Below are 245,155 nucleotides of genomic sequence, written 5' to 3'. Positions count from 1 at the left end.
ACAGACTTTCCTATGCAGGATTCTTTAGGTGGGTTGTCTCTCTCTCTTGTAACTTCTCTCGGTCGGTGGGCAAATGACGTGTCGAAGACTCTTTCTCTCTCAGGGCTCGAGTTGGATTTAAAACAAAGTCCCTTTGTTTGGCCAAGTGTCACGCTCTCAGTGGCTAACGTTCAAAGAGAGCACCGGGTCACGGTCCAGGGATTAGGGTCAGTGTGAAGTTTTGGTGGAGGAGATGAGGAAAGGGTCAGGGTTATGGTTGGAGTTGGCATGGGGGGTTGGCTCCGCTACACAGAGTAGGAATGTGTACATGCCTACAAATGAATTTTGTTTAGATTCGGATTTTACGGTCCTTAGTGATGTTTTCCAAGCGATTATTTTCCTGCTGACACACTGCCTGTCACATTTGGTGGAACTGAGATGGAAGTTCTTTGAGCTTCCGTTTTTCCAGAGAATTCTGTCACAAATACAATGCTGGTTCTTGATTTTCACCAATTGAATTTTCGGACAATAAAAGTAAATACTTGTGAATGTTCCCTCTGGGTTTGATTATGATCAGGAATGTGCAGAGATTGATGCCCACACATGCAGCTGGTTTGAAAGGCAAGTCTTTGTGATGAATTTCCAGTTTTCCACTACTCCAACACATGCACACACGTATGGAAATCTCAATGTCACTGAACTGGAGTAACCCTCTTTTAAGGTGAGGCCATACCTCTCAGCCAATCACAATAGGCTGAGAATCAGGCACCCTGTCCTGAGCCAATCAACACGTTTGTGCTTTTTTCTCTCCCCTGCTCTCTCTCTCTCTCTCTCTCTCTCCGTTTCCCTGGTTCCTTTTCATCCTTTCTGACATACTATTTCATTACTAACAACCAACCGTTGCAGGAAGAAGTGGTTTGGCATTTGTTGGTGTGTGCTCGTCTGTCAGTTTTCTTTCTCCATAAGCTCTCGTCCTTGTATCTCTTGAGCTGGTGTGCCACGCCATTGTTTGCGACTCATTCATTCACAAAATACACAATCCCGGGGGAAATCCCTCAACCCCCGAGTCTATTCTGCTCATGACTGCGTCTGTGTTTGCGCTGAACAGGAGTGCTTCCCGTTTATGGTCACCTTTAATCCTTTTCTATTTGGAGAGTTGTAGTTGGATTCAGGGCCGTGTGTGAGGGTAAGTGTGCTTAGGTATGTGCACAGATGTCCCACTGCGAGTGTAATTGAAGGTGAGAACACCATCACCTGCCTTCAGGGCTTGCATAATCCATATCAAGCCAGGACATGGCTGTGTCTGTTCCTTACTCAACACAGATTCCCACAGGAAACCATAACATACAGTAAAGCTCATGGGGTCAGTTCCCATACATCAGAAGGATGGAAAGGTTTAGAGGTGAGATCTTCTTAAAAACAAGTCTGTGTTTAAAGTAACACAAGCCTGCTTTGGGAGGATTTCTCTTTATCTGATATGGAGGAAAAACTCAGTGATGGGGAAAGAGATTTTAAAGGCGAATGACAGTGATACAAGTCAAGCTCCTACAAGTCGACAGTGAAAACTATGGCACAACTGTAGTAAAATTATCGAGAAACGTGAAGTGGCCTCAGCAAGTTCTGTATCAAAGCCTTAAAGTCAAGTTCATACAAGCCAACAAAGATAACTACTTTTAATTAGAACATTGAGAAACAGACAATAATACATAGGTGGGAAATTGAAGTGGCCAGAGCAAGTTCATTTATACCTGTACCAAAGGTTTAATATTCACTTGTCAGCTTTGTCCTCAGCCTTCATCACTTGTTCTGTCTGATTTTCTGTATGTTACATAATTTTCTCTTGAAATGAGAGTATTTGCACAATTTCCAAAAATCTGTTATGACACCAGCAAGTTGAACAAAAATCTGATGATGAAAAAGCTGCAGACTGTGATGTCATCCACAGCTGGGTCACTGGCACTGTGGGGTCTGTAATGGGATTACCTAAATAGTACAACAGCTGTTTATTTACAAATCCAGCAGACAGAGTAACAGGAGTGCTGACATCTTTCTGTAAGTCCGTAGTGCTAGAACTGATAAATGCTCCATATATGTTCAGCCGTTTGGTGCTGGGCAACATGACAGAAACAGGGCTGTGTTTGTGGGTCATAAAACCAAAACAATCAACTAAAAAATGTCCATAGCTCTGGCAAATGTACATAAAGTCACTTGGCAAATATTGATTACTGCAGATTTAAAGTCACTACGAGTGGAATGAAGCTCACTGAGGCTAAAACCAGCTACTTCATCTTCAGGAATTCACTCTGTCAGAAGATCAGCACCAAAAGTTATATACAAGTTCCCAGGGTTCTTTGCCAAGTCACCTGGTAAGTCTTGTTTCCAGAAAGGTGTGCCTCATGCTTACACTGATGATTCACCCCTCAAGGCCGCAATACAGGGTGGAACTCCTGTACACAGACTGTGCAAGGCAAATATGATATTTGGAGTTGGTGCTTGGTGACCATACTGTGGTGAACACAGGAGTTTAACCTAAACTAAAATATCAAATATATTTTAGTAGCCAACAGTACTATAATATAAAGAATTTAAAAACACGACAGTGCAATAAACCTATGCTTGTAATTGATACAAGAAGCTGAACTACAATAGTGGCACAAGTTCAAGATTGTTCTCCTGTTTCTAATCAAACAAACTGAACAACTAGGGACACTCTGCTTCTCATTGTTCGGTGCTTTTTATCTGGAACACTTAGAGCAGATGTACTTTTGGACGGAAGACAATCATTGTCCTCTAGTGTGTATTATTACTGTTATTACTGCCCGACACACACAAGACACTTCCTGTGCACCAGAAGATGTTAGCAGAGTTGCATAATCTCTGTTTATACCAAATTAAAAAACAGAAAATGTTACAATATGAAGTGTTACAGGGTTTAATGATACAGCTTATATAATAATGTCCTTGATGGAGCAGCTCTGTCTTCACAATTCAAATATTTAGTCATTGATTCCAGGCATGACAAGCTGGTATTACCTTGTGTGTGTTTTGGGCAGGCCTGTCCATCTGTTTGTCCGTCTGTCTATCTGCCATCCTGTCCGGTTGCAGAAACAGTTTGTCACCACATCATTATCAAAATCGTGCAAGATACAGACAAAGAACTTTACACATGAGTAGTTGAGATTAAAATGTGGAAACCACGAGTACAGAGTGCTCACGTAATAATGTAACAATGACGACTGAGTCCTCAAAGGTCAGAACATGCTGCTGTGATCCCAGTACAAGATGATCTCTAGTTTATTAACTGTTGCTAATTTAATTTTCTTATATGAAACTGTGTGCTCTTCTGCTAATGCTTTTAACATTGTGACATGCTCAGCTGACCAGGACTATGTTAATTTGATCTTGTTCAATATTGCACCGAAATTAGCAAACCAAAAAAACTAAGGAGAGGAGGCACAGGCAGGAAAACATTACCGCAAAGCTTTTGTCTTATTGTCAAGACTTTTGAAGAAGGAAATGTTCATTTTATTAGCGTGCACAGGCGCCGACTTTGTGGAGACTGCATAGCCAGAGGCAAATTTTATTTTATGGTTACTTATATTTTATTGCATTTAGTATTTTATTGCATTCTCACCGCAACTAGCTTCACAATGGTTCACATACGCACCAGGATTGCTTCGCACCAATTTGTGTGTAAACTGGGTTGCACCACAGTAACTTAAAAAATGCATGAATGACAAAAGAATACCTCATGCAAATATGTCGAGTACGTTTATTCAAAGTATTCATTTGAGTAACGTTCACGCTGATCTGATGTTCGAGTGTGTAAGTTTTGACGTCGGCTTAACGTGTGACTCAGAGGCGGCTGTGGCCCGGGAGATAAAGCGGGTCATTAGATAGAGCTGCACATAGAGGCACCAAGACTAGAAACGCTCTACATAAATACAGACCATGTACTATTTCAGTATTTTTTTTATATCTATTTAACAAAGTTTCTGCATTTGCCAACATATCAACATTTCAAGTGTAAAAAACTTTCCGATTGTTCCACTAAGAGTTTTTATGTGCCCCAAACAGGTAAAGGAAAAAACAATGAGGATTTCTGCCTATAATAAATACCACAAACATTACAAAATACTGTACATATTGTCAGGAAATAAACGATAAGGAACCCATAAACCTTTACAACAAAGTGTGACTTAATTATTATTTTAAGTCTCCACATTTTAGGGATTTAAATGTGTGATGAGAGTATGACCTCTGTGCACTTTCACTGCCCCTCCCCACTGTCTTCCACAAAGGTGTCTTTGAAATATGCTGCTGGTATTAAAAGATTAACAGTAAATCCTCATTCCACACCAGTGTGGCTCTGATGAAAAGTGAAGTTCCCTTTGAGGTGGGATCTGTCTGATGCTGCACCGACTCGCTTGCAGACAATCCACTGTGTTTGATCCACTGTAAAACTCAAAATCTTCAGATTATATAAATCAAACCATATGACTTCAGACACAAATGCATTTCATGGATTTGACTGGGTGTTGGTAAAATATGTCTCTGACCTGATTCCATGCCTTAAAAGACTAATGTCCATGTCTCATAGTCTCATAACTCTCTTTAGTTAGTTATTTAAACCACCACATGCAGATTACAAAGAATTAAAAACATTAGTAAATGTTTTGTTGTGTGACTTTGTCGTCAAGCTGATTATCTTTGTTGTGCACGCAGGCAAAATAGATGTTGTAACCATACAAGCAGGGACCTGGCTTTAAGTCACACATGGTCTGTAAAGGCCATTGTTCAAACACATGTAGTGTAAGTCTGTGGTTAACATGTGACAAAACAAACATTTAGAAGGCTGATAAAGTGCTGATAAACCTACAACCACAGGAACAGGACACATCAAACAGTCTCTCCCAGTCCCAGTAACCATCACTGAAAATCAACCAAGAAATTCTCCTTCAAATCTAAATTAGCACAATGTAAATCCAAGAAAAATACCCACAAGTATGCCACACTTGCAAACCCTCAAATATATCACGATGTACAATCGAACACAAAGCATCCCTATGTGCAACTTGCTGTCTCGTGCCCAGACTGTATTTGTGTAGAATGAAAGTATAAGCTGATTTCAAGCAGTTTAATCAACGCGTCTCGTAAGAAATTCACCCTAGAACGAGAGGCAAACGTATTCCTTTGTAACATGTGAGAATTACATAAATCCTATTCTCAGCAGATTATAGTTTTTTTTTCTCTTTCTTTCAGCTCGGAGGGCATTTCTTTGCATTCCTCATTCTTGTCTGGCTCGTTCCCATGAGAAAGTCTCAGCCTACACCTCTGACACCATGAAACGGCCACAGAAGAAACGACAATGGTCCGACCAGCATCAGGGGTGGTTTGTGTGTGTGTGTGTGTGTGTGTGTGTGTGTGTGTGTGTGTGTGTGTCGGAGCACAGTGAATCATAGAGTTCAATATTATCAACAGTGATGCTCTGTGTGACTGTGGGAGAGCTTCAGGGTTTGTGTTCTTGTACTTTTGTGAAGACCAATTACATTTGAGTGAAACCATTTTCTAGGATAATGAGAACACACTGGCTGTTCCTCGTTTCTTTCAATAATGAATCATAGTAATTGACACTTTTACGGTTTTGCACTTGGTTACATTTGAAGTAAAAAAAAAACGCTGATGAAAGAGTTTTAGAGAGAAATTCCAATCCAATATTTCTGGATCTAAGAACACCTACGAATGCCATGCAAGCAAGGTGTAAAAGCATAATTGGGTATAGGGGGGCAGCTATGGCTTAGGGGTATAGCGGGTCGTCCACTAACCAGAAAGTTAGTCGATTGCTGGCTCCTCCAATCTGTGTGCCGAAGTGAACCCCAAAATGTCCCTGATAGCAGTGCTGTGTGAATCCTCTTACAGTCCAATTCCAGGCCATTCACATCTTCAGTCTAGATTCACACAAGGACATAAAATGTATTCCATTGTCGTGATAACGCTTTATCTCGCTGTGTTCAAGAAAAAAATTATCCTTAATGTAATTTGTTCTTTCCTGCGTCCCCTCCCTACCATGTGTCATGGAAATGTTATCAATATCTTTTGTGTAATCCTGCTGAAAAACAAACAGAAAACCTTGACTACGGTAACAAAGAACAGTGAGGGAAATTAATCATGTGAAACACATGTCAGGTTGAAATCATCTAACACACACACACACACACATTGTGATAACCGCAGGCAGGAGATCAGTAGAAATAAGACATATTTAACTTTTTATTTGGGCTGAACAGTTTGATGCCATGTGGACGATTTGTTCCCTCTGAGTTTACTGAGTAAGCTGAAAATTAGGTTTTTTAATACTGACTCTAACTCATGTCCCTGTCCACTCTGGTGTCTTCACAACAAACTCTTATGTTCTATTCTAAACCCACTTGTACCCATGATTCAACCTTCACACATTATTTTCGGTACATTTAATGACTGAAAGGAATCGTTTACAACTATAGGAAATAGTCTTATTCTCTTTCTTTCCATATGAATCTAAAGTGTGCATGAAGCTAGAATTGTGATATGACTAGATTAGTTTAGCAGTAAGAGTGGAACCAGTGAGAAACAGCTAGCCTGGTTCACACACGTCTGAAAACTAACACTTTTTTATCTCATCTGTTCTTCTCTGTACACAATCAGGAATGGAATGAATTTGTGGTTTTACTCAAGTGCTTGACAAACCAAGAAAAGCTGTCGTTCATAAATAGGCCATGTAACTGCATATGTGCAAACTAAAACATTTAAACCTAAATGATGGAATTGTTCCTTTAAAAGGTAAAAACATTGTTCACAAAAATATTTAGGAGATCCCATGGAAGTAGATGAGATTTGTGTGTCTGACTTTTGACAGTGGCACAGAGTTTTTGCGTGTAAACCATCAACCATTTAGATATTTCCTGTGAATAGAAACTGAAATAGATAAAAAACATTGGTGCATCAAACAGTTCCTGTCTGTAAGATAACTCTGTTTTTACCATTTGACATCTGGAAAGAAGAAGTCGTGGCAAATATGTGACATTCAGACACAGCCAGTAATTCTCCAATGAAAGGAGAAAATCCATGAGAGAGAGCGAAGAGAACTGATTCTGATTCAGACTCACAGCTGACTGGGTCAACTGGGTTTACACGGAGAGCTCCTCAACCATTGGCCCGCTCGTCTCTCCAGTTGTGCTTGCAGCAGGGGTGTGGTCATTGTCGAATATGGTGTGATGCTCGGACTTCCTGTCGAGCGGGGAAGGGAGCCTGAGGTCAGCGAGGGGCTTAAAGCCAGACAGAGGTCCAGCTGAGACGGACCTTTAGGCTTTGGTTCGATGACCCCCTGACCTCACCTGACCTCAACTGACCTCTGCACTCTGGAAGTTTGAGTCCAGGAAATAAAGCTTTTCAATAGAAGACATGAAAACATAACCACAGCTCAACCTCACACCAAACAATCATGTACGGCAATGTGGAAAAGATTTGTCAAATTATGGTTATTTTTAAAATTTTACTGAACTGCTCGTTAATTTGACTCCAGTTTTTAGACATTTTCATTGTTTATTTCTTTGTCCAAAAATCTACACAAAATATATTATCAATTATTACCCTCCTTATTATTTTTCTTTGCACAATACAGAACTGTAACCACAAGCAAAATCATAAATACAATTTCAGGTACAATTTTGCTTCTGTCTCTCAAAATCAAATAAATATCTCATTAACGAGATATATAAAGCTTTAAAATAAATCTCATCTAGTTATAACAAAATAACACAAGTCTGACCCCACAAATAGAAGATTTCAGAAAATTCATGTATGATCCATCTAAAAAAAGAAATGTGTTCATTTTATCATTCATCTTGTTTTGGAAGACTTATGTCCTTCATTCTAACGTTAGGTCTCTGGTGGTGAACTTGACCTCAGGAACTCGTAACTCGTAAAACAGGAGCTGATGTGTCTATCAACAGCTTTGACCGGGACAAACCTCGCAGCCTGCAACTGCAACACTGTATAATGCAGCGCTGATCCCACAAGTTGTTCAAGGTAACAAGGAAAGAAATGTGACTCCATAACAGTGGTGTCAAAGTGTGACGTGTGTACATCAGGAGACCTGTGGAAAATCGTCCGCCCTCACGCACCCACCAGCTCTCACACAAAGGGACCGGGGGACAGTGTAATTATAGACGCGTGTAAACAAATGTGTGTACTGTCAAAACATAAACATGGGCCGCAAAGCATGTGATCTCTGATTGGACATTTATTTTGACCAGTGTATGTTCCCACTTAGAAAGAACCGTGTTGTCTTACACGTGAGCTGCTCTATACTTTCCGCTTGACGTCGTGATATGCGACATAGAGCCGTGTACAGTGGCGTGACAATAAACAAGAGGCAGATATTTATTATGAAGAACAAGAACTGTGAATAACGACAGTCGGAGTCTGTGCATTACTGATTGTGGTGTAGAGCCCCATTATCAAGGTCTGGCAAAATATGATATTCAGACCCCCCCTGTGCTGCATTGGCCCCTCTGCTGTGCCACCAGACTGGCTCCATTAAAATGAATGAGGCTGCATTGCAAATAGTCTTGACTTTCTTGATTGCAGTGATGGGGAGAGTTATATGAAAGAAGACATGAGTGTTTCTGTCCCTCACAATCATGGGATTGATCCAAGACAGAAGAGGCCGAATGGATGATTCAAGTTGGATTCTTTACAACTAAAACATAAAGCTTCTCTTATGCTGAAAGCAAAGAATGGTTCATGTTTGATTTATCCAATTTCACTTTATCAACAAAAACATTCTCCTCAGATCACATTTCCAGCGGATCATTTATCCAAACAGACTTTCGAAAGATCATATTCCTTAAGAAACAAAAGTCAGGTCCACCTCTGTCCCTCTCACAACTCACATTCCTAGAAAATTCGGAGGACGTCTTACTTGGAAACACAGAGAGACCATATGACCTCAGGGCTTTCAACTCCAGCCAAACTGACTGGCGTGCCACAACCACTCATCATAAGGAGTACAGCACATGCCATGTGTTCAACAACAAGCTCGGCTGAGAGTTTCCACTGTGACCACTGCTGTGACATATAGGACATTTCTGAGATCTTTCTAACTCCTCCTCACTCTGACTTTGACATCAGAGCATATGTGGACCACCGGGATCACACAGGGTGACCTCCCCCGCCTCTCTGCTGCTAGTGTGTAGCTTGAGCCAACATCCCAACATGTGGTATTGTATTCACCACCAACCTTTAATCTGGATGGCACGTGGCACGGGGGTAACCAGCAACGCAGACCCGCACATAGCATGCTGCGCCTAATGGTTTGGAAGCAATGACACACTGCGTGAAGGACCGTGAAAATAAACCTTTAGATATGCAAAGCCTGTAAATCTAAATGTGCCGAGAACTGGCAGTTCTGTTCTCGGCACATTTAGATTTTGATAAGAACACATTTCTGTAAATGATCTGTTCCTTTTTTCATGAAAAAGTTCGAGCTGTGGACAAAAACTAGAAGTCTGCATTAGGTTTCTTTTTTGGTTTTTGGTCAGAGGTGTTCCCCTTCATTTTCAGGAAGTAAGAATGGAAGTAGTAGCAGTAGACATGATTCATAAAGGTCTTACATTGTAGATTCATCAGAAACGTGTTCACATAAAACTTTAAAGAGTGTTTGACATTTGAGATTTATTCAAAGACCCGCATGGGGGTCAGCATATTTGATATATTTTTTTAAATGAAGGTATTACTGTAAACTGTGCTACCAATGGTAAAAACACACTGTCAGCAAGAAACCTGATCTAGATTTAACAACTTGAAATACCTGTCAGGCAAAGTGTAAACAAAGGCAGTTTCCAGTCTTTGGTTTTGAATTCTGTCCTGGTTGAGCTGTGTCATTGTTCATACTTGGAGCATGAATTGCGTCTTTAAACAAAAGATCCAGCTCCAAGAAGCAGGTTCACATGAATTTTCTCGATAGCTTTCATTTAAACCGAGGACTCACTAGAACCTGGAACGTGTTTTGACACCGCTATGTTTTCCATAGACGGTGTGCAGGAAGTTATCTCACCTTAGCATAACAGTGGTGTCAAAGTTAATGTGTGCACCAGGAGACCTGTGGAAAAACGTCTGCCCTCACAGGCCCACCAGCTCCCACATACTGGAACAAGGTGACAGTGTAATTATAGACGGATGTAAACAAACTATGTGTGTACTGTCAAAACTTAAACATAGGCCGCAAAGCATGTGATCTCCGATTGGTTATTCATTCTGACCAGCTCATCTGTGGTAGGTCACTGTGGATTGTGTATATGTTCCCGCTTAGAACGAGTTGTGTTGTCTCACATGTGAGCTGCTCTCTCCTTTCCTCTTGACGTCATGTCATGATATGGAGCACAGAGAACAGCCGCTTGATTATAAATAAAAGGCAGATATTTTAAACCAGTCACATGTAGCTTGTGAGCTTGTGATCTATTTGTTTCACGTTAAAATTTAAATGATTGGGATGCATGGGTGGAAATGTTGGAGGGTAACGACAAACGCACTTTCCAATCTTGTGTTTTGATTTATTTTTTGATTGGTGGAGCTGTGCTGTTTTTCATATTTGGATCTCAAATTGTGTCTTTAAACAAGGTTAACAACGAGGAATGAGTGGACAGCAGGTGAAAGATCAAAATGGCCATTTGCAACCATGGCAAAGTCCATATTTGCACACAGACACTTCCCGTAGACACTCTGTTGACCACTGAGCAAACTCCATCCACTCACATACACCGACATGCCGTTGAAAGAGTTGTCAAGTTAAGATATTTTCATTGAAAAACCTTCCAAAGTTTAAAAAACACTCAACTCAGTTATAGACTTATGGGAATCTTAACTTACTCACAGATGGTGACTAAAGAGGTGGTAGGTTTGTGGGAGGCATATGGAATCCAGGAGGTTAAGATACTTCAAGACTATAAAGCTGAAATGAGTCACTGAATGAACACTGGGTGGTGTGTTGGTTAGTGTGGTGACCTGACGGCTCCATGTTTTTAGTAACAGACTTGTGGCCTCGCTGGATGGAGGTCGTCTGACTCGTGGAAAATGTATTCAAAGATTCAACCGAGTGGGTAACAGAGCTGAAGGGGAAATATAAGCAGAGAATAAACTGAAAAAAAGGAAAAATGTTTAGAGAAATAAAAAGTAGGAGGGATCACAGATCGGAAGCCAGTCTCAGACAATCACCTGTCAGGTGTACCAAGATGTTTCCTCTCTTACTAACCCCCCTGGCATTTCAGTGACAACAAAGAAAGTGGTGTGTTGAAAAATATTTCAGTTCCTGAGGAGGAAAGAGAAGCTTAGTAGGATGTTTTCACTTCAGTGCTACATGTACCAACACATGCTGTTGTGTCATTGCAGAGGAGGAATGTTTGTGGCATTCCTGATTCATTACAACTCTCAATCCAAACTGTGAATTACAGGGAGGCTTTAAGTTATGTTGAAAGATATGATTACTAGTGAACCTGCAAGCATGTGTGGCAACAAATGGATACGATTACAAATACACCAGAAATTCTACTGCTCACTGACTGCTCCACAGAGTTTTCCCTAAGTTCAAAAGTAACTTGTCTGCTTAGTCTCCAGTTTTCCAGTTTGGAGGGAGATATCGAGATGTTTGGACAGAGGAAATGAGCTTCTGTTAAATGAGATCTGACGAGGCCTAAAGAGGCGAAAGAAAAAGTTATTTCCAAACAGAATAGAGATCAAAAACTATAATCTAAAAAAAATAATGTATTTATTAAAAAGGTTTCTTTTGGGGGCGGTTATGGTGGCAAAGTACTGAGATGTACTGTATGAATGTAGGTGTCAATGAATGAATGGCAAAACTATCAAGAGCTGAGTGGTCACAAGACTAGAAAAGCTCTGAACATTCATTATTACGCTGGCAAAACTTTAAAAAGAGACAAAAGAGTGATAATACTGTGAGTTTAAAGTAGATTCTGAGTAATATGTTTACACGTTTCACGTCAAACAGCCGTCCTGACGGGAGATGGCTCCACCATTGCACCGGTCTGATGCTCAGGTATCAGTTTCACTAAAGCGTCCATCAACACTCATACAGAGAATTGTGGCATCGAATTTTAACTGTCAAGGCCACTTACACGTATGTGAGCATGCTGTCTAAATAAGGATGTGGTTTCATAGTGAAACCTAGGATTACAGAGGGACGCCACCGTTGCCTAACTGCCTAAAGGTTCTCGTTTTGAATCCTATAGTTCAGTTATGATCCTTCTCTGCGTCTGAGTTTGAGTCCACCACTCCATCCTAAGACATGCACCTTGGGGTTAGGTTAATTAGAGAATCTAAATTAAGTCAATGTCAGCTGGGCCCTTAAAGTGATAATGGATGGATAGGATATTTCAAAAGAGATGGGACAGTTACCAAAACAGAAGACACAGGCAATAGTTTCTACAAATAACAGGTGCATTTATTTTTTGTTCTCCAAAAAGTTATATACATTATATACATAGATACAACCCAAAAAAAATTAGCCACATACAGTAACACGACGCACAAAGTCTCCTCAGGAAGATTGTGTGCAACGAGATCAGGTATCTCCTTCAGTTATACAGTGTATCAGTAATCTCTCAGCAGAAAGGCACATATCTTGTGCACAACACACACAATCACCCACATATTAAAAAACAGACTCACACACAGACACGCACACAAATACTGCAACTGGGATGTGCTCTGATAAATAATGTTGGTCTTGCAGTGCTTCCATTCTTTTCATAAATAGGAAATATTTAAAAAAAATGTACAGTACAGCGACTACAATTGCTGGTGTTTGTCCCCGGGCACATATCTGTATTCTACTTCACTACAGTCCACACAAAGGAACTTTCTACAACTCTCATAGGCAATCTGACATTTCGGACCGCCTCCGCTTTCAGCCTGTAGCGTTTTCCTGCTGTCTTGATGCTGGACAGAGCCCAGAGTCCACGTTTCCAGAAACTTCTAGAAGCTCCTCCCCACCGTGTGCTGATCAATCCTCCTCCAAACGAAAAAGTGCTCACATCAAGAGAAGGAAGTGCTTCTCGTTGATCCATGTTGGGTCCCCCATGGTGACGGTGCATTGGTTGTTGGAAGTGCTGAGTTGTTACATTGGCAGCCTGTCGATTAAAAACAAGAATAATCTCAAACCATACTTCAGATTGCACAGGAACCAGATATTTAATCCATAATTATCGGCAGAGTTTCTAACATCTTATAATGTTTCATACCTTTTTCTAGGTTTCACTTCCCAGCCATCACGACACTTCACAAACGATATGGACTCTCCTGGTGAAATTTCAGTTTTTGAAGGGTCTTGGGCACAGAAAGTAAATCTGAAACATAAAAAAACGACTTAATAATTGTTCAAACAATGTAATAAAACTTAATTCTGCACAATGGAAGATAAGTAGTCACTACTCAGCTTCTCCCTTTAACTTACTTCTTCTGCGTTTCTCCTGCTTTCACGCGAATGCGCCGGATTTCCAGCACAGGTTTGGGCGGTTTGGTGTTCCAGGCCCAGAAGGTCTTCTTGATGGTCTTCCAGACGGAGTGCAAGGATTCAGAGTCTCCCTCCCAGCTCAGACGGATCTTCAGCAGGTCACCAATCTCCTTCTCAGTAAACACCAGGAAGGTGTTGGTGAGGTTCAGACCGACGGCGTCATCATGGCTGAACAAAGATAAACCAGGTTAAGTTAGGTGTGTGTTCAAGCCAACCAATTTAATTCTGCATTACTTGGAGGATCAAAAGTCTAATTAAACTATTGAAAACCAGTGAGTCTTGCATGACAATCCAAGCTGCTGGGATGCCTCTCTGCCAACATTGTATAACTTTTTCCTTCCAAGGTTTCTGACTAAGGCTTTAATCAGTATTAGTATTTATGGAAACTTGACTAAGTGAAGTTCCTCCCCCAGTCTGAGTTTGTACTGCGTCACAAATCTCCGTGACTGGCACTTTGAAAAGGTCAGTCACTACAAACATAGTTCAAGTTCAAATTACAAATTTACGAGTCTGTGTGCTTCTGTGTACCAAAGGCAACAGAGCGACCAGACGGAAGTCAGTATGGAGCCAGTGGTTTTATGGATTGTTATGCTGTGGCATTTGGTGACTTTGCAGGATTTCGATTTTGCACTTACACATCGACAAATATGTTCGTTGTGTCATTCTGGGCGCCATATAACTTGACATGAAAGGTAGGATCTGCGTTGTCAGACTGTTTTCTGTTGAACACGTGCATCTTCATCTGGTAGTGGTAGCCTTGAAAGAAAAGGAAGAAAATAAGTTATATATTAAATCAACCGTGGAGTTGTGTGCAGTAGTAGTTTACACACGACGAACTGGAATCATAAATGATAAAAGATATGGACTTTAACCATCAGCAACTCTACCATATCTCAGTATAGTTTCTTATCAGTGTTATTCTAGGAAATAAACATAGTAGTAAAAGATAAAGCTACATTTACAGATCATATCCTTGTTTGTAACGTACCTCCGAAGGGAGTGTCAGCACGTGTCTTCAGGTACATTTTACTGTTACGCCTTTTGCGCATCTTTCTGGCGTTGTAGCCGATGTTGTTGCATCGATTTTTACGGCAGCTGAGGCAGATGCCCTTCTTGAAGCGATCGGGGCCCGTGCACTGGTAGGCAAAGCTCATGTGGTCCTTGTTCATCAGGGAGTCCACGAACAAGTGCACAGCGCGCTCATGCTCACACTTCATCACCTCCATGAAATCTGCAGAAGAAGGGGGCGGTAGGTTAGCTGGGCTGCGGCTGCAAAATTTTAAATATAGATATTGAGTTCAAAATTCCCAATTTCTATAGATTTCTGCGTTTACTGTAAAGTACATACTTCCTGCCACTGCCAACACGTCACCCAGAGCGCAGCCAGGCTGAACATCGCCACCGTTGGGATAGATATCAATGTCACCAATAGGCTGCTGGATGCCAATGCTCACACCCAAAGCCTCTCTGGTGTATGTGTGCAGAACATCCACAAAGTCGGCATCATCTGGAGAGAGACGCTTCTGTTCCTCGACACCCTCAAACATTGGTCCTGCTGGGTCTAGACCTATTAAATAATACAAATAGACTTGGTGTCAGGAGAAAGAGGCAGCACCATCTCTGAGTCGTGTTTATTCCAGATTCAGGTCGAACTTAACTCACCAGTAATTCTGCCGATGGTCCCTCGTACAAATGTTCCAGCGTAGCCGGCTACATGAGCGCCTAAACTGTAGCCAATCAGGTGCACATTTTGCAGAGGCAGCTGCTCCTCATCCTGTGAGAAAGAAAAATGACGACACTCATCATCAGCAGCTGCCGCCACGAATCCACACTGAACAAATCATGGATTGTGGCCAGTGATGATCCATCGTGTCTGCAGCCGAGCCAAGCTCAGTTAACCCGAACCATATCAACTGACATTCCCCTCCATGCAACAGTGCCTCCTCCAGCTGTCTCACTTAGTCTCCATGACATAGTCTTTGTCCATGTTTACAACTAAGTGGCAGGATGCCTGAATCCTTCCTCACTTGGTCCAAATTTGTGACAGTCCTGAATTGGAATTGTTGTCTATGCCTCTGAAGTGTTAAATAGACTGTAATCCTCTCTAGATTCTCTGCTCGGCATTGAGCTAATAATACTTAAGGACAACACACAAAATGGAATGGAGCTATTGCCTCTGGGCGAAGTTGGGATTTCTGAAAACATTGCATGTTCATAAAACTAAATGGATAATTAACAAGCGATTACATTTCTTCAAACACGTTTTGGCAGTTCTGTCAAGCTCACAGAAGACTCTGATCTCCCCGCATGTAAAAAAGAGAAGGCAGGTTTTGTGGATTTGCAGGTACTCGGCTGCTCAGAACTACTGACTCAACTGCCGAGGCTGCTCAGATCCCACGCTACACTATTAATCATTTGTGTGACATCGCAGACATTAGCAGATCAATTCTTATATACATATCCCCAATATAAACACACACTTGCACTCATAAGACCATGCTACGTCTAGGTTAACCATTTCTATGAGCCACAGCGCTCAACCAAAACCAAATTATGTATTTGCATGGTCTGATAATTTTCAGCAGAGCACTCATAATACATCAGGTGAGGGCAAGTGTACATGTTGTATAAAGGCCTACACACCTGTAACCAGTTTAGCATGGTGGCAATATGGAGGCCAACAGTGTGGGTGTGGTTGACTGCGTCAGGGTACAGCTGCTGAGCCATCGCGATCCAATCGACGATCACAACATTGGCCTCCGTTTCCCGCTGCATCACTGCAGAGACCAGCTTGTGCATCCAGCTCTCGAACATCCCGCTCATCTGAGAGAGAGAGAGGAGAAGGGGATAATGGGAGTCAGGCTAACTGGTTTAATGTGATATCCTCTCTCTCTGACAGTTATTTCACATCCACATGATGAATTCCAACAATCAAAGCCCTCTCCCCTCGGATCATTCAACACTTAAGCTACATTCACTCTGTGAGGTGAGGCTGCGGTTCATTGTCTATGACCCAGACAGAGAAGGAGAGAGACTGCAACTAGATATGATGATAGGAAATAGTTTTTGGCTCATATGTACCGTCCAGCCGTGGATGATGAAGATGGTCTTGGCTGTGGCATTGAAGCCACACTCAACTAGACCATCCTTCTTTCCAGCCTGCAGGTAGCAGCCCTCCTGCTCCAGATCCAAACTCTTCCTCAGGTTGTACTTGATGAAGCCATCGATTGGATTGTTGTTTATTGACGGTTCGTCCAATCCACTGTCTTCACCTGAGGGGAAATGACCGAGGATGTTAGGTCAAACTGAGAAAATACACTGCTTCAAAATGTATTTTCTTCCATCTCTCCTGATCATTACAATTATATTAAAACAAGAAAAAAAGAACACACTGATCACTCTACATTTCAAACACAGTTCAGGAACCATTCAGCCAATGATCCCTCACACTCGCAGAGGGAGACTGAACCAGCCAATCATATTGCTCATGCAGCAAACATCTGCTTCAATAAAGGGTGCAACTTGTACTGGAGACGCAGGCACGGAGCCCAAATGTCACCTCCACCCTTCTCTTCTTTTATTTCAAACTCTGTGACACAACTGCAGCCGGATCTCTGAAGGCTGACAATACGTTTTAACACAGTGAGCTCTCTGGTCTGAGGCTGAAACTGCACAATTAAAACTCTGCGTTTGAAAAGCAAGATGAGGATTCTGACAGTTTATCCACAGGAGGAAAAAAATATATATCATTAGATATATAAACTCAGCCCTCACTTATGTTATACTTGTGCTCTCTTTGGGATTCATTCTTGATGAAGTAAATGAGTGATTTAAACCGCAGGACAGAAACAACAGGTCTGGGTTTAAATAAAAATGATGAACTCAACACCCTCTGGTTATCGGCCACACCGACCAAAATGACTTCAGCTGGGCAGTAAAGACGGCGGTGAGCGGTCTGTGGTAAAACGCGGTTTCAGCAGAATATCTTTTCCAAATAGTTCACACACACAGAGAGACGTGGCGTTGTGCGTCCTGCACACGGAGCTTATTTGCTGCCGCTCTCCCAAAAAAGGACACGTCGCAGTCTTGTCTTTGAAATCCATCCCGGTTTTCTGTCTCTCTCTGCCCGCCACACTTGTTCCTACCATAGACTGTATAGGTTCCTATTCATAATTCAGCCTCATCGCACAAAAACGGTACACGAGCTCATTAAGCAGGGATGAATTCTTAAAAATATTTTTTTCCATTTACGCACACATTTGACCCACTTTACGCATGCCATGTTAGGGTTTTAAGTCTTCCCCCTTTTAAAGCTAGGAAATGAATAAATGGTAGTGATGAATGGAGAGTGGTGCACAAAGCCTTTCTTACCTTTAAGGACGCCGTTTTCTCCAAGAGCAAGGGAGAATAGCGCAGCGGCACACTGGAGGAAAATCCACAGTATAGGGGTTTTGTGATTCATCTCTCAGTCCCACACGAGTGTAGATGGATTCGGAAGCTCCTTGGGAAATATAATGTGTCTTTGTGTTGCTGGTTTTCTGTCGGCGGCGCGGTGGGAAAAGTGGATGAGATCGGATTCAGTGGCGACAAAGAGCGAGCGAATGAGCCGGTGGTGCGTTACGGTGCGCGCCTCTATGGATGAGCCGCTGGAGAGACGTGTAAACTTGCCGGGAGGGTGTCATTAGAGTTTTAAATAGTTTCTCCTTTTCAGTCATCTGATCATCGGCTGATCTATCGTGGATCTTATTGGTCAAGCCCCCATTTGTTTACGTTGAAGGCGTGGCGAAAATGAATGAACTCGTAGTAGGCTGCGCGTGGTTTTTGCTGGGCGTGTAAGGCTGACGCAAGCAGACTTAAAAAAAAACGTATCCTGTAGCTTTAGTGTTGTATGAAGGTCATTTACCTTTGTTGCCACGGTGCGTGAGAACAATGTGTAAATAAATAACCGTTTTACAGCCTGAGAGTCTCAAGAGAGGCGCTGACAGATCCTCCTATCGGTCTCCGCAGAATACACAATACGCGCCACGGTATGATTCCTTCACCACAAAACAATAAAACATAATCTCCTTCTGCTCATTTCCATACGTGGGAAACCCTCCTCAGCACCCCTCAGCGGGTGTATGGGAACATTTAAAAGGCTCAGGGCCGTGTTGTGTGTGTGGGGGGGAAGGAATGGTGAGGCTCCCTCCCCCATGAAAGCATCGTGCCCTGTGCCTGGCGCGCATCCAGCCATCAGTTTAGCTCACCGACCAGTTTCAATTGATGAGGCGAAGAATGGACGCACTCACGCAAGGGTCCCTGCAACAATAACAGCACTGTGAGTGTACATGCATCAGGCCCAGCAGTAGGAAGTGTCACCTGCCGCCCCAGCAGCTCCTGGTACTCTGAATCTACACAGCCTCTGTATGCATCTCTGCAAACACAGTCATGCTGCTGGTTACAATGTGCACTGTGGGTTTACCAGGTCACTGCAAGGCCTACAATCTTTGGTTGCCCCCCAGGTTGCTGCACAATGATGTTTTCTGCTGAAATTTGCCATATATCATGAATACGTTTTCTTTATTTGGATTATGTCCTGTGATGTAAACCTGCAGGCAGGTGGTTGAGTGATAGGAAGATGAGTGACGCTGGCAGAGAACAGCAACATGCAGGCACTACAATGTGACACTCAGTTTATACTGTCCAGTCCATATTCAGTCTTCTCAGTGTTGCCAGATTCACTGTGACTTGCACGGACATAACCAGAAATAAGAGATTAAAAAAGTATTTTTCAAAGGATGAGAGTGCGGCTGTGCTTGATACAGGAGCATCCAAAATAACATCCTATTTTTGGCGCTGGGTCAAGCTCTGGTGTATAAATAAACATAATATACATAATGCTGCAACGACAGAGGGCACTACAGTTCATCTGGTGAGGTGATACAGTTCAGTTTAATCCCTCCTGCTCGCTCACTCTCACTCAAATGATTTGTTCATGGACATCAGTGATGTCTGCAGGGCTGCTGTCGTTACATGTCAGGATATGTTGTGTGAATATGAATCATGGGAAGACACTGGTGAGGATGGTGATGACATTGTAACTGTACCAGTCCTTGATCGGTCAGTTGCAATTCATCTGGTGATTAATTTCTTGTGCAGGCTCACGGAGGACCAAAGCTTTTCAATGCAGACAATGTGCCTCTATAGGATACAAAAGGAAAAGTCACGGGCTGGTTCATCACAACCATTCTGATATCTGTGTCCATTTGGAGACTTTCCTGTTGACTTACTACTGACAGAAAATAGAGCAAAGGGCAGATAAAGGATAAAGGTGATCAGGAGATAGAATAACCCAAATCTCATTGGTTGAACGTGACTGCCACGGCTGCAGAGTTTCTTACAAAATACTCAAATATCATCATTTATAAAATATCGGTCCATTCAGACAGAACCCTACAGTTCTCTTGCAGCAGAACCTTTACAGAAAATCCAATTGGCTGCATTGCATGGAACTTATTTAGATCTCTTTAAATTTGCAAAAGTAATACAACACTCCACTTTGGGGGTAAACATGAAGAATAATCCCTGTTGCTTACAATATACCTCAATTCTGTTTTGGGACAAACACGTGTTTATCTTGTCAGACTTTTACAATTTACATCGCCTCCCTCCTTTCATTTTTGCTCTGTACTTAGCTGAACCTTAGAGTGACAGAATGTCTGCAGCTTGTCAAAAGAAGCACAAAGAATTCCCAGAATAAGTCTGTCGGACGGACCTGATGTTAGACACTGGATCTTGTATTTAAGACAAAGTCGCTTCTAATGCAAGAGAATTGTTATTCTTTCCATCCACAGTCCTTAACCAGCTGCCCAGACTGAGTGTAAGTTTGATTCTGCACTGTCTGAGCTTTCCTGGTTTACAAGGTCTGCCTGGCAAGACCCAACAATGAGGTACAGTGCAATATTAAAATAATCATGCAGACCTACGCAGGCGGCTCTGTGTGGAGAGCAGAAAGAGTGTAACTTAAAGATCCTCATCCAGGGAAACCTTGTTCTGACGCACTTACTTCTTCACCACCACAAACTTCAGCCTCCAAACTGACCAACTATTGAATCAAGACACGATTACAACTACAACTCAGGGGAGAGCTCATACCTTCACCAAGGTGTGACAGTCAAGCAACACCAAACTGCACACACTCATAGATATCAGTCCCCTAAATATGCCTGTTTGTTTCCCATCAAGATCCATGAATTATTCCCTGGGAAATCCATGAAAATGTTAAAAAACATCTCACAAGATAAAAGATTACTGGATCAGTGACTTTTTGCGGATCCAGCCCAAGATGAAATGGGTTCTTTTCTTGGCCCATGACCCGCCCTTCCACCAAGTATCATGGGAATCTGTTTGGTAGTTTTTGTGAAATCCTGCTGACAAACAAACAAACAAACAAACAGGGGTGGGAAATGTAACCTCCCTGATGCAGAATTCTTGTTTACCCAGCGACTGAGTTATGGGGTCTTCCCTGACCTATAATGCATCATTCCACCAAGTCTCGTGGTAATCTGCTTGGCAGTTTTTGCATATTTCTGCTCACAAACAAACAAACCAACCAAAAAAATAGACGGATAACAGCGGAGGTCAAGACATCTGATTATGATCTTAGACCTTCTATCATACTACAACCGCTGCTATCTGTGAATGTACATTACGTTACTTCCCATCAAGTATTTTTGCACTCACTTAGATGTGCACACCGGGGATCAACCCGTCTACGTCCTGCACATGCAGCAGGACTGACAGTAAAGTTGACTTTATACAGATGTGCAGGTCTGTTGTATTAGACTGTATCACTATTAGCTGGGGGTGTATTTAGTCATGGAGCTCCATCAGGTGACAGGGAGACATAACGATGGGGAGGTTTTACTCACCCAGGCCTCGTCATCCACTGCTCCACCGTGAGACAGCAGCGCCACCGTGCGGACCGAGCAGCGCCACACCGGACAGTGACACAGCAGGAGGCGGAGGGGGGCAGCCAGCCAGACCGGATCCTTCATGAGGGAAGAGGCCAGGGAGAGCCAGGCAGCCCCGGCTTCTCTTCTCTTCTCCGTCACTATTCTTCACCGCGAGCCCCGGAGCCCGAGCAGGGGGCTGCGTTACCGCCCGGGAGGATGTCCCGACATGAGGGTAAGAGCTCACCCGAGCACCGGGCGCGAGCCGGTCACGATTTAGCCATTTAAAAAAAAAAAAAAAAAAAAAAAAGCGAAGGCAAAGCAGCGGTAGCTAACGTGAGCTAGCCGACAATTTCTTGTTTTGCAGCCTTTGCTAACGTCGGTGTTAGCATGGTGTTAGCAGAGGGGTCGCGGCGGGAGTTCGTGTCGCGGGGGGTTCGACACAGAAACGTGTTGTCTGACACCCGCGGACGTTACAGGGGACGTGTGTGTTTTTATGAAATACACAACATGCACAGCAGAGGCTAGTGGACGCCAGCTAAGTGCTGCTAGCTAGCGTGCTAGCTTGGTGGTGGGTAATGTAGGTTAACGTGAAGGGGGAGTGCCGAGAACAGAGGAGAGCGGCGGGTTCCAGGTGGCGTCGCGGCATCGAACCGTGTCACATCGTTTATTCAAGCTAGTTTTTTTTTTTTTGCCTCCTTCCTGGTTAAAGTTGGCCCTGTTGGATGCCAGTTATCCGAGCTAACGTTTTAGCAAACCAACGTCCACCTCCGTCCTTGCGGCCAACCTTGCTGGACTGGAAGTTGCGGTGTCGGTGTCAAAGCAGACGTCAGTGAACATTTGGCAAAGTGGAGTTAGGTAAAGTCCACCACAGCCGATTAGCCTGCCAGCTAACAGCCAAGCTAACGACAGCTGGGTGTATTTGTTTGCGTGTTCAGCAGCGAAGGTGAGTCAGGGCCCGGGCGGCCTCTGTGTGTGTTGTTGTCAACTTTGCTGTCAGTGGTGATCCAGGTTTTTTAAATTATCTGTGAGGATCCAGTTATTTATCTGTGAGGATATAGTTATTTATCTGTGAGGATACAGTTATTAATCTGTGTGGATCCAGTTATTTATCTGTGAGGATACAGTTATTTATCTGTGAGGATCTAGTTATTTATCTGTGAGGATATAGTTATTTATCTGTGAGGATACAGTTATTAATCTGTGTGGATCCAGTTATTTATCTGTGAAGATCCAGTTATTTATCTGTGAAGATCCAGTTATTTCTGTGTGGATCCAGTTATTAATCTGTGCTGATTGAATAGTCAGTGGCTGCTCAGCTAGATCCGGTTCAAGTTTTCACAGCTTGCTAGCTATGAATGGAAATATGAGGGAGTTTAGACAGCCTGGTGTCATACAATACACTGAGGCTGTCCTAGTCAATCACAGAACATATAGGGACTGGAAGATAGAGGGTCCCCTTAACCTCATGTGACACATAAGAGGAAACCTGTACTACATGGTGTTGACGCGTATTTAGTGATGATGATAATAATGATGCCTGTGTGGATGATCTGGGTGATTCAGATTCAAGATGTTTATTGTCATATATATATATAGCAAATAAACATAGTTTACAGCATTTAATGAAACTCTTATTTTGTTTTTCAATCTATATTAAAATAGAAAATAGTACAAAATACAGTGTACAAAGTTTTTTCTTTTCCTTTTTTAGTGCTAAATACAAAAACATCTATAAAGATATATAATTAAAAGGTTAAATTAAACGGGCACTGGTCTATAAGTCTAGTGGTAAGGCCTGAGTTAAAGGACACAAACATTTTTAGGACATAGCCTTCTCATTGTGTTACAGTTGAACAAAAGGAAACAGATTTTCATCACCCATGTTCCAACAAATGTACTTTAAACACTTGAGAGTATATTGCTGTCCTATACGCTACCACAGCACTGCAAGTAGAGTTAAATCCCCGTCTCAGAACTCAACATTTCTGTAGACAGATGTCTTATTTATACCCGAGTGTCTTTGTGAGATTGCTTTAGATGTTGCAGGTGTTACCTTCATGCAGTAGTGATCTGGTTTATTCTGGCAAACTCAAAATAGACAAATGCGAAGGATTTGAATTATTTGTTTGGGCTTAAGCTGGAAATTTTTCAGATCCTTTATTCTCACAATGAAAACTCAACTTTTCACCACTATTAGTCTTTGTATTTGTACTGCAGCTGTAAAATTATTCTGTATAATTCCTCAATAGGTATGTTTTGAAATATACCATGTTGTAGTTAGTAGAATGACTTACTATAAGAATACATTTCTCAGTTAATATTTGTCTTTTTAAGAGAACCTAAGTTGGGACTTCTTATATAATACTAACGAACACATGCGACGTAATAAGTTGTTGCAAGTGATTTGTTTATATCATCTACATGAATACAAAATCAAAAAACATATACAAAACTGTATTCTAGAATCATTTAATAACTTGTTAAATATGCTGGGCTTTTTCAAGCCTAAGTGAAGTTAAGATAAATATTTAACATCTAACTCCTGTTTTCTGCTTTCCCTTGTCACTTCTCTTTGTCCCCTCAGGTGTGAGCTGTGATGCATGTTTAAAAGGCAACTTCAGAGGTCGACGATACAAATGTTTAATTTGCTACGACTATGATCTGTGCGCGTCGTGCTACGAGAGTGGTGCGACGACAACCAGACACACCACAGAGCATCCCATGCAGTGTATATTAACCCGGGTTGACTTTGGTAAGTGCACTTAAAATTCATATCAGGCTAATAATGGGTAGAGTGCCTATGTGTCCTTATGGGATGTCTGTTGTCCAATGTTAAGATACTTCATGTTGTGATTGATTAGGTTCGTATTTGCCTCTCCTTCTATAGAGAGATGTTGATTACCAATTGACAACCTGGCAAGAGAATATAGATGTTGAGCACAATGTAGGAACATATGCTGCCTCTCTAAAGTTCAGCTCTACAAACCAAACACCCAGTATCTATAAACTGATTCTCAGAGTCACTTGTGAGTCAATTATAATCAAGACTGAACTAATAGAAAAATGTTTCTCTTCATCTTTAGACAGTGGGCTGTTCATTCAAGTTGTGCAGTGGGCAGTAAACCAGTTTAAAGACAAATATTGTTTAGAACAATCCTACACACAGTTGTCTGGGCCTTATAGCATTTTGCACAATCCTGTGAACAATTAAACAAAGCAACAGACACAGGTGTAGACATCGTCTCGGCCGAGGTAATGATTGGCCTCCTAAACAGTTTATCTGGCACTTTTACAATTGTATTGGGTTTTTTTAAAACTTGGTTCTTTATAATACTTTTCAATATTTTGTAAACAAACACTGCTCACATGTCAGTCGTGTTGATTCTCGTCATGTCATAATTATGATAAGCCCCTAATACTTTGAGAGACTCAGTGGCTTTAATGAATCAGTTCCAGTTGAGGTTATCTTCTCTTAGCACCCGAGTGTGTTTTCTGATAGGAAGGCTGCTCCAAAACTGGCTTAGCAGTGATTGATTTGACCTTGACAGCCTGAGGGGTATTTGGGTGTGTGCTGTTGTGCCTTTGGATTTGTTTTATCTCTACACAATGTAGTGCCGGTGATGAGTTCAGTTGCTATTAATATTTAATCTGTATGATGTGGTATCATCTCAGGTCATTTTGATTGTGTAGAAATAGTCTTGCTTGTGAATGATTGCTTCTATTGTGTTTTTATGCCTTGGCACTGTGTGATGTGTTGTTCAACCTTTCACACATTGGACATACTGTTTTCCAGTGTGATAGAAAAAAAAAAACAAAAAAAAAACGCTGAAAACACAACAGAAGGTACGACCTCACAAGGAAAGTACTTGTTTTTGCGGTTGTGGTTTTACGTATTTTCAGTTTGTTATTGTCTTCATGAAATAAACAATGTTGAGATAAACTGTCACGAGAATGGACAGTTTCCGAAGCTTATGTCTGAAAATGGCTCATGATTCTGTGGCAGCTGTGATAAAACTTTGATTGTATGTCAGAGAATCATTTTAAGTCCCTGCACCTGAAATTATCTTGCAGATGACACATGCTATTGTGTTTTTTTAGACTAAATACCCCTCGATTCTCCTCAGACTTGTACTACGGAGGTGAAGCGTTTTCAGTGGAGCAGCCCCAGGCCTTCACATGTCCCTACTGTGGCAGAATGGGCTACACGGAGATCTCCCTGCAGGAGCACGTGGCTGCAGAGCACACAGAGACCTCCACAGAAGTGGTAAGTTGATGCTGGATCCTCCACACCTGGAAACATTTACATTTGTTTTTGTGACTCACCTCGCATGCTCTAGATTTAAAAAAAAAAATGCTGTTGAATGTTTACATCTCATTCATCATCTTGCTCCAATGTCACCGTTACTTCTGATTTCAGCTTCTGACAATGTAAGTGATGTCAGGTAGACAGTCGAGTTGTCTTTATATATATATATATTCATTGTTTTTTTTAATCACCCATTTATGTCGTATAAAGAAGAATATCTGATTTCCATTCGTTTTAGAACAATATATTGGTAACTTGCTCAAGAGACGTCCAAACAATTAATATTAAATGACATTTTGATTAGTCTAGATGCATAAATTAACCACAGTTTGACTAATAGTTCTATTAAAGCTATTTCATTATTTAGTTGATTGAGTTAAGTTACTTAAAGAGCACTAAGATTAAGGTGTTCAAACTGCTGCTATTTGCTAAAATATTGCCGAATGAACTGTTCAGTGAAATAATTTAATACCCACCTCTGCGGTTCTTAAGTAGTTGTCAGTAATAACTCATATTAAATAGCCTGAAGCTATGTAGTAATGGCGTTTTCAGTGAGTCACAATTCATGAGAAAAAGACAAGTCAATTAATGTCTGAGGATGAATAACAACTTGTCTCCAACTGCAGCCGAAAAATCCCACTTTCAGCCTTTTAAAATGAAAAACACATGATTCTTTTCACAGCTCGTATTTTCTATCATTTTCCTAAACCGTCAAACACATAAAATCAATCCGTGCCTCCAACGTCAATTCACATCAGTCGGAGCTTTGACACACTCGTCACAGAGCCACAGCTCTTCGTGTTGAATCACAGATTTGTATTTCAGAAATGCACTGATATGAGTGTTTGCTCCAAACGATGCAGCACCGACTGGCGAATGTTGAATGTGCAGTGAAGTGTGTTGATAATGACTTGTACGCTCTCTCTCTCTCTCTCCCCCCCTCTCTTCCTGTCCTCTAGATCTGCCCCATATGTGCAGCGCTGCCGGGTGGCGACCCGAATCATGTGACAGATGACTTTGCTGCTCATCTCACACTTGAACACAGAGCACCCAGAGACTTGATATCCTTTTCAAGTAGTAGTAGCACTACCGCAGATACCATCATAACCTACAATTATGCTACATGAAAGAAATGACGCTGTTTGAGTTATTCATATTTCTTTGTCAGTTTATAGATTAGCACACTAGGGGGGCAGCTGTTCACTGCAACTGACATTTGTTGACATTTTGCTAATAACATTAAAGCCCCTTCTGTTCATTCCCCAAATGACCACGGCGGTGAGGGAAATATCAAGATGATAAAATGTGCAGTAACGATTTCTCGGCTGTTGTGGCATTTTCAATTAAAATGTGTCTCATGCTGTTGTGACATAATCAAGTAAGTGGGCTTCAGTCAGATTGAATGGTTAGTTACACGCTGTTTGTCTCTGGTGCAAAGTGGAGGCCAAGTGCATCATCTTCAGGTTTTACTTCAAATCTACTTGTGTGGCGTTGTTTGTTCTCTCGTCCTTTGGAAGTGGCTCTCCAAAACAAAAGCTGTGGTAAATGAAGTCAAAGACTAAATGTGATTGTTTTAAATGTTTCAAGTATTCAGATTTTAGATGTAGGAAGATTCTGTTTTGAACATTTGTATTGGAATGGTTTTCGGTATGGACAGATACCGTGAGTATAAATATCAGGAGAGAAATCTGAACTGTTGTGTCCTCGATGTGTTTGCATTGTTTTCATCTCCTGCCACCTGGCCTTCTAACAACACTGCAGTGAGGTGACGCACATTTCTTCCAAATGCAGAAGGCACTAACAGTTGGGGGCACAAAAAGTAATTATGTGCCAGTGAAAGTGAAAGCTGCAAACAATGTAAACAGTGCAGACAAAAAAACAGGATTGGGCTTATTATAGCACACACATATTTGCATGTGTTTATGTAGCAGAGTTTGTTCAGGTCTTTACCTAAAAGTATGTTGGTGAGCTTCTGTCTACACATTTCTCAAGAGAGCCACAGAGAGGAAAACCTTTCAAGAGGGTTTAGCTGATGTGAGGATTACTTCATGTTGTTTATTTAACTGTATCAAGGGTTGAAATGACATTAGGTGCTTTTATCTGTTGTGAACCAGCTGGAATACTCTGGAGGAGGAATGATGACCCATTGATGTACTCATAATATTTAAATACTTGTGGTGAAGAACGAAAAAAATATGCAAACATAAAGTTAAATGAAACACGGGCAGAATGAGTGAATCTATGTGACATGTGAGCATCATGCAAATATGTTAGAAGCTGCTTCTGAAGGCCTGAGTGAATTCAGCATTATATAAGTAATTTTTGATCTAAAGCAATTTAAGACTTCAAGGAAAAATTCAAAAATATCTGCTAGGTACTGCTGTGGTGTCACTGTTTTCAATGTTTCTTTGGACAAAGCATTATTTTAAAAAAATCATCTAAACGATTGCAATTGTAATAAGTACGATAGTAGCTTGATGTTCCTGATATGTTCCTTAACGGCTGATTCACGATGAATCCAGTGGGGTGCGACATGTGAGGAGGATGTTTCACCCAGGGCGCGGGCTGGGGGGTCCACGAGCCCGCAGGTCTAACATGCACTTCACCAGCAGCACCACAGGGGGGCTCTCCACTAGTCAGAGCTCCTCACAGAGTTCCAACTACAGCAGAGAGGCCATGGACCCCATAGCAGGTCAGTCACACAGCGCACACACACAGTAAAGACATGGTTGCATGGTGAACACATGCTGACGCGTATAGTGCTCCCTCTGGGGCAGTCACAAATTTAGAGGTGTGTAGTTGAGATAAAATTTCGAAGATAGCCGGGGTCAGTGCATGGGTAGAGAGAGCACCCATGTAATAATGGATAATGTGCCGTGCCACATGAAAAGTTTTTCTCAACTCCTACTGCACAGGATCAAAATGCATTACGGTAGTGTATGACGTCACCATAATCAAAATGAATTAGCAGCGTTTCTATGAGAAATCCCACATTTGGACACGTTTAGTATTTTCCTAACACATGGTCCGTGTGTCAGTGTGAACTTCAACATGCCGTGGATGATAAAGTAACGTGTGGGCAGAGTTGTTGATGTGGCGCTTTCTTGTTTATACTGTTCCCAATTTTGATTCGCTTCGGTGCCCGGCATTCACCATGTCAGCTCCAGCAGTGCTATAATCAGGGTCCTCGTTCAGTCTGCCTCACAAACAGAGCACAGCCTCCTCCTGCATGACCTGTGATACCTGCAGGGGCTGTTGGTTCAGCTGACCTGAGGAGTTTTAGACGAAAAAAACTCACTGATCTTATCGTTCTGTACATACTGCACACACTGTACTGTACCTACTGTGTCTCTTGTGCCATAGTGTTATTGAATGCAGATCAGACAATATCTGTGGTCTCTATAGACCATTGCTCAATTATAGCTTTGTGACTCGGAATCGCAAGTTTTTAGGGGAAAACAATGTGACCAGTTTTACTTCATATTATTTGATTAAAATTTCATCAGAGCCATCTGGTTAACTGGGCGACCTACTTTATGATCATATCTGACATCTCCTCTCCATCCTGTTCCTCCAGAGCTTCTGTCCCAGTTGTCAGGGGTGCGGCGTTCAGCGGGCGGCCAACTGAGCTCTGGCCCGTCAGCCTCTCAGCTCCAACAGCTTCAAATGCAACTCCAGTTGGAGCGCCAGCAGGCCCAGGCGGCGCGTCAGCAGCTGGAGACGGCCCGAAACGCCACCCGGGGCGGAGGCAGAGCTAATGCAATCCTCAATACTAATTCAGCCGCCACAAACTCCAACTCCAGCGCCAACCACAACACCAACCCCAGTCCAAACCCGGGTCCACCTGAGTCGAATGCTCAGCATACTGCACATAGCTCCCAGTTTCTACTCAGCAGGTGAGACTATCGTTTTTATTTTCTGCATCTTCTTCCAATGTCATGTTGACCTTTACTGTACTTTAATCTGTTCTTTTTAATCTTCACTGTCATGATCATTTATTTATCTGCTTTCCTCTCAGTTTCAACACATTGAATCTTTCTCACACAGGCTGAGCGAACCACGGCTGTCCGAGGCCGAGCGGCAGGCGTGCGAGGCCCAGTGGGCCGACAGGAGCCTGTTTGTGGCGGAGCTGCTGCTGTCCACGCTGCTGCCTGACGAGGACGCGTCGGCCTCCGAGGACGAGGATGAGGACAACTGTCACGGCCCGTTGCGGAATTTCGCTGACTTCGAGGCCATGGGCTGTGTTGAGGTCATGACCTTGGACGTGGCACTGGAGAACCTCAACCTTAAGGAATCAACCCCAACTACCAAGACAACGAAAACGACGCCTAAAACAGCACCAACGAAGAAAGAGCCGCCCGCGCCGCCCCTTTGATGACATGGCCACTCCCTCCCCTCAAACCACCATTGAAACTGGCTGACTGCGGAGTCGGTCCAACTGCCAATGGATGACAAAAAGAGACTGCAGTTTTTTTTTTGGCTTTGTTTTTTTTTTTTTTTTTTCCAGTGATTGTCATTTCAGCTCTGTCGCTCCCCACCCTCATGTTTATTAAGTTGTGTACGTTGAATAAAAGTGAGACGAGAGAATGTGAAAGCAAGCAAGCGTGGTGGGTGCGTGAGAGAAAGAAAAATAACTATATAAATATATTATAGAAAAATCTATATGAAAGTTGATAATCAATTCCACATAACCCGTGTTTCCTCTGGCAGATGAGCAAAACGTAGTTAGCCGTTTTAAGAGACAAACACGTCACACACTCACCCAGGGAGAGGAGGCAGACTGAAACCTCTCCGGTAAAAACGCTGCTGTGTATTTATAGTTATGAATTAAAGAAGTGCTTGGATGGATCACCACAACTTAAGCATGAGCTTAAATCACCATGTGCCCATTTTTAACTGCACAGTCACCAGACGGGGAGGTCGTTCTCTTTCGTTCAGACACCCGAGTAACTGTAAATTAACGGTTCTGAGTGCCGCATCACTGGCATTTCTGCACCAACACACACACACACACACAAACAGACTGAGGACCGCATTCTGGTTGCATTCATGTCCAGTCTCAACCCTTCCCCCTTATGTGACATCACTTGTTTTGGGTCATGTGACCTTGCTTTATAACGACTGTGGGCACTTTGGTTTTGAATTGCATATCCAGTGTCCATTTGTGTACACTACAGATGCTCTAAGTAAAGGCAAAACACAACTCTGAGGCAAACGGAGATGAAACCATCTCGACCATTTTCAGTCCTTTTCTAACTTGGAAGAAACACAGACACCCTGGTCTTCGTACGGTTGTTTTTTTTTTTTTTCATTGTTTTTTTCCCTCTCTCTGTCTCTCTCTCTCTGTCTCTCTCTCTCTTTTACGGAAGACCAGATGATACTTTCTCAAGCTTCCCGTGATCTGAAATTAATCTTCTCTCCATTACTCTTGAATGCAAAGATTACTCATGTGACTTGAAGGAGAGAATCCTGTATTTCTCTTTCCATTCATTTCTCAGTCAAAAAAAAGAAGAAAAAAAGATCTTTGTATGCCTCCACTGCTACCTGAAGAAATGCAATGTATGTTTTTGGCTGAGCAAACAAGCCAAATGACAGGGTAAACCTTTCAGTTTGGAGGACAATAAAAATGTTTTGGATGGAAATGAACTAACCCAATCCTGCTCTCTGGTTTGCGTTTTTACTTTTCGTTATTTTTTGTCTCTCTCTCTCCGTTGCTAACTTCCTAGTGAGCATGTACGACATATGGTAAAAAAAATAAACGCTTATCTTACAGGTCGACTTCAATCTCACGTTAGTCTTGTCGGCTCCTGACGCATGTCGGCATTCAGAGCAGAGGGTAAAATTGTTACGCTGATGACACCAAACTGTACAGAAGCCTGATGAATATAATCACTTAGTTTAACTTCATTAATGTCTTAAAGATGTGGAATTGTCTGTATTTATAGTTTTTCTAGTGTTGACCACTTTAAGGAAGCAAGATGATTCATACAGTGAATCTATGTACAGCACTGGCTCCCTGTAAAATTCAGAACAGAACAAATCATTTTGCATGAAAAATGACAATCAGTCAAATACTCGACTCATTGTTTCATGCTCATAATCTACTAAAGAGAAGCTGAAGTCCAATAAAGTGGTGGACGAGGTGGAAGTCAGGCCTCATCCATGATCAGACTTTTCATAATGTGCAGAACACACACGCTCCCAGCTGGAGGACTTTCATAAGAATAACACAAGAACCTCAAATGAAGAATCCCAGATCAACAGAATCACAAAGTTTCCCTCTTGAAACACTGCAGCAACCATCATGAGAAGGAAACCATTTATCCCTGTGAGTGTAAATGGTGTCACTCGTCACATGTCAGCATCAAACCAACATCTCTCAGCGTTAGTGTAGACTCTTTATATTACACTCGGCTCAGACGGCCTCAGCTCTGGGAACTTAGAGTTCAATCTGAGCCAAGTCACTGAATTATTATCTCGGCTGAAAACCCTAAATAACAACTGCCTGAAAAGATCTGACAGATTCTTTCAGTCTTTAAAGAGCTCGGTTGCCATGGGAAACCAAATACATGCAAAGCAGGAGGAAACGAGCAGAGACACAACCACGACACGAGATGTTTCAGGGCAGGATCACAAATCACAGCAAAGCAGTTACAAAACCAAGTTAATCTCAGGAAAGAGTATACATCACTGCACATATCTATATACTTCAAGAATGAGGCTGGTAGTAGAACAGCAAACTAAAAACAGATAATGCTTATATAGTGATTAGATTCTTATTAAAATAAGTCACAGGGCCATGGAGGAGTATTTAACTGTATCATGAAGAAAAGGATAAGAAATGAAACTAAACTTGAGAGTACAGCCTGACTGATTAAGGATTTTGGAGGTGAACACTAAGTTTGATATCAGGTTTTAATAAAAAATCTGTTGTCACATTTTATCTTTACACAACCGAGAACATACACAGATATCTCTAAAGATTTAATATTTTCATATCTAAACTGCACTTAATTGCTGTTGTCAGCTTGTGCGCTCTGATATGAAAAATCTGCAGTTCAGTAATATTAAGCAATTATCTTATCAATATATATCTATTATATTGATGTGAACCTACTCAAACCACAGCTCAGAATTGGTGCTTTGACTTCATATCCATTATTTAATTCAAATTGTATTCACAAAAACACACCCAACAGTCTTAATACTGTTTTTCTGTATTAAATATACTTTACCTGTCCCCAACACTGTAGAACCAAGAGGAGTGGAAGAAAGATCAATAAGACTAAAAATTATTTTAATAATAGAAAGTAACTATTGTGAGGTTTCATAAATCAAAAATATCTCAGAGATTCAAAAGAAAAGTCAATTTTGGATAGAAAATTAAAAGAAACAAACCAAAATGTAACTGGGAACATTTTAAGTGCGAGTCTCTAATTATTTATTTTATTATCTCTTATGTGAACATGACACATACAGTGTGAGAATCTGAGATCACTTTATAATCACGTGAATGTGAAGTGGTCTCAGACTCGTCTGGTGTCATGTGACATCATCTTGAGTTTGTGATAATTCAAACTTAAAAAATAACCCAAACATGTCGACAAAAGCAAGACACAACTCGGTGGACTTTAAGTTTTCTTTGTAATTTTAATTCCCATAATTTAGTTTAAATGCAGACATTTTTTCTCACTAAAATCTTAAATAAAACATTACAGTACGATATATGCAAATCAGAAGAGCTTTAAGATTTTGAAGAAGCAGGCTACAGTTTCTTTAGATTTTTTTATTCATCTATTATCATTATTTTTCTTGTTCTGTTGAAGGATCGGACAGTTAAACAGCAGTAAACAGTAAAAAGACAACACGGAGCTGTAAAGCCTGCAGGCCAGCCAAGGAGCACATTCTATTACACAACAGACCAGAAAACTAAGAGACAGCCACATCCAGATGAAGGTCTGAGCTGACGGCCCTCCAACTCCATCAGGTGGTGCTAGTTCCACACTGACAGGTAGAGGGCGCTATTACACCGGGGCAGGTGGAGCTACATGACCACAGAGTGACAGCAATGTCGTTGCACCTTCACGAGAAACATCTTGTATTGCACATTCAGGGAGAAAGAAAATGGCACATTCTGTTTCTCTAGTTTTTCTCCACAGGGAAATTTGACAAAAACAGTTATAAATGCAGAAGAAGCACAGAAACTCCCTCAATGGCAATCACACCACACCACTCCTTGATTTGTACTGATCGGTTGAAACTGGTCTAAAATGCTGTCCCTCGCTACGGGGAGGGAAAGTGTCAGACTACGCCACCTAGTGGCTGCGTACATGTCAAACCAGTTGTTTTAAAATTCAAATTCAGAGTTAAATTAACTTTTGGTTTTTGTGGATGAAATACTATTTTAGTTCATTTAAATAATTAGCATCGAAAGATCTCATGCATTTAAATGTCTTGAAAACATCTTCGTGGACAAACAATTTTCAGGTAAAGCAAACGTGTTGTTTATTTACGTCTGTGTCTCTGGGAGGAGGAGATGGAGAAGGTGACACATGAACATCTGATTCAAATTAAATTCTAAACCAATTTTGATCATTTCTGTCAACAACACTTGACGCTGCCACCAGAGGGCGATATTCACTTTCCCTCCCCATCTTGAGCAGTGCATCCCTTTTGGCCTATCAGGACTGAGAATGCATGGACGAACAAAAGATGATGGTGTTACAGAGACGACCCGCGGAGCGTAGTGATGATGCACAAACCAGATCATCGGTAACGTGCTGGTTGATTAATGTTGTTTTCTAAAACATTGAATGATATTTACCAGGGTTTTCATTTCAAAATAAGGTTTCTATTCACTAACTGCTAAGACTCATGGGAGCTGTTGGCTAGTCATATCTGTGTGGCGTAAAGCAAGCGGAGCGGAAGCTAACCTGACGGGTCATATAGGATTTCAGCTTTCTACAAGAAAAATGAGAAAATAAGCATTTATGTAAATGTACTGATCATTAACTGTCGTCATGTCTGGATGACCTGTTTTGAATCAAATCAGCGGACATTTAAGTTTACATTTGAAATTTAATCATCAAATAAATCCATAAATCCATAACAAATGACACAATCTCCATTTTACAGATTAAAAGTCCTTGCACAATAAAAACTTGTGCTCAGTTCATGAGTTTTGGCTCTGGTCTGCTGGGACCGGTCACATGTGGAGGATAATTCTAGTCAATTTTGCAGAAATTATAGATTTAGCACAGTAACCTGGTGATTTTCTTTTCATGCTTCTGATACTGTGAGCTCTCGCATATTTACTACGTATTCGTGCATCATGAAACGCTCGAATGTGGACACACCCGCTCCGTCCAGTCCCCTCTGTAACACACGGCCTGTAATAATAAAAGGAGCTTCAAAAGTCATAATCTGCCAAAACAAGGAAACAAATGTTCTCACAGTCCAGTTTTCCTTCATCACGTTTTTCAGATTTCTCAGCTACAAAGATTCTGATTCTATAGATTTCGCCTCCAGCGAGCAGTCGCCCCGGTTTTATCAAGGTGCTGTCCTGCTCTCGCAGCTCGTGATCGAAGCGGTATAGGGAAACAAAATTACAAAGTGTTTTCATCTAAAATTCAAAAATAAAAATGGTAATTTAAAAATCTGATCTACCGGCAACCGACACATCAATCTACATGTTACAAGAACACACCGGGCTCGGAGGGAGTGTGTGGCATGGCACCGGCAAGGTGAGACACCCTGTAATAAGACCGTTTCTCATCGTCGCTGTGAACTAGTCCCTGTTCAGCAGTTTTCCCATCGACCCCACAGTGTGTCCTCCAAAGTGTCTGGAAGCTCGCTCAGGTTAAAACTCAGATATGGTAGAAAAATATATAGTCTTGATGAAATTTCTCTAGTAATTCTCTTCGTTACTGAATTGCACCCATACATGTAGTGTTAACACATTGTAGTAGCAGTGTAAAGTGACAGGGATCATGATTAGCACTACAACAAAGAACGAAAAACAGGTCATCGTGTGCACACTTGCTCTTTGCTCTCTAGACACTTCAGGTTATTTAGTTTTTTACTTGCACTTAAAAATTCATGGTTATTAGTTTGTCTTTCATTGGCATCATTAGGCAACAGTTTTTTTTTTCTTCTTCAGATACTCTACAATATGGTTACGATGTAAACACCACAGTACTTAATTATTTTTACCGTATCTGCACACAGTTAAACACAATGTTACAAGGCAAGTGGTTACTTAAGCATAGATTTGTTCATGAGAGAGAAAAAAAAAACAAAACTAAAATGAAATTAGGAAACACACCACAAGAACAAAAAGAACTTGCAACACCTGGCATCGAGTTTGTTCAAATAAAAAACGCTTTAGACTTTGTTCGTCTGCAGGTCAGATGACCTCGTTAAAAAGCTGGTGATGATCAGTACTACCCCTCCCCCCCCCCCACCCCCACCATCTTATTCAAACATCATGATCCTCAGACAAAAAAAAAGTCATGTGATGTTTTCGTGACACCAGCGTTTTGTTTTTTTTTTTCTGTCCAGCCCTCAGCTTGTCCCTACAATGTCTCGCTAACCTTTAGCACTTGGATTGAAAAGCAGGTGATCAATATGCTGAACACGTCCACGCTTCAAAACACAGCTCCAGCTACAAGTGCGGCTGGGGTTGAATCCTGGCTGAGACATAAAACAACAGTTTGCCTTTTTTTTTTTTTTTTAAGTGTTTGATATGAAACGACAAGGCTTTAACTTCTGGAGGCATCTTGACGGACGCACCTCAGATTCGAGGGGGACGAGACTTGAGGTTGAGGGAAACGTATACGGCGGACAGATCTTGGCAGGGAGCCATCAATGTGAGGAAATGACTCCAGATATTTATGTATATGAAAATAAAGGCAAACAGATGCAGATATGTGAACATTTCAGTTGATATTTGCCTCATTTGTAATATAATATTTTGGCTTCTGCTGCACTTAAATCTTTAAATTAATCTACTTTAAATTGGCGACAACGCAGCGTACTTTGGCATGGTGCTGCTGTAGCAGAGCAACCTCCCTCAAACATCGCCATCTGAAACCCAACTAAACAATCAAGTTCTTTAAAGAACTTTCTGGCAATACTGATGAATTCACTGATGAGATAAAATCCAACACAACGGCATCTCTCCACTTCGAGGATGGATTCAATTGATTCCTTTGAATTTAAATACCGTTTTCCATTCAGGAAACATACTTCCACCGACCACGGAAAAACAGCAGCCTGTCAAGTGTGTGCGTTCATGAGTGTGTGTGTGTGTATGTGTGTGTACTCTACTGTGCGTGTCTGGGATGAAACATACTCTAGAATATGACATCATGAAGAGGTGAAAAGCCCCCAAACCCCACCCTACGACATTAAATACAAACCATGATCCCCAATTCCGCCCCAAAACTCTTAAGGACAGTATTTACAGTACAAATTACAGTATAATACATCATTAAAAAATACGAGATCCATCTCTAAAAACATACAGGAGCTTTTGACAAAAAAAAAAATCAACTCTTTAGCAAATCAGGTTTCTATGGTATCGTGGAAAATAAGAAAGCAGAGCGACAGTCCCACCACCCCTCTCTGAGGCGTCCTTTCCGTTTGGCCCCAGTTGTACCTGGCGAGCGTGTTAACAGTGAGATGACGGATGGGTTGGTTGACCACGCACATCTTTTCATTTCTTTTTTTTTTTTCTGAATTTTAAAGCAAGCTGCAATACAATAAATCACACTCCATCCAATAACAACAATATGTACAGATTTTTTTTTCCTGGCATTTTGGAATAATAAGCACTTGACTGCCTAAGCTACCTGTGATCGCAGGCAGAGGGATATAGTTTCGCTGCAGGCATGTTTGTCAGTTTACTTCTGCAGAATTAGCTGGTTTTGATCAATTTAAGTCGTGTGCAGGTTTTTTTTTTAAAGAAAGAGACAGAGAGTGACACTGTTTCCCCAGTAACTATAGTTCCTGTTATACTTCCTGTTAAAAGTTACTGGAAATCGTATGTACAGCAGATTGAATGGTTACACACTTTCTTATGCGCCCCCAAAAAGAGAATAAATAAAAACCGATCAGAAACTCAAATGAGTCGCAAAGATCTTTGGACTCTGGAGCCAGGAAGCAGGTGAACCAACCCTCCTCACATCCACAGTACAACCAAGTCCATGTGTAAACCTCTGCAGCGCCCTCCCTCTCTCTCTCTTCCTTCTCCTCGCCGTCACCCTCGCCCTTTCGTTCTCTTCGCTTCCTTCCTCCTTTCTCTGTACCCCTGACACTCCAGCTATGATTTTTAGTCTCCCTCTCTCTCTCTGATTCTCTCTTTCCTCCTGTGTTATCCCTCCCGGCCGTGCACCCTCAGACGTAGGGCAGGATGCCGTAGACAAACAGGGCCATGACGGCGGCGCTGAACAGGCCGGCCACCGGCACCGTGACGAACCAGGCCAGGAAGATGTTCCTGAAGAGGCGCCAGTCCACCGCCTTCTTGGAGCGGATCCAACCCACGGCCACGACCGATCCCACCTGGAGGCCGCAGCCGGAGGGGAGGAGAGAAAAACAATCAGAAGCAGAAATGTTTAAATGGTAAAGACACTGAAGAGCTGAAGGTTTGTCCAGGTTTTCCTTATGATGGAGCATTTTCAAGAGCAACTGGTCATTTTGTGTTTAGAAGATGTTTTAGAGGTTTGTATGTTTCTGTCTCCTAAAAACGACAGGGAACGTCCTTAAAAAGGATCCAGGTTCAAGTTTAGTGAAAGAGTTTGTCACGATGGCAACTAAACGACACTAAACGACTAAAAGAGATGAAATGTTTAAGTGCAGTACTTGATAGTAACATAGCTGCAGTACAAAGTACATTCCACGGCTGATTATAGTTGAACAAAACGGTGATAACACACGAATTTAGCATCTGAACAGAAAATCCTGTACGCAGCCTTCAGCTCAGTTCAAAATGTCTGTGTTAGTTAGAGCAAGCAGATTATAATAGTTACCTATATTTAATTTGTGTGAGTGAAAGTCTGAGAGTGGCAGATTTAACACAAGTCAAATATTCTCCTCTTCATTAGGCTGCAAGTCAAAAAAAAACTAATCTTGCGATTTCTATTTAATAATTCAAATATATCTGCAAGTTTCAGACTTCCACTAATGCATTATTCACTCACCTTTATACAAATCAAAACACCACTGAATGAGAATGAATTCTGGAGATTTTCAGACACACATTTCACTCTTCATTGTGCTGGAGCCGAGCGGAATGTGCAGTAACTAGTTTCAGCTCTGTTGACGTCGCAGGTGGGCGGGAATCAAACTGTTTGTCTGCTCTTATACGGCCACAGAAACACGATGCACCTCCTGTCACACTCACAGCTACATGTGGGAGGTCAGGTCGACACGCAGCGGTCATGTTTGCAGTGGTTAAACCAGTTTTACTAAAGATCAGACAAATACAGGAGGAGATTTTTTCCAAATTGGCTGAAATTTATGTCCATAATTTCTCATTCGTTTGGACAAATCAACATTATTCTGAAAGCAGACTTTGTGTGGGAAAGTTGAGATTTCGTGGCCATGATGTTTGTTTACAACCATTCGTAGTATTTCAGCTTTGCAGCAACAAATCCCAAACTCGGTGTTTGTGCTGCCGAGCGCCTGCAGAGCAATGAAACAATGAGTCACTGTGCACGATCACACCACAGCGCCCCGCACGTCAGGCCCAGGCATCAATTCAGTTTAACCTCCACAGAAGTTACAAGAAAAAAAAATCCATAAAGAAAAAAGGTCAATGTGCACTGACTGAACTGAGACGAAACTAAATGGATGCCCGCAGCTTCTCTCACACACACACACACACGCACACACACACGCTCTCACAGCCATCTGGGAGTCGTTCACAGATGTTGTTGGATTCTTACTGAAAACTTCAGCATCACTCAACAATTTCAAGTTGAGTAACATCTATAAATATACAGATTCATTTTTGTTCCAACAACGTCTGTGCGTCCTCCACAATCATTAACTTGATCAAATCACCAACACGTCTACACAGGACACCTCTAACCATCAGTAGATTTAGCATTTGGGCAGAGCAGGTGATTATCCGAGGTTTTATGGGAGGTGGTGAGGAATAAAATAAGGTATGGATGGCGATGTTGATGTTTAGATGAATTGATCGTCAGTAATTAAATACCGGTTTTGAGTCTTGTGCAGTTTCCCATTAGCAGACGTACTGATCTAAATATAGTTTTGTAAGAATTATGTTTTAATATTTTCTCTCATACAGCTAATATAACTTAAATCTTTTAAATTTAACTCTGCCCGCCATCGGCCCAATACAAGCTACCAGTGTGTTAAATTGGAGGCTGTAGAATTATAGGAATAGTTTTATATTTTTCCCAAATATTTCTTAAAACAAATTTTCTAACGTTACAGGGACACAAAGTCAAGTTTGATCTATTTAAAGAAACATCGGACAAATATGAGGGGATTCATTTCATAAACAAAAAATTAACAGGAACATTTCTGTTTCAGATAAAGCGTTTCAGGACTCTCTACTTTTTTTAAACATATCTCAATAACTTAGATATACAGTATATCCCATTAGCTTGCATGTTATTTCCTTATTGTTTTTCTTTAAAATTACAAATCTTCCTTTAAGAGGACACGTGGGAGATTTGGCCGCTGGAGGAAAACTGCACGAGAGGTCAAAACGTCAACTGCAGGAGTTGTGATTGGCTGTGACGATTGCCAGCTACAGGTGAAGCGATGAGGTGGAGCTTCACTACCAATGACTCCGATACCTTGCAGTGGGTGGAGCTTATTGGGATGCCCACATTTGATGCAACAAGCACTGTTAGCGCACTCATTACTTCAATGCAAAATCCGCTGTGAAGACAGATGAGTGGAGAGACACAGAGAGAAAGATGGAGAAGGAGAGGTAAAAAAAAAAAAGGGGAAAACAAGTGAGAAGGGTGGCTGGGGTCGGGGGGAGGAGGTGGGTGGTGGGTTTGGGGGGGGTCTGCTTGCAGGCGAGGACAGGAGGGTGGAGGACCCACATACCAAACCATGCCAGTGGTGAGAGGGGCAAAATGGAAGAGAGTTGGTGGAAATGAAACAGAGGATGAGACACCATGTTGATGTGGAGGGGGGGGCAGGGTCGGGGGCTGGAGGGGTCCCGCTACGTCTTCCAGCCTGGATGCTGATGTTCCTGTAAAGAATCAGGGGAGAGGGGCTGCACACTGCTGCCGGGGGGGAGGCGGGCGGGACACTGTTTTGATTGTTTCAATGCCGGGAGACTGATGAGAGTTGGTTTGATTGTCAGATGCAGGAAATTAAAGGACAAGTTTGGTTGAAGACATTTATGGTCTTAAAATAATGTTACCTGGACTAATGCTGCTGTTCTAAACAAGATATCTGCCAAGGTCCGGAAACACAGTGACACCGCAGAGTGAAGTGAGACGTTCTTCAAACAAATACATTTCTCCACAGTTCAAGATTTTAATGTCTGATTATGACGTGTATGTTTATTGTCATTTGTTTTTTTGATCATTGCTAAAACACTTTACAAATAAAATCTATTATTAATATATAATTATCATTAATGCACTAATCTCAATTCTGTTTAGTTTCTTTCTTTGATAATCACCTGATACCATATAGATAATGGTAGATATTTTTATATATATTGGGAAATCGTAATGTATACAGCCCCAACCATCTCCATCCAAGATGTATGTTGTCTGAGAAGTAAAACCTGGGGCCAAAACAAAGCCTGTCTCTACTGCTTGTAAGGTTTTATGGTTTTCAAGCACACAGTAAAACACTAAAGGTAACTCCAGGCACCTTTAACAGTGGATTTAACAGTCCAATGACACCATTTATAGACATTTTCAAAACGTGTGGGTTCGATGCAGAAATGTCACCATGTTTCCAGATCTCAGTATTTACTTAAATTAGTCCAATGTCATAACTGACAGAAATTATGACCAAAACGTTTCTTTCTCCCACAATAATATAATAATGTGAGTATAAATAATCCACAGCCATAATCCGACTGAAAACCTGATTTCTTTATTTTCTTAATTGAACTGGTTGTGTGTGGTTTCAGCCCTGCAGCCCTGGGAGGCAGTGTGAGCGCCCTGTCCCCTGGAGACGCCTGTAGAGGGAAGTGAGAGACCGGCTCGGACGTCCACTCAGTCATACCTTGCAGTGTGTGGTACTGACAGGGATTCCGATATTGGAAGCGAACACGACTGTGAGTGCAGAAGCCAGTTCAATAGTGAATCCACTGTGGAGGAGGGAGGGGAGAGGGGGGGAGGCAAAGAAACATCCTTCATTGTAATGTCAGGGACGTGCTGCTGACGGCACGGTGTCACCACACTGCAGCAGCCACATCACCACAGCAGCAGGATTAAACAGATATTATACTTACAAACACACACACTGGATAAAACATCACACACTGACACACACACACACCAGGATTTCATTAAGATTTGGTTCACAGACAATGTGTTATGCATGTTTTGCCACGTCCTGACTTGGAGACACTTTGTCCCCTTTGCAGAACATTATTCTCACACAGACCAGTGGGCGCTGAGGAAGAGAAAATCACCCCCTACAAAAAAAAAGTCTCCAAGATACAGATAAATGAAGAGAAACCAGAAGAATGAGAAAACTAAAAAAGGGAAAGTGATTCTTGAGTGAGCACTTCCTTCTTTGCAGTTACACAGCAAATAAATAATAGCGGCCAAACCAGTCAGGAGAGGTCCTGGGAACAGACATCGCTGAGGTTTGATCGGCCAAAGTGAGATAATCAGCAACGTGTCACTCTAGTCACCAATGAGGCGCTCGCCAGCAGCAAGGGACAATTTCTTTCCACAGTGAAGTTCTCCTGATTTGACTTGTTCTAGATTATAGGTGTGTGTAGAGGTGTGTGGGAGCTCATCCTCCATTTCTCTCTTCAATCAACTTCTAGTCAGTGATTGGATTATTTTTTATCTTTATTTCATCTTTTATTTACTTTTCATATATTTGTAGATTTTGTGTGTTATGCGCCTGGAATTTCCCAGTTTGGAATAAATGACACTGAGCCTCTCCATCTATCTGTGCTGGATGCTTTATAGCAAAATATAATTTTCTATTGTTTTTGGCAGAATGATGCAAGAAGAATGAAGAAAATCCATACATGGGCGTTTGTGGCTCAGGAGGTGGAGCGAGTCATAGAGCTGGACAACAAAACACTATCAATCACTATCAATATATAAATAGCAATAATACTTTAACTTAAGCCCAATATACTCACAATAGTATGTGTATACATTCAGCAACATACACACCACACCGATTTAAACTTGAAATAAATATAATGTGAAATTTATCGTGACAGTTATCGAATGATATGAACATTTTTGCTTGATATCAATTTTAGCTGCATCACTCAGCGCTACCAGGTCGTCCTCAAATCAAAAGGTTGGTGGTGCTCTAGTTAAAGCAAGTGCTGTGTGAATGGGTGACTGTGATGTAAAAGCACTACACAAATGCAACCAATTCACCATTTTACACACACACACACACACACACACACACACACACACACACACACACACACACACACACACACACACACACACACACACACACACACACACACACACACACACACTTCTTTGTCAGCGTGTTGCATTGAAACAAACACCAGAGGAGCCTTTAGAACAGTGAAGCAGAACCAATTTGTCTTTGAGTCCTGGCAAAAAAAAAAACTAAGCTGGTGTTGGAAAGAGATAAATTAAGAATGAAAAGAGGACGAGGGACAAAAAAAAGAGGAGAAATGAAAAAGAGGGAAAAGGTAATAGAGTAAGTAAGGAAAGATTTAGAGGTGAGACGCCCATAAAAAAAACCAGACAAAAAGATGTAGTGGAGAGAAAAGGAGGAAAGAATGAAACAGAGGAGGGTTAACCACAAAAATAGAGATTTACAGGAGAGAATAGGAAGGAATATATTAAAAAAAAGCAGGAGAGCAGACGGGAACAGAAAAGTGCAGGCTGGTGTTACAGCTTGTGGTCGGAGACGAGAGGCCAGGATTCTCACTGTGCAAGTATGACTGGGACTGACTCTCATTCGTCGTGGACCGACTAACCAACACTTCATCCTTAACCTTAACCAGAACCTCAGAAATTATGTTTTCCCTTCATTAGGACCAGACTTTGGTCCTAATGAGCTCTACTGGTCCTGACATCAGCTTCCCTGAGGTGCACACACATACACACACGCACACACACACTTCAGCTACTGCGTGGGAAGACGAGAGGACAGTGTGAGTGAGAGAGTGATAAAGATATTGATTACAAGGATGGAGGAGAGGCCGTAAGTGGTTAAGGATGCGTGATGTTCATTGCCCAGGTCGTGGGATGAATTGAGCCCTGGGGCTGTAAGTGTTATGGTCCAAACCAGAATACTAATTTATTCATGATTGTTATGTAATAAGTCAAAGGGCATGAGGAAAAAAGAGTGTGTACTATTTCTATTTCAGTGCCAAAGCGAAGAGGCACGACAGCTCCGCTACTTAAATAGATTCCTGAACGTGTTCAAAAGCAGTTTAAAGTTCACACGAGTGGTGTATTGATGATTTGATTATTTATTAATGAAAAAAGAAAAAAATAAGGTTTCATTTCATTTCTTTTAAAAGCATACAAAAAAATAATTCCATGAATCTATTGAAATATTTACATAATTAGACTTCTCTTATATTTCTCTGCAGACACAACCAACATAGAATAAAATGCAAATACATGATTGTACTTGCAGGTTGTTGATGTGGTAAAAATGCAGCAGCAGCAGCTGCAGCTGTCTTTGGGAAGTAGAAAGAAGTGAAACTCCAGACAAATGTCCTTGATTAGTCAGACAAGTTCACTGTACCTGTGAATACAAAGCACCCCAGGCAACAGAGCTGTCACTCCAACGTTTATCGTGCTGCCTTAGATTTATGCACTTTACTGTGAGCATAAAGGGAACGTCTGAGTGTGCGCTGAATGGCAACTGCTCGTTCAATAACGTTTAACAGCCTTATATAAAGTGTGTGTGTGCATTCGAACACGGCTGGGTGCACGCAAGTACTTACCCAGGAAGCTGCAGCCCTGGACGGACTCGTGTGTGTCAGCATGTCAGGACTCTTTGGAGCGAGTGAAACTGAACATGTTGGAAAGTTCACCTTTGCCACATACTCTTTCCAACACACCCACACACACACAAACCCACACCCTTCGAACCCGCTCCCCCACATGGTGGCGTTCTCACCTTGAGGGGGTGATGGGAGTCAAGTCTTTCCCCATTGTCTGGATGACGCGGCGGCCCCACACCCACAGCCCGGCGCAGATGCCGATGCCCCCGTAAAACAGCAGCCAGATGGGAGTGGCAGCGTCCTGCATCACGCCGCCCTGGTCATAGATCATCCACAGCGCCACCAGAGGCCCGATGGCATTACTGCAACGTGAGAAAATAGATGTTAATGACGTTAAAGCAGAGCAGCAAAGCTGATTTCTCTGTTTTCACTGGAAATTACTCAGATGTATTTTATGGAAACAAGCTTCAGCAGGTATTACTGAAATATACATTATACAATGCTATCTGCCATGTAAGCAGCAGGGGGCAGCACCTGACATCGTTGCCTCCGTGTGCAAAGGATCCGAAGCAGGCGGTGAGAATCTGCAGGAAGTGGAAAAGCTGGAACACCTCGGGTTTGTCCTTCTCTTCATGATCCTCCTCGGCCAAGTCGTCCAGAGGCATCGGAGTTGGGGCCCCTTCCTCCTCCACCCCCTCCAGCTCCGTGGCCAGCTTCATCTCCACCCCGCCCTCCTCCGCCTCGATCTCAGCCTCGGCTACGGCGTTGCAGTACGACGAGTAGCTATCGTAGCGTATCCTCTTCTTGGAGTAGGACACGCTGTTGCTCCTGCCGCCCCCCTCACCTACCAGCTTTTCACTGTCGTCACGCGACTCTGTGCGTATGAGCGGCTGGACGGGCATGCCGCATATCGCCGCTGTGTAGCAGGTGTAGCTGTTGTTGCGGCGCAGCAGGCGGTAATTGTTGTCGGGCGGCCCGGCGTTGGAGCCTGAGCGCTCGTTGTCGTCCATGCGGCCCAGGTGGATTTTGTGAAGCAGGTCTTTGTAGAGACCAGAGTCCTTGTGCACTGTGTGGTAAACCTGGCCGTCGCTGCGCATGTGGCCATCGAAGCTGAAGCTGCCATTAGAGATGGGTGACTTGAGGCAACCGTTGGTCATCGAGTGGGTCCGACCTGGGGGGATGATATGGAAGACAGTGTTTTAGGATAACCAAAGCTAGTATCCAATAGCAACACAGTGCAGTACTTTTATCGAATTTACAAGCTGCTCCTTAAGAAGTCGTCTCACATTTTTTTATTTGATGCATGAAGAAGAAGAAGAGGTTACATTTCTTGTTCCAACAGAGAAAATGGATTTTTAAATAACATGAATTTCAGTTAATGGTCTGATGAATGTAAGTGGCTTTGGTACATTTGATATGGGCTCTTCAGAAATGTTAAGTGATGGAAGACGGATGTGCACACTGGTCTGGAAAATTAAGGATCCTACTTAGTACTGAAATAGAGATTCAATCTTTATTACCAACTAATGGCTGATATTTTTGTCATGAGTGCAAAAAATTATATTTTGTTGTTAAATGTTGTGTTTTGCATGTTTTTCCATTATAACTTCCAACAAGGATGTTTTTGTCCATGTTTTTAACTAATTCAGAGATCTTGATGGAAAAAAACTAATCAGGCATATTTTAACAGAGTGATAGATAGCATATAAAAAGAAAACACACCAGAAACTACACTAAATGGATTCTTCATTTGAACAGATTTTAAAATGTCTTGTTCATACATTTTCATCTCAAGTTAGTAAAAAAAACGTCAGCTCTACCGTACACCCTGCCATTTGGCAGGACGGTGCCTCCATTAGCCAGGTTGGTGAGCTCTCCACTGGAGTTGCGGGTCCCTCGATCACTGCTGCCGCCGGTGAGCGGCAACACGGCCTCATCTGTTCCCTTGGCTCCTGGCAGCTCTTTGAAGACGGGACTCTCCTCCTCCTCCTCAGGTATCTTGTCCAGGCTCTCGTCTGAAATCCTGGACAGAGCCTGCTCCTTCTTTAGACGACCTGGAGGAGATCAGAGGTTAGGGGGTTTAGTGAGGAGAACATATCCAGAAAACAAAATTAAATCCACTATACAATGCTTATGGTGTTTACAGAGCCTTTTATCATGTTCTAAAATGTCTGAGGGATAATTTACAAATTGTCAAATTTTAATTATGTGAGTTAATAACTGAAGGACAAATATTTAAAAATAAAATCAATAGAATCATTTTCTTGCATGTCTGTTTTGAAACTTTGTTGTTTCTGTGAACTAACACCAAGAATTTCAGAAAACTCTGCAGCAGCATTCCACAAAAACAAGTATGTAAACATCAGCTGATCCAAACTAATCTCAGCGCCGACCGACTCCATGCCCCCGACTCCTCTAAACAGCCGTCAGCACAAACCCACTAACAAACTCCAGTCATCGGCCGGCTCATTTTGATGGAAGCAGTTCAGGAGCGCTAATGTCACTTAAAATCCTCACAGACATTCAGTGGTCACGAAACATTAAGCAACAGCTCAGGTCGGCATCAGTCGTGTGAAGGAGCGCCTCAGAAAAAAAATCTATTTTAAGCCTCAACATGGATATTATCACTTCACTAACAGCACTTCTTATTTTGCTTAAGTAAAAACTCTAATTTAACCCAGACTTTTATTTTCATATTTGTGTAAAGCATCTCAGGAAAAGTCTTCTTGTTCTTATTTATCCTGCGAGACAGAGCGGCTGCCTTGCTCATGTCCTCCATTCTCTCAGATATTCCACCTACTGCTCTTTCCACTGTTTAACTTAATGTGTCATGTGCTTTAAAGCATCGTCTGCTTTGCTGCCGGCTCATGTTCCCATTACAGAAGAGATTCCTAACCTTGATCTGAGAGCTTTCCCCACCACAGGCTATCATCTCAACCCCTTGGATCCGGTCAAGGAGCAACATGCCACAAAAAAAAATTAAAGTGTCTCAGCAGAGCAGCTGGAGTTCACAGGGTTTTCTTGGTGGCTTTAGTGGCTTTGGCAAAGGCCAAAGAGAAAACACATCCGTTGGCATCCGATGTTTGGTGTCAGAGCACAGAGTGTGCAAGCAGAGGCTGAAGCTCTGTTGTTCGTCCTGGGTCAGGGTGCTGTGCTTTCAGATAGCGTGAGAAAGACTGGGCACACACACACACACACACACAGACACACACAGATACCTACTTGCTATTTTCCTCCTCATCCAAGGACAAACAATTGTCCAGACGAGAATTGCACACACCAGCGACCCGGCTAAAGTTATGAGAAAGATGGCCCACACCGGCAGCATCTCCAACCCGAGCACTGTAATCAATGAACACACACATACACACATAACTTATACACACAACATATCTGGCATGTGGTTTTGAAATGTTAAAAATCTACTTATACTCTCGTCACACCCTCGGAAGCAATTTTGTGCGAGCCAACGATATTGGCAATTTCAGTGAGACCGAGATGATAATTCGATCATACATTGGTGTCAGAGTAATGTCTCTTAGGAGCAACTACCGCCCGCCACTTACACGGCGCTCCAGTATACATGATGGAAAACGTGTTGATCCCAATGGTTGTGGCGTAGAAGAGAGGCAGCGCTCGCAGGCCGTTAGGGACGGAGTCGTCCTGCAGGGAAAACACACAAATGGATTTTTAATGCTGATGTGACGATAAAGGAGCTAAAAATATGCCTCATACCAACAGGAATATATAAACACACATACAGATTACTAATAAAAACACAATTCAAACACAACACAACCAGACTAAGAAATAGATTTTACCCTCAGAATAAATAGTGAAATCAAAACAACAAATAATCTGTTCTTACTATGTTTCTAATGAGTTTTCTTACAATTGTGTATTTATTTTCTAAATACACGTTGTATTCTATGACTCTAAATTTATTGTATTACTATTATTATTGCTCTGTCTTATATTACTTAACTACTTTATTTTGGTTTCTAAAGTTTCCTTGCAAACGTTTCCCACACAGTAATACTTGTGGAACCAGTGTAAAGATAAAACATCGTGAGGGTAGAAGTTAAATTCAGGTCAGTTCACATGTGGAAATCAAACCCACATAATATAACCACTTCTTACACAATGTGTGGTTCTACTATGACAAGGAGCTTGATGCAACACTACCAAGATCAAGTTGTGTTCTGACTTATCTGATGTAGATAACCTGCGGAGACAGAGATGAACTCATGGTGAGTTTGATGTAGGGAAGCACCGGCTGCAGTCTAAATAACAACCCGGCCTGTGAGTCACTCAAACATAAACCTGCAGTCGTGACCTCAGGATGATCCTCAATAGTTTTCTCTTCCTCCTCCATTGAAGTCGACGGTTATGTAATGACAGATCTGCAGGTATTGCGAAACCCACAGAATATTATCTGTGCTGAGTTCTTTGGACGAGCTTGTGTGTACACATGTATGTCTGTGTTTTAATTCTGCTATTTAAACCAGAGGACAAACAACTCTACTGTATTTGCAGGAAATCAGTATCTCAGTGCTCAGAGTTTAAAGCCTGAAAGAGTTGTGAGCTGGTGAGTGAGTGACACTGCACAGTGAGGGGGGGGCCAACCTTGTTGAGGATGAAGTGTCTGATGAGCAAGAAGAGGACTCCAGACATGAGTCCAGAGAGCAGGGGGGAGATAAACCAAGACGACACTGAAGGGGAGAGGAGAGAATACACAACAAAAATCATTTCAGTCATCCAGTTACTATCAGTCATTATGATTCATTCATTCCCAATTTTTGCAGGATGCTTCATCTTCTGTACTTTAATCGTGTCAATCAGTAGTTTCCCTAACTTCCCACAATGCATTTCAAAGTTTAAATTCCTCGTATAGAGTTTTAGATTCAGCTGTGAAAGTGGGGATATCATGAGTAACTCTCTAAGCCTGAGAGGAAGTGACGGCTTCCTCTTCTACTTTGCAGGTACTTTTTGATGTGTTTTCCAGCTGCATTGCATGCTGGTCTATTGAGCCTCCTAACGGGGGAGAAATTGTAATCTCTGCCTCTTTTTAAAATGATCATGTGGGTTGTAAAATGCTCTGGGGGAGTCATCCTTAAAAAATCTCTGATGATGACTGTTTATGCTTCTGAGTTAGAAACGTTTCTGTCATCAAACTAATCACAGCTCAGTGTGTTGTTACTCAGTCTGGTTTCAATGGGAAAGTGGCAGCTACACCAGTAATAGTAATGTTATGTACAAACAGTGCACTGTGTGTGTACGCCATGGATTTAAATGAGTCGAAACAAGGATATAAAGAGTATAAATACACAAACTGGTCTTAAACAACCCGCAACCATTACCGATCTTGACGAGCTGCATCCACTGCACGCCCTTGGTGCCGATGGCCACCATGGAGAAGCCGATGGTGGCGCCAACAATGCAGTGAGTCCCAGAGATGGGCAGTTTGAGGAAGGAGGCGATTAGCTGCCAGACCGCTGACCCTGAGATCAAAACACGGACACACACTGATCTCACACACTTTTCTGATTCATTGGGTTAAAGGAGGTTCAAGCTGTCAAAGAGAAAACAATACCACGTGAATCGCTGACTCGTTTCTGTGCTCAGTTATGTTAAGTAGTGGTTTGATTGTGTTTGTGCTTCACCTCACTATGTTTGTGCTTCACCTCACTAAATCAAAGAGTTAAAACAAAAAAACAAGAGAGCGAGACATTTTACTTTGTAAAAACAGACACTTTTCAGTCGACGAGTTGTTTGTTTTCATGTTTAATATGTATTTATATTGTTTCTTTCTATCTTTTGGCTGCCATGCTGTAGCCTGTATTATGGAACTGACAAACAATTTTTACTTGAATCTAGTTTTGCCAAATGAGATGCAGTAAATGCAAGAAATTTACCACGAGGGACTAAGAATCTCAGACAGGTGATAACAACAGATTTATGGTTCTGTGTATTTATCCAAAGGAAAATCCATTGGGTCTGTGAACACAAGCTTGTGTTTATGGATATTCTTTGTGAACAGGGTCCATTATTTCAACAATAAGTCTCAATTTCACACTGATAGTATTGTTTTCTATTGTGTTTGATAAACTTTTATTTCTTCCAACAGGTTCTGAAAATAAAATCCTGTTTGGGATCAAGATAAACTGTTCAGTGTTTCCCCGACATTCACCGGCGGCACGTGACCCTTCAGCGACGCGGGATTCCCCCCCGTGCATAATATCCCCTTATTCATCGCTGTTTCCCAGCAGTCTCTGCCATTAACATGGCTTTGTCTCAACAGGGGCGCCATTGTTTTTTTGTTCATTCATTTACTGATGTAATTTAAAGCTCATGTGTAAAGCTACTACTGATTCTCAACAAGCGCTGCTTGTGCTTCTCTGTAAATGTGTTTTAATTTGAAGGTGCTGGACTCAGGAAATGCTGCTACGTTATTAGAATCTTATTTAATTAAGTTGATGCAAATAGATTTAAACAATTTTTAACCCTGCAAATTCATTTTATACCATTTCTCATATATCAAGTTAAAAAGTGGATGTTTTTATGTACTTTTGTTGGCTGGAGAACAAAATTCAATAGTCTATGAGCAAATGAAAGAATACAGATGGACCCACGCACAGGTCAGATGAATATTTCCAGCAGCTTTACATAATCTGAGTGATGTCTCCTCTCTGTTTACCAAACCTATGGACACACAGTCCTGCAGAGTTACAGCAGCATGGACTCTGATCACAGCTGCAAACACCATCTCAGGGCTGAATGTGAAAATAACTTTTTTCCTGTCAAATGTGTAGAGCAGATAATAAATGTTAAATGCATTTAAATATATACAGTAATCTGCATTAGAGGTTTTTCAAGTCATTTATCAAGTAGAAGGGAAATTTTGTTTTCCAGCCTTTCAAATACTAAGAATCTCTCTTTTTCCTTTTTATATCAGTATGAATTTAAATATTCGCTGGTTTTGAGATGTGGAAGAAACTGCGGGAAACCGTGATGGTAATCTTCACTATTTTCTTACTTCTTCGTGGAGCATATGGTTCAGTGAGGATTAGTTGAAGTATCATCCTGATTCTATTGAGGGTCAGCACATGAACTCATATCACTTATTTATTCAGCAACGGCAGCACACAATCCTGACGATGTCATGTCCCCCTGCAAACCCACAGTGGTGAGGTTTCTTTATTTTATTTTCAGGGCTTCAACTAACAATTATTTTCATTATCAGATTACTCTGTCAGTTTACCATACACTCATTTGTTTAGTGTATAGCATGTAGCATTGTAGCATTGTTCAGTGTCTCATTTTCTTCAAAACACAAAGATCTTCACTTTATAAAACAGAGAAATGCAGCATCTAAGAGCTGGTGTGAAACTTTTTTAATTATATAAAGTCGACTTGTTTACAAAATGACTGATAATTGTTTATTTACCCATTGACTGATCCACTGATCACCAACCATTTCACATGTTGTATTATTCAGTCACTTTCTCTGGACGATGCAGCCAAGATCAGCTGTGATTCCCTTATTCTGACATTGAATGTGAAACTTGTCTGACTTCTTATATCTTTCAATTTAATACCTTTTATCCTTTAGTCAATTTAAGGATCCTTACAGCTTCTTTCAGATATGAAAAGACATTTTACAGAAAAGTCATACGACTGCTGCTGCGACTCCAATCCCGTTTTTATTCCGAAATGTTAGACTTCTGTGCAGGTCAGTGTTTGAACGCAGCCTCTGACATTAGAGAAAACTCACTGGATGTATAAGAAACTTACCGACCATGGCGCTGACCTCCCCTGCCATGAGCACAGGCACCGTCTCGTTGTACAGGTTGACATCTATAATGCCCTTCCGAATCGTCTCGCCCACCTTCGCCCCCAGCAGCATCGAGCCCAGTGTCTCAAAGATGGATGCCAGGATGCAGGCTTGCTTGAGCGTGACCACACCGGACCCCACTGCCGTGCCGAATGAATTGGCCACATCATTGGCGCCCACCGAAAAGGCCAGGACGAAGGCAATGATAAAGCCGACGATCACCATCCACAAGTATGAATCCATTTCCATCTTGATATGATTTCAGGGGGAAAAAATCCAAGCGGAGAAAAGCAAAAATAGAGTTAAGATATTCTAAAAAAGAAAGTGCTCTGTGCGTTTCAGCGGAGGACTGAAAGCGCTCCTATTCTTCGTCCCCTGGTTGTAAAGAGTTTGAGGGGAGAAGCACAGCCGCTAACTAAGCGTTTGGAGCTCAGTCCAAAGATTGGAGACTAGTGATGGTGGGTGCAGGGAGCATTCCATAGCTTAGGGTGAGACAGCCTGTCTGCACGTTCCTTCACCTGAGAGAGAAACGAGACGAGAGGGGACACAGAAACAGATTAGTGTCATAAGCCATGATTACTCTTTTTCAGCATCTGACAAGACCTCACTGAGACTTCCTCAGAAAAACTCAAAACAAAGCAGGGGACGGACTGAGAGGAAGAGAAAAGGGGGAAGAGCTTATGAGAGCAAAAGGCAGAAAAAAGTGAAGGGTTCAGGATGGATGACAACAACAAAGACGTCTCAGTTTGCTCTTTGAAGAAATCAAATCAGACCATGCAGAGGGTTTGCTGTCAGCGCTGGGACTAAAATAAAACCACGGTGTCCAGAGTGAGATACCAGCAACACTCCCAACATCAGAGGAGACTGTTAACACCTTATTCCTGTACAACAGGACAGCAGGACCTTAAAACCTGCATTTACTTCACAGGTTTGGGCTGAAACTTAAATTTTAATATCCACTCAACTACCTCAACCACTTCGTGTCGAATACTACGATGCTTGAAAGTGATAAACAGAAATATCAAGGATGGAAAACTCTTACATCACCAAACTGCAGCTTCATGCTGTTTCCTCAAGCTGATCCAACAAAGATACAGAGCAAGAGACAGTTGAACTGGCAACCTGGTGAAAGTTGCAGTTGCCCTTCTCATCTTTTCTTCCAGCCGCAGCATGAGAGCCACAGCGCTCACTGGGTGACAGTCAAAGGTTTGCACGAGTATTGTAACATTTGAGAATCAAACAAAATCTAAGGTTTTACTGCAGTAAAAAAAAAAATCAGTGCACAAAGTCTCCACTGCAATGCAGTAGGAAGATCAGCAGTTCCTGTGGCTGCAGTTCACAAAACTGCACATCTGGAGGTGAAGAAAGTAAACTGATGATATTAAGAGAAAACTCAACTTCTCTGGATTTTAAATGAGACATATTTTTAATGTTCATATCCAGGTTCATCAGTTTTTGTATCTTAAAAAGGTTTAAATGCTCTAATGTTCAGAAATCACATCACTTTCCTCAGACTGTCCATCGCTGCAGCTCCTCTTTTCAGCCACTGTCTGAAACACTTGCTTTTAGCTTCTGTGTCTTTAACAACCATGATGAACCAGCTCTTGGATGAAGAACAAGTGATGCTACAGCAGCATCTCCATTAACCTTTCATGGATGCAGTTTGAGAAAAATGGGAAACTCTTTGCTCTCAGAGGTTTATAAACATATGTTTAACCTTAGTAGATCAAATGACTAATGAAAAAGTAATACAGTCATTTGTTGCACCCACGATAAAAACATTTCTTGTGGTTGTTGATCTGGTGATTCTGTCGTGATTCAGGCTCCAGAGATAAACTTGTTGATTTCATCTAGTGGAATGTTGATCACATCAGATTCACTTCGACATCAGACAAACAGCTTCCTCGTCCCTGTAAAGATCCACTTGACAACTTATTTACATGACAACAGTGACACTATGCCACCAACACTGAAGCCTCTGGTTCCCGACAAACCTCTACACCACTAATGACCTTGTCTGGGTTCTTCCTCCTCTTATTCTTCCGTCTATGCCACATAATCAAAATCATTTCATAGTTAATGGCAGCACATTTCCATGTACGGTGAAGCCAGTTGTTAATGGGGAGCGTTAAAAGTAAACAGCTGGAAAACCAGACAAGTACATTCTCTCGGCATGAACTGACTGTGTGCTCCTCGTCGTGTGGGGGCAGGCGACTCTTTTCTAAATAGCCTGCGGCCTGTTATGGCTCCCTCCTCCCAACCAAGCGCTCCATCTGGAACAGCTGAGGTCAGGTCCTGCCGTCCCTTTATCCTCTGTTGAACCGCCACACTCACATTAAATATGATTATAATTAATCTGTTCATCAGGTCCCTGCGAGTCCATAAACCACAACCAGATAACTCAAGTTATTAAAATTAGAGCATCATAATTGGTTTTTAAAGTTTTCAAGAGAGAATCTAACATGTTTGTTTACTCACAAAACCACAGGCCAGTTTATCTGTGATCTGGGAGGAAACTGAGCTCAGAGGAGGTAACATCTAAAGTACTAAGACTAAACGATACTTCATGGATCCCTGAGGGGAAACTCTTTTCACCTGCTCCCCTCCAGAGGGAGATCGGAGTGAATGATCAAGGTGAAGGATCAATGCCCCTGGAATTAATGATTCAGTCTCACACAAGGAAGTTTACGACTCTTTGGATGAAAGAGAATAAATATGAAACAGGTCAACCAAGTTAATGATTCATGACTAAACATAAATTAACAATCCTGGGTATGATGTTATCACTGTCAAGTATCCGCAGGTGTTTTATTTCACGTACGGTTTTAACTTCAGTGTTTCATCATCGCCGTGCGATGACAAGAAGTCTAAGTAATTCGACTCTGCAGAGTATTTTTAATTTGAAACGACAGGAAGTGGAGTTATGTGATGACACCTGAAGCAAACGAGAACATCCAGCCGCAGCTACAGGCAACAGAAGAGAGAAGGAGAGGTCGATAAAAGAAGCTGACATCAGGATGAATTGATTGATATTCAACTCCAGGAGACAGCCACTTGAGCACCACCCCTCTGCAGAAAACAATTAATTTAATCAATTTAGTGTAGTGACAGATGCAGGCTTTGAACAGGACGCTGTGGAGCTGCGGAACACCACAAACACACAATCAAACATGGCCATCAACCAAGCCCGACCAGAGACTCCACAGAGGAAACGGTCTGTGCAGCGGTGGAACACGTCACCGGAGAGAGCGGTTTGTGCTTCACTGTGTGTCAGAGTGAGGGGAGGAGGGGGAGGAAAGACGAGAACGAGCGACTCCAGTGTGTGCGTGCTCACATGTGCCTTTTTAATCAGGTCCACACTTTTCTAAAGAAGGAAACTCAACATGACAGCTGCAGCTGACACACAGTTCATTTTATAGACCATGTCCCACTGTAACACATCAACACTAGTTCCCATAAAAACTATTTTCATCCTCTACTTGACCTTCAATTAACAGTTTATTGAGATGAATAATAAAAACAATGATAAATAAATGTCCTTCAGCTTTAAAAGCTTTCTCAGGCTTTCATGATGGAGTAGGAACTATACGCAATGATATGCAGAATTAAAATCAGGCTCCGAGATGAATCAGAATGACGTATGAAGGCCTAATGTGGGAGGGGCTATTTCAGTAAGAAACATCCAATCAAAAAGCTTAGAACTCTGACGTGTGCTGCTAGAACAACCACACCTTATGATGCAAGTAACAGCACCTTCTCCAAAAATGAAGAGACCGCGTTTTCTTCTCGCCAGAGCACAAACGTATGGACATTACCCAGACTGCTGATTATAAATACAATAAAGCCTCATGTCCTTCATTGGTAAAGTAACAAACCTGCCATGTTTTCTCTACGCATTGATTTTCATATTCACTGCAGAGCCTATTAATTGCAAAAGGGTCAGATTACAGACCACAGATTCATGGGTGTGATACAACTTAAACGTGTCCTCCTTGATTCAGACAAATCTCAGGCTCCGTACCTTCAAGTTGTTTACTAGGCTCCAATGAATAATTCATCCAGACCTTGAAACCGTCAAGAGTTTAGTCCTTCAGCAAAACATAAAGTCTTCATAAAATTAAGTGAATTTAAAAATCAATCTCACACAACCTGTCTGAAGGTCATCTTTTCACTGTACATGTCTTATACCTCAATCTGCTTTAGCTTCAAAGAATAGAACAGAGTAGATTTAAGGCTTCCAAGATAATTAGCAGAGGCGGCAGACCCATAATGCACATTCACCACCGGCAGCCATCTTTGCTCTATGCAGCATGGGTGAAAATATAGTGAGTGATTATAAAGCTTTTGTACTGGTCACTGGAATCCGGACCAATAAATGAGATGAAGCAGCAACGTGAAATGGGATTTGGAAGCCAAGGTTATTTGTCAAAAGAAGAAAGAAAGAGTCAGTGCTAACAGGACTTGGGGACAGTATAGGACAGGATAAGTTAGAAAAGTAAGTAATGATTAAAACCTGCACATGTCAAAAACCTCACAGAAGTACTTCAAATGTATGTTTTGAGAAGATTTCAAAAAGCCTGATGTGTAAATGTTTGTTACTCTGACTGAACCTGGATCAGTAGTAACGTCCTGCTTCTTCAGCTCAGGTGGATCATTCTGCACAGAGTCACGGCTGCTGTCCAAGGTGCTGAACCTGAGACCACCGTCTGAGCCGATCGCTGTTGTTCGTACTTCAATTTCATTTTTGACGACAAGGAGATTTCCATGAGGAGTTTATTTAATGATCCACACGTTAATTTAACATGTAAATCCCAGAGCTATACTGCATCATCCCACTAAGTTTTGTATTAATCTGTCCAGTAGTTTTTGTGTAATCCTGCAAACTAAGAAACACATGCATGCAAAAACATAACCTTGGCAGAGATAATAACGTTGCTATACGATTTCAAGGGAAGTTCATCAACCATGAAGGAATGTGTCCCCTGTAGGACTCCAGAAGAGCTAGTACAGAAATGTTAAATATTTGGTTTAGGTTTTCTTATAAGAAAAGAGTCTTTGATTATTCTACTATATCTCTGGTGTGAAATAAATACAGACTTCAGTCTCTTATGGCAGCTGTGGCTCAGGGGAGGGTTGTCCACCAATCATTCACTGTTCAATTCCTGGCTCCTCCTGTCCACATATAGAAGTGTCCTTGAGCAAAACCCTGACCCCCAAACTGCCCCAAGCTGACAAGACAGCTACGTGCGTGGCAGCCCTGGCAGTGTGTGTGTGTGTGTGTGTGTGTGTGTGTGTGTGTGTGTGTGTGTGTGTGTGTGTGTGTGTGTGTGTGTATGTGTGTGTGTGCGTGTATGTGTGTGAGAGAGAGCAGAAATGTAAAGTGTTTGAGGAGGGTTATTACTGGCAGACACATTTTCAAGTACACACAATGAGGACAATGACACACAAAAAAAAACTAACAGGGAGAAACAACTGACTGAACTGGGTCTTCGTGTCGTCTCTGCTCTCCTGTCAAGCACAGCTGAGAAAAAAAGGAAAATTGCTCAATGCGTGTGTTGAATCAAATCTCAACTATTTTTAAACTATCTTTATCTGAGCCTGAACCTCTGGAGGCTGCAGGAGTTTCGTGCCACGACAGAGAAACTGTGTGCAAATCGCTCACTTCTCTAACTGTTGTTGCCGTACAATGCTCATTAATCTGCCTGAGATGCCGCTGCACCACAGCCGAAGCTGCTGGAAAACACTGTGTCACGAGCTGCTGTCTGCATTGACACGCAGCTGCACTAACCACGCAGTGATTCAACACCCCCCGACTCATCAGACAACCAAGGCAGCTGCTGAAAGGATGACAAGTACAACATACATGCAGCATCAGATCATGACTCACAGCAGCATCCTGCCAGCGCTGGCTAATTGTTACACCTGAAGCATCCGCAACTGCAGCCAGAGCCTCCAAGGACACGGGGGGGGGCTCACATCCACCAAACAGCTTGCTGAGTTAAGAGAGGGAGACGTGGGTAATATAAGACAAACGGGAGAGCAGAGGAGCTTTAAAGCCTGGAAATCAACTCCACTCACCTTCATGTCTCCGCACATCAGCAGGAGGCGGCAAAGTAGCGGAGATTAGTGAATGTCAAAGACAAAATGTCAGCGTTGGGGGGAGAAACGGAGAGAAATGGTGCGCTGAATGAAAAAGAAAGAAAATATGGAGAATGAAATGGGGGAGTGAGCACGTGATTGACGGGAAATAAAATTATGAGGAGCGAGTGGGGGAGAACAGCTGATGACAGGAGAGAGAGGAGTGAAAGGGGGGAGCGTGAGAGGCTTAGTGAGAAATCAGCAGGTTGTGGTGGTGTTGCAGGAGAGAGAGAGCGGGCGAGCTTACAAGAGAGCAACAGAGAGAGAGAGAGACACACACACACACACAGCGTATCCAGCTGAGTCTAGACTGCCTCTTAAAGGAAAGCATCCGCATTCACAGCACACATCAGCCAATAACAAACATCGGAGAGGAAGGGGCCCACGTTTGATTGGCTGGCTGTTTGCAGAGAGGACGGCCGGATGGAGGGCAGGCGGCCAATGACTGCGGAGGAGGACAGCAGGGGGGGGGGGGATGAGGGGTACCTGCGTGTGGATGTGTTCTACAGCCCGGAGAAAAGCGTGCACACGGGTCAAGGGCATTCAGAGCTCTACCCTTCCCTCCGTTACTCCGGTGACAACACAATGCAAGTTGTTGACGGGTCAATATGATTTACAGATTCACATGTGAAGACGTGTGAGCAACAGTGTGATGAGCTGACGGAGAAATCCTCCGCAGCAACGAGCATCGTAGGGGATTGTGTAACTCAAAGAATTCAGGATGATGAAATGAGCTTGGCTAGCACACTTCATCTACCTTTCTCTCGTCCACGGTCGTCTCTGAACAGCGAGCCCTCGTGTGACGGACAGAGGCTCTCGTTGACACAATGAGGAGCAAGGACCGGAGTCACTGCAGCCTCATCGCTGTCAACACACAAAGCAGAGTCAAGAGTCCTCGTCTCTTCTGACGTTTCCTCTCTGACGATGCAACAAGACGCATCGAGAGGAAAATGGTCCTCAAAAATTAACCCATTCACAAATCTGTCATTTTCTATTGAGAAAAGCAACAACAAATCATTTTTAAGCACGTCTCTCAAACTTCACCAGATAAATTTAAACATTCTTCATCCACTTCCAAAGAAGCTTCACAGTTTTAACCACACACTTGAAAAACACTCATCACTCACCACTGAAGCTACAGGAATGTCTGGTGCAGTTCAGGTCCTGTTCCTTTTTCGTTCTCACATACTGTGCCAGGACGAGAACAGTGTGTGTGATAAATTCATATGTCCAGTTCTGCTCAGCGCTCTGCTCTCCTGTTTGTTTGAGTCCCTGTGGCTTTTTCTTCCTCTAACGTCTCTCACTCATTCTCCCTCTTTCTGTCCCCCAACTGGCCCTGCCTGCTAAAAAGCCTATCTGCGTCAGCTGCACCTGCTGCCTCCGACTCTGGGCTTCGCAGCAGGGAGGCGCTGTCTCCTAGAACCAAAACACACACACACTCTCTGTACAGTGTTGAGATCAGTCAGCCTCCATGTGCTGGAAGGGGGTTGTTTAAGAATGACAACAACGGCGAAGATGACTGCAAAGAGCCTGTCGCTTTCAACACGAGCTTCAAAGGACACACACACACACACACACACACACACACACACACACACACACACACACACACACACACACACACACACACACACACACACACACACACACACACACACACACACACACACACACACTTTTCTCTCGTCTGCACTGCAGCACTAAGTCACAGTGTCAAGAAGCAACTCACTGTGGTAATCCTTCAGAAGATCTCTTGTCAAGAATTCATCACAGCCTTGAGTCTTAATTAATAGTTTTCTCTGCACATTTCGGCTGATTTACTTCGGTAGAGTGATGATCCTCACTATCACTGAAGTCACAGGCCAGCGGTGAAACTCCTCACAGCACAAACCCATCCTGACACAATATGGCCACTGGCCATTATCAGCTGATGTGTGTCTCTGAATAGTTCTGTCTGTGGGCTCGTTAAAGGCCGATCAAAAGAGCTGATCAGACGAGACAGAACTCGGGAGACAACTTTTGTACGTGCAGCTGAGTCTGGCAGTTCTGTCAGGTGTCTGTAAAACTTGAACTGGGCAATTTGCAGTTCTTACTTATAAAGCAAAGGGACTGTTGAACCACCCAATCACTGCTCACTCACTGTAACAGATGCTTTGCATTGACAGCAGTGCTACAGAGAGGAGAGCGAGAAAGCAAAAGAAATGCAGACGTTGTCCTCCTAAGATCCAGGTTACATTCTGCAAACATGTGTAGGCCGGCAGCAGTTATACAAACAGATTGTGAAGAACATCAGAGCCTGAACTTCTGTAGAAAACAGCATTGACCGACCCTGATGAAAACACTTTGAAAACCAGAACAGATTCCATGAATCTGAGCATAAAACATCTCCAGGGTCCTTGATCTGAGGTGAAAAAACTTCATTCATGCATTCTTCTCATGCCACTGCATGCGTGTGTCCAGCTGTGTCACTCTGCGTGAACTGGTAAAAAGGAGCTATTGCTTAAAAATGTAGAAAGAATACAGTGATGTGTTTTTCTTTAGTTTAGGAATAAATAAGCTTCAAAATTGAGTTTAGGCCGATACAACAAACTAATATTACATTTAAAGTGTGCGATGAGGACAAGAGTTATGTATCATCTATGAGAGACCTTAAAATAATGATTATCTTAACACAACTTATTGTTGATGCAGTTTCTGTTCTGGAAACATTTCAGTATTTCTGATTCAGATATCTGAAAATAAAATGGGTGATTGGCCAAATACTGTTTCCAGTGAATGATGATCTGCCCCCAAACCTCCTGATGGGAGATCCCTCACTTCACGTTGAGTAGATTTCAAGTTTGTTTATCGTGCAGATAAATCACCATCGACCTTCGTGCATCTTCACGTGACATCACTTGAGGACAAGTATCAAACTTCATGCAGATCCCTCCGAGGTCACAAACTTTTTTTCAACACCGTGCACAGTGACAGGTCTTTTCCCATAAGACCTGCACAAACACTTTGAATTGGAAAAAAAAAAATCTTAACACAACAATTTTCCGTATTGAATTGTATTATAAAATTACTTGTTTTCCAATTTGTTACCCACTGAATACAAACAATATTTCATAACCAAGTCACATTGTTCGACTTTACCACTTTCTCGTCTTCTGTCCTTCTCCAGTGGATTTACGAGGCAAGCTGTCGTCTGAAATCCAGTTCCGAAGGATGAAAGTCAGATGGTCAGTGTCACACTCCATAGACTGAGCGAGTATCTGAGTAGAATCACTAAGCAGGCCAAGTTACAACAGCAAACAATCGAGCCCCCCTCTGGCTTTCAGTGTTGAGTAAGCCTTATGTTTAAATACTCTTTTAAGGTCAGCTCTCTCTGGTTTCAGAGCAGACTGTGCAAGTGTTTGACTCCCTCACCCTGAAATGGCAAAGTGAAAGAACCGACTCCTCCCTGACTGAATGTCTGTTTTAAAGTCATTGACACTTTACTTTCCTTAAACTGGACATAGTAAAGTTATAGGGTCACTTTACTGTCCTTAAACTGGACATAGTAAAGTTATAAGGTCACTTTACTGTCCTTAAACTGGACATAGTAAAGTTAAACTGGACATAATAATGTTGTAGGGACACTTTACTGCCCATGAATCGTCTGTGGTGATTTGTAAAGAAACTAACTTGGGGTGAAATAAAAGAAAACATCAAACTTGCGGATACAACAATTGAACATTTCAAAGTGAAAAGTCTTTTCTTGTGAGTTAATCTATGAGGGATTTGACGTTATTCTCCAGAATCATCCTGCTGAGCACAAACACAAACACGATGGAAAAATAAACACTGAGGCCAAAATAGCAGCAACACAAAGGATGCTCTAGATGATGCTTTAAGACCGTCAGAAACTATTAGTCACCTCTGAGAATAAACCACGCTCTCAACAATGATCCTAAGTGACCGATCCAAATGTGCCTCGACTACGAATATAGAGCCATCCACTCTATCACCTGCAGTTGAGGGGGTGGGGGTGTTGGCGAAGCTTCACATCATATGACCGCTGACATGATTACGCTCTGTACCTACCAACAACATGGCTTGTTGTGCGATCCTGCTTTCTTCACTTTCGGCCATCTGTGTCCATGTTCCTGAGAGTCGTCTTACCCTTGAACCCTCTCTCTCTCTCTGTTTTCCTCTCCTCTCTCACCCCCCTCTCCCCTCCCCTCCCACACTCAGCCTCAGCCAGACAGTTCCAGTTCTCTTCCAGGAATAAGCAAAAGGTGCCCAACAGCAAGCCGAGTCCCTTTCGCCCCTGTGCTTCCTCCACTTCACTCACCCGACTTACCCTTCAAATCTCCCCTGCTCTTATTCGTGTAAACGCAGAAATGTTGATCTGGCTCAGAGCTCAGAAAGCACGGCCAGGATCTCTAACCTACCTGCCTCCTTTCTCCACTGCTGAGACCTACAGTTGGCATGCTCGGTGGTTTTTAACTGTGTTACTGGGGCAAAGTGGGCTCCGGTATTAGTGCGTGCTGAAAATGCACCATAGAAACAGACTGCGAGAGAGGCACCGACATGATTAATGATGTTTTAGGCTACGTCCACAGTAATAGGGATTAATTCATCTCGACTGTTTAGGTCTTCCCTACGTACTTAAATGCAGACCGATCAATTAGATCTTAATCAGCGTTCTAAAAAAGGGCATTTATGTTACTATCCTGTGATTTCATGCACCTGGAATTTTACAAACTAGAAAATCGGGTGTAAAAACGTCAGAAACACTGGAAATCTCATAGTTCAAGATGTCTGTATATCCAAGAGGATGGTTTTTATAAAAAAAACTGTAGTTCTTCAGTGTGAAGCTGGATATTTCATTTTCAGTTATGCAGCACAGATGTGGGTATAACAATTATTCATGCCCTTGTAAACTGTCATGTTTTATTGTCTCAAAGAAGTTAAATGTGATTTTTGTGAAACCAATTTATAGAACAAGGCCTTATTCTGTAAAAATAAAATGGTTAATCAAACAAATGAGATTACACTTTGCAGGTACTGTTCTGTGTACTGATACTTCATTTATTATGACAGGTGAAGACTCGCACAGTGTTTCAGTATTTACAAAGTCCTGCATAAGGACAATTAAACACAGAGTTTAAAGCATCTGCATTGATGTGAACATGGACTTATTAAGAATGTGTCATATGACTAAATCTCCAATATGGCAGATTTTCTATGATTTCACTGAGTTATTAAGTAAAATAACAATTTATTAAAAATATAATCATAAATTAGTTGATAACAAAATAAATGTAACCCTAAAGTGTGATTATAGACCAAAGATAGAATTTAACTTCATCGAGCTCTTATTTTAGGTACAAGCTTCTCGTTTTGTCCTGGCAGGGCTGAGTCCTTCTTGTATTCAGAATGACCCTGTTCTGTGTCACACTCACGCTCATTCAACTTTCCTGCCTACATCTGTGCCAGAGTCATCCAGATGACGGCAGACGCTGCATTTGCCACACAACAGAGCACAATACAAAACAATAGATGGTTTTTATCGTCACATCACACAGCTGTGGGACTTCCTCTGTCACAGAGCGTAGTGTGTGGGGACAGACTTCAGGAAAATGGAGCCAATTCATTGGGTAAGAAGACAAGTGCATACTCTCACTGTAGATATTTATCGACCATTGGTACAGCACGGAAGGGTCTGTTTGGTGTGACCTTGGATGGTTGTGTCCTCACAAGTGAGAGAGACAAAGAAGGAGAGGAGAGGAGAGGAGAGAGAGCGAGAGAGAGAGCGAGAGAGAGCAAGAGAGCACTCCCTCCTAAGCTGGATCTAGTGGCCTGTGCCCTCCTGCTCTTAATCCTGGCTTCTAGCACATGACCCAGCTAACAGTATTATGAAGTGCTTTGATTAGACCTGCTGCTGTGCGCACGTAGGGTTAGACGCGACGGCGGAACATGGGGTCCTGTGCTCGGCCACCTCTCTGCAGGAATGCTAGGCCTCTGTAAAGACACATACGTATGCGCACACACACACACACACACACAGCATTAGGAGCGTTTAACCTCGACGTACACAGCCGACACACAGCGGAAGAAAAGGCACGAGGCTCACTGGATTAGGCCTGCGAGTCAGTGAGTCAGCGGATTACCCCTCCACTGTTATTCTAGGTGAAAACCAAGAGTAACGCTGGAAAACGTGCTGCTAGAATTAGCAGTGGATGATAGTTGCGAGGATGGGACCTGGGGAGGGGAATTTCACATGACGACTTCAGCAGCAGGCTGTAATCGCATCAAGGGGCTTGGCATTGAAAGTGAATCAACTATCAAATTAAAGAAAGTTTGCACCAAAATAAACTTTTAATATTGTTTATTTTCTACAATATTAACATGAAGTTAATCATGAATGCAATACATTTGAGTGTAAAGACGGCTGAGGAATTCAGCGCAGTATGGTTTCACAGTGGGAGATGAACTATATGTCGTGTTCCCTGTTGAGAAGATATTTCCGTTTGATCAACAATCAATTGCTAAGAACACATCGAGCTTCAAAGGTGAAATTTAGAGTCTAAATTTGAAGTTGACTTTTTATGCCACTGAGATAGTATTGAATAGCTACATCTATTTTGTTTATCAACTAAAAACTCCACTAAATTTTTACAAAGATAGAGTCCTAATCTTACACCCGATGCAAAGCAGCAACAAGCTCAACCAGCATGTTGTTTAAATAGCAAATGAACTTGCAGCCATCTGAGCACCCACGGTGGAGTTGGGCTTAAAACGAGGTGTGGTCTGGCACATTTGTTATATTTCTATCTTGAGGCCATGGAAAGCGGTCGCGGTTATTTTAAGGCTTTATCAAATCAATACTGTCGGAATATTGGCCCAGTGCACAAAGAACATGCACTGCTTGCCACACACAGATGATCCGCTTGTGCACAGAGTGAAACGGTTTCCTTCGCAGAGAAGGGTTCTCTCTGACTACCGGGCAAATCTGTCCTAGCTGCATTGCAAGTGCACGTGGCTTTAAAAGGGAATGGAGGATGACACACAACCAAAAACACACCCATGATTAATTAAGAGACAGCATGACTATCATGTACATGGTGTGGTGACCTTTTCCCCACTTGCCTGAACTTAATTTAGACCGTGTGCTTAGAAGATAGAGCACGGAACTCGAACTGTCCGAGAGCAGGTTCCTGACAAAAAGCAGCAACCTGCGAATAAATGTTTGCAACAACAAAATCAATCTGGAATCCACGACTGTCACCTGAGTGAAAATCCATGCTGTTACTACGGCTACTACATGCACCAAAGCATGAATGAGTTAATCTTAAAACCACACGGTGCACACTGCATCCAGTGTTATCACATGATTTCAGGAAGGGGTTGCAAACCAACAACTCCGCTACTTGACTTCTAGGAGTGCCGCTCACTTTTGCATTTGTGGAAATTCAGTTCATGCCCCCTCCGACACAAGTACTGTGAAACTGTGTCTTGTTAAGTTGATAAAGAAGAACTTTGTAATACATAGTGAATATTACTGCTCTAGTTCTGTCCTGATTGCCCACAGAACACCACCATTTCAGCCTATTAGACATTTTTTAAATGGAGCTGTTGCATTGCCCCGAGAGGGAGATATTGTGGGGACAGAATCGTTTGAGGCTTTGTGTGACATGAGCAGCTTTTTGTCGCAGCATGCTCGATGCTGAAAGAAACTCATTGTGACAAGTGGTCTGCTGGTGTTCCGGTGATGGGGAGGAGGGGGAGTTTGCCGAGGTCACCTCTAATCCTGTTGGGGAAAAATCATTTCCTTGAAACTTTTTTCCCCCCCCCCCACCCATCGCCTCACATCAGGACACCATCTTGCCCTGGCCAGGAGAAGGCTCAATAAAGTTCAAACGCCCTGTGTTTCCCTCATACACCAGTGGAACAGTAAAATACACAGAGTACAGTATTTCCACTGCCATAAACACCATTTAAAGTCTAATACCCCCATGACCTGCATCTGCCACAGCACAAAATCCTGCTGTCGCTTTCAGCATGTCTCACTGCACCTGCTGCAAGTTACAGGCTACAGTCGCTTGCTGATATACGACTGCCACTTTATATATGTGCGTGCATGTTTTATTTCTTCCCTGTCATGACTTAGTTAAGGCATCAGAGATAGTGTTACTATAAGACATCACTTTGTGTCTCTTTAATTCTAAATTTCAATTTTCCTCTCCCCTGCCACACGTCTATCTGATCTACCTTTCCTCTATCTAATAATTCCAGTCTGTCTGTCTGAGGCTCATCTCGAGAACCGTTTCTCTTATTGACTTCACACTCGGCAGGGGAATTGTTAATGGCCCAGGGAAGTGCGGTGTCACATTTTATGCAATTTGGACAGACACTATATGTTCAACATTAATGAACAGTTGACCAGCGCCCTGTAGCCGCCGCGGCTGAGACTCATCATGGTAAGTGATGTTGTCGATCACAACGGTAACAAATACTGATTCTCCAGTTTGGGGTTCGACGTCGAGTTTCACTGAACAGCTATTTGCACATTTGCCACGGCTCAATTACTGCAGGTCACTGAGCAGTTTCAGACAGAAAGCTGCAAATAGCATTACCACAGACCGAGTAAATATCCCATTCCAAACATGCAGGTTTACAACAGACACTGTAGTAAGAACATAATATTAGAACAAACTGTAACAGCTGAGTTTCATGATGGGGATTTGTGCAATTTTTCAAACCAATGATGTGATTTAATGTATTTTGTTTTCTCTAAATTAACCAACGAGCCTGTGTTTGTGGTTAACATCAACAAGATGACATACCCTAAATTACTGTTTTTCTATATTATGAGATAAAATTATATTCAGACACTTAATTTTGTTATAACTTCAAACTGCAGCTTATATTTGAAAGTCCTTTATTTCATTTAAAAAAAGATTCATAGTTTAGTCCAAGGCGAAAGGGAATCAAATTGTTAACACGTTACAAACAGAGTCAGTGTGTAATGTTGACGGGTTTTGTGACTACAGTTCACACTGAAGCTGGGGGGGCCTTCGCAGCATTACTGGGTGGTCCTCTTACTGTAGAGCCATTACAGGGATGGAATGTTTGAAACATTATGAAGATGTCATCACCTGTTCAGTACAGGGAACCCTGGAGTTTTTCAAAGACACTCAATCCTCGTCTCCCTAAGTTAACCAGCCTGACGTTATCCAGCACAAGGATGTTTGCTGGAGGAGGGACCTGATTACCCTGCACACACCGCCCTCACCGTGTTCTCTGGGGTTTTTTGGGGGTACAAATATTTCTGGTGCCGCACTCTGTTCCAAAATGATTCTGTGTTTGGACTTTCATAGAGCTAAAGAGGAGCAATTATACCATTTACCAATTATATGAAGCTCCACTCAGTTTGAAAACCCTGATTAAATCTGCTTTGAATCCTCTGGTCTCAGCTTGTTAGAGCTTAAGGGCATGAGTCATGATTCATCATATCAGATCACAATAGGATTCTCTCCACAGTATACTATTACACACATATTTAAAGTGAATTAAGGAAACCATTGGTTTTAAAGTCCTGCATCCAGCAGTACAGGAGGTTTTTAACCTTCACAGTCATTAATGGTAAAATAATTGTTTACCAGTTTGGTTCAATGTGAGATGTGACTTTAACACATTGATCAGGCGTTAGGATAAATACTGCTTCATAATTTCACCTACAATGAAATCAGACCATCTTCTCTATGTATTTTCTGTTGCTATGGAGGTATAAAAAAATAAAACTGTGTTGACACAGCGACGCCATAAATGAAGCCATGTATCACGACAGGGTGACAACTCTTTTCCTCCAACCCATTCACCAAATTAGGTAATGTCACCAATCGGCACAGCCAGAAGAACATGGGTTATCAGGACCAATAAAGATGTGAAGCATGCCAGCAGAGATCCTCAGTTACAGTGTGGACACAGGTGGTTCGGGATAGTGTGGGTTTTATTTCTCATTGTTTTCTAAGGGAAGCCATCAAAGGACATGTCACTGTGTCTATACTAATCCATTACAATGACATTTGAGTTGAGAAAACTTACAGCGAACTGCAGAGAAAAATGGATTTTTAATTGGTTTGGTTCTGCATCGATACCATCTGATCTTTTGACATCCTGTCGGCAGCCATGATGGATGTGCGTCAACCGACCGCGCGTGTGTATTTTGAGCGTGTCAAAAAATGTGCTAACTTTATTTTACTATAATCACCATCTGCCGATCAACTTCAGGCTTTGTTGTATTGCCGAGGACTCGAGGAAGTGCAGAGTCGACCGTGAAGTTTTACGGATGAGCAGCTCTGGAGGAAGCTTCAGAGAAAAGGCGGAACTGTATGTGTGAGGGCTTGTGTAGCACACGGTTAATTTACAGCGCACACATACCAGGGTTTTAGGCAACGCAGAACTCAACAGTGAGCTATATCATGTTGGATGTTCCACAGCTCTCTCATTGTGTAACATATATACTTTGCTGGTCAGGCGTGAACCAAGTCATTTGAGTGCACAGATCTGACAGCAGTTTACGGACTATGCATCTAACAGCACATCTTATAACACGTGTGCACAGATTTCTAATCCCCGAGCCGGCACATTTACACATGGATCTTTTTGGTGGGTGATCGCACATGCGACACACAATATGGCAGTGCACTGGTGTCACAGGTGACAGATTTGTGACAACAATCTGAAAGTCAAATCAACCTGTCGAGAGCACATACCTTCATCTCCCTCTCATCTGGAACCAAATTATTTACATTCAATTAAGCAAAATGCCATTGTTCCACCAGGCTAATCCCCACCCTGCAAGGTGGCCTCTGCACAAATACCACCACGCTCCATCTGAAAAACTGCCCCCGCCTTCCAGGCTCGCAGCTTTCTGAGGTGTCACATATCCACCACACGCTCATGTTACTAAAGGCAGCAGGGAGGAGGAATGATTTGGCTAGAAATAGCAGTGTCACATGAGTGTGTGTGGTGACTAGTCAGCCAGCTGCTCATCCTTACATGGAGCCTGTCTCCGTTCGCACAATCAAATGCAAATAGGCGGTAACATTATCAACATAACAGCACAGACCAGCGCAGACAGGTCCGTCATTTATCTCCAAGCCTCGTCACACCCTTCACTACACTCGGGTGTAGAAATATGAAAGCTAGGTTCAAATTGACACGTGAGCTCACAACTGTTCAAACATCAAGCATTCAAAAAGAACCCTGAGCTCCGTTCTCCCACGGAAGAGAATGACAAAGGCTATGTTTGAAGGCTACAATTAACTGAGAAAATACTTACACACAATTCACAATAAAATTCAATTAAAATTGTACAAAAAGGGAACGAGTGGAGAAATGAGAGGGAGGGAGGAGACCAGGAACAGTTGTGTAACCATCATACTTAAGCTGAAAATAATAAGTGATAATTATAGATGTAAAGGTGTTATTAATGAGGGCAGCACCAGGTAACAATAATACAGATTATTATAGTCTGGAACCTGCAGCTCTGGAGTCAGAGATACCTGCAGAATGAGAGAGAGAGAGATAGAGAAAGAGACAGAGTGAGAGACACAGACAAGAACTATAAGCTTTATCAAATAGCTGTGTCCATTAAAGTGCACATTTGAACAGATCATTCACACGGGCCTCTTAGATCCAGTCTAAACATTTACCTCCCACTAAAAACAAAGCATTACAAAGCGACAGAGAAAATCCATAGTGCAATTATTAAATATTAATGTTTTTTATATTGCACAGCCCACACACAGAACAGGAGAATACGACTTTGGAGACAATTTGTAGTTAACAAGGGCACAGACTTGTTTCCATCAGTGTGTCATTGACTTAACGTCTTCCCAAATGCCAAGAATAACTTCTCCCATGATTCTGTCTGTTTCCTCCCTTGCTTATTTTTCCAAACCTCGAACTGACCCCAGAATTCAGTGGCTATATTATGACTCATTAAAGCTTAAGCTCTGTGCACTGCTGGACAAATGTACAAGAATGAGGAGAACGGGAAAAATAACATCCATTCTGTCTTCCATAAATACAACCACAATGCCTCACAGTTCGGCAGTAAAGCCTGTCATTAGCATAGTTAACACCGGGCCAGCACCCAAACAAGAGACGCTCTGTGTGACAGCGCTTTGATACAGACCCTGCGGCTTACAGAAGGCCACCAGAGACACTACAAAACAGCTCTCAGGCCCGAGTGGAGAACACAAACAAGGCCAAAATCACTGCGGGTCAGTGAAAGCCATTCAACGGGCAAAAGCAGTCACACGCTAAATGGTGTAATAAATGACTAATTGTGTACAAGCAAGGTGGTATGAGTTTCCTTGTTCGTGGGAGGAGGCCATAGCTTAAAGAATGGTGGATTTCTTGTGTGAGTCACACTCCCCAATTTAAGTGAGGGTCTCCTCCTTCAAAGCAACAAAGACGGGAAAACCAATAGGAAGCCTATGGCAGGATTTAAGAACTGAGTCAGAGCTGTTTGTAAAGAAGACAGAAGAGGTGGCAACAAATAGCACAATCATTCTGTGTGACATCAGAGCTATTAAAGGGATAGTTCACCCAATAATGAAAATGAAAATCATTATCTACTAGCCACGATGCCGATGGAGGGTTGGGTGAAGTGTAACATCATTAACTGGGGACCGATTCTTCAAACGTAAAAGAAACAAAAACAGAACATGGTTCCATGCTCCTCCTGTGGTGTCATCAAAGTGTCTGTAAGCCCCGTGTGCGTGGGAATGTGAACACATGCTTTTTTTCACTTGGTCCCCAGTTACTTCAATTGTTTTGGATTCGGCTGCAACGCTATTTACCCCTGAAAATCCAAACGTGTTTTGTGGAGTCAAACACGTCACCCACCCCTCCATCGGCACAGTGGTGACTAGATAATGAGTGAATTGTCTTTTTTTGGTGAAGTATCCCTTTAAGCTTCACTTTTGTGGGAAAGAAGAATGCAGGCCTACGTGACATCGGTGACAAGAGGACAGACGAGCATTATGGGATGGCTGTGTATTTAATCGCTTGCATGCTCGCCACTATACAGGAATTCCCTGAAACCAGCTGCACACACATACATGTGTAGGAACCACAAATGTTTTAAATGCAGCCTGGGTATTTTTTTGTCCAGACAACTTAGATCTGGTTAAGAGCTGATGGGGCAAGACCATAAAGATCTGTGAAGCAGTCCAATTAAGAGATGAAATGGTTTGGTTTGATTTTCCCCGAGCTGTAATGGTGCCCTGACCCCAAAGCGACGCTGGGATTAAATCATCAAGAGACTTGCGGAACAGTGATGTTTAAAAAAAAAAAAAGGCTTTTCTAAGCTTCCATTTGTTTTCAGCTTCTTTCTCCATCACTGCTGGCGGCGCGCTAATGTGAGCTCCCCTCAGTTTCCCTCAACAACCCTCGCGTGCTGACCTTTCCTGGTCTGCTTTTGTCCACCGTGCCTGTTGTGACCTTTGTTGGCAAAAAATGAAAACACATGTTCATCAGCTCCACTTGATTGATGACAATGAGCAATAATGTTGATCAAATTGGCACACAACACACACAAACACACACACTCACACACAGCAAGAAGATTGCCTCTCTTTCAGTGCTGTCATGTGATGTTGCCATGGTGAAGGCGGGCTCAGACATAACAGTGTGATTGTGCTCTGTGATTGTGGGTCGATCAGAGACAGACTGTTCCCTCGCTGTGACGCTGCCATCCCCTGTGCCAACTGCCCTTCCACCCACAGAGATACGGACACACCCACTGGCAGAAGGGCCACCCTGCAAGGGGCCCGGCCATCACGGAAACCACCACAGACTCCAGTGCTTTCTCCATGCGTAGTCATTTTCCTCCTTACTTCTTCCGTCTTGTGAGGTGACACCGTAATGTGAACTCTACTCTAAATACCTCCGTAGTAAACACTACAGTGTGTAACTTTTGTTCCTCATATTTTTTTGGTTGAAATATGTTCCAAAGGCTTCTGTGACCCAGATTAATTGAAGAGCTTGGCAGCAGTGCAGCGTGAGTACACGGCGTGAACCAGCAAATCATTCTTAGCTGAAATTCAACATGCGTGACTATTCACACAAGCGCGACGGAATTCAGCAAATAAATTATAGTGATTTTTGTGCCTCGGGAAAAGAACGATGGAATCAACATCAAGCGATGAAGATCTGGTGCTACTTTTGCTTCATTACAGAAAATATGAAATACTTAGATAAACCAAATTTAGACTGAGAGAGGAGAACTTGCTCGGTAGGGAAATTCTGCACTGATGTGAAAACTTACATTGTCTGGGTACAGGTTTGAAAAATATTAATAACATGCAAATAATCACATGACAAAAATGATAATAAGGGCACAGTCACACTTATAGAAAGGAGGTGAATATCGCAGGTCGCGGTTGACAACATTTTACTCCATGCAAAGCCACTCTGCGAATTTGCTTATTTTATTCACCCTCTCGCTCGCACAGATTGGAAGTGAACGTGAGGTGAAGGATTAGCCACTGCTACATGTGCTGCATATTCTGGTGATCATTCTCTGCAGGTTCATCACTTACAAGAGGCCCCTTTCATAATAACACATTATTTTTGCTCTGTCATTAGAGACATCATTAGAAATTGGAATTATACAATTTGGAAAAACATTAAACCTCTGCAATGAAATCATGTATCACACCCTGTGCATTAATCTTACCCCTCCACTGTGTGTCTAATGTGATTAGAGTATTTGAAGGAAAAAAAAAAGGGGCTGGTAATGTAATGTAGTATGACCTGTCCCATGCATAGAGGACATTCTTGTCACGGAGCGCGATGCAGATTTAACACCAACCTGGAACTGGAGGTGGAGTCACAGCAGAAAGTTCTTAGAAACTGTAAACTGCCGATGCACGTGATGCAAGAAAGTAAGCACGACGCCCCCCCCCCAGCCTAAAAACTGGTCTGACACAGCTTTGTCAGCACCTTGTTTGACATGAAAACATTACACAATGCACACATGGTTCTTCTATCCATGAAAAATTCTCCTCCCCCCTTCATCCTCCTCCACTGCTGACAGCCAGCCTCAACACGGAACTTCCAAAACACAAACTTAAGCCGTCTGATCTAACTGCCGTTTACACATGCACCACTCTGCCTGTTATGAAGCACTGGATTTGAGGGTTGGCATAAAGAGAGAGGACACTTTGGTCCAAGCTGTGGGTCTGTGCCTTGTCGTCACAGAACTGGAAATTCACTGTGAATCATTATTACCTCTATCGTGTTTTTATATTTTCTCAAGGGAATTAAACTCAGGTCAAAGTACAGTCAAAGCATAAAATGAATCTGACAACATTTCTGAGAACTCACCTGAATAACATAGCTAGTGACAGAGAAATTTGAATTAGGTCTTTTTCTGTTCAGTGAGACAGCGTCGCTGCAGAGAGACGTGCTGAGGTTCAACGCCGACGTTTACCTGAAATGTTTCTTGGAAAGCAGTTTCCCTCTGCGAGTCAGACGGCCTCAAATTTTCAACAGCTGCAGATTAAACCTTGCGAGTGCAAGAACTATTTTCTAAATCCCTGCATGACCGCATTAAAACCTGTGGCGTAAGCTCAGGGGGCATTTCTTCAACTGGTCGAGAATAACTGCGAGTATCTAAAATGGTAAAAACATGAGTGAAGGGTGGGAGAAGCTGCAAGGGAAGTCTGGCGTCATTTCATCATAAGTTAAGGACACTTAGACGGATGAATACATTTTTAAACAAAGGACAGATGGAGATATTTTTCTTATCATATAGCACAACAACAGAATCCCCAGACTGTGCACATAAAGCATAACATTGTGTTAAAAGAGGGAAGTCATTAATCTCACTGTCTCATCACAATATGCTTTCATATCTGCCTTATAGACTTAATGGCAAAATGCAGGAATCAGTGTGTCTGGTTGTTTCCAGTTTTACGAGCCTCTGCTGCGACAAGGCACTGATGTTGGACTTTCTCCAAAAAGTTTTTATGGTAGAAAACTACGAGAAGAAATGTGAGGGGGTGACAGACGCCAACATTCTTTGTCTTTCTCACTCCTTATCACCGTATGGAGATCAATCATTAACTCACACACCCCATCCTGGCTACATGAATGTTGTGTGCTTCCACCGCCTATAAAGCCAATAGGATTAGAGATATTTAGTGTGTGGTATGTGAATTATAAACCAGATACAAAGCCTGTGTTTGACATACTCTCGTAAAGATAAACTCTGAATTTGTTCCGGTATTTTCCATAGTCTGCCTTTCACATATAGTAAGAATGCAGGTGGAGATTGTGCAGGTCAGATGCAGGAAACAGGTTCGTTAAAAGAGAATATTTAAACGGGGAGCGGCGCCCTGTAGGTCCAACATGCAGGAGGGAGGACATGTTGTATGGATTCCTCTGCGGAAATCACATATTTTTGTTTAAGGCACATTGATACTGGCATCAGCTCTTATCACCAAAAGCTCTAAAATCACATCCTCTTTCCAAATGACACCTTCGACAGCGTTTTCGTTTTTTGCCTGCTGCAGGTTTTCCCGAAATTTCCCTGCTGTATTCCGACATATTTTACCAGGGGCTGGCAGGAAACATTCCAGAATCTGTCCAAAGCAACTGCCTCAGACATTTGCACTCTCACATACAACCCCTTTGTAATATTTCAGGAGAGGGTCCAGACTTCAGTGCATGTCTGAAAGCAGCTCTAGAGGAAGTATTTCACCTTTTATCACTATTTTTTTACAGCTATTGTTAACAGCCACTTCCCAAGTTAAATTTTTAATAAAACACACAAAGCCCTCACAAAGAACTAGCCCACAGTGTAGTAATTAATCTGTCACCAAGTGTTTGCTGATTGCGTGAACGGTCTCTCCCTTATATTGTAAAGATCTTACTATACAAAGTGCTGTGCGATAATGTACGTTGAGATTCTGTGCTTCAAAAATAAAGTTCAATTAAAATTACACACATTAATCAACCAGTTCTAATAATCTAATAATAACAATATGCCACTGACCCTCACTTTTTATACTTCACGTACACATTGCTATTTATATTTGCACACAGTACTTCAGGAACATTTTCACTTCAGGACTATAATTAGCATTGAAGCATATCCAAGTGCTGTAGTTCTACTTTTACTATCACGTAAAGGCTCTGAATCCTTATTTTGCTTTTGTTATTCTCCTCCTGCCTGTGTGTTCACTGTGATTATGTTCCCAGTGTTTGTGCTTGTTCCTGTTGGGAAACAGTTATCTGTCACAGTGACAAAGTAGAGAGGCTCACCCTGGAAAGACTGGTGGGACCTCCGCAGCAGGAACATAGTGTTACCTCACAGTCATCTGGGTTGTGATCACACACTCACACTGAATGTAGGAAGGAACATTTCAGGTTTTTATCCACAGGTAAACAGGCCAGACACAATGAAAGCCTGGGGCCTTGCTGAGAGTCTTGGGAAATCACCTGAGTCACACGTGAGAGAGTCTCACCCAAACTTGTTGTTATTATTGGGGAAATGGGGGCGGGTTGTGGCTGAATGTGCACATTGCGCATGTCCACTTGTCGACCCGCCTTGTCGTCAAACAGTGTGTGTGTCTGCGCAGGGAAAGCTCAGCAGAGTGAAATGAACTCGCGTGATACACAGGAGAACGATTCGACTGTTGCACGAGAGCAGCTCTTTGAATCAAAGCGCAGGACTTTGTGCTCCCCGCTCTCTCTCCCACACCGATCACCGCATCGAGCATCGGAATCGGCGCTATTGTGGTTGAGGTCGCACATGTGCCACCGCTCCATTCACCCGTCCAGATGCGTGCGTGCGTGAGTGCGGTGGCGACGAAGACGCACCGATGTGGATAACGCAGAGACGTCTGGTCCAAACACACGAGCACGAGTGACGAGAAAGTGTGTTGTTAACGCGCAGCAGCAGCTGATTCACCGCACACACACGCGTTTCTACTTCACACACTCACCAAGGCCCCGCTGCTCCGTGAACGCAACCCGCACGCACACGCACACACTCGCCACAAAGAAATGCGCAGGGAAAGTGGCTCAACAGGACAGAAACCTATCGACGCGTGAAAAGACACGGGGGGCAGCGGTTTCTCCTCTCATCAGACAAAATGTACTTACCGACGAAATAGGACGCCACGAGGGGAGAAATGCTGCTCCGTCGGTGCCTCCACGCCTCTACCGCCGCCTGTATTTTCCCAGAACCGCGTTCCTTCCTCCGTGGGCTGCGTCGAAAATGTCACAGATTCCAGCTGCTCGGCTCGACGTCCTCTCCTGGAATGGTGGCACCAGGACTGGACTTCATGCGACCGTGTTGCGCTGAATGACGCCTGCTGCTGCTGCTGCTGCTACTACTGCTGCTGCTCTCATCCGGGCGTTTCGGGTGGGGGGTGGGGGGGTTGAGCCGCCGATCAGAGCAATGCTCAGGATGACAGCTTTGAGGGAGGGAGGGAGGAGAGAGGGGAGAGAGGGGAGTAGTGTGAGACAGGGAGAGAGAGGACTGGTCAATCTGTGGAGGGACTTCATGATGACATACCTGATATCATTCACGTGTCCAGGGGGAAATAAAACAATGGATTCAAATGCCTTTACGCACAGACACGGTGTTCTTAACGTGGGGTTTTATTGTTTGGAATATATCGGATTCATGTGCTCGTACACATCCTGCAGAATATTCAAATTGAATGCAAAATAGCAACAATTTATTTAAATTGTCTCATGGCTCTAAATTATGTTGCTCACTGACTTAATGTGAAATTGTAGGCTTTAACAAGGGGCCTATTACAATAAAAGACCAGTAAACCTGAAAAACGCACAGGACAGCAGCTGGGTGTAACCTTGAATTATGAACATATTGTCCTGTTTCCTTCCAGTAGTCTGCGCTCATTGTGGATTATTTTCATGGTTAATGCGCACAAGGAAAGGACCCGTGCCGAGCCGAGCTGAGGAATGGCTCTGTACCATTCCTTTTCTCAGTTTTCTGTTTTCCCTGGTTGTGCGTACTTAAAGGTAAAACCCCGTGTGTTGCGTGTGAAGGTTATAATCAATGGGTCGATGTTAATTGTGAATCCGTCTAAATATCACCATCTATTAGGCCTGAGGCCACGTGCGCCAGGCATAAACACAAGGCGTGTGTTACATAACAGGCGGAGCCAGTCAACAGGAGTGGGTGGGGGTGAGAGGAGGAGGAGGGGTCGTTTGGAGGGTAATTAAACCAACCTCAACTCCATGATGTACATTTACAGTCTCCACTTTGGAGAGCTATAGAAGACATGAACAATAATATAGAAGGAAGAAAAACCTCATGAGTCTTTTGAACAAATGGTTTCCAGTTTCTTCTTGGACTTTGCCCTTTTGTGGATTTAAAGTTTAATTGACAAACATATGTAGTTTGAAATATGACATTTAGAATTTAATGATAGAAGCATCGGTCCATGTATGGGTGTTGTGATCTGACATATAATTTCCCTCTCAGACGAAAAAAAAACTGGGTCTTGTTGAGACATGACTCCGCTCCATTCAGCCATTGTTGGAGTGGAACAACTGACTCTCCCTGACTCCACACAGACTTCCACCCACGCCTCACTGGGCCCATACCTTCTTATTCCATGCTGGACTTTTACGTCGTATGCATTTCCTCTGCCTACACAAAGCCACAGACGGAACATTTTGTCAGACAACCCTCAGAAGATGTTATCCTATAGAATGAGATGTTTTGCCCAAAGCAAGGAGAGGGCCACAGATCTGCCGGGTTTCTCCTGAAGAGATTCAAATCACAGTAGCTCATCAAAAACTGCCCAACCTGGTTCTGTGAGAGGAGAGGGTTCAAGAGTTTCAGTCCTGGTTGAGTCGGATGATCAAGATGAACTAGTGGCATAAACTCAAATGCGTAACTCTACCGAGGCCCAACATTAACTCTAAATTTGCTAGATTTATGAATGAAAGCCTTAATTGTCATTGTACTAGATAATACAACGCAATTCTCAGTGCAACTTTTGATTGGTGCAAGATAAAAAAAACAGGTTACAACAGACACAAACAATAACATATGTGGTTAAATGATTGTTCTGAACCAAATTGCTCACACTCACAGATACAAGGCCTGATTTGTTTTCATCAAGATCCATGAATTACTCCCTTGTAAATCTGTGAAAATATAAAACAGTGAAACACATTTCTGGATTCACCCATTTGTCTGGATTCACCTCAAAAGTTAATTAATAATTTCTTGTTCATTGAAATCCGTTCAGTACTGTAAGTGTCATTCTGTGGAAAACCTACACTAACCAATGGGAAAGGGCCACAACACAACCTCCTTGGTGGAGGTAATGACTAAGGATTGCTTGAGCCTGGTTAGATCAAATTCTGGATAAAGATAGTAGACCAAGTACAGCAAAGACACAGTTTTTGACATTTTGTAAAATGGATTAAACTGTGCGTGGAACCTATGGATCATCTCAGTGGATGCAGGTCTCATATGTGACCTTCTGACCACAGCTGTCCTCACAAGTTTAAAGATGCTTTAAAAGATGGACGGTGACACAACACAGTGAAAATCATTAAAAATCTTGTAAAGTTTATTTTTTTCACAGCGCACTTGTCAACCAACACTGACAGGTCAGCATCTTGTGCCTCAGATGTACTTTCTGGTCTCTCACAGTCACATAACAAATATCGCAGCTTCATCACAGTAACAGGAAATTGATCCTCTTTGTTCTTGCTTTCCTGGAGTCTTCTCATACCACGTCAAATCCCATTTTTCAACCATACTATTCACAGTACAGCACAACCTATGTGTTGGCTAACAGACCACACATGTAAAAGCCATCAATTAAGAAAACTTTGTCACACAGGATTATACATACATTCTCTATTAGCCTCGTGTCTGGGCAAGCCTTGTTGGGTGTGTTGTTTACCACATTTTCTGAACACACTCCCACCATTCAAACAAACCTTTAGTCCAGATGTGCCAATAATCTTTACAACTTCTCAAAATCAACAACTTGATTCCATGCTGTAATGATATCAACAGCTTAAAACAAACAACATTAATCAGACTCATAACATGTGCATGTGTCTTTATTGCTCCGAGCTTCACACATGACTACTTGAGTCTTTAATCTCTTTCTTTGACACCTCCTTTTCTTATGCCCCTAACTTTTTTTCTTGAGCTGTTTAACACCGATGTGCTAGAATCTAATAACACAACAGAACTACTGTGAGATAGACTGTTTGTCCTTCACATATAGTCACCTGCTGTATATACTGTACAGTATCCTGCACCCAATGGTAACTGTAAAAACAGCTTCCTCACATGAATTGAATCCTGGTTGTTTGTCTTTCAATTTACCGATAAATCATTAGTGTGGATGTTCTCCAAGGAACTACTGGACAGGAGATGCCCATCATCAGAATTGGGTTTATTGCCAAGCAGGTTTACACATACCAGGAATTTGCTGTGGTGTGTTTGTGCAATTATAAATATAAAAAAATATATTAAATAGGAAACAAATTAAAAAGAATAATACAATAGAAAATACTATTGGCAAATAAAAAATATACTATAAGTGGGAGGGATTGTGCAAAATGTACAGTTATTGTAATTTGTGAAGTGTCACAGTCACAGGCAGGGACATCAGTGCAGTTCAGTTCATCTCCTCTATCTGATCACACCTCTGTGCACAAGCTTATGTTAAAGGTCAACATCCATCCAGTCAGATGTTCTACACATGTGTGATTTGAACATTATATTCTGAACTCAAGCTTGAATCTCATTTTGTTGTTTCTGAAATTCCAGGACACTTGACACCATGCAGGCAACGCAACAAAGAATCTGCTGCCATCTTGAGGCAAAGCAGGGCATAGCAGTGACCCTCACTGCTATGCTATGTTATATTGATAAAGATGAATTTTGATTTGATCGTAAATTATGCGGCTGTGAATTCTCAAAGTGAATCAGAATAATTTCACTGTCACTTTAATATAAAATGTATATAATATATACAGCAATATGCATTCTTACATATAGATAAAGCCTGTTTACTGGCCCTTTTTAATTCATTTGGGAAAAAATTGTGGTTAATGGAATTAAGTTTACTTTAGAAAATGTACCTATTACCTTCATACATTAGTTTAGACCATTAGCGAGGTCTATATTTGCTGTAAAAGCTGTGTATTGTTAAGTGTGGATATTTATACATTTCCCTTGTACTCTATGAGATTAAACTCAAGATTTTTCATTTTAATGAATACATGGATCACATGTTCCTCACTTAGATGTCCTGACGCGTATCTGACATATCTCCATCAGCACATACTTCCTTACAGTGACAGCTTAGTAGTAGTTCTGGTGGTTCGACTTTCATCTCACTGCAACTTATTCTTGACTCATTTTCACATTTTACTATTTTTATGTTCTTGTATTTGAATGTGACATGTAATACTGGACGTCTAAATATCCCCCAGGATCAATAAAGTATCTATCCATCCATCCCTTTATCCATCTATATATCTATCTATCTACCCATCTCTCTCTCTATCCATCTATCTATCTATCCTTCCATCCATTTATCTATCTCTCTCTCTCTCTATCTATCCATCTCTCTCTCCATCTCTCTGTCTATCGATCTATCTATCTATCCTTCCATCCATTTATCTATCTATCTATCTCTCTCTCTATCTATCCATCTCTCTCTCTCTATCCATCTCTCTCTCCATCTCTCTGTCTATCCATCTATCTACACGCTGTCCCTAACCCTCCCTCTCACGCGCACACACACGCGCGACGTACACACGCTCCACGACGCACGCACACCAACATGGCGGCCTCTGTCTCACCGCTACGCTCCTCCTTCAGGATCTGTAGCCCGCTAACGTTACACCATCCCCGCTGCCGGGCCAAGCTAAGGACGCACAGAAAATACGAGAGTCAGCGGAGACACGTGCATCAGACTACGAGCAGGTAAACGGCACCGCGGCGGAGACGCCGCAGGATTTCACCCGGTTTTAGCCGTTAATCTGCGGAGGGATGAATGAGCCGCGGCGCCGCAGCCTCACCGGAGAAGGCGTGTGGAGCCGTCACGTGTCCGCGGACGGTGATTGACAGCGGGCTTCACCGTTCACGGCGGAGAGGGCAGGCTCCGCGGATGTAACCCGAGCTGGGGGCGAGAGATCGGGACTGAGTGAACCGAGAACGAGCGCCAAACACCGGGCGCGATTACATAACGCGTCGCACTTTCGCCGGGTGTAGCATTTTGTTGTAGCACCGCATTAGCTGCTAGCTGCTAGATGACGTTAGCCGCGGCTAACACGTCGACGTGAATGAACAATTCAGTGACACTTAAACACATCACGCGGCAAACGCCATCATTTCAAATGCGTGAATAATTCTGCCATTCACGAATAAAGAGCGTTAATTCGTCACTATGGTTACTGGTTTGTGTAGCCACGTCAGTAGCAGAGATCACGTTACCTGAGAGGAGCTCGCTAATTGGTGGGCTGATCGCGCATGCGCACTGCGACACTAGGATTTAAGGTTTTTATTGTCACGTCCTCAGGTACAAGATATTATTATTTCATATACAGGTGTAGAAACATTTATATCAGCAAAGTGTGATGATAAAAACATCAGTGAATGTTGATGATATGTGTGTGAATGTTGGTCATGTGTGTGAGTCAGGTGTGAGTCAGTCTTTGGTGTGTTCGGGCAGGTGGTGTGTGATGGAGTTCACAGCGGTTCAAACAGGTCGTGTCTGGGGTCCCTGGAAATACTGCTGGTCTTCAGTCGTCCTGCGTAGATTGTGTCCAGAGTTGGGAGTTTGATCCTGATAATATGCTTCACCAGTGTGTTTTATATAAATTGTATGAATCGTTGTTTTCTTTACCCTAGACTGGGCCCATTACACTTAAATACTTTATATTTACATCGGGACCGGTACCTGTCTACGGACGCTGCCATGTTTTTTACAGTAGTTCAAGCGGGACAAACTAAACATCTTTTGAGTCGGAACAACTGAAGGATATCACAGGTTCTCTTTCATATTTGTAAGGGGAGGGGTATTCAGCTACAACATGCAGCTTCACCACTAGATGTCACTAGATTCTATAGAGTGAACCTTTAAATGAGCACCTTACTAGATTAAGAACTTTTCATGAATATTAGACATGTATTTGACCCCTAGGTGTAAATTGTGGCCTCTTTATGGCCCCGGTGATCGTGACAATTTCATTACTTCCTCAGATACAAGATAAAATAAATCAACCAGTTCACTAGAATTGAAATGATCAGTTGATTAATCAGTTACTTAGATTTACATTAGAACTGTACAAAAGTGCATTGTCAAATTAGTGCTAACATAATCCAGTATTGTGTTTCAAACCTTGTCTAATGTGAGTATGAAGTTACCTTTGATTTATTCAAATACTTATTAACTTATCTAATCTGTGTTTTGTCAGAAAGTGTGATGTTTTGTGTCACAATTCCAAATCCCAAATGCAATTTTACTGGAACCCATGAATTTTATTTTCAGAATTGTTACTGATTGAATTTCTTTTGTCAAGTAGCCAATAATTAATTTGAATTCTTGTGCTGCGTCTGTTTTTCAACCTGTAATGTGGTATGAGCTGTCTGTATGATTTACGATTTCCAGGCATGCTGCTGTGGTGATTTCGGGGACAGAGTTGGCTCGTCAGCTCCACAGAGAAATCCAGCGTGATGTGGAAGAGCTGGTAGCTCAAGGCAACATGAGACCCCACCTAGGAGTGGTCTTAGTGGGGGACGACCCAGCCAGTCGTACCTATGTCAGGAACAAGACCCGGGCAGCCAGCATCCTGGGTCAGATATGAGCATCACATGCATCTCTGAACACTGTGTGCACATGTGTGCACAATGATTTTTACATTTTTAGACATGCATGAACATTTAAATGCACTTACACATGGATGAACATGTTTTTATGAGCAAAAGTAATTTTAAAATATTTTCACACAACTGTAAATGAACTTGCACATGGCCTCAGTCTTGAACATAAGTGTTATTTGTATGTGCGCTCCAGGTATTTCCAGTGACACAGTGGTGAGGCCAAGCTCGGTGTCCCAAGAGGAGCTGCTGGAGCTGATTGACAAGATGAACCGTGACTGGAGGGTCAGCGGCCTGTTAGTGCAGCTGCCACTTCCTGGTAAACACGTGTCACAGCTGCATGTTTTCCTCACTGACATCAAAGTTACCTAATGTTCACTGCAGTTCAATTTGGGGTGATCTCTATATATATATATATATATATATATACACCTGAACATGAGCATAACACACATATACAATACATAATACATACATACAATTTTGATTAAATTCTCATTTAGGTAAAAAAAATGATTTTGTCTATTTAATTTTAACATTGAATTCATCCAAATACTATGTGTTTGGAGCAGCATGTTCATCGGTAAGTGTTTATTTTCTATGTTTTATTAAATGTGTTGCTGAGTATCTGTCTGTCTCCCTCCCCTGCTCAGAGCACATCAATGAGCGAGCAGTGTGTAATGCCATCGCTCCAGAGAAGGACGTGGATGGTTTCCATATTGTGAATATTGGGAAACTGTGTCTGGACCAGAGATCCATGGTGCCTGCCACCCCTGCAGCTGTCTGGGAGATCATCAAAAGAGCAGGTGAACCACCAAAACCCCTTCCGCTCCATTACCCACACTCAAGTTTCAAATTCTGATTTGAATATTGTTGTTATGTCATAGTTTTAATGGTTTGTTGTGTTGGTATTTTTTACTAATCCTCTATTACAAGTCTCAGGTCTTATTTTGTGCAACCTCTTAGGTTTGTCTAAGCTATTGATTTATTGATTTATTCTCTCTGGAATCAACGAAAGAAGCAGCCACTATGGGGGGCACAGCAATATTACAACCTACATTTTGTCAGTTTGTCATTATTCTCTTGACCAAGTGAATGATGTGCAAATATCGCCTGACACGAACTGGGGCTGCTGCAAATGCAAATACATAGGAAAAAAAAAGTATCTAAATAGTTTCACTGTACTTTTGTTACCTCAGTAAATGTAATGATTCAAATTCGACTACAGGAAGTGTTTGTCACCTTAAATAAGGCATATAAGTCTTCAAATGTTGTCAAGTTACATGTATGATAAAACAGTTCTTTCTGCCTGATGATTTAGATTGTACTGGCTCTACTTGTTGATGCCGGAGGCTGTAATAAATGTACAATATTTGAAAATAGGCTGCCATGGACAGTAAACCCTTGATGTCTTACTGATAAAACCCAAAAGAGGGTGCTGTTGATCAGCTGTTTATTTTTATCTCTCTGTATTGTATGGCCACACCACTGAGCTTTTTGGACAAGAAGGAGTAGACATAATTTTGATCTTCGCATTGAGATCCCTTGGATATTTACAAGAAAATAAATGAACGAAACCCACTTCTCTGCTGTTCATCTACATGTTAAGAATGTTTATAAGGTTCAAGGTATGTGCGAGAAAAAAGTAGAGCTGACCAATATAGATTTTTGAGGGCAGAGGCTGATATTATGGAGTAAAATAATATAGAACATGAACATAAATTCACATTTTTTATGCATTAATGGAAAACCAAAAAATCATCAGGTGAGATATCCTACTACAACTGAAAGAGAGGGTTTAAATAGAGCAATCAGAAGGTGTATAATGAAGGTTTTAATCTATCCATGCACATAAATGGTGTCAATTAACATACAACCACCACTGCAGCCGGTTGCTTTGTTTGTCGGGGTGTTTTCATTCTGTCCCTAAATTTACTAGCTGTTAATCTGATTGAATATGTTGCACATTCAAGTTCTCTTTATCTCACTTTGCAAATATTGTGCAATTGACATCAATTATTTGAAATATTTCCCTTGAAAATGTAATTGTGCAGGTATTGAGACAGTGGGAAAGAATGTGCTGGTCGCTGGTCGCTCCAAAAATGTCGGAATGCCCATCGCAATGTTGCTGCACACTGATCGCAACCATGAACGCCCTGGAGGTAAGCGTGTGTGCGTGCGTGTGCGTGCGTGTGCGTGCGTGTGTGTGCGTGTGTGTGCGTGTGTGTGCGTGTGTGTGTGTGTGTGTGTGTGTGTGTGTGTGTGTGTGTGTGTGTGTGTGCGTGCGTGTGCACACAGATGAGCCAGAATTGTTATGGGGGCTGTTTTTTGTACGTAAATGATGTTGCACCATCTTGTCTCTCCCTGAGGGATAATTGGTGCTTTGTTAGGATGTGATCAATAAGTGAAGGAGGGAATGACGCCTTACCTGAAAAAACAAGAAAAAGAACAAGGGAGTGTGAATGAAAAGTACTGGGCGAGATTTTGGCATTGTGCATCCATGCAGGATATATCAACTTCCCTTATAAGGGTGTAGGAAGTAGGGAGGGGGTTTGGAAAGGCACAGAACGGAATTTACTGCTGTGATGAAGCAACAAGTTGAATTTGACCTGTTAAAGTATTGCAGGTCAGATTTACACAAAATTTAATTTTTTTGCACCTGCATGCAAGTAAAAGTTAACTAGAATTATTATTTTGGAAATACTGAGTTAGAGTCTGAGCAAACCGTTCAGCTGTGTAGATACATGATGTGTCACTGGAGAAATCGTCATAAAAGGATCTTGGTTCCATTGAATGTTACTCACATGTGTTGTGGATATAAATAAGGCCAAAGTAATAAACACATTAACAAACTGATTTAAAACACTGCACGACTTTTACTCTTCGTGTTAAAGGGCTTAGCAAGCTAGCATTATCTTTTGGTGGTGGGTCAGTTTTTATACAGCAGTTACACCTGACAGTTACCATGGATGTGTGTTGCCCTTGAAATATAATGAATGAAATAATGAGCTGCTGCCAAGAGTCACACAAATCAACCAACATAGCACCAACATTACATGTTTTGTTTAATTTGTTTCCATGTTCTTAATGTGACATTTTTAGAATATCTGGGATGTACGAGTGAATGGCTGGAACATTATCACAGACCTGTGGGTCAACAGGATACCTTATTGTGTCAAGGATTAAAAGGAACATATCTGAAATACAGATATATTTTAAAAAATCCATATTATTGAAATATTCATTTGGCCCCTTTGAAAAGATCAATAAAGTAGAATTTTGTGCAAAAACAAAACGAGTAAATGAATGTGCACCAACAGTCAATTACAGGGATACAAAGACGATGATAATAAATCAAGCACCTGGTTTAACTTTTGATAATACACCTCAAAAATGTCAAAACCCCTCAAATGTATTGGTCAGCTGTCTCTCTCTCTCTGCCTTTCCTTACCTTAACCTAAACCTAATTCTAACCAAGTCTTCTCCCTCAAACAGCCCTTTGAAGGAGTGAGGACCAGCCAAAATTTCCTCAGTTTCCAAAAATGTCCTCACTCTGTTGGGTCTATGCTTAAAATTGTGCTCATAAAGGCATAAGTACAGGGACACACACACGCACATAGACCACCAGGTATGTGGTGCAACTTTGATTTGCTGTAACATGTCCTCCCTCCCCCTCATTCTTATCTTGAAGAATGATCCTGCCTGATCCTCTCCAGCCTCTCTTCATTGTCACAGTTCAGCTATCACTCACACAACACACTGCAGAACACATAGATGAAGATTAGGAATACTATTGTAAACATTGTTACCTCACCACCATGTTGCACTTTCTGGAGTAGAGATATATCTTGTTTTTGATGCAGAGCTTCAAGACCAGTGTCAGATACAGGGAACCCGCACTTGGCTATTCATACTTGAAGATGTTTCATGCTGAGGTCATTGTGGAGTGAGCTTAGTCCTGGAAAATGCACACGTGATCTCATCTGCCCTAAAATAAGGCCACTGGTGCTTCCAAAAGCCTCTGTTGAAAAATGTGGCATGAAAAATGAAAGATCTTAAAGTAGTAGTAGTGTGGATGCAGCCTATGTCCCCAAACTCAATACTATTAGTTATGAGGTGAAACATCTCGATTCATGTTTTCTTGGATAACCATGATCGTGATAGATGTTGCAATGATCATAGCAGACTCAACAGCACTAAAAGAAAGAAATGTTTACATTTAAATAAGACAATAAACATATTAATATAATTCTAACATATTTAAAGACTCATATCTTCTCATATATCCTTAGAAAACCAAAGAACAATTGTCTACTAGTAATTAAAAACATGTTTTGATGGTAGAAAATGAAAAAGAAGCTAAAGAACTAATTACAAGTTATGAGCTTAAAGTTAAACTTGATTAACTGGTACATAGAGGACAATACTTACTCATTAGATAAGAGGGCTTTAGGTGATTCAATGCCACCGCTCCTTTCCCCTGAAGGCTCATGTTATATTTAATTTTAAATACAGTAAGGTTTTCTGACATCAGCAGTAGTGGGCTTTGCTTTTGAGTAGACACGCCTCATAAAACCCTGTAGAAAATGTCATTGTTTGTCAGGATAGCTCACTGTCAGCTGTTTTCCGACTGTTGGCAGCCTGTTGCTTCAGTAAGTAATTCTAATTGAGAACTTTCGTTGTATTATCTCCAGATTATCCCCAGTGAATGGTTGAATTTTGTCCTTTTTTTTACTGCTTTAAACACCAGGTATGAAATTGAATCCACCCACATTGTTTCACCGACACTTCTCAAAACCTCGACTCCGAAAGCCAAAGACTTCTCTCGAGTGGAGGGAGAAAATATTTTTTGTTTTAAATGAGTCGGCCAAGCTAAATAAAAGTCTTGTTTCCAATCAGGAGATGCCACAGTGACCATTGTCCACAGATGTACACCGAGGGAGCGGCTGAAGGAGCTTACCAACCTGGCTGACATCGTTATTGCAGCTGCAGGTAAATATGACTTTGATATAAGTAATTACTGTCTTTACTCTTTCATTCTGACAGTAAATCTGAATGACTCAGGTTTTACGATATATTAGTCACCTTTTGGGCTGCAACTAACTGACTAACGTATTACTAATGATTGATTTCTATATCAATCATTTGTGCTATAAAATTTATAACAACACAAACATAGCTCAAGAAAAATCATTTATGTGAATTTTGGAACTGTTTTCTAATATGGAGACTGCAGCTGTGTCTCACTTCACAGGCCATCTCTTTCAGAGGGGGGGCGGCCTTCATGGGCCATTTAGACTGCGAAGGCCAAACAAAAATGAGATGGTTTCTTATTCTGAGGATTTTCTATCTGTATCACCAGCTTATTCCACCCTCATCGTAAGCTTCTTTAAACAGCTACACTTGCTGCAGCTCAGCAAACCAGATAGCTAGCTTGTTGGCTTTGTCACTGGCATGCAATGAATTCTGGGATAGGTTGGCCTGAGACTTCCGCTGCTCAGGAATAGAAAGTTACATTGTCAATTGAAGCAGCCTTGGATTTGGTACAGTGTTGTCGCACCACTGGGAGGTCATCAGTCTTCAAATGTAGCTTCTGAGGGAAGTGGCACCAGAGTTGATAAAACAGTTGCAGATTGATTTAAAGGTCCAGTGTGTAAGATTCAGGTGAAAAGATCTATTGGCAGAAATTGAATGTAGAATAATCCTCCTGATGTTTTCACTAGTTCGTTTCATCTAAATTTTATGAATTGTAGTTTTCTTTACCCCAGAAAAGACCCTTTATATTTAAATACTTCATATTTACATGGAGGGGACCCTCTCTACGGAGGCCGCCATGTTTTTTACTCTAGTCCAGACTGGACAAACTAAACACCTTTTGAGTTTTTATGACAATTAAAGTCTACCACAGGTTCTTTTTCATGTTTGTAAGGAAAGGGTGAGGTTGCAACATGCAATTTCAACACTAGATATTACAAAATTCTACACACTAACTTTAATGTTTGACTTAATAATTGTTGTAAATTCTTTGAACGATTTTGGTTTTCGTCACCAGAAATCTCCCTCAAAAACCTTTAGATTTTTTACATTAGCTAGTTTATTGAGACAGATTCAACTTTAATGAAGTCCCTCTACTTGTTATATTGTACTGAAGCGGCTCTTTCTTCAACTCCACACTCCTTAAACTCCTGTCAGATGCCTTTCCATCATGTTGAGCTGCACACACAAAAGGAGAGGGGGATTATGTGAACTGATAATGCAAGAAGGAGCAAAGATTGTGAAAGTGCTAACCAGCCCTTACTTGAAGTTATGTTATTGTAATCTCAATAATCAACTCTGAAATGTCAGGATATTTACTCGCTCTGCTCCATCTGTGGCCGAGGATTGTCGAACAATAGTGAACTGTTGCAGCTGGAATGTGAGGCCATCAATCAATTCAATATCCCTTTAAAAGCTCTTGAGTAACATAATGCCTAAAGGGGTGCCGTGTTGTCTGCCACGTCAAAGAAATTGAATTAAAGCCGGGACGAGCACTTCACTTCCTTGTCATCTAATTTTCTTACATGAAAGTTTTGTGTATAAGGAGTTGCACTTACACGGTACTGTATAATTACATGAACCTCCAGTAGTTTCAGTGTTTGTTAAAAATCCAGGGTGTGTTGTGGACTGAAATGTTGTGGAACCTGCAGTTGACGTGTCACTGTGATGTCTGTCTGCTATTTATCAGCTATTTTCTACCGTTAAACCTGTCCTTAATTGTTTTTTGGCTCAGATTCGATCCCATTGGTGAGCACCTTCAAAGTGCTGTGGTTGTTACAATAAATATATATTACTTAATTATTTCCTTCCCCGCAGACTCTCAGGTGAGGCGTCATCTTATTCTGCTCTGAAGCCCCAGGTGATAACTGGTAACTGCTACAGGAACCAGTTATTAAAGGAGACAAGTATCACTGCAGCTTTATGTTCAGACACACTGGTCTCATAAGTTAATATAATATCAGCTCTTTATTTTGATCTTTATATGGCTCATTTAAATTTGGATGGTGGTCTTAGGTGGATTTATTCAAGCTGGTTGTGATTGGCAGGTGAGTGACAGGTACATAGAGACGGCCCGGAAAAATGTACAGTGTTACATCAGAAAACCAGTCTTGTAATCCTCTAGGAATAATATTCCCATTTCCTGTCTCTGTAAACTCTTCCTTGTTGTAGGTGTTCCCAGACTGATCACAGCAGATATGGTGAAAGAGGGCGCAGCAGTCATCGACGTCGGCATAAATCGTATCCAAGACCCAAAGACGGGAAAACTCCGGCTCATTGGCGATGTGGACTTTGAGGGTGAATAAAAACACACTCCCTGTGATTATCTATGAACATATATATATGATTTGATCGACACACGCAGGTTTTTGGAAACTAACAGATAACAGAACTCCACCTAAGATCCAGACTCCCTCATGTGATGTTGTTTCACAGATATAAAAGGTGAATTCTGGTTCCTGGAGTAAAAAGCGTGTTGCTTAACTCCACATCATCTGTTGCAGGAGTGAAGGAGAAGGCAGGAATCATCACCCCTGTTCCCGGGGGTGTGGGTCCCATGACGGTCGCCATGCTGATGAAGAACACTGTGACTGCTGCTAGAAACGCACTGATGCATTAAACACAGAATAAAGCCATTCATTTTAATGAATGCTATATAATACAATATGTATATGCATACAGAGATGTATTACTTTTAGGTTTACACACTAACACACACACACACACACTCACACACTTTGCCAAACATCTAACACACTTTTATTTAAACCTCCATGAGCTCAAGACTTCATACCTGCTGGGAAACTTATTTGATATGTACTTTGTTTATATTGTGAATTTGTTCATTTATTTATTTAAGTTATTTATTTCAGAGTTCACTTTTTGTGACTTTAGATTCATATTTTTTCTACTGACTTCGTTTTGGTTAATTTTTGAACATTCCAGATTCACTGGAAAAGGAGTATTAAATAAAAAAAGACAATGCAGTGCAATTATTACAATCTCACGTTCTTTCTGTCAGCTGTTTAAAGATTAGGTTCACATTGTTTGAAGTTCATCCTAAAATCGTGGGCAGGTGTGTGTTTTTTTAGGATAAAAAAATGTGAATTGATGCCTGGACAAGTGCTTTCATCTTGCACTGATGACGTCTGCGGAGTCCCGATCATGGAGTGGAGCTGCGTGCCGTCGAGGTCCCACCAAAACACACTCGACCAATCCCGAGTCGGTCTCAGCTGTCAGTCATGACGTTTCACCACATTTGTTTTATTGCATTAAACAGCTCATCAGTGTGACAAAAACTTCCTAAAACGACAGAAAACCTCTTCAAGATAAATTATTTAGCATGTACTTTGACTTTATAGTTTAGTCCAAGCCCCATTCATTAACACGGAGGAGGTTGGGTTTGTATTCTGCACTGCAGCCAGCCACCAGGGAGCAATTAAGACTCTTTGGCTTTACTTTTGAAGGGCTGTCATGATGTCTATTATATACATTTCATCTATGGCGCTCTTTTTTGGTATTTGCCGTTCTGAGGCTTTCTCAACACCTGTAACCATCAATGAAGCAACCTCTCAAACCGGCAAAGGAGGCATTTTAGTGGAACTCAATCTGCCAGGGGCATGCGTGGGTTCAGAAACCTCCAAAGAAGAAACTACTCTCACAAAGCCTCTGGGTAATCACATGCCCCCACCACCACCACCAGCGTCAGCCCGTAGACATTGTCCCTACATGCTGGGAGCTGTCCTGAGTAAAGGATATGATGCAGATGGTTATTTGGAAGCAAATGCTTCTCATTTTTTAACAAGTCCTCTGTTGTTTCATTGGCTGTTTGAATCGTTTCCGCAGTTGGCAGCAGGATATATAAGCTCGGCACAAACCAGCTGTGGATCACACTGCTCGGTCTCGATCAGACATCACACCAACAGAAGACGAGATGTTTCCAATAAGACAGACCAACCTGGAGAGAGGTAAGCGTCAATGAAGGCACCATTTCTTTGTTTTATACTTGACTCTTGTCTGTGATTCCAGCAAAGCAATTGAAATGTGTTTTTGTGATGTAGCCCTTTTTATAAAAGTAGAAATAACTTATAAATTAAACCACATTGAAGGCAGAAAATACGTTTTGCGGCACAAGGGTGGACAAAATAAACTCTTACAAGATCTAATGAATAAAATTCCTATTTTCTGTCATTTGCCTCCCGTCCCTCAGTCGTCCTCCCAGCGGTGGCAGTGCTGCTCCTCCTGACCACAGCAGGACAAAGTGCGATTCTGACCGACGACCTCCAGACAACAGCAGCTTCTCTTCTTTCAAATACGACCACGCAGCTCAATGCCAGTGAGTGTCTTCAGTGGAGTGTTTTGGTCATTGTGAATTAAAATCAACAGACCAATGAAAATATATTCCTCGCTGAATTTTTGTTGTTTGTGTTTTGTATTCGACTTTTTTATTTTCAAATTGGTTTTACCATAGATTTTGGATTTTTGATACTTTTATCTAACTTGCGTTGCATTTTTTATTGTTTCGTAAACCTCTATCTATACTTTTACATAGTTAATGCTTTGACTTTATTTAATCATTTGTAATTTATTTTATGTCTATAAAGCACTTTAACCTGCACTGTATGAAAGGTGCTACATAGAAAAACTATTATTATAATTATTGTTATTTGTACTATTAATTTCCTGTGGCAGTTAATTGCCTTGTGGCACAGGCTCTCCACAATGTTGTGTTACAAAGTGATGATTGATTATGATGCAACTCTTCCTGTGTGCAGGTGTCGTGGAGTATCCACGGGTTCTGCGATCATTCAGATCATGTGACAGCAAAGATGAAAAATACTGTGGGAACGGCGGCGAGTGCATATACCCCCAAGACAGTAACGAACCCTCTTGCATGTAAGATGAATAAAATTACACACATATACACACACGTCTATGCTGTAGAGGTGCAGTGTGTGTCGTGAATATGTTTTTAGTTGTTGTCATTAAAAAACTGTGCCCTCACATGTTGGTTCGTGTTCACCTGTGGAATGCACTCACATACCTCTCTGTCTGGTTTACAGCTGCAAGTCCTCATATAGCGGCGCTCGCTGCCTCTTCTTCAGCGAAATCGTTTATACTCTGCCTGAGTTAGAGCGGCTGATCGGCATCAGCTTTGGGGTCGTCATGCTCCTCTTGATCATGGCCATCATGATTTACTGCTTTATCAACAGGAGGTGAGAATCTACTGTGTGTGTTTTTGTTATCGAGGTATTTAAATATAGAAATTAAACCACAAAAATGTTGATCTAATGTTGATCTAATACCTGTTACAAACTGACAACTTTGTAATTTGGTAACAAACATTTCCCTGATTCCCTTTAATTGAAAACAACATTTGTCTGGGTTTTATTTATACATCGAACACAATTATACATTTCCATTGTTTTCACATTTGTGCATTTGTTGAGCAGATCAGTTCACAGCTGAATGCTACTTCTCAAAAACGTCTTGAAGCTCTAATACAGATGTTTGTTTGTTTTCTCCAGGTGTATGAAATCTGCACCACTGATAAAATCTGCACCCTCTGAAACATCAGTGTGACTGTTGACACTCCCTGTTCCTCCTCCTCCTCCTCATCTTCATCACTGCTACCACCATCGTCAACGCTGACACACAAAGCACTCGAGATTCTCTAAAAGCTTTTTGTGTTTTATTTGACAAACATAAAGAAAACCACTATTTATTTTCACACAATCGTTCAAACCAGCAGATGCATTGACATGAAGAGGTCCAGATGACGTCAAACAATGTCGGTGACGTCAGACATGGTTCGGCCTTTTTCGTTTTACAAACAGGGTCAGATATCAATCATTTTTTTGTCCTTTAAAAACAGAGGAGAAATTATGTTAATTTATTGTAATATAGAATTTAACTTATTGAACGTAGTGTTTATTTAAATGGTTGTCATAGATTTACGGAAATTAATATTTATATGTTGCTTGAGTGACTTTAGTTAAAAAGGTGAATCAACACAAACGCACATTATCAGAAACTTATCGATGAAGTTTCTTCATTCATCATTGTTCTCAAACCAGGAGCCTTGCAACAGGAAATCACTTGTAAAATTGAATATTAATGTCTCTAATGTAACACAGGTTGCATGTCAGTGAACATGAACTGAATAAATAAACATGGAAACAAATGGCAAAGGTGCTCTCTGTTAATCATGAAGTGTTTGAATGAATATTCTGTTGTGTGCACAAGTCTACATAGTGATCATTTAAAACAATACAGAGGAAATTAAAACACAGTCCCTTATCATGTATCATTTTTCTGAAAATACAATTAAAGAAATATTACAGGTTAGCTCAGAATTAACCAGGTTATATAGTGTCTATCTGCTCTGGTACTAAAAACTATCCCTGGAATAATCTGAGTTTCCATCAGCACGATGTGACGACGGAGACAGAAACAGCCCCTCCTTGAATTTTTGTGTTGCCTGCAGGTTTTGTGTTTTCGTTTGTCTTTGAAGAGTGAAATTGTCCAAACCACAGGAGTGTGCCACCACACCCACACTGCAGAAGAGCTCATTGGTTTTTTTAAAAATCTTTCTGTATCTGCCTCTTCTACCTAAAAGTGTTAAATTACTAAATGGTCTGAAGCGTCTCTAACCCAAACTGGCTCTCAGTGTACCTGAACGCAGCACTGAGCCTCCTCCTGTCACAGACCTGTGTTCAGAATCATGGGGAACAGTAAAACATCGGTAAGTTGTGTTTTTAACGTTTACCTGAGAGAAGTCAGGGTCACAGGTTTAGTTTGACTCTGCTGTGATTAGACTTGGTCAGTTAAATACATATTAAAGCCACTGAAAAATAATTAAATACATAGAGTAAACTACTCAACTGTAACCTGTATAAAGTACCTGAAAGTACTCAATATAACTTTTTAGGTCTCGTTAAAGTTCTTTAAATAGAATGAAACAATTTAATCTAATCTAGTATAATTACTCACAGGGTCCACAGCTTTAGATATATTACTTCGTTTTTTACATTAGACCCCTTTAAGTGCATTTAGTGATTTTTTTTCTTTTATTGAATAATTTTCCTCTTTATTGTCCAACTAAACTTGTACTTGACTAAAGGAACCTGAGTACTACAACATTATACTATTACTCAAATGCATTTAACTCCATTACGTTTAGTAATGGAGTTAAATGCAATGTAAAAATAACAAACACTCAATTTATAAATCAGGAAAATGTGAAATGCACTTAAATTGACAGAAAATAAAACAAAAAGGTCAATAAAAGGTCTTATTTTGCAGAAACAGAAGCATGAAATGAAAATGGACTGTAATTTACCAGTGTACTGTAATGATTAGTATTTAGTACTTAGTTACCTTTACCTCTGCTGATACTTGATGATAATGTTTCTATTCTGTGAGGATTTCCCTTTTCTACCTCAGTGTGTTTCTGCAGAAACAAGTAGTTTCAGAAATCCACCTGAGTGGAAGTTTTGGAGTCAGATGAAGGACTCGGGCACATACCTGTGTTAATGAGGTGACGCCCAGAGCCTGAGGGAGTTGGCAATTTAACCTCGAATGGAAAATTTATGATATGAAAGGATATAAATCTGTTATTTATTTGTTGTTCAGGTCATTTACTATTGTTGAAGAGGTATAACACAAACAGTATAGAGGAGGGAAACAGTATATTTTATCCTTTATTATAAACTTACAGTAGCCCACAGTGGAGGGAGATAGTAAAGTATTCCATTACAAGTTTGAAATAAAGAGTATTTTACAATTATCTGACACGATTAGATTGTTAATGTCAAGTTTTCACAACATAATATACAGAGTTAATTAAACCGTCTGATGAATGGGAACATGGTCTTCACCCCACAACCTCAGGGTCGGACCCCCTCTGAAGGGTCACAAGATGAGTCTGTGAGGACATGGCATGATAAATGAAATGACACATGGATGGATAGATGGATAGACAGATAGATGATAGATAGACAGATAGATAGATAGAATATACTTAATTCTCATATTCTTGTGTTACAGCAGCAAGGTATCAGGGACATTTTTTTTAATATCGTATTTTTCTTTTCTGTAATATTTGATTTTATTAACAGAAGAGGGAAATATTGAAGTGCAGTACAAGTACCTCAGTATTGTACTTTCTCAACTGTAGTTTCATCGGTTTGTTTGTAATTTAATGCAGGTACATTTTTATTCCTCTCTTTGTTGAGTCTCCTCATTTCTCGATCTCATGTCTGATATACAGAAGATCTTTTATGTTTCTGCACCTTCACCTCGCAAGAACGTGTCTCATTAGAATGAGTCAGTGGTCATTGATGTAAACGGGCAGAACGATTAGTGAATCATTAGAAGATCCGAAAAAATGCTTTGTCACCACTTTCAGCTCCGCATGTGCACCGTTAGAAACACCCAACAACCACCGGGCGTCCTCTCCCTGAAAACACAGAGAGAAAATATCTCTGCAGCCAACGAAAGACAACAACAGATACCCAGAGGCCAGGATTTTACCCCCTTTCATGAGCAGCTGTAACTAGATACGGCTTGCATCCACATTTGCGTGTTTTTCTTCCCTGCCTGAAGGAATGTGGGCATCTGCAAACGTTACATGTTATACAGTCGTGCAGGCTGGTACATGCGTGTGGGCCACACCACATCACGTCACAGTTGAGATTAAAAAAAGCTGGCAGGGAATCTGACATTTCTCACCCAAATTTTCTTTCTGTCATCACAAATCATTTTGGGTTTGTAGAATAAATTATCACGTTGCAAATGCATTGTCAAAGCATCCATTTTTTCAACATTTTAATGTTCATCGTAAATCGGTCTTTTTTGTCATGTTAAAAATAACACGGCTGTTTGCTTGTCAAACTCAGGACGGAATATTTTTCCAGAAAAAAAATAGATTTTCTCCATTAACTGGACTTTTGTCAGGTAACATTGGACATATTGATTTTTTTTTTTTAAACGAACCAAAATAATCTACTAGAGAAATAACAGGTTCATCAAAACATCCTATATAATATAAAGAGGTACAGACTGAAACAGGGGGTCACGCCACATTTAGACTTCATGTACCAGTGTATAAGTGAAAGGTTGAAGTCAAGTTATAAAGACGTTTTTTTTTTTTTTATCAGTCTACATACTTCTATATTCTCTGTTCCACAGCGTCTCTGTTTATCCTGTTTTGGCCTCATGTTCTTATCAAGAGCGTCTCATCCAGACTACACTTCTCTATCTGCAGAGAGTTATTGTGCTCTTTATTACTGTTGATGTCATATATATATATATATATATAGAGAGAGAGAGAGAGAGAGAGAGAGAGAGAGAGAGAGATCAGATCCCTGCAAAAATAAAATGGAGTAAATTAATAGATAGTTGTTTGCAGTTGTCAACAAACGTTTGAAAGAGACGCTGTTGTTGGCTATGCAGGGCAGTGGGGACAGCGCCCTCATGTGGTGAAGCGGTCAACAAAGAGCTGTGACAGCACCTATGACAACTACTGTCTGAACAAAGGACAGTGCAAGTTTCTGGTGGACATTAATGAGCACCACTGCAAGTACGACCCTCTCTCTCTGTGTGTGTGTGTGTTTGTGTGTGTGTGTGTGTGACTGTGTTTCAGGTGTGAGAAAGGTCATTATGGCCTCAGGTGTGCCAGTCTGGAGTTTCTCATCCAGCCAGCGGGGGAAGGGCAGATAACTGTGACTGTCTTCTGTGTCAGTCTGCTGATTACAGGTCTGTACTTCTGCTGTAAATGATGACGCTCAGGTCTGTGACTGGGGTTAATGTGTAACGCTGGTAACGATGTTACAATACCTGAATCTTTGGGATGTTGCCAGGAATTCTGGGACTCCTGACAGAAAGCTGAACTTGAAGAATTCAATGAACTGACCTTTTTAAAATGACCTGTAGCTTTTTTCCCTCTTTGATTCCTTATCTCCCATCACATTATTAATGATGACTCAGACTTTGATGTGACGCAGCATCCTGTTTTCTGTTTTTCATGCAGAAACTCGTCAAACCACAGAATGATTAGAATCTGAAAACCCCATGTGTGGACACCTAAACTCCATCAAGCTATAGTTTTGATTTCCTGAATGATGGTAGAAACATTTGGAACTATAATAAATAATGTATTGTGTGTTTTTTTTTTTTACAGGTAAAAGAATCAGAGGATCACAAATGAGTCCGGACTGTTTAGAGCGTCTCACACACAAGAGACAGGTTACGCCTCATTCCACAGAAAAGGCCAAGCAGGATATTTCTCATTTTTCGAAGTAGAATTTAGACGTCAGCTGAGACGCAGCTTTACTGGATTATGCCTTCTCACAATATCATGTACGTCACTTGGCTTTGGATCATTTTATCCAGCAGGCAGATCAAGAGATTAAAACCTCAGAGAGATGAGAAACAGCTTTGTGTGTCGAGTGATTGTTGTTTCCAGCTTCACAGGTTCTAATGTTTCAGCACCTGCATAGCGAGACACAAAAAAATGTTTCCAGCCATTATCATGGGGGGTCACGAATAAGAGTGATCCATGCAAATTTAATCGTGTGGCTCTAAAAAAAATTTCCTCATGTGTCTTTTTGTCTTCCTGAAGGTTTTGCAACATATTTCAAATTTCTGAATGAAGCTTGTTTGAACTGGTCATAATCATATTAACATGCTTTAGTTTATTCACTGTTTCTCACTAATGTTTCTCATAGTTGTTAAGTATTTCATAGATTTTTTATTTTTGAGCTTCAGTCAAGTGGCAGAACAAATGTGCTTCAGATGCAAAACTAATTTAACTGATTTAAAATACCAAGGTACAGATTCACCCTTGTTTATAGCTTGTTAAACCTTGGTTTAACTTTTACATTAATTTAAATTTTTTTATTTAAATTTTCACATTTCTCTTCCATGTGATCAATAGTTTGAAAATATCTCTCATGAAAAAACAAAAACAACAAATACTGAACAATGACAGACATTTTTGCAATTGCAGTATCAGCTGTACATGTACCAGGAAAACATGTTGAATAAAATATGAATTAAAACCAATGCATTTCAAATTTACTTCTCATACTTGTAAACTATAACAAAAAAACTATGATCACTAGTTTACTTGGAGGTAGATTAAATGTATAAACTCAATTCATCTTGTGATGTGCTGCGATCAAATGTTTAAGAACATTAACAACTTTGAAAAACAACCAGAAGAACTGCACACTTTTAATATTTTGTCTGGATGGATAGAAAGATGGATGAATTGATGGATGAATAAATTAATTGATGGGTGGAATGGATGATGGAAGGATAAATGGATGGGTGGGTAGATGGATGGAAGGATGGATGGATAGATGATTGAATGAATGAATGGATGGATGGATAGATGATAGATTGATAGATGGATAGATGGATAGATGGATGAATGGATGAATGGATGGATTGATGGATGGTTGGATGGATGAATGAATGAATGGATGGGTGATGGAAGGATAAACGGATGGGTGGATGGATGGTTGTATGAATTAATGAATGGATGGATGACGGAAGGATAAATGGGTGGATGGATGACTCTACAGTGGATACACATTAGTTTGGTGAGTAACATTCAACAACATTATGAGGATCAGTGATTCACGGGGACATTTTCTGTTTGTCTTGTTTCGCACGAGAGTGGTGCACAGAGATGACAAAACAAAAAGTACAGCAGACACCCTGATCCCTCGGATTAAACAATAATGATGCAAGGATTTTAAAATGAAAAGTTTGTTACCCTGCGCACATGCTGTGTGTGTATGTGTGTGTATCATATCTTTTCTAACCCCGTTATCATATTTATGTCTATGTATATATCTTTTTAATGAATGGTTGAAAAACTGTTTATTAAGTTACAGTAAATGTGAACAGTTTTTTATATATTACAACAGTGTTTCACTATAACCTGCACTTGACTGACAATGCATTACTTTTATCTACTCTCAACTGAGTTAGTGTGTGTTAGAACATTAAAACAACATTTAAAGTGTCATGGTTATTTGGAGCTTGTATAACAGACACTTGAGGGTTTTTATAGTGTAGCAGTTAACACCTGAGCCAGTGAGCACGGTGTCAAGTTAACCAGTAACATCATTATAGTCTCTGCACCATCATTAGAGCTTCAACCAGGGTCAACACACCATTCCGTTCACAGGCCTGCAGCATGCTGATATCTTCTGTATGCTAATGATCATTGCTGAACGCACATAAACATTAATTCGACACTGCACCTACACACACACACACACACACACACACAAACACGCCCAGTCCGTGTCTTTTGTTGTTCTAAATTTAAAACGAGTGGATAAAAATATCCCAGGAAATGTGCCTGTAATCTCCCGTGTCCTCATTACAGCTAACTGTAACCCATATTGCATAAGGAATAGTAGTTTGGTCACGCAGTGATTAATGCGGCGACTAAGCCACATCCTTGCGTGTACTCAAACAAAACAAAATGTCCACGTGTGCCATGATGACCACATTTGTTTTGCTGCTCGAGGCTGGTTCCGTTTCTGTTTTATTCATGTTTACCACGCTAGCGGCATGGCTCACAACGACCTGATGGATTAACATGACATTTACAGACATTCATGGTACCCAGAAGATGAACCATACAGACTTTGGTGACTGCATAACATTTCCTTCCCTGCTCCTCGATCAAGTGAAAATTGATGTCAAGATGACGTTCCCATCAGAATGAATGTTGAATGGTAAACGGTCTGTATTTCTATAGAGCTTTTCTAGTCTTGATAACAACTCAAAACTCAAAGCGCTTTATACAGTTACATTTTTCATTATTCACCTTATTACAGTGCATCAATGTGCAGCACTTCTCCATTACACATCAGTCACACACTGTCAGCACAGCTGGGGTTCAGTGTCCTGCCAAAGGACACTAATGCATGCGGAATGGGGGAGACTGGGATCGAACCGCCGACCCGAAGACCACTACCTCCTGAGCCAACTCCTGACTTTTCCTCTAGAACCTCAAACGGTTTCTGTCTAAAGTTTGCTCAATTTGAGCATTAATCCCTTTTCCAGAGAGGGGGTGAAACTGGTTTAATCAGTGCAGCTTCTGAGCCTGTGTAAAAATGCATAATTCAAATTTCTCTCCGAATAGATCCGTCTGTATCTGTGTGTCACAGTTTTCACCCTCCATGCGGCGTGTTTACAGTGGGTGGCTGCTGTGAGCTGGTGTCAGACTTTCCACACATTCATATCACGTATCCTCAATGTCAGCACAGATAATCCAAACAGTGCGATTCCATGGCTGCTATAAACAAAATGTTTCAGGAGCTGCTGGTCGTTGTTGGGCCGGAGGAATGAGATGGAGAGACTTCCCAGCATTCCTAGAGGGCTACTGTTGGATTCCAGCAGAGCACCAACGCTGGGACAACCTCAGCCTGCAGACATAACAACAGAGTCAACACGCCCTTCTGTGCAGCATCCCCACCCAAGTCGTCAGGTCTCCTCTTAGTTACAGTGTGGTTACTAAAATAGTAACACTTGTCACCGTGGAATCAAACCACATACATGATAAGACAACCTGCGGAACAATACGAAACTTACACATAAGGTTAAAATAACAGATTAGGTATGTTGGAACCATCAAATAGATAAAAATAGATTAAATAAACAACGTACGCCTTAAAAACAGAAGTTGTTCCATGAAAGACACAACACTGATTGTGTAAATCAACTTACGGCTAAAAAGCTGATTATGGAGCCGACTTTGTTCCTCCACCTGTAAATGATACCAATCATCAATTAGGCAGACATTTAATTATAAAACCTTTTAACTCACCAGCTTTGTACCTCAAGTAGAGTACAGCTGGTCCTGGTTGCAGTTATTTCAAAATGTGTGTATCTTCAAGTATATATATATATTTTTTGTCTTTATTGTTATGTCAATTTAACCCCCATTATTTATTTATTATTATGATTTGCCTATTTTTAAGCTAAGGGATTGCATTTAGTTCTATTTTTTAAGTTAAGATACAAGGCCACGGAATACATTAAGTTAAAGAGTGTCCTCACAAAGACAGAAGTGTGTATGTGTGTGAATGTGTGTGTGTCACAATGGGTTGACGCTGTAATTGTGGCCTCATTCGTGGCCGTAGAGGGAGAAGTGAGGAAGCTATGACAATTAAAGCAGCAGGAACAAATGTTTGTGTGTGTTTTAATGATGACGACAAAGGAGTCAGAATACATCAAACTGCTGCGTGTGTGTGCGAACATGAGGTGCAAAATGTGTTGCCTGGGGCAGATTAATCAACCCCCCCCCCCCCTCCACACACACACACACACGCCTTCTTTTTTTACTTTGAACTTGCTTATTCATACACACACATTGGGCTGCTCTCTCTCTCTCTCTTTCCAACACGCACGCACCCACACACATACAACACACACGCACGCGCACACACACACACACACACCCTTCTTTCTCCTTGGAGTTGAGAGGCAGGCGTTGGTCCATAAAAGCTGCACCCACTAAAGGTAAAGAGAGCAAAGCACAATCTCTATCAGCAGGGGACAAACAGACACACACACACTCACACACAGACGAACACATTTGTGCAGGGCCGTCAAACACAAAACACTCTCCCTGGGATATGAACCTGCTCATCCTCACCTGCCTCCTGTGCTCCGGTAAGTCTGGACTTGTACTTTTACCCTTGTGTGTGTGTCTTTGTATGTGCAATTCCTGTAAATCAATGAAAAGGAAAAGCAGTGAAATGTAAAACGGCGAGAGGATGAAGGGAAGAAATGTCTCTGCAAGTGAGGACGTGTCGGGCAGGAGGGAGATATTATTTGTGTCAAAGACAAGAATTTGTTTCAGCTGTGCAGAGCGAATCATTTCCACCGCACCAAAGCACAGACGCAGTGAAAGGGCAACATGTTTGAAATACTTCACCATTTTGTCAGTTCTCGTGTGGTGAGGATGATGTGTTCGGTTACAGTGCCGCTCTGGATGTGGACTGGTTGTACTGGTTTTAGCTTAGAAGCAGCATGTTTTCATTCACAAGCTCAGATCGGGCTCCATAATTTCAGGTGATTGGATGAGTCAGATGTAAAGGGCCATGATTTCTGAGCACAGATCCAACAGAAAGTCACCAAGCAACCATATGTTCCTGGTGACCATAGAAGAAGAATAAAAGAGCCGGCTGCCAGTTTCTCTGAGATCGACCATGCTGCATTTCATCTCATGTTGTGAACTTTGATTGGACTGCTCCTTACTGCTTATCCTCCTCATATCTCTGTGCATGCTTGGTGTGATCTCACTCGTTCTGCCTCTTGTGTTGACTTTACAGTCGTCTGCAGTGCTCAGGGATCTGAGACCACGCACTCGGGTACATTAGCCGGAGTGATTCGGGGTCCGGGTTCCGGAGAGGGCCTCCAGTCCTCGCAGGGTGACGATGACGAGCCGGAAATAGATGATGATCTCTCAGGAGGAGACAATGAAAATTTCAACCTTTATGGTAAGATCGTCCTCATGCCGGTTAACTCAAGCTGAAGCTAAGATAATCAAATGATTACATTTGTGATCAGTCAATCTACTTTACTCTGACTGCAACAGAGAAGTGAAGAAATCAACGCCATTCTTAAATTAAAGCTGTCAGGAGATTTTGAAAAGAGCAAAATAAAAGACATCTTCCCTCCATAAATATGTTTTTAGATAAATTGAAATAAAAGTCGATGGGAAAAGGATTTTCTTGACTTACATCTAGAATAGAAATACATTCATTACTTTGCTTGGACGTAAGTAAAAACGTCCAAGTAAGAATGTTGATCATGAATAAAACCGCTCTTTATTTAATTATCAAAAAAAAACATTCACTCAGGCCCCCCCCCCTCCTTTTTTAGAAAGCTGTTATTGCCGTAATTTACTATTTCAGTCTATGATGTATAAACTCAGTCAGTGCTTTACGCTGACGTCACAAACTTGGAATTCACAGAGTTACCTCCCAGTAAAGATGAGAAGAAGAAGAGGAAGGGCAAAGGCAAGAAGAAGAGCCGGCACAGGAGCAAAGCTACAACTTCATTCAACCCCGAGCACACGAGCCTCACCAGCGGCCTCACGTCCACCCCCAGCACCATAGAGGATCCCTGCACCTCCACCCATCTGGGCTACTGTATTCATGGTTACTGCAAGCACATCGAGGAACTGCGGGAGCCAGTGTGCATGTGAGTGCAGCAGCCATCACTTTGAGTTTCCCATGTGTCCTTCATCCAAACAAGTGACACTTCAATCTCTGGTGCCTCATCTATTGCTGTATTTGCCCTTTTCGTCATAAATAACCCTCTTGGTGGATCTATTTGTTTTCTTGCTCTGCAGATGTATAAAGGGTTATGACGGCGATCGCTGTGGGATCCAAACTCTGGGGACCTTTAAAACCAAGTCTGGTGGGAGCAGCGATAATGAGTTGCTGCAGACGGTCTTGGTGATCGTCGCTGTGGTCCTGTCAGTCATCAGCTGCACCGCCATCCTGCTCATGACCTGTGCTCAGTGAGTATATACTGACTTTATTTATTCAGCACCTCTCAAAACCAAAGTTTGTAAGTGCTTTACAAAAACTAACGAGATTCACAAATTATAACAAAGTAAAATAATATGGAATTGTTAAAAACAAATCTCAGGAGTTTAAAAATAGACCATTAAAAGATTTAAAAGAAGATACTGAGGACTGACAGTAGAAGATCCCTGATCATGGGCAGCGTTCAGAAGAACTCACAAGTTTAGACTGGAGCCTGACCGTTCAATACTGTTAAAACAAGCAGTAAACTCACAGGTAGCCAGTGGAGAGGCTTGGTGTGATGTCGTCACTTTTCTTAGTGTGTGTTAAAATCCTGGCTGCAGCGTTCTAAATTACTTGCAGTCTTTGAATGTTTCTCATACTGATGCTTGTATAAATGTGCATAAAGCTGCACTGAAGGCTCAGGTCCTGCAGCGACATGGCCTTGTTCACATTTTTCAGAGGGATGAGTAGTGTTTGTGGGCGGGAAGCCACTGAGAGATATTGTGATCAAACTGCTTTCATATCACTTCACAACAATCTTAACCTTTAAAGCTGGTACAGGACAGATTATTGAAGTTTAGCCAATCAGGGCAAACATCCACAGCCTGACGAATCCCAACGCACACTGCAATCCACACATCCTGCCCAGAAACACGTCTTGGCATCTGGGCACATTGACACATCAGACAACACATACTAACACACCCTAACACGCCTACACTGTTCATGTCGTTCAGGCTGTAGATCTGTGTCTCATATCCTCATAAAGATTTAATAGCCAGATAATGATTCTTATCATAACTCGTTGAGCGTCACTTGTTACCTTTCCCCTACCAAATGGAGGCCGTGTCTTTGCAGGAGTTTGTTTAAACAGCTGTTATCTCCCACCATCTTTGCTGTATGGTTATGCTACAGGCCGAGAAAAGCCTCTTGCAACATCTGAGTCATTGACTGCCAAATAAAAATGGAAGTAGAATACAGGTCAAAAAAGTGAAGTGAATGTGGAAGTGCCTGCTGAAACCTATATTCTCTCAAATAGGCTTCCAAACAGCACTTCACAAACCAATGGGAAATGTTACACTGGGCAGCCACTAGGGGGTTTGGGGTTCGACTATTCTTCCATTAATCTCCTCCCTCAGATTTCTCTTTAAACCATGAAAGAGGTTAAATGAATCATTTGCCAACTGCTGTTTTCTGGTAATATGGAACGATATTCATTGTTACTCATTATATATTGAGCAATATCAGTAAAATCTGCAATTTCACTGGAAATGTCGCCTGAATGAATGCATGTCTCACTCACACTTGATTCTTATCTTTTACTTAAAATGGCGACTCATTTCCTGTTTAATAGAAAGTTCCTTATCGACGTGTTACCACATCACAGATATTGTTTGAATGTGGGTCAAAGTAAATAGTTCAAGAGAGATCAAATATGAGAAGTAGCCAGTGTGAGTCATAAATACTGAAGTGAGGAGGTAGAGAGAAAGAAAGCTAGAATTTATGACGGAGTAACTTTGTCCACTTTAGTATCGATTAAAATGGAAAATGAAAATGGGTTAATAATTAATACATTTTATGGGTTTGCCAAAACACAACAAAGACTTGTCATGTATCTCATTCGTCTGACTATGTCTCTGTGCTCCTGCCTGTCAATAACTTTGATCATCTGATAATCACAACGCTTTTATACTCATGTTGATTGTGTTTTGCAGTTACAGGTCACATAAGACCTACATGGCATCCTTCCTGGGAACTGGGGCGGAGCAGGAAAAGTTACAGAAACCTCTCGCTGACGTGATGGTGTGAGAGCAGAGGGCCACGATGAGGTAAATGTCCCGTCATTGATTTTTTCAATTAAATTCTGTTCAAAAAATAATCATTAATAACTCAATACCAGCGATGGTCCAATCTTAGCGTAGCAACCACTGAGCTGTCACCAGTGTCAAGGGGCACGCTCTAGTTTAGTGATGGACTTCTTCTTGAGTCCTCAGAGGGAGGTGTCCCGTCTCTGCTCGTGTCATCCTTAAGCCAAACAGTAAAGAGTGGGCTCAGAGAGTGACAGAAGACGCACGCCTGTTGTTGTTTTTGAACACAGCAAGTTGCATCATGCAGAGAGGAATCCCCACTAGAGGAATTAGTGAGGATTAGCCAGGGGGTGTCTCGGCCTATCCCGTCTCAGGGCTTCATACCAGCGTAAAGGCAAAAAAATTATCCCACACATTCACCCGTGCATTGCAAACAATAACAGCACTGACACACTGACTGTACACGTGAGGACTTTGCGGCAAGATCCTGATTACCCCACTTACATGTGGTCAGATCTCACTGAGCAAAACACACACGCAGAGATGCAGACTTCATGTGTTTAGACACACACAGAAATGTCTGCCTTGAGAAAAACAATGTGACCGTGCAGCATTCTCCAATGTCAACTGTGAGAACTGCAAAGTCTGACTCACACATAAGACACAGTAAGGTTGCCGGTTTTGCAGGTTTTTAATCATTTTACAAAGGTTTTACTTTATTTTGAATGGTTGTCATGAAACATTTCTCACTGGCTGAGATATCTGGGCTGTGTCATGATAGATAGATGATTTAAAAATGTATTTGGCGTTAAAGCTACATTGGTCACTGCAATAGTTATTACAATCAATCAAAGTTGAATCAGGAAATATAAACTGAGACGAAAGAATTCACCGAACAATGAGTAATAATTTTACTGTTTGCCCTTGTTTTTTTAAGATAGTAAATTGAGTAGCAACTAATTATTATTAACAGTAATTATGGTCAACTACAATATGTAATGTGACATTACAAAGTGCCGCTGTGTGATTTCACAATTTTGCCACAAACATACTTATAAAACATAGCATTTACATTTCAACATCGTTTATTGACAGACATAATTCGAAACTTTATTTTATGTTGTGCGGAAAATCTTTGCAACATTGAGAAGAAACTATTTAACGACATTTTAGTGCATATTAAAAGAACTGATTTAAAATGCTTGTTGTCTGTTTGTGTATTTACTGACCTTTGCCCTCTCTGTGTCTCAGCCGGCTGCAGGATGAAGCAGGCCACAAGAATCCGAGGATCCGAAGAAGAAGTAGAATTGATCCACTGCTTCATTAGATGCTATGTAACAAAAAACAAACTGTTAAATACCTGTTAGAGTTTAATTTATTTAGTGCGATTATTTATTGCTGGTGACTGTGTGAGTGTTTGTGTGTCGGATTATTGTTATGATGTGTATTGTGTGCGGATGCTGAGCATTCAACCTTTTGATGATCTGTAGGTTTGGTTTTATTTATTGCACTGCTGTTGTCTTAGGTCAGAGAAACGCTCGTCATCTCAGTCTGGAAAAGGGATGGAATTTCATTGCCAATAAAGTGTCTCAGTGTTATGTCAAAGTGTTATTTTATTCATATGACTGTTGAGTTTACATTCCCATCTCTGGTCGCATCCCATACCTCAGCAGCCTGCTCACACAAACATCTCGACCTTTTAGCCAAACACAGATTCAGCAGACGAGAATAACCCTGACAGAGGCTGAGAGAAAACTCTGTGACATCACAGAGGAATTCACTGATCATGGATGCAACACAAAGGCAAGAGAGTCTGGAAAGTCTGTCAGCGTCTCTGTGAAATGACTTTGTTCCACTTCAGGGTTTGAGCCGTGGAAGAGAAAACACAGATACATGTTGTCCACAGGTTGAAACCAGACTCACAAACACAGAAATCTTGCTATGATACTAAAATGATTTCAATTCAATCATGTGACATCTAGAGTCACAGACATAAGTAAATTAGACTGCAACTGGATTTACTGCAAACTGTGGTGCAGTTCGTGTTTAGCACAGTTGCCTCATTGCAAGAGGGTTCTTGGTTCGAATCCCGGGTACATGGAGTTTACATGTTCTCCTTAAGTGGGTTTTCTCCTCCCACAGTCCAAAGACATGCAGATCGCGGTCGGGTTGATTGGAGACTTTAAAATGACTGACGTGGCTGTTTGTCTCTACAGCTCTACAATACACTATATGTTCAATAGAAAGATAATGGCTCTTCATGTTGACTTAAAGGTTCAGTGTGTAGAATTAAGTGACATCTAGTGTTGAAGTGTTGCAGCTGAACACCCCTCACCTCACCCTCAGCTTCCAAACATGAAGAAGAACCTGTGGAAGCCTTCAGTTTTCATAAAAACTCAAAAGGTGTTTGAGTTTGTCCAGTTTGAACTACTGTAAAAAAACATGGCTGCCTCCGTAGAGAGGACCCGCTCCTGAAGTAAAGTATTTAAATACAAAGGGTAAAGAAAACAACAATTCATACAATTCAGATGAAACGCACTAGTGAAAACATCTGTAGGATTATTTTACATAAAATTTCTCTCCCCTTTCATCTAAATCTTACAAACTGGACCTTTAACCCAGGAGCCAAGATACTGGTGGAGGGGATGAGGAATGGAGCGTGAGTTGGGACACCTCACCAAGGACCTCTGGTCGGAGGGTTTGATGAGGTGATGACTAGACGTGATAAAATTCAGGAAGTGCTTACAAGACGGACATTTGCTCCTCTGGGGATTTCTTTTGATTATATCCTGTTTGTAGCAGGCGTCAGTCACCTCAGCAGGATGGGTTCTGATTTGTATTGGACACTTCTCCGGTCCATACTGAGTGTGAAGCAACTTCTTTATAGCATAACTACTAAGTTAAGCCTGTTAAAAGAAAACTGTATACAGTGGATTTGAGTTGGAAAGCAAAGCTCTCTGTCTTCATTTCCTGCACCCACACCTCAAAAGCTACAAGAGGGAAAGATCCCGACCTCTCAAGACATCACACTACTTTGTAATGCAATGTGGTACAAAAGTCCACAGATGCAAAAATGCATTAACTTTCAGTTTCATACAAGGGTTATAAAGAAGGGATATCTGATGTTTATTGCTGGTGTGATAACAGTGACCCAAAAATACTTTTAGCATTTATATAATGTAAGAACTTTCTTTTAACGTAGACATTTTGGGACACACTTGATCCAGGGGGGGTGTTTCCCCCTGATTCCACTTGTTATACTTGAAGAAAACTGAACCTCTACATTTAATTGTTAGTCAATTTTAAAAAGTGACAAACTTTGCTTTAGGTCTGTATCAAAAAAACATATATTATAAAATAGATGGTTGTCTCATTATCTTATATCTGTGATGCGCAAGACTCTGACTCACCTGATGCCAGTAAGTAGCAGTTTACAGTTACCATCATAAAGCAAAGTTTCACTGTGCGTGCGTGTCTGCTGCTGTGTCATAATGAGGGAAAGGTGAGGCCAGGTGGGCAACACATCCGACAAACACAGGTGATTCAATACCAGGTAAACATTCATTCTTGTGTGTGTGTGTGTGTGTGTGTGTGTGTGTGTGTGTTTGTGAGGGATCGCCATGGCAGACATGGCTATTTAAACACACATAAAACATTCATACGTTCATTCCTGGGATGAAATAATATTTTGTGGGTGTGGTGAGCTCTGACAGTTTCGGTGGCACCGAGGTGGGCCCGTCAGGTTTGTGGGTGACCATGGAAACGGTGTCAACACACAGCAGATGGTTGGTCAGTGATAATTCACTCAAATAAAGGACATGCTGGAATTTCCTGGGTGTGGTAACATTTTTTCCCTCACCTTTAGAAGCAGGCATGCAGGTCAGTGCCAAGGTATACTATTTCTCAAACAGACGTTTGTACATGAGAGCTGACACAGGTGTTTTTTATCCAGATCAATCCAGGTGATGAATCACGTAATCTCTGGTGACACCTTGATATATGGAGATTGTCTCCACGACGACTTGGTGGAACAGACAGTAAAGTTCACTTCAGGATGTATTTCGATGATCACTTAACTTTGCCTTTGGTGCCATAATTAGCCTCATACTCTAGTTTTAATACCTGAAAAAATCAATCTCAGAGGTTTGGAAATTGAAGACAGCAGAGAGTTACAGATCCTCTACAATTATTTTGATTTACTTCATTACTTTTTCTTGAAAATATACCACGTGTTTAAAATATCATGAGAAAGTTCAGTTTCATTTTTATCAGCAGAAAACATACATTTAAAAATTATTAGAATAAAATAGAAATAACATTTAATATTCATATCATAAGATTATATTTCATATAATCATATAAACTTTAAACAGACAGATAAGAAGTTTACAATACGTATCTTATCAACATTAAATTACAATAGTGTGTAAAGGGGAGATTACAGTGAATCATTCCTATTTGTATCCTCTATGATCCAAACGCAGGTAATAATATTTGATAATATTTTCATCTATTTTCCACAAAAGTAACAAAACACGGTCAATAAAAATAAATGAGATTTATTATTATTTATTTTCTAACTGTTTGTGTGTAATAACAGCTACACAATTAAGCTTTTTGTGATTCATTACAGCTGTTGGCTTTGAAAGAGATGCACAGTGTGTGTGTGTGTGTGTGTGTGTGTGTGTGTGTGTGAGGAGGAGGTGGGGGTCCAGTGCTTGCAGGCGACTGTTGCTCGTTGTTCTCTGTTCTCTTGCAGCTGGAGACTCTGCGATGCATCAGGAGAATAAACGATCTGTTTAGAAGACACAGACTGAAAGTGACCGAAGACGAGCCGGCTGATTGTGAATCAGCACAGAAACAAACGCAGAGTAAGTATCAACACCCTCAGTGATCTTTTGATGAAAGTGGTAGAAATGCATCGTATTGTATGTAACCAAAAATGCACGTGCTTTGTATTTTTATCAGCTTTTTCCACTGAGACACTTTTACGTGCAGTGTGCTCTGTTCTTTGTAGCTGCTGATATTTTCCATTTTCAATCATATGCAAATTCAGCCCTCATCTCCTCACACCGTGCATCGTCCACGAAAATGAAACTAAATCCATATATTTTTGTTGAATGTGCTGACTTTGTTTTCGGTTGAGTGCATGAGGTTGTAGTAGTCGTGTGGATGTTCATCAGGAGGATGAGGACAGAATGAGAAACTGCAACCAAATAGAAATGTCCTCGTTTCCATTTATTGCTTGATTTACGCAAAAGGAAAAAAGTATAGTGTGATTCAAATTCAAGCTTAAGTCATTAACAAATAACAAATGTGTTTTGGAGAAGCGGAACAGAACTGTGAACAATGAGATCGTATTCAATGATTCATCACGTTTAGGGCTATCGTACTGTAACATGAAGTTTGTCTAAAGTACCACACGGTGCAGAGAAATGTAACTGATCCTGATGAGAGGCGCTGATAAAAACATACTAATGACATGCTAAACAGTGTAAATCATCTGGTGTGAGTCAAACAAATACACCCACAGGCTCTCACCATTATGTCAGTATAACCAGCCATTAACTCTACTGGACCAATCAAGCAATTCACTGATGATTCAGTTCAGCAGCGATGACTAATGTACTAATGTAGCAGATCAGGTTTTTTAATTGCCTTTTAATTTAGCGATCTATTGTGTGTGAGGACTTATTAAAACAGCGGTCATGTACTGGTAATATGATTTTGGGTATTGTTGGTAAAAACAATTCATATTTTTATTTTTACAGTGTTTACTTGTTCATATTTTCAAAGTAATATAATGACAAACTGTAACTCTCATGACTTTTAAGACCATGGAAAGATAAGATATAAGTTTTATCTTAAAGTTTTCCAAATAGAGTGTCAGCATCCACTGGTTTTTATGTCCATTTGAAGTGTCCTAATGGAGTGTAAACCAAAATTTAAAAAAGAAAATAGAATAAAATGTGAAACCAAAGTGTAAAAATTAAATATAACAAAACAAAACGTGATAATATAATTTGAAAATAAATACATGAAGTACAAAATGACCATGTTTTCATCATCTTCTAATCACATCATGTTGTCTTCTGCAACACTTAATGGCACCTCACTGGAGGATTAGTGCCGCCCAATGTTTACACACCAACTCCTAACATTAAGTTTACAGTAGAGGATGGAAATGTGTTTAAAATATTCACAATCTAACGTCCATTCTTGCTTTTATTGCAGTTTTTGTCTGAAAACTGACACACAGATCCCTCTGACAATCATCGATACATATTTATTTTCATCGCCTTATGTGTTTCTTCTGATTTACTTGCACATGTATAAGTTGAATTTGTGGCACGTTCAAACGCTGAGGGATCAGCCCTTACATGGCCATATCGAGGATCATGAAAGCCTATATGATCAGACGGCGAGCTGTCCTCGCAGCGACCAATAACTGATCTTCACAGTACAAAGCTCCGCAGCCTCTTTTCATGTCACTTTCATTGAGTGGAGGGTCACAGTGCGAGCTCTATAAAGTGGATGGGCCCATTCAAGGGACTAAAGAGGACAAAGCTGAGCTCGCTGCGGTGCCACAGACTCACAACCAAAATAGGAATCAAGCAAAGGGAGAAAAAAGAGGAGGAGAGGGGGGGGGGGGGGGCATTAAGAGCAAGAGAGACAGAGAGAGAATAAATTCATCTGCTGAATACATTTGCTGCAAACTGATCAAAAATGAATCCATGCAAAGTGTTTGTTGTGTTTAAATGAGCTGGTGTGATGGTGCAGTGAGGTGAAGTCGTACTGTATCAGTGATGAAGATTTTTTTTATATCTTTACACAACTCAAAGTTAAAATCACTCAGTCACTGGGATAAAACTTTTTACCAAAAGGAAAATGTTTTACAACATAGATAGATGGATGGATAAATGGACAGATAGATAGATAGATAGATGGACAGATGGATAGATGGACAGATGGATAGATGGATAGATGGACAGATAGATAAAATACAGGATGGTATGTTCCCCTCTGACACACTGAATGCTGTTAATAAAGATGGACAACATTAACCCATTAAAGCAACATAACATGCCTTCTTGTACATGACCACATTGTCTCTTGAATCTGTGTGTGTCTTTTATGTGGGAACACTGTCCCAGCCGACACCATGGAGGAGGCTGCGTGGTGGTTTCCTCAGGCCTCTCAGGGAGCTCTGAAGTAGGATGCACGTGTGTATCTCCATCTGGACGCTCCCACAGATGAAGTCCTACCTCTGCTTACTCGTCCTGTCCAGCCTGGCCGTCTCATCGCAACTGGGTGAGTCTGTGTTTTTCAGTCCAGCCACTATATATCAATATATCAATATATATGTACATGTATATGTACTTTTCTCGTTAAAATTGTGTGTTTCAGGTTTGGAGGATGTTTTCTTCAGTCCCCAGGACCAAACAGTCAGAGAAGGAGACACTGTTTTCTTCAGGTGTGTGTCCGGGGAAAGTTCATCTCCTGCCAGCATCACCTGGCTCAAAGACGGGAAGGTGGTCACAAGAGGAAGACAGATTCAGGTGCGCGGTGATGGACAACACCTACAGACTAATTCACTTAAAACCTTAATGCACTCATACATTTGTCACTGGTCAAAGAATGACAGAAAACAAATTACCAGTCTAATCCTTTTTAATCAGAGCAAAACAAAGATGGAAACCAGTACTTGATGTGTTCCCTGGTTCAGGGGGAGTATGGTGGCGGCCACCAGAAGAAAACTTCCGGCACTCTGCATCTTTCCAACATAACATTAGAGGATGATGGGACGTACGTTTGTGTCACACACAATCCTTCAGTGAACATCAGCAACAAGAGCAAACCAGCCAAACTAACTGTGCAGGGTGAGCACATACACATGTTTTATGTTGTTTTCAAACTGATCATTTAAACCAATGTGCAGCTGCAACTAACAGTTACTTTTATTGTTGTTATTTTAAGAGCGATTCATTGTTTTCTCTACAAAATGCAACATTTTTGTAGCCAACGGCACAAATAACGTTTATTTGGAGACGTAATTTGAAAACAAAATAAAATAAAAGTGAAATTTTACACTGTTCACAGTTTTACGTTGACTGACCCTTTCTCATACATTGACCTTTTTGCGGCGGTGTTCATTTCTCACAGTGCCCTCTTACGTCTGAGTGTCCGTCTGTCTTGCAGGAGTTCCCAGACGGCTGCAGATCATCCAGGGCCCTGACAACATCACTGTTGCTATGGGAACCGAGATCTCCATGCACTGTGCTGTTCGCGGCTTCCCTGTTCCCATGGTGCACTGGTTCAAAAACGGCTGCAGTCTGACAAACTGCTCGGCCTCGTTCAGCCTGCACAACAATGGACAGCTGCTCACATTCAGGTCTAACAGCGCACGGGGGAATATTCATGCTTTGTTTTGTCGACGTGTTGCGAGGAACCGAGAAGTAAAATGAAAATGCATCATTCAATAATCCGTTTTTATTATTATGAGTGAAACTATAAACATTGATGGAAACTCCAAATCTAGAGACACAGCAATACAAAACCATACAAACAAACTGTACAGAAGATCAGCAGCATCATTATACAGATACTTTTAGGTGCCAGGCTTTATGCCCACAACTTTCCTCCTCTACAGCAGCACTGAGCAACCTTTTAAAGGTTCAGTGTGTAGAATTTACTGACATCTAGTGGAGAAGATGCATGTTACAGCTGAATACCCCTCCCCTCACCCTCCCCTTCAAAACAAGAGAACCTGTGGTAGCTTCAGTTGTCATAAAAACAAAAGATGTTGAGTTTGTCCAGTCTGAACTACCGTAAAAAACATGACGGCCTCCGTAGAGAGGACCTGCTCCAAATGTAAATATAAAGTATTTAAATATAAAGGGCCCATTCTAGCATAAAGAAAACAACAATGCATACAATTTAGATGAAAACACTTGTGAAAACATCACTAGGATTATTTCATTTTCAATTTCTGCCAATAGCTCTCTTTCACCTGAACTGTAGATCAGTTAAAAAGACTTAAAAATCAAAGTTCAGTGAGGAAACATTTAAAAAGGGAAGATTTCTAACCAGAGTTTGATGGATTTGTTTTTCGTGGGTCATCATGGGTAATATCCACCGAGTGGGTGGATTGAGTGGGACTTGAACAACATGTTATGTTAATTTGGGGGTTTATATGTGCAAATATATCACCTCATGTCAATTAAAATATTGTGTGTTAGGACATAAGTCTGTAATTTTGATCCAAATGAAGTGTCCCTCCTGTTGCATGTGTGTTCACTGTTCTGTGAGTTTCGTGGGGGTTGTCATGCCTGTGCAGAAGCTCGGTCTCTGAGTCACACAGAAGTTGTTTTGATTCTCATGATTTCATCATTTCTGGCTGTGTTGTTCAGGAATGTGACCAAGGAGGACGAGGGCTCATATCACTGTGAAGCATCCAACCAGAAAGAGACGATCAAGTCCCAACCGGCCTTTCTTCTTCCTGCTGGTATTGTGTTCAACATCAAACACAGATGTACCTGCAGAATGCAGCATTTTTAACATTAATGCATTATTGAAAAAATTCAATCAGCATTTTCTGTCTCAGACAACATTTAACTACCTGTTCTACATTAATACTTTATAATAGACTGTTTCTCTGTATCCATGTCTTTGTCAAGTCCACTGGGAAATGCTTTTTACAAATGATTTGGAATATTTAAAGGTCCAGTGTGTAAGATTTAGGTGAAAGGGAACTATTGGCAGAAATTAAATGTAGAATAATCCTCATGATGTTTTCACTAGTTTGTTTCATCTAAATTGTGTGAATTGTAGTTTTCTTTACCCCAGAAAAGACCTTTTATATTCAAATACTTCATATTTACATGGAGGGGACCCTCTCTACGGAGGCTGTCATGTTTTTTACATTAGTCCAGACTGGACAAACTAAACACCTTTTGCGTTTTCATGATGATTAAAGGCTACCACAGTTTCTTTTTCATGTTCAGCTGCAACATGAACTTTCAACACTAGATATCATTACATTTTACACACTGTACCTTTAAGTCCAGGGTTTATTGAAGTTACTAATTCCTCATTCTGTAAATCTCTCTTTTTTTGGCCTCTTAAATATATATATCTAAATATCTTCTGTTCTGAAAGTGAAGAGTAAAGAACCTGAATCACAGATGAAAACTTCCATTAATGTGAACAGTTTGGAGACTTACAATATACAGTGATGGACAGTGTGACTCCATACATGCAACAAGAGACTAAAAAAAGCACAAATACTGGAAATACAAATGTACTTGAAGCAGCAGGCACACTGTGTTTCCAGAGATGGACTGGAGTTTTGTGCAGCAGCCTGTTAACCTGACGGTGAAGAGAGGTCAGAACGTCACAGTGACCTGCAGACCTCCACACAGCAGACCTGCAGCTCAGGTGTCCTGGTTCAAAAACAACCAGCTCCTCACCCCCACAGCTCCTGACGATGTGCTGCCAAGTGGAGACCTCTTCTTTTACAGGTGTGTGTGTGTGTACATTCCATGCTTGTGTGTGTATTTTCAGTAATGCATGTGTGTAAATGCAAGTGCATGAGTGTTTGTGTTGCACCATGAGGTCCAGTACATGACTCAAAGCACGTACATGTTTTAAAAAAACATATACAAAAATGTTTTCAGTGGTTTGAATGACTGGCTGTAACATGTTGGTACAACTGAAAATCAAGCAACCAGGTGCTTTTTTCAAATAAGAAAAACAAATATAACAAAAACAGGACTCTTAACAAGAGCTAAGTAAACCAAGAATGAAATCATCGATCAGTATCTTTTAAACAAACATGATCTCACTAGAGCTCAGCTGGACAGCTGTTCACACTTGCATACAGCTGCCCGACTGACGCAGCTTGACTGGATTTATACTGACTAGGACCTAATTGCTTCCTGGTGATTGGAGGTTTGGGGTTCATGATGCTTCAATCCGGATCCTGCATCATCACCACCAACCAGGAAGAAGGAGGAGGAGGAGGAGTGTCTGCCAGGCTCCAGTGAATACAGAGAGAGACACATAGAGACACACAATGCACTCTAACTGGGTCAGGGGGTAACACATGTTAGTAACCATGTGGAGGTGGATGAAAAAAATTAAATGTGTATGAGTGTGTGTCTTCAAGTTCTGTTGACATTGTTCTCTCTGCAGTATTCAGGAGACTGACAGTGGGAGATACTTCTGCAGAGCCTCCAACATCCACCTGCAGAGATTCCTCTCCTCCAGAAGAGCCACGCTAACGGTGCTGGGTAAGTGTTGGTTCCTGGAGGCCGCTGTAAACGCCTCTGTGATGAGTACCAACAGGGTCTTTGTCGTCTGTTCTCTTCCTGGCAGCCCCTCCCTCAGTGACTCTGTGGCCCCAGCTGCTGACGGTGCCTGTGGGTGCCCGGGTGGTGCTGGAGTGTCAGGTGTCAGGTCACCCGTTACCCACCATCAGCTGGATCAAAAGAGGCCACTCCAAGCAGACGGGAGGCAAGGTCGCTTTAGGGTGAGTTGACAAAATACTTATGATATTTACAGAACCACATGACGTACGACCATTCACGTCTTTCTCATGCAGACTGAAAAACGCCACCATCCACATCCCATCAGCCCGGAGCTATGACGAGGGTGTGTACGTGTGCGAGGCCACAAACACTCTGGGCCAGAGCCGCAGCACAGCAACGCTGAGAGTTGCTGGTAACTTTTACACCAACATACTGCAAGACAATAAACTTAAGTTCACAATCAGCTCCTCACTTTGCTGAGTGCACAGTGAACACATTTGTGATGCCTGCCAAGTATTTTAAGAGCGGCACCTTTGCAGTTTAACTGTCAAACATAGATAACTTGGTTATCTATGTAAACAGGCCGTTGACATTAGACTGTTTGTTTTAGTACTTTCTTAAAATCATATAGTAAAGACTGGACACTATGCAAATACAAAAGTAAATAGTGTTAATCAGTATAAAGGATCATGGTATGTGTTCATATAAGGAAGTGTTTTGAGAATTGTATTGAAGGACAAAGTGAAAGACAGAACTATATCACATTTTAAAGGTTATGATAACTTCTGATCTTTTTTGGCTAAAAGGCACAGACTCTTTTTCTCTTTCTCTTCCCAGTGAGCCCCATCATTGTGAACTTTGCAGGTCAGCTGAGCTGCAGGGTCGGGATGGCAGCGGTCCTCCCCTGCAGGGCTGTAGGGATTCTCCCCATCACGTACTCATGGACCAGAGGCAGAGCAGAGACACCCATCAGTCCCTCTGAGGACACACACATTGATGGTGAGTGGCAGTTAGGCCTGAGTCTAAGTATATCTAGGCCCGACAAAGGTCCACCACTGCTCCCTGTAACACCTGGAATGTTTTACTGCTGTGTAGAAGATGGAGCTCTGCGTATTTCAGATGTGCAGTGGCCTGATGGAGGCGAATATTACTGCACCGCTGAGAACCGAGCAGGACGACAACAGAGACGGACCATCCTCACTGTCACAGGTACTCTGACTTCGACTCACTGCTCAACTGTCATTTCATATTTTTACATTTCAGTGTAATTTCTTTTTTGATCCTAAACTATGAAACACATTCTCTTCATTCATATGATTAATAACATATTTACACAAACACTGTTTTATCACAGTATTCTGTGTCATGGTGTCTTCTGTCTTCTGTCTTCTGTTCTATAAAATGAAGATCATCCAGCTGATAGAGGACAACAGACACGACTGGTTTTATCTGATGTGAGTAAGCACCTTTTGAAAATATCTGCTGTCATGTGTGTGCTGACACCAGTGGTGGGAAGGTACTGAGTACATTTTCCTCAAGTAGTATTTTAATAATTGTATGCTACTTTATACTTCTACTTCATTACATTTAGTTATGTGCAGTCAAAACAATAAAGTAGCTGACCTGCTTATTTAACATTAATGCAATAAGTAATAACAACTTAATTATAACATAAATATTAATATATCTGTCTCAAAGGCCATATTTAAATTAAATAAAGGCTCCAAGTACGTCTTCCACCACCAGGTGGCATTGGTTTGCTTCTAAATCTGTGTGTAGACTCTATGTTCTGTGTTGTATTTATGGTCTCAGTCCAGAAGCTGTGGATTATTTTTTTAAATGTGTGTCTTTTATTTCTGGTGACTTCTCTTTGTCAATGTGCATCTGTTCTGATATATGTGTCCTAGTACCTGATTATGACTTGTGTTGTGGTTTAGTTCATTTCATCTTGTTTTACACATTGCCTGTCCTGAAACTTGTCTTTGTTTTTATGTTTTCTAGAGCATCAGCATGAACAAAGAGCTGCCGGTTTCCAGTGACTCTCGGGTTAAACATCATCAGACCACACGTAATCCATATGTTGAAGAGACAATGCATGAGAAAACAACATGTATGTATTTTTACGGCTTCATCCATCATTTCTGTGACGTTCTAGAAATTGTACCAAGTTAGTTTTCATCAAGATAATTCCTGTGCTCTTATAACAACATCAGAAAAAATGAGACTGTCTCAGTCCTTCACTACAACTGGAAAACAAAACCACTGTTTGTGTGGAATAAGACAATGTTACCTTTTTGTTTGAAATTACTTCTTGTGTTTATTGCAACATTTGGCCTATTTCTTAATGACTTAAGAAAGAGAAACCAGCTCAGTGATCTATCTTAATATTAGGAGTAGCTTGGATGGATCACGAAAGTGAAGGGTGTATAATGTTCATTATTTAAAGAAGGAGAGATCAGAGAGAAGAATTGTTTTTAGCTCCAGTGATGTGGTCAGTGCGGTGGATTTTGTAACATATGTGGACTTCGCAGGATTTTATTACGTGCTTATACTTTGCTGGAATTTGCTCTTGTACTCTTAACTGCAGCAGGGATTCCATACAGTGTGTGATAATATACTAAGATGTACTTTGAGCTGTGCTGCCTGATTATGATTATGACACCCAGGTTAATCTGTCAAAGCAAAGCGCACAATTCAGGGCGTCTCTTGGTGCCTCTTAGCGCTGACTGTCACTGACGGTATACACTTGACTCTTGCATGAAGTTGAATAATGTCACATTGTTGATATAGTGTGGAGGTGAACCAGGGACAGTTGATTGGCACAGCTGAGAGTAGTTGGCCAATCAACTGTCCCTGGATTCAAAAGGCAGGAGCAGAGCTGCCAGAGGAGACAGAGAGACACAGAGACACAGAGACACATGGGAGGAGCCAGCTGAAAATAGCTGACAAGTTTAATCACAGGATTGTTTTTCACTTTTCAGGCTCCTCGTCGTTCTGTGAGGCTACAACAAATGCTGCGACCACATTTTCTCCACTTTCAAGGGGAGCGGTGGTTGAGCTAATGTCACAGGGATCACGTCTTTCACCACAACCCCTGATTCTGCCCACAACCAATCCAACCCAGTTGTTAGCCACAAAGATGCAGCATCCTGTTTTGACAACTCCTCCACATCCAAACTTTCAGTCAGTCGCCCGCCACAACCGTCTAACAGTGACTGATGCACCAATAACACACAACCAGTCATTATCAGTCAGGAGAAGCCACCAGAAAGTAAAACTTTCGAGTTCAACCGTTCAGTATCAACTCGCTGAAAGTCAATTCCATTTGGCATCTTCACGTACAAACTCTCCTCATCAAGTCATTGAGGAATTATTGACATCGCCTGATTCTCAGGTCTCTAAGATCCATGCTGGGTCTGTAGCCACTCAAACCACAGAGCCCGTCACTGAAACATCCCTGACTCAATCACAGTCAAAGCTTCCAGTGAGGGGACCATTAGGATTTCTTAAGTTGGATTCCTATCTGCAGACTCCAGCACCGAATCCTGCAACCCAAACTATCTCGAGCCACTCAGGTTCAGGCATCCAATCATCTCAAGGTCAGTCTCAGCAGTTGGTCACAGAAAGTCAATTTTACCAATCCGACCAGGAGCCAACCACAACCCTGATATCTCAAACCAAACTGGAAACCCCAAGTCACCTTCTACATCCACAGCCTTCACCAGCCCCCTCACAAATACCTCAGACTCACCCTCTGCAATTCTTTCGTTTTTTACCCAAGTTCCATCTTGAGCTGTCAACAACCCAACTTCATCTGCTTTCCACACAAGCTCCACCTTCTTCAGTCACCACACCTCAGATAGACCACGTTCAATCTTCAACCACTGAACCATATCCTGCCATTTCTACACAACATCAACCATCTTCAACACAACCTGCACATTTCTCAATCTCGACCATTCACCCTCATGATGAGACCTATGACCCTCCAACACTGGTCCCTGAGATTCTCATTGTCCCTCAGTTAAACATGTCTGATCAGGCACGACTTAATGTTACTCAGCAAGGTGACCCGACCAAATCTGTGAACGACACCGAGCTTACAGAGTGGCGGAAGAGGAACACCTCCCAATCCCCTACGACCAGTAATGACGCCAGGTAGGTCAAGTAAAAGTTGAATGATGGGTATTGGAAGGTGGAAGAACAGCAAAGCAAAGCAGTGAGATGTTGTTTCTGTTGGCTTTGTACACTCCAGAGTGACGCAGCAGTCTCCTTCATGGCTGCCCGTGGTGGAGAAACATGACATCCCCATTGTTGTGGGAGTGGGTGTCTCTTTGGCCTTCATCTTCATCACTGTTACCTTCTATTCAGTGGTCCAGAAGAATGAAGCTGCACCGACAAACCGAGCAGGTCAGAAACTTTTAGCTGCTCAGTGAATCAAATGTCAGGAAACACAAAGTAATAAATCTCTGACTCAGTTCACTTGAAGCTAAATTATATTCCCTTGACAGCTCAGAGGAATCTGGGTGTACCCTCACGACATGCTGAACATCGAGCTGCAGGACGTACATATGAAAACAGGTGAATACGCCATAAAATACAGAACACAAGGCCTTACAATTTGATCTTGTTGGCACATTGAACCAGAGCGTTGTGTGTCTTGCACAGAGCTTTTGAAGATGACGACTGTGTGGCAGTGATTGAACAGAGCCCCAACACATCAGACACCCGAGCCCGGCCTCCAGGACCCAGCCTGGTCACGGTGCAGATGGAGCCCACATTTGAGGATCTTCAAGAGGACACACAACCCGCTCTGGACAACCACTCAGTCACTGTGGAGACTTATCCTGAACCCATTCTCGACACAAAGGTTTGATAACAACAGAGGGAACTTCCAAGTTATCACTCTGTCAGAGTTTAAAGTAATCACAAACAACATGTCACTGTAGGTTACAACTTTAACATAGTATTAACAAAACTATACAAGGCATATAAACATCAATCTTGGCTCGTAGATCTAGAAAAAAGAGAGTAGTAGTAGTAATAGTAAGAGAGATAGATTAGAGACTAACGATGTGATTTTCTGCATTTCTGACTATTTCAGATTGATCCGTCTCTGGAGGAAGAGAAGCGCTACAGTTTGTCCCAGCCCAGCATCCAGCTGCAGAGCACTGAGGACTGGACCAGTAACAGAGGAGACGACCTCGGCCTGTGCCATGATGCCTTGCCTCCTCCATCATCCTTACCTTCCCCTTCTCCTTCCCCCTCTCCACCATTCAGACGTGAGGAGGGCCTGCACTCCTCAGTAACTCTGCAAAGTCCCGAACAATGTGTGGCACCGATCCACCACAGCCTCAGCGTCTCACATGGCAACTCCCCCCTGCTCCTGTCTCACCACGTCTCCTTGGGCCTCACTACGGTTGCCGTTGATGTACATTTTTACCCAGCGGCCACTGCTTCAATGGCAGTAGGCTCTAGTACTCATATCAGTTCAGTGTCCACGTCCACTTCAGTGACTGCGCCGCTCTTCAGTCCTCCATTAGTTAACAGTCGGGAGACAGACCAATCGACTGCCAGGTCTCATAAGTAGCTACAGAATAAGACAACAAATGACAAATCATTTATAACTTTAACTTTTCTCCCATACCTGTGATGAAGAGCATAAATTAGTTAAATAGGAGAAACTGTATTTAAAGGAATAATTCCACATTTTAGGGAGTGTTCATATTTTCTCACTTGTCAAGTGATTAATGGTCACCCGCAACTGGAGATTTCAACTTTCTCCACCAACAAAAAACAAATCACCCACAAAACAGAAAGACACCAACATGAGCTGCGTTTTGTCAAAAACAAAACAGGCGACAACCTGCGAAACTGCTGAAAATGGAGCTTTACTGTTTTATTGCAGAGTTGGACATGTGAGGGTTTAAAATACTGTGATTGTTCAACGAAGCGGTGTTTCTGTTAAACCTCAACTAAATGGTGTCATCAGCACATTCATGTGGTATTTCTTCTGATCCTGACTGTTGACCAAGAAATCCCATGGAGCTCCTGAGCATTAGCCCTGACATGACTGTGACATTAACCATCTTTTCTAACTCGTGTTGTCGAAGAATCTGTTGAGCTGTTCCTTTAAAAAGCACATTTTAAATTAGCATCCTCAACTTTTTGTTGATTTGTGTTTCATAGCTTTAGCACAGCACTTTTTAAAATTACTGGTCACATTAATTAACGTCAACTACAGCATTATCATAAATCGTTTTTCTTTCTATTGTTTGAATTCTTTATTTTCTTAATGGACGTGAAAGAGAAAATGTGCACGTGTAGCATGTGTCGTATTGACTTTATTTATAATATATGTAGGAGACACTTCATATGATGTAACTGGTTATTTCAAGTAAACGTGTTGTACAGTAGAGACCATTGAAGTAAAGCAGCCAAGGAAACATTACTCTGCAATATTTGTGAAACAGCTTGTTTCAGTGACTCTCATTCATTCTCTTTTAACCTACTTGACTGTTTTTTTTACAAACCAAAGGAGGGTCATAGGGGCTGTATCAATAAACACATGGATAACACAACCAAAGTCCTGTGTGACATTTTATTCACGTACCTCATGGGAGACTTTAATTTAAGACATGTGTATGTTACACTTCATCAAAAACCATAAGCATGTACTCCAGACCTCATCATTCCACATCCTTTATCTGTGTTTACTCAATATCTAGTTCCAAAGCTGGATTTTTATCCATTATTACAAATGTCAAGATGATTTTAAAAGAGCATTTCTGACTTCTGGAACAGGGTCTTGATGTTTTGGTTGATTCCGCCCCAACAACCTCCTGAAAAAATGTAGTTTTGAGTCCCTGTTTGAAGATTTTATTTCACAACAAAGCACCAACCACACAGCAGGATAACCAACAATGTTAAACATATCACGCACAGTGGTCAACACAACCCTACTTCTGTTCAGCGCTTCATCCAGCACATTGCAGGAATTCATTTTTGCATCCTACTAGTAACAATTATAATTTACAAGTGATTTGTGGAATGTTTTTTCTTTCTTTATCAGCAGCATCGTACATTCAGCATGACTGTCCCCATGATGACTCTGAAGCTGTAGCCACTAAATTTACACATGAAATTCGTTTTACCAAATCTGGGAAATAGAACAGCAGCAGAGTGTGACCACATTTCTCCCACCCGCACAGTGTTGCACCACTTTCTGCATCCTGAGTCTCTGTGCTTTTCTCAATTCACATTTGTGTAGAAACTCACCAGACAACTGCACATACAAGACCGGCTGCAGCCCATTCATGGCTCTGCAAAATGAGGTTTTATTATGCAATACAAATAGCTGCAGATTTTAATTGATATATTAAAATATGGTATATTTGGTCATTTTAAATACAGTGAATTCAATCACTCACATACTTAAACTGTTTTTTTCCTGCAGTAATGTTAGTTAAAAAAGAGAAAGTCAAAGAGAGTCAGTTATCATATACTAATCTAAATCTATTTTATTAATTCACACACACACCTGCTAAAACTTCATCTGTAATAACCTAATTATGATTGTTGAAGTCGCATATCACAAAGGCGAACATTCATTAAAGTTCAGCAGATGGTTTCCTTGGTTTTTCCTCCTCCTCACTTCGTGGAACATGGAAGTCCACATATGGACACCACTTGGTGTTGAGACACACCAGTTTCTTCAAAGAAGCTGTTTTGACGATGTTGAAGCCCGTTTCTCCTCCGAACGTGCTCGGCTTCCAGTACTCAGGGGAGCAGATGGGGTTTCCCAGCAGGCCTTTCAAGGAGAAGGGAGCACCCATCTCCACCATGCTCTCACCAAATATACTGTTAGGACGAGCTTTCTCCAGCAGGACTCCAGTGTAAAACTCCAGAGCATCGATGTCCCCATAGAGTTCCTCCAATTCTCTCGCCATTTCTATGTCGTCTGTTCGGAAAAGAGTTAACAGCCGTTATTTAATTTACCTTTACGATAATGTTATAGTGTTATTGAGATTCTGGTTTGACTTTTGATTCTTAGTCATGTCGTCAGAGAATACCCATTTTAAATAGGTTTATTTTCATGTTAAAATAAAGCAAGAAGCTCTAAAGAAGTTTCTGTATTTGCATGAACGACTCATGCTCACCAGTAAACTCATAGAAAGAGGAATATGGCTTCAGGTTGAACTTCCTCCTGTATTCATTGAAAGGTTGCACACGGGCGGCTCTGGACTCTTTGATCACCATCTCTGCCACTTTGAGAACAACTTGATGAGCGTTGCGACCTCCACCGACCTGAGAGAAAACACAGAGAGAACTTTATCTTGTTCGAGAGGCATCAACTTTCAAAAACCCACACTGTGTTCTGAGGTATCAGTAAACGGAAATATCACTTTGCATAAATGTGATGCTGCTGAAAGATTGTGAGAGCATCGTGAGTCAGTTGATTCTAGGGTGTGATATGGGGGAGGTTTAATTTGTTTAAGAAAACAGTGGTTTAATGGTTATAAACACGAGCTGGGTAACACGTTGCAACACCTCTGATCGGAGGGAGATATACAGTTCCTGTTTATTATCTTTAGCACATGTTAGACTACACTGGAATGTTATATCTTGGTTTGTGAGAGGTGTAACTCTTGCTGTAAGATCATTTTACAAATTAATGTTTGCATCCAGAGGGTTGAGGAGCTGTTAATGAGGTGTAGCGTTGTCACAACCCAATGTATTTCAAGCAAAAATTAAAAACTCTTCTATGTCATTTCCTGTCACATACATTATGTATTTCATTGTGGTACATGAAGGTCAAATAAGTCAGCAAATTTACATTTTCTCCAATCGGCTGTGACATGATTCAACTTTTATCGCTAAAACCCCCAAAGTCCTCCCCTGTTTTCACTTGAAACTTGTTATGGTTGTATTGTTCTATCATTCAGTTGTTTGCTTGGGACAATTCTCGAAACTAAAACTGTTAAAAAATCTCAATTAGCTTTAATATATGGATTTGCAGAGGTCAGATCACATCCACAAAAGAAATTAAACTAACAGAGCTGAAGTTGCAATTTCATTTTGGCCTCTTTTATACAATTAAAGGCTGTGATTCCGCTACCTGTCCTGCAGGCTGTCGAGAGAAAGCGTCCACCAGTTTCTCCACCCCGTAGTGCATGAGCATAGAGGTGTTGTACATAAACTTGGAGTAGGGGATTTCATCTCCGTCGATGAGGAAGCTGTCCGGCATCAGCGGGTGCCAGTGGTAAAGATGGCAGAACTCCATGGCGATGCGGTTACTGTACTGGAAACGCACACTGAAGAGCAGGGAGGGATCAAACTTCAGCTTCAGCAGGTAACCACTCAGGTGCTGCACGTACTCTTCTACGATGATCTTGATGACCTCGCCTGGGTGGAAAAAATAAAACCAAACTCAGCCAAACTTTATGAAAGTGGACAACAGTTAGAGGATGATAGAAGAGGTTCAAATCTCCAAATCCAAATGTATTCTGTGTGACAAAGAAATATCTGAAAAGTTAAAAACAACTAATTATTAATTCCTTTCTTTCTTTTCATGGACGGTACTGAAAAGACCAAAAACAATCTAAACAACATTCTTCCACTAGACTTTCATTACAAAACTATTGATCCTGTCAAAACTGGTTCATATAGTGTGAATTTAAAAATCCAATCATCTTCCAATCATTCTGTCACAGAGAAAGATCTGCCAACACCCACACAAACTTTTGACTTGAAACTGTATTTCAATCAGAGGAATATTTTTATTACTGCAGCAGAACAGTTGTGCCTCCAGGTTCTGACCTCATCACTTCCCAGACATGATCACTAAGAGATAATGAGGAGAGATGAGCAGATATCCAGACCTCCACCTGTCAGAGCCTCTAGGTCGATGGTAGTAGGACTGAAATGAGCGGCAGAGGCCCTGACAGGCAAAGGATAGATGGGACATATTTGCAGCTTTATTAGACAGAGAAAGTGGAAAATAAAGCATGTCACATATTTTAAGTTGAGCATTGCTCCTTTCATTCGCTCCTCACCGATCATGATGAGTCTGGTGGTCTGAAAAAGCTGCTCGTCGTCCCAGGTGGGATGTTCGGCCTTGAGGATGTCACAGACTCTGTTGTGCTCTCTCAGCCACATGGTGGAGTACATGGTGAGACCCGGCAGGCTGCCATATAACTCCTGACCGATCACCAGACGATGCTCAGGAGGGAAACCTTCAGGGTAGACCATGTGCACAGGGACCTCAGATGCTGTAGGGGGGTACATCTCCCCATTAACTAACTGTGAAAACACCAAAAACACAACAATCATTAATCATGACAGGACAAAATATCACCACTCCCCCCCAGTGTCCAGAAATGAAGCCAAAATATCCCAGATACAAACGTCGCCATCTAATGCAGATAAAGTCATTTGGAGTCGGACTCTGCACAGCGGGGATCATGGTGTGGAGCTGTAAACTGTGTAAATCATAATAATCATATTTATATTACCCATGAACACTCCCCCGATAACTATCAGCTTAAAACTCTTTGTTTTAAAGGGATATAAAGTGGAAGTAATCTTCTCATTCAACTCTGTAAAGAAAAATAAAAGCTTGAGTAAATTTTACCACCTGATATTTCAACTTTCCGTCTTTGTGAAGCCGGAGTTGAAACTGTCGCATGAGATTGTCTCCGTAAATATTACTCGCGTCAACCTGAGTGAGTGAGAGAAACAGTTAATAATGGCGGTGACACGTGCTTTGTTCTCACTGCTCAATAGGTTTTATTGTCATTGCTGAACACACAGTGTCGGGTTCTTTCTCACCCCGTGTCCCAAAGCTTTGGTGAAGCCAACTTGAACTTTGTGGTCAGTCTTGAAAAACTGGTGAGTGAAGTGTTGAGCCATGAAGGCAAACATCAGATTGGTTCCCTGGGGGTCGGGCCTGAATTTGGTTCTTTTAAAGAAACGCTCGGTCAGCTCTTTGGGATCAGGAAGAACAGGTTTGCCTGTGAAGAAAATCATCAACTTATTATTTAAAACTCTGCCATTGTTTGAAATTTACATATACTGATATTTACATACATATATACGTTCACAGTGGTTGTGTGAGTGTCACCTTTTGTTCCCATGGGCAGAGGACAGTCTTCAGGTACAGGAGGGAGGAGGCGGGTGTAGTAGGACGTGTTGTAGTAGCTCTCCCAGTTCAGGTAGCCATATTTGGTGTTGTAGGTCGGAGGACTTGGGATAAGTTCACTTCTAACTTTATGAAACAGGTAAAAATATGTGGTTAACTATACGTTTATTATTTGTGTATTTCCCATGAATCACCTATGTTGACATATAATTGATCCCTGAATTAAGTAACCTGATGTTTTTGGGATACAAGTTATTTAATACAAGTGGATTTGGTTCCATTTTTTTTGCTCTGGATGATCCATTCAGATCCTGCTGCTTTGATATTTTCCCTCTATCACACAAAAAGGGTTTTCATCCCCAACACATGCAGTGCTAAAAACTAAACCAAACTAAATCTGTTTTAAGGATTTCTTTATCATGCTCATAAAATCTGTGGCCTTTTTAAAAATAGTTTGTTCATTAACATGAAGGAACAAGGAAACAATGAGCTTTGAGTAAAGTGAAATTGAAACAGACTGAACCTTATCTCTGCTCACAAGCACACGGTGAGTCAAAATGAGAACATTCAACATTTAGCAAATGTGTTTAATGTTTATTTAAAACAGTTCCTCTTATGGGCTCAAAATATCATTTGCAAATTTGGGCGTTCACATTCTCAGTCACACAAACTCATTCTACAGCAGGACAACACATTTCATAAAACTATTAACACATATACAAATGCAACAAGAGTGTTTGATCTGTCTGTGACTCTGCTGAGTGACTAGTTTAGGTTTAATTTCATCACCTACCTGTCAGCACCAATCTCATGACGGGGTCCTGCAGGAAAGAATTGTTGACCAGGTCCCAGAACCACTGAAAGTGGGTGAGGAAGTAATGAACCATTGCCGGTCTCGGCTTCAGCATGAGACGAATCCTGGTCCAGAACTCAGCTTCATTCAACAATTAAGAATAAATAACTTTTTTACTTAAATATGCTTTGAAACGGGTTATAGGACTTGTAAATAATATATTTATCATTTTTCTGGACCATTTATTCATGATTATTTAAAGTTATAGACTTGTAGAAATGATTTGTTTGTCAGCTAGTGCAAGTTTTCACAACCTGGCTAACCAAACGTTTTTTTTAATTTATAGCTAAAGATTTTGGGAAAAACTTTTAAAAAGTAAAATGTTAAAATAACCTTCTGCTGATTTCTGAATTTTGGGATACAAGACAAAATGGTACAGGCACAAGCTGCCCAATTTAATTAAAAAAATAAAACACACAGAGGATTTGTAAGAGTTGAGTCTTGGCTGCCTCTCAAAACCTGACGATAGCATAGTGTAGGTTTATTTAGGTGTGGACACAAACCAGGATCATTTTAGAGACAGGTAAAGTAATGTTGTGAAGGAACAATCTGGTTAGAAGAAGTGAATATGGATGTACTGAGATGTAGAAAATACACTTACGAACAGTGCAGTTTTCTCCATAGAAGCCAGTGCGTGTGCAGTCACAGCTGTAGCTTTCTGAACCAAACCTCACACACACTCCTGAGTTCTGACACGGGTAGTAACAACAGGGATTCACTGCAAACAGGGACAAAGACATCTTGCTTTGAGTGAATCGAAATAAAGGGACAGAGATGTGCAGGAGTGTGTCGCAGTGTACGAACGTGACAGATACATCAAATATCACAACCTCTGTATGGAAGTGTCAAGAATTCTTCTTAAACCTGCCGAACAAGCTCCAAGGCATAAAATTACTTCCAACAGAAGCAAAAGCACTATGACGAGATGCAAACAAATAAATGCAAATAATTGTCATGATGCAAACTGACTGCAAATAAATGCAAATGACATAACAGAGAAATGGCTGCCAAGAGAGTTCATCAGTACATTTTCCAATAAATCTCTTTAAAGTGGAATACAACCCTAAACTTGTATTAAATCACATTACATCACAAAGGGTAAGAAACTGTGGCCTAAAGGTCATTATCACCACTGATGTGTCTGCATGAGAGAGACTCTCTGAAGCTGCAACTAATGAAATTAGTGCTGGCTGTGAATGTGTGTAACTGTGCATGAAGGTTAAAAAGTATTTGGCATAGAGCTGTTTGACACAGAACCCAGGTTCCACACAGGAGCTGGTGAACTCAAGTTCAGGGCTTCTGAGAAAAAGCTGCTGCTGCTGCTGCTGCTGCTGCTGCTGCTGCTGCTGCTGCTGCTGCTGCTGCTGCCCTCACTAACCACCAGCCCATATCTTTATTTGTCTCTGCAGTTGTAATAGGACTTCCTGTCGCCCCTGCAGAGGCTCAATGAGATAGTATGACACTGCAGCTTTTTCTTCCTCATTAACTGGATGAGACGATAGATAAGTTTGCCCAACCGGCTCGGACAACCAAGAGACGTGTGAAAATGGAAGCGTGCATGTTAAACATTACTGATACGTCGATGTCTGCTTCATTTCAAACTCAGGAAGCAGATGCATAATTATAGATCACTTCTTTAGAACTATAGGGTCCAGTACAAGTGTGGTTTTTCTACTTGCTTGTGCAGTCATCCTCTGCCACTGCACTTTATAACATTTATTTACAAACCACTACAGTCAAACGTATATATAATGTACATCTTTTGCACAGATAAAATGTACATATAATTTCCCTGGTGTGTGGATCAATTGAGTTTTAATTATGAATAATTGGTTTTTATTCTGTCTGAATTAAATGACCGTGTCAATCTGTATAAGTCTGTTTTTGTAACTGAAGCTTATTTTTACACCTGTCACCCTTATTCTAATCCTAACCAGTGTCGTTATGCCATACCTGCCCTGTATGTCTGATTATTACTCTGAGCGAGTGTTCAACTCCTTATCAACCCAAATCAAGACTCTTATACTATGCTATCAAAGTCAAATATTTGCATCCTTCAAAACAATTATTATTCAAATATATTACACATTCAAATGCGTAAAGGAGCAGCCACAGTTGTCAGAAATCAGAAAACAAACAAATGTGCGTCTCGTGACAGAACTCACACTCAGATCAATTCGGCCTATTATCATTACATCTCCGAAATCCTCAGGCTAATTGTGACTCGAAACCTTGAAACCTTTGGTAAATTCTGATAAGAAAACAAAAACTCTTACCAACACTTGAGTCTCCAGCACATGATGAGGTCTGCAGCAGCAGCAGGTCCACAGACACCCACACGAAGAAGATGCTAAACTCTATTTGACATAATGACAAAGGATTTGAATATCACATAACTGTAAAAAATCATGCTGCCTACAACAGAACAAAATAAAAGTTAAACTCACTTCTCATGATTTCCATAAGCAGCTCATCTACAGATGGGTGAATTTAAATAGTTTTTATTAAATTCAAAAAAGAAAAAATTATCTGTTTCAGAGGAAGACGCTCTTCATAAAACATTAACCATGTTCTAACTGGCTTTATAGCATCAGCTTTTGAAAAAGGGCGGAAACACTGTCCTCTACTTCCTTCATCTCTAAAATGCATTGTAATGATCTAGACTTCAAAGTAAATTCTGTTGTCATCAAATAATTTGGATTTGATCATTTTTAATCAGAGGTTATTGGTAAATTATTCCCAGGGTGCTATTTAAACCCATGCACTTTTTCACAATACAATATTTAGCTCTTAAAATAATAAAGACAAATGTTTTTTTACAGGTCATTCAAACAGAAACACAGTGATGCTCCAGGAAAAACTTCACGGTGCTCTAGCTCTACCTGCTGGTAAATTAGAGTAACATCTATGTCTTATATGCAGTTAATAACAAGATATGATACTGCAGTTAACTGTTTTCATTTGATTCTGTAGATTTAAAGAGGCTCAACATAAACAAGTGGATAATTTCATCATTGAAATACCTGGGACTAGCTTCTGACATGTGAATATCGTTTTCTATGATATTAAATAAATCTTTGGGTTTACATTCTAATCAATCATAATTATTGAGGAAATCAATTCAATCAATCAATCAGTCATTTGGAATAGGTGATAATGGAATAATCCTCCCTTACAAGATCTAAACTGAGATGAGGATGAGGCTGGGAAACACCCTGCAGAGGTCAGCAATCCATCGCAGAAATAATAAAGACAAACACTGGCACTGCTTAGTAATCAGCCTGATTTAAAAAGGGGGGAATTAAACATAAAAACTGTGCTTGTTTGCAGTTGAAGAGATTTATTTTCAACAATGCAGCTGAGTTTCCAGGACCTGAAACAGAGACATTATCTCAGCCAGAGCTGTGTGAGATCTTTTCCATGTTGAAGAACCTCTCCTGAGTAATTTCCTGCATACTGTAGCAATTTAAAGACTATAGCTCGTCTGCAGTGTCCACACGGAGATAAAGTTCAATTTTGACCAAAACGTGTTCGACTAATTCTTCTAAAATTGCTGCGTTTCTCTTTGAAGTTTCACTGAAAATGTTTCTGAAGTTAGAAACGCTCAGAATGCCATTATAAGTAATTTGTTACCACTGCCCTTTTAATTCCAGTTACATTGCTCATCACATTTCTCACGTCTCATGTTCCAAGTTTCTTCCTTGTCTCTTTGACATCATCATTTCTGATGAAATATCAGCAGCTAGTTCGTTTCGCCGACCACAAACCACAACTGCAGCGATACGGTTTCTTTTCCATATGCTGTCATCTTCAGGGAGAGTACAGTGGGTGTCGTGGTCCACATATTAAAACCAGATGAGCTCGGCTTCTTGTCACTCTCAGACCAGATTGCGTCGTCTGCCAAGTTTGGTCAGGACGTCTCACGGGGTTTTCTTTAAGACCGAGAGACTATGCAGCTGCTTCTTCTGTAGAATATATGATCCTAAAAATATACCGGACATCATCCTCCTCCAAATGAACGAGAGAAACATAACATCTGAACTAACGATGCACTGAAACTGTATAACTCTATAAATAAATGTTGTGTATGTTGGATTACATAGATATGGTGTTTAACGTGTATTTTGAGGTCCATGTTCCATCCAGTAACATGGAGGAGGCAGGGTTTATGCAACTGTAGCCAGCCACCAGGGGGCGATCCAGGTGATTTGGCTTCACTATCGGGAGCTATCATGTCATCCATTTCATCTGACTCTACAGTGCCCCCTATGGAGCTTTTATGCTACTCTACGTTTATTGTCAATCCTTTTGTAAGATTAAGGTCGTAGAGATAGATTCTTTATAAACATATAATAATCATATGAAATTCAATGCATCTTTATACAGCACCTTTAAACATTGACCTTTTGACTTTTTTCGATCAATTAAATCTTGGTGCCATATTCAAATGTTATCATCTTCAATGTACTCAGCGTCTGAACCAAAGCAAAAGTTGTTCTATGAAGGAATAAGTGATCACATGAATGCAGCACTAATTCTTACTCCTTAAATCCGAGCTTTTGGAAACTGTAGGCACGTCTCAAGTGCAAACACAAAACCCCTCATGGAAACTACATCAGTAAACTCACTGATACTTTCACTCGAAATGCATTTTGAAATATGCACATTAGTGTCAGGGTTTCTTTTTCCCTCTCAGTGCTTTGCCTTGATCTGTTGTTTATTCCCAAAGTTTCAAGACTGTGGGCATCCAGTCACTCTTCACTGGACGTTCACTGTAATAACGCACCGACCGAGCTGCAGCTTCAAACAGCAAACTGTATTTGAATTACATTCTGTTTCCGAGACATGATTGATATGAAAAAGAATGGGACGCATCAGGAACTAATTATCAAATCATCATTTCCCGCCTTACAAGTGCCTGAAAAGGACTCGTATCCACACAGGGCTTGTCGATGTACTGCCGGCTGTCACGGTCTGCCATGCAGGCCGAGGCTCAATGCTTCCTATAGCATTCCTGATAATTGAGATCAGATGCTCCTCTGAGTGGAACCTGGACTGGGAATAACCTGGAAGCATTTATTTTATGGAGAAGATGTTTAGTTAAGCCGCGCTCCCACTCCAAATGAGCCTGGGCCCGGCTCTGGTGATGAATACGATTGGTGAAAGCACTGAGGGCTGGTTTTCTGACTTCTTCCTTCCACCGGGTCGGGTTACAGATTAGCAGACTTCCTGTCCAGTTGTGGAACAAGCCAGTCCAACTGACGGAGAGGGCGATGGGCGTGCGGGCGAGGTCATCATGTGTTATCTCAGAGGCGTTTCTGACAGAGCCACACAACAGTGAGGCCTTAAAACAACCCACCAGGTATCATTTGTTAGAAGAAGCAGCTGATTGAGGAGGACAGACCCCCCCCCCCCCGGAGTCAGCTGGTGGTCCACTCAGACAGACACTCAGTTGGCAGATTATTAGGTACACCTTTAGTTCCCCCTCTCTAGTCTCCAGTCAGTATTTTATGTCCCATCATCTAACATGGAGGAGGTGGGGTTTATGACTCACACTGCAGTCAGCCACGAGGGGGCAATCGAGATGCTTTGGCTTCACTTTTGATGTCGTTCATCTTTATGTACAGTCTATGGTGGTAATTTGTGAAAAGTGTCTCACATTGTAACACAGGGAATTATCATCTGACTCTACAGTGCCCCCTATGGAGCCTTTTAGCTACTTCAGGTTTATAGTAAATCATTTGTCTTTTTTTAGATTTAGGTCATACTTACTTTACTTTAAATATTTTATATATGTAATAATCATCACAAATTCAATAGACAATAACTAATTTACATCATGAAAATGCATCTTACAAACTATTGCATCAATTACATGAATACAATACCATTATATCATGATAGTACTAAGTACATAAGTGTTTATATATATATATATATATATATATATATATATATATATATATATATATATATACTATATTATATATGTAAGTAATTTTCTTTTCCCAATAATTTACATAATTTTACTTCAAGTATGCAGTATTCTCATTATTCACTCATACACTGTAGATTATCATGATCCAGATAAAGTACTGTGAGCAGGGTTTAGGTGTTCACAGTCCTCAGACCTGCACTTCACGCTGCAAATGATCTGAGATTCATGGGAGGGGGAGGTCGGACTCATTCAGCAGCTGTCAGAGACCTGGCTCAGTTCACTGTAGGAAAACACAGAGTCCTCTTTCTGTAATGTAGTCACTCTGCACACTGACCACATTTTAAGTGTTTCAAGCACACAGGGTCCTGCACATTAAAAGTTCGGGGTGCATGAAACACAAACACGGGTTCTGTTCAAAGAGACACACTGACCACAGGCTAACTTCAATTTAAAATGCACCACCACTGTCTCTGTCCAAAGCATTTCACCCCTTCGCACGTTCTCTTTGCTTTATCACACTCTCTTGCACAACATGGCCGATGACCAGAGGTACTCTTATCCAAACAAACACTGAGCGAGCCCTGCTTGTGCTTCAGGATATAGATCCTTTCCAGGGCTCTTGGCTAAAACACCCCTCTGTTTCCTGTCCCACCTTCCACACTTCCCCCGGCCGACCGGAGCATGAGCGTGGCCGGCACCAGCCACGTTTCCTTGACTTGACTCTGCCGCTCCGCGCTCAGAGCTGCTAGGATCAACAGAGCGGCAGGATATTGCTGTCGGCATCAAACTAAACACACAACGTGTCCTGCTCAAGTAAATCTCCACGTTGAGCCTATTTGATGTGACAGTTTAAACACTTGAACCCTGAGCTGGCCTGTTGGGGGAGGAGGTGCTGGAGGAGGCTGGGTGGGCCGCGGGGGCTGACCTAAAGGGGTTTCCGTGATTAGGAGCCACGTTCACCTCTGATTGCTCCGTGTCACTGCAGGTGAGTGCAAGTGGTCGGAAGGAAGTAATTTTCCTTCTGGATGTTGTTACCTGATTGGGTAAGTAGCTGATCTCTGACACTGACCCGAGTCCTCGAGCATAACGAGAGCTGAGGCAAAGAGCTGGACGCTGATCAAGACAAGACTGGGGCTGAATTAAACCACACAACGCTACAGCAGTGTCCTCTGCTCATGAAACTGAACCATTTATGCATTATTATTATTATTTTTACGCTTCTTATCGTCAGTGAGGCACAAAAACAGAAATACATTCAAACAAAACTGGTTTCATGAATGAAGAAAATTCAAAAAACAGAAATTTAACAAAAATGAAATGTCCACGTTAAAGAAGCTGATACGACAAGACGGCCTGTTGAGTCACATTCATTTAAAATCAATCTCCTTTATAAATAATCGTCCCAGACAATGATTTCAGTAGTTTCAGCAGAAACTGACACCAGTATGGGTTTGGGATCATCTTGAGACATCTGTATTTCTGGATGTCGTCTCTTTTGATGTGGTAGAATAAGATGCACTTGAGGATACACTTAATTTCCCAGTGCTCACCGGCCACTTTTGTACTCAATGGAGGAAAAAAAAAAAATCTCTCTTCCTCCTTCTTTTCTTTGGTGGAATTGATCAGCTGCTTCCTGGCTGTAAATTAAGAGGCATACTGTAATCGACTTGATAAATATCAAGCAGAATACGGCAATCAGCTGAAAGCAATTTGCATGTCTGTGCTCGAGCCAGCGGTTCGTGATTTTCTCTCCTGTCATCTATCATAGACCACACGCTTGGGCCAAAATACACAATACCCCCAAATTGCTGTCATATGGAGTGCAAGCCCTGAAAAAAAGCCCTTCATTTTTCTTTGTCCGCACTTCAAATAAACTTGTATTTGTGAAATAACTGAGAGGGGTTTTTTTTTTTCTCTCCTACACAACTTTTCAGAGCGAGGGATGGTGTAATGTGCCATTTCCTTTGTTTGTTGAAAGCTTGGCTGCAGGACTGTAATCTAGATGGGTTTGATCTCAGGAACATGCAGCCTGTTGGACGCTGGACGCTGCTGGATGGTGACTTTTCAAACAACAAACCGATTCTGCAACAAGCTCCCATTGGCAAACACTCACTGGCCGGGGGAACCCGACTCACTTTTTCTTTGTTATTCATTTGCTTCCTAACATTCGCAGCCGTTACCCAGCTGTGAAATATTATATTTTCATGCACACATCACAAAGGATTTAAATAAACATTTGCTGGACACTTCTATCCAAAGTGTGTTTGCGCTGTGATTCTCAAACCTTTTCTTTGGGCAGATGTTACTGCACATCGAGTCAGAAGAGATCCCTTCATCAACACCATATACCTTCTGAAGAACATTCTCAGGATTGATAGACTGGCTGTGATTTTAAATAGTCATTTTTGTCTTCAAACTACTACAGACGCTTTTTTATTTAGTAATTTGATTTATTTCAATGCTCAGCCGCCCAAATTCCTCTTTGGTAGTGTTTGACATGATTTGACACCTTATATTACTTTATCGGTTTAATCAGCTAACCTAGTTCATAGCGTTTTACTGTTTTGGTAGTTTAAGCCCTGTTACTTTTAACTAACCAATTGTTTGTGTAACTTTAACACCAACTTGTCTATAATATTATGCTGTATATATTTTGTTCTTGTTGAATTTAGCCAAGATCATTTCTCAGGGTTTCCACATAAGCTCGGTACCCTCACCCTTGGTTCAGGTAAACTATTTTCAGCAATGCAATTGAGCCCCGTTCTCACACAGACCGACAACAAATCCATCTTATCTCAAACATCTAACAGTGTCCACACAGACTACACAGGGGCAGAAGTTCTACAGAAACAAGATAAGGCCTTGGTGTTAAGTTAAGGGTTGGCCCCACCCTTCTGCAAACATTTTCTTTCAGCCAACATGCCAAGAAGAGAATCAGTCATCGCTGTTTGGCTTTGTGCTGTTTCTCCGTAACATGCAACCACTGAAAGAAAGAGGTATGAATCACGCTCATTACATTTAGTCTCCACCTCACAGAAATCTGAAAATGCGAAGAATAACATGAAGTGCAAGAAATCGACCTCGACAGAGAACATTGTTGTTTCTAGTTTGTAGTAATCACATGGTCACAAACCTGTTGTTGAGGACGATACAGATAAAGATTGTCTTATAGGCAAAAGCAACACAGAAATATAGGTTATTGAGCTGGAGCTATTCTTTTTAATTTTTAGTTTATAGCTGTCAAAAAAACAAACTACAGAAACAAATGTCTGTGTTTGCACTGACGTGTCACTATGACAGAGTGGGAAAAAATAGGTGAGTAAATCCAATCAAAAATCATGAAACATGTTTCATTAAAATAATGTTTTTCTATGCTGTTTGAATGTTTCTCCCCTGGTTGTAAATTATGTTTCTTTGGCCTGTTGTAATAGGATTACAGTTCAAAAAGCTCTGTATAACAAAGTTTGGCTTTAGGTGACAAATCTTCTTTTTCTTTGTGTGTAGCTGTGACTGCTTGGAGTTTTGGACAGATTACACTGGAATTGACAGTGTCAGAAAAAAAACAAATTATGTTTTGTACCACTGATTATGTCATTGTTAAAGCTTCTGAAATCGGAGAAGTTCCAAATCTTGCATATTGCTCCAATCATCAATAACGTTTTGGGGGTAAAAATAACGATTGAGGATTTCACACTGAAGAACTGAGCTAATCTGCATCATCATGGAATTCACCTGGCAACGAAAACAGAAAAAAATCCAAACTGCTCTGATTGTGGTTCCTGATTGGATCCGAGAATTTTATTATGTGACCTTTTCTTCATGAGTCACACCCACTTTAAACCAATGAAAAGACCACAGCAAAAAACCAAAACTCCTTTGTTGTCTTATCAGAATTTAACATATCACCCAGAATAAGAAGGAGGGTCTTTATTCATAAGCAAATTTGATATTTCAAGATAAGAAGAAGTGAAAAATTAACACTTCAACTCATTCAAAACTATGAAGTACAGAAGAAGAGAATCAACGGCTAAACCCAGAACATATGTAGAATGAATTAGTCACAGAGACCAACATTATGGTAAAAGTGTGATTAACTGTTTCATGCATTACTTGCAGGTGAGGTTTATGTAGTATTCCTTCAAAAAAACTAAATCACTAGCTTATATATCAGAACCAAGAATTTGTACTGATTGGACAAGACTTTACCTTTTAACCTTCATGAGTGGAAACCGCATTTTATACAAGCATTGTAATTCAGTTAGGAGAGAAGGACTCCACCTTATTGTCTGTTGTTTTCCAACATTAGCACTGTAAATAAGATGTTGCCCTCCTGTGAACCCGTCTGCACCTCCACTGCAAGCGGACGATGCACGTCACACATTGTTGACATACCAGGCATCAAACTGCCCACTGGGGCTCATCGGATGCGTCTAATAGCTTTAGCATGTGCTACAGTTTGTTTTTATTGTGGCGGTGTGCTGGTGGCTTATTGTTTGTTCGGCTTGCAGACAGCCGTGCGTCAGGGAAGGGCTGCAGGGCCGAGCAGTCGCTCACGGTTCACGTGTGAGGTTGCAGTGCTGTCGACTTTCACACGTCCTCAGAGAATGAGACAGGATCTGACAGGTGACCCAGCCTCAGGTGTCCCCTCTGTCCTGAGGCCCCCGTGGGTTTGATGCTGCTGAATCTACAAAGAGGACGCTCTGTGAGGGAGGTGTCTGAGCAAGGTTAGAAACTTTCCAATGAAAAATAAATGTGTTGAGGTTTAGATTTAAAACTAATTGTTCTTGAAAGAATAAGCTTTTCATTTGTTTGCTCATTTAGTGTGGACAATAAATGCTAAGTAGCCATCTCTGAATATTTAATACTGTAAATAATGTTATGTGACAGTTGGCTAGACATAGATATGTAAGTTTCCCCCTCACTTCATAACGGTGTTGCATCTCTTGCTGGTGTTCTTGCTTTTGGCCCCTCTTAGATCTAACCTCTTTATCTCCTCTTGTGTCGTTTTGTATTTTTACTTCATAGTTGTGCGACTGTCCTTCCATCAAAACACGTCATAAAGTGGCTCTGATATAAACAATACAACGATGTATTACCCTCTGTCAGGGGTTGGGGGACATTAAAATCCTCTTTAATAATACACAATTTGAAATTCAAAAAAATGCTGTGTATTTCCTTTGTACCATGCAAGGTTGTTTTTTATCAACTTTAATTTTTGACCCTGGAAATAGTTTTCTACAATAATACACATTCTGCATGAGATTGCTCAGCTGTTTGAAAATAGTAAATGTGGAAAAAACTGTTCATCAATGAATGTTTTGACATAAAGTTGGACCTGAAGTTTGAATTGAGCAAACACTGTCTGGTGATAAGGGTTGAAAGTAAGCAGAGTGTGGCTGTTTTTGAGGAAACCAGGTTCAAGGATTACGGTTAATATGCCCATCGGGTCAATTTTTTCATTTTTATCAATAAGAGGATTATAAAATCTGAAGTACATTTAACTTTTAGGAAACTCTTAATCTAAACTTATAAGATTTAGATATGTTTTTTATAGTGTGAGGCTTTAACGACAATAAGGACCCTGAATATGATTGACTCTGAAAAGGTTTTGCAGATACAACTAAACCGAAACCTTGAAGCAAACACGGTCAAAGTGGTCGAAAGCGTTCACTCGATAATGGAGGTAAAATAACACTCTTCCCTCCTTTAAGTCTTCCAACGTCTTGACCAGCCCACTTCCAGTTGACCCCCCGCTCCATCTGGTGATTACAGCTAATGCACAGAGCCGACGAAGTGCATTACACACACAATGCAAAGAGGCCGAGACAATGCAATTCTGCTGTTACCAATGCTTTTTATGTGATCAATAAGTATTACAGGGACATTGATTTTATGGAAACCTCCACTTGAAGTCATTTTGTTTCCTCTGCAGGAGGTTTGTTAATTGTAGAGACAGACGTCCAAAGCTGAGACGGACGACACAAAGGAAGATTCCTGTCAACACAGAACAACCCTGCTCCTCATGAACTATGTTTTGTGTGTATGTAGCAATAGTTCACTTTTGGTCTGGTCACTGAATAAGTGTCGGGTATCTATTGGTTATGAAACTTAGTGAACGTGCTCGACCCCGTCTCGTGGTACGGTCTGATTTAAATGGAATTGGAGTAAAAGTACTTTGTTGTTGCTCTTCATCAGTTTCGTTGTTTTTATTTCTAAGATTGTGACAGTGGTTTAGTGGTTTTACTGGTACCTAATGAACAAAAAACCTATTTTACATTTTCATTATTATGATTAAATGTATTTTACAGCATTTTGATTCCCATTGATATATTGGTTGGTTAATAAAAATCACTGATTATATTGTTGTTAGTGTCAATGTAAAAACGTTTATATCCCATTATAAACAATGCAGAAATATATATATATATGATTAAGTTTTATGAACAAAAATTCAAGTTCTATATATTTGGTTATAGGCCTATTTGAATTGTATTTTAATCTGTTGTTATTTATGATAATGTAATTATATTTATTTGTCTTAAAGGTTTGATGAAGACACCTTAAGAATCAGCATCATCCCCCCAAAAAACATATCGGTCATATTGGTCAGGCTCTAATATTTAGTCTATACATTCTGTTAATTCACATTAAATAAATCTTCATCTTCATTTTCATATTATTCTGAAACTTATAGGAAACTTTGAGACATTAATAACAAGTAGCAAGGGGAAAAAACACACAATCTTTGGTATAAAAACACAACTAGAATTCAACATTATCCACTGAAGCTGTGAGAGTTGCTTTGAGATGAAGTCGAGGAAATGTGGATCTAACTTTCCCTTCTGGAAACATCTGAATTCAAATTTGTCAAAACTAGACACAAAGTAAAATGTGTTGATAGAACAAATAATATATTTGAAGCTAAATGATATGTGATGGATAATTAACTGAAGCCTTATCTTTAAAAACTCCATTGGAGTAATGAGCAGTGACTCTGACCTCTGAGCTGCAGCTGCTTCATTTAAAACACAGTTTCCAGGTTAACTGGTGTTTTCACTTTTATCACATTTACTTGACAGAATCCTGTCTGATGCTGAATATTCTTGTGTCTGGAGGTGAAACCCCGGTGAGCAGCATCACATCCTGTCTGACTCAACTGGGTGTAAACTTTGAGTCAAGGCGGGGAGAAGGAGGCACAGCGGACCAACAGCACTGGGAGGGTGGTGCTGGTGCCACTGGTTTGATTCCCAGCTCCAGAAAGTTAATGAAGGAGGATTATTTTGCAGACAGAGAGAAGGAGGAGAACGTATCTTTCTGTTGAACCAAGAAAAACAACCATGTCCCAGGGAATTATCTGGATATTTTGCTTGTGATGTTCTGGAAAAACTTTTACTGGACGATGTTCTCGCTGCTTCTGGGAGCTTCTCCATGTATGAAGTTTTTTTTTTTAATTCCCACAGGCCACCTCTTGTTATTTCGCTGTCTCCAATGTTTACACCGTAGCTGGTGATTAACATAATGTTGCATTCCTGTTAATTTGGACCCAATGAAGGACAACACGGGCGCAGGATTTCCACCCAAACGCAGATTTTTTGGCACTTTATGAATGCAGCTGTAATCACACAGGGGAGCCTCGAGTGTTTAAATGGGTCCATCAGGAGAAAGAGACAATCAAGCTCCTTTATGCCTCAAGATCAGCTGCAGTTTCTGCGTATTGTCTGTTATGAATAGACCGATCTCCAATTGAGCCTCTTCACTTTGGAGATTTTTCGATTTTCGATTTTTACAGCTATTGAAATTAGGATGTGCCGCCTGGTTCTTCTCTTAGCTTGGTGGCTCTGCTGCCTTTTTGTGATTGACACATGAAATTGACACTTGGGCTGTGCTCTTATCAAGCGAAGCGTTTCAATCCGCCGCTAATTGCAGATATGGTGCCATCCTTTCTTTTCACACGCGTCTGATTGCACGGGAACACCGCAGCCTCCCATTGCGCACAAGAGGAATGATCGATCATACATAGGTTTTCTTTTTTTTCCCTCCTTCTAATTGCATAAAAATGTCTTTTGTTGCCAGGGTTTAAATGCAGGAGAAACTGTTATTCGTTGTTTTGGACCGGATATAGTGTGGGTTGGGGCAGAGATGCGTAATGCGCAGAGCAAGCTCCATCTTCTCTCCAAATAGGCAGCGCGCAAGACCCGAAAATGGTGAGTCACAAACATCTGGTCGAGTTTGGTTTGCAACCTTTTTTAATTTCTTTGTCTTTCAGTGTGTGTGAGGTTTACTCGATTCCTCCACTCGTGTCCTGCTCCTGAAGTTTTCCCAGGGATCGGGAGGTTTGATCAGGAGGTTCCATCAGACGTTTATCAGCAGGGATTTAGTGGAGAGCGAAAACCAAAACTCGATTCATTTTGATTTGCAGGATAGAGTTCACAAAGTCTCCTGCGACCATCGAAGCTTGTAGTGTTGAATTGCATTTAAAGTGTTTTAATTATCAGAGCAGATTCGTGGGTTTGTGCACAATTAAAACAGCATCATAGTGAAGACATAGGCCCTAAAGATAGAGTTTAAGATTTTCTAGACATTAAAATTAGAGCTTCCTGGGGGCTGGATCTTCTAAAACATTCCAAGGAATATTTTTCCCTGTAACTCAACTAAAAAAAAAAAGAAATGAAGAAATGAAGTCTAAACTCGTCTTTTCTGGCGCAGTCTAAGTCGGAGGTGAAGAAGGAGTCCGCGGAGTCCAGTCCGTCGGAGGCCGCCTGCCTCTGCTCTCCTCCGGCCGCCAAGAACCAGTGCGCCAGCTGCGGCATGGAGATCCACGACCGGTACCTGCTGAAGGTGAGGAAGGAAAGAAAGAATCACACACAAGAAGCTTCAGGAGATTTTTATTCTCACAAAGTCTAAATTCTCTTAATTTGGTTCTTTACTTTTATCAATTTTATCTCAGGCCTTTATTTCCAATGTATTTCTTTCTGTGAAACATCTGGATGAGAGTTTGTGCTTGTCGGTGTTGTTTGTTGGATCTGATTCGTATGATTGTGTTTTTAATCTTTCTTCATTTCTTTCCTTCCTTCTTTCGCTCTTGTTATGATTTGTATGGTTGTGCTGTTCATCATCACACACAGGTCAACAACCTGAACTGGCACCTGGGCTGTCTGGAGTGTTCAGTGTGCAGAGCGTCTCTGCGTCAACACAGCAGCTGCTACGTTAAAAACAAGGAAATCTACTGCAAACTGGATTATTTCAGGTAACAGCGCTTAAATTCTGCGGCTGCTTGTCTCTGTGAAGCCTTCAGCTCTTTAAGGATTTTGAGCATTCAACGCTTTAAGTTTAAAACCTGCAGGATGATGTTTGAGTGAGTTTTCATCAAATAAAAAGGGTTAATGAACGTGAAGCTCACTTTGCACAGTTATGGAAAAAAATGCGTCATCACTAATTAACATTAATGTGTTTATTTTTCTTGAATTAAAAATGAATCACCGTCTTATGGATAACGTTCAGTTCGACCAGCATCATTAAATTGATAAATTCAATGATAACATTGTTTTTATTTCGTTTTAAAGCTGTTGTTTCTTTCCAATGACTTTGTGTCGCCACGTCAGTATAATTATAAATTGTCCGTGCACAAATCCTCTGTGGTTATGAGTTTCACTACATTTAGATGATTGAAAGTGGGTTTGCAGAGGAGAATATTAGAAAAAAAACTAAGAAATTATGGTGAAAACAAAAACAGACCAATAATGTGACCTGAGCGTTATTGTAAAATATTCAAACCACTTATGTTTTATGGAAATCTCAAAATACTGATGATCTGTTATTTAAAATGTTCCACTGAATCCCCCAAATTCATCTTAATAACCTTTATTAACTTATATTTGATTAACATCCTCCTGATGTTTTTAATACCCAGACAGAAGTACATTTTATAAAACCATCATATCTGATTATTTAACTGAAAACAACAGACTTTATCTTTAAATCCAGCTCCAGTTTTAATTTGTAAAATACTTGACTGTTTCACCTGAAAGGAAAATGATGACCTGTAAAGATAATTTGTATTTTTTGGATCCAGGTGATAAATCATCGAACATAAGCGTTTGGTTTTTTTTCTGGATGTTTTTACAGCTGATTGAGTTTCAGTCTCAAACATCAACTCTGAACTCAAGTGTGACGCTCTTTACATGCAGAATGTGATAAAACAACCATGATCTTAAAACTGAGCCAGATCAGATCAATGAATTTAATTGATTCAAATGTACTAATGTACAATATCAACTGCATCAGCTAATTTCATGACCCATGTTGCCATTGGACCTTGTCATTTTTAGTTTTAATTTATTCACAAAAATCTCTCTAAACTCTCATCTGACTGCAACCCACCTCCCAGGCTAAATACTCATATATCCATAATCCATAATTAGTTTACTGGAAAAAGATCAGTCCTTTTTTTTTTTTTGTAAAAATGCACGTAACAGTATATTTTATTATTTAAGAAGTCAGTCTTTGGTTGAGCTGATCACAGTTTGTAGACACATGCAACTTGTGAAATGGTATCATGAGCTAAATAGTTTGGCGACCACAGTTAAAGAAGATCTAGTTGTTTTATTATACAGTCTCCGGTGCTGTTTTCTGGGTGAAGAATGTTTTATTATATTGAGTAATTAGACAAATAAACGCTAACATCTGTAAGTTGAATCCAGAGAATTTCTCCAGAATAATTAAAGTAAAGTCTTTAAAACCTGTTTTTGACCACTGGTTCTCAACATTCACAAAATGAAGCCTTGTTTACTTATTATTATGTAAATGGAAGAATTAAAGGATTATAAGTGAGATAACATAAAATCATCTGTAGCATTTTAATATAAAAGTAATTTTTATTCCTTTAATTAACCTCCCATGGGGAACACTCGGGGTGTAGATGAAACAACTGTAAACAACTGCTGCTGTATTTCAATATTTAGTTCACTCGATGGATGAAGAGACACTGATGCCAAACACTGCACATGTATTCTGCATTATACCAGAGCCAACACTAACACATATTATCAGTGACCATTAAAAAAGGCAAATGAGTTGTAAAGGTTAAGAAAAGTATAAAAATATGCTCAGTTATATCTAACATGTAGAAATGTTAATGTAATGTATCAGGAGAATCAGAGAGTATTGAGAATCAAAATTCAGAACAATCTGTCAGGGGTGGCTGCGTGAACTGTAAGTTTATACCCAATGATAGTGTACTTCTCGTTGTTCAACTGTAAGAGTTAGTGCTGTACAGTGTGGGTCAATGAAACTCACAGATCTGAACAGATTGTATGAAATTGTTCCTACGATGAGGGTTTAATGAGGAGAGAGTGACTTTCACAGCATGATGGGAAAAACAGGAGCGACAGTATTCTGGTACATGACGGTTTCAAACATCTGGAGTCGACTACGGCGAGATCAATCATATGAATGTCCAAATAATACGTTGATATTCTAATTTAAAGTGGAAAATCAGTTGTCTGGTCACAATGAGTGTGCTGAATGAAAGGTCAACAGTTTTAATGTGGGATAACGGCAAAGTTACAAACATTTAAAAAGACCAAAACAGCTCAGGACTCCTGAGAGTTAAAACACCAGCATGTGTTCAGGAACAAATATTAACTGTTCAAAATAAACACACAAGTAATAAACACAACTCAATGCCAATGTCAGAGTGTGTGTGTTAGTTCAGACAGATGTGTTTGTGTAACTGTGTGTATTTAAAAGATCCTGCTCAGGACTTTTAACTGAGCTCGGTGACCTGCAGCCGACCTTCACCTGACGTTTCCTTCTTCCTCACAGTAGGTTTGGCACCAAGTGCGCCCAGTGTGGCCGGCAGGTGTACGCCAGCGACTGGGTGCGGCGTGCCCGGGGCAGCGTGTACCACCTGGCCTGTTTCGCCTGTTTCTCCTGCAAGAGGCAGCTGTCCACCGGGGAGGAGTTCGGCCTGGTGGAGGGCAGGGTGCTCTGCCGCAGCCACTACGACATCATGCTGGACAACCTCCGCAGGGCTGCAGAAAACGGTAACAGACACGATCCAAGAGGCATCTCTGATGATCCACTCAGGAAAAATATACAAGTCTCATGGCCTGATTAACTTCCTGAGGGACCCTGGGGGAAAATTTGTCGTAAGGGCCCCTATTGGCCCCCTCTATACATATCAGTTTACATACACACATCAGGAACCAGCCAGTGCTCCACAGCGCTCTCTCTAAAGCCACTTTCAAACATGAACTCCGGATAATGTCTGGACGATGAGGTCCAGACATTATCCCGACTTTGTCTTTCACATGTGAAGATTGCAACAGGAGATTTTCCGAGACTGATGCGTTCAGAACAACAGGTCCTGAGTATTCAAGCGTGGGGTGGCATCTGTGTGGAGCATGCAGGAGGCAGGACTTCAGTGAAAGTCTTTCCAATTTGACATCTTCGTTTTCTACGTGTATGAATCCTCTTTTTCATCCTGAGACATTTGTACGATGTTTTTTATTTCACTTTTTTATCTGTCACATTGTTGAACGTCATCAGCTGGCGTGCTTTGAGCTTCCCTGACATTTTCCTGCTGTTTCTCACGTGGGCTCACCTGGCATGAACAACTGTGGTGAACTGACGGCAACTGACTCAGACATTTTGGTTCTCACATACAGCCCCATTCAGCAGAGTTCAGTGCACGTCTGAGAGCAGTTTAAGTTTCCTCTGTGGGAAGGTCGTACATCGAACCAAACTGCCCCCTCAAGAAACACATGATACCAAACCACATCATTCCGACCTTTAAAAGGATTAGAACCAAAGTGCAGGGATAATAGTCAAGTAGAAAAGTTTAAGAGATGTTGAGGAGTTTCTGACGATGGTTCTGTTGCAGACTCCTCTACTGATCATAGAATTTAAGGGGCTTCTCAGAAAAATAACGTAATCAGCAGTTTTCTAGGGGCCCCTCTCATCTCGGGGCCCCAGGCAATTGCTTGCTTCTCCTAACCTGTTGTGATGCCCCTGCTTTGCTCCGCACTGTCTGAGAACATCACATATCGAGTCTCTCAGAATTCAGCCCAGCTCTTTGTTGAGGTGATGTAACGTCACCATCACATCAAAAGTAGAAATCCCCATTTACTTTCTTGCAGTATGAAATACAAACATATGTTCACTTCTTGAATTTAAGACAAAGATCTGAGGGTTTGAAAATCCAAGACGAGATTAAACCATGGACTCGCTCAAACATCTGGAAGTTCATTTTACACTTGAACTTGAAGATAGAGGAAAGTTTTGGGAGATCTAACAAAAACAATAATAATGATTAAAAAAAAGGAATATAAACCAGAGGTATAAATTAAATATATGGAGTAATATATGATGCAGAGTTCCATCCTGTTCCACACGAATCCTAAATTGATTATAATCTTGTTCCTTGCCGTATTTTCCACACTGATAAAAACAGCTCTAGTGTCAGACTCAGCTCTCTGCTGTGTTTCCAGCAGGGAACATGTCGGCCATAATGGTATAAATACTTTGGACTGTGCGGTTCTTGGCAGGAAAACATTTAAATTAAGTTACCATGGCTTGTTTGGACAGTTTAATGACACAGACTTTGTGGAACTGTAACAAGCTCGGCCTGTTGTGTTGTGCAACCTCACAATGCGCTAACTGAATTTTTATATTCCGAGTGAAGTGACATGAGAAACCTTGTTGTGATTGTCTTCAGGCACAGGACTGACTCTGGAGGGAGCACTGCCCTCTGATCAGGACGGTCAACCAAAACCAGCCAAGAGAGCGCGGACGTCGTTCACTGCCGAACAACTGCAGGTACATTCTGCTCTTTAACAAGGTCAAAGTTCTGATGTCACGCTGGGAAATCTTCCACGTTACTTCGACTCACACTTAATTATGAATAAATACAAACTGGAAAATCTATTTTAAGTAAGTTCTCAATGCAGAGAAATGTCCCCTATCTAATATAATATATATTAGATTTGTTATATTGGGTTTTTTACTTTTCAGTGATAATGTAGAGTGTAAAACTTGTTGGTTCAGATGTAGCTGAGTTTTAATTATATTATTATAAAGGGGGCGGAAACTGATGATTGTTTGTATTTTGTATTAATCTTAATCTTGATTGTTTTTTAAAACATAAGAAAATGAAAAGAATTATCCATCACAATTAAACAGGGCTCTGACCTTCAAATTAACTGAGGAAATAAGACGAGGAAAAGCAATAAATTGTCACATTTGAAATATTCCCAGTCATTATTATTATTATAAACATACATGAATTATTACATCAGTTTCCAAAACAGTTGCTGATTATATAGTGATTACTAACTAATTGATTTATTAATGGGCAATCATTTATTATAAGGATGTAAGTAGCTAAAGTTGTCAAAATATATCACATCATATAGTATAAAGTACAATATTTGACCGTCATACACTGGAATAGAAGTATAGAAGTACATAGTAACCTTCCTCATCCTGGTACAGTACGTGAATGTGTTGTTTCACACGTTTCCTCTCAGGTGATGCAGTCTCAGTTCGCTCAGGACAACAACCCCGACGCCCAAACTTTACAGAAACTGGCAGAAATGACGGGACTGAGCAGACGAGTCATACAGGTCAGACACATTCTCACACAATAAAACAATATGAGGAGATTATATTGTGTCGTGCAGCAAAGAAACGGGGCAGTGAGACAATTAACATGGAACAGGAAAGAAGAAACAGTTTCAGCTCAATTGCAGGATGGTATTGTCTTTTCACCCTCCTGGAAAAAAGACTTGATTGAGCTGCTTGTAGACGTGTGCAACTTGTAACAAGAGGTTGTAATTTGATTGTTCTGCCTTGTTTGACGGGATAATGAGTCAAACGGAACCACAAAGATAATTAATATACAGAATATAATGTTGTGTTGAAGTTCAGGACTGGAATCTTTTTCTGTCAGTGGAGCAGAATTCAAACCTTTCACCTCGTAGAATTAGTTCTAATTATAATTAATAGAATTAAATAGTGAAAACATCAAAATATACTTCAAGTAAAGTACTCATTATGGTACATTTTCTATAAATTACTTCACTTTTGCAGCAACATCATGTTCTGCTTAATTTAGAATATCATATCATTATATTGTGTTCAGCAAATAACAAGTCACTAAAGTCTTGAAATGAATATCACGGATAAATAAGTACAATATTAACTGAAAAGCATTGGAGTAGAGTTTCTCATAGTAGCATAAATGTAGTAAATGTTGTAATTAAAGTTGAATTTAAAGTCAATTAAAGTTGTAAACTGCCATTTTGTGCTCATGTTGGAATTCTTTGAATTTAATAATCACGATAAACCAGAGAAGTTCCTCCAGAATTTATCACGACAAGTGGAAGTCGTCTTCAGTGATCCCGTAAAATAAAGAAAATAAAGTCCACATGTGACCCCCTGAATCTACCTGAACGTTATTTAAAGACCAGACAGGTGAATTATCTTATCTTTATATTATAAAAATAAAAGTAAAAAGTAATTAAAATCATCGCTGATGAAATTTTCTATCAATAGACGAATCAAGTTATCAACTTATTTTAGTTTACCAGTTAGTTCCTTGGTGCCTGGAGCTGGTCATCAACAGTAACCCAGCAACAGACACTTGTCCTGTGGCTCCTCAGTTTGTTTAATAATCTAATGGGAGATTAGAAGAAGAGTCAAAAGCCTCGATCTAGATTTCTACAGTGTCTTTGCAGAGTATTTCCACCCTGGTTACTGACTGTTCACATTATCTTTTGATACCTCCCAGGTTTGGTTTCAGAACTGCCGTGCACGACACAAAAAGCAGCCGCCCCTCAACAGTTTCTCTCAGAGCGCTCCGCTGTCCAGGATGCCTCCATCACTGCCAGAAGATATCCACTACTCGCCGTTCAGCAGCCCGGACCGACCACATCTACTCGCTCTGCACGGATATCTGGACGGTGAGTGTCCCCTCCTCATGTTCCTGCTTCAAAGATAATCTATGACTTAAAAAGAGATTTAAAGCATTAGTTTTACATCACATACATTTTTGGACGTGAATTTATTTTTGTAGAAATTTGAGATACTCCATTTTTTTTTTCCCGATGATATTTACTTCTGCTCCTTCACATTTCAGAGGGAAATACTGCACAAGATTTATGTGAAAGCTTCAGTTACTTCACAGACTCAGATTTTATATACAAAACATGCACAGTGTTAATATAGCCCAATGTTTTGTGAATCATGTCGCCAATCAATAAAATACTTAGTAAATCTAACCATAATAAAATACTGCAGCTTTAAAAACAACCTATAAAATCATTATGGTCAAATATCCTACGTACATTTCACAGGTGCAGGTAAAGATGTAAAGAAATACCACATGGTTACAAGTAAAAGCTATTTCGTGAAGATTTTTGCTCAAGTAAAACTATAAAAGTATGTAAATCAAAATATTGTGCCAAAAGTATAAATACTGCTTATCCAGAATAATGTATATTATACTCCTGTATATTATTGATTAATCAAAAAAGTCATTGATTAATTCATATTTACAACTCGTTAATGTTGCAGCTGTAGAGGTGGAGCTCATTTTAATAAATACTTTTACATACTTAAGATTTATATGCTGGGTTAAGCTGGGGGTCATTTCGTAGGAAGCTTCAGTCTCAGTATAATTATGGAGCAGCATCGAATCTTCAGGTTAAACAGATTTGGTCAGACTCGTCATATTCTTCAGCTGCAGTCCAGTAGAAACAATCACTTGTACTTTTGCTCAGGGTAGTTAGTATCACGGTGTAGGTTCTGCAGAGTATCACTGTAAATAACTCAGTTTGGACCAAATTTTAAATTTATTTATTTATTTCTCGTTTCCTCCTAAATACCCAGTTTTTATGTTGTTGCTCCCGTTACTGAGAATTTCTGTCTCTCAACCTGCATTTTAGGAACCAAAATTGTTTTATCGCTCCCTGATTCATGCCGAGTGACGTATGAAGTGTAAATGACAGACATTACAGTGTAAATTTAGGGTTTTATGAGACATTTTTACACTTTTTCCCTTTTAAAGTGAGACTTTGACGTCACGTATTGAACACACTGAGGAACCCTTAAGGGAAAATGCTTAATTTCTCATTTTGAATGATATAAATAAAGAAATAGTGCCTTGACTTGAATTGACTATGTGATAAAATGTGATAATCTAAATAAATGTGATACTGAAGTTTTAAAAACATATGGATTCTGCCTGTGTGATTAGTGACATGCTCACACATGCTCACTAACTCTCTCCTCTTGTTTGTGTAGCTCATCCCTTCTCCGTCCTCGCTGCTCCGGGCCACTTGACCCATCCATCCATCTCGTTACCACAGCTTCCCATAAGCCGCTGACTTCCTGTGTCCACACCTCCACCACTCTGATGATATTGTGATAAAATAAATAAAATAAAAACAGAACAAAAATCCTTTGGGATATGCTGTGCATAATCTGCACTGTTTTGGGAGCAGCAGGACAATCTGTTTTCAATCAGTCGGATTCTTCGTTGTGAGACTGAAAAGCTAAACTTGTCTTTTAAAGACAGCAGATTGTCGTTATGGAAGAATCATCCAAACACACAGGAAAGAAAAGACGACCACTCATTTTATTTTCCTTTTTGTGGCTGGACACAAAAACACTGCATCAGGTCAGGATTTCGTTTCATTTGTTTACTCAATCATTCAACGTATTTTAATTATGTTGCTGCAATATGAGCTTTCAAAAAAGAAGAAAAGGGAGTGTTGTGGGAGTATTACAGTAAAACCTCAGTATTTTATCTCTTTATTTTGAGTTGATGATGAGCACATTTGCAGCCTCACTGTTGTTTGTTGTTGTGTTGTTGTCAGAAAAATGGAAACTTATTTATTACCGAACAAAACTTCACTTTTGAAAAAGCACTTTTAAATGTGTCTTGAAATGGAACAATTCAGTGATTGTACATTGTAAATACGGTTTAATAAAATGTATCAGAACTGTTAAGAAAACAAGGCTCCATTTGATTTACTGATGCAGAGAGAGCAGGATGGTGTGTGTGTGTGTGTGTGTGTGTGTGTGTGTGTGTGTGTGTGTGTGTGTGTGTGTGTGTGTGTGTGTCTGTGTGGTTCAGGCATAACTCATTGGGGATTTAAATCTGTCTACACAGTCACATTTTGGTGACTTGTCCTCATGGGGACAAAAATCAGGTCCTCATAACGGAAAACATTAAATATCAAGGAGACGACATGTTAGGTTAAGTTCAGGGTTAGTTTAAGGTCTTGTCTCTATGGTTTCGCTTTGGGAGAGAGTGTGTGTGTGTGTGTGGGGGGGGGCGAAGTGATATTTTAGGGGACTATTTTTACACCGACAGTTTCTAAGTCTAAGTGCTAAATGTCAGAGGTCAGGTACGTGTATTCAGTAACCTGTTATTGAGAACAATGTCCTGCCACAAACCTACACATCATCTCCAATTTACATTCTGTACTTAACAGGAAACCTGATCAATCCTGCTGTGAGGACCATTATGGAGGTTTTCTCTCAGTGTGCAGCCATTGATTGGGCTGTTACCCTTTATGAGGCCTTTTAACACAGATTATCTACAGTCGTTGCATTGATTGACAGCACTTAAACCCTCCGTGATGGGAAGAGAGAATGGGTTGAAGGATATTGTTAGATCGGGATTTTCCAAACTGGATCAATGTGGCTTTGTTTCTTTTCTTTTTTTTTAGCACAGAAGTAAATTCTTTGAGCGTGCAACAATCATGCACTTTGACAATCCTGGTCACATTTACACCACTGGCACTCAGAGAGCAACAACAGGGGCTGAGAGTAACGTCTGAGCGTCGCTCAATGTCTGAGGCTCATACCAGCATCAGTATTTTAAGTCACGAAATGGTTTATATCCTGATGTTAACTATTTATCTGAATTATTCTTTTAAAATGTGACCAAGAAATGTACCCAGCAGGACATTCTGGAATATAATTGTACTCGTCTATATTTTCTGGCGCTCATAATGGTGACACTTTCTCTCCTTCCTTCTTCTTAAAGCAATGATCTTAATGTTACCTTATTTATTTTTGTTTCATCTGCCGAACACTCTTTATTTTCCATGTTTGTAACCTGTACTGCCGTCTTCCTGCCATTCACCATTCATTTACTGCCATGTGGGTCACATATGAAAGCTTGGTTAGTCCCAGAATGAGTTAACACAGCCGTAGAGTTCTCACTGAGAACACGAGTGAAACGTTTCCCTACATCAGGAACTATTCTGTCAGAAGACACAGGTGGAACAACCCCAGATTGTTGAATTTACTGTTATAAAGTGCCGAACACAAACATTTACTTTGAGTTAAATCACAGAAAGAGTTTGCTCACATCTGCATTCACACGGTTTCAGGTGACAGCAGAACTACAGCAGGTAAAAACATACACAGTGTTTGACTTATTTAATCAGAGATGCCCAAACGTTGACCGGACCAATATGAGTGTGTCTGCGTCATGTTCTTATTTTGAACACATGTACGTATGTTTTTGTGTGTCGCTCCAAACTATATCTGTGTTTAAATAAAAAAAAAGACTGGAGATCACAGAATGAGCGGGTGTAAAGGAAGACAGAGGGAGAACTCTTTCCTAAACTTTACCTCTAAATCAAAGTTTCTTCCAATCAATCACTTTCAATCAATTCAATCAGGAGGAAACCTGCGGGAAAGCGATGCAGCTCCTTGTGAAATCGTAGAACAAAAGCTGTCTTCATGCTAAGCAGAGAGATGATTATCAGACTGACATAGTTTGGGCCACCTGCCAGCACTACACTGTAAAAACGCATATTTCTCCCCCATTAAAGTCCCTCTCAGATCCAAAAGCTTAAGGCAGCATTTAGGCATGTCTCTCTCTCTCTCCATGCACAAGCATCCCCGAGCGTTCAAGCCTCCCCGTGTTTTTTCATCCTGTCATGCGTCCGCCTCGGTGATTGGCAGCCTCAAGTGGTTGCAGATGAAAGCGGGCCCCCCATGCTAATGAATAGGCCCCTGATTGCAGAGCTGCTCGCTCACTGAATTACAGCGTCGCCCGCCTAATGAGCAGATACACTGCAGTGCCCCTTGTCTCTGCGTATTCACATTTCTCTTCTTCATGCTGATGAGCTCTCCCCCTGCACAACAGTCAACAAAACCTCTGTGGAAGATTGCAATGTGAGCCATCTTCATCATCAGCGCCCTCCTCCTCCTCGAGTTTATTTCGGATGCTGCCATATGCTGACAGCTTCTTCAGTTTCTTTGTCCGTTTATTTTTTATCTTGCTTCACTTGAGGATTTCATGTGACTGAACTGATGAGGCCATGCAAAGCAACTGAATGGCTGATGAGTATTATAATGTTTTAGTTTCGGCTCCTGAACAAAAGAACTTGGATGATGAATTTAAGAATAGAGTTGCTGTAAAAATACATCATGAAATAAACGAATCCTAATGATTATAGAGGTAAATACAGTAACACAGAGAGGCCTTGTTCATGTGTTGTATCATTAAAACCTGCTGCATTCTCCCCACATGTTAAAATAATGTGAGTTTAAGATTTTAACACCTTGTTCAACACTTTTTATCAAATAATATGTCAACAAGACAGTTGATATTGTAAATGAATGCTTCAGACCTTTCATTCCAACTGTACTCTTTATAACTGTGACTAATTTAGTTCAAATGAATCCTCTCCACAAATGAAAATTGTCCATTCACATTTTAGGAACTGTAGCTTTAAGCAAAATAGCTGAGTAAGCTTGGATTCCTTCACAAGACAAAACTGTGTAAACAGCGTAAAATTGATATTTTGAATCTGACTCTGGTTTTTCAAAACACAGTAGCAGAGGTGTAAGGGGTGGATTAAAGGGATAGTTCACCCGAAAATGAAAATTCACTCATTATCTACTCACCACTATGTTGATGGAGGTGTGGGTGAAGTGTAAACATAAACTTTGACTTTTGTATCACAAATATTTTCTCTAGTTGTCAACCTTGTTCTTACCATCGTGCCATGCAGGGTGAATTTTCTTCCAACAACAGCAGTTTATTCCTGGAAGCACTTATCTTAGCATCATATCTAAATTTCATGTCATCCATCAGCTGTTTGGTGACACAGGAGTAAACCAGCAATTTGAGCCGCTCTCAAACCAACGGTGACTAAATCTGTTGTTCAGAACCGGACTATTTGAGGCTTCGGAGCTGGATCCAAGTCAACAAACAACAGCGGGAGGGTGAGTGCTGCGTGAGCGAGCATTTTTAGGTGAAACATCCTTTTTATAGAGGAACTGGACCACGATGAATTTACTTTGTGGCTCAGGGTGTTTTGTTTAAATGTGGACATTGCACAGGCCTTTCCTTGCTATAAAAGCTATAAACCGTATCCAGTATCAAGTTTCCAAACAAATACAAAACAAAATGAATTTATTTGACCATGGACTTCAGGCTGGTACATGGTGTACTATGGACATTCTGAGAAACAGACTTTTTCCACATATAAACAAGGAGTTTTACAGTAGCAGACTATAGGAGGAGAGCTGATGAAAAGCGAGGAAATGGTTGAAACATGTGATTCACTTCACCCGGGCCGACGGCCAAACTGTGCTCTATGCAAAAATAAACACAGGACTCCACAGCAGGGTCCCAGAATGTGTTTATTTTCCGGGGTGGGGTGGGGGGGGGGCGCGACAACGACTTCATATATCACAGCACGTCAGTTTGATTTATTAGAAGCTGGAGTAGAGTCTAAATCGCTCTCCTGAGGCGTGCTGGACGCAGAGATGTGTGCTGGATGTAAGGGAGGACTGATGGTGGCGCTAGAGCACAGTGGAGGACAGGGAATTCTGGGAGGTTGCAGTTCAACTGTCTGTGGAGCTGTTTAATTTTATTGTGTTAATGCATCAATGTCTTCACCCCATTAAAGTCAATGGGAAACAAAAACACTGCTATATAATAGAGTTCAGCTCAGCAGCACCACAACTGCCACCGTCTCAAAATGACGTCACAGCACCTCTCTGGATAATGTCACTGTATTACAGGAGTGTTGTATTACAATACATTAGGTTTAGATTGGGCCAGTGTGTAGGGATTTAGTGGCACCTAGTGGTGAGCATCTAGGTTGCAACCATCTTACCCCCCCCCCCCTTCAGCCCCCTGTAGGAAAAATACCTGAAGTACAATAAATGATGTGTTTTTACTGAGCTCTGTAAAATACTGTATCTATTAAATGGTTTAGTTGCCTTTAATAGTGGACTTTGTTGGTTCATCAGTGTTTTTAAGCACCAAGTCAGATACATTACAGTTACTCAAATATGACAAGAACAAAGTTTGTAAATGTTTGGGGCTCATGGGATTTGGTGTTCATCAAAGGGAACGAAAATATTATTCATATTCATAATAAAGATTTTAATTTTTTAAGGGAAACAAACAAAATCCAGAAGTGACAGTGTCGCTACATCTCTGTAGAGAAGAATCAGCATCATGACCGCTATGTAGAACAATTCTCACCCACAAGGTGGCAGTGTGTTCATTCTGCTACTGTGGATTGTGAACAATTGATTTGCATACAGTCATTTAGTCCTATGTGATATTATTCAAGCATGTTTTCCACAACATGGATTCAATCTATAGCTGTTTGCATCACACACATATATAAACATCTGTGCAATCTTGTCTAGTTAAAGACAATACTTCTGAAACTGTAGTTCAGGGTTTTGCTTTTGTTGGGATTTTGATCGAACCTCATTGTGGACATAGTTAAGGCTTTTCATGTTATTGTGTGTGTGAGGTCGGATAAGTTATTCAGACAGCACAAAGGAAACTGTACACACTGAACAATCTGAATAAACAACCATTGTGTAACTTTCTCTTTATTTGCTTTTAAAGTGTCAAATTGATCATGTGGATGATCTCAACAGCCTGGAGAGCTCTGTGTGTGTGTGTGTGTGTGTGTGTGTGTGTGTGTGTGTGTGTGTGTGTGTGTGTGTGTGTGTGTGTGTGTGTGTGTGTGTGTGTGGATAGAGGAGGAGACCTGGACGGCACTAAACCAGGTCAGTGTCACTGTGTGATCTGATCCTACAGAAAGAATAATGCTCAGCAGAGGAATTTTACAGGACAGTAACCAGGGATTGCTGCATGACTGTAAGAGAGGAGCTGGGAGATGGTTGACACTTATCAAATGTACAAAGATGGTGTGTGTTTCTGGGTCTGGGTGTGAATTTAGGCCATGTTTCCAGTTCAACCAGACCTACGCCCTGCACTTCTCTCTGCATTTCTCAGGGGTCTTCGCTTTCTTTTCATTGTTGGCTGCTTCATCCTGTTTCTCTGCACCCCGCCAGGCCGTCCTCAGGTGAAGCCAGCTTCTCACGTCGGCTGCATTGTGTCCAGGCTCAATGGGATCACTGTGGAGACAGTAGGGGCCCTGGTTCCAGCCAGCCTGCCACACCGGTTTGTGCTCAGTGGTTTCGCCAAAGAATGTTGATGTCAGTGTATGAACAAGTAATAAAGATCTCAAAGTCAGTTTGTAAAAGTCCAGGAATATAACAAAGTACACTTTCAATCAAACTTTATTTGTGTGACAGTTTTCATACGCAAACACACACAGTGCTTCACAGAATGAAAGCAACAAAGCAATACCCCTCAACCCTCCAAACACCCCCACCCATCTACAGAGCAAAGCAAGATTAATATCATGCAGTCCTAAAATCTCATACAATTCAAATTTCATAATACATTAATTGCAACCAACACCAATCTCTTATGTCAAACTACCTTTCAGACACATTATTGTGTTTATCTACACTTGCCACTTTGCAGCTCAAGAATATCCACGTAAAACATACAATAAAAAAAGTAGTTAAAATTAGATCCTGACAACATTAAAATGTTGCTTACAAGTGAATGCATAATATTGAGAATAACTGAATCAGTAATATTAAGTGGTGGAAAGTAACTGAATACAATTACTTAAATTCTATTTTTAATTGCAGTATTTTTCATATGCTGCTACTTCTACTCAATTTCAGAGGGAAATATTTTACTTTCTACTCCACTGTCTTCATTAAAGGTAAATTAATTGATGTTGATTCAGTCATAGATCACGTGTCTCAACTTACAGCTGCTGAACAGTGAACAGCATTAGTTTAGTTTGTGTGCACCACTCGCTGTTACTTTTCTCACTCCTCCTCCTCGTGGTGTCAAGTTGCAGCCTCCTCTTTGCTGCAGTGGGATTGGACAAAGCATCAGAGGCTCCGCCTCAACACAGACTCCTGCCTCTGCAGCTCAACTCACCTGTGAATCTGGTCCAGCAGCAGCGGTCACTCTCAGCACCAGGGTGGAAACCAGCAGAAGAGAAGAAGACTCAAGAACTGACCTCGATGTAAGTGTCGTTTTCATCTTACTTTCCTCTTCTTATTAACTGACCATTAAATATCAGTGAGCGAGCAATAAAGTTTTCAATTTGACACAGGAGGAGGCAGATTTAAAGCTCACCGCTCTGGCAGATGGAGAGAGACATCAAAAAATACTGATAAGAAAAACTATAATGTTTCATATTCATCACTTTTATTTAAACCATCATCAATCAGGAGCCTCAGTCTGTGGTGCAAGTTGCCGTTTGACAATTAAACAACCACAGAATGATAAGAAATGACTCCAGGGACATGCAAAACACAAAGAGATGCAAAATGACTGAAGACAGACTCCAAACACCCACAAAGAGAATGAAAATCACAAACAAAACATACAGAGACTCTGTTTTACAGAAGTAACCAGCAAAGAGACATGGAAACCATTATCAAGAGAAGCAAAGTGCCAACAAAAAGACAAACATCTACTGAAAACAGACTAAACAATGTTGTATTTCTGTCTCTTTTTGAACTCGTCCCAATGGAGACACCCATCTTCGACTAAATGTTGAGTGAATGTCCATCTTTAAACTGTCTTCAAGCTCAAGAGTAACGTCTCAATGTCATTAATTAATCATTTTTGTCCTGCTAATAGACAGAAAAGTTTTTCTTCAGGCCCTTGTCTGTACATGTGCATGTTAATCTTCTTAATCTTCTGCAGAGGACACTATGGCCTCTACCCTCTCCATGCGCAGCTACTCCATACGCCAGCCCTCCTCCTCCAGCATGTCTGTGAGGGACAGCGGACGCAGCATCCGCTCCAAGCCTTCCGCCTCTCCTCTGTCCACCATCAGCACCCTCTCCCTGTCCCGCTCAGTCTCTGTGGGTAACGGCCTCAACATGCTGGGCTCCAGCCTCAACTACAACGGCCTGGGGGTCGGCACCTGCGATAAGGAAACCATGCAGTGCCTGAACGACCGGCTGGCCAACTACCTGGACAAGGTGCGCTCGCTGGAGAGGTCCAACGCTGAGCTGGAGGTGAAGATCAAACAGCTCATGATGGATAAGGCTCCAAAAGGTCATGACATCGAGGGGATGATGGCCCAGGCACATGCCATCGGGCAGCAGGTCAGTGTCAAATAGAAGAAATGTAAGAATCCACTTCACCATGACCTCCTGTGAAGAAGCATCTAATCTGGGATTGATGTCTTTCTTTTCTATAATAAGATTGATTCACACCTGGGTTGAATCAGGTGAAGGTAGATGAGTTCAGGATTTTTAATAAAGCAGAAATGTGACTTTTGTCATTCTAGTTTGAAAGACACACACCTGTCCTCCAATTCAACATTAACTCGCAATGCATGTGCTTCAAAACAACAGAATGACATTTGGGTTTATTGACACAAGAGATAAAGAAAACGTTACAGTAGCTAGTCCATCTTTATTTAAAGGTAAATAGACGAAGGCAGTAAAAACTCCTGCAACAGACTTTTTAACTGATTTCCAGATGACACGCTTTAGAAAGAACATGTATTGTTTTCTGCCTGTTGGTAACAGTAAATAAACCAGCACATTGACATTATAATTATAAAAAACACACCAGCTCTTGTTCTCCATGTTAACTAATGTTCCCTGTTCCTGCTCAGGTGAGAAAGAAGACGCTGGAGAACGCTCGTATCATGCTGGAGATTGATAACGCCAAGCTGGCAGCCGATGACTTCAGGGTCAAGTGAGTGTCACACAGAGGGTTCCTTTCTTTAAGCTGCCTGTGAGTGTTCGCATGAGAGCGTCAGACTGCGGAGCAATGTGAATAAATGACCTTTCTGTCAGCTTGCGAAATAAGAGCCACATTCCCACGGTGCTCAGGCACCCACTGCCTCGCCGTCAATGACATATTGAGCAGGTCAGAGAGACAAAGTCTGTTTCTGGAGAGTCTGAAGCCGGAGGGAAGATGGAAGAGTCAGGGAACGCCCACTGCTGCTGTTTTTCACAGCGTGTTGATGGTATGTTCTGTGATAGTAGTGATACATCAATTTACAGTGATTCATGGCATCAGCAGCAAAGTGCTTTTGTACCTGACATCCAGATGTTTGCACGAGTTTCCATTCTTTCTAGGATCTGGGATTTCTGGGATTTCATGTCAAATCACGTCTTCTTATTTATATATTCAAAATATGCAATTCACAGTCCTTGTGGTCGCTAGATGGCAAAACTATAAATAGTATAACTTAATACATGTATTTGATACTTAATACATGTACATACTGCAGTTGTAAAGATAATTCTAATATCATCACTAACAAGCTGCAGATTTGGATCGAAGAATATTCAGTGTACATATAACTTGTGAGTTTATTTCTAATCCAGATGTCAGTTTCGATAGCAAGTCTTTATAGAAGAAGACACATTTGTGTTTTTGTGATATGCACAAATGTTGTCTTTTAGGAGTTAGAAGTTGTTTTAGAAGTGTCAAACTAAGCAGGGAGTCCACCAGGAGCAGACTGTGTTATGGAGAAGGCATGGTTTCATACAAGATAGGCATTACAGTGCTGAGTCAGGAAATAAAGGTGTTGCACATCTTACGATCTCCTTTCGTCTTATTTTAATCCTCCTCTGTGTTTTTTCTGAAGGTGGGAGGCGGAGGCCACCTTGTGCCAGTCGGTGGAGAGGGACTGTCAGGCTCTGCGGAGAGCAAAGTCTGACCACGACCAGATCATCGCTACACTGCGAGGAGACCTGGACAGCCTGAAGGAGGAGCTCTACTTCCTCAAGAAGAATCACGAAGAGGTGAGATTCCTGCGGAGGTCAAGGTCACGTCTGACATGATAGATCAGTTACTCATCAGGCTCATCACCTAACAAACTGTCAAGTCTAGTCTGGTTAAAATGAAGGAAGCGAGTGTGTTCACTGAACTTTATGAATGTCAGTTTCCTGTACCATGACATTATTAAAATTAAAACCACAGAGTTTTGATACATCCTAGTTTTGTACTGAACGAGTTTGACATGAACCAGTTTGTGTTTACTTACTCAGGCCAGTTAGGCCTAACAGTATTCAGCATCTGAAACATGATAATGTTAAGTGTACTGACACACCCTTTGTCTTTGTTGCCATGGTGCTTCCAGACAGCACAGTGTATTTGAGCCCATTCAGGCACATGGATTGTTTAGACAGTCAGGTGTGGTGTCCAGGATGTAGACTGAGCCATCCTTGTCCTCATGATATGTTCAGACACTTAACTTATGTAGAAAAAGTGAGATGTCACCTGTCAGCAGCCACTGCTGCAGGAGAGTTGTGGTCATCCATAACGACTCTGCAATAAGTACTCATTGTCCAGGGTGTGAGGTGGAAACCACAGTGAGATGTGGCAGGATTAAACAGTGTTCTCTCTTTCACCCCGTGTAAATTATTGTAGGAGATAAGCTCCCTCAAGGCTCGTCTGGCCAACGAGCAGGTGAACGTGGAGGTGGATGCGGCTCAGAGTCCTGATCTGGGGGCCACGCTGGCCGAGCTAAGGGTCCAGTATGAGGGCATCACCCGCAAGAACAAGGAGGAGGCTGACACCTGGTACCTCAAGAAGGTACGTCACTACAATAATAATAATTATTTATAGACAACATACTGTACATGACACTGTGTATTATTTTATGTGTGTCTACAGTTAGAAGCAGTGCAGTCTGAGGTCAAAGAAAGCAACGAGGCTTTGCGTTGTGCCCAAACTGAGCTCAGTGAGAGACGACGCTTCCTGCAGGCTCTGGAGGTCGAGCTCGATAGCCTTCGCAAACAGGTACAACACTGTGACACGTGGTAAACGGGTACAGTCTGAATACATGAACTTCTGTCAGAAACCATCTCAAACGTCAAGATAAAATACATAAAATGCATAAAACATAGATGAATCCTCTATTAAGGAGAGGTCTGTCCTAATTTAGCTGTAGGTTAGTTATAATTGTAACAAACAATATACTGTAATAGAGAAGCCTCTGTGCTCTCACTATGAGGCCGAGCAAATAGTTTTTCCAATATGGAGATTAATATATTTACACATTGAGTACCTTTGCTCTCCATGTCATCACCTCACCTTCACACTGCACAGATGTTGGGCGTAACTATAGATACCTTCTTTCGCTTTCTCACCAAAGAGCAACTGCAGCTGTAAAGTGTACACAGCAAACATAGACCCAGGCGGACAGTGTTTGGTCTGAATATATCCACTGCAAGTGAACACAGATCATTCAGCACATGAAAGTGTTCAGTGGAGGCAGATATAGCTTGTGGGTGTTTGTACAGCCTGATAGTGAGCACACAGTATTAAATGTGGAGATGTTATGGCGCTGACAGTCTCTAGTACCTAGTGAGAGGTTGTGAATGGACGAGCTCAGCAGGTAAACACACAAAGAGATATTGGGTGGTATAGAAATGGGCTTCCAAAGGTGTTTGTGATTGTTAGGTCAACAAAAGTGTCTCCACTGTGAGACAGAGGAAGATTATGTTGAGTTCACCATGAACAGTCAGACTGTAAATAAAGACGGACGACAAGACAGCGCCCCAAAAGTTAAGCCAAATCATCTTGATTTCAACTTGGTGGCTGGCTTATACACCCCACCTCCTCCATGTTAAAGGACGAGACATGGGACAAACCAAAAAGTCAAACTCATCCAATTAATTGAGGTAGTAAGAGGTAGTAATTTCCAAGTAAAACAGGAAATAAGTCTCAAAGATGCAGATGTAGCAATGAATAGAAGTCAAACTCCTGCTGGACGCAGCTTTCTAAGCTGAAATGCTGATTTTTCCAAATGAACTTTTGAATGGAACTTGTTATTTACTGTCTCTGATCCTGACCTGTATGTTTTGTTCACAGGTCAGTGTGTTGGAGGGAAACCTGGGTGAAACTGGGCACAAATACTCGGTGGAGATGGACCGTCTTCAATCCACACTGACCCAGCTGGAGGACGAGCTGTCTCAGCTGCGTCTGGACATGCAACGCAACAAGACCGACTACGAACAGCTGCTGCGCATCAAACAGAACCTGGAGATGGAGATCGCCACCTACAGGAGGCTGCTGGAAGGGGAGGAAATGTATGTGACAGCTGGGAAACACAATAATTTGAAACTATGGATAAACTCATAACTGTTCAGACATGGTGTCAATGTTAAAACAAATTGGGCGCTCACATAGATGAACCGTTATTGGTTTAATCGTGAGCATAATACAGCATTTTGCAGCTAAAGATCCAAAGTTTGGCCAAAAACAAATGTAAAGAGAGTGAAAGGACTTGTGGCTGGAAATTGAATGTGTGTTGTGTTGTTCCTGCTGCTGCCAAGTGGCCAAAATTAGATGATGTTGCAGGTTTACATTTTTTACTTCTAATTTAAAAACCTCTAGGTAAAAAAGACATTGAAGTTAATGCAAACTAGCGTTTATCTGAAATGAACATGATTTTGCTTTCTTGGATTAACTTGTCTTGTTCTTTTGTCCGACAGGGTGAAGGAAATAATTACACCCCCTAAAAGTAAGTTCAAGTTATTTTTACTGCATGTACTGAATCTTATTAGAGCGATAGCTACAACAAAACTGTATAAAAAAGTTCAAGCTGGCTTCGTTCACGTTTCATCTCTTTTTGGAAGTTTGTAGTTAGTTACACAGTTCACTGACTTAAATTGTCAAATTATGTCAAAACGCGTTGGTGCCGCTTCAACATCATACTGATTTGTATTTGTATTACTGTTAATGGTACTTGTGCTGTTCCACTTAACAAGAAAGATAAATGTCATTGCATGTTTTTGGGACTGAGCCTGGTTTACCTCTGTGTTGCAGAAGACCCTGATGTAAGGACCAGGAAGATTGTAAAAGTCGTCACTCAAACCATGATCAATGGTAAAGTGGTGGATGAGTCCAGTGAGGTGGAGCAGATCGAAGAACGTAAAAAATGAACCACAGCTTTTGCAGAGAAGAAGCCGTAAATGTGCTGACGGCTCGTAACTACATCTCACAGTCAAAACTAGTATGAGGACTTTTTGTCCTTTTTATGTCGAACTAAACGTTTTAAGGTCAAGAATGAGCAACTCCGTCTTCTTAAAAGAAATATTTTGTCATTTTAGTAAATGTGCCTTTTAGCCTTCTTGCCAAGAGTTAGATGCTAAGATATGTCCAGTGGTAAAACAATCTGCCCTGAACTTGAGCATTTCCAAAAAATGACAATCTGTTTCCGTTAGAACATAGAAAGTTACAATAACAATAATTATAATTATAATTTGAAAATTGTCTGTACTGTAAACAAATGTTTCTAGAAAACAACTCTCTCTTGCAACAGTATCGACTGTATTTGCATGATTTTCTTTTTTTGGACTGTAAGAAATATTATGTGCGAATTGTGACATAGTTTTACTATAGAAATAAGCAAATCAACCAAAGCCGATGTACAGTGTCAATAAACCAAAGTGTTTCAAAATAAGTGTCCGTGTCATTTTAGAACGATTTTAGCACAAACAGAAACTTTGACTGATACTCGTGGAACAAAGAAAACATGATTTTCACTGAGAGGGCAGAAACTAGAGAACTCACAGTATCAAGTGACAGTTTTTTGTTCACAAGTATCTTGTGTTTCAGTGTCTTTCTCTGTGCACGTTAGAGGCCGGACCAGAGAGGTGGCACTCTATATTATGTACAGCAAACATTTTCTCCTTCACTCCTGCATTTGTTCCATTGGTGCATCTTCTTCATCTTCTTCGGTTCTTCTGACACAGACTCAGTATGTTTAAAACACATTTTAGATTAATAGACGTGTTTAAACAGTGAAGAACCTAAACATAATTCTACAGAGCTTAAAATAAAGGCCATTACTGTGTCATTCTGAGTCTCTGTAATACAAAACCAGGTCAGATCTCGTGACACTGAGCGCGCAGATAAACAACAAAAGTTATAAATTGTGTCAGAGGTTTAAATTCTCCACCGGAGATTTGGGTAAAAGATTTTTAAAGTAATTTGATCCTATCTAAAGCACAGCGCTGTCATTTGGGAATTCCAGTCACTTTTTCAAAACTGTTCACTAAAGCGTTTTTGTCAGGGTGAGAACTTTCACAGAGGGACGTGTGTATCAGGTATCAGTTCACAATAAACACAAGACCTGAAAGAATTAAAAAACGAAACTACAGAATAACAAAAAAGGAATAATGAAATAATTCTGAAATGACTAAGTGGCAGACCGAACAATATTTCATCATGTGGAAAGTGTAAACTAATAACTGTGTTAATGCAAACTACATTAATAAACAAGTTCATTTTTCACCATGTAAAGCCCCGAGAAACGTGTCACATGAAAACGTATCTCTCGTTATCCCCTCTTTCATTAGGGCTCATTAGGTGAAGTCCTCTCTCTAGTGTGAAAGCTTCCATGATGAAAAACACACATTCCCAGACTCAGGCGTCACAGATCACATGTCAGGTTTAAACTGCCTTTACCGTGACATCTAGAGTGTAAGTGCATCACAACAGAATAATGTGACTTTCCAGTGAAACAGGCTTATGGGGGTAACAATGCAACGGTCTGTGACGTCACTGAGATGTCACCCCATCACCAAAGTGATAATGATTACTTTTGGTTCACACACACACACACACACACACTCACACACACACGCTGTCTGGTCATTGTGTTTTTATCAGTGTATAAGCCTGGACAGTAGATCTCAACTTGATGAGAAACTACTAAAACTCAAACAGAGATCTTTCTCTGTAACTTTTAAAAGTCAGTCCCAGGACACAGACTCTCTCACCACTTGTGTGATTTAGTGATTTAAAATTATACTCTATATAAGACCCTCTATATCTAAATATTATCCCATGTGTATGATTTGTTTATGAAATATGAAAATAGTGACTGGTACCTCCCTCTGATGAAATGAAGAAACACAATATTGACCTGTCGATAAAATAAGCCGTCACAAGAAGTCTTTATTACAAAGGAACCACATGTTTTCTCTGCTCGTTTGCTCCATCTCACTCTGATCGTCTGTCTCTGAGTTTATATACAAGATAAAAACAGATTGTGACAGATGGGTTCGTCCTTTTTATTTCCCCCTCCACGCTGCCTCCCTCTGGCTGAACTTTAAAATAGAAATGGCACAAAGGGTCTGATGTTGAACTCCATCAGAGAGTGTTTCATTCATTGTGAATGTCGAATGGCCAAATACTTATATCTTCCACAAACCTATTGATAATATGAGATACCATTCACAGACTGAAATCTGCAAAGAAACAAACACACAAATACAGAAACACCAAAAATATGGAAATCCACACTGTAAATGTTTATTTTTATTATTAATAATTTCACAGCCTGCAATTTGGAAAATATATGAAGTGTGTGTGTGTGTGTGTGTGTGTGTGTGTGTGTGTGTGTGTGTGTGTGTGTGTGTGTGTGTGTGGCTGAGAGAGAGAGAATGAGGTTTTGTCCAATCAACTCAAATGTCCAAAGCGCATGCGTGAAGGTAAAAGCTAAAAAAAAAAACCACACACCTGTGAGCTCCTCTTCAATTGACGATCTTTGACATGAACCCTCTCTGTTAGAATTAGCGGGACCGAGCATCGCGTCATCATGTAAGTTTTAAATGACTTTATATTTAATTAATTGAACTGACACGGTCTCATTATTCAGTGTCGACACTTTGCGCTGTTGAAGTTGTCCTTAAATGACATTTGTTCGACGTTAGAGAGAAGTTAGCGGTAACTAGAGGAGAGCTAGCTAGCTAGCTCACCAAGCTAACAGAAAAGTCTTCGTAATATTCATTTCGTGGATTTAAACACTCGTGTTCTAGTATTTAACCTGAACAGACATGTTACGCGTGGCTTTAGTCATTCGAGTATCAGGGTCGAAGCTGTCGTTCAGGTATCGATGAGAAAACAGGAGATGATTAATGAATGCTCTCTGAAATATTCTCATTTCACTCTCCAGGTGTGAACATGGCGGCGGCTGTTTACCTCCTCGCATCTTCTCCCCTGTCACATATAAAGCTCTGGACTATGTGTTCGAGGTGAGTCTGTTCATTTTACCTCTGGAATACCGGGTTCATTAATAGTGTGAGGTTAATCTAATGTTACGGCTGTACTGGAATAAGATGCGTTTGCATTTCTGTTTATTTCCAATACAACTTAGCATCAACCTCATACTGTTCTGTCAGACTCGTCTAATCATGTCTTTGCCTCTTATCTTGGTATACTTTTAACTCTTCTTGTGTTTGTACGTCATGTATTGTAAGATTTCTCTGGGAGTTTAAAAAGGCAGTAGAAATAATCATTGTTATTATTATTTCAGAGGACCATCAGTACCAAAGTCATGATGAACTTGCTGGCACTGCCGGCTCCTTACCTGACTGATACCCACCTGTACCCTCACAGTGGCAAACTGCCTGAAGTCACCTACAGGACACCGTGGATCAGAGGTGATGAAGTGGCCCCCGCTAATGTCACATATTGTTGGTGTTGCTGTAGTTTTATTGGTCAAATTCAGGTTAACACAGCGTCAAGATAGAAAGAGCCCACTGTAAAAAAGTCAAATACAAAACTAAAACCACATGCATTAAATTGTGCAGTGTAATATTTGATGCAAATGGAGTGTATGGAGTGTCTTTATATTTTTTTCTGATGCACCTGACAGGAAAGGTGATCTCCGCCTGCAAACTCTTTGTCAGTGGTTCTGTGCTTGATGACCTGGGAGGAACAAAACAGCCTATGAATTTTACAGAGAGGTGATGTGATTTCACTTACTCTGCATCATTTTTTCCCTTCCTGTATTTTTATCATATAAGTCATCATTTCAATATTTATTCTGTTTTTTGTTATCGAAGGTGGACGACTTGGGTTTACAAAGTTTTTGTCACATTCCAGATTTAATGTGACTCTAAATGAGGCGAACAGGGATGTGGAGAAGATACCCAGCTCTAATCCTGACTCACTTCAAGCTGAGGAGGAGGCTGTTTGTAATTTAAAAGAGTCGCAGGTCAATGATCCGTGTCACGAAATCTTTTTCAAGTTGACAACTGACCAGATGGAACCTGGAAGTCAGAACAAAGGTAACTCAACAGTTGGAAGAATGTGTTTTGACTCGTGACGTTGATCATTTTTTCTTTTTTACATCTGCCAAAGATCTCCTCCTGCCTGAAGAGCTCATGGTTATTGATTACCTGCCACAATTTAAGAGTAAATTACCCACATTGGAAACCAAACTGTCCAGACTGAGGACGCTTCCCGTGGCCGACCCTCTGTTGAGCTCAGCAGGAGACACCATCTCTGAGGACACAATATTCAGGTGAAAACATGTCCACCACCAGCGTCTCATTTTTTAATCAGAGTTGTTCTGTTTGGAGACCTGCCCACTACTTCCTAGTAAGTTATGTTATTGACCTGATTGTCTCATTCATATAGTTTGCATTAGCTGAAATATTAAAATCTATTGGATTACAACCTTTCCAGGAGATGTGCGTCTTATGAGAAAGCTCCTGGTTCGTCTGCCAGTGACACTCACATGTGTGCAAACATACATGAGGACTTTGCCAAAGAATTGCTCATGAAGGAAGAGGTAATTTAAATTAATTTAATTTAATTTTTTTTGACAATAAATAAAATATGGAATTACCTGGTTTTCTTAACTATTTTCTAAATATGTTAAGACAAATATTTACAAAATTGGGGATAATTTCAGTGCTCACTTTTACTTGCCACTCTTATCATGAAATAACTTAACTTCTACAGTTTTTCCTCCACAGTCTCTGCTCTTACCTGTTGTTGTGGACACTTTTAAAATGACCACAGAAAACTGCACCTCCTTTTCAAGCATTTGTGGTATTTTAAATGTTGCTCCTGAACTATTGGATGAGCAGCTTCCAGTCCTCGATATGCTTCATCAAGGTGCAGACGAGATAAGGTTTCAGATTAAATAAAAATACATAGCAGTATAAAAAAATAAACTGATATGGTTCCTTTTCCTTCATTTCCCTTTCAGATGCACCAGTGTCAGTGGAAAAATTCCAGTGTAACTCACCAGAGGAGCGTAAACAAGAAGACAAGATGAATGGAGGCCTGATAGACTCAGATCTCATAGGTACAAGTTACAGAGAACATGCACAATAAGTGTAAACTCTAAGATGTACTATTCATTCTGTAAATGTGTCTGTGTTACTCACTACTTAGTGTTTTAGAAGTCACAACATACTTGCTTGTGGTTTCCTTGACCCTTCCTTAAGTTTCTATAGAACGTATGGTGCTTCCAACTGAATTGGAGCTGGACGTGTCTCTGACACTGGCTCCAAAGACCAGTCACACTTGTCTCTGTCCGTCCACTTCTGAACTCCAGAAGGAAGAGTTGTCACCGTTCTGCAGGCGGTGAGTGAGGATACCAGATCAAGCTGTCGTTGAACTGCTAACGCAGCAGTTATCATCGTGTGGTTATATTTATTACAAAATACAAAAATGAAGTGATATCACAGTTATATCAGACAATATGATGGTAATAGATTCATACATTAAATGAAAACACAACTCAAACATATGGGTAAAAATAGATAATGTTCCAAAGAAAACTGATTGCACAGTGTTTGTGATACTGATGATTGTTGTGTAGATCTTTAGTGTCAGTCAGAGCTCACACACAGATGGAGAGGGCACTTTGGAAAGCAGAGAAGCATCCAACCTTTGTGGTGGGATTTCTGTTGGCAGGTAATTACAAGGTCTAGTGTTTGAGCAGATAGGAAGGGTAAGACAAATGATGATGATGATGATGAGAGTTCTATGACACAGTAGTTTTGGATGTAGACAGGACTAAAAGTTAAGATATGTCTGATTTTGCCTCCAGCGTGATGGAGTGCCACTAAGAGGTAGACGGTCATTAAATATCATAAAAACAAATACACATTTGCATCTTTATTTGATAATTGTTCAGGATAATCTTATTTAGTTTACTCTACTTTCTTACTTGTAGGAAGATTGATGTATATTTATCAGACCTACACTGAAAAAAAATCGACAGAGTGTTTGTAGAAATCTAATCTGTTGTGTTTTATAACAGAGCCTCAAACATCTGAACCAGCTGTGGACTTCCAGCCACTGTCTGAGGCGATGAAAGTCCTTCAATTAGAGAAGCAAAGCTTTATGAGTGCTGCTGATGATCTGCAGTCACAGATGAACACGGGAACCTCACCGGTGTATTTGTGTAGCAGTCGTGAGTTCACTGAGAGCATCAGGTCTGAGTTTCCCTCCATCAGAGAGGAAAAGATGGAAGACTTTAAAAAGCTGTCACCTGACCATGAGCTGTGTGAGTAGAGTTGTTTTTGTCATTGAATCAGTTTTATTTAGCAGTGAATGTGTTAGTTGCAACAAATTTGTGCAGTTAATAAGAGGGTGAAGAAGCTTTTAATGAAAAAAGAATCATGTAGTTTAATGTCCCGCCACCATTGTACCTGGTGCTTCTTCTTTTTTTTAATTAAAGATAATAAATATAAGGAATACATTTGAATTTGGACTGATGTTAAGACAAAAGAAGCTGTGGTGAACTGTGATGGACATTTTGCAATATTTCCTTCCTGACATTTTGATAATTTGTGATTTAATTGAAAATACAATAAATAATGAAAATAATTGTTAGTAATATGTCATATCCTGTTTATTTGGTGTATTGCTTTAAACTAGTCTTATTTTCTTAAAATGTGAGATGATTTCTTAAAATGTGATTTCTTAAAATGTGAGATGTTGCAGCAGATTATTTACACATCTGTGTCATTTTCCTCATCTCCACTGGTTTCAGTCACAGTTGGATCCTTCCTGATGAGTCCTACAAACAAAACTCAGTTAGCTCACTTGGAAAAACATGAAACTTCTCTCCATACTGAAACTTCTCCAGATTATCCTCCTCTCCAAAACAACCTTGCAGACACGTCTCAGAACATCGTCCTTATGCACAATGTCAACATGAACAACAAGGAAGTAAAACCTGCAACACTAACACTTTTAAAACCTGCTGCTGTCTCCAACACCAAAGATAACATTTCCAACCCCAGGTTCTTTGATGTCGCCGCCCTGTCTTCTGCTCTCAAGAACAACAGAGACACAGGTGGAGATGACTGTGAGACCGAGCAGAGTGTCCACACTCCTGAGCAGACTGTGTCCTCAATACCGATTATTAGAGACAACCACAGACATCAGCAGGTTACCAGACGTTCTCCGGAGAACGAAATTGACCCTCTCTCCACCTTCATGGTACTCAGATCCCAGCAGATGGCGCCAGTTACTGCAGTGCTTCAGAGCTCAGCCAGTTCTCAAGGTACACAGTGATGCTGCTGTGGAAATGTGTTAATGTGGTTATAATGACTGAAAAGATAATGCTTTTATCTTTTTTAAAAAACAAGTTCTTCAGCTTTATCCAGTTTTCTTCACCAGAATTTTGTGACCTTTGCATTCATTGATAATTCCTTTGGTAAATCAGCACATGTATATATAAAACAGGATAAGATGTTTTTGTTTAAGACTATAGTGCCACTTCTTATATCGGAAATGTTACTACCATATCCGGAGAAGGCACCGATCCCTGCAACTGAGACAGATGACACCATTTCTCTGTGTAAATGGATCATTTTTCTCTAAACAAATCTAAAAAAACATTTTTGGGGGGTTTGGACTGTTGGTCAGACAAAACCAGTGTTCAGGGGACTTGCTGTTTGTGGACAGTAAATAGATAAACTGAGAAAATAATATGTAGATGGAATGGTGCCAACATTTAAACATTTTTGTGGTTCAGGTATAAGATACTCTGATAATGAACTTACTCTACTCATGGTGTAATGTCATACTTAAGTTACTGACTGTGATCTTGACTTATCCCTTTTTTTATCAGCACCAGAGATGGACCAGGTAACTCCACCATCTGAGCTGCGTCCTCCTCCACAGCAGATACAAAGATCAGATGGGAGAGCAATGAATATGAGCGGTTCTGTGTCAGGACATGTTACCAGAGAGCAGGAAGCTGCTGGTCAATGGAAAGGTCAAGTCAGCAGTCATCCTGTCAGTCAGTTGAACCTTCAGGAGAGTGACAGAGTAATACAGGTTCAAGCTACAGGTACAAGACCTTTACAACTAACCAAGTTAAAATATACTATAAAAAAGTAGACAGGGTTTTTTTTAATTTCAGTTTTCAACCTTTAACTCAACTACATTTTCATTACATTCATTTTACTTTTTTTAAGTTTTACATACACAATGAATTTGCACTTGATGTAGAGAATTAGGGAACTAAAACAACTCAAACCAAAACCCTTAAACGCTACTCAACTTATTGGATTAGAATTCAGTCCAATAAAAGTGTGAAAAACTGTTCTTGCTGATCAAAGTAAACTGTAGTAAATTATTAGTGCTGTAGAAACATGAACTGGATCAGATGTTTCAGAGGGCTTTGTTTTTTTTAAACCTCTGTCCTCTTGTTCCCTTTGCAGACAGCCAGCAGCGAGCGTACTTTGAGCTGCTGACCGTCGCTCAGCCTTGTTTGAACTCTGCCAGAGAGCTGGGGATCAACTTCTCAGTGTGGGGAGACTTCAGCTGCCTGGCCCCCGACCGAACACATTTCCTCCTCAAACAGCAGGAGAGGGTGCTCTGCAGAAAGCATGCACAGAGCACAGAGCTGATCCGAGGTGGGAAATAGAATTAAATCTATATGTTTGTTGTAAAAATATGTAGTTTTATTTATGGCTTAAACTGTACATCCCCTCTCAAGCACGTTTCCACTGTGTTCCTTCCAGACGAGGATCTACTCTTCAGCAAGGTGGCTCTGATTCATGTGCTGGTGACGTTCAAGGAGCTGCTGCTGAAGTGCGACCTCAGTACTGGATTGGGTCAGTTTGTGCTGCTCTCACTCCTATGATGTGACTTCAAAGCTCCTAAATATTTGGTTTAGAGTTTAAATTCTTTGTCTGCCATGAATTCTTCACAAAGAGAAAAGTCTGACACTCAAAACTCAGCAAAATGTTCTTTAGCAGGACCGTTCTGAACTGGTTTAAGCACATTTGATTTAAATAATGCTAAATTCTGCTGGTCTTGAAAAGTCTTGAAAAGAAGTTAAGCCAAAATGTCTTACAAGGTGTCATGGTATTAGCAGCAGCAGCTAGAAAAGTTCATCATCTAATTATGGGAAAATGTTAATTTCAGTGAAAATGTAAATTATAAAATTGTTGAATTACTTTTTAATGGTTAATGCATTGATCCATTTTATTTTGTTTTCCCAGGATCAGGTTGTTTTAAATAATTGATCATATCGAGATACAGAGAGTCATCAAGATAAAATAATTTGAGGTGTGATTGATCCAAATTGTTTTCTCATTGATATTAAAAAGTCTGTATACTGTTCTGACTTGAACAGTATACACAATATTGTGATATTTACAGCCTTCTCCTTATTTTTGACAGCGTACCTGACTCAGGCAGCTGAGACTTGTTCGGAGCAGAGTCTGCAGCAGCTGGTGAAGAGGATGCAGATCATCTTCCTCCTCAGTCACAAGAACCAGGAGCCCAACCTCAAAGTGCAGGAGATGCAACAGCTGCTGTTGAAAAGGCTGCAAAGCACTAAAGGACACAACAACATGGAGAAAGTCAGTAAATTGTACTAAATTTGTCAAGTTCATCAAGAACACAAAGATAAACAGATAAATAGATAAAATGCATTTAACTTATACTGTTCCACAGTGATCATGATCACACTATCCACCCAGCAAATCCTAATTTTCATATTTAGTTCACTTATGTTAGTTGCCATCACACATAAGTTTCAGTCTTGACATGACCCTGGTGTTCTGTCTGTAGATTCTTGTCATATTATCAGTGGACTCTGACGACAGCAGATCCACGATCATCAACAGCTTGAGCCAAGTGACTGGTGAGCAACCCTCGACCTCCTTCAGCCATTCATCTATATGAACTCAACCACTGGCATTAGCTGCTTTTGCTAAATTGTCTGTAACAACAGCAACATAAAATTATGATAATTTACATTGGGCAGTTGAGCATGTTGATGTTTTTCATTCTCACAGGTGCAGCTGTAACTGCAGTTCGTCCTGAGGAGAACAAAACCAAACTGAATGGTGCCAGTGTGGTCAGCAGGTAATGAGGAGCACAAATAGCAGCACGATGATCAATAATAGGTCAATTCATTTGATCAGTTAATAAGCAGATGCAGTGGAAAATATAATCACAATAAGAAGAACAAATGTATGAATTTTGTGTTAGTGTTTGTTTATTTTATGAATATAAGGAAAACCAAAACTATGAAACTAGGCTGTGACTCTCATCCCATTATGTAAAAGTAACACCGGAGTAACTGTTGCTTGTTTCAGTGTTAGAGGAAATATTTTCAAGCTGCGTTAAACAAATTGTTGTTTTAACACTCCCATCCTGTTTGACCAGTGTGTGTGACAGTGTGTGTGTAGTGCTGTATGAGCAGCATATAGGCCCCGACTTCCCCTGGAACAGTTTCTGTCTGGTGGTGGAGTATGACCATCCAGGTCAGTCTCCATGGTCCACAGTCTGCAGAGAGAGGAGCATCAGTCACCTCTCTTTCAACACCACCATCTCTGACTATGGTCTGTTGCCACCAAATGCATATTACTACTTATATATCATTAATCATGATTAATGAACCACTTCATTCTAAATGTTTTGTTTGCTCTTAAAGAGATGGGGACAGACCCCTGGTGCCTGGAAGACAACGTTCCTTATGTGTTGTTGGTGACTGAGGAGTTTCTTAACCGTCCACTGCTGCTGCAGACACTTGAGTCAGAGTAAATTCTCCCATTGGTCAAGTCTAATTACATCATATCCAGCTTAGTAAGAGTGGTTGTGTAGAGTTCACTTTACTAGAAATGGGGTCTGCACTGAAGTTGCATGATTCTCAGTGTCACTGTTCACATTAATGTCACATTTATGGTTTCTGGCAAAAATCAGTCCACACAACCACAGCAAGACATGTTAATTAGATTATTAATTGTGTTAATTAGACACACACGATTTTTCATTGCAGTGCAATGTGGTTAGATGTGACTGTGTTTGTGTTGTGGTTTGATGTAAAGGTTTAATATAACTGTGTTGGAGAGGAGCCACTGTCCGTCCTTGCAGATGCTCGGAGGGACTCATAACTATGCTGTGATCACAGTGGATGAAAGCACAGCTATTATCATTCAGGTACCAGGGGACGGAGAAACCTGCTGCTTCTCTCACGTGACACTTAACCCTTAATAAAAATCTCTGTTCAGGCAGCAACAACTTATTGTAAACTCACAGATCCATCTCCACAAGTCTTGATTCATCGGCACTCCACATGAGGTCGTTCACTTTACCATCGTCTCTGAACAGTCTCAAGCTGTGAAACTTCCTGATGTTTCACAGTAAAGGTGTTGCAGCCTTCACTTTAGGCTTTTAGTGTGAAAAAATAAATCAAGAAGTGTTGAGTTTTGGTGACATAAATTTACTATGCACATTTTGCTTTTTTATATTGACCTGTGTTTGTGCCAGGTCAGATTGGATTATCTGCTTTTATATTTAACATAACAAAATTTAAGCTAAATTGAATTCTATTCCAGCAAATGTAGTTGTGTGTGTGCATGAATGTGTGTAGGAGCAGGATGAACTGGATCAGGAACAAGCCAGTGAGGGACTGGTGATGAGGCTGACTGCACTCTGTCTTCAGTACAACTGCTGTTGGTTTATCCTGCACTGCCCGGACATCCAGGGAGGAGGGTCAGCCTACACACACACACACACACACACACACACACACACACACACACACACACACACACACACACACACACACACACACACACACACACACTATTATGAATATTCATTTTATACAGAGACACTCCATTACTGCCTCTGGTCTGTGTGATGACAGATTTTCCAGCGAAGCCTTCAGCAACTTGGTGTTGGTTTATTCGTCTCTGGTGCTGTTTGGAACAAAGTCCAAGGATCTAGATGTCAAGGTAGAACAAGTGCAATTCAAACACGATTCACATTTCTGCCTTTAACTGTTCAGTCAGTTCACTTTTGATGTGTAGAAAAGGCAGAGGCAAACTTCTAGCGACCATATTGGTATTTACCTCACCTTTAGCTGTGTTGGTGGTTTCATCTATTGTTATACAGAAATGTTTACTGCCTCATCATAATTCACTTGAAGTGACCAAAATATAAGAAACTTAATTTGTGAACAATTTACAAAACATAATAGGATTGTAATAATCATAGATATATATATATGTACATCTCTCTAAGTTTGTGCTCATTTTAATTCCTATATATACTAAATCTTATCTCTGCCTAATTTTTATGCTGGTTTTGTATCGTTCATTTTAGTCTCCAAGGTAACAAGTAACTTATCAAATAAATGCAGTGGTAATATTTGCTTCTGGTTTGTAGTGGAGTAAAGAGTAATGGTGTACTAAGTTACTCAGAACACTGATGGAAAGCAGTTAGTTTCTTGCCCTGTGTTTCAGGTGCTGATAGTGTCAGAGGTTTGTGAAATTGCCAAGTGGATCAGTCAGATCTGCTTCCACAGCCTGATGTCCAGTGACAGGGATCCTCTCAGCTTCCTGAACAGAGACTGGTTGACTGTGATCCCTTCACAGGTGAGCACAGCCTCACAAAAACAAACCCTCACTGAGAAAACCATAGGAGAAGGTTTCTGGATGCCGAGCTACAGCTGTTCAAATCTTTTTGGATCTCATAGATTGTTTTTAGTAGAGTAGTTTAACACATTAGTTGTACTCATGCAGGAATACTGAGAGGGGCCTCCACTGTGCATCTTGAGTGTCATATAATCAGCAGATACAACATATTAATTTCTATTGTGATGAAACACGTGTGTCTTTCTGTCAGCCCTACTGATTCTTGTAGTTAGTTTACCCTGAAAGACAACTTTGATATTAAGTGTCTCATTACATTTAACAAAGATAAGAAAACAATTGTATTGCTGCAACAACGCTGTGTACAGCTTTGCTTCTTGCCCCGAGTCTGAGTTTGTTGCTTGATGCTGCTTTAATATTATTTATTTATTTTCCAGGAGGAAAGTTGTGTGTTGCAGTTCCCATGTATTAATCCTCTGGTTAGTCAGCTCATGCTGTGGAGAGCTCCGTCCTTACAGTGGCTCCTGGGGGCCTCTCTGACTCAGCTGAACAAGCTCCTCCCTGAGGTGCCACATAAAGTCCTCAAGGTGATCAGAAAACATCACGACATTTACACATGCCCCCAAAAAATGTTACGTTTCGTCTTTGATGCAGTTCTCAGTTATGACTAAAAAAATATTTTATCTTCGTACGTTTGACATTTCATTAATTTATAAAAAGCCTGCAGGATTATGTTCTGACCACCAGTTGTAATTACTTCAACTTCATCTGATTTCTTTTTTCAGGGCAAACTGAATATTTTCAGTGGCAGTTCATTTATTATCCTCTTTTCTCTTTTTGATTTTAGCTTTTCAGTGACATCACCTCCCTGTTCACACTGACCACAAACCCCAACCACCTCGGGTCTGAGGCAGTTGTCACTGAGACAAACCAACAATCCCCCACCTCCCCTCATCCCTCGTTCTGCAGCCAAACCACCACCAGCTTCCTGTTTGGAGCTAAAAGTGCAGAGAACAGCTTCTGTGAACGAGACCCAGACCTGACGGTGCAGGATGAAAGCACAGATTTCAGATTTGATCTGAGTTGTTCTTTTGGCAGCCCAGATGTTCACCTGCAGAGCAGCTGGGCAGATAGGGAGCTGCAGAGAGAGGAGGGGACGTTTTCTGGATTAAAAAGCAGAGCTGGAGCAGTGGGGAGAGTTGTGAGGAGAGTAAGCGACAAGTGGACACTTGGGCCTCCACCGAACCACAGCGGCTTCACCAACTACCTCAACACTGCTGACGACAGTCCCCTCAAACTGGACTCCACATGCAGATTCAGCCCTCAGCAACCACCTGACGTCAGCACTCAAATATCTGCATACTCTACAGTCTGCGGCGACTTCTTCCGGCATCCTAACAACCATCACATCACCTGCAGTCTGAGCCCTCCCACTACAGGGGTCACACCGTGGGGTCAAGGTGAAAGCATCGATGTCTCCGGCATCGGAGGGATGACAGCGATTTCCCCCATGTACGGCTCCAGATGCTGGGTCGGACGAGAGAGGAAGAGGAGTGGCGAGGCTGCCGGTTTGGTTGGAACAGGTGAAGATTCAGATGCAAGCAAAAGTCGTGCAAAGATTTAGTTGGTTTTCTTCAAAGTGATAATAAATAATCAAATAAAACCCCTACAGCAAAAATAAATCATGCTCTACGTGATTTATGTGACTTAAAGTGAAGCTCCTGCTCCAAAGAGATGAGTAACTTGTCAAACACTGCTCTGAATATTTGCAAAAAAGTGCTAGATTGAGCCACACATTCATTTACAAATACTTAATATCTGTGAAGAAAAGTCTGCACAAATGTTAAAAATCAGGAGAAGAAAATTGTTTCAATAGAAATAAAGGCTTCAGTCAGTTTCTGAGTTTTTATTCTAACATATTAAAAATGTTCCTTGTGTGTTTTGCAGTGTTGACTCCACTGAAGAAGGGGAGGCTGAGCTACGAGAGGGTTCCCGGCAGGAGTGACGGTCAGACAAGGCTGAAGTTATTTTAAATATAAATAATTTGATCCTCATGTTGTCCTTACAGTTTTGTTAAATTCAAGGTGTTGGTTGCATTTTAGCTTCCAAGTTTTTATTCAGAGGCGTTTACACTTTTATTAGACTGCAGAAAGTTTTCAGTTCAAACTTGTTTTTAGATAAAATATCTACATTTTTAAAACCATCACTGTTTTGTTCTTTTTATCTGTGGTGGCAAAAAAAAATGTGGGATGAAATGCAATGCATCAAACCGCTAAAATACCAATATATAAAATACTAAGTTTTACATTTTATAGGACAAATGTAGGTATTTGCGATTTTATAAATTAAAAGTTAGAACAGTTTGTTATTTATTTATTTATTTTAAGTGTCCTGCACCCTGTAACCTCTCCTGTTCACTTATAAACAGATAAATGATAATATAACAGTTGAACTTTCATAAAATGTCTTGATTTGCAGCATTATAGTTAAAAAAAACCTCACAGAAACATTTAAAACACCTTAAAACAACATTATGTGTCGTGAACCATTGTGTTTATATCCCGAGTCTTAAGTCAAATAAGGGGGAGCAATTTGTTTTTACAGAATGAGATGAAAGATAAAGATTACAGCTGTGTGCACATTTTACTTTTCCTCCGTCCACACAGCATGCTCAGTAGTGGAAAACAAATTGTGATTTATGGTTGGAGGAGTCGGGATCGGGGGTCTCTCCCAGCTGAACTGATAAAGTCTCTCATTTTAGCAGCTCCAATGGTGGGGCGATTTTTTTCCCCGCTTTCATTTAGTGAAGCAATCCCCTTATCATCGTCTCTCAGCATGTGGAGAGAGTGCTTATCTTCACGAGCCAGCAGAGTGAAGCCAGCTCCCTCAGGAATGATCCCCAGACAAAGACGACCCCCGGGGGACACTGACTACAAGCCTCCCTGCCTCTGGACGGCCAAACCCAGCACTGGCTGCCCACCATCAATAACCCGCCAGCAGCTTTTTTTCTTCTTTCCTCAACATTTCCCTCTCTCTGTGTCCCTCTCTCTCTCTGGCCTCTAACAAGCAGTGGACAAACAAAGAGAAAATGGTGTTTTTTAATGGCACAGGAACAAAAGCGGTGGACAGGGTGGTTAAAGGAGTCCCTGTATGGAGCTTGGTAAACAGCAGCGTTATGGTGCAGTAATTGCCGCTCACTGTTACTTCAGCCCTGGTCTGAATGGGACAGGAGAGATACTGTGGGAATTAACGGGCTGTTTAAACCAAAGCTGTTCTTTACACTTGGCCACAGCTGCAAAGGTCACACAGCTGTTCAGAGTCACCTGTGTTTCCTCTCCTCCGTAAATCACGGCGGCTTCCTGAGTCATATTTGTTTGGTTAAGTCACATTCGGTGATGAGTGATGAGAATATTTTATATTTTAGAAGAAAACAAGGTAAACATTTTACTTTATTTTCTCCTGTCTAGCATTAATAAGCATAATATATATTTTTAAACACCATGATATTTAATTATCAGAGATGTTGATAAAGGGCCTTAAATCAATTTATTTAAATATATTTCATATCGTAATATGTGAGGAGACTTGGGTGATTTAACACTAAAGGGTAGTGTCTCATTCCATGAGCTGAACAAAAAAAGAAAGTATTACATAGTTGAGTAATATAAAAACAGAATAGCAATCCACCAAGACCTTAGTTAATTTAAGGGGATTTAACAGTAACCTTTAATTTAATCAAACCACACAAAACTCCGAACACTCATAGATATCAGTCGTCTAAATGGGCCAGATTTTTTTCATCAAGATCCATGAATTACTTCCTGGGAAATCAGTGAAAAAGCTCTATACACCAATTTTAAACGAAGCAGGAAAAAAATCCTGGATCGCTCCTTTCTCCTGATTTACACCAAACTTTTACGGTTTCTTTCTTGGCCTATGTCCCACCCTTCCACCAGGTTTCATGGAAATCTGCTCAGTGGTTTTTAAATGATCCTGCTGACAAGGTATAAAAAGTATTTTGTCATAAGTAGTTAGAATTTTTAAGTTGTAGCCTCAACCATGTTTTGTGAGGCCACACTGACCTTTGACCACCGAATTCTAATGAGTCCAAGTGAACCTTTATGTCGAGGTTGAAGAAATTCCCTCTGGCCGATCCTGTGATATCAAATTCACAGAAACAGGATGGATGGATAGATAGACAACCCAACAACATTGTGCCTCGGGCGAGTCAAAGCACGACCTCAAGATGAAGTGAAGACAAAATGTTTTCATCATTTTGCATCAACACCTCTAAGTAAAGAAAATCACATTCAGCTGTGAATCATGGAGGTTGCTGTTCATCTTAATTTAAGCTTGTGAACACTGTCGGTGCGCAGCGGTGACTTCTGTCATGAAAGCTCCTGGCTGTCAGACATGAGTCGTATCATTTTGATACCTGGCCTCATGGCTGTAATAAAGTCAACACGCTGGCCAGACGACCCTGCGCAGAGTATGTCTGCAGACCTGCAGCGGAGGCTGGATGGAGCTGGAGAGCGGCGGCGCCTGTCCTGCAGGTGCAGCCTCTTGGACGTGCAGCAGGGCCCATGAATGGACGATTCAGAGAAGGGCCCCCATCGGGCCTGTTCTCTAGGCCCCGGGCTAATCCCAGCCCCTAATCGGATTATGTAAATTCCTACTCCACACACAGACTTTTATGGAAGGCTGCGTCTTTGAAACAACACTTGAAGGGTGTAAAAGGAAAAATGACAATTGGTTAAACTCGTTTTTTTTTTTTTTTTTATATGTGGAGGTTTAAAGTAGGAGGGAGAGGAGGGGAGAGGTGTGGCTGGAGAGAGGTGAGTCAGGACGCTGTGCTCTCCCTGTTTCCTCTCTAATTTATGTGTGTCCCCTTGGAATGGCTCAACAAGATTACCATAGTCATAACAAAACCCATATTGTTCCACTGTCAATCTGGATATGGTATTTTTACCTTCTGTGGCCCAATCAGGCTGAATTCTATAGCGGAGCAGCCAGTGATATCAAGGTCTTTTCCACGGTGTAGAGGACGGTGGGTTGTTCGTGCCTAATGTGGGAGAAACAGAAAAGAACAAGTGTCCGCAGCAGTGAGAGAAGGATCACGTCTCAGTTTCACGTCAATGGGGAATTTGTCACCTTTAGTACTAACCTTCAAGGATTAAACGAGCAATGAATCATAAGAAGCAGCACAAATAGTCACTTAAAAAGCTGTTGAATCACGGAGGCTTAAAAAAAGAAGACACAAAATGGCCTCAAATGTTGCACGGAAACACCAGAGAATCATTTACAGCAATGATTTATGAACAATGTGATCCTGAAGTCATCGGTGCTACATGACAAACAGGAGGGGGGGGGGTTTAACACCATCCTCCTCGACTGCACACGTCACACAATAGGGTTCACCCTGCTATAAAATGTGGGATGCGAGCATGCAGCAGTCATCCCCCCTACACTCATCCCTCCCTCCCTCCCTCTCTTTCACTCGCTCCTTCCCTCTCGCTCACAAGGATCCATCAGTGAAAATGAGGAGACGCAGCTGAGTGGACATTTAAACACCCTGGACTCTGATGACCTGCCGAAACTGAGATTTCTCTACCTTTCTTCAAACACAGCACAGGTGAGACGTGTGCTTTATTTGTATATTTATATATATTTACATGTATGTATCATAGTGAAGGATTGTTTTCCCTTGAGGCCGCATGTTTCCACTCAGGTCACGTAAATAATTAATCAAAATGAGGATGTAATACAAGAGGATATTGCGTCTCTTTGCAGCTGTCGTGTAATAGTAAATAAATAATGTGTGTTTATGAGACTCTGCATTAATAATTCAAACAGGTATTTTTTTTGTAGATCAGCATTTATTTAACCAGAAAGTCTCTATTACTCAAATTCACTCACATTATAATACTTCAACCTCTCTATTTACCATTTATGAGCAGTACACAAATAAATACTTGATCATATAGATAATTCAAACCTCGCCTGTGAGTATATATTCTGTATTTTTATACATGTGTTTTAAGGTTTGTCATTTCATGTCCATGTATGAGAGGAGGCGTTAGAGTAACAAATTAAAATTATTTAAAATCCATCAGCTTATCAATACAATTTAAACCATTATAGGTTCATACACTGCGTATGAATGCAAATATGGACGTTTAATAATTGTTTCTGGTTAGATAAAACGTTATCATTATAATCATATATATATATATAAATTGGTCTCCAACTTCTGATAAATCTATATTAAAAATGAAGATCTGGTATAAGCAAAAACAAAATGGTTTTATTTTGCAGAAAGAAAAAGAGAATGGTATATTTATTGTATATAAATTACCATTTGTGTAACAAAACATGTTTTCACACTTTCCCCAAGTGTCAAATTATCTGAAATTCTACCTTGTAGTCAGTAACTTCAGCACCAGAGTGGCAATTTACACTTATTTTTAGTATTGATTAACTGTCAGACTATTCTCCCAGTTCATCGTTGCTGTATAAAATGCTGAAATCAAAATGCTGTTGCTGGCATCTTTAAACACGAGCATTAAACCTTAACAACTAAAACGATCATTCGATTGTTGATTAACTTTCTTTCAATCGATTCCTCGTTGCAGCTCCACTCAGCACCATGACCAGGAAGGTGTTCACCAACACAAGGGAGCGCTGGCGCCAGCACAACGTCAACACCGCCTTCGCCGAGCTCCGCAAGCTCATCCCCACCCATCCTCCAGAGAAGAAGCTGAGCAAGAACGAGATCCTGCGTCTGGCCATGCGCTACATCAACTTCCTGGTGCAGCTGCTGGAGAGCCAGAGCGGTCAGCCGGCCAGCCACTCCCCCAACACCCTGCTCACCTTCCTCAAAGGAAACATGGAGCAGCTGCAGTCCCCTCCGCACACCTGGGCCCTGACCAGTGACACCGAAGCTCCGTCACCAGGATCCAGCTGTGACAGCACGGAGGCCTGGTAGGAACACGTCGAGAAGATAAAGAATAAAACTCCTGAGTGAACTCTGGCTCTTTCCTGGGTCTAAAAACTGATCTCGTCCTTTCTCATGGCTCATTTTTGTCCCTATTCGTCACCTGTGTGTGACTCGTGTGTCAGAAGATGCAATACTGTGTGTGTTTTGTTTTTTTTCGTGGACTCCCAATGTGGCTGCCTCCTCGCTGATCAGTGTTACGATGTGATTTGCAGGTGAAAATTGAATTTGTATTCTGCATGGATGTGTAAACCCTGGATGTAAAATGTTCCCTTCATGTCTCCATGTTAATATTCCTTGTTAGTTTTGCAATAAGAGGATGTTTTGCCGATGAGGAAAATGGAGGGGATTAAGGAATTTCTCATTTAAAGCAATAGATTCTGCGAGGCATTTGAACAGATAATGGCTCCGTCAATTCTCCAGGCTGCAATCATCTCAAAGAGCCAAGGGCACTTTTTTATTTAAATCGACATGCTGGGTTTTTTTCTTGAGAAGACTAAATCTGACCTTTTTTCAATTATCAAGGTTATGTGACGTCTGAAGATTCTCCTCTGAGAAAGACTTTTCCTCTTTCTCACATATTTATACACAACAGTGTTCAGTGCTGGTTGATTTGTGATATTTAGGGATTGGACTGAGGTAAAACTGACAATCCTCTTTCAGTAATTATATAATTGACCGCACATCTTCTCAATTACTTATGTTTTTTGTGAAATGCACATGTCATATGGCCAAAGATTATGAATTGATTGTCTACTGTGAAGAGTGTGCTAATGATCTTCTGATACCTCTTTTGTAAGTTATTCAGTTTTCTTGTGAATATACATTGTTATTTATTTCAACTATTTATTTAATAAATGATTTGTTAATAAAAAAAACCCTCCTGAAGCTTTTCATTCAGATCGTTCTTCCTCACTTCAACGCAGATGTTATTCTATGAAATATTTCCGAGCCTGTGCACTAGGTGACCTTTGCACAGTCAGTGTGCAAATCAAAACAACAGGCACAGAATATCTGGAGGGGAAACCCACAGCCGGAAAAATGTCTATTACATTTTTGATGGTGTTGGAAAAAAAACTAAAAACAAGTAAAGAAATTAAAATCCATTCATACTTGGAGAAGCAGTTTGCTATCATTGCCTGTTAGAATAAATTGTATTAGTATGTTGAGCAGCAGAAGCAGACCTTTATATCGTAAACATCAGTGTGTAGTGAGGAATCGAGCCACAGCATCAGACTCCAGTGAAACTATTTCACACGTCTGATGTGCAGTTAAGGCCGAAGCTGCAGCGTCAGAACAAACAGCTCTTTGTTCGTGCTCAACAAGCCCGGAGACGTTCGTCCAGAAGTCCTGTGATGACTGTGTGGACACAGGCTGGCCGCAGCTCTCCGTCCATTGACCACAGGCCTGAATGAAGAGCTCTGAAAATGACAGCTTAACTTGTGACCCCCTGAGGTCAGAGGTCGTTCTGAAGTCAAACACTGACCAGTTGACCAACGCGCAGATGGAGTTGAGGAAAATGTCAGTGTGCTGCTGCTCTCAGTTTATAAAGACACACGCTAAATGCTTTTTATAGGCAACACCATCGAACTGATACAAAACAAAAGCTGAAAATTAGTTATAGTTCCGATTAGGTTCGAGAGGTTAGCATCCCGGGACCCGAAGGGACGTGTCAGAATTATTTGATAGAATAAAAACAGTCCAAAAGACAGTTTACGATCATTAGACAGAAAGATCAACTAGTATCTGTTATGATTTTATTGATTAGATTACATAAAAATACTAATAATTCAATACCAATATTTTTTGTTATCATATATTTTGTCTGGCGTGTGAACCTACGAACACTGAGCAAGGTCCCGGCCGAGGATCTGAGGCTCTGACTCATACAAGAGAAGAAAACTCAATATAACAGGAGGCCAAACCAGGGAAATCTTTAAAACTCTACAATTGAGTAACCAGGGAACAGAGGCTAAAACAAGGCTGATGGGACCTTGTCCTCTAGTTGTTGTTCACAGTCGAGCAGATGAGATGTGATTTTCCTTTTGGCTCAACCCTGAAAACAGTGAATAATGATAATCTGAGATTAAATAAAAGCATTGATGACCACGGTCGAGAGAGAAAAGACCCAATCTTAACTGATCATGTATTTTTCAAATGAAAGTTAGCTGCCAAACATCAAACCCAGGTTTCTGGCTGCAGGTTTTATATTTAACAGATTAATCAATATCATGAAATAGTTATTGCTTAATTTTCTGTCATCATCAAAACGATGGATAAACTCTTAGTTTCAGCTCCAGTTCCGATTTCAGTGGTTTTGTTTGCGGCCATTTTAACCCAGGTCAGACGTTTACACGCCTAATCGTCTTTTGTCACTGTAGAAAATGTGTGTGGGTGAAAAAGCAACCGACTGAGCTGAAGAGCAAACACAGGGATGGTTTCGGGCGCTGTCACCCGGCCGTTAAACTCTGGCTAATGGTGTGTAAACGGAGCAGAGGGCAGCTGGACACACTGACTGGAGGCCTGTGGGAACCGACAGGTGACTCTTTGTAACGCTGCAGAAATACCAGATAAATATTATTGTACTGGGACAGAGACTGTGCAGCAGCAGTCTGTCTCTCACGCAACATGAATTTAAGGAGGTATTTACCACTTCTGCAATTTCACGGTGAATTCAGCAATTTCACAGGGAACTGAAATAATAACTGAAACTACTGTGGTTATAAATAGCTGAATTTCCTGCTAATATGAGACATGATATTAAAAGCGGTTTATTTCTTCATGTGTGAAATGTTTCGGCGTAATTCAAACTCCCTCATGCTGGATTGTTCACTCGTCTTATGAAACAGGAAAGGAAAGGCATGTGATGGCTTCTTGCAAACAAGCTGCCAGGATTTCAAATGCATTTTGCTGATACACCTTATTTACAGAAATGGCCCAATCGCAGCATGAGCATTACTCTGACCTCAACTTTCGAGCAGGATTATGAAACTCTGCGATGAAAATAATAATAAATCTGTACGCTTCTCTTTCCCTCCACCAAGTGTATTTGCCTGATTGACTATTCTCTCCCAAGTATGTGGGTAATCGTCTATTGAGAGCACATTTCCTTATCAGCGTCTAACACACTGTCTGAATCCGTTATCACAATGGGCCAGATCAGTGCAGGCAGCCCCTCGCTCTCCCGGGTGAGGCGCCCATGAAAAAGAATTTCTGGAGTTGGGTGCCAACTGATAGGCCCTGAGCTCTTTATCCCCTTAAAGCCAATTCACACTCTGCATGTTTAAATATCTTAGCTCAACCCCTGCCCTCCCACTCCCGTCATGCACTCGAAACCCCCTCCTCCCTCTTCGCCTTTCCTCTCACTGTCTCTCTCCCTCTCTCCCTTTAACCCCAACACGGCTCCAAGTCCAAGCGTGGACTGCCGCCGCAGCTGACCCGCAGTGCGCTGTGGGTTGGTGGGTGGGATGCAGGTGCAGGGAGAGAGAGAGAGAGAGAGAGAGAGGAGGGGAGTCCCTCATTGTTGGGCTGGACAGCACCCTCTCTCCTCTGGAGCACCCTCTGATGGGGGAGCCCACTGACAATCACGCATTCTAATCTGATTATGCAAATGTCTACTTCAAAAAGCAATGCGCTGTAACCCTCACCCTGTGGTGGGAAGACAGAGCGAGTAGGAAGGAAGGAAGGAAGGAAGGAGAGTAGGCAGCAGGAATGTGGAAAGGGAGGTGTGGATGGTTGGATTCTTGAGAAAATTAAGCACAAGGGCAAAATACACCATCAGAATCAATTTTGTTTCCGACACCCTCGCACCAGTTTCTCCCACGTGTCCTCTGTGCCGCCAGGGGAGGTCTGAGGACGAAGCGGGGCTCACTTAACAAACTCTGAATGGCCACCAACTCCCACAGCAGGGCATTGAATCCCGTATTCAAATGCTTATTGTTTTTCCAGACGCTCCTGAATCCGGTGTCAAAAGGAATCTACAATGTTAATGAGGGGGCTAAAGTACCCAGAGTTAAGATTTCAGACATCCAAACAGTTGGACGTGACATTTCCCAAGAACAAGGCGGCCTCTACGCCACCGATTCCTAAAGGCACGGACCACAAAACCCCCCCGCCTCCTAAATATTCACGCTAAGCTGAGCGCCCTGGCCTGAGCTAATTTCTGAAATCAGCTGCTTCATTCTGCTGCACGATACGTCTCTAAAGGAACAACACAAATCGACATCCATGCTAGCATCGCTGGACTTAAAGCAACACGATTCTTTACCCTACACAACTTGTTTGACGGTTGTGGGAGAAAGGAGCCTCTTCACTCCTCACGCTGGACGTGTGTTCTTGCTCTACGGAACTTTGGGGAGTGGGTGCAAGAAAGCGTGGAACTGACTGAGAGTCAAAGTTTAAATTGTCTGAATCAGCTTCAGCGAGTTGGAGAGTGATGCTGAACTAAAGAAGTCATTAAAAACCAGCGTTTATCTTCAATATTCAGTCAGAAAACATTTTAAATTTGAAGGATTCTTTGGTGGATTTGTTGGTTCAGGAAGCCGGGGATCATGGGAAACATCCACCGTTCAGTTGTGTTTCAGATCAGTTAGTGGGACGACGCAGTCAGATTGAAAGGCTTTGGTTTTTCTCTGCATGAAAACCACTCGAAAAAGGACGACAGAATTATAGTCTTTGGCCTTGTCGCCTGGGAACCATGAACATCTGTAAAGATCTAAAATAAGTGTTATTTTTGACCTGCTCGTATTTTCTAGATCCAGGGTTAAATCATTAGAAGTTATTCTCCAGGACACGATGGACACCTCGGCCAAATTTCATGTTTATCCTTGTAATAGTTATTGTGATATTTCACAAAAGAAAAAAAACATCAACCTCTTGGTGGCAGCAAAGAAAAAGTTCTGGGAAGATAAAGGATCCATGTTTGTTTGTTCATACGTTCATGACAATCCATCCAGTCTGGACCTGGACTGACCCACTGTCCCTCGAGCCATGTCTTCCTAATGTAGGAATAATCCACTTATCATTCATACAGCTACTTTTGAAATGTTAATTTAAATGATAACCAGTCTGCATTTTTTAATTCTAATAGACCGACAATCCTTAACTTACAACATACAGACATTTCCCTTCTATGGACGTGTTTGGACTAACACTTCAGTATGCGGGGGAACTCTTCCGCAGGCACCCACATGCTTTCACAACTTCCTCAGATTATGCAATTGTGTCCAAGCCCATTGAGCTGAAGTCATTATCCTTTATTACACAGCATCTCGTCCAGCTGACAGCAAGGATCTAGCCTTCTGTGGTTTTTACTTCTTACTTCTTTCTACAGAGATTCTCCTCAGTGCTCTACAGCCATCACCTGTTACCTCTGACCATTTGTTTAAGGTACGTCTGTTATCTAATGCATTAAGTGGAACTATGACCCAGTCTTCAACTCTGTGAAGTTAATAATTGTTTACCTAGGAGCACGTTATAAAAAGGGTCCGGCTACAGCAGCTTTTCCTCGTGACACACAGCCACTATGGAGCAACATGGTGCTGGCTCTGCTTTCGTCGTTTGTGTGCTGCTGGCACTTTGTGCCACTCGGACAGCGAATGGAGGGAACATCTTGGTGTGGTACACTGAAGGCAGCCACTGGATTAACATGAAGCCCTTGCTGGAGGCTCTGGTCGACAGGGGACACCAGGTGACCGTCCTGGCTCCGAGCGTGACGCTGTTCATGAACACCAATATTTCTTCTCGCTTTCAGTACGAAAAGTTTGAAGTAGACATCTCAATGGCGGAGATGGAGACGTTTTTCGACAGCTTTATTCACTTCTCCTTATACGAGATGGATCAAATGAACTCTTTGCAGATTTACAGGAGATTTATCGAACTGATGGCGACCGACATGCAATATGGTTTGAAGTATTTGGACGGAGTGCTGAAATCAGACACCGTCATGAAGAAGCTGAAAGAAGGAAAATATGACCTCCTCCTGGCTGACCCCATCTACCCCGGCAGTGACCTGACAGCAGAGATTTTGGGCATCCCCCTGGTTTTCTCTCTGCGCTTTAGCTTTGTGAATAACTGGGAGAGATACTGTGGTCAGCTCCCCTCTCCACCTTCCTTTGTCCCGGCTGCTATGAGCAAACTGACAGACAAGATGGATTTCTCAGAGAGAGTGTGGAACTTTGTCTTCTATTATATGAATGACATTATTTTTAATTACATTTATTGGAACAAAGTAGATGAGTATTACTCCGAAATCCGAGGTGAGCGGCTAAGTTATTTTAAACGCACCATACTTTCCTCTGTTTGTTTAACTGCTTTGCTTTGAAAATCACACCTGAGTCATTGATGATACTTTTGCATTGTGACAGGGAAACCGACCAGTGCCTGCCAGATAATGAGTACAGCAGAATTCTGGTTGATTCGAACCTACTGGGATTTTGAATTCCCTCGTCCTTTCCTCCCCAACTTCAAATACGTTGGTGGGATCCACTGCAGACCAGCTAAACCTTTGCCAGAGGTAGTATTGTCTCTATTATTACAGGCCCATTAATCTAAAATCACAGCTCCACAGTATTCCTGTAACTTCGCTATATAAGGAGTAACAGAAGTTACATTTGGTTTGAATTGGGATAATACAGCTTTTCTCTTCTTGCAGGATATGGAAGAATTTGTGCAGAGTTCAGGAGACGCTGGCATCGTGGTCTTCACTTTGGGATCCTTTGTCAAGAACATGACGGTTGAGAAGGGAAACATGATCGCCTCGGCCCTCGCTCAGATCCCACAAAAGGTCAAATTAGTTTAAATTTAATGAACCTTTCAGGTTTTATGGGTTAGGGCTTACCCTATTATATAACCCCAGTGCTGACTATCTGAGGTCCTTACTAAGTTGAGGCTATTTAATTTAATTGAGAAAAAGAAGACGACATTTGTTTGTGTCGACTTTGATGTCAACATTTTGTCTCAGTTGTTTTTATTCCATGTTGACAGTCAATAAAACCTTCATCTACCTGGAGAGGTGTAAATTACTCTGAAAGATTGAGATAAGATATATTAAGTAACACACAATGGTTCATGGGTTAAAGTCTAATTGGGATATTAGGACTGGACATTAGGTAAGGAGAATCACTTTCCAGATAAAAATACTGAAGTTATACAATATAATTATTTATTATTATAATAATATAATATATATATAAAGATTATACCTGTGTTAGTCCAAACATGTGTTTACTGTTGTTTACAGGTGCTGTGGAGATACAGTGGAAAAAAACCAGAGACTCTTGGTGATAACACCAGAACATATGACTGGATCCCCCAGAACGACCTGCTGGGTAAGTCGAGCTTTAATTAAAGCTTTCAGCAAGAAGCTTTATGATTTTTACTTTTTAAAGAAACACGTTATCCGCCACACTGTTTGATTCACGTTGTGCTTTGCTTTGTGTGTCCATCACCAGCAGACTCACAAATCAGGGGTTAAATACATTCCCGATTGTTTAGACTTTCCTTTGTCACTTTCCCAGTGTGAACGCTAAACATACATGAAGCTCATGCAGCTCAGATTTATCAGATGGCATGACAAAGCTTGTTCTGTGGACTCTGCCCAACAAGGGCAAAGTGAATAAAAGGTGCACAAAGGTAACTTCAGAAAAGAATCCTTGAAGCTGCCAGCTTCCACTCACATGTCTTTTTTGGGCTGGCTACCTTCCAACTTGGCAAAGTAGGCATAATTTCACTTATTCTTCTTGTAGGGATTTTACAAAGTGAAATCTAGTTTTAAAACTGTTTTTGTTTTTATTGAGCTCATTGTGTTCTTCTGTTTTATCAAACTCTGGTAATAATAATCAGCCAAAGTGGTACTACTCTATCATAGGAGAGCTATAAGGCTGCAACTCAGATGTTCAGCGTCATGCTTTATTTTATAGGTCCCATATTTTCCAACTTATTTACCAGAAAGCTTCCTCAGAATCTACCCAAAAAATACATTAATATAAATAAATATCTTGTGTTTAGTTGTTAATTGATATAAAGTTTTCTAGAAAGCTCTATGTAACGCTTTAAGGTTTCAACCTTACTTTGTAAAGTGTCTTGAGATAATTTATATTTTGATTTGGCGCTATACAAATACAATTTAATTGAACTTGGTAGTAATTTTAAGGGAAATGTAGAAAGTATTAGTTCCTGCTTTATATTGGAGTTTCCGAGGAATACAAGTAGGAAATGAGTTAAGTCAGACATTGATAACCAGTGTTGTTTCCACTTGAATCAATATCTGAGGTGGATTCTGGGTGCGTGGGTGTGATATGTAATCAATTACAATCAATACAGAACCCATGCACAATGCAAGGTTTTGAATGCACGCAGATTAACTGTCATTATCTTTGGTATCTTATCAGGTCACCCCAAGACCAGAGCCTTCGTCACCCACGGTGGCACCAATGGGATTTATGAGGCCATCTACCACGGTGTTCCCATGGTGGGCATCCCCTTGTTCGCTGACCAACCAGAAAACATGATCCACATGAAGGCTAAGGGAGCTGCAGTTGCCGTGGACTTAAACTTCATGAAGGCTGAGGACCTTAGAGATGCAATCAATACTGTTATCAATGAGAAATCGTAAGTTCCCTTATTGGCTTGAGTCCATTCCAGGGTTTTAAAAATGTATTGGGTCCTTTTCTCATCATTGTTTCCAGCAGGTTAAATTTAAGACTTTAAAGGCTTTATTGCTTCTGTGACAAATTAAACAATAAAATGCACATGAACTCACCTTTCCACCCACGTTCATCCAGGTACAAGGAGAGTGCCATGCGGCTGTCCAGCATCCACCATGACAGACCCATCAGTCCTCTGGATGAGGCCTTGTTCTGGATCGACTTCACCATGAGAAACAATGGGGCCAAGCACTTGAGGGTCCAGTCCCATGAGTTGACCTGGTACCAATATCACTGCCTGGATGTCCTGGTCTTCCTCCTCGCCGTCGTTCTGCTCACCACACTCCTCTTCATCATGACCTGCCGTTTCTGCTTTCGGATGTGCTTCGGCAGGAAAGGCAAGAAAAAGACTGAGTGATGGACTTTAAAATGAAATGGAACGGAATGATGGGTGAAACTCTGATAGTTTTCAGGTTTTCCTGTTGAGTCTGAGGCATGTTGTGTCCCCACAATGTCCTGGATGTGTTTGTGATCAGGGATCCACAACTTCTCAAACAACTTAGGTAAAAAGCAGAAAAATAAAACTTAGTCATCTACATAGACAAATACCACAGATTAACTTTCCTCAATAAGAGCACGTCTCTTTTGCTCCCTCGTGTATAGTCAGTAATTAGTGCAATTGCTCAAAGGTGCGTGTGAATTTGCATAACCACACCTTTTTATTTTTTGATTCCACATTTGACGTTTAAGGCTCAACGTTCATTGGCTGGTAAAAGATTAGACACAAAAAAAACACACAAAGGGATTTGATTCTGTGCCTTTACTTATATATTATTATTACAAATGACCCCACTGCTTCACATTTTTTTGGCACACTACAGCGTCATCACATATTCATACCAACACAGACACATGAGCTGCCACTTTGACATACAGGATACTGTGTTCCAACATAAATCAAGTGATATAATCAAACTAAAAAAACTAAATAAATTAATACATAGCCCTCCAGAAACCTCACACATACAGATTTGCATTGCAGCAACTGTCTTTCATGTCTGAACAGTGCAGAGTTTGTTTCTTGTTTTATTTCCATCATTTTTTCAGTTTTCCACTTTCTTTGAGCTTCCATAACATGAGCTCCATGCAGGCAGCAGCGTCGTCGGCGGTGTCGTGGCCACAAACTGGGAGAAACAGTAAATAATTATTTATAACTCATTCAAACAACAGTAACAACCTCTCTAGTAGAACTGCATACATAGTTTGTTTGATTCAAAGTTATATTATGACTGATTTTGTCTTTATTAGGATTGAGATGGGTTTTAGTTTGTAGACATTTGTGCGATGGCTGTATCCATGAGGACCCACCACTCTCTTGGATGATCCGTCGAAGGTATTCAGCTGTCAGTTTGTTGAGGGTGAGCTTGTGGGGGGGGCCCAGACGGTGGGGGAAAACCACCGATGTGTCCACCACTGTCCCATGGAGCAACTACAGCAAAGAGGAACACATCTGAAGCTGTCGTCACTAATTGTAATGTGAAAATTAAACATATAAACACAGATTTGAGTGGTGGAAAGTAACCGAGAGAGGTACTAGTACATGATTTCTACTTCTGATACTTATATATATATTGTACTTTTTCCTCCTTTATCTCACAGCTGAGGTTCTGTTCCCTTTTAGGTTTTGATTAATACAAAATATAACCAGCAAGTTAATGTTCTGGAGTAAATCATACAGCTGTATATCGTCATTGAAAATACTTACATCATTACCAGCTGCAGTGACACAAATACTTACGCATCAGTAATTATAATCCCATGTGTCATTGCATACTCAAAAAAGTATTTCTACACTGTTTTCTGATACTTCTGATCATACTTCTTACACCACTGGTATTAATCTAGATAAATCATCACAGTCACTTAAAACTCATACATTAGAAAACTACAGAGAAACCTTTCCAACAGTGCAGGCACAGTGTCTAAATAAGGCAGCATCCTGACTTACATCGGAGCATTCGACCGCTGCAGGAACATCCATCTCTGTTGTCTGGGCTTGGATGATGCAGTGTCAACGTTAGACTAAACTTCATCATTGTATATTTTGTCATAATTCAAGCAGTTCTTAACTCTGATGCTACAAACATCCTAATATTTGGCAAACGGTGGGAATTAGCTGCCAAAATCCCAAACCTCTCACATCTGTAGCACAAGTGTGGACCGACACCACAGTTTGTCCCTTTTCATGAGGTGTTTATAAAAACGCCCTGTTCTTTATGTCTTCTGAGCCAAATCTGACAAAAATATATAAAGACCAGACTCCTCACCCGCCAGGAAAAATCACCATGTTGACTCCTTTGTGTACTTAGCTTGAAAAACATTTCAACTAACAAGTGATAATATTAATGATGCAAAGTGAAATAACAGAAATGGGATTTGTTCCATTCCTCACATATGATTCATAGCAAAAATCATGTGTGAAATGATTTGAGGAGGATCGATGCTCTGGAAGCGATATGCAAAAGTAAAGTCAATAATATTGAAAAAAGTGTTGTCACCTTCAGGGCACAGAGATCTGCTTCCAGGCCGTGTCCAATCAGAATGGAGTCAGCACTAATGAAGCTCAGTAAGGTCTCCTGCACCTCTCTGACGGACGTGTTGTTACCCTTCACGTCTTCCTCACTGATGCCGGAAAATCTGCACAGGTAAAAGCCATCGAAAGAGATCGTTTTTCAACATAAAGTCAACACTTCTGATTATTACCCAGCTTTTGCGTGAAAAAACAGAGATTACATATCACAACCCCTCAACGTTACCTTGTGTTGTAATCAATGACCTCGTGATCGGGTCTGACGAAGGTGTCGTAGATGACTTGCAAACTCGAGTTGACCACCGTCACTCTGGACAGCTCCAGACCATGAACAGTGTAACACTACGAAGACAAAACATACACATATTTATGTTTTCGTTGCGGACCAAAGGTTCAACCACACCCTTCTAAAGGTGGCAAACATGTCTTGTGCAGCAAGATAAGCTCCTATATGCAGTATATTTACTTTGAAGCAAATACAATCAGAGGATAAGAGGGAGTTGGAGTAGTCCCTCTCAAAAGACGTGCCAGGTTTAATAAGCAAAATACTTTCTTTGGCATATCCCCAGTTTCGAATGGTGGAAAAGAGATGAACACTAATCACCACAACAACTGGAGCTTTTGAAAGATTCAGTTCAGGGTCAACATATGGTAAATTTTAAAAACCCTGCCCCTCAAAAAGAAGTTGACGTCACCATTTCACAATCCAAGGAGTAGACTCCAGGACAGCTCGTATCCATGGGATGTCTAGGCATGGTAGACACAAACCCATCCATGCAGAGGGAATCATGGACATGCAACTGTTGGAGAAGAAACAAAGACTTACCCATTACTATGTTTTCTTCGAAAATGCGTCACTGTTGCTACGTTTAAAATACTCCAGAGTTTGAGACAGAAGTTTTCTCATCTGAAAATTAGTCTGGAGCTGCATCGTGTATTAGTGTAGATGGGGTTTACAGATATGGAGCAAAAACACCTTTGTGGACATAGATCATCATATTTTAAAACTGTTTAAAAACTGAAACTTGTTAGTTTGGATGTAGCCTTTGTTCCGGAAATGTTTGACTACAATTGTTCTTTCCTACCTTAAACACCTGACATCCAGTTGCTCCCATGACTCCTTGGCAGCAACTGTAGCGGGTTTCCACACCACCAGGCACTGCAACAGTTTCAAACATCCCAAATAACATTTGTTAACGTCACCTTTGATGCCAAAATATTGCGACCGTTTTCTAATAATTTAAGGCCAAAATATTAATCAATTAGTCAGGAAAATATCTGGCAATTGTGTTCAAAGTTGTTTCCCTGCAAAACTTTACTTACCTCTGCTCTTTACTACTTTCCCATAGTGGTAGTTGCACTCCTCCTTGCGAATGTGTTTGCCCGTTTGGCTAACAGAGTATGTGGCCCCACATCGACAGCAGATCCTCTTCAAGGCTTTAACCAACAAAACAGACAAAAAAAAAAAAAAAAAGAAGCTCATCACCAGCGAAATGTGCTGAGATGCAACAGCTCAAGTTACAGGTGCCCTCTAGTGACACAATGTGAGAACAACATCCACTTGTATTTCCAGGGAGCTTGGTTGCAGCTGGAGTGGTGATGTTGTCACTTACGGTCTGTGTTGCCTTTCCTATTGTCGGCAAAGAGAGCAGCAGAGCCAGCTTTCTGCGGGTGCTGGAGAGGATAGTTCCTCTCAATCAGCCTCTCCTCACTCAAAATATAATCCTTCAAACTCTCGTACAATACTGCATCATCTGCAGGGGAGAAGAATAAACTGAGAAGCTGCCATTCTAAAGACATTTGAAACTAAGACGATTTGGAAACTAATTCTCACCATTTGCTTTCAACATCTCCAGGTTAAGGGGTATGTTGCCTTTCGATCTTTGGCCGTTGACTTTGTTTTCGTCTGCAGCAGAAACAATAACATCTTCTATCCGCATCATTTTTTCAGATTTCTTGAACAGTTTTCTGGAGATTCTCACCTTTAACTGAAACAGCACTTTGTTTCTTCAGCCTCTTCTGTAAATTCACAGCGACACTCAGATATTTGAGTTTGTTTGCACTACGATTGTACACAGTCTCCTCTTCAGCAACAGCCTGTCAACAACAAAACAGCAAAACGAATAAACATCCAGACAGTTTGACAGTGAGAATGACATTTAGCAACATGTGCTCACCTTTTCAAAGGCATCGTTGACATTGGCTGTCGTTTTCAGGAACTCCTCTGTAAACATTTTGACATAACGCTGTCTGACATCATGGGGCACTTTGTCTTTGGCGGCCCCGCTCTGCTGCTTCAGTTTACGTTTAGTAGACACAGGCTGAAAGAATAAATTCATGATAAAAGATATTAAACTTTTTTTTTTTTTTAACCAGTCTGTTAAAATGGCCCCACCAAAGACATTTTGTTTGAACTTCTTACCTTGGTGGCAGCAGTGGGCTGAGATGTAGCGGAGGCAGCTGGATTTGAATGTGTTGTAGCAGAGGCCAATGAAGTTCTACGTGTTGGAGCAGGAATGAGCACGGGTGCTGTTGGATGGTATCTTTGAACGGGAGTTACTGCAGCTTTATGGCAGGTTTGTTTCATAGTGCTCATATGCACTTGACTGACCGGGGTCACCACTGAAGAAACAGGGCAGGAACTTGAAGTGACAGACAGAGGGAAGGTGCCCTCTGGGAGGATCAAGTGCAAGTTGTTTCCTACTTGGATCACAGGCGGTCCCAAATGTAGGTAGTCCATGTGAGCTGTGCGATGAGACAAACGCATTCAGGCAAAGAGACAACAACACATCCCTGAAAGAAACTATATTTAAGTTTTACATGCAAAAACAGGACAGTCTACATATATGATGACAGGGCAGGCCTCCAGATGTCCTACTGGTTGTAGCTGTTTCTAGACTTTGTTTGTCCAGTGGGTGTCACCCGTGTGCATCAGGTAATTTACCATATAGGTAGCAGTTTTCATTCTGGGGTCATTACTAAGGGGAGGGAGTGCAAATAGATGTATGACTGCACATGAAGTGAAAGCTGTGTGGTTGTGGTTAAATGAATGAACGGAGATATATGGGCACGGATCTGGATTCCTGCATTTAACAATATTACTTAAAGGTATAATAGGTACAGATGCTTACCATTCTGCACAGGAGCAGGTTGTATGTTTGCAAGGGTCTGAGGAGGACAAGCAGTAGTCTGGTTCTCTGGTTTCATCTGACATGAGAAGGAAGCAAAAGCCTGAGCACCTTTTACTGAAGAAGTCAGCTTGGAGGCTCTCTGCTGTGCCTGCAGGGTCTTTGAAGGGATGGAAGATCCTGAAGCTGCTGGTTCACGCAGAGGGACCAAAATCTTGGGTTGAGGTCTGCTCTTTGCCACTGGCTGCTGATTGGATCAAAGTAATATCAAGTTTTAATTGGAGCCAAATTAATTTCAAAAAATATTAATGCTCATCTGGGTTTGTCTGTAGATATTTAGCTGTGTCAATAATTCAAATTGTACAATCATTAGATAGTCTTCTTTGATGATTCAGCTTCCATCTTTTGTTTCTTCGTGGTATCAGTTAATTTACATTATATGTTTTATAAATGTACTACTATTAAATGTCTATGTATTTGATTATTTCAGATATGTTGCATTTTCAGTGTTTGCAGGTACCTCTGTATGTTTGGCTTCATGTGCCACCCTCTTCTTTCCTGGTAATGTTAGAGGTGTGGTGGTCATTTCTGCCTTCTCCACTTCCATTGCTGCAACCTAAACATGACAAAGTATAAAGAAAACACGTCTTCATGGTTTAAAATATGTCTGAATCTTGGATTTGGAGTATCAACAGCATACTTACAGACACATCAGGTTGCTCTTTATTTCCTTTATCCTCATTATTTGCCTCCATGAAGATCCTGTAGCATTCTTCCATTGGGTCACTCTCTGACAGCTCTACATCTGAATAGTTGAGCTCTTGCTCATCCTCGGAGCTGGAGATTATTATAACCTCTTCGTGACCTGCCTTGAGCTGCTCAGTGGTTTCAGATGAAGAATCGCCTTTGTTCATCAAATGTGAGTTGACAGATGTTGATGAAGCCTGGTTGTTGAGAGAACCACTCTGCATCTGTCCTGGTGTTGTGCTTGACATGTTCTGGCTTCCTGACACCAGTGATGGGGCACTTCGCTTGGGAGACAGGTGGTTATGAACATCCATCTCTGTTGACTGGGCTTGGATGGTGCGTTTCCTGCATGGTGAACCTGAGCTTGCAGCCTGAGCTTTATATGAAGGCGAATTTTTCGACTGACAGTAATGTGACAGCAGTGGATTCATTTTCTCATCACTACGAGCAACCTCACGTAGAGGCAGTTCGACCTGAGGCAGATTTTCCTCCTCTTCAATGCCCAGATTGTCACAACTCTGATATTGTTGGTCTGAGGAGGCAGGGGGACTAACAGGTTCAGGAGTATTGTCAACTTTTGTTTCAGCAGCCTGACAAGAGATTTTCAGACATTCATTTTCCAGATCCTCTAAACATCCAGTTAAGTCAATTACACTCCCATCGTCTGGTATATTTACACATCTTTTTTTCTCATAAAGAGTAGATGCATATTGATTGTTTTCAACACTGCAATCATCAACTGTAACTATGTCTTCCATTGATGCACGTGAAGCCTCGGCATCTGCAAGGGGCAGCAGTGGAGAATCAAGTGCAAAGGGGGCCCTTTTGACCTCCTTCAGCTGTTCTACTGTACCCTGGGTACTGCCAGCAACACAATCAAGCTTCTGAGATTGGCCTCTTGTTTGGTCAGGCGAGGGAGGAATGTCAATAATCAGGACACTGTCTTCAATCGAGTCCTCGAGTAGATCTGGAGATGGCGTTTGAGAAGTCTGAGTGACTGGCTTCTTTTGGTCAGACAGCACAGTGTCTCTCTCTCCGTTAATAACTTGTGCATTTTTCACTTTCTGCTCCTTACTTGACGAGCTGTAAGACCGCAAGTCTGCTGAAAAGTTGGACAGGGGGTCATACTCCAAGTCAGTCCTTGGTTTTGAGTTGTCAACCACATACTTCCTTGTCCGAGAGTATGTCTTTTTTAAGTCAGGGTGGGACAACGGAGAACGTCTGTCTTGACATTTACCTGAAGTCTCAGACTTGGACACAGAGAAATTAGGCAAAGTGTTTCTGCTGTCTGACTGTACGGTCTGGTAGCGCGACAGTCGTCTTTTCTCCTGCTCCACCTCGTGCCTCACAGCTTCAATCTTCTTGTTGATCTGCTCCAGCTCTTGGAGACTCTCGTGTGTGGTCTCATCGCTCACTGGTGATCCACAAACAAGTGACAGGTAGCAATTCTGGACTTCTGTTAAAGGAAATACACAATAGCATATTTTATTACCGCTGTCAAAGATGTTAACCTTTCACTGATGTCTGCAAAAATGGATTTCGAACTAAACTTGGCAGAGGGCCTGGGCCTGGTAAGAACCCATTAGAGTTTGCTGTGGATGCAGATAAAGGGACAGCTGCAGATGTTTTCTATAATCATGTGTAGGATTATTCAGCCTTGAGGTGAGAAACCAGTTCTAGTTTACATTAGTGATATTCTGACACAAAATTCGGATTTAGGTAAAGTATAAATAAGTATAATAATAAAGTATTGGGCACCGTTGGTTTGGGGACATGTGGCCAAAAAGATACAAGTCGTTTTAGGTGTAAATTAACAGTTTTTATGGGGTTGTCTTTTAAAACTAATCATTGTAATTGATTGATTAATGAATTAAGTATGAAACAAATAGAACCACTGATAATTTATAAAGAAAAATTAAGGATAAAATTGATTTTCCTGCTTCTGGTTTAAAATAATAATAATATAATGATGCACTAAACTTAGTAACCACAGTGATTCGGACAAAAATTAGCCAAATGATGCAGCTAGCTAAACGATAACGTGTAACTGAACCGATTAAAATGGATAAAACAGCCACAAAGCTTTTTTTTGAAGTGTCGTGTTATCCACTTTAGTTTAGTTTAGTTTTAGTTAAGTTTACCTGCATTTGTCACAATTTATGAGCATTTTAAAACTTTTTAAAACACACAACCCAGGCTAACGTGCACCGGATGTAGCATGTAGCCAGCTAGCACACCTGTGAACACCGACCTGCTGGGGGGACCGCTGAGGGCTGGGAGGAGGCGGCGGACACGTCCCGCTGCTTAGAGCCATGTTTGTAGAAACAGTGAGGCCGCTCGCAGAGCCCGACCCCCGGGGAGGGACACTGCAGATCCGCGAAGAGACCGGACGAGCGAAACATCGGCAAAGACGCCAATTTCCTCACCGAGTTCAGTGAACGGTCGACCGGGCAGTTGGAGGTGGAGGAGCCGGAGGCCTCGCGAGCTTCTCTTTTATAGTCCCCGGTCCGGTTCTGTTTGAAAAGTGTTTGTTGAAATAAACACAAGCTGGACACGAAACTACTTCAGTCTCAAACTAATACAACTCTTTACCCAGCCAGGAAGTGTTGAGCGTGATTGATTCGTGGGTTGATTGCACAGGACAGGTTTGATTTTTAAATTAGTCAGCTTCCCTTTTGTTTGTCCTTAATATCTTATCTATTAAAATGAAAAGTTCTCATTTATTCCAGAAGTCAACTAACACCAACTACAGGAAGTAGAGCGTGAGCTCATGTTTGAGTTAGTTGTGAATGAACACCCCCCCCCCCCCTGGGAATTGGGACACTGTGTCTGTGTGTCACTGTAATAAACCAACATTATTACAGCGACACAGAATATTAAATGACGCCATTACTCACTTACTTACTTAATGAAGTTAAAGTATCGTTACTCGTTACTCTCGCTCAGACTGTTTACATGTTGTGACGGCGTGAGCAGCGATTTTCCCCTGAAATCCTTGTCACAGCGATCCGATGTCATGTCATTGTCATCATCTACTGGGTGAAGATGTTCCGGTGGATTCAAACTTATTGTGACGGTGTTATATTTGCAGGATTTCATTACTTACACTTACGAGCGTGTTACCCGCTGCAGTCGCCATGTTGATTCGTCTGCTTATGAAGCGTTCGGGTATTTCCGCCCACTTTCGTTTTGATTTTGTTTTTGTTTTGTTTTTTGGGGGGGTCGGGGGGGGGGGGGGGTAGTATTATGCTTTTAAAAAATCTAAATCAATTTGTTTTATGCAGGTCAAAGGACAGACAGCTGCATAAGAAAAAAGTAATATTCATAGAAATGTCATTAATTCATACTGACATATGAAAGTCCTATTTTTCCACAAAGAACCCTTAAGTCTTAGTAAAGAAACTATAATATGTATTTAAAACATTGATTATTCACTGAGTAATCCACCATGTGCTGGTTAAATAACCAGTTTAAACAGACAGGGACAGGCTGTTTTTACTACTAACTCCTGTCTGATAACTGCAGATATGCTACATCTCTTTAGTTTATCTTTTTTTATTTTACTTCAGGCAGTCTCTAAATGCATATTTCCCACATGTAGAGAACTGAAACGATTGTCCCAGATTACCTCAAGCAAGATGTCCCACATTAACAATCCTGTATGATTAAACTCAACTCAATTTACAACAGATTAATATCCTCAACATTAATAGTGTCAGATCCATTTCACCCCATGAAGTCCTGGGATTTCACCCTACATTGAAGGGTTGTTTGCACATAGGACTAAGTTATGAATCGGAACACTGAGTTATAACTTGTTTTGTTTTTTTAACATCTGCAAAAAACTGATTTGTTGTAGTTCACTTTGTAGCTTTAATCCCTCCAAACCGACAGGCGGCGCTGTGGTAAATAACTGAACTATGACCTGCAGAGAAGCAGTAGTTTCCCTGCGTGGTGCAGTTTTCCAGTTGTAAACAAAACAACAACAGCGTGTCTACTTATTACAAACGTTATTAACAACGACTCTACTCCTCATATATCCGCTGTCTGACATGGGAAACAGTGAGGATGAGCTGGAGGAGGATGACACCGAGTGGAGGAGCAGTTTCCTGGACCCAGCTCCTCTCAGCCCCGCTGCTCCTGCTCCTGCTGCGGCTCCGGGTAAAAAACTGAGCCCAGAAAATGTCTCTCTGACGAGCAGAGAGAAACATAACGCAGATGGTTTTCATTGTATTTATAATATCTCATCATCCGGATTTATATTTCAACCCTGTTTGAGACCTGGTTGCTTCTGCAGCTTCCTCGTGCTTTAGCTTTATTCAACACAGTTTTAGTTAATTTCAAACATCCAGATTTCAATATCACCAAAATGTATTGAAAAGTAAAATATTTCCCACAATTGTTGCAATGATTAGTCGATAAATAGATTTGTTGAACGAAAGAGTAAGACTGAACTGATTTGGATACTTGCTTCAGTCTTGTTTAGAGCGATAAAAAAAAGTTGGCATCACTTAGAATTAATAATAATTGTAAATTATTCAACTTCCTTGATTGGTTGTTGCAATTACTCAGGAATCACTTTTGGTTTGGTAAAAACACAAAAACATGTTGTATTTGCAGTTTCTATGAAGCATTTTAAAGACATCACCTTGTGCCCTGGGAAATGTGTATTTTCTTTTACAGTCTTGCAGTCAACATATACGTTGAATACGTTGTTAAGAAACCCCTCAGATTGTATGTGAAGTTAAGTTATCTGGTGTAAAGTCTTAAAGTTTTCAATCTGGTTGGTAGGTGTAGATTGAAATTGTAGTTAGTGAATAAATAAATATGGCCTACAGAATCATAGGGAAGCAGCAGATGCAACTGAGCAGAGCTGGCAAATGAATCTAAGAAGCTGGAAGGAGTAAATATTTGTAATTTTCACTCAAAATATAAAACTGAAATAAAAATATATTTTATTAAATTTTCTCTTCAACATAGTGAGGGAGCTTTCTAAAGCTTCTCACTCACGTGTATTTGGACCTTGTGCTCTCAGGGAGGTGCTATAAACAAATACAATGTTTACAGCAAGTCCTTCTTGCCTGCCCCCATATTTTTTTAAATTATACTCTATTCTTACCAATTATATTTTTTAAATCAGTACTGTGTCCCCATCAGACTTCTGTAACTAACTGTTTCAGGTCCAAGCCTGAATAAGTCATCCGCAGGGACCTCTGCACAAAGAGTCATTCTGCATTTTGACCTGGACTGCTTCTACGCTCAGGTGGAAATGATCAGAAACCCAGCACTGAGAGAAGTGCCTTTAGGTAAACTGATGGAATAGATTAAAATGTGTAAGGTGTGTTTCTACTTAAGCTCAGAATAATCTTGTTTCTCATGTTGTCAGGTATCCAGCAAAAATACATCATAGTCACCTGTAACTATGTGGCAAGAGAGCTGGGTCTCACCAAACTGATGTCTGTGACTGATGCGAAAGAGAAATGTCCTCAGCTGGTGCTGGTTAAAGGAGAAGACTTAACACACTACAGAGAAATGTCCTATAAAGTGACAGGTGAGCAAGACAACTACATCACATCATATAGCTGTACTCTGTTCTAATAATGAGTGGAAGGTTTTTTTAACATATTTAGAGTTAGGTTTTCACCTCCCATCTGGAGAATTGTCCTGAGTGGCACATCACACACTCTTTATTTACGTTGGCTTTGCTTTCATCATTTACTGAGATATTATAATAACCCACAGATTAATGCAACATACCTTGTTGAAAAATATTTTGGGACATGTAGTGGATGTTTCCTTTAGTTAACAGCAGGCATATTTTCTCTCTGCCCAACTCTCTTTACCTCTGATGTCCTCTATCCAGAGCTCCTGATGTCCTACTGTCCACTTGTCGAAAGGCTTGGATTTGATGAAAACTTCATGGATGCCACAGAGATGGTAGAAAGACGGCTAACGCAGGCGCCAGACCTGAATAACTTTTCATTTACAGGACACATCTACAACCATGTCAGTAAGTCACATTTCTGCCTTTGGTGTGTGCATCGATAGTTGTACATCCGGCTCATGGCAACCAGGAAGTTAGTGTAATATTTGCATTGCTCTTTCAGTTTCCTTCTACACAAAAAGCTCCACAGATAATATGAATGTCTGACTATCTATTCTTGCTCAGGTGCAAATGTTAAAGCCAGTGACCACCCGAGGCTGGCTTTAGGTTCACACATTGCAGCAGAGCTGAGAGAAGCCATCCACAGCAAACTGGGTCTGACTGGCTGTGCTGGCATTGCAACAAACAAGCTCCTGGCCAAACTGGTGTCTGGCACCTTTAAACCCAATCAGCAGACAACACTGCTGGAGGAAAACCTCTGCGACATCATGGGCTGCCTGAGCAGTCTCCGCAAAGTACCAGGTATATATGTTAGACATTTTAGTAAAAGCCACCAGAAGAACTCAAATAAATGGAAAACAAACCCAAAGAGATTCTGTGTCTGTCCATACCTGGTTCTAGGCTTCAATATATTTTTTAATTGCCATCCGAGTCAATTATTAGTTGGTTTGTGTCCCTTTCAATCTACACGTCTTGATGGTATAGAGGGAGGTTGAGGGGCATTTTTTCAAGCAGTGCTCAGGAGCACTTTGTCTCATAATCCATCCATGGATGTGCTTCTTAAAAAAGCTCTTTGATGTGTCTTTGACCCACGTCACTCATGTCAAATATTCCTGATGCTAAATGTGTGGTCTCGTCATGTCCTCTTAGGGATAGGTCACCAAACTGCTAAAAGACTTCAAGCCCTGGGTTTGGTCAGTGTCCAAGACCTGCAGCGCTTCCCATTGAATGACCTGGTGAGAGAGTTTGGAGGTCCCAGTGCCCAGCGCTTGAAGAATCTGGCCATTGGCGTTGATGACTCCCCTGTCACCCCTACTGGGGCCCCTCAGGTAGGCTGGGGTATCCAGAGCATCTACTTAACCTGAGGGGGTGTTTTACTGGGAATTAATCAAGGGAGGTAACAAATGAGTAAACAAAATATCTTGTCCCCCATTTCATCAGTAGAAAATAAAGGCAGGTGGTGGGGTGGAGTTTTGGAAAATCTTTAATCTCTGATGTATTATTTTGTATATATATATCCTGTATATATGTCCTGGAAACTTTCCTAATAACTTTAAAACATTTTTTTATGTATGTAGGAAAATGGTTTATAAATGCATGTCAATATCCATTTGAGTTTCTGCAAAATACTGAAAATGTGCTACAGAGTAAAAGCTAATTTAGTACACATAAAAAAAATGTCTGTAATGTTTGAATTGGACGATATTTGTCCAGTTATCTGTCCAGCACTGGAAAACTGTTAACAGTAAAGTGTTGAATTTGATAAAGTAGAAATTGCAGAAACTCATAAACAAAGATTCATTGTTCATTCATTGAAATAGCTGCAGTTTCCCCTTTTCAAAGTGAAAATTGTGTTTTACCACAATCTTTATGTTGCAGTCTCTCAGTGATGAAGACTCGTTCAAAAAAATGTCATCAACTAAAGATGTTTTGCAAAAGATTCAGCAGCTCTTGAGCAGTCTGGTGGAAAGGTCAGGATGGGTTTCTCCACCCTTTAATCAAATTGTGATGTGTTATGCTTGAGCCACTGAATCCAACCTTTATCACTTGTTTGATAACTAGGATGAACAAAGATGGAAGGCAGCCTCAAACCTTCCGACTCACAATCCGTAGATACTCAAAAACCAACAAGTTGTTCGGTCGCGAGAGCCGACAGTGTCCGATCCCCAGCCACATCGGACAGAAGATCCCCTCTGGTAAGCTCTTGCAAATAGACAGATGCTGAAATACCCCACCTGCAAGAGCAAAATATAGTCTCCATATATGGCAGCTTTCTTCACCATGAAAGTGCTCGTATTTGTTTCTTCTTTATAACTCAGCTTTATTTTTTTCTGTAATGTCTCTATAGGCCGCAGCGATGATGCTGTGCTCCAGCTGGTCCCATTGGCCATGAAGCTCTTCCACAAGATGGTGGACAGCAACACCTCCTTCCACCTCACCCTCATCAACGTTTGCTTTAGTAACCTGCAGACCAGGGGAGCTGCCGTCAGCGGAAAGGGTTCCATAACATCTTTCTTCACACATGGCACTTCTCCGAGAAAAACACAGACCAGCTCGTCACAAAGTCAGGTGAAGTACAGCAGATCATTTAATCTCCCATGTTTCCATCAGGGTATAAAAGGTTTTAAGAAGCATTAAACTACTTAAAAAGGCTTTAGAAGATTGTAAAGAGTCTTTAATTTGATTTACATGAAGTCTTAAATATTTTCTGTTGGCTGCTGTTGGCAGTAACATTTGCTAGAAAAGGTTTATTGTTGCAACAATCTGTCATGTTTAAATATCAAAATATATAGCTCATTGACTTCCGACACCTGTGATGAGATTTGATGGATGGATCGGATGATTGAAGAGGTCGCAATCATAAATGTTTTGTAAATGCTTTCTCGTGAAAGCTCAGGCAAAACAAATGATTTTATGGCATAAACAAGTCCTCAGGCATTCTTAGAAAAAGTGAGTTCTCTGAATTTTCCTTGAATCATCTGAGCTCCTCCTTTTTTCCAGCAGAATGACTCCTCTCAGAGCGCAGACAGTCAGTGCATGGATCATCAGTTCAGTGTGCACAACATGGTTATACAGCACACCTCACAAATGACAGTAACCACAAAAAGCCCTGATAGCTATGAGGCAGCATTACATGGATCCAAATGGAAACAAAGCTCTGTTGTTGCTGTAAAAGATGCTCCACTTCAGAAAGGATGCAGCGCAGCAAGGTCAGACTTTGATGAAGCAAGCAACACCGTGACACAACGATTGCCCCAAAAGTTTGACCCAGAAGTGTTCAAACTTCTCCCTGAGGATATCCAGGTGGAACTGTTATCTCCTGCCTACGTAAACTCTTTTCCCAGCACTTCTACGAGCTCCTCAGCACCAACCACAGTCCCTGATGTCCCCCACACACCAAAAGCCCCTTCACCACAACCTTCACAGCCTTTTACAGAAAATATTAAAGGGGCCGTTAACGACTTGGATCCATCTTGCAGCACGACCACAGTGAATCATCAGAGGCCTCTGGCCACAAGTGGATTCCTAGTGAAAGAAGAAGGGAGACTGTCATTCCTTGGGTCTTCTGACTGCAAATTCCCGGGAAATGTGGACCCTGAGGTTTTTTCAGAGCTTCCGCCGGATGTTCAACGGGAGCTGATGTCTGAATGGAAGCAGCAGAAGCCGATGCTGAAAACCTTGTCATCCAAGAAACCAGGGAAAAGGTTAATGACCAAAGACAGAAAGGCTGCAGGAAAAGGAGGTCAGGAAAACAGTCTGTTCAAGTATTTCAAACCTAGTTAGAGAGAACACCTAAACATCATTTATGTTAATAATCAAACATATTACTTTTCTATTTAAAATTAAGTTTTATTATTGTTGAGTTGTTCTCAAGAAATAGACTGGGAGTGAACTAAATAAAAGATACTTTGTCTAAATTGGTGAGGCTTTTTGGTTTTTGGTGACACATCTGTATATCAGAATTAACAGAAGGAGGACCACAGGTAAAAAAGTAAGCAAATAATATAACATTGGTTTAAAAGTAAAAGAAAATAGGACACAGTAGTAGAAAGGAGGAAGAGTGGCTACACACATCAGCATTACTGACACAATTACTTAAGGAATTAGTGAGTTAGTTAGATGTATTGTTTTTAAAGATTGATATTGATTTCAACATTATTTGTTTAATCTCCTTTTACTGTATTGTTTTACTTTCCTAAACATGGGACAAAGTAAGTCATAAAATCTTTAAGCAGCCTAAATTGTGACTTGAGCTTCAGGTTCATTTGTTTTTACACTGTTTAGAGAAGCAGGATTACGTCAGTGAGCTTCAAGAAGTTGGAACTCAGTCTTAGTTTTTCCAGCGGAATCCACAGAGGCACAATTATTCATCAACAGGATTCAAAGAGCCTTTTTTTGTGTAGTCCTCATGAAAAATACCAGAAGACACAAGGTCTGTAAGCACCCCCCCCCCCGCTCGGGTCCTGCTGCTCTCAGACCCCTCCCAAGGATCACATGTAAGAAGGGGGAAGTTTCAGGATCTACTATGTGCCATCGCATCATGATAGTTATTGTTTGGAATGTTCAGGAGGAATTGCGTAAACTGAATGGACACTGGCTGCAGATAAACTGGTGAGGAACTTTCTTTGTTTTCTGTCACATCGTCATGTTTTGCAAAGAAACCTGTTGTGTCTGAGTGTGCTGTTTTTTGGTAGTGTTCCTCGTGGAGATGTGTTTCGTCAGGTAAACGCTCACTGCTGTAGATCGGAGAGTCGATTACTAAGACGCTGCTCACTCTGCTGATCACAAAGAATCTAACACCATCAATCATGCACATGGGAAATGACTTCAGACATCATAGTAGTGTCCCATGTGTGGTCGCTGCTGCACGACAGTAAAAACCTGAATGTATTCATGTAACCTAACTCTATTCCAGCAAGTAGAATTTTTAAAAGATTTGAAATAGTGTGATTCAGGACTGTTAGTGACATAAGAGCTCTGAACCATCCCTAACAGAACTAATCTGATTTCCATGCTTCTTTTTTTGGTTTGCTAAGTGTAACCGAAGCATTGCAGAGACCTGACTGGTGTGCATACAGTGTGGAGCTGTCTGCCAGTAGCCCTATAAGTCAATAAAAGGAGTTCTGTCTGCCAAACATTTTTTTTTTTTTTTGCTCACATAAGTCAGAGCCACTCATGTGGAAGCCAGCTCCAGTCATGTGCTGCTCCCTCTGTGATCAGTGCCTAATGAGCTGGGAGTTATGACGTCTTGCTATGCCTGTGTGATGCCCCTGCACCCTCTGAAAACTGCAGCTTAGATGAAAAGAATTTAACCTTTCTTTTCTAGTTAACTCGCCCAATAAGCAAGGCCAGATTACTGATAGGCAACTGCCAGCAGTCCTTAATTCACGCTGACCTCAAAAACCCCAGGATCATATTTGATTCTGCATTATTTGATTAAGAGCAATTTTGTTGAAATCTGGGCCTACTCTCACCACCCAACTTTATTCTGTTCTATTTGAATCTACCAGTCACGTTTATTTCATTCACCCTGTCAGAAGTTCCTGATTTCTGGATTGCTGGTTGGTCGAAAATTCTCTGATTACAATTGATCTTCATTTGAATGATCCGATATCGATTCATAAACAGGACGGATTAATCACGCTCAGGTCCCTGGGGGGGAAAATAAGTTTTTGGTGCTGCCTTCAGGTGCTGTCAAACAACAAAACACTACTCAGAGGACAACCAAGCCAGTCTCCATGTGTTCACAGTTTGTTCATTTACTAAAGCAAACAAGGCTGTTGAACTTATTTTAAATGAATGGCTAATGTATCATTAAAAATAATCTTCAGTGTTGTGTTTAAAGTGCGGCTTCGTTTAAAGGTCCAGTGTGTAAGATTTAGGTGAAAGGGATCTATTGGCAGAAATTTAATGTAGAATAATCCTCATGATGTTTTCACTTGTTCATTTCATCTAAATTATATGAATTGTAGTTTTCTTAACCCCAGAAAAGGCCCTTTATATTTAAATACTTCATATTTACATGGAGGGGTCCCACTCTATGGAGGCCACCATGTTGTTCAGCTGCATTATGCAATTTTAACACTAGATATCACTAAATTCTACACACTGTACCTTTAATTTCCTATTGAGACACGTTCTTGAAAACTTGGAAAACACTAAGTTCAGGTAGAATATCAACAGAGTCCTCTATCTTATGGTCCTCATCTTGTCATCTCATCATCTCATCTTGTTTGTTTAGGCTATTAATGACCACATTGTTCCCCAAAGCCAAAGCAAATACATACAAATGTTAGTTTCTGTTTCACCAACAGACCAAAATCCAACATATACTATCAAAGATTCACTTTTGAGGAGCAAAAGGAGCAAAGTTCAAGTGTTTCTTTTTTTTTTTTTGCATCTTGTTTAAAACCCAACTTTCATAATTAATCAGATATCAAATCAGTTGCTAATAAATTTCACTAAGCTGATGAACTGATTAATCACCTGATAATTTCTGCTCCAGAGTATTGTTTTCTTGGTGCCTTAGGGAATAACAATCATAAAATGTACCTATTACAGTTTGCAAAATATTGTACTGAGAGTTCACTTCTGTGGCAGGTTGAGCACTCATCTGCACGATGGCTGACTGGGACTATGACTACATGATCAAGCTGCTGGCACTCGGCGACTCTGGGGTGGGGAAGACCACCTTCCTCTACAGGTACACCGACAACAAGTTCAACCGCAAGTTCACAACCACAGTGGGCATCGACTTCAGGGAAAAGAGAGTGGTGAGTGATGCCCAATGTGATCCGACAAGGCCTTCATTGTCACATCACCAGTGCATTAAAAATCGTATAACTTGGATTCAAATATTTTGCGGCTTTGTTCAGATATACACAGGGACGGGTGCTGATGGGACGACTGAGAGGAACTTCAAAGTCCACCTTCAGCTCTGGGACACAGCAGGACAAGAAAGGTACATTTCGTTCTATGTTCAAGTTAAATTTGACACGATAAACACGTTCATTTCAACCCTTCATGGAGGAGTTGAACATGTCTTCCTTTGGTGACACCTAGTGGTAATATTGCTGCATAGCCAAATTGAATTTGGGAAGGAGTTAGTATTGATTCTTCTTTTATGGAAAATGTACCATCCAGTTTGTTCGATTACAGAATAGACAGACCCCTTTCAAATCAGTGACAGCCCCCTTGATGGTTAATGAATGTGCCTCAGTGACGCTCTCATTGGAAGCTGCTTTGTCAGTCATCGTATCGAACCTGCCCCGTTCGAGATAAGTGTCTGTGATTGGCCTGATCAGTTTCAGTCCTGAGGTTTAATTCATCCTTTGATGAACATGAATGTGTCCACAGCTTATTTCAAATGTTATGTTGTTATTTCGAATATTTTTCTCTTCTATTTTCTCTGGTTACAATCTGAGGACCACACCGGCCAAAAATCATGCAGTAAAAAATATTTCAAATATGTCAAAACATAAATGGGTTGCTGAGATACTTCAGTCTGGACCAACCTCAGCATGTTGAAAAATCTGCGCGTAAAAAGCTTCATGCTGAATAACAATGGTTGTGTGTGTTCTCAGATTCCGCAGCCTCACTACGGCTTTCTTCAGAGACGCCATGGGCTTCCTGCTGATGTTTGACTTGACCAATCAGCAAAGTTTCCTCAACGTCAGGAACTGGATGAGTATGTGTCATCTCAGCAGCTTCCTCTGCTCCAGATCAATACTCCTCTTCAATCAATGTCTCCTCTCCTGTTGCTGCTCAGAGCCAAATGCAAAGTCGCCTGTTTCCAGTGTTATAGTGTTGACTCTTCTTAACTTGAGTTTTAAGTTTACTAATCATGCCAGTTTTATTATTTGCAATAAATTATTAATGACTTTTCTCTGTGTTGGAGCAGGTCAGCTACAGGCCAACGCGTACTGTGATAATCCAGATATCGTGTTGGTGGGCACCAAGGCCGACATGCGAGACCTGCGGGATGTTCATACCAGACAGGCTAAAGATCTGGCAGACAGATACGGGTGAGGCTTTAAATACATACTATTGTTTTTTGAAATTTACCCTGATACCTCATCTGAGCCTCAAACACCTGATTTACATTCACACTTATTTCACAGAGGAAAGACAGAAAAAGGTTTATTCGTTAAATATTTAGTGATTACATTTGTATTAGTTATATAATAAACCCGAAAGACATGCTATTCTAGTAGAGTCCAAAATCAAAATAATGATCATGTACATTTTAAGAAATATGGCCACTTCATGAGCTCACAGAATAGTTTAGGCCTTATCATCCCAGCTTGTTCTTCTTAGATGTAATTTGGTGAACTTTCCACAAACCCTTAAAAATTGGTTTGGTAAGATCCTACTTTACTTCTATCACCACTTCACCTCAGGATGGTGCTAGTCAGCTTTCTTCCACACATTCTGCTTTGGTCTTTGGCTCTGAATCAGGTGATTCAACAGGCAGTTCCCAACATGGGATGGGGCTCTAGAAGTTCAGCCTCAAGGGTCAATAGATTCATAGATATGCTATATAAGCAATTTTCTTACCTTTTAGTGTAATTGCTACATGTAGATTGTCTCGATGGTGTTGAGGTGTTTCCTCATCTCATATTCTACTTTTAGATTTTGCAAAGTTTCTTGAAAAAATCGGAATATTCTTGACATAACTTGATGATTTTAGCCTGATCAGTAACAGACCCTTTGGTACATGTGAAGATATTCCTGGATGTCTATACCATTTTCAATGCTGGACTTGGCGTCATCCACCTCTTCCTAAACGCCTCTCTGTTTCCCTCAGCATCCCCTACTTTGAGACAAGTGCAGTGACGGGTGTGGATGTGGACAAGGCAGTGACCACCCTGCTGGACCTGGTGATGAAGAGGATGGAGCAGAGCACGTACGTGGGCCCCAGCTCTGAACCCAACGGCAGCATCGTCATCACCCACGATGTGCAGGAGGCTCGTGTCAGGAGAACGTGTGCTTGTTGATCTCAGACACCGGCAGCCACTGTTTACACGTCTGCTCTGAGTGACACTGTAGCTTGAGAAGCTACCGGTTTATGGAGCTTGACTAAGGTGCCTGCTAGGTAAGACAGAAGATCAGTTCCACAAAGATTTGATTCATACTATGAAAAATATCCCTTTTCACTGAAAGCAGTACAGTTAAGTGTAAATCCTCCCTGTCACATTATTTATTTGCAGCCTGTGCATCGTTAAGCATCAGGTCTTAAAAGATTCTAATTTAAAAGGTTAAATTCCACCTCAGATTCCACTTTCCACTTAAAGAGTCTTAGAAGGTTATGAGAAGTCTTCAAATTTTATATTTTATGTTCTATTGCCTGGCATAAACATTCAAGTTCATTATAAAACTTAAATTAACCTGATTAAATTAATAATTTGTAATTGGTTATTATGCGTATCCCAGTTGCAGTTAACCCTGACCATGAAAATGTATTTAATTGGTCAGTATCATATTTAAAAAGTATTGAATAGACTATGATTTAACTCGATGAACCCTGTTTAAAAAAACACCCTAGTGATTGTGATTCAGCAAAAAAACCAAATCATCTTCAAATGAGTCATATCAGAGAAAAATACCGTTTTAATTTGACACATTGAGGCATTGATGGAAGGAGTATGCAGGCACAAAATGTATATTTACCATGGAGTATAATCGAAAAACACTTAAGACATTCTTATATGAACGACCAATATAGCACAGTCCCTTACATGATTTATGACTTTTATACAACATGTACATAAGCAGCCAAGCTTTTTTATGCTTTATGGAAGAAAGTTGCCATGCAGATTGAACACAACTACAATAATGTTAAAGGGTTGTTGGAGTCCTGTATAATGCTGCATTTGGAATAAAGACAGTTTATGTTAAGATTACGTCTGTCACTGTCTGGTCATTTTAAAAGTAACACACTTAAGATATGTCGACACACATTCTTCACTTTTATCTTAAAAATTAAGAGAAACTTTTAGGAGAAGTAAAACGTCCAGCATTCACGTCAGCGGCAGTGAATTTTTCAAACGAGTCAAGCTACAAGAGAACATTCATGGAGTCACATATAAATTCCACTATACGTTACTTTGGCTGAAACTAAAAAAGTTTCAAATCAATTTTTTGTGCCACAAAAAGTGAAATTCAATATTTTGAAAAAACAATCATTTTATTCTACAACAATACTTAGTGTGAGTTGTCTAAACACATGGTCTTTGGTGTGCATATATAACATTCCTAATGAAGGGACAATTCATTAATTAAATGGCCTAAATTCAGCTAACCTTGTGTGTGTTGGTGGTGGTCGTGGTGGTGACTGCACTGTGATTCAGAGATGAGACAAAGACGTTAACTATCTGATATATTCATCTTGTCTAAGGAGACAGACAAAAACTGTTTTGTGTGGGACAGGGTGGCAGGAAAATGCTCGCCACGCTAAATCTCAAGGAGCACAAAAGCGCACACTGCATCTTCAGAGTGTCGATGACTGCATTGCTCTTTGTATTAAACCTCAGCCTAAGCCTGAATTTGCAACGCGGATCAAGCACATGCTGCAGACGCATGAGACGGTCATGTGGCCAGCTTTCACCGCTCGGGCCCCCGTCGTCCTCCACCCCACAGACCCCAGTCTGCTGCAGTCTGGTGTGATGGGGTGGAGCGTCTGTCAGGGACCCTAGATTATCTACACTTATAAAAAATAAAGCTGTTCATTTTTAAGTTGATCTGTAGAGGTTTTGGTCCCATGTGGAATATAGCAGTAGGTTTCTTTTTTAGCTTTCAAATGTCCGTCATACAAAGACACTGGTGATATTTGAATACACCATCAGGAATACAAACAATAGCAAAGAACTCAAATTTACCCTCAAAACAAGCTTCAAAAAGGTTGTATAAAACTAGCCTAAAAGATTTGTTAGTGCCTCGCATGCAATGTCGTTTAAATGGATCATGCTTTTTTTTTTAAAGATGCAGCATTTCAATCGTTTTATATTGGGATTTATATGGTTATATGATGAGTTGATAGCTTTCCCCAGTCAAAAAGGCTCAATATTAAATAGAGTATTATTGAAATAGTGGTAAAGCTCAAGATCAGTTAGTAGTAAATGACTGAATAAACTGTGTCCAAAATGTTTATGATGTCTCAGCCACGCTAGCGCAGGGTCACACGTCACAAGATGGTCGTATTATAGTAGCCTTCCCTCAAACGTCACATTTTCGCCTCATTTTTGGGAGAAACGGCCAAATTGCACTTTGATCCAACACTTTTGTTTCCTGGACAGTTACATGAATTTAATAAGTGGAGATCTACGCACCGTGAAATTAAAACGCGTTTCACAACATAAAATAGCTGTTATGTATTAAGAACACCCACTTAACAGCCAGGTTGCTTAGATAATGGAACAAGCGGATGCAACTAACGTAAGACCTGTTTAGCATGATGAGCTACCAGAGAATATTTGGTTGACATGTCTCTCATCAAACTATTTAACTTAAACATTAAAAGTTTGAAATTGCATTTCACAAAAAAATTATGTAATTATCTCAAATTACTCAACGTTACACTAAATAGCCAAAGCAGTTAGGTTAACATAATTGGATTTGCCACTAATGTGCATGAATACTACAGAACATGCAAACTTCTCTATGTATGCATATATAGATAAAACAAAGTCATTTCAAACTACTTTTACAAAGACAGTTGTTTGCATTTGGAAGTTCTATTGCTTACGTTGCATTATGTTTCTTTATAGAAGTTTTTACTAGCTAAGATGTCGGGTTTTAAAGGGAAAAACACTTGAGAGAGTTATTTGAGAAAATCGTGTCTGTACATTCAGTATGAAGCTCGGAGACCAAAGGTCATAGAATCAGCAGCGCTAAAGCTCGCTAACATGTTCAATTTCATTTGTTTCATCTTTACAAAAAAGAAAACGAGTTCAAAAGCGACAATTAGTGGTTTTAGGATGTGTTAATTTGTTGGAGAGAATCAGCGACTCCCTGAAGTTTTATCTTCACCGTGAAGTTACAACCTGATTTAGTTTGAAGGTCATTAGAAGTTTGTTTAGTAAAGACTTGACACAAAAACTTAGGAACAGATTTACAAATAGCCAGTAAAAGCTCTGCCCCAGTGTGTGGCTCTCATGTATTGCCATTACATCACAGACACTAAACCTTTGAAAAATAGATCTTTGACAAACATGAAGGTCATTTTATGCAACTGAATTTCTGCTGTAAAGAAAGTTACTCCAGACTCCTCAAACACTCAATAAATAAATCAATAAATATTTGTGCAACATGAAGCAATTTTGAAGAATTTAACAAAAATTATTGATAATTTTTTTTATTCATCAAACAAAGTAATGTATGGAGATATGTTTATTTTTACTTCCTGGGCAGAAAATAGACTATTAACTTCAGAAACTTGTAAAAAAACATATTTTTATTATTATTGTGCCGCAGTGTCTGGAAATACTTTCAGAACAGAAAGTGTTGTTAAATGACGTATTAGGTTTTTCAAAAGTTGCCAGGTATCTAACTCGTGTGACTTGAATGTAACCGCTAGCGTGGCTATTCAACTGTTATATATGTATATATATTTCAAATCTTAAAATCTTGTTCTCAGAACCTAATGTAGGTTGATACCACTTTCTTTGATTCTGTATTTTAACGACAACATACTTTCTGTTCATGAATTTATGGCTTTTTGTTGGAATGTTGATTATTATTCCAAAAATTGGTGTGGACGGTCAAACTTTCTACATAGAATAAAAGACACACAAGTATATTTATATATACGTGTGTGTGTGTGTGTGTGTGTGTGTGTGTGTGTGTGTGTGTGTGTGTGTGTGTGGTCTTGTAAACAAATCTTCACACCTCACGGGGGAAAAGGCCTGAAAACAGGAAACGGCACCTCTCTGAGGCGTTGAATCTGATTACAAAAAAACACTGATCTAACTCCTTCCCTGAGATTAGGCAGTGATTTCCATGTATTGATTTTCAGAATCAGTGTACTGTTGTAATAGGCGATTAATCAGTCAATACTGAATTAAACACAACTGGATGATTTGACTATTTCTGACTCTACAGCTAAATCCCCTGCAGACTCCAGTTACAATAGACTTCTGCTCTGTTCGAGCTGTTAAGCCACAGCCAGCAGACATGCAAAGGAGAGTAATGAAGGCAAGTGAGCAGCATAAAAAAAATCCTAACCGTACTGAACACAACCACATCCTGAATGAGTGTGTGAGCTACGTCCGGGGTGAGTCTGACCTCTTCATGTGAAACTACAGCGTGTGTTTGTAGGATGAATGTGTCGTGAATGTCGTCAACACTTATCATGCATTGTGGGACACAACAGAAGTCTGAACTGAGCTGATGTATCTGGGTCACGGCCTCTGGAGTCGACTCTGAAAACACCCAACACTATGTCTAAGCTGTGCAGTGTGTCAGGCTGAGCTTGGTCACACCTTCCCTGTGGAGCTTGTAGAGCAGCTTGAACTCGCTGGGCAGCTGGTGGGTCTCCTGCCACTTGGTGGTGAATTTGGTCCCTTTCTTGTCGTAGTAGTGGTAAGGCAGATCCTTGCCTGTGTTGGGGTCCCAGCCGAAGGGCCAGAAGCCGTAGAGGTGGATCTCATCACACATGGCGTAAGCCAGCGTGTACATGAGGATTCCAGTGCTGAGACGTTTGGGAGAGAGGTTTTTAGTCTTCCAGTATCTGTGAAGGAGCAGACAAGTTAGTCAGTCAAAAGAAGAAATTCCATTCAGACACTTCTGATTAATCCATTACCTTTGAACAAAAGCTCACCATGAAGCAAATGTTACAGTATCTTAGGGAAGTTAATAACAATATTGAGCGACTGACTTTTAATTCACTTATTGTTCAGAAAGCTGGTCACACATCCTACTAACAACCTTAGCTCTGTTCAAAATACATTTCCGGGTTATTTCATTTATCAAATAGAAAATCGTGCTTGGAGATCCTCTGGTTCCACTGGTGTTTTCACCACAATTGCTAATATTAGGAACAATACTGTAAAATACAACTGCTAACTCAATATCTTTATAATAACAACAGATCAAGTTACCTTGTGTAATAGCAATAAAGCCTATCAACTAACTCTGCAACATACAGAGCATTTCTTTCAGCTTATTGTTTAGCTTCTTTTCTGGCTCACAACTTCACTGATTTACAGAATGTGTATTTTGTTTGTCATAAAAGTGGCCAAATGTGATGTAATGATCCTCAAAGTAAAGAAATAAGCCTGTAAACTTTAAAGTTTTCCGTTGCTGCATGTAAACGAAAGCTCCATCAGTGTCCTTAACGATACTGTAGCTGGAGCCTTGATGATACTTTTCATTTAGATTCTTATGCCACTTCAATTGTGCACAAACGATCGCTCGGATAGAAGCTCTTACTTGTTGACATCATGCATGATGTTCCCAGGCCAGGCCAGTTTGACCTTCAGTTGACCCTTGTGCTCCACAAAGAAGTCCACCAGGGTCCTGGTCACTGTGGCTGAGGTATGGAGGAAGAAGGCCGGGATCCACAGGATGGCGCCCTCAAGCTTCTTCAGGTTGAGGAAGAAGTTATTCCTGTCTTGGATGGTCAGCAGGTTGTTGTAGTACCTCTCCAGGATGCTGGGGTTAAAGGTGGTCAGGTTGGTCTTCCTGCCCACGTCTTTGGAGTAGACCTCCGTGGGGGCGAAGTTGCAGCGGAAGACGAAGTCGGCCTGGTCGATTTCTGGGCCGCAGTGGCTGCCGGTCAGGATTCCACTGTTTCCCACCACAGCACACACACTGTAGTGCTTGTTGAGGACGGGAGAGGCGTCTGGGAGCAGGGATTTGAAGTTGTTGCTGATGGAGAAAACGTACTTGTGGCTGGAGTAGTCAAAGTGCATCAGCTGTCCAACACGCACACTGTTCTTTGTGAGGGAGAAGTTGTTGGGAATGTCGATGTAGCTGAAGATATCTTTCCTGCAAAAAGGAAAACACTCATGTAAAGAGACACAGCTTTATATCTTGAGCCTGTTTTATTCCTGGACATTACTGAATATCAAAACAAGCACCAATCTAATTTTCAGTTGTCAAATTGTAAATTTCCTGATGGGGAAAATATATTATATTTGAATTGATTAGATGTTCAGGCTAAAGTCATGTTGGGCTTTTTCCTTTGTTTGAATGAACAAGCAGCAAAATCTATGAATGTTTGATGACTGTACACTGATGCATTATTTATTAATGCTGCCACTAATTTTCGCTATTAATCAGTTATTTGCTTTTTATGACATTTGACCGTCTTTCTTCACCATTTTTTTTTTCATTTGCCTTCAAGGTTTAATAATCCCCAGTAACAGTCAACGTGAAAAAAATGAAAATTCTTGACAAATGTTTTTTCTGTCTTCATAGTTTAACTAGTGTGAAGATTCTGAGGTTAAAAATAAAAACCCTTAAAATTCCTGACAGCTACAGTCCCCAGTTTGTCAAGCTTTGACAGAGCAAACCCAGCTACGCATTCTGCAAAACAACAGATACTCTGGAGGACAAATAAAAAATCAGAAAATCTCTTGCCTCAGCCGAGAAAAAGCCGTCTTGTTGAACCTCCACTTGGACGATTTTCCTTGAAGCTCTTCGTTTAGTGCATTGGTTAACGGGATGAACGATGGGTCCAGAAAATTCAAGGCAAACTGAGACCTGAAAACGATTAGAGAAAGATTTAGCAACAGTTCATAAACCCTACACAGTTTTTCATTACCCACTCTCGTATTCAAAAAGCCCACAGTGGTGAAGGAACGACTGATGTTTTGCACAAGTAAAAATATCACAGTTTAGAAAAAAGTCTGTTGAAAAATTGAAGTCATGCATTCATAATTATAGTATTAGCATCAAAATGCATTTGGCCTCTGTTTTGTACTTCAGTTTGTTCAGTGATGAAAGAAGTACTGTTTGATGAATACCACAGTTTGGAGTAAAGGTCAAGCATTTGTGCTTTTCACTCCAAAAAATGTCATACAGATCATTATAATATACTAAAAGTAGTAAAAGTACATATTTAATATGCAGAGTGACCCTTTTCAAAATACAACTGTATTATAATAATGAATGCGTTCGTGTGTTCATCACTTTAATGTTGCAGCAGGCAAAGGTGGAGCTCATTTTAATTACTCTATAAACTGCACTGTACTATAAACCTGTGAATTTCCCTGGATCCCCTGAATCCCTATAGGTCTGACGTTTATTTACTGTTTGTTTGAGAAAATGATATATAAATACCACAGTGCAATGTAAATGTCATGCATGTAGCTTTATACTTATAAAATAATTACAAGTATAGGATGTACTAAAGTACATAACGATAAAAAGCAGCTTACTTTATACTAATTTGCAACCGAGTGAAATAAGAGTACTGCAGGATTGTACTTATACTTCATTATTTTCAATCACTGTTTCTAAACTGATCACGTCTTCATCTACAAATTATCGGTACCAATTAATATCTATTAATAATATCAATTAAAATTATGTAAATCAGGTAATTTAATTCACAACACAGCATCATCATCTATGAATGTTGATTTTCTATTATAAATTCCTATTTAAATTTAAATGTAGTATATTTATAGCTTGAATATTTCACTTTGAAGTATCAAGCAGCATAAGATGTAAATACTCTAGTGCCTCAGATGTACTTGAGTAATAGTACTCAGTTATTCTCCACCACAGTCTGCTGAGCCACAGACCCTGGATGTGGTGTTGATGATGATGCAGACAGATCCGATTCACTGTGGTGTACATCTCGTGATATCTCTCCACAAGTGGTTCTCATCAAATCCTGATTTGTTGAGTTGTGTCTTTGTTCAGTCTCCAGTCTGTGTCCAGGGCTTCACCAGCAGCACCTTGGACAGCTCAGAGTTTCACAAACCACCATGCACACGGCTCAGATTCAAGGTAAACTGATGCGTAAAGCTCGTGCGTCGGACCCAGGAGGCCACGAACTCCTGGTGTTTACATTGACACCAGCCTCAGAAAAATCATCACTCACCGAAACCCTGCGTGAAACATAATCCTCGGGCCTCCCATGTAGTATTTGGAGGAGGCGAAGAGGCTGTCTTTCCTCAGGGACACGTAGCTGATGAGGGACAGGATGAGCACGGCGACGCACAGAATAACCAAACCCAGGGCCTTGGCGATGCGGACCATCTTGGGAGCGTTTTCATTCCCTGTACGTCGCTGCAGCGAGGCGTTGGCCTATGTTGTCTTCGCCGGGGCTGCTTCCGCTGCCTGCCCGCAAGATACAGACGCACCACTGGCGCTCATCGGCTCAATTCATCGGAGAAAAATGGACGGCTGGTGCTGGTGGGCTGCTGCTGAGGTGGTGACGATGCTCGGTCCTCTCTCATTCCTCCGCCTGCCCCCGGACCCCAGACTGATGCTGCTGCCGCCGCTGCTGCTCCTCTCCCCGCTGCTGCTCTCCTCCAGGCGGCCGCTGCAATCAAGGAGATGGAGCAGACATGCGTATCAACACACACACACACACACACACACACACACACACACACACACACACACACACACACACACACACACACACACACACACACATACACACATACACACATACACACACACTGATGAGCCGAGAAAAAAGGTAAAATACATCAAGAAATATACCAACATTTCTTTAAAAATGTTGAAAAAATATTGTATAATATTATAAACAATAATATAAATGAATGAAATAAATAGAGGAAGGTCAAAAGTCTATCAACAAATGTAAATAACGATGACGGTGATTATTATTATAGCATGTAAAATATAATATAATGGATAGATGCAATAAAAATATATAAATACATAAAAACAAATAAATACAATTAAGTAATGTACCAAAGTCAGACTTCAAAACTGCAAGTGTGTGTGTTCCTGTACTTATATCTCTGTGAGGACCTTTAAGACCCTACACAGTGAGGACATTTTGACCTGTCTTCACTTTTTCAGTGGGCTGTTTGAGGGTTAAGACTTTGGTTTAGGGTAAGTGTTATTTTTAGGTTAGGGTGAGGCATTTAGTTTGGATGGTTATAGTAAGGGGCTATAGGGAATGTATAATGTCAATGAGTGTCCTCACTAAGATGTGTGCAACACTCAAGTTGTCACAGCCTAGGAGGAGGAGATGGACAAACCGTCCCCAACTAACTGGATTCTAGTTGTGTCCCCACAGGAAGCCACTAACAGACTTAAATTAGATTCAGGAAGACAACCCTAACCCTCTAACCTTAACATCTGCCCAAAAATCTACTTAAAATCTACTTTTCCCCACAGCTTCTGTCCCCAGTAGGACAAGCCGTCCCCTATGTACTACTTTTCAGTCGGAAATGTGTCCGCAAAAGGTTGTCTTTGACAGAATCACACACACACATGGTGCCAGGCTTTTGTGCAGCTCTCAGCATAATGGAAAGCTTGTGCAGTAATAAATGTAAGGGGATAGAGACAGAGATGGGAGAGGCTTAAAAACAGGAAACAACAGAGACAATTAAATCCCTGAACCTGTGACCTCTGACCTTTAATCTGTGCGTTTAGGAAGCAGTACAAAATACTTTAACCATGAAAATGTGAGGTATTTCTACTTTCCCAGAGTACTTTCATTTTATGCCACCCCTTTAATATCCAGTTTAAAGGCAGTGGTCTGGGAAGTGTCCATGAACCTAACGCGTTAACAGTCACACTAACAGAGCCTCTGTAGGCATGTGACACTCTGCATGAGGAAGTATGAGTGAAGGATAATATGAGCTTTGTAAAATAACTATGGGTGGAAAAAAAGAGAGGTAGATTAAAAAAAAAACAACCTTTTTTTATTTGGATGGATTATTTCTGATTTTTCAACACATTTCACATTATATCCAAGTACCACACACATTAAGCTTTGCTCACAAAACATACATTTTTTTCTTTTTTGTTTATTACATGTTATGTACATTTTTTTAAAACATTTTTACAGTAAGCTTATCTTGGTAAACATGAACATCCATTTATAATGACATACATCAATGTGTCCATGCATATACAGTCTGATATTGTAACACTGAAATGTCATATAAGTTACATTAAAACTGTGTATGTGAGTAAATAAACACACATTTGCTGAGTAATTTCTGTACAGTTTATACGTACGCCATTGAATATAAAAAACTGTTGTTAAAAAAAGATTGTGGGTGAGCTAGTGTGTTAGCTGGTTTCAACTGTGAGCATATGTCATGACTGACATCCACTACATTGTTCCATGTGCTTCACTCTTTTTCCTGGAATGTGTCGAGTTTGGACACAAACAAAAAGACAACGTGTTAGAAAAAGATGTTGAGATGTTTTGCCATCAAGCTGCCAAGATATTGCACTTTTCCATTTTGCATTATTAGGATATGTTTTCTTTAAGCATTAAACAAACCAACAACAAACCGATTCAACACAGGCACTTAATCAAAACCTGGCACACATGTTTTACATATATTATGACACGTGAAACACAGGTTTGCTCTGGACCGTGGTGAGCACCTTAAATTTGCTACTGTTCAGGTGATTGACACTTTGCGCAACTGCACATCACTCATCACATTCTGCTTTTGTGAAAGGAAGAGGGGAAGAAGGCTCCTTCGCCGTCACTTCCTGGCGAGCCGAATGGAGTGTCTTCTCCGCAGCTCATGTCTTCACAGGAATCCTCACTAAAAGAGAAGAGGAGGTCATCAAAAATAATACTGAGCTTGAATGCAAAATACACCCTCATATAATCTGCTTTTTAACACTGGTTTTGAAAATTCCTAAACTCCTGATGAGTTGATCTCTAGAATAAATAGATTATATTGGAATATGGAGTATTGACCTCTCACTCTCATCCCAGCTGCCTTCAGGTATAGTTGGCAGACCAGGGACACTGAAGTGATTGGCCTGAAGATTTTGTGCGGTTCTCCTGGACACAATCCAAACCAGCTTCTTGTTGTCTGGTTTGTTACATTCGCTCGAGTGGTACTCGGTCATGCACTTGGCCACAAGTTCCTTCCAGCGGAGCAGCTCACTGTCACTAATCTGTGAAGAAGAGAAACAGGAAACATCTGAGAGGCAGCCGACAAAAATAGTCAAAATATGCTGTCATCAACAAGTCAGCTGTTGTTTTCGTTCATGACTTAAATGTGCATGTGATCAGGCAGTGATAATTCCCATTGTAAATTATGACACAAATGTGTATGTTACGAATCAGAGAAATGTAAGAACATATATCAGTTAATTGTTTATGTGTTGGTATTTTTTAAAACAAATTTTTTCATCATATCTTACAATTCGTAATAACTGGTTGGTCACAGTGTCTCATAATTTGTGACGTTTTTCACTAAATGCAAACATTTGATGAGGTCAAGAATAATGAAAAAGAATCTGATGGTGCAGCCTTAGGACCCAACAATCCTAACAGCTGTGCCCTTTTTATACCTTTAGATGTCTTTGGAATTGCTTGACAATCTTTGACAAGGCAGTGGATTGGAGGGCTTCAAACTCCTGAGCAATGAGCGACAGTGCCAGCACTGATGGCTGTGGAGGAGGAAAAACAGCAGATTAATAAATCCCGCAGCTCAAAATGGAAGCTGCTATGATGAGAAATTGTCGCCCGAGAACAATTCTTACTTTTGCTTTAGAGAAAACAAGCTGGCATAAGCAGGCTTTTAGCTGGGCTTCCAGTCTCCCAATGCTTGGGATCTCCTCCCTTAAAATATAGAGGGAATCCTAATGTGATCCACCAGCACAAACCTCATAGAGCAGAATCTATTTAACCAACTCCATGCAAGTTGAAGCAGTGCATCACAAAAAGTACGCCAAACAAAGGGAATGTTTACCTTCCAGCAGACAGAGTTGTGAAGGCCGAGTAGTAGAGTTGAAGAAAGGTTAAGGCTGTCACTGCTTTGGGCTCCACACTGAGCTTCTCGGAAATTATCTTCTCCATACGACAAAGGTCTGACACGGTGAACTTGCTTTGGCTGATGCGAATGAGTTCGTGTGTGGGTGAGACATTGCTCTCTTCCTCAACCATTTTGGATGCAATATGAAGACAGCAGACTCCAATACAGGGCAAGTGTTTGGGCTGAACCTGTCAACATAACACAACAACGATAAGTGTGACTCAGTGTCTCATGAGGTCTAACGAGATTGTTGTTTGTCACACTGGTGATAGGAACGTGATACTAAACATGCAAAGTTGTAGATTAGGAATACAAAAAAAAAACAATGTACAGATTTATGTTGTAAACATTTTACATTTGATAAATTCCAACCTTCATGATGGTGAGGAATCTGTCAAGCAAATTGACAGCTTGAACAAAAGTTTGGGTGCTGTAGCCAAAGAAATTGGTCAGGCCCCACAGCTCCTCCACTCTGGTGTCTCTGCATTTAGCAGACACTCCACTGTGTTTCTGAAAATGTAGCATTGCATAATAAATGTACATTCACACAACAACTATTGTTATTATATGAACTGTTGCTGCTGTCATCAATAACATCTTTACAAGCACAATTGTATTGTTTTTATTATAACAACTCGTCTGTCAGAGCTGAAACACGACGCCACAAAACTGTTCCCGGTCTGTCTCTCCCCCTCCCCCCATCTCTCTTTCTTCTCTCCCCTCTTTTCCACCCTTCTTTCCTCTCTTTCCCATTTTCTCTGCTCACTCCAACCCGGTCGAGGCAGATGGCCGCTCACATTGAGTCTGGTTCTCAAGGTTTCTTCCAGTTTATTTGTTGTTAGATTTTTCTCTCAGTACCTGCTAATTGTGGGAGCTGTTTGGTTTTCTTTATAATTTTAAATGTATTGATTGTTATGTAAAGTGACTTGAGATTATGTATATTATGATTTGGCGCTATATACAAATTGAATTGAATTAGTGGAAATAAAAACCACAAAACCAAAAAACAAATGCACATTCCTGCCCGGACAGTGAAAAAAGAGTAAAAGTAGGTCAGTGGGTTACCTCTGTGGAGGCAGACTCCATGAGCTTCAGGCCAGTCTCTCTGGGAAGAAAGTTGTACTCCTTCGCACAGCAAGTCTTCAGCTCCTTCAAGAGCAAGCTGTCAATGGCTTGAAGATCCCTCATCCTGAAAAACAACATATTACAGCGATTCTGCAAAACCCACAACAAGTCTCCCTATGAGTGAGGGGAAGATATAAATATGGCCTCTGAAACCACACCTACTGGGTGTCAGGTATCACAGGAAAACACACACACACACACACACACACACCCCACCCTCAAATACACTGAACACAAAATCTACAACTCGACTTATATATGCTGAAGCTAAAATGTTTTGACATAAATAATATGAAAGTTCATGTTGACATGAGGTTGAGCTGCATGTAAACATCATCTGAGCAACAGAAGCTAAACCAACTAGTCAGTAAAAGCAATAATAAAGATGAAATCGATCAATAATAAAGATGAAATCGATCAATAATAAAGATGAAATCGATCAATGATAAAGATTGAATCGATCAACGATAAAGGTTGAATCGCACAGTCACAGAGAGGTTTTAACCTTGATTCACGTGAATGGAAACAAACTCCATATAAACCTAAAGGCGTCTTAAAAAACAAAACAAAACAAGTAACCTCGGTGCAAGCTAACTCCGCTAGCATGCTATCGTAAATCAACAAGACGTCGCCTTACTCACTTCGCCCGGAAGTCGCTGAAGTGCAGGATGGAAGCAGCGCTGCGACCCGATCACACTCCTCACTTCTTCATATTTTCATTTTCACGACGACAACACCGCTAAAGCCCGGAGGATTCCCCCGCCGAAGACTCACGGAGGGTCCGCCCTGGATATACAAAACAAGCCGCCGACCTGGCTGGAGACACTACATTGACCGTCATGCACCACCGGAAACGCCCTGGAGGAAAGCGTCGGCGCGCTAACTGTGGCGCTAACGTCACTTCTCTCTCATCAGTTCAGCGCTATTAAACTTATATTTTTTATATTTTTGAACAGCTGACAGAACCAGTGGGACGATGCTTTCCAGCGTTTATCGCCCAGAGGAGCCGAGTTATCTTCGGTGTGATGCTAGCAGCTAGCTACGGGATGTCGTTTCCATGGTGATGAAACTTTACGCTAAACTCGCTAGCTGTTCTCTCCCTGTGTTTATTTATTTATTTATTTGTAAAGCAGGTTGTCACCATTTATATTAATGGCTTCGTCGCTATAACGAATAAGGATGTCGTTGGGTTCCAGTAGTAATGGCGCCCGCGTTTTACACTGTGAATCGCCACCGACGCTCAGAGAAACAGCACGAGCAGCAGCAGGTAAGCTAACACAGGTTCATGAGTCCTGGTTTCATTTAAGCTTTTACTGTCTGTGAATTATTCTGTCCACACGTTTCACTTCCCAGAGACTCACGACAGCTCCTTCCGGCTGAGATTCAACAGTCTGACCCTGGACGAACTGAGGTAACCTGGATTTCTGTCGACTCGTTTCTTGCAGTGACACTCAGCAAAAGTATTGGTTTTTAATTAGATTCATTCATGGGTCCATTAGTCAATCAGTCAGGTTAGGTCAAAAACAATCTGACACTAGTGCACACAAGAAGCACAATACTCAGAGTAATTATAAAGCAAATAGAATATAATAATAATAATAAACTGTATTTATGTAGCACTTTTTAAAAACAGAGTTTATTAGCAGGATGCAATGTGACAAGGTGTTCGGAAACAGTGTAGTGTTCACATTAAATGAATAAATAAAGAGCTTTGTCACTTGAAAACTTGAACACATAGGAGCAGTAATATGACAATAAAGGTAAATGAACAAGTGAAATAAAAGATGAAAAGAAAATGATGAAAACACAATACAAACACCTCACATTAAAGTCAATAAAAAGGGGAGAATTAAAGGAAGTCCCTGACTCCGCGAGCCTTATCTCTTAAGGTAGGGCCGTTCCAATGCCGAGGGGTCCTGACGGCAAAAGCACGGTCACCTTTTCAACCTTGGCTTTGGAACAGCAAGCAGGGCTCCACCTGAGGATCTAAGGCTGCTTCTACAAAAGAAGTCAAATCAAGCTAGATACAAAAGAACATTATAAAACATGAAAACAACAAAAATAGATAATGGCCATAGAATATTTTAATCAAAAGTAGTTGATGAAACTGACACAAAAATAGCAGAAGAAAACACTGTAAGCACTAATGAAGTATTCAAGCACTGAGCATTTAATTATGGAGCTATGTTCACTTTGTGGTCAGTATCTCTCTATCTCTCTTTCCTTTCCAGCATAGTCCCATGATATAAAAAGACAGATAACATTTGAAGATCTAACCTAAAATAGACCACATTAAATGCCCAAATATTAAACACAGTCTGAACTAAAACATTTGACTTTAAAACACCTATATACACAATTAACAAACTGAGGACTCAAGTACAATTTCCTACACAACCTTTTTTTTCTTGGCAGTGATGAGCTTGACAGGCGAACTAAGGAAACCCAACGACTTCAAGAAGAAGTAGAAAATGCGACCAAAGATGCCTTGGAAAGGTTTGGCTGCAAATATGAAATCAATAGCTCACCTGGACAAAGCTCCCACAGCCACGGGTTTAATGTCTGTGAGTACAACTGTGTCACCTAACATCTTATTGAGCCAGACAATTAAAAAGAGGAGATTTCATTTCAGACAATGTTGATCAATGGATTTGATATCCAGCTGTGCATTGAAAATCAAAAGCTCAGTCTATGTAACTGATAAACGACATGTTTCACTGACCCTTAACTTACCAACAACACACACAGTGTATATTTTAAACCTCATCTGTTCTTTTGGTAGATAACCCACCTGGGGATTTTACCATCTTTCCCACCCACACTCAGGCAGTGACTCAGCATCTGGACTGTGGTCTGGATATTTTAAACCAAGAGGTGCTTGAAAGGCAGATCAGCTCTCCTGGAAAAAAGGTTTTGGAAAATGCACTAGATGATGGTTTTCAACAGCTGCCTGGCTTGCAGCTAAGAAAGGTCTATACTTGTATTTCATCCATGAATGTTCTTAGTTTGATGTTGTCTGAATGACTGAATTGATAATGCTTCCTTTATATCTCTCCTTATTTTCACAGACACATGATCAAACTGAGACATTCAGTGTTGACAAAGCCATCGTGAACCTGCATACTAAGCTGCATGAAGTCCAACTGGAGAAGGATGTGTTGTCCAACCTCAGGTGAACACACTGATGACATTTTACTTCAGTAAAGATTGTGTTTAAAATCACATTTTTATTTGTAGACTGAAGGATTCGAGGAATCATGTTGATCAGATGGAAAAGATGCTGTGCATGTTGGAAGAGCTCCAGAACATCAAAAGGGCCGCGGACCAGAAGCTGCAGGACACAGAGGATGAGGCGTTGGCACTTAGCAGGAAAGTGGAGACACTGGAACAGATTATGAAGGAGACGTATTCTACACTGTTATCTCATGAGAGTCGATGTGGTGACAGCTACGTCACCAATCTTTCAAGGCAGCCATTCCCAGCTGCTAAGTTAACTGAGGATCGTAGCAATGACACAATCGAGCTACAGAAGAGATGCTTAATGGTAAATAGAAAATTTTAGTTGCACATCATGTTCAGTGGGCTTAATAATTTTCAATCTATTGTGTTTGATTTATTTGTTTCATCTGTTTTATGGCAGTCAATAGAACATCTTGGGAGTGAAGAACACAGTGGAGAAAATACACAAAAACAAAGGTAATTTAATGCAAGCCAAATATTCTCCTGTTTTCAACAAGGACTTGTCAACTTGTAAAGTACAAATTGCATTTTACATTTTATAGATGTAACCGAATTGGAGTTGATTTCAGACCTAATTTAATATTTGCATATTAATATCAAATCATCATTAAAGATGTGTAAGGTTGTGATGGGGCAGATAAAAAAGTTGCTTGTTGTCTTTAATCAATTCTTGTGTTTTCAGTAAAGCTAGATATTTGCATGAAAATATAAGAAATGAAATTATGCATCCCACTGCAGTGATAATGAGAACTCACATTTCTCTCTTAGAAGTGAAGAACTGATAGCAAGTCTGTGCCAGGAGATGGCGCTGTTGACTGACCAACTGAGCTCATCCAAACACAACAGCGTCAGCTTGAGTGTTAAATTGCAACTGCTGAAGTAAGTTTCCAAATCATTTCAGGCCTTTTTTCATTCTGCGGAAGTTTGAAGTCAAATTTTTAATTAATAATTTACTGTTGATTTTCTAAATTAATGTATATTTGTCAAAAACATATTTTTTCCACTTCCAGGAACCTCACTGAAAGGCAGACGTCATTGCACCAGTGTCAGATCAGTGAACTTGAGTCAGATATTAGCAGCAATAAAAATAAGGTAAGCAATCTAGAATAATATTATGAGCAGTAGTGTAATCAGTGAAACACTGACGCTGGTAAATATTAATTGACATTAACCTGCAGTGTTTATCTCTTTTCACTTGACCAAAGTGGCCTGAGGATAACAAACACAACAGCCATCTTGTAAACTTACTTTGTTCCGTGTTAAATTCTAATCATGATTCTTATCATAACGAATGTAGTGAAGCAACAATGATGATGAAATCCTACCTGGTTCTCCCTATGTCAGGATGAATACAACAATATTTTTTATACAGTTTGTGAATGTCATCTGTGTCATTATAGGTTTGCTGTCTGGAGCAGCAGCTCCTTCAGGTTCAGTCTCAACTAGCGGATGCGCGAAGAGAAAAAGAGCGATCTTTGCAACAGAGAGAGGAGCTTCAGTTCCAGCTCAGTAAACTTAAGGTGCCATAAGAAACTGTATGAAAGATGTATGCTTTGTCTTCTGTTGTTATCATATACCCAAAGTCCCCATATAGATGCATATTTACACTGAGGATCACTGTTAAAAGTGGAAACTGAAGTGTCAGGTTGAGTTTTCTGTTTGTTATTTGAATGATACCAGAGTTATGTGTTGCCTAATTATGACAGAGTAACGTTAAGAGTCGGAGCTTTGTAATCTGCTTAGTGAAAGACTATTGCCAGGCTCAGATGGAGGCTCTGGTTGGCTGGTGGGCTTTGCTGACTGAGAGGTTTACTGACTGACACCATACTGCCTGTCTTAATAATGTCCACACGTTGCATTTATCTCAGTAGAGGCATCTGTGTCATGGGGCAACAATTTGGTGACTTATTTTAACTGTGAAAGTAAATGACAGAAGCATAAAATCAGCCCATTTGGGGGGTTCATTCATTTTGTGAGGCAACACAAACATGTAGAAATAATCAACAAACTTGTTGACACTGTATTTAAATTAACATTGACACATTTCCAAGAAAGACACAGAAGCCTAGTGAGTAGTTATAGTGACCTCGTTACCTGTGAACATGCAGAACGAACTGAAACTGCTCAGAGGGGTTTCCATACAAGCAGGATGTGTCTGTCCAGTCAGAATAACACAAGATGAAATGTAAAGCTACTTTCTCTCCCATGATTAAGATCATATTCTCTTACTATGTTAAAAGATTACTGCTTTCTGTTCTCTCCTGCTTTATCCTCCAGAGGTGCTGTGAACAGCAGCAGTTTGAGCTCCAGGTGGAGGTAAAGGCCCTGAGAGGAGGGCTGGAGGAGGCCAGGGAGCAGCTTCACAGAGTCGGAGAGGAGAAAAATTGCTTACAGGCTCTGCAGGATCAGAGGACCCAGGAGGGGAGGAAAGCCCAGGAAGTCCTGCGGGAGAAAGATGAGGAGCTCCAGCTCAGGCTGCAAGAAGCCCAGCAGGTAAGAGATCATTGCTACCATAGGTTTCTGGAAACCCTGATCTGCTAACCACCTGCTTGTTTTAATGGTACATTGATATTAAGCAAAACAGATTTTTCCAGCATCATTCTTGGTGCCAGACTCTGCACATAGAAGGAGAGGCACTGAGGCTGAAGCTGGATGACAGAGACAAGCTGATAGACATTCTGCAGCTGCAGCTGGAGAGCAGTGTACAGATGAAAGCGCAGCACAGCCACACGATCGACAACCTTCACCAGAAGAACAACCTCCTCAGCAACCAGCTAAACCAGCACAAGCTGGAGATTCAGCAGCTCAGGGTCAGGAACAAAAATATGATGACAGAATAATTTATATTTCTAAACCAACTCCCATAACCATAATTACTTTTCTTCCTCCATCTTGTGTCATATGCTGATCAGGCTGAGTTAGACCAGCACAAGTCAGACCTGGCCACTGCAGAGCAAGAGAGGCGGCATCTTCAGGCGTCTGTGGCTGAACAAAGTCAGCGTGTCCGGGAGGAAACTCTTGAGAAAAGACAGCTCACCTCCCAATTGGAGATCCAGCGTATTCAGTTACTCGCCCTCACAAGTGAGTTGAGCTTTAGTTATGTTTAACCAGAGATATCACATCACCCTAACTATGGTGAGGAACCTAAACATAATATAATAATAATTATAATAATGAATAAATAGTTTGATATCATTATTATGTTCGATCCTTCACATGACTTAATTAGATTATTCAAACACATTCATCATCAGCAAATCACACATTTTTTGAGATCACAATTCTTTTGTAGGCCCCCTGGATAGTGAAATACAAGTGTCTTTATTAATTAACGCATAATATAGTATCGCCTCTCACCTTTATGTATGAAGTCAAACAAGGTCTTTAGGATTTTTATCACCTCTGTTCTGCAGATAAGTGTAACCAGGTCCTGTAACTCTACAGGAATCACTGCTCCCTCCCTCTCTGTCTCTAGAAAGAGTTCAGCTCTCACATATTTTTCCTCCAAATGAAATGATCTTCTTGTCCTGCTGTGTTAGAAAAACAAGGAACCATGTTTGGTATGTTTACACTGTCAACTAAGCCTTCCATTGTTGCACATGTTTGGTTATGTGTTAAAGTGTGTGTCTCCCTGTGGATTTAATGCATGTGTTTTTGTGGGCATGATTTCAGAGGAGCATGAGGAGCTGCGGCGGCTCCACAGCTGTAAGAGCGATGAGCAGGAGGGTGTGGTGCTGAGGCTTCGGAGTCAGCTAAGGGACACTCATGATGAGCTGGACCAGGTCAGGATTACCCTGAGGACACTGGAAGGAGCCGGCGGACACGGTTAGAGACACATCATTATTTAAACTGAAACTTAATTAAAACATCTGATATATGAATAAACATCAGAGAAAATGAACTTGATTCGCATCCAACTGTGATTAAGTGCTCTGATAACAGTGATTTACTTTGGACTGTAATGAAACATAGGAATGCTGACAACTCTTGCACAAAAGATAACAGTACAGTTCATTGAAAACTGCAAATATCATTATCATTCAAGCTGCATTTCTGTCTGAGAGATCGAAGCTGGCACGTAGAAAGTCTGTCCAACAATAAAACTCTGTGATTTATGTTCTCGGTGTCTTCTGTGCATGTGTTCTTTCTGTGTGGGTTTTTCTGTGATGGTTTTCTCCATCTCAGGCCTCCGAGTAGCACTGGACATGCAGAAGGAAATCACTGGCAGAAGAGAGCAGGTCGACTCTCTGCAGAGCAAAATCCAACATCTAGAGGAGACTGTGGAGAAGCTGCACCAGGTGTAACTTAATGTACCATGTCTGTGTAGATCAGTCACTGCTTTCTCTCCTCTCAAGTTAAACTTACATGTTTTGGCTTCTTTATTTTACCCAATTGATTTAACTTAACCATTAAAGAAAACTATAGTATTTAGTTTTTTTAATTTAATATTCACGATACATTTTGTTTATAGTCCTTTATAACCTTTGAAATATATATATATGCAATTTAAATATTTCTTCAGACATCACGGTGAACAAAAATATCAAAAAGCACGAACACTGGCTACAACTATCAGTCATTCAAACCAAGAAAGAACACAACGTGTTGTTCCTCTAAACTGTGACAGATTAGCCATTCACACCGTAGAGATCTCAGTGTCTCTAATCACTAACAAAAGCCAGTTCCAGTGCTTTCAAGTGGATCAGCTATTTGAAATACATGTTTTGAGTTCATTTATTGTGTATTGTATTTATTTTTCGTGACTAAGAATTATTTCCGCATCCCCACAAAACAATAAATGACTTTTTAACAACAGTTTGTTTGTTCTCGTTTTTCAGGAGAAGCATCACCAGAGCCGAGAGAACCAGCGTCATCTCGGGGCGCTCACCTTTGTCAGGGAAGAGAAGAAGCAACTTTCCAGTGAGCTGGAGGCGCTTCATTCCAAAGACCAACAATTAAGGGACCGGATTGGCCAGCTGGAGGCAATCCTTCACAAGGTGGTGATTTACACCTAGTATTTTAACAAGATGCAGCTTTTGGAGAAAGCTGAAGAAGATGCTCACTGGTTTCACATCAAAACAATACAAACCTATTTATACAAGTTTCCTGAAACCTTTCAACATTGAAGAGTAAGAATTTGTACAAAAATATATTTTGTTTTCGAAACCAAAAACCACATCGTTCCTGGTTCACATCCATTTGCAGTTCTTTTCCCAGTCGTCTGTCTTCTGCCAGCTGTCTAATAGTATACTAAGAGCCCTAAAAATGATGTTTAAAAAAAGTATATGGTTTTGAAAGATCTTAAAAGGAGAAAGAAAGGGCCAAATGTTCAACTGCCTCACAACATAAATACCTATATTATCTCGGTAACTTCATTTCACCTTATAAGGCTTGACTTTAAACAGCTGCTATGCTCATCTGGAACAAAGCAAACATTTGACTTCATATTTTCAGATTGAATAAGAACTTAATTAAACCCTTTCCTGTGTCTGTCTCCGTCACTGCTCTTCTGTCTTTAAGATATCAGAGAGCTTTGCAGACTGTAAAGATTTCATCCAGCTGCAGGAGCAGCAGTTTTATCGCCTGAAACTCCAACACGCCCTCGACCTGAAGGTAGAGCTGATTACATGCAAAGAAGAAGTATGACTTGTCAACCCTATATAGAGTATGCCTTTGTACAGTATGTAAAATATACTCATATTCAATTTAGATACATAATGTTTGATAGTAATGTATATATTAGTTAGATTTACTGAACAAAAACAAATAATGTTGAAACTTTCTTTTGATTTTCTGTAGGAACTCCAAGGTCAGAATCTGCACTCCACTCTGAATCTATCTCCACCAGACCTGAATTCCCCGAATCCATCGGCACTCAGTGCTCCACCCTCGTCGCAGCACGCCTCCAACTCCCAGATCAAGGTGCAGTCAGAAACTCCATGTATTCTGCTCATCTCCCACAGCTCCAGCTCATCAAGTGCATGTGTGAATTATTGTGTATTTGGCAGCTCAGACACAAGCTCAGCACATCTGCTCAGGCTTTAAATCAAAAACACACACACACACACAGTACTGCATTCCTGTGGTCAGGAGAAAGACGGGAGTATAAATCATTTCATTGCGCAAGTTAAACCATTGTTCGGAGTCTTTTCTTTATGTGTCATTGTCCTGCCTTCCCTGCTTTCTCTGTTTAAGTGCAGGCTAATCAGACCAAATATTGATAACGTTAACATCACCCCTGCACTGCACTGACATCGTCTTTCTCCAGACGAGCCCCTCCCGGCAGCTCAGGTCTCTCGTCAAAGAGCTGCGAGGAGCGATTTCGGAGAACCACAGACCACACACCGATAACAGCCCCGCTGGCAGAAGCTTCCACAGGAGGAGGTCTGCACCGGAGAGAGAGCACAGGACCACATTGTACGTGTGGGTCTGTTCCTACACACTGCGAGGATTAACTTTGCTCTTAGGCCAGCTCAGATCACATCTGAAAGTCATGTGATGTTACTAAGTGGGCAGGAAGTCACTGGAGTGTTGTAGAAGGGATGATACACACATGAGTGGATTCACTGAGCACACGTGTTTCACTGTACTGTAACGTACCATTAAAACCAACCGTCATCATAGAGTTTTAAAATTACGTATGTGACGTTGCGTGTTAACAACTCATTAAATGTGATGGCGTTCCAGATGTAATATCCTTATATTTTTATTTATCCTTTCACTTGCAGCAGTACTGACGAGGCTGAAGAAGTAAAAGTTAACTCCACGATAAGAAGAAAAACCTGCAGCAGGTAGGGAGAAACCTAAACAGGTCGCTTTTTTTGTTTGTCTTGAGGATACAATATAGTTACACAGCATTTAGTCATGTGACCTTTCACCCTCTCATGCAACATGCAAAGCGCCGCTGGCTGTCCAATGTAATGTGATGTGCGTCTGTTTGCACTGTGTACAGTGAGCCACATTTCCTGACCAAAGCTGAGCTGAATGGAAAGACAATCAACAAGGATTCCTTCAGGGAGAGTGAGTTCTCATCAATAGGTCGATCAATTCAAAAGGACAGCAGCTAAGCTCTTAAGTAATTGATTAATCATTCAAAAACATTTTCTTGAGCGAAACTGGCGACCCTTCACTGGTTCCTCTCAAATATGAGGATTTGCTTTTGTTTGTTTGAAGTTGCTCGAAATAAAAAACACTTGAGGAAATTTTCACCAGGTTAATCAACTTATGATTATTCTTGTTATTACAAGAATAATCATAAGTTGCAGCCTCACGTAAGGTTGAGCTAATAAACTGTGGACTTTTGCAAATACCAACATTTGATTATCTAAAATAGAGTTAACGGCTCATCCAGGCCGCCTTGTTCCGAGTCCAGCGACTGCAGTGAGGTACACATCCTCGCCACAGCTCCTCTCACTGGACCGCAGGTCACCCGTCCACACCCTCCTGACCTCTGACCCACACAGCTGACATTGACACATCAGACGTGAGGCTGGCTCCTCGTTCCAGTAAGTTGTTGATATTTAACTTAAGAGTATCACATCACCATGAACACTGTGTGATAGATTGTGTTCGAGGACATCTCAGTGTTAGTCAAGTAAACTATTAGACTACTTTTACTTGGATTACTTAAATTATAAGAAATTAAACATGTTCCATGCACCATAATGAGAAGAGAAGTGAAATATTTAAAACGAGCCGCCTCCCTGCTAAGACCGAGACATATATGTTTTTGTTCCTTATATTACTGCATCAGATAAAACAGACACATTAACTTTTTCTTCAGCTGTAGCACTGAAACAAATGAGGATGTAATGACACAACTGAAAGCTGTGCAGGATTAGGTGTTTTTGTTTGTGACCTTTATCAGGTCGCAGACTTTACATACAAATGTCTAAATGATATTGATTGATCTCTTTAATGCCTGCATGTTTTTTTTCCAACAGAAAGCTCATATTCTGAGCAGCTCACCAGATGAAGTTGGATGTCTAAAGAAGATTTTATAAAAATTCCCCAATCAAGTGATTTTTCTATAATTTATTGTTTTAATAAAGTGTTTTTCTAAATACAAAAGAAGTGTTTGATGATTATTTCAAAAGTCTTAATGAGTCTTGAGTCAATTTATTTACAAAGGTTATGCCCATTTTGTGTTGCCGGCCATGAGCAGTAAAGTCTGTTACAAGAAGATCTTGTATGATTACTTTTTGGAGACATAATGTATCTGTAAACTAAAGAGAAATGTTAATGAATTAATGTTCTTTATAAGTAATTGCAGGTTTCATTGTTCGTATACAATATGTGAGAAAGGTGTTATTCACATTAAATGTCTTAAAATACTCAGAAAGATGCGTCCTTTTTTAGAGATGATACAGAAACTGCGAGAAAACCGGCTGTACTGAGAATTTTTTTCACATCTGCTTGTCATTGTGGCTTTTTTAAAGATCATTTCCTGTATTCAAATGCAGGATTCATAGCCTGTTTACATATTTCCTGTATTCCGTTGCTGTGCACACATACTAACGCATGCTAACGCTGGTCTTCTTTTGAAGTCTGTCTTTAGGAATATAGCGTTATCTTTTCCTTGTCATTCTTTATCTGTTGTGTTACCAAACTCCTGACATACACACATCTTAGGGTTTCATACTCTGCATCTGTTTTACTTCGTATTGACACAAAGCAGCTGCGCTCCATGTTTAATAGAAGGCAGAGGGATATGAACGATTGTGGCAGGTGTTGGTCCTCATCTCATCACTTGTTTAGGTTTTCTTTTGGAGTCAGACTCAGACTTATCAGATTCTTTATGGTACATGTTGGATTTTCAATCAGCAGCCATAAAATGTGTTATTTTCCTGTTATCTTCAGAAGTTGTGCGATAGGCAGCTGGACGTGGTTGTGTATCTTAAAGACGTTTCACTTTACTCTGCAAAAGAGACTTCCTCAGTTCTAACTGACATAATGGGACGATTCAGGTATTTAACCTGTGTTAGTTTTGCTTCTTTTTGTCAGTTTTAGTCTTTTAAACTTGACTCTTTTTTACTATCAGTGGCTCATTAAGGCTTTTAAAACTGTCTTCCCTATTTATGGCCTTGACAAGAGAACTGTTGACATTCTTTGCTTAAAAAGTTGTTGATGAAGATTGTGGAAGTCCACTGTGACCTCACATTTCAGAGTCAGTAACACTGATCTCTTCAGCCTGGAAGATAAACACAATTCATACCTCATCATTTTGACATTTTGCAAGTTCATGTCAAAATCTGCACAAGAGTGGTATTTATTATCTTTAGGGAAAAATAGTAAACTTGCCAGAGAAATGAACTACTTTCTGAAAAGTTTGGTGGCTGTTTTTATGTCCTTGTGGTTGTTCAGTTGATTCACTGGGACCTTTTGACCTTTCTTGAGACCTTTTCCATTCATCTGAAGTGTGGGGTTTCTGGGACCTTGATTTTGGACATCAGGGATGCTGTAGGAGGACGGAAGAGTGCATTCATTTGTTTGTTTCTCATTTCTAATTAAATAATAGATCACATTCATTTAGATTCTATTTATATTTCAAGTATACTTGCATTTTATTGGCTGTGGTTCCTTGTTTTGCCTTGTTCACGTCCCTGTTTCTTGGCTCTGCACAGTTTTCCTCTTCTTCCTCTTCTGCATGGTCTGCAGTAGGCGTAGGAAGTGAAGAGGCGCTGTTTAAGCACATGTCTGGGTCCAGAACAGATACCACCTTCTCAAATAACTGGAGAGCAGAGATGAGGCAACATTAGCTTGTCTCAATGAGAGATAAACATATTCTGCTTCCAGGCCTCATTCACTAACCTGTTTTACTCTTAATGTTTAATAATACATGCTTCACAGCTCGGTGTTCCAGATGGCGGTCAGCTCCACTTACCTCTGGGGTCATGTGATCCCTGTAATGGGGGTGCACAAGTAAAGGATGCTGCTTGAGTTTCTCTTCCATAGCATCCACATACTCTCTGCGAATCTGCTTCTGGATCATCTGCTTTGAGAAGCAGGCGTGCTCCTTTAAGACACTCTTTCCAGGATTTCGAGTAGAGCTACTATTTGGAGCACCATGGAAAATGATTGACGAGCCATCGATGAAGTCATCCAGGCTCATGTTTACTAAACGCCAACAACTGCTGACTGAGGAAACCTTGTTTGTTGAGGCTTTAAGATACTTGGTCTGCAGCCTCTCCTTGTACCTGCAGATTTACAGAAAAATAACTTGTCTTACAAAGCAGATGTGTGAAATACAACTTTTTGAACCGACATGGAAACAGAACGGGATGAGGATGAAGACAAACTGGGATAAGCAATCTGCAGTAGAAACGACGTATAATAAAGAAATATAACCTTGCCTCAGGAAAACTACCAGACACAAAACAGTTAACAGTGTGATTAAGTGTGTAATTGATGCTGGGCACCACAGTTATACTCTGTTAGAATAATGCGTTTCGATCGGGCACTGTAGTCCACAATATAAAATATGCATCAGTAATTATAATTTAAAAAAAAAACTCATTTCACTGACAATGATTAACAGTGACCTCTGCACTCTGAGTTCTTGGTGTGTATATAAACGGACAGATGCCGAGCCTCTTAAAGGTCAAACCTCTAACAGAAAGGAGTTACATGAATGTGACCTAAATAAGAATAAACATTTCAATAAAAGTTCAGAGGCAAGGTCACAAAAAGAGCAATTTGTTCTCATTTTAAATTCAAAAGGTTTTTGAATGTTGAAGTGGGAAAAACTTATTTCTCTTTCAATTTCAGTATGAGCAGACTTTCAGTGGACTTTTTTCATATTTGAGCAGTTGGAAATGCAACTTAGTTTCACTTTGTATATCTGCCCTGCTTGTTTTGTCCGTTGGACACGCAGCTGAACATCAGTCATTGTGATGCTTCTGGCCTGATAGAGCTGAAACAATTAGCTGATTGATCCGAAATAAACAGCAACTATCAAAAAAAAGTGATTTAACAATTTCCCAAATCTAAACATACATAAAATCTGATTTTTTTGCTTTTTGGACAAATATAATTGTATGATAAGTATATTGTGGGGATTTGTCAATTAGTTGCAACCCTATTTATTTCATTTTATTATTTCTCAAAGTTTGATGTAACGTGCCATCCATTATTTATTTAGTTCTCTTGTAGGATGAGTTCAAAATAATAAACACTTTTATTATTCCAGTCTTTCTAGCTAAGCATATCCTGGTCTCATTTCAGAGATATTTCAATCTTTTTGAGCGGGTCCAGTTTCATCCTCTCCTCTTTCAACACATCATCTGTACGTTAATGTCAACAGGCAGCAGCTGTTGACATTAACGTACACACATACTGTAGGTCTAAATGAAGCAGTGCCCTTTTTAAATGGCAGTCTGTATATACCTACCATGATATAGTATAACATGAGTTTGGCTTGTCTATTTCTGCCGCTTCTTTAACGTCCTCTCCGAGTGTCTCCCTCCATTTCTCTGTTCTTAGATTGGTTCAGTTCAGATGAACAAAGAATAACTCTGCAGGTCCAAAGTAATAATCTTTTTATTTATAGTAACTGCGCATGTGAAACCGAGATACTTAAGTTTTACTTGTGATGGAGTATCTTTAGATTGTTGTAGCATATTTATACTTGTAGTTCATCAAAGCACTCCATTCATCATCAGCCAGAATAGACACAAGTGTCTATGTGTCACCTCATAATAAGCCCCCAGTGAAACGTGAACTTACCAAGGGAAAATGTGTTGCGTGTTTTTCATCTCCATGGCTCCTTATTATTTATTGATTTGAAAAAAATCTTCTCTCTGCTGATAACGTCTCTTCCGTTAGTGAAGTAGTAAACGTCCTGTGTAGTTTGTTGCTTGGTAACCATGACAGTGTGACTCGTTGCACGAGAAAAAGAGGAGGAAGTTGATTTACTTTAAATTAAAGTCATAAACTGTAGAAGGCTGTATGTTCAGTCCACCATGAGTATCATTGAAGTGACTCAGATTTAATCAAGTACTGAAGCCTATACCTCAGAAGAACTTTGAGGTACTTGTACTTTACTCTCTGTACTTGGTGACACTGTTCTGATGTGGTGCCTTTAGAAGCTAGTTATTCAGTGGGTCCTTCATTAGTTTGCATTCAGGACCAGGAAACCCCACAGCTGATCTCCACTGTCCTCCTTCAGAATAATAACACCTGCCCCCAGGGCCGTTAGTAGGGTATGCAACGTGGGCCTCGAGTGGAGAGGGGGCCCCTGAAAATGGCTGATTATGTTAGTTCACGTCAATGACAATTTTGTCTTCATATATGACTGCATGTGCACAGTTCAACCCATTCACAAGGCCCCATGCCACAAGCTTTCTGCTAAAAGCTTCTTAACTCTGGAGGTTTGGTTGAAAACTAAAACATCTAAATGTGTGTTTATGATTTTGTGGGGGGGGGGGGTTGCTGTGTCAACCGTGTGTGATTGATGTGTAATAGAATGATATGAATGTGTGGGTGAATGGATGACTGTACTGTGAAGCACTATGAATCAAGACTAGAATAGTGCTACTTAAATACTAATCAGTACTTATTTCTTGTGCTCCTCTCCGGAGTTCCTCAGGGTTGCGTGCTCAGCCCCCTCCTGTTCATGCTGCCCCCCCTATGTCTGCATTCTCAAACTCTATTGTGAAGTTTGGC

The 245,155-nt window shown here is 40.9% G+C and overlaps 21 protein-coding genes across 48 annotated transcripts in view; 14 read left to right on the top strand and 7 right to left on the bottom strand.

The window, feature by feature from the left end:
* Positions 1–12,453: 12,453 nt before the first annotated feature.
* On the bottom strand, positions 12,454–18,706 carry lipg (lipase, endothelial). 2 transcript variants are annotated; one of them, XM_020099326.2, is made up of 10 exons: positions 17,918–18,706; positions 16,628–16,818; positions 16,190–16,369; positions 15,209–15,320; positions 14,895–15,113; positions 14,535–14,777; positions 14,182–14,302; positions 13,487–13,714; positions 13,275–13,379; positions 12,454–13,163 (listed from the first exon to the last, which is right to left on the bottom strand). In XM_020099326.2, exons 1-10 carry the CDS (start codon positions 18,006–18,008, stop codon positions 13,151–13,153), a joined length of 1,503 nt encoding a protein of 500 aa, XP_019954885.2. In that variant the 5' UTR covers positions 18,009–18,706; the 3' UTR covers positions 12,454–13,150. The 2 variants fall into 2 exon arrangements, with proteins under 2 accessions (XP_019954885.2, XP_069379564.1); XM_069523463.1 differs by lacking the exon at positions 12,454–13,163 and having other exon boundaries at positions 13,259–13,379.
* Positions 18,707–21,535: 2,829 nt separating this feature from the next.
* LOC109636981 (E3 ubiquitin-protein ligase KCMF1-like) lies at positions 21,536–31,441 on the top strand. 2 transcript variants are annotated; one of them, XM_020099048.2, is made up of 7 exons: positions 21,536–21,712; positions 24,065–24,232; positions 25,605–25,744; positions 26,746–26,847; positions 28,298–28,478; positions 29,364–29,682; positions 29,834–31,441. In XM_020099048.2, exons 1-7 carry the CDS (start codon positions 21,697–21,699, stop codon positions 30,159–30,161), a joined length of 1,254 nt encoding a protein of 417 aa, XP_019954607.2. In that variant the 5' UTR covers positions 21,536–21,696; the 3' UTR covers positions 30,162–31,441. The 2 variants fall into 2 exon arrangements, with proteins under 2 accessions (XP_019954607.2, XP_069379565.1); XM_069523464.1 differs by lacking the exon at positions 21,536–21,712 and adding an exon at positions 22,094–22,423.
* A 5,276-nt stretch (positions 31,442–36,717) lies between these two features.
* slc20a2 (solute carrier family 20 member 2) lies at positions 36,718–77,341 on the bottom strand. 4 transcript variants are annotated; one of them, XM_020099206.2, is made up of 11 exons: positions 77,068–77,341; positions 52,731–53,288; positions 50,297–50,437; positions 49,563–49,648; positions 48,503–48,599; positions 48,159–48,278; positions 46,757–46,990; positions 45,471–46,107; positions 45,113–45,298; positions 40,618–40,702; positions 36,718–38,347 (listed from the first exon to the last, which is right to left on the bottom strand). In XM_020099206.2, exons 2-11 carry the CDS (start codon positions 53,017–53,019, stop codon positions 38,183–38,185), a joined length of 2,040 nt encoding a protein of 679 aa, XP_019954765.1. In that variant the 5' UTR covers positions 53,020–53,288; positions 77,068–77,341; the 3' UTR covers positions 36,718–38,182. The 4 variants fall into 4 exon arrangements, with proteins under 4 accessions (XP_019954765.1, XP_019954764.1, XP_069379563.1 ...); XM_020099205.2 differs by lacking the exon at positions 40,618–40,702 and adding an exon at positions 42,020–42,104 and having other exon boundaries at positions 77,068–77,331; XM_069523462.1 differs by lacking the exons at positions 40,618–40,702; positions 77,068–77,341 and adding exons at positions 42,020–42,104; positions 62,047–62,176.
* A 4,407-nt stretch (positions 77,342–81,748) lies between these two features.
* mthfd2l (methylenetetrahydrofolate dehydrogenase (NADP+ dependent) 2 like) lies at positions 81,749–91,833 on the top strand. The gene is made up of 8 exons (XM_069523465.1): positions 81,749–81,907; positions 83,595–83,779; positions 84,000–84,122; positions 84,457–84,609; positions 85,858–85,965; positions 88,703–88,795; positions 91,010–91,135; positions 91,342–91,833. The coding sequence occupies exons 1-8, from the start codon at positions 81,765–81,767 to the stop codon at positions 91,455–91,457; spliced, it is 1,047 nt and encodes a 348-aa protein (XP_069379566.1). The 5' UTR covers positions 81,749–81,764; the 3' UTR covers positions 91,458–91,833.
* An 833-nt stretch (positions 91,834–92,666) lies between these two features.
* On the top strand, positions 92,667–94,566 carry epgn (epithelial mitogen homolog (mouse)). The gene is made up of 5 exons (XM_020099158.2): positions 92,667–92,805; positions 93,048–93,173; positions 93,613–93,733; positions 93,901–94,053; positions 94,366–94,566. Exons 1-5 carry the CDS (start codon positions 92,772–92,774, stop codon positions 94,418–94,420), a joined length of 489 nt encoding a protein of 162 aa, XP_019954717.2. The 5' UTR covers positions 92,667–92,771; the 3' UTR covers positions 94,421–94,566.
* Positions 94,567–96,706: 2,140 nt separating this feature from the next.
* Positions 96,707–99,274, top strand: LOC138407387 (proepiregulin-like). The gene is made up of 4 exons (XM_069523051.1): positions 96,707–96,750; positions 98,271–98,420; positions 98,484–98,596; positions 99,021–99,274. Exons 1-4 carry the CDS (start codon positions 96,707–96,709, stop codon positions 99,140–99,142), a joined length of 429 nt encoding a protein of 142 aa, XP_069379152.1. The 3' UTR covers positions 99,143–99,274.
* Positions 99,275–103,368: 4,094 nt separating this feature from the next.
* Positions 103,369–108,814, top strand: areg (amphiregulin). The gene is made up of 6 exons (XM_020099161.2): positions 103,369–103,540; positions 104,203–104,370; positions 104,848–105,076; positions 105,228–105,398; positions 107,124–107,237; positions 108,468–108,814. Exons 1-5 carry the CDS (start codon positions 103,504–103,506, stop codon positions 107,215–107,217), a joined length of 699 nt encoding a protein of 232 aa, XP_019954720.1. The 5' UTR covers positions 103,369–103,503; the 3' UTR covers positions 107,218–107,237; positions 108,468–108,814.
* A 3,131-nt stretch (positions 108,815–111,945) lies between these two features.
* LOC109636947 (uncharacterized) lies at positions 111,946–125,104 on the top strand. 2 transcript variants are annotated; one of them, XM_020098997.2, is made up of 19 exons: positions 111,946–112,087; positions 114,371–114,527; positions 114,624–114,775; positions 114,943–115,096; positions 115,416–115,608; positions 116,627–116,721; positions 117,550–117,736; positions 118,410–118,507; positions 118,593–118,746; positions 118,819–118,937; positions 119,363–119,524; positions 119,621–119,734; positions 119,933–119,979; positions 120,527–120,635; positions 121,507–122,683; positions 122,781–122,935; positions 123,037–123,106; positions 123,194–123,395; positions 123,630–125,104. In XM_020098997.2, exons 2-19 carry the CDS (start codon positions 114,434–114,436, stop codon positions 124,113–124,115), a joined length of 3,768 nt encoding a protein of 1,255 aa, XP_019954556.2. In that variant the 5' UTR covers positions 111,946–112,087; positions 114,371–114,433; the 3' UTR covers positions 124,116–125,104. The 2 variants fall into 2 exon arrangements, with proteins under 2 accessions (XP_019954556.2, XP_069379561.1); XM_069523460.1 differs by lacking the exons at positions 111,946–112,087; positions 114,371–114,527; positions 114,624–114,775; positions 114,943–115,096 and having other exon boundaries at positions 115,454–115,672.
* A 286-nt stretch (positions 125,105–125,390) lies between these two features.
* LOC109636984 (prostaglandin G/H synthase 1-like) lies at positions 125,391–133,142 on the bottom strand. The gene is made up of 11 exons (XM_020099050.2): positions 132,966–133,142; positions 132,795–132,875; positions 131,120–131,236; positions 130,459–130,599; positions 129,648–129,791; positions 129,356–129,537; positions 129,162–129,245; positions 128,581–128,827; positions 127,644–127,930; positions 126,685–126,832; positions 125,391–126,485 (listed from the first exon to the last, which is right to left on the bottom strand). Exons 1-11 carry the CDS (start codon positions 132,979–132,981, stop codon positions 126,136–126,138), a joined length of 1,797 nt encoding a protein of 598 aa, XP_019954609.2. The 5' UTR covers positions 132,982–133,142; the 3' UTR covers positions 125,391–126,135.
* A 10,544-nt stretch (positions 133,143–143,686) lies between these two features.
* LOC109637045 (LIM/homeobox protein Lhx6-like) lies at positions 143,687–154,467 on the top strand. 3 transcript variants are annotated; one of them, XM_069523617.1, is made up of 9 exons: positions 143,687–143,886; positions 144,530–144,660; positions 145,163–145,294; positions 145,582–145,703; positions 148,283–148,500; positions 150,174–150,274; positions 150,985–151,080; positions 152,247–152,418; positions 153,761–154,467. In XM_069523617.1, the coding sequence occupies exons 2-9, from the start codon at positions 144,658–144,660 to the stop codon at positions 153,841–153,843; spliced, it is 927 nt and encodes a 308-aa protein (XP_069379718.1). In that variant the 5' UTR covers positions 143,687–143,886; positions 144,530–144,657; the 3' UTR covers positions 153,844–154,467. The 3 variants fall into 3 exon arrangements, with proteins under 3 accessions (XP_069379718.1, XP_069379717.1, XP_019954714.1); XM_069523616.1 differs by having other exon boundaries at positions 148,280–148,500; XM_020099155.2 differs by having other exon boundaries at positions 143,687–144,660; positions 148,280–148,500.
* A 6,246-nt stretch (positions 154,468–160,713) lies between these two features.
* On the top strand, positions 160,714–167,267 carry krt1-c5 (keratin, type 1, gene c5). The gene is made up of 9 exons (XM_020099122.2): positions 160,714–160,854; positions 161,544–161,950; positions 162,469–162,551; positions 163,453–163,609; positions 164,238–164,402; positions 164,484–164,609; positions 165,684–165,901; positions 166,307–166,335; positions 166,641–167,267. Exons 2-9 carry the CDS (start codon positions 161,552–161,554, stop codon positions 166,754–166,756), a joined length of 1,293 nt encoding a protein of 430 aa, XP_019954681.1. The 5' UTR covers positions 160,714–160,854; positions 161,544–161,551; the 3' UTR covers positions 166,757–167,267.
* A 2,021-nt stretch (positions 167,268–169,288) lies between these two features.
* shoc1 (shortage in chiasmata 1) lies at positions 169,289–181,919 on the top strand. Its single transcript, XM_069523459.1, has 28 exons — positions 169,289–169,421; positions 169,777–169,855; positions 170,137–170,263; positions 170,479–170,569; positions 170,709–170,893; positions 170,967–171,129; positions 171,294–171,399; positions 171,587–171,728; positions 171,823–171,921; positions 172,064–172,202; positions 172,441–172,535; positions 172,885–173,130; positions 173,620–174,135; positions 174,706–174,927; positions 175,301–175,495; positions 175,604–175,696; positions 176,268–176,449; positions 176,661–176,733; positions 176,888–176,957; positions 177,261–177,436; positions 177,529–177,634; positions 177,923–178,034; positions 178,468–178,589; positions 178,747–178,834; positions 179,345–179,476; positions 179,911–180,060; positions 180,321–181,056; positions 181,421–181,919. Coding segments are annotated over exons 1-28 (4,533 nt in total). The 5' UTR covers positions 169,289–169,419; the 3' UTR covers positions 181,507–181,919.
* tal2 (T-cell acute lymphocytic leukemia 2) lies at positions 181,451–187,345 on the top strand. Its single transcript, XM_020099368.2, has 3 exons — positions 181,451–181,480; positions 184,996–185,105; positions 186,106–187,345. The coding sequence occupies exon 3, from the start codon at positions 186,120–186,122 to the stop codon at positions 186,456–186,458; it is 339 nt and encodes a 112-aa protein (XP_019954927.1). The 5' UTR covers positions 181,451–181,480; positions 184,996–185,105; positions 186,106–186,119; the 3' UTR covers positions 186,459–187,345.
* A 4,355-nt stretch (positions 187,346–191,700) lies between these two features.
* Positions 191,701–196,674, top strand: LOC109637105 (UDP-glucuronosyltransferase 2A1). Of its 3 annotated transcripts, XM_069523453.1 has the most exons (7): positions 191,701–191,855; positions 191,934–192,724; positions 192,833–192,981; positions 193,120–193,251; positions 193,708–193,795; positions 194,858–195,077; positions 195,251–196,674. In XM_069523453.1, the coding sequence occupies exons 2-7, from the start codon at positions 191,992–191,994 to the stop codon at positions 195,528–195,530; spliced, it is 1,602 nt and encodes a 533-aa protein (XP_069379554.1). In that variant the 5' UTR covers positions 191,701–191,855; positions 191,934–191,991; the 3' UTR covers positions 195,531–196,674. The 3 variants fall into 3 exon arrangements, with proteins under 3 accessions (XP_069379554.1, XP_069379555.1, XP_019954821.2); XM_069523454.1 differs by lacking the exon at positions 191,934–192,724 and having other exon boundaries at positions 191,715–191,855; XM_020099262.2 differs by having other exon boundaries at positions 191,721–192,724.
* On the bottom strand, positions 195,918–204,775 carry LOC109637104 (RNA exonuclease 1 homolog). 6 transcript variants are annotated; one of them, XM_069523444.1, is made up of 17 exons: positions 204,684–204,775; positions 203,829–204,090; positions 201,535–203,033; positions 201,351–201,446; positions 200,942–201,077; positions 200,125–200,447; positions 199,880–200,023; positions 199,685–199,799; positions 199,537–199,608; positions 199,316–199,456; positions 199,026–199,139; positions 198,788–198,861; positions 198,398–198,502; positions 197,929–198,044; positions 197,671–197,809; positions 196,481–196,601; positions 195,918–196,296 (listed from the first exon to the last, which is right to left on the bottom strand). In XM_069523444.1, the coding sequence occupies exons 1-17, from the start codon at positions 204,714–204,716 to the stop codon at positions 196,208–196,210; spliced, it is 3,579 nt and encodes a 1,192-aa protein (XP_069379545.1). In that variant the 5' UTR covers positions 204,717–204,775; the 3' UTR covers positions 195,918–196,207. The 6 variants fall into 6 exon arrangements, 5 of the variants coding, with proteins under 5 accessions (XP_069379545.1, XP_069379543.1, XP_069379542.1 ...); XM_069523442.1 differs by having other exon boundaries at positions 200,834–201,074; XM_069523441.1 differs by having other exon boundaries at positions 200,834–201,077; positions 204,684–204,774.
* Positions 204,776–205,476: 701 nt separating this feature from the next.
* On the top strand, positions 205,477–211,099 carry poli (polymerase (DNA directed) iota). Of its 2 annotated transcripts, none has more exons than XM_020099327.2 (10): positions 205,477–205,738; positions 206,758–206,883; positions 206,964–207,128; positions 207,441–207,587; positions 207,747–207,983; positions 208,332–208,510; positions 209,061–209,152; positions 209,244–209,377; positions 209,530–209,750; positions 210,186–211,099. In XM_020099327.2, the coding sequence occupies exons 1-10, from the start codon at positions 205,630–205,632 to the stop codon at positions 210,963–210,965; spliced, it is 2,190 nt and encodes a 729-aa protein (XP_019954886.2). In that variant the 5' UTR covers positions 205,477–205,629; the 3' UTR covers positions 210,966–211,099. The 2 variants fall into 2 exon arrangements, with proteins under 2 accessions (XP_019954886.2, XP_069379553.1); XM_069523452.1 differs by having other exon boundaries at positions 205,491–205,738; positions 210,183–211,099.
* Positions 211,100–211,659: 560 nt separating this feature from the next.
* LOC109637145 (ras-related protein Rab-27B-like) lies at positions 211,660–217,084 on the top strand. 2 transcript variants are annotated; one of them, XM_020099328.2, is made up of 6 exons: positions 211,660–211,793; positions 213,783–213,955; positions 214,058–214,143; positions 214,766–214,869; positions 215,083–215,206; positions 215,989–217,084. In XM_020099328.2, exons 2-6 carry the CDS (start codon positions 213,803–213,805, stop codon positions 216,176–216,178), a joined length of 657 nt encoding a protein of 218 aa, XP_019954887.1. In that variant the 5' UTR covers positions 211,660–211,793; positions 213,783–213,802; the 3' UTR covers positions 216,179–217,084. The 2 variants fall into 2 exon arrangements, with proteins under 2 accessions (XP_019954887.1, XP_069379559.1); XM_069523458.1 differs by lacking the exon at positions 211,660–211,793 and having other exon boundaries at positions 213,554–213,955.
* On the bottom strand, positions 216,774–224,703 carry LOC109636985 (alpha-N-acetylneuraminate alpha-2,8-sialyltransferase ST8SIA3-like). The gene is made up of 4 exons (XM_069523455.1): positions 224,233–224,703; positions 222,762–222,884; positions 221,610–222,167; positions 216,774–220,908 (listed from the first exon to the last, which is right to left on the bottom strand). Exons 1-4 carry the CDS (start codon positions 224,388–224,390, stop codon positions 220,623–220,625), a joined length of 1,125 nt encoding a protein of 374 aa, XP_069379556.1. The 5' UTR covers positions 224,391–224,703; the 3' UTR covers positions 216,774–220,622.
* Positions 224,704–226,017: 1,314 nt separating this feature from the next.
* LOC109637130 (cyclin-G2-like) lies at positions 226,018–230,034 on the bottom strand. Of its 2 annotated transcripts, none has more exons than XM_020099309.2 (8): positions 229,894–230,034; positions 229,193–229,316; positions 228,500–228,637; positions 228,065–228,315; positions 227,856–227,934; positions 227,664–227,762; positions 227,062–227,264; positions 226,018–226,903 (listed from the first exon to the last, which is right to left on the bottom strand). In XM_020099309.2, the coding sequence occupies exons 2-8, from the start codon at positions 229,313–229,315 to the stop codon at positions 226,792–226,794; spliced, it is 1,005 nt and encodes a 334-aa protein (XP_019954868.2). In that variant the 5' UTR covers position 229,316; positions 229,894–230,034; the 3' UTR covers positions 226,018–226,791. The 2 variants fall into 2 exon arrangements, with proteins under 2 accessions (XP_019954868.2, XP_069379557.1); XM_069523456.1 differs by having other exon boundaries at positions 229,890–230,028.
* A 75-nt stretch (positions 230,035–230,109) lies between these two features.
* Positions 230,110–245,155, top strand: part of LOC109637129 (coiled-coil domain-containing protein 158) — a 25,089-nt gene continuing 10,043 nt past the window's right edge. The window contains exons 1-24 of one of the 10 annotated variants that reach the window (XM_069523449.1): positions 230,110–230,312; positions 230,386–230,519; positions 230,606–230,663; positions 231,668–231,816; positions 232,035–232,222; positions 232,321–232,424; positions 232,490–232,796; positions 232,893–232,948; positions 233,261–233,371; positions 233,503–233,584; positions 233,893–234,012; positions 234,770–234,985; positions 235,087–235,302; positions 235,405–235,573; positions 236,165–236,317; positions 236,678–236,790; positions 237,331–237,489; positions 238,013–238,105; positions 238,292–238,414; positions 238,761–238,909; positions 239,221–239,283; positions 239,445–239,512; positions 239,844–239,997; positions 240,436–240,562. In XM_069523449.1, the coding sequence (XP_069379550.1) occupies positions 230,432–230,519; positions 230,606–230,663; positions 231,668–231,816; positions 232,035–232,222; positions 232,321–232,424; positions 232,490–232,796; positions 232,893–232,948; positions 233,261–233,371; positions 233,503–233,584; positions 233,893–234,012; positions 234,770–234,985; positions 235,087–235,302; positions 235,405–235,573; positions 236,165–236,317; positions 236,678–236,790; positions 237,331–237,489; positions 238,013–238,105; positions 238,292–238,414; positions 238,761–238,909; positions 239,221–239,283; positions 239,445–239,512; positions 239,844–239,959 (2,901 nt within the window). In that variant the 5' untranslated portion in view covers positions 230,110–230,312; positions 230,386–230,431 and the 3' untranslated portion in view covers positions 239,960–239,997; positions 240,436–240,562. Of the gene's footprint in view, positions 230,520–230,605; positions 230,664–231,667; positions 231,817–232,034; positions 232,223–232,320; positions 232,425–232,489; positions 232,797–232,892; positions 232,949–233,260; positions 233,372–233,502; positions 233,585–233,892; positions 234,013–234,769; positions 234,986–235,086; positions 235,303–235,404; positions 235,574–236,164; positions 236,318–236,677; positions 236,791–237,330; positions 237,490–238,012; positions 238,173–238,291; positions 238,415–238,760; positions 238,910–239,220; positions 239,284–239,444; positions 239,513–239,825; positions 239,998–240,435; positions 240,563–245,155 lie in introns of those variants that run through there. The other 9 variants (XM_069523447.1, XM_069523448.1, XR_011240856.1 and 6 more) reach the window with 9 other exon arrangements.
* LOC138407458 (protein FAM47E) lies at positions 241,714–244,379 on the bottom strand. Its single transcript, XM_069523457.1, has 4 exons — positions 244,217–244,379; positions 242,376–242,688; positions 242,053–242,222; positions 241,714–241,949 (listed from the first exon to the last, which is right to left on the bottom strand). The coding sequence occupies exons 1-4, from the start codon at positions 244,249–244,251 to the stop codon at positions 241,805–241,807; spliced, it is 663 nt and encodes a 220-aa protein (XP_069379558.1). The 5' UTR covers positions 244,252–244,379; the 3' UTR covers positions 241,714–241,804.

Source organism: Paralichthys olivaceus, chromosome 4, assembly GCF_024713975.1.
Source record: "Paralichthys olivaceus isolate ysfri-2021 chromosome 4, ASM2471397v2, whole genome shotgun sequence".
NCBI lineage: Eukaryota > Metazoa > Chordata > Actinopteri > Pleuronectiformes > Paralichthyidae > Paralichthys > Paralichthys olivaceus.
This window is presented reverse-complemented; position numbering and strand designations above follow the sequence as displayed.

Excerpts from the sequence above, each read along its gene's own strand:
- LOC138407387 (XM_069523051.1), top strand. The coding sequence starts at position 96,707 with ATGGTCTTCACCCCACAACCTCAGGGTCGGACCCCCTCTGAAGG. Across the intron at positions 96,751-98,270 it reads GGTCGGACCCCCTCTGAAGG|AGACGCTGTTGTTGGCTATG; the intron begins GTCACAAGATGA and ends AACGTTTGAAAG. Across the intron at positions 98,597-99,020 it reads TGTCAGTCTGCTGATTACAG|GTAAAAGAATCAGAGGATCA; the intron begins GTCTGTACTTCT and ends TTTTTTTTACAG.
- LOC109636984 (XM_020099050.2), bottom strand. Across the intron at positions 129,792-130,458 it reads CATGAGATTGGTGCTGACAG|TTAGAAGTGAACTTATCCCA; the intron begins GTAGGTGATGAA and ends TGTTTCATAAAG. Across the intron at positions 129,246-129,355 it reads CCAAAGCTTTGGGACACGGG|GTTGACGCGAGTAATATTTA; the intron begins GTGAGAAAGAAC and ends TCACTCACTCAG.
- mthfd2l (XM_069523465.1), top strand. The coding sequence starts at position 81,765 with ATGGCGGCCTCTGTCTCACCGCTACGCTCCTCCTTCAGGATCTGTAGC. Across the intron at positions 85,966-88,702 it reads CAACCATGAACGCCCTGGAG|GAGATGCCACAGTGACCATT; the intron begins GTAAGCGTGTGT and ends GTTTCCAATCAG. Across the intron at positions 88,796-91,009 it reads CATCGTTATTGCAGCTGCAG|GTGTTCCCAGACTGATCACA; the intron begins GTAAATATGACT and ends TCCTTGTTGTAG.
- LOC109636947 (XM_020098997.2), top strand. The coding sequence starts at position 114,434 with ATGCACGTGTGTATCTCCATCTGGACGCTCCCACAGATGAAGTCCTAC. Across the intron at positions 117,737-118,409 it reads GGAGACCTCTTCTTTTACAG|TATTCAGGAGACTGACAGTG; the intron begins GTGTGTGTGTGT and ends TTCTCTCTGCAG. Across the intron at positions 118,508-118,592 it reads AGCCACGCTAACGGTGCTGG|CCCCTCCCTCAGTGACTCTG; the intron begins GTAAGTGTTGGT and ends TCTTCCTGGCAG.
- poli (XM_069523452.1), top strand. The coding sequence starts at position 205,630 with ATGGGAAACAGTGAGGATGAGCTGGAGGAGGATGACACCGAGTGGAGG. Across the intron at positions 207,588-207,746 it reads ACACATCTACAACCATGTCA|GTGCAAATGTTAAAGCCAGT; the intron begins GTAAGTCACATT and ends ATTCTTGCTCAG. Across the intron at positions 207,984-208,331 it reads CAGTCTCCGCAAAGTACCAG|GGATAGGTCACCAAACTGCT; the intron begins GTATATATGTTA and ends ATGTCCTCTTAG.
- LOC109637130 (XM_020099309.2), bottom strand. The coding sequence starts at position 229,315 with ATGAGGGATCTTCAAGCCATTGACAGCTTGCTCTTGAAGGAGCTGAAG. Across the intron at positions 228,316-228,499 it reads GATTCCTCACCATCATGAAG|GTTCAGCCCAAACACTTGCC; the intron begins GTTGGAATTTAT and ends TTATGTTGACAG. Across the intron at positions 227,763-227,855 it reads TTGTTTTCTCTAAAGCAAAA|CCATCAGTGCTGGCACTGTC; the intron begins GTAAGAATTGTT and ends CCTCCTCCACAG.
- epgn (XM_020099158.2), top strand. The coding sequence starts at position 92,772 with ATGTTTCCAATAAGACAGACCAACCTGGAGAGAG. Across the intron at positions 93,734-93,900 it reads AGTAACGAACCCTCTTGCAT|CTGCAAGTCCTCATATAGCG; the intron begins GTAAGATGAATA and ends TCTGGTTTACAG. Across the intron at positions 94,054-94,365 it reads TACTGCTTTATCAACAGGAG|GTGTATGAAATCTGCACCAC; the intron begins GTGAGAATCTAC and ends TGTTTTCTCCAG.
- LOC138407458 (XM_069523457.1), bottom strand. The coding sequence starts at position 244,251 with ATGGAGATGAAAAACACGCAACACATTTTCCCTTG. Across the intron at positions 242,689-244,216 it reads ACGCAACACATTTTCCCTTG|GTACAAGGAGAGGCTGCAGA; the intron begins GTAAGTTCACGT and ends GTAAATCTGCAG. Across the intron at positions 242,223-242,375 it reads GGGATCACATGACCCCAGAG|TTATTTGAGAAGGTGGTATC; the intron begins GTAAGTGGAGCT and ends TCTGCTCTCCAG.
- tal2 (XM_020099368.2), top strand. The coding sequence starts at position 186,120 with ATGACCAGGAAGGTGTTCACCAACACAAGGGAGCGCTGGCGCCAGCAC.
- krt1-c5 (XM_020099122.2), top strand. The coding sequence starts at position 161,552 with ATGGCCTCTACCCTCTCCATGCGCAGCTACTCCATACGCCAGCCCTCC. Across the intron at positions 164,403-164,483 it reads ACACCTGGTACCTCAAGAAG|TTAGAAGCAGTGCAGTCTGA; the intron begins GTACGTCACTAC and ends GTGTGTCTACAG. Across the intron at positions 166,336-166,640 it reads AATAATTACACCCCCTAAAA|AAGACCCTGATGTAAGGACC; the intron begins GTAAGTTCAAGT and ends TCTGTGTTGCAG.
- areg (XM_020099161.2), top strand. The coding sequence starts at position 103,504 with ATGAACCTGCTCATCCTCACCTGCCTCCTGTGCTCCG. Across the intron at positions 104,371-104,847 it reads TGAAAATTTCAACCTTTATG|AGTTACCTCCCAGTAAAGAT; the intron begins GTAAGATCGTCC and ends TGGAATTCACAG. Across the intron at positions 105,077-105,227 it reads CTGCGGGAGCCAGTGTGCAT|ATGTATAAAGGGTTATGACG; the intron begins GTGAGTGCAGCA and ends CTTGCTCTGCAG.
- slc20a2 (XM_020099206.2), bottom strand. The coding sequence starts at position 53,019 with ATGGAAATGGATTCATACTTGTGGATGGTGATCGTCGGCTTTATCATT. Across the intron at positions 48,600-49,562 it reads GACACTTCATCCTCAACAAG|GACGACTCCGTCCCTAACGG; the intron begins GTTGGCCCCCCC and ends TTTTCCCTGCAG. Across the intron at positions 38,348-40,617 it reads TAAGCTCCACCCACTGCAAG|GTGGGATCGGTCGTGGCCGT; the intron begins GTATCGGAGTCA and ends TGCGGCCTCCAG.
- LOC109636985 (XM_069523455.1), bottom strand. The coding sequence starts at position 224,390 with ATGGTCCGCATCGCCAAGGCCCTGGGTTTGGTTATTCTGTGCGTCGCC. Across the intron at positions 222,885-224,232 it reads ATGTTTCACGCAGGGTTTCG|GTCTCAGTTTGCCTTGAATT; the intron begins GTGAGTGATGAT and ends AATCGTTTTCAG. Across the intron at positions 220,909-221,609 it reads ATCATGCATGATGTCAACAA|ATACTGGAAGACTAAAAACC; the intron begins GTAAGAGCTTCT and ends GCTCCTTCACAG.
- LOC109636981 (XM_020099048.2), top strand. Across the intron at positions 24,233-25,604 it reads ATTAACCCGGGTTGACTTTG|ACTTGTACTACGGAGGTGAA; the intron begins GTAAGTGCACTT and ends GATTCTCCTCAG. Across the intron at positions 28,479-29,363 it reads GGCCATGGACCCCATAGCAG|AGCTTCTGTCCCAGTTGTCA; the intron begins GTCAGTCACACA and ends CTGTTCCTCCAG.
- LOC109637104 (XM_069523441.1), bottom strand. The coding sequence starts at position 204,716 with ATGGCGACTGCAGCGGGTAACACGCTCGTAAGT. Across the intron at positions 199,800-199,879 it reads TCAACGATGCCTTTGAAAAG|GCTGTTGCTGAAGAGGAGAC; the intron begins GTGAGCACATGT and ends TGTTGTTGACAG. Across the intron at positions 199,457-199,536 it reads GGAGATGTTGAAAGCAAATG|ATGATGCAGTATTGTACGAG; the intron begins GTGAGAATTAGT and ends TCTCCCCTGCAG.
- LOC109637105 (XM_069523453.1), top strand. The coding sequence starts at position 191,992 with ATGGAGCAACATGGTGCTGGCTCTGCTTTCGTCGTTTGTGTGCTGCTG. Across the intron at positions 192,725-192,832 it reads GTATTACTCCGAAATCCGAG|GGAAACCGACCAGTGCCTGC; the intron begins GTGAGCGGCTAA and ends GCATTGTGACAG. Across the intron at positions 192,982-193,119 it reads CAGCTAAACCTTTGCCAGAG|GATATGGAAGAATTTGTGCA; the intron begins GTAGTATTGTCT and ends CTCTTCTTGCAG.
- LOC109637145 (XM_020099328.2), top strand. The coding sequence starts at position 213,803 with ATGGCTGACTGGGACTATGACTACATGATCAAGCTGCTGGCACTCGGC. Across the intron at positions 214,144-214,765 it reads GACACAGCAGGACAAGAAAG|ATTCCGCAGCCTCACTACGG; the intron begins GTACATTTCGTT and ends GTGTGTTCTCAG. Across the intron at positions 214,870-215,082 it reads CAACGTCAGGAACTGGATGA|GTCAGCTACAGGCCAACGCG; the intron begins GTATGTGTCATC and ends GTGTTGGAGCAG.
- shoc1 (XM_069523459.1), top strand. Across the intron at positions 170,894-170,966 it reads ACCTGGAAGTCAGAACAAAG|ATCTCCTCCTGCCTGAAGAG; the intron begins GTAACTCAACAG and ends CATCTGCCAAAG. Across the intron at positions 175,697-176,267 it reads CGACCTCAGTACTGGATTGG|CGTACCTGACTCAGGCAGCT; the intron begins GTCAGTTTGTGC and ends TATTTTTGACAG.
- LOC109637045 (XM_069523616.1), top strand. Across the intron at positions 150,275-150,984 it reads TCACTGCCGAACAACTGCAG|GTGATGCAGTCTCAGTTCGC; the intron begins GTACATTCTGCT and ends GTTTCCTCTCAG. Across the intron at positions 152,419-153,760 it reads TCTGCACGGATATCTGGACG|CTCATCCCTTCTCCGTCCTC; the intron begins GTGAGTGTCCCC and ends TTGTTTGTGTAG.
- lipg (XM_069523463.1), bottom strand. The coding sequence starts at position 18,008 with ATGAATCACAAAACCCCTATACTGTGGATTTTCCTCCAGTGTGCCGCT. Across the intron at positions 13,715-14,181 it reads ACGAACATATTTGTCGATGT|CCATGATGACGCCGTCGGTC; the intron begins GTAAGTGCAAAA and ends ATCTTTGTTCAG. Across the intron at positions 13,380-13,486 it reads GCAGGAGAAACGCAGAAGAA|ATTTACTTTCTGTGCCCAAG; the intron begins GTAAGTTAAAGG and ends TTTATGTTTCAG.